The sequence below is a fragment of the Diplotaxodon limnothrissa genome, linkage group LG5, assembly GCF_057381915.1.
Source record: "Diplotaxodon limnothrissa isolate DT_005_m linkage group LG5, D_limnothrissa_male_GT1.1, whole genome shotgun sequence".
Taxonomy (NCBI): domain Eukaryota; kingdom Metazoa; phylum Chordata; class Actinopteri; order Cichliformes; family Cichlidae; genus Diplotaxodon; species Diplotaxodon limnothrissa.
The window spans coordinates 9,819,705-10,108,062 of NC_140600.1; the positions used below are offsets into that span (position 1 = coordinate 9,819,705).

A 288,358-nucleotide genomic window follows, 5' to 3' on the forward strand; every position below is an offset into this window, starting at 1 on the left:
TTTGTGTCTGCGATTTGGCCATTATTAAAGAGATGAACGTCTGCACACCCAAATACAATACCTGGCAGATGGTTTTCCTTGAACACGACTTCATTGGCAGGTCTCTTCCCATCAAGCTTCTAAGGAGGAAGCGAGGATGCGAAGAAAGGGCTCAGTCGATTAGATACCTTGTGTCTGTTCCACTGCCAGCTAGTGGAAATCCAGGCTCTTTCTGCACTGCTCAGCAGGAGATCTGGAAAACACACACTTAGGCGTAGTCTGCAATCAGAGCCAGACTGTCTAAGCATCAGTAAACAACACATTTAGATATATTAACAAAATGATTGCAGGTATTGTTTTTTCTAAGCTCTGAGACTGAGCTGATGCATGGATCTGACCTGTACTGCTGATTGCAGTGTAGATCTGCTGATCCTATAAACATCTACGGGTTTTAAAGTGTCATCTCTTCACTCTGCAGAGATTCATGTATGAAGAACTTTACGCTCTGAGATAAAACAAAGGTTACGAAACACCTCTGAAGAAAAGAGTGAGCAGCCTGGTATTTTTTTGAGTAGTCCGACTGTGCCATCTTGTGGTTGACATTGGGTTTTTTCCTTTAAGAAACTCCCCAAAACAAACCAAAAGAAAAAAGAGTTCTGGGGCTTTAAACCATTTCTGACTCTAAGAATAAATCAGCGGCCGACTATTCCCTGAGCGCTGGAACCTGTTGTGACAGCAGCCCTGGTCCCAGTCAATTAGGCCATTGATTGAGTTGTCAGGGGCGGAGGGGGAGCGATGATATGATGTGATCAGCGGTGACACCATGTGGTAATGTGTCGCTCCTGGTGCTTGATGCTCCATCCAGCTCATTTGGCCCTGCGTCTCCCTTCACTTAATCAGATATGACAAGCTCCCCGGGTCTCCACTTACGCAACGATCACAGGCTACCCTTCTCACCCGAGACCGTCCTCTCGTTCAACGCTGGCCGTTAAGGAGGGGGTGATGCGCGCCTCTTAGCTCATTTGATCTCTCCTCTTCATTGTAAACACATTATTCTCAAGACAGCCTTGGAAACACAGCAGATGTCTAATTGGTGTGTTAATTATCATCATGCGCCACTTATGAGTCTGCCGACAGAACTCTGGCTTTAAACCGGAGCTGCCGTCAGATGGCATGTGAGCTTTTCCAGCACCAATTTCTGAGGCTGCCTAAACTCACTGATTAGATCCATAACTCATCATCAAAATATCATATCAAACAGGGGGCGAATATTCAAGAGTCTCCAGAGGGGAACTAGGGGTCTGTCTGGCTGTCATGGAGCAGCGCGTTAGGAGTCATGTCTCTGCTTTGGCACCAGCTGACCTGAATATTCACTCCACTCTGCAGGGCAGGGATGCAGAGCAGGCGTGTTGGTGGCAGGCCCTTCAGGCTCCTGTCTTTCCTTTCTTCCACCAGTAGAGGAAGTGTCATTTCACCTTCTCGCTCTTTGGGGCTTCTGTGAAATGGGCTTGCAGCAAACAAGCATAGCAGGACCCTCCCTGCTTTAGAAACGTTCCCAGTCTCAATCTTTCCACCCTGCCTTCGTTTACATATGCAGAGCTTCTCATTTTGCTGCGTGGAGCTTTGTTCGCCCACATGATATTCATTTATTTAATCACTTGATGATGGTGGAGGAGAGGACAATCTAACACCTCACTTGAATCTCACATCCTCTAAGTGTTCAGCTACTGATGTGAGCGTGAAGGCCGTTTAAAACGCCTCACATCATTTTCACACCTCTTTCCAGCGCATTCGCTCCGCAGTGCCGTTATCACCAGTGAACATTAGCACAGTTCAAACCCTGTCCACTTTATTTTAAAGTTCCTAGAGATTCCAAAGTTTGTGATATCAAGGAGGATTCCTTAAAGCTGACAAAATGGCAAAGCTTTTATTTTAATAGGACCAAAGCAGCCTGTGTTTAAAACTGATCTCGTGCCTCACAATATCAACGAGTTCCTTTGCTTTTTATGTGAGTTCATCAAACGTGACGTCTTTCACATGTCACTGCTGCCATCTTTCAGTTGTCTTGTTTATTGTATATTGCTGCTTGCTTTTGTCTTTCACTATGTGTCGTGATATTTTTGGCACTTTTTGATCTGTTCTGTGTGACATTCATGTTCTGCTCTGTGTTTAGTCCACCCCCCTAAGTAATCTGCTTTTCACTGTCTTACAAATCATATTGTAAACTTGTTGTTAATAGTGCTATAAACCCATCCATCCATCCATCTTCTTATCCTATTCAGGTTTGCAGTTGGGATAAATTAAGTTTAATAATAACTTCCATCCATCCATCTTTCACTTATCCAATTCAGGGTCACTCTCAAAAGATGAGAAGCAGGGTATATCCTGGACAGGTCGTCAATATGTTGCAGGACTAATAGATGCCATAAAAATGAGGTTTATTAAAATTAATAATGTTAAAAAGTCTTTTCATTGTTCTTCTTGAGGTCTGTAGAGTATTGCCTCAGTAACTGGCTGCAGGCATGACATTTAGTACACACATGGTCCCTTCAGCATGGATTGTGTCGGCATGCTAACACGCTGAGCTGAGCTAACCAGCATGGCAAACATAAACCATAGCTGCTTAACTTCATGAAGTTAGACGCATCAGACTGAGCGTGCCAACATGCCATCGTTAGCTTTGGGCTAACATTCGCTGGTGTATTTATAGAGTGGTGTAAAAGTTGCCTGCTTTTTGTAGCTTTGTAACGCTTTTCATTGCATCGGTCCTCTTTTAAAATTCACTGAATTAATACACTATGGCCTTTCTAAAAATAACAGAGGAAAGCCTCTACTGTTTTAGCCTTAGATTTCCTAACTTAAATGCACTGAATTTTAAATGCAGGCTCTCAAAAAAACATTAGGTCTTGCAACAGATTAAAGACTGTAATTTCTTTCCTCCAACATGAAACAGTGGGTCTCTTCGGTCCGTGCGGCGCTCTTAAGACCCTCTGATGGGTATCTCCCCCTTTTAACAGACTGATATTTATAGGATAGCCATCTGAATAATTCATCTTGAGTTTGAAGGAGCAGGCCTCCGAAACTGCGTCACGAGGGCACAGAAAAAAAGCCCAATAGCGGCTCCGGATGGAGTTAGTGAAGCAGAAGTTTCTGACAAAGACGGACGAGGGAGAGCTGCACCGCTCCACTCTTTGCTCTTGAGCTGACATCTATTTGGAGCTGGTGGTTGGCGCCTTTCACTCTTCATTCTGCTCCTCTGTGTTTGCTAAAGGAAGCCGCTCGCTGTTCTGGAGCCTAATTTCATTTAACTGCATTATAACAAATGTTTTGAACTCTGCCACATCAGTATAAATTTGCATACATTTGCACATATTAAACTGATGCAGGGGGAATTCACACTGTAGAAAATGCAAACATGCAACTGTAGAGCGGGTACAGTATGCTGTGTGCGACGATACAAAAGCGAATCGTCTTCTTGTTTTATGGTAACAGAGTCTCTGGTGTTTGATTACTGCACACCACTGTTACAGCAACTTAACACTAGAGGTGGGCGAATCAATCTAAATATCAATAATATCGAAACCAATGCTGGTATTGGTATTGAATTCATACTAGAGTAGGCCTACAGGCTATAAATGTTGTTTTTTTCCAAAAACTAAAGAATTAATTTAACACAATCAGTGGAATACATACTGAACTCAGAGGACAACAACAACATCCTATTAGGCCTATTACATTTAAACAACAGACGCTGACCCAACGTGCTTTAGAGGCGGACACGTTTATACTTCAGGTCTCTAAAAAACACAGTTTTAAAATACATGAAAAGGTGTGTTTTGGTCTGTTAGCTGATTATTGTGGAAAGTAAAAATCGCAGTGATTTAGTGGTCGTTAAAATGCGTTCAGAATTTGGAAACTGGTGATAATTCATCTCATAAATCATGAAACGCTACTCTCCCCTACATAGGCTGCCTTTAGGATTTGAAAGCACTGGTATCAGTAATATTTATTTGGTATTGGCTTGATACCAAAATTTGAACATAAGCACCAAGGTTGTGTAATTGGTACACAACAGAGCACTTTCATCATATGCAGCAAGAAATTGAAAAATCATAAAAATGTCACATGAATATTCAGACGGCTCCACGCTGCCTGAGACGGACAACAACAGCTGTGCCCTTACATCTTTATCTTCATCCTTCCACATCATCCTAATTATGGGGATATGCTAATTGGGCATCTGTTGCCTGGAGTCAAACTCCTTTTTTTCACTCTCACTGCCTTCCTCCCTACCTCCCTCCTTCTGCTCGTCCCTGTTCTCTGCCTCTCTGACTGGCTGAGCTGCCTCCGAGGTGAAATCAGCTCCTCGGCCCGAGCACCCACCACTACCAGCATTTTAAACGGACACGCATATACATGCACACGTGCATGCATAGAAACTATAAGCAGCAGCCGCACATATATACTCATCTCATGCATGTTAACTCTTGCAGTTGCCAAGATGCCCAAACTCAGCATATGGAGGCAATGGCAATCTGGAACTGGAGCTGTGAGGCAAGCTGTGAAACCAAATCAATTAAGGAAACATTAAATTTTTTAGGAAGTAAATATGCAGTGCACTGGTTGCTCTTATAAGGTTGCATGCTGCCATTTGGCAGATGATTTAAACAAAGTGCCTTGCAGTTTTGTGAGTTTCAAGTTCTTTTTTCCTTTTTTTCTGCGTGGAAACGAATCAAATGTTTAATCTGCGGTGGCAGTGCTGGCGCCAGGCGGGGGAACTACACTCTCTAGTAAAGGCCAGTGCAACAGAGGTTGCTTAAGGATCAGTTGGAGAGTAATGTCAGATGAAATTTCACAAAGAAGCTGAGTGCTGGCATGTCACTTTGTCATAAATGTTTAAAAGGCTCTTCAGTTTTCTGTCTTCCCATCATGTCTCGGGGTGGACGTATGGGATGCAGGTGTGTGCGGCAGGCTGAAGAGAGACTTCTCCCTCTCGTCCCCAGGAATGCCACGATGACATCATGAAAGCAAGCAAAAATAAACCTGAGGAATCAGCTAAAAGTAGCGATCACACACTGAAAACACAGAGAATTAGACTTTTTACTCCCCAAATCCCAAAAGCAATGGTATTGATTTACAAATTAGCGATCCAAGCAGTGGTAGAATGAATGAGATGCAATTGCAATGAACTAACCAACCAAAATAGGTTTCCTCAACAGGGTGGAGGGGCTCAGCCGTTGAGAAAAGAGTTAGGAAGTCAGACACTGGGCAGATGTTCAAAGTAGAGTTGATGCATGGATCAATCTGGGCTATCTCAAAATTACATTTCATTTTAATAAAATGCCTTTAAAATCAATAAAAGTGTTGCTAATGTCAGTGTGAGGCCATTTTTAACATAAAAATATATGTACATTAATAGATCAATGCTGACTTTACCTCAGTCACTTTGCCACAAATGATGTCTTAGAAAGAGGAGAACACACAAGGGTTTTAAATTCAAGTATTCGTGTCAACTTGAAAGATCAAATTGGAAGAAAAATACAGTTTCATTCAGAAACAGTGACATGGTTATTCACCTAAGTTTGAGCACAACTTTCAGAGCCATGAACAATTTTCAAACACACTCTTTCGAGCTTTTCGCTGCCCGCTCTTCTGTTAGTCTCTATAGCACATGTAGTATAAAAAAAAGGCTACTGTTGTCTAACAACTGCTATGGCCTTTAGCTCACCACACTCCCCACTTGACTATATTTGGCTCCCTGTGACTTTTTTGTAAAAATTCCAGTAGAAAAAATGCACCAAAGATCTATGGGGTGTTTTTCTGGATTAGGACAGCCTCCTAGGAAGCTCATACTTGCACAAAATAAACATTAAAGACAAATATATGTGCTTTTATTGCAGCTAGTGCAAGGCCAGCTAAGCTCATCTGCTTGATTCACATTTTCCCTTCAGAGAACCACCTTAGAAACCAATTCTTTTAAAGCATTTCTTTCTATAGTTGAACTACTCAAACTTCTAAATTTTCTTTTCCTCTGTTGCCCCTGGAGGCGGGACAGAGTCCATTTATGGGCAGCATTAGCACTCTCTAACGATACATCCCTGGCTCAATTAGCCGTGCTGACGCCAACGCCTCTCTGAAGATATCTTGGAGGCAGGAAAGATGAAGCGGCACAGGATCCTGGGAAGCCAGAGAACTATTTCGAGTGACTCACAGCTGTAGTCCATTGCCCACACAGAGGTGTGCTCGAGGTGCAAGATGGAGTATGAGGAAAGAGTGATGCCCTCTTATTTGACAGCTCTGCCAGATAATAGGAGTCCTTGAGAAATCTCAACACACTGTTCACTGTGCTAGCTAACAACACAAAGGCTTTGCAAACATGTCCCTTTGTTCAGAGTCAGCTGGGTTAGAGAGTATTTCAAAGGTATTCTATTGAATATGTATTCAGATCCACTTACTGACCAATTTATGAGATAGATGTGTTCATCTGCTCAGTAGACATGGCAGCATTTTCAGAAAATGCTGATTTACTGGGATTTTGCATATTCATCTCTGGGATTCACAGAGAAAATATCAACTGTGCGGTAGTTGTGCTTCAAGCTGATGTTCTACCAAGGTACGGAAAGAGCAATTGTGTGTTGCACACACACATGCAACACCTTGAAGGGCTACAGCAGCAGAAGACTCGGTGTCAGTGCGGTCAGATACACACAGGAAACTGGCTGCAGTTTGCACAGACTCATCAAAATTGGACAACAGAAGATTGGAGAAACCTCGCCTGGTCTGATGAGTCTTGAGTTTCTTAGTTTGGAAGGTATGGGTGATCAAAATGTGGTATAAATAAGATGAAAACATGGCTCCATCCTGCTTTGTGTCAGTGGTTCAGGCTGATTGAAGAGCAATGGTGAGGAGGAAACACCACAGTCTACATGAGTGTTGTTGGTGACCATCCCTTTATGAACCCCAGTGCACCCATCCTCTGACAGCTGCGTCCAGCAGAATAGTGTGTCACAAAACTCAGATCCTTTTAAACTGGGGTTTTGAACATGACAACGAGTTCCCTCCAATAAAGCACTTTTGTGATGAGATTCCCATCATGGATGTGCAGCCGACACATCTGCACCAACTGTGTGATGCTGTCATGACAGTTTAGACCAAAACCTCTGAGGAATATTTCCAATCAAGTCAGAGCTGAGGGAAACAGGCGGTTGATCCCAGTACACACAAAACAAAAACAAAAACAAAAAAGATTGAAAGACAATTCCTTACCAGCATTTTAAGGGTTTAAATGTACATTATTGAGCAGGGCTGTCAGTTCTTTGTTTTTTCTCTGTCAGTGCGATAAATCTGTATAAAAGGAAGATGGCAATACTGGAGACAGCTTATGTTTAAGCATTGGGAATGGTAGTCCAGATACATTTGTCTGTTAGCAGCAACTATGCTACATAAACAGACATTCTCTGCAGTAAAAAAAAAAAAAAGAGGAAAAAAACTTGGAAAATCATTTCTTTTGATAAAGTCTTCAGCACGGAAAGGCTGACTACTGATGGACATCAGGTCTCACAGCGAGCTTTTCCTTTATCTTGTGCTGTACTCACCACACACACACTCAAGCCTCCAGAGGATGCAGGGAATCTCTGCTCCACATCACCCCCACCACCACTCCTACCCCCCCATCTCTCTCTCGCAGTGAAATGTCTGGCCTTGATGTTGGATATCACAGTGCGCCGGTTTCTGGCACGGCACCAAACTGCGCGAGGGATCTTAGTTCCGCCTTCTGGTCATTTCTCTCAGTATCAACACCGCTTTGCTTTCCAGGAGGTGGGAATCAGCCAAGAACAATATTATGGAATGCTAAAGCAGGGGCAGCAGGGTGAGCCAATGCAAAGAAAATCATGCAGGAATATCCAAAGAAAAACACAACATTTGACATTAATGTGGAAGCTGTTAAATTAATGCTAATCTCTTTCACTAGAAAAAAAAACTGTTTTGTAATATCCTTATATGTCCACTTCTTTCACGTTTGAGTGATTCAGGGAGGACAGGACGGATTAAATCAGAACTGAATTCCACAACAGCAAAGTTTGCTGTCAGCACCTTTTATTAATGACTTTTTCAGTATTACACAGGTATTGCAGTTAACAATCTAAACAGAAATAACTACATCTGCTGTGCTGTGTCACAATGTTGCATCACATCCAAGAGATGTTTTTGTTTATCTGCCCTTTTGTCTTCACGCACTGATTCTTCTGAGACGGTGGTCTTTTTTTTTTACAAGTGAGCTCCGTCTATGAATAAATCACTAAAAATGAGTACCGAGACAAAAAAAAGGAACACATCTCCCAACAACAAAGCCAGAACAAACAGGCTGTGAAAAACACTAACAAAGCCCCACTGCAGACATAGAGAATAGCAGAGAGGCTGCAGTGGGGCTGGAAATGAACAGGAGGAAGAGTGGTACACACGGTGGTATACCTTCAAAATTTTGAAGAGCCAAAAACCGCAAAACTGGAATCAGAAGCGACATGATACTCATCTGAAAGGCTTAAATATTCCATCCAATTCAATTTGCAGTTCAAGTCACTTTAAGGCAGCTTGTTTTGTAAAGACCTACAATAATGCACAAACTACACAAAGATCAAAGACTATATGGCACATTACAGAGGGAAGCACTGTGTTTCTGGGCAGCGTGATTACCTGGTTTGGAACAGGTTTAGTAAAACATTAGAAGGAAACTACACAAACACGAGAAGCCATACAAAAATGACAAATAACCAAAGATTTAAAAGTAACAGAAATAAAACACAAAACTATGAAACAGACAGTTCAGTTCACTTTAATTAGGTTTTATTTATGTACAGGGAGTGCAGAATTATTAGGCAAGTTGTATTTTTGAGGAATAATTTTATTACTGAACAACAACCATGTTCTCAATGAACCCACAAAACTCATTAATATCAAAGCTGAATGTTTTTGGAAGTAGTTTTTAGTTTGTTTTTAGTTTTAGCTATTTTAGGGGGATATCTGTGTGTGCAGGTGACTATTACTGTGCATAATTATTAGGCAACTTAACAAAAAACAAATATATACCCATTTCAATTATTTATTTTTACCAGTGACACCAATATAACATCTCCACATTCACAAATATACATTTCTGACATTCAAAAACAAAACAAAAACAAATCAGCGACCAATATAGCCACCTTTCTTTGCAAGGACACTCAAAAGCCTGCCATCCATGGATTCTGTCAGTGTTTTGATCTGTTCACCATCAACATTGCGTGCAGCAGCAACCACAGCCTCCCAGACACTGTTCAGAGAGGTGTACTGTTTTCCCTCCTTGTAAATCTCACATTTGATGATGGACCACAGGTTCTCAATGGGGTTCAGATCAGGTGAACAAGGAGGCCATGTCATTAGTTTTTCTTCTTTTATACCCTTTCTTGCCAGCCACGCTGTGGAGTACTTGGACGCGTGTGATGGAGCATTGTCCTGCATGAAAATCATGTTTTTCTTGAAGGATGCAGACTTCTTCCTGTACCACTGCTTGAAGAAGGTGTCTTCCAGAAACTGGCAGTAGGACTGGGAGATGAGCTTGACTCCATCCTCAACCCGAAAAGGCCCCACAAGCTCATCTTTGATGATACCAGCCCAAACCAGTACTCCACCTCCACCTTGCTGGCGTCTGAGCGGGACTGGAGCTCTCTGCCCTTTACCAATCCAGCCACGGGCCCATCCATCTGGCCCATCAAGACTCACTCTCATTTCATCAGTCCATAAAACCTTAGAAAAACCAGTCTTGAGATATTTCTTGGCCCAGTCTTGACGTTTCAGCTTGTGTGTCTTGTTCAGTGGTGGTCGTCTTTCAGCCTTTCTTACCTTGGCCATGTCTCTGAGTATTGCACACCTTGTGCTTTTGGGCACTCCAGTGATGTTGCAGCTCTGAAATATGGCCAAACTGGTGGCAAGTGGCATCTTGGCAGCTGCACGCTTGACTTTTCTCAGTTCATGGGCAGTTATTTTGCGCCTTGGTTTTTCCACACGCTTCTTGCGACCCTGTTGACTATTTTGAATGAAACGCTTGATTGTTCGATGATCACGCTTCAGAAGCTTTGCAATTTTGAGACTGCTGCATCCCTCTGCACGATATCTCACTATTTTTGACTTTTCTGAGCCTGTCAAGTCCTTCTTTTGACCCGTTTTGCCAAAGGAAAGGACGTTGCCTAATAATTATGCACACCTGATATAGGGTGTTGATGTCATTAGACCACACCCCTTCTCATTACAGAGATGCACATCATCTAATATGCTTAATTGGTAGTAGGCTTTCGAGCCTATACAGCTTGGAGTGAGACAACATACATGAAGAGGATGATGTGGACAAAATACTCATTTGCCTAATAATTCTGCACTCCCTGTAGTGCCAAGACACAATAACAGTCACCACAAGGCGCTTTGTACTGCAAGGAAAATATCCTGCAATAACACGGAGAAACAAACTCCAACAATAAAACAACCCTGTACGGGCAAGGACTTGGCGAAAGTGGGAAGGAAAACTCTCTTTTAACAGGACAAAACCTCCAGCAGAACCAGCGAAGGGCACAAAGGACAAGGAAGAGAGCAAAGTCCACTGGTAAATGTGGCTCTTGTAGATAAAAACTATTTTAAATAAAAACTTTTGTTGGGCTTTTGTGTCATCAGGTCTGAGTATTTCTCTAGACTGTGGAAAAATGAGCTCTTTTGTACACAAAAACCATTTTTCATAAAGTACAACAGCTAAAGTTTAAACAGTGGAGTCTGTGAGTCTGTGCTGTCTCCCGAGGGATGATTCATGCTTTGAGTTGATTGATGCATCCTCAGTGGGCTGGTCCACTGTCATTTTCTCTCTCGCTTAATGCAGTCTCGGGAACACTGCTGCCATTTACCTTTTTCTCCATTAGGATTTCCACATTGATGTTCAAAGTGCTTCTCTAGTCTACGTGTTTGTTTATAGGACACATCCCATCGTAGGATAGTCTGTTTCTTTGATAGCACCCCCACTCCCCCCACCGCGACTCCTTTCAGAAATAAACAGTGATTATTAAATTAGTTGCAGTGTGGAGCCCGGCTCCGCTGTTGAAGTCGTCATTAAGCATTCCTTTGATTCCCATTGAGTCAGAGAGAGAAAAAGATCTCTCTTGCTCTGCGCCGTCTCCCGGCTTTGTAAAATCTCATTTTTGGCAGGAAATTGAAAACTTAAATTATGCTACACCTGCAACATCCCCCCCAGGCAACTCGGTGGGATGCCTCTATCCTTTTAATACCGGCATATGAAGGGTAAGAGGGGATTTTTAGAACAGTTTTTCCTTTCTCCCCACATTTTGCAAATTTGTTTCTCTGTTTAGCTCACTGTTTACATCATCCCTCTTCTAGAGCTTTAGAAGAATCTGTGCTTTCAGTGAAAGCCCATATTTTTATTTATTTATTATTATTTTTTATTTTTCCTGCCATGTGACACATCCCCCAGAGCTCTCGGTTGTGTGCTCTATTTTTAGCGGAGCACTCTGGCAATTTAGCTGAACAATGTGCTGGAGTCGCATCTTTGCTTCCACGTGATCTGGTGGGATGTTGACTACGTGCATCGCATATTTGCATTGTATGTGAATCTATAGTATTTCTTTTATAGACCTAAAAGGCTTCCTTGGATATTATTACATAAAGATACACTGCATTCACTATAGAAAAAATGTAGAAATGAGTCATTAATAATTCTGAAATGCTGCACATTTGAAAAAGTCATTTCTTAAAAAGTAGCTGTGATGATTTTAAGAGTTACCCTGCTGCCACGAATAGATGCATAAATGGATCTAGCTGCATAGGAAGCAACAGCGAGTGTCCTATCTGTCTGTGTTACTATATTAACAGTGCAGCTGGGTTAATTAAATGGAAGCCTTGTCATGTCCTATAATTCAATAGAACAAAGCTCAATTAACCACCAAATTAGAAGCAGAGCTTGCATGAAATATGTGAATTCACCTTGGGCCCAATCCAATTTATTGATTGATGCCCTCTGAAAGAGTCGCACTAAAATCCAATAAATTAACAGAGACACAAAGACGAGGTTATATGCGTGGATCTGAAGGACTAATATTGTGATTGCTTGGTTGAGACAAGTATGTTTGCCTTTGCCTCACATGCTCTTCTTTTTTGCTAGAACTTGTATCTTGTGGTCAATGTGCTCAGTTGTCCTGGAGTCCTGTTAGCAAGAGATGAATTCAGGACTGAGATGTCATCATCAGTGCATCACTTACCCCCGAAGTAATACTTGAAGTGCACCTTCCTGCAGTGAAACGTGAATAAAACTCAGTGGGCTCTTTCTAAAGGAGATGCCAGATATGAGGGTATGCAGGGGGAAACCGTTGGCAGATGGTGTACTCAGAGGAGTAGTACATGGGACGAAGGCAGCCTGACGAATGGGACGAGAGCCATTAAAGTGACATTGACAAAAAGGCAGGATGTCAGATTCTCATCCAGAGGGAAGGAAGTGTATTAAAGGTGATAGCCTTGCCCTGCAGTAGGTGAAATGCAGAGTCTGGGAGGAGTAAATGGCAGGTTGGGTCTTTAATCATCCTGCCTATGTGATCTGCTAGTTCAGAACAGGTGGGGAAAAAAGGAGTCAGGAACACCTCCTGTCTAATACTGGACTGTAAACACAACAATAAAACACAGTCCACTCACAGACATAATAACACTTATGATTAAGTCTGGTGATATTTTATTTTTCTTGGTATCAACAAAAAGAAAATGATTTTACTAAGGATTATTGTGCACATTTGAGTTTGGCTGCAGTTGTAACCATAACCATTCATGCTTGAAGCATGCTTTGCTGCAGTCGACTCCTAAAGGACGGGTACGGTTGCTCGTACAAGTTGAGAAGCTGAAACAACACCAAAGCGTGCCACCAAGTGCCAGGACAAAGCTTAGCATCAGCTGCTCATTGCAGTGCTCCTTTGTTTAAGTCTGTCATTCACATTTTTTAATATGGGCAGTTTTCTTTATTTTTTTTAATCCTGGTTACATTTTCTACCAGGACTACACACTGGTGCAAAAACTCAGCAAATGCATTGCCTCCAATGGTAAAAAAAAAAAAAAAAAAAAAAAGGCTGACAACTAATTACGGTTTGGCCGATCTCCCTCTCAAAGTAGCCTCCTCGAGCTGTAGCGCTTTCAGAGTGGCTGTTTTCACACACATGTGAGAACATTCAAGTGGAGTGGACAATCACAAGGATATCACAATCACAAGTGCCTTGTGGCCTTTTGTGCTGAAAACCTCTGCGTGGTGTCTGCTTGTAGCTGGAAATCTGGATCTCATTAGCAGTCGCAAGGAGTTTTTTCCATTTCCATCCAGAATTTTACAATCTGTGGTGTGGACACACAAGTGCTTATAACAGCACTTTCACTGGTCATACAGGACGTGGTCCAGAGGTGCACAGTGAGGTGACCTTGAAGGGGACATTTTCAAAAATAAATCAGAATAATGGACCATGTTTTGGAACTTTATCTTATTTAAAAAATGAGCCTTTATAAAATAACTAGTAATGGTGATATATTTACAAAAAAACAAATTATACTTTTAATAAATCTTCTTCTTTTTGTTGCTTCATTTTTATTTTCGACGAATTGGTGCTGCAGCTGCAGTGATCTGACGCTGTACCGGTCTATCGTGGTGAAGAGAGAGAAGAGAGTGTAAAAGCGAAGCAATCATGATGACTCACAATTTACCAGTCGATCTACGCCCCTACCCTCACCTATGGTCACGAGCTGTGGGTAGTGACCAAAAGAACAAGATCGCGGATAAAAGCAGCAAAAATGAGCTTCCCCCGAAGGGTGGCTGGCCTCTCCCTTAGAGATAGGGTGAGAGGTTCAGCCATCTAAGAGGGGCTCAGAGTAGAGCCGCTACTCCTCCACATCGAAAGGAGCCAGTTGAGGTGGTTTTGGGCATCTGACAAAGATGCTTCCTGGGCGTCTCCTGGGTGAGGTGTTCCCAGCACATCCTGTCAGGAAGAGGCCCTGGGGCAGGCTGGAGAGATTATATCTCGCAGCTGGCCTGGGAATGCCTCGGTGTTCCCCTGGACAAACTGGAGGAGGTGGCTTCTCTACTTAGGCTGCTGCCCCTGTGATCTGGCCCCGGATAAGCAGAAGAAGATGGATGGATTTTTATTTTCCCAGTCTTTTGTTTGACTTGCATATTCACAGACATAGTTGTTTGAAGTGAGTGGGTAGTCTCCGTGGACTTTCACTTCTTTCTCTGAAAATATCTACATGAGTCTATAATGCTGCCTTTACCTGCGGGATACTGGGGTAAAAATTCTCTGTGGCTTCATAGATGACTCAATCTACAAATATATAAATTAATCTATTAAACATACAGCACGCTTTCTCTGATCACGTTTTAGCTTCTTTCTATTGAACTGCGACCATGCAGAGAACGCCGCCGCTTCCAATGAATGACACTAACGTCAACATTACAGGTGCGGCTGCTTATATTTAGCTTTGTCAAACAACTGTTTGCTTTCTGAGCACATTTTCCACACAATAAGCAGAGTGACAGATTGAAGGCTTTGGTTTGATATGTTTACAAGTGTCACATCACCTTAGCAGCAGACAGAAGTGCGTGTGTGTGCACGTTTGTGTTTGTGTGGGATTGTCATATGCTGCCATGTCAGATCCTGGGACATCTGTCATAAAAGATATAGCGCCGTTCCACTTCGTTCCATTTTAAACCAAAAAATCGTAAAGTGCAATTTTACCTTTAAGCGCAGACACAAAAATATAGCGAACTGTCACAACTTCCTCTTTGTAAAACTTCAGCTGTCTATATTCATATCCTGCCTGCCCGACTGGCACATCTGCCACGGAGGCTGCAGCTTCCGTCGGAGAATCAGGACAGTCAGTCAGCTGTTCCCCTGTAGACATGTACACATTTAGCTGTCTTTGACTTTTTCTGTCAGTGTTACACACAGAGCTGTGTGAGAAACAAGGACGTGCGATCCTTGGCCGATAGCCAGTGTCAATCCTGATGACTCACAACTCACACTGATCTCACAGCTCCTCAGTGGTACTTGGCCAGGTACAGTATGAGCCCAGTTATATATACAACGAGAGAGAGAGCTCATCTGCCTTGATTCAATAATGAGATATTTAGGTGATATTTCCAAAAAAAAAAAAAATCCCATACTGAAATTAAGAAAATGATCAAAGCAATCAAGTAGGAAATATTCTGGGAATATAATAAAACATTTGGTAGCACATTTGGATGTAATTCCTCTGTAATTAAATGGAATTTTAACGTGTTTGACACCAATGACATGATATTTAGCGACACATTTTACTAGGGAAGATGAATGCACTCTATAATACGGCCTGTGCTCTCAGGAGTATACAGCGCATGTGCGGAGTAAGTAAATATCGTTTGTTTTCTCACTAAATTACCAAGAATTTACACAGTACCTAAAATTGTTTATTTAAAACTACTTACAGTATCATCTCTATCGCCTTTCCTGTAAAACACACAGAAGCTAGGCACTACTTACAATTATTTCTGCTCTGTTTAATTATTTCTTCTTTCTTGTAAAACACATTAAGTTGTGCAATATGTACAAATTATTACAAATTATTCTGTATAAGTAATTTGAAGTACTGTGTGCCTCCATTCCTGTAAAATACCTGAAGTTATGCAATACTTAAAATGACTTAATCATTACTTAGTTACAGATTAAATTTACTTATATTACAATTATTCCTTTGTTTTTCTGTAAAAAACAAAAAAAAACTTATCCCAGTGTTCACAGCTTTAAGAATTTGTAGGTAAATATAATTGCATCATAATTTCAAAGAAAATGCATTAGAATTTCATTTAAATACAGTGGAATTTAGTTGCAGGCTGTATTTTAAATTCTTACTAAAATATATTTCTTTCTTTCTCTGTATCCACAATCTATCCACTGTGTGAGTGGATAGATTGTGAGGTCCTCTGAGGGTCCTAACCCATTTACCAGCTCTGCTGCATTACCGACTGACACATCTGCTCCTCATCATCTAATCGCTCACCTGCTGTTTTTCAGGACCGGCTCATCCACCCACTCACCAGCAGAACATTACAGCAGTAATAGTGGTAGCACTTTCAGAGGGTTTCATGCTCTGGCTCTCCCTTGTGTTCTGAATCTCTCGTGTCTGTCGGTCAGACCTGTCTCTCCAAGTCAACTCACCTGAAAACAAGGCTCTGTTTACCCTGGAATCTGCTCCTCAGTTAACTCTAAACGCCTGGGCCCTGTGCTTCGTACGTCGCTTACTACATCCAAGATCAAATGAAACATCCAAGACCAAATCATCGCGCTAACTCTGAGCTCGCTATTCCGGTTCCCCGAACACACCTGTTGTTGACGATTAGTATAGCTGGATGAAGTAATGTGAGATCACTGGGTGGCCCAACAGGGGCTACGCATCGATAGTAGAAACATTGATCGGCAACCCTTTGATTGGTCGGCGAAAATGTCGAAGGAGCGCGCTCGGTATTTTTCGGCAGCAGAGCAAGAACTCTTGAGTGAGGGATTTCAGGAGTTTCAGAGTTTAATTAAAACGCAAGGGAACACTGCAAAGGCTGCAAAAGCAAGGAGAGAGGGCTGGCAGAAAGTTGCTGACAAATCAAACTCGTAAGTAATTTAATAATAACAATAATAATGGAGTGGATTGATATAGCGCTTTTCAAGGCACCCAAAGCGCTTTACAATGCCACTATTCATTCACTCTCACATTCACACACTGGTGGAGGCAGCTACGGTTGTAGCCACAGCTGCCCTGGGGCAGACTGACAGAAGCCAGGCTGCCATATTGCGCCATCGGCCCCTCTGGCCAACACCAGTAGGCGGTAGGGTAGATTTATCATATCACACCATATTATCCAATATTATATTACATTATATTATATCATAATATGTTATATTATATCCCCTTTCACATTAGAGCCACAACAGGACCCACTAGAACATGGGAACAAGTAAAAGTGAAATATAAGAATATTCTACAGAATGGTAATATTTATCACTTATATTGCTTGTCGTCTCTTGGAAAGAGACCCTGGAATACTCTGTTTGTTTGTTCATAACAGCAACCAAGAAAAGGGCAGAGCAAAAAAAAAGACAGGTGGTGGTCCTGCACCCCCTCGTCAACAAGTTGGTTAAGTGAATAATACCCTCACGGGAAAATCGATATCTCTCTATGAGCACACTGTCGCGCTGAGCTAAAGGATCCTGTCTGTCCCGCAATATACGCTGAATTCTGAGGACTCTCCTTATCAATCTTGCACCTTCCGCAATGGGTTGCTCGCGTAAACGGACAGGATATGACTGCGACAGACTTCCCAAATCCACCTTCGCTTTTATAGCCGTGGTCTCTCATCTTGATTACACGAAGTAATTTACAATTACTACTCTGAAATATGAATTACATCTGTAATAATCACATACATGTAATAGAATGTTAATAGTACATTTCCCTTTTTTAGGGAATGACCTGTATGTATCTGTGTGAAATCAATAAAAGGATCAAGTGCTGCATTATCTTTGGTTACAGTGATGTTATTTATTTATGGTGAAACAGTGGTGGAATATCGCTGTTGCTTTCGTATGAATGACGCGGGCATACCTGCGTGGCCGCGATCTAATCCTGTTTACATAAAGTAAACCTGCTCCCCAGCAGGTTTACGCTTACGGCTCTGTTGCTATGACAGCAAGTCCCGGATGGGCTTCGGGGAACCGAACGATCCAGGATCACGCGAAATCGTCAACAATCTAATCCAGCTAACTCACTTAGCGCGGTACGAAGCACAGGCCCCTGCTCACTATTTTCACTTCAGGCCACTTGATTTCAAATTCTCTGACTCTGTCCCTTCGAGCTGGTCTTTGCTGTCTGCATCCTGTCTTTTTAAGTCCATGGTTTTCTGTGCTTTTCTGTGCTTACTGTTGGCGACAGCTGTTAAGTTCAAATTACAAACACCATGACTTTTTTAGGGCATTTTTGTGGCATTGTTATGTCATTAGTGCGCAAGAAAATTTGATATTTTCAGATATCTGATATCGGATCAATCCCTTTATGCATTTCATTTTCAAGTCTCTCTTTACACCAGAAAGGTGTGAGATTTTGTGTGCAGAAATACAAATTCATTTATAGTCTGAACTGTCAGCAGCTGGCAGGTTCAAATGATGTGAGAACTCTCAAAGACTTGACACTTCTTGTGGTGCAACTAGAGTGTGAAGGCTGCTCTGGAAAGCTTTCAGTGTTAGATTCCATGATGGAATTACATCATCAGCTTGACCACCTTGAACAAAAATGCATCTCTGTCTGAAGCTCTAATTGAGATACAATCAGTCAGAACAGATGAACAACAACGGGTTGTTTTTTTTCGCACAAAACATTTTCATCAGTGTACACGGTGAAAAGTCTGACTTCCTGGAAAAGAATAAGGTGAATAATCAAATTGGGTTGCAAAGATAAAAGATGAAAGGCAATGTACTATTCTGCGGCATCCTGCATAATATATGTGATGCCCTTCTACAGGGCGGAAATTGTCTTTCTAAAAATATTAACGGAATAAAGGGAAATTTGTTTGAATGGGCAGCTGAAAATGATTGCATGTCCCTAATAACCACAATGCTTTTTTTAATTATAGATTAAATAAAATTGTATATTATATTTATAACTGAACTGTTGTATAACAAACTATTTTAGAACTAACTTTTATAAGTGAGGTTTGAGAAAAATAGAACATAGTGTCTTGGGTTTGGTACATTTTATAATTCAAGGTTTATTCTCATGTATACACTGCAAAAAACGATTTTCAAGAAAGTAAAAAAACCCTTGTTTATGTGAGTGGGTAAGTAGCATTTGCTCAATACCACTCTGTGTTAATCATGAGTGATGTATCTTATCATCTTTTAATTTTTACCGTTTGTACCTGTTAGGAGCATGTTGCTAAAAAGCTAATGAAGAGACTCTCCAATGTCAAAAGTCCAAGGAAGGGCAAAAAACCTCCTGCGAAGAAGCCAAGAAAGGATGGGAATGAAAGCGTTGCAAAAAGTGACAGCAGTGGGGAGTCCAGTGCATCAACTATTATTCTAGATAAATCACCAGTTAGATCGATGGGCACCCCAGTGCACCACCAGGATGGCAGTGATGAAGAATGTAAGTATAATATAATGCACCCTCTTATTACAGCCTGAGTGTAAATGTGGTTTGGACGATACTTTTTGTTTTTTTGTTAAAAATTCTGCTAACAATGGAACACAACTACTTCACTGTTTATCTTGGAATCTTTGTGTTCCATTTAATAGTGACAACTTCACAGGATTAATGAACAATTTTAAGATAGGTGGTTAGTTAATTTGTTGATCTAATTTACAGAAATATTTTGGTATTTTTGTATTTTGCTGGGGACAGGAAGAGACTGAACAGGGTGATCCGAAGGGCCAGCTCTGTTCTAGGATGCCCTCTGGACCCAGTGGAGGTGGTGAGTGACAGGAGAATGGCGGCTAAGCTGTCATCCCTGTTGGACAATGTCTCCCACCCCATGCAGCAGACTGTGACAGCACTGAGCAGCTCCTTCAGTGGGAGACTGCGGCACCCACGGTGTGGGACGGAGAGATTTCGCAGGTCTTTCCTCCCCACTGCTGTCAGACTCCACAACAAAGACTTTAACTGAACAAACACACACATCCACACATGTGCAATAACACTAAGTGCAATAATCTTTTCTGGCATCGTTGTATTTTTACTCAGTTGTATATAGCATTCGTATTCTATTTTTATCTTATTGTATATTTTTATTCTATTTTATTCTACTGTATATAGTATATTATTTTATTCTATTCTGTACAGCTGTGTACTGTATTTATTCTTATTGTATTCTAATTTTTGCGTCATAACCTTTGCACTGTCCACTTCCTGCTGTGACAAAACAAATTTCCCACGTGTGGGACTAATAAAGGTTATCTTATCTTATCTTATCTTATTATTGTTTTGCACCAATAACAGATATATAAAGCCTTACTGTGGCAATAAATGATTTACACACCTCTGCTCTGTGTGTTTAGCTGGTTCAGCTGACTTCTTTGACAGCCAAAAAACCCAGGCAAGACACTACAAGACACTTCAAGAAATATACAAGACCAAAAAACCGAACAAAGCTGCTGTTACCCAACTGCTGAACCTGGAGTTTGAGTCTAGAAGACAATTCATTAACTCTGATGCTATAAAGGAGCAGGACAGAGCAGTGAAGATACTAGAGGCATATCCTTGTTTCAGAGAACTGGACCATGTAAGCAGCACTTATTTCTTTTAGCCATCCTGTTATTCCTTTGGGGACATTTTGATATGATTTTCAAATTTCTTAAATACTGGCCCTCATGTTTAAATTGTTATCACTTATTGTCAAGACCAGATACAGAGCTAGACAGATCTATCTCAGTTGGGTTTCTGTCTGTATTTTTCAGGTCCTTGATGAGCTGCGGAGAATTATTCAACCATCCAACTTGAAATACATTTCTGAGATGAAGGATAGATGGGAAATCTTCTACTCGAAGGTGCAGTTTTATGGTGTCATGAAGAAAGTTATGAAGCCGCCAAAAACTTTGGATGGAGGTAATGCTACAGTATCTTGATTTGTCTACATTTATGCTTTGCAGATTACATTATTTGCAATGCTTAATGGTGTTGCCCTGTCTTATTTTTCTTTTTTCAAACCAGTGGAACATGCAGCAGCTGTGTTCAGAGCCCTTCCCGTGCTTTTCCCTTCCAGCACAGTACCACCTAAGAAGCTGGGCATCTGTAGTGAGGCTTTTTTCCATGTCCTAAAGGTAAGGCTGCAATATTCTATGTGTATATATTGTTGAATTTTGCAGTTACTCATGTTTTCATTTTATATATTTTACTGTGGAGTCAGTCAAATATTCTTAAAGTTCAGATCCCCATAACATGTTGATGTTAATAAAACCTACAAAAAAAAGTTGATCTATTTTAAACTGTAATGCAACTCAAAAATTGTATTTCTTACGGTCTTGTTCTAATCCTCTTTTTTTCTGTCATGTAGACTTCAGAAGACCCTGAAGGCTACCTGCGTCAGCGACCCCTGGCTTGTCCAGTTCTGCTTGTCTCTGAAGGCAACTGCATGATAGCTGTTGGAACCACACCAGTGAGCACTTTTGACCGGAAGGATCTTAATGAGGGACTGCTCTATCTGATGGCATATTACTATGCCCTCCACCTCACATATCCAAAGTGCATTTCCACGCTGCTGTCTGTCTTGCAAACTGAAATACTCAAAGACTCCATCCATGACCGAGATTCAACCCCCTCTTACAGGAAGGCGCTTGGTGAGTGGAAGTCATTCATTGAGTGAGTCTCTCAGATGACAGACTCCATCTGCCTTGTTTATCAGACTCAGTGTTGGTCAGTGAGGTTGTTTTTTTTCTCTCTAGAAAAGTTGTTCAAATGTAAAACACATGTTTGTTTGTGTGGTCGTTAAACTTGTTCTTCTAAAATGTTATGTAATATAGGATTTGAAATAGTGATTGTTTTAAGCTTCAGCAAAATTTATTTTTGATACCAGCCATGAGTGTGTTATACTGTTATTATTCATGTTAAGAGTATCTGGAATATGCACTTCTTATATTGGCCATGTTACACAGTACCCTGCTGAAATGTATAATTTTAGGCATGATTCTCCTGGAACAGACCTCAGTGAGTTACTGACCCATTGCTGTGTCAATAAAAGCGCAAAATCTAAGAGTGCTTTTGCTGTCTTAATTTAAGATGAATTCCCTTATTTTTAGTAGCTTTTTGAAGAGATGGTGTCTTATTCTCAGGAATTTTTGCTGATTATTGTTCTCAGAGTCGAAACATAATTCTTATAGTTAGCTCAATCAAGAAAGAAACAATTCAGTTTTAAGAAAATTTGTCCTATAGTAAGGTGTTTTTTTTATGTGAAAAATCTAAATTAAGGTGTCGAATCTTAAAGTAAGCAAATAATTCTTGAAAACAGCTTGTTCAAGAAAGCATAATACTCAGTTTAGGTACAGATTTTCTAAATATCAAAGTATCTTTTACTTATAATAAGTCATATTTTCTTCAAATAAGCATACATTTTAGACAATTTTGTCTAGTTAAAAGGCATATGGCAGTTAGATTAATTTGCTAGTTTTAAGAATTCTAGTCAAGCAACTTTTGCTTACCCCATTGGCAGATTTTTTTGCTCAAAACAAGAAAATTTTGTCAGATTTAAGAATATTTGGCTTGTTTCAAGTATAGCTGTTTTTGCAGTGTAATACAGTGTTTTTGTATTGTTCTAAATACCTTTTTTTTTTACTCGTACATGTACTGTATGACCACAGTTTATCATTGGGAGATTGGTCATCAAGAAAGGGAGATGGTCAGCAACAATATCCCCCACACCATCACACCACCACCAACAGCGTGAACTGTCTACAAGGCAGGCTGGATCCACGCTTTTATGTTGTTTACACCAAATTCTGCCTACTATCCAACTTTCAACTATTATCAAATCTTGGTGAGCCTTTTATGAACTGTAGCCTTACGAGTGGCACCAGGTGCGGTCTTCTGCTGTTGTAACCCATCTGTTTCAAATGACTGAAAAAGCCAGCAAGTGATTATTTAAGTATTGCTTTCCTGTTAACTCAAAGCAGTCTGGTCATTGTTCTCTGACATCAAGATCTTCACACAGAGAACTGCAGCACAGTGGATATTTATTTTCCAGATTTTCCGTAAGCCCTTGAGATAGTTCCCAGAAAGTTGGTTCCGTTCATCTGGACGTAGCGTTCTCAGTGGGACAAACGTTTTGTCACTGATCCATGTGACTTCTTCAGTCTCAGCTGACTGCAGGTTTCACCAACCTTATAAACAGTACCTTTGCATCATGGCTGAAACTTACCCACCTAATGAACAATGGGCTGTGAGGTCAGTTCCTTGATCATTAATATGCAAATTGACCATTGATCAACAACCTCTGATCAATGGTCATGAGTACCATTCACTGAGAGTTGGGGAATGGCTGTAATCACAGTATTGTAAGATGGTGAAAGACGTACCCTTAGGCCCCCTCCTCGATTCAGAGATGGTCTTTCCATTTTCACGTAAATGGCCTCCTTGACTCCACGCTCAAACCAGCGTTCCTCCCTGCCCAGGATGTGTACATCCTCATCATTGAAAGAGTGTTCGCTGGCCTCTAGGTGTAAACAGAATGAGGAGTCCTGAGAAAAAAATATGCAGATCAGCCATGCTATGTTCAAAATAAACTTAAATCTCCTCTCTGAGATGAGAGGATGCTAGTTGTGGACCTTAGAAGGTAGTCTTGATGTTGTACACATGCTTAAATGTACTGAATTGCAGTTTTGTGATCGACTAATTAGATACTGGTGTAATTGTGCAGCTTAACAAGTGTAGCTAATGAAGTAGCTGGTAAGTATATTTGAAAAAGACATTTAAAAATGATCAGTTCTTTATATGTGTTTGAGATAAAGAGTGTATTTTAACAGAACACACAGACTGTATGTAAAGGAAGGACATAGCTACTGTGACATCCCACACTGGTTTGCAAACTCCTTTTTATTGATTCTTCATTTGAGCTCTGTGAATGTTGCCATGTTGTTTTTGTTGTTTTTAAATTTAGTGTCAGAAGTGACCAAATTAGTATGAGAAAATTATATTGTCAGCTATTGTTATCTAATGTGGCTAGCAGATTTCAAAGATTTAGATATCTTTTACTTAGTGCTAACTAAACACGTGGTCATTCATCTTACCTGTAAAATATTAAAAACACAACGGTGGATGAGTTCCAGTTCAGTGACTTAAATCAGCAAAAGTGAAGCCTAGCAGACAGCTAAAGGCTACAACAACCTGTGTCTGCACCCGTCTGTGGCTTAAACATGGGGACTTCAAGCTTTTATAGAACATAAATGGGTGCATTCGAAGGAAATCATTACCCAATAAAGTTAGTAATAAAGTTAGTAAGGAAAAATAAGTCTGGATACCACAACCTGTTTGGTGCCTCTAAACATATTTATTTCTCTAAAGTTGGGCATGTGAGAGTCTGTGGGGATTTACTCATTTTCACAGTAAGCCTATTGCAGCAATTACAGTTTCTATAATTGTGTGTTGCCTTTTTTTTTTTACCAGTCCCAGAGCTGTTTTCAAACTGTTTCATTCGCAGGGAAGTTAAAAAATAAATAAAACTCAGGTGCAATATTGTGCTACAGAATTAACTGTGAGATTAAAACAGTCTCCTTGCTGTGAATTCCCACTCTTTCATTGTGTGATTCATTCAAAGGCACAAAGCCGAACAAATTATTTTCGCAAGCTGAGTTAGCTGGTGTTGTGTAGATTTATCTTTCACAGATACAGTTTCATGACACAATATTATTTGGAAGAACAGAGAAAGGATGTTTACCTTACATAGACTTGACCTCATACTGGCATGCTAAATGTAATGCAAAATCAGAAAGGAAATAGCTAAAGGGCTAAATCGAGGACACAGCAGAGTAACTGGATGATTTAAACCAGCTGGGCCATCGGCCTGGCAATTTCCCTGTGTCAACTCATTCAGAAACCTGAAAATATTAAAACTGTGTTAATGGACTCATGGCTACTGGAGGGCAGAAAATGTTATTACCCAAAATCATCCTTGTTAAAGTTAGCTAAAATTAGCCACCGAGCTACAGATGCTAGCAGCCTACAGCGTATCAGATGGATAAGGCATGTTCTCTGGTTTAAAAGGTTTTCTTTTGATTTGTGAATGCATTCTTCTTCACTGTTGCTGTTCTAAATGTAGTTCAGATGATGTTTCAAACTCTTGGCTATTTATTCAGTGTTTTTGCTTCAGTAATAACAATAATAATGGCGGCTACACTGGTTATTGTTAACCTATCAAAAGGCAAGAGAGACTACATTTACAAGGTGTCTCTTGTGACTTTCTGTGCTGCAGAAACAAATGAATAAATGAACTTCCAGATCCATTTTCCAGCATTTCCTGCTGTTTTTAGAATAATTCATCGTCTGCTGCAACACATGCTGCATTTTCCATGCTACAGTGTTACACGGATCGCTTCACAAACAACTTCAGTGATGTTTGCGTTTTCTTTATAATAAAAAAGCCAGACCTGGCTGCTGTAATTCTGTGCATGAATCATGTTACTCATTAACACCCAGCGGTGCTATCTATGGACAAGTCTGCATATTTATGCACAGTAACTGCTGCTCCAATTCTCCCTACAGACGCGGTGTGTTTACTCACAGAGGATGTTTGACATGCAGCACGACCCTTCAGGATAGAGCTGTGCTTCATGTTTTTATCCCTCCACAAACAAATGTGTTTGAGAAGGGATGAAAACATGTTGTATTAGGGGTCCGATCCCATTACCAGATACAACAGCAAGATAAAAAAAAAAGTGGCTTCCAGATACCAGAGGAAGAAACACAGAATCACTGAATTATCACCCAGTCACAGCTTTAATGCTCTTTATCAGAGAGGCTGACCCTGTGGATGATAGAGGAGGAGGAGAGGGCTCTATCTTGACATACGAGGGGAGGAGAGAGTTTCCCAGAGGAGCACCTTGTTATCCTGGATTCATGCTGTTCATCTCTTACCCTGGAGCACATGTCTGAGGATGGAAGTGGTGGGGGAATCGGTGGGAAACGGAAAGCTTACAAAGGAAAAACATACACTAAGATTTGTGTGATTACTAAAAGCCCTAAAAAAAACTACAATTATACACAAACAAGGAAAATATCATGTCCCCTCTAATACAGGTGGAATAAATATGAAAACAAATTAAGCTTTGGCAATTCATATGATACAAATACACATGAAAAACATTTAAAAATACTTTTAAAAAACTGTGAAATATGGCTGACAGTTAAATAGCCGAGTGCTTAGTAACTGTAGCTGTTTTCCATCTGCTGTTGTCCAGAACTGAGATATTTGTCTTACATTAAATAATTAAAATTAATCACACCTTATTAAAGCAACCAACCAAAAATAGAAACATTTTTTAATAATAACGGTACATCTTATACACATTTGATCCATTTTCTTTCACTCAGCACTTTTACTTTTTATGATTTATATTTCTCATAGATGTACTAAAATAGCCACCAGTGCTGTACTTTTCTCTTTATTTTCCATGCAGAACTTTATTTTTAATCTGTAGTATTTAGGATGGCAGCAGCACAGTGGTGCAGTAGTAGCACTGTAACCACAAACAGCAGATGGGTTTTGAGTTTGAATCCACCAGGCAGCTGGTGTCCTCCCTGTGTCTGTGTGGGTCCTCTCTAGCTTCCCCCCACAGTCCAAAGACAGGCATGTTAGGTTAATTGTTGTTCCAAATTGGCTGTAGGCATGTGACAGACTAGCGACCTGTCCAGGGTGTACTAGTGATGTGTCGGTCGCGAACAAAACAGCTCTTAGAGCCGGGTCTTTGACGTGAACGACGCGAGCCAGCTCCTCATCACGAGCCGTGGGTTTGTTTGTTTTTTCTTTCTCTCACCCTCTCTCTCGCACTTTTTTTCTGCTTCACTCCGCATGCGAGCCTTGTGCTTTATGCTGGGATGAGCGGAAAGGGGCGGTAGTTACACTCAGTAGCACAGGAACAGAGCAGGAGGGAGAGACAGAGAAAGAGAGCCAGGGACAACAACGTCACATTAGAAAGGTCTAGTAATCATTCACAACTATTTTCAGTTGCCGATGATAAAGGATTCAGAAAGTTTATTCATGCAGGTCCATATGACAGAGAACATGCATCTTCTTTTTGTTTTCATATTTTAATTTATATTTAATTGTGTTGTGGTTTGCAGTGTTTTGTGTTGTTTCACTTTAAATTTGTTTAAAAGGAAAAAGCTGAAAATTTAAATAGTTAAAAGTTGAAATGGGTTTGAATGAAATTGGTTTTTGTATTATATGATTTATTTATTACATTTTATGTGGAGTGAATAAATAAATGTCTATTTATGGTGGCCCCTAGAGACAAAGGACGTACAAACTTCAAAACACGTACAAACCCTGAAGCACGTAAAAACTCCTAAACATGTAAAAACTCCAAAACAGGTACAAAAGACAACAGAAGTGCTCCAGAATGCTGGGGGCAGTGTTGAGCTTTTGTTACCTAGTGGCTACACAAGCCAGCAAGTACCAACGACCGGATTTGGTGTGTGGTAGTAACAGGTAAATGAACTTTTTTTTTTAATTATTTGAATATATATGAGTGCTTGTGTATAAATACACAAACAACAAGATAAGATAAGATAAAACTTTATTAATCCCTCGGGTGGGTTCCTCTGGGAAATTCGGTTTCCAAAAGCACAGCACCGACAGAAGTTACAGAGTTACAGAATATTATATATATATACACACACATATATAAATACAGAGACATATATAAATAAAATATACAAAGGGGATAAATAGAATCAATAGGAATAAAAATAAAAATACAAGTGAATTGCACATTTCAAGTATTGAGGTCTATTGCACCATTGACTATTAACTATTAAGTATTGCACAAAAGGTATTGCACAGTGAAGTGAGGAGGCACTACAGCTTAGTTGTTCCCCCCTCCTTTGTCCTCCTGTTTCCCCTCCCTCTCCCCTGCAGAGAGGAGTTAAACAGTCTGATGGCGTGTGGGACAAAGGAGTTTTTACGTCTGTTAGTTCTTGTCTTGGAGAGAAGCAACCTGTCACTGAACAGACTCTTCTGGTTGTTAATGGCCGTGTGCAGAGGATGCCCATCATTGTTCATAATGTCCAGCAGTTTTTTAGTGTCCTTTTCTCTGCCACTGTCACCAGAGTGTCCAGCTTCATGCCGACCACAGAGCTAGCCTTCCTGATCAGTTTCTCCAGCCTGGATGAGTCCTTCTTTGCTGTGCTGCTCCCCCAGCACACCACAGCATAGAAAAGTACTCCAGCAACCACTGACTGGTAAAACATTCTCAGGAGCTTCCTGCAGATGTTAAAAGACCTCAGCCTCCTGAGGAAGTACTTTGGGCTTTTTTATACAGGTGCTCTGTGTTGCATGACCAGTCCAGTTTATTGTCCACCCACAGCCCGAGGTACTTGTACTTGTTGACCACCTCCACCTCCTCCCCCTCTATCTGAACCGGCAGTGGACCTTCTCTGGACCTCCCGAAGTCCACAACCAGTTCCTTAGTCTTTGAGGTGTTGAGTTGCAGATGGTTTGTGTGACTCCATGCGACAAAGTTCCTCACCAGACTTCTGTACTCCTCTTCCTGATCATCCCAGATACACCCCATGATGGCCGTGTCACCTGCAAACTTCTGAATATGGCATAATTCAGAGTTGTAGCAGAAGTCAGAGGTGTACAGGGTGAAGAGAAGAGGGGACAGCACAGTTCCCTGTGGTGCTCCTGTGCTGCTGACCACTGTGTCAGACATGATGTCCTTCAGCCTGACGTACTGTGGTCTGTCGGTGAGGTAGTCGGAGATCCAAGCCACCAGGCAGGGGTCCACCTCCATCCTGTTCAGTTTTTCCTGAAGCATACAGGGCCGGATGGTATTAAAGGCACTGGAAAAGTCAAGAAACAGGATCCTGACCGTGCCTTTTCCCCCATCCAGGTGTGAGTGGGCTCTGTGTAGGAGGTACAGGATGGCATCCTCCACTCCGACACCCGCCTTGTATGCAAACTGTAGTGGGTCCTGGGCATGTTGTACCTGTGGTCGGAGGAGGTTGAGGAAGAGCCGCTCTAGAGTCTTCATAAGATGTGACGTCAGTGCCACCGGTCGGAAGTCATTCAGCTCATTGGGCCGGTTCCTTTTGGGGGCCGGGACGATGCAGGATGTCTTCCAGAGGGCGGGCACTCTCCCCAGTCGCAGACTGAGATTGAAGACTCGTTGTAGCGGCTCCCCAAGTTCAGCAGCACACGCCTTTAGCATCCTAGGACACACCTTGTCTGGGCCTGCTGCCTTTCTGGGGCGAAGCTTCCTCAGTTGTCTCCTGAATACACATATGCTTTCAATTGTGTAATTTAGGTGATCTAGGTAGCTCTGTTTTGGAAGTTCAGTTAATGCTAGAAATGTGTTTTGGAGTTTGTACGCGTTTTGCCTCTAGGGGCCACCGCATATATTTATATATAAACATATATAAGTAAAACCACTTTTTTTTACATTAGTAATTCCTTTTGTGCATAATTTTATATTATTGTTAATAATTAATTAATTAAAGCAACAAAACAACCTGAAGAGCCGGTTCGGAGCCGAAAGAGCCGGTTCTCTAAAAAGAGACGGAAATCCCATCACTAGGGTGTACCCCACCTCTTGCCCTCTGTGATCCTAAACAGGCGGAGCAGTTTAAAAAATCGACGCCTTTAGCAACATAGTCCATTAAAAGAAAATCTTGGTCTACTGAATTTTTTCCATCTCTTTAACCAGGCAGCTGACACACAAACACCAGTGATCTGCTCACCCTAAAACAGGTTTGAATAAAGAGCTGTCTTCACTATGATTACATTGATTAAATCAGAGTTGGAGGTTACTGGAGTCTATACCAGCAGTCATGGGGGTGAGATGAGGGGTACGCCCTGGACGGGTCGACAAACAGGCAACCATTCACACTCAAATTCACACATAGGCTAATATAGAATTACCAGTTAATCTTAGAGGAGCATGGACTGTAGGAAGACTCAGAGAGAGCCCGTGCAAGCACAGATGCAAACGCCACACACCTGGATTCAAATACAAATAACCAATACAGTCAACATCTCCCACTGTGATGCTGTTTTTTGTTTTCATGTGAGAGAAGACTTCACATTCAGCCCAGCCTGGGCCTGACTGCTGCTACTGACAAACACTGGAGTCATGAAAAGGTTTCCTGGATGTGGATAATTATAAAATCATTAAGAAACCAAACATATTGGCAGTGTGGTGGGTGTGGGTACAGCAGCTTAGACCTCATGAAAGTCAGAGCAGCAGTTTCCTTGCCATTGAGGATTCTGTGCGTTGAGAGCATATTAGCGAATATTTAAACAGTCAAACCTGAGACAAAAGTCACAGTATTTATACTTTTACTAAAGTAAAGGATCTTAATGCTTGAACCTGTGTGGTCTCCTTACATCGTAAAGGAAATTTACTTAGTAGCTTTGTAGTTGTATAATGAAACTTGGGGCTGTGGGGTTTACTGAAGAGTGCAGTACGGCTGAGTATCAAATAGCCAACAACCCAGGTATCAAACATGCATGTATTTCTATCCTTTAATGAAGTAAGATAAGATAAGATAAGATAACCTTTATTAGTCCCACACGTGGGAAATTTGTTTTGTCACAGCAGGAAGTGGACAGTGCAAAAGTTATGACGCAAAAATTAGAATACAATAAGAATAAATACAGTACACAGCTGTACAGAATAGAATAAAATAATATACTATATACAGTAGAATAAAATAGAATAAAAATATACAATAAGATAAAAATAGAATACGAATGCTATATACAACTGAGTAAAAATACAACGATGCCAGAAAAGATTATTGCACTTAGTGTTATTGCACATGTGTGGATGTGTGTGTTTGTTCAGTTAAAGTCTTTGTTGTGGAGTCTGACAGCAGTGGGGAGGAAAGACCTGCGAAATCTCTCCGTCCCACACCGTGGGTGCTGCAGTCTCCCACTGAAGGAGCTGCTCAGTGCTGTCACAGTCTGCTGCATGGGGTGGGAGACGTTGTCCAACAGGGATGACAGCTTAGCCGCCATTCTCCTGTCACTCACCACCTCCACTGGGTCCAGAGGGCATCCTAGAACAGAGCTGGCCCTTCGGATCACCCTGTTCAGTCTCTTCCTGTCCCCAGCAGAGATGCTGCCGCCCCAGCAGACCACACCATAAAAGATAGCAGAAGCCACCACAGAGTCATAGAAGGTCTTCAGGAGTGGGCCCTCCACCCCAAACGACCTGAGTCTCCGCAGCAGGTACAGCCTGCTCTGCCCTTTCCTGTAGAGGGCGTCTGAGTTATGAGTCCAGTCCAGTCTGTTGTTCAGATGAACACCAAGGTACCTGTAGCTGTCCACAGCCTCAATGTCCATACCCTGGATGTTCAGTGGTTGCAGTGGAGAATGCTTGTGCCTGCGGAAGTCTACCACCAGCTCCTTGGTTTTACTGGCGTTGATCTGGAGGTAGTTCAGCTGGCACCAGTCCACAAAGTCTTGAGTCAGTCCTCTGTACTCCTTGTCGTCCCCATCAGTGATGAGGCCGACTATTGCAGAGTCATCAGAGAACTTCTGCAGGAAGCACTGGGTGGAATTGTGGGAGAAGTCTGCAGTGTAGATGGTGAAGAGGAACGGAGCCAGAACCGTTCCCTGTGGGGCCCCCGTACTGCAGACGACCCTGTCCGACACACAGCCCTGAGTCCTCACATACTGTGGTCGGTCGGTGAGGTAGTCCAAAATCCAGGTAGTGAGGTGATGGTCCACTCCAGAGTTCACCAGCTTGTCCTTCAGAACCGAGGGAAGAATAGTGTTGAAGGCACTGGAGAAATCAAAGAACATGATTCTCACAGTGCTTCCAGCGGTCTCCAGGTGAGCGAGGGAACGATGTAGGAGGTGAATGACGGCATCATCCGCTCCAATGCCAGGCTGGTAGGCAAACTGAAGTGGGTCCAGTGATGAGCTTGTTAGGCGCCGAAGCTGAGCCAGGACCAACCGCTCCAGGGTCTTCATCAGGTGGGATGTCAGAGCCACCGGCCTGTAGCTGTTGAGGTCCTTGGGGCGTGAAGTCTTTGGCACTGGTACAACACAGGAGGTTTTCCAGAGCTGTGGGACTCTTCCCAACCTCAGGCTCAGGTTGAAGAGGTGCTCCATCAGTAAACATCAAAGTAAAACTCCAAAGAGGAATTGAAACAGTTAAAAAGATGAAAGATAAATCAGGAGCTGGACCCCAATGTTCCCGGACATTGACAGGCGTTTAAGACCCTGATTGCCTTCTCTCAAATAAGTGAGTGACCCATATCTGCACTCTCGTTCTGTGTTTCACTGCTGGAGACACGCTGTGTGTGGTCTGCATCCTCAAATACTCTCCGTACTCTCTTTCTGCAGGCAAACTCAACCTCTTGTAATGAGACATTCTGTTTTTGTGTTAGTTTTGCCTCACAGTCTGTACTGAAATATATTTGAGGGTTTTTTGAAAAGATAAAACTTGTTTTTAAATGTTTTTAAATATGCAGGAAATGGAAAGTAATTTCTCTATGGCTTAAATGATGAAAGGAAAAGGATGGTGACGGTATCAGTTATTCCCGAGTTTGCAGAGATCCTGCATGTGCAAATCACAGATGTATCTGTGCTGCTACAGTGTACACCACATCTATAGCTTGCAAGCTATAGATGTGGTGTACTAGTCACTGAATAAGGTCATGAAGCCCCGGGCCATAATTAGTCTTCATTATAAATGCACAGTTCAGCTGTGACATCACTTAAAGCTTCCTTGGGCATTTGAACTCATGCACTTGTGTGTTAAGGGTTATTTCTAGAATGTGCACTGAGCCTAAACATTAGATATTTTTAAGTAAAGTGGAGCATACTGGTGATTAGTAATAGTCTCAACAACAAGTGTGTTTCCCTGAGGCTAAAAAATGTTTTTAATCAGTCACCAGAGAGCCACACTAAGGCCTCTGTGAAACCTGGAATATAGTTAGGACTGATCCACTATCACCACCCACTTACGTGGGCACTCAAATATCGTATCTCATGCAGTGAAGCGTCATCCCCAGAGGCCATTTGAGCTTATGTTAGCATCATAGTGCAGCAACAGAAATGTGTGTTTTTCGAAGAAGCTCCAGTGTGTGCCATGTCTTCACTGGTTTTCACTGGCATGCTTTGAATGAGATTTATGGGATGTAGTGCCATAAACTGGTTGTAGTAGGTTACTTTAAAAGGATGTGTTATAATTTTTCTTGTTTTCTGTTAAGATGACAGATGCTCGTATTAAGGTCAGTGTATATGCAAGTACTGAGCCAATAGCTCCGGCTTCAGATTGCTCTAAATGATTGATTTCGCACGCACAGTTACTTCTGCTCTTGGATTTGTATGATGTCAGTGAGAGCAGATATCCGTGTTTTTAGGAAGGGAGGAAACAGCTGAATGATGGGCTGCACCAGGACTCGGTGTAATATCAAACAGCAGTATTTTGAACTGTAAAACATGCAACGCTAAAAATATGTTTTAGTAGAAATCTGTTCGGTCCTGTGAAAACCTAAGAACACTGCATGATTCAGTAGCTTGTAGAACCACCTTTAGCAGCAATAACGTAAAGTAATCATTTTCTTTATGACTTCCTCAGACTCTCAAATCTGAAGGAAGTTCAGAAATTCCAAATGAAGGAATTTTGGCCCACTCTTCTTTACAATGTGGCTTCAGTTCGAGAGATTTGTGGAAAATGATTTATGCACAGCTCTCTTGAGGTGTCTCCACAGCATTTAGGTTGAGTTAAAGTCTGGACTTTGATTGGACCATTCCAACACCTTGATATTTTTTTCAGCCATTCTGTTGTAGATTTTGTTACCTGTTGGACATATGGCCTCACACCTGACAGTTTCCAGAATACTTTAATATAAAGAGGAGTTTATGGTTGGCTGTGATTGCAACACAAGCCCAAATCATGGGCTTGTGATTAACAGTTGGTATGAGGTGTTTGAGTTGACATGCTGTGATTGGATTTCTCCAAACGTGGTGCTGCACATTATGGCCAAACATCTCCACTTTAGTCTCATATGTTCAAAGGATATTGTTCCCTTCAGTGTTTTTTAAATTCCAATATAAACAGTAAGGAAGGGTTTATGATGACACATTAGGGTCCCTTTGACTGGAGCTAAGGGGCTGAGCCCAACTCCAGGAAAAAAAAACACACCAAAATTTACACTTGGCAGTCAAGTAATGTTCTCCTGGCAGCCGCCAAACCCAGACAGCGTGATTCATCACTCCAGAGAACGCGTCTCCGCTGCTCTAGAGTGTGATGGTGCCGTGATTTACACCACTGCATATGATGCTTGTAGTGGTGATGTAAAGTAATTGAAACCATTCCATGAACGCTCTACACATTGTTCTTGAGCCAATCTGAAGGTCACATGAAGTTTGGAGATCTGTAACTATCGACCCTGCAGAAAGTTGACTTCCTCTACACACTGTGTCCCCCAGAATCTGCTGATCCTGCTCTGTGATTTTACATAGCATACCACTTCATGGCTGAGTTGCTTTTGTTCTCATTCGCTTTACACTACATTCAGTCATCCACCCATTCACACACTGGTGATGGCAAGCTACAATGTAGCCACAGCCACCCTGGGGCGCACTGACAGTGAGGCTGCCAGACACTGGCGCCACCGGGCCCTCTGACCACCACCAGTAGGCAACGGTGAAGTGTCTCGCCCAAGGACACAACGACCGAGACTGTCGGAGCCGGGGCTCGAACCGGCAACCTTCCGATTACAAGACGAACTGCCAACTCTTGAGCCACGATCGCAGAAGCAGTCTGCATGCCCAGCTGCTTGGCTGTATACACCTGTGGTCCTGGAGGTCATTGGAGCACCTGAATTCAATTATTTGGATGGATGAGTTAATACTTTCAGCAATATAGTGTATGGCTGTAGTTAGAAATGAGAACAATAGATCTCTTTAAGAATTAGAACTCTTACCTTCAGCTTTTCTGAATCGCTTGACAATCCCTTGTCTTACCGTTGCAGCAGAGATGTTGTTCTCCACTGCTGGCGTTGCAGCATTAACACCAGCTGAATTAATGACATGGACTGGCATTACTGCATAATCTCCCACAGCTTTCTCTGTGTGTGAGTTAGCAAGACAAGGACCCTCATTAGAGTCAGTTAGGTTATCTGTCAGTTAAAGAGGACAAAGAGGTTTTTTTGTTGTTTAGTTTTACTGTTTATGAGTGGCTCATTTTTTAGCTGTAAAGTAAGAGCAATGGCTCTAATTAGGTACTCATTTAAAGCATGTCACAGTAACAGCGAATCAAGATATTTTATTTTTCCTTTTGCATTTTTTGACACTTTTGGATGCTTTGAGACTTTGACCCAACGGTCCCCGTGCACGAGATGCAACGAAGCTCGGCACCAACATCACCCCAGAGTCTCCGCTGGCAGCATTTTAAAAACATGTCAATGAAGTTGTTATGATAATGAGCATATATACTCTCTCTGTTTTGTTTTTTTGTTTTTTTAACTTAATGAGACACCTTGGGCTTGTTTACTGAGGATGACAAACACTAACAATCCTTTCATACTTGTGAACGGCATTAAAAACAACCTTTTATGTCCACAAGTTATGAGTCTACAGGGGAAGCGTTAGCATCCACCACAATGGTTGCACTGATCAAGCTCCTTAAGGTATATGCATGTGTGTATATTTAGCAAATGTGCTACCAAAGAGAGTTCATACAAAGAGCTTGACGGCTGGTATTTCCTCCGTGGATAGAGGTGTGTTTAATTTGGCATTATTCCTCGTTTGCTGTAGAGCCAAATCAACTGGTTCACCCAGGCTGCTAAAGTCTCGCTGGAACGTGGCGGCACCATTCACTCCATTTTCCCGCTGCAAAAATACATTAATCAGACAGACAGAGAAGATAATTGCATTCCCAGCAGCTCAAAGTGAATTTTGAATAGCAGCTCCTTTGGTGCAGATGATTCATGCACACTGAAAAGCTGCAAGTCCTTTGTACCGCTTCCCTCTGTTCTATTAGATGTAGACATGCAGACATGTAAATAGACTAGTAATATACACACTTTCTCATTTAATGTTTTTTTCTTTATTTTTACAACTTTCTACATTGTAGCTAGATACTGCTACGATGGTACTGGCTCACATGAGGACTGCCCCAGGAAAGGAGGACCAAGATCACCTCTGCTGCTGAGGATAAATTCATCTGAGTCATCAGGCTCAGAAATCACAAGTTAACCACATCTCAGATTAGAGCCCAGATAAATGCCACACAGAGTTCCAGTAGCAGACACATCACTACATCAACTGTTCTGTGGACACCGCACGATTCAGGCCTTTATGGTCAAATAGCTGCTAAGAAGCCACGACTAAGAAAAAGCACCAAGCAGAAGAGATTTGTTTGGGTCAAGAAACACAAGGAATGGACATTAGACCAGTGAAAATCTGTGCTTTGGTCTGATGAGTCCAAATCTGAGATCTTTGGTTCCACCTGCCGTGTTTTTGTGTGACACAGAAAAGGTGAAAGGATGGTCTCTACATGCATGGTTCCCACTGTGAAGCATGGAGGAGGTGTGATGGTGTGGGGATGCAACATGCATCTCATCCAGTTTGCATTTAGTTGGACCATCATTTAGTTTTCAACAGGACAATGACCCCAAACACACCTCCCGGCTGTTTAAGGGCTATTTAAGGAGAGTGTTTAAGGAGAGTGATGGAGTGCTGCACCAAACAGCCTGGCCTCCACAGTCACCTGACCTAAACCCAACCGAGATAGTTTGGGATGAGACGGCTCGCAGAGTGAAGGCAAAAGGGCCAACAAGTGCTCAGCATCTCTGGGAACTCCTTCAAGGCTGTTGGAAAACAATTTCAGGTGACGACCTCATGAAGCTCATCGAGAGAATGCCGAGAGTGTGCAAAGCAGTAACCAAAGCAAAGGGTGGTTATTTTAAAGAATCTAAAATATAAAACATGTTTAGAGTTATTTCACACTTTTTTGTTTACTACATAATCCCATATGTGTTCATTCATAGTTTTGATGCCTTCAGTGAGAATCTACAATGTAAATGTAAAAATAAAAATAAAGAAAAACCATTTGATGGGAAGGTGTGTCCAAACTTTTTACTGGTAGTGTTCATTCATATAAATCATTTCAGAATTTCATTCTCCTAAAACATTACATCCTCTATATTCTGTGGTAAAGGACTTTCCATATATAGGCTGCATATTGTGAACATTTTTTTCCTATTTACTAATATTATATATTTCTCTCACCTTTAAATACATTTATACACTCTGGATGCAAATGAAGCCACATACCAAGACATGTTTTTAGTCACACTGTTGTAGAATATTATATTCTGCCAGCACCTCTTTCCACACTCTGAAAAACGTCTGAACAATACAAATTGAATTCACAAAACAACAAAGCTGACCTCCAGCTGTCAAAGCTCGGACAGCACTGACTGCTGAGCCTCAGTAGAGTTTAATGTCAAGATATGTAATAATGTACTGTTGGCTGATCTAAAGTTCTAATGTTTTAACTCATTGAATTTCTTTTGAATGGTGTATAACACAGAAAAGCCACAACACTATTCTTTATCAGATAAAAACACGCAAACCCATGTTGTCACCTTTTATAGCACACATATTTGAGTGAAGACAAACATTCAAGAGAAATTTGGCCATTTTATTCAAAAATTGGATTCACAATTTATTCATATCTCTCCAAGTCAAGGAGCATTGATTTTGAATTGAACCATGGAAATACTTTCTTATCTTTTTAAAAAATCTTATTAAGAGTGAAAGCCTGTTATTCACATTACATTTAGCTGTTTCCTGCTGCAGGAATTAGAAGACAGCTTCAGGGCAGCATGTACTTTTCTGTGTGGTCTGAGTCCAAGAACCATCTCAACAGTATCTGCTTGAAGATTGTTGATCGGGACGATTAAAAAAAAAAGGGAAAAAAAGACACAAAACAGGGTTGCAACCATTGGCTGGAGTTTATTACTAAATGCTTACATGCAGAACAAAACTGCAAGAGAAGCAAATACAAAATCTTCTTCAAATGGCAATTTTTCATAAAACACAGCAAACAGCAGCACAGAACATTTTTTATCATCCAGGAGCCATTGTGGTTGTTTACAAAAGGATTTTGTTATCTTTTAAGTGAGGTGGATCCCTCTTGCAATGAATAACATTTCTGAGAGGGGTGGTTACACGTCACACACTTGTTCATGTAGTGAAAAAGTATCTGATGCTGTGCATTTAAAAAACATTAGAATAGGATTTTTCTCTTGATTTGATTACAAAAGATAAAGTTTTATGTATTCTATATTCAGAGCATGTAAAGCGAAATATTTCAAGGCCAAGTCAGGAAAAACAAAGGGCCAGTATCAAAAGAATTTGAGTAAATTAGTATTCAATTAATAGAAACATTGTGCATCTCTAGTTCAAACACTGAAAAATAGTCTCATTGGCTGGAAGGGAAGTGTGGTGGAGATAGAGATTATCGAGAAAAGTCCATTTAGGAGCTCTTGAGAGATTCATAAGGAGTGGACTGGTCCTGGTGTCAGTGTATTATAAGCCACTACACACAAATGTCCTCAGGGAAGAGGCTACAGCTGTTGCATTCTTGACATCAAGCCACTCCTGAACTGGAAACAGTGTCAGAAGCGTGTCAGTGGGACTTCTGCTCATTGGTCCAAAGTTCTCTTTTCAGATGAGTCCTGAAGACTAGAGGAAGAGTGGAGAGATATAGAGTCCAATGTCTCTGAAGACCAGTATGAAGTTTCCACAGTCTCTGATAATTTGGGGTGACACTTCCTCTGCTGATGTTGGGCCACTTCTGCTTTACAAAGTCCAAAGTCAGCACAGCCATCTACCAGGAGATTTTAGAGCACATCATGCTTCCATCTGCTGATAGGCTTTAGGGAGACACAGATTTCCTTTTCCACCAGGATGTGCTCACACAAAAACTGCTTTACTGGTTATTACTGTGCTTCATTGGACACCCAACTCACCTGAGCTGAACCTCACAGGAAATCTATGAAGTACTGCCAAGAGAAGAAAGAAAAAAAAAAAACCAGACCAAAAAATACAGATCAGCTGAATGTCACACGCTGAAGATGTGAAAGTAAACCCAAATATAGCTTCAAGCCTAAGTCGCATGAACAAAAATTAACATTTATTTGGCAAAGGTGTAATCCAGCAACAGGCAAAAACAAAGTCCATACAGAAAGTGTGAAAAAACTCACAGGCAGAGCAGCAGGGAACAAATAGTATAACACACAAAAAACCCAAGTGAAGACTTACATATACATCAGAGGTAATTAGAGAGTGGGAACACAGCTGGGAAAAAGCAAAGCTGAACAGAATCAGACTAACGAGACGGGTGAGTAAAACCAGATACAAGGCACAAAGCAAAATGACTTTCAAAATAACACAGGAGGTAATGTAGCAAGGAACACCTACCACAGACAGGAAGGCTTCACAAAGAACACAAGAAATTGGAAATTATAGCCAAAGCTCTGAAGTCTCTGAACTGAGAGTATAACCCTGGACAGCCAAACTCAAAGCACCATACAAATGCAAAACCAGGAACCGAGAACTCAAAATAATTCAGAGGTTAGATAAAAAGGAAACAATAGCTACAAGTATCTGTAAAGCCACCAGCACAGAGAGTGGCCAGTCATGCGTCGAGCAAATCTTCACCCTCCGCATGATCATTGAACAAACGTTGGAATACCAAAGGAAGATTTCTATTAATTTCATTGACTTCGAGAAGGCTTTTGACAGCGTCCACCGGCCGACTCTATGGGCTATCCTACGCCACTATGGAGTCCCTCAGCAGTTTGTAGATGCCTTTCGTTGTCTCTACCCCAACTCCCGTTGCTGCGTCCGGACGGATGACGGCTGCACAGATTTCTTCAAGATCAATACTGGCGTCCGACAAGGATGCGTGCTATCCCCTTTCCTCTTCCTGTTGGTAATTGACTTCATCATGCGACGATCAGTTGACCAAGCTGGCATCGGTGTGCCCTGGCACGAAGCGCGTAATCTCACTGACTTGGACTTCGCAGGTGACATCGCCCTGCTGGGCTCGACTCAGGAAGACCTCCAAAAGTTGACCGCGGCCCTGCAGAGGGAGGCGACGAAAGTTGGATTAAGAATCAGCGTCAAAAAAAACCAAGGTACTCCGAGTTGGCTATGCACGTGCCCGCATTCCTGTCATGATCAACCAACAACGTGCTGAAGAGGTGGAGAATTTTACATATCTTGGCAGCATCATCTCGAATGACGGGGTCTCTGATCGGGATGTTGACGCCAGAGTAGGGAAGGCAGTTGGTGTCCTGCGATGTCTCCAACCTATTTGGAACTCGACCTCCCTGAATGTAAGGGTCAAGATCAGACTACTGAACTCTATCGTCTTCCCTACTGCACTTTACACTAGTGAAACCTGGCGCTCAACAAGTGCAATTATTCAACACCTGAAAGTGCTTCAACAACATGGCCTGCGGCGAATCCTGAGAATTTCCTACCGGGACCGAATAACAAATGAGGAGGTCCTACGAAGAGCAGGCACCCGCCCATTAGCCGATGTTGTTGCAGAAAGGCGCTTCCGCTTTGCGGGCCATATTTTACGCCTACCCTCTCATCGCCCAGCTAAGATTGCCATGACATGGCGTCCACACACTGACAAGCGAAAGCAAGGCCGACCAAAGACCACATGGCGTCGAACATTCATGGACGATCTGAGAACTGTCGACATTGCCTGGGACGAAGCTGAAGCAGTCGCTGCTGACCGACATCGATGGAGATCACTAGCTGCCCGATGCGCCGCCCGGCGTAGGAGGAACTAAGTCTAAGTCTAAGACCAGCACAGAGAAATACAAAGAAAACACAACAGGGAAAAACGCTAGGTTCAGTACCCAGGACCACGACACTGATGCTCTATTTTCGCCTGTAAAGCAGGAGTGGGGTAGGCGGAGGTTTGCCCTGGTCAGTGTTGGGAAGGTTACTTTTAAAATGTATTCCATTACAGATTACAGAATACATGCCCCAAAATGTATTCTGTAACGTATTCTGTTACGTTACTCGACGAGAGTAACGTATTCTGAATACTTTGGATTACTTAATATATTATCATGCTTTTCACAACTACGTGAATGTACTATTGCTGTGATTTATTACTATTACTGAAGGTCCGTGGCTCCGAACCCGTAGTAAAGGGACTTCTGACTAATACGGCGGGGTCCGTGTCGGGCTCGTAGCTGAAAACTAGCTTTACTTTGTTGTCTGGGTCAACTTTGCTTGCAACAGACAAAGAGAGGCGTTGAAAGGCTGCTCCAACGGAACTTATTGTTTCGGAGGAAAACAGGAACACAGCGTACAGTTGAGTCTTAACAGCTTACTTACAACTGGGCTCATCAGGCACTCTTCTTGGCTGCAGTGGTTATTATTATATTTACATGCTTCCATCTCCCGTTTTTGCTCGATGACAGCTCGTACTTTTCCACTCGCCTTTTTCTCCCTCCTCGCGCTCACAGCCACATAACGAGTATGGCAGTCCATTCTCCCTGCAGCACGGACTACACTGCCCATGAGGCTACATTCTTTAGAGCTGTAGCATTCTGCAGCTTAGCACAACAACAACAACAACAACAAAAAGGCGCTCCCTCACCCAGGAAACACGCAGAGAGAGAGAGCGTCACCCTGAAACCACGGCAACCGTAATGCTGCCGCCTGGAACAACAGAACGTAGCTGTCAAACAAAACCCAAACAGTCCTGACCCGCCACAATATGAAACAGGAAAGTACCGCAGTGTAATCCATTTATTTCAACAAAGTAACTGTATTCTGAATACCACCTTTTTAAACGGTAACTGTAACGGAATACAGTTACTCATATTTTGTATTTTAAATACGTAACGGCGGTACATGTATTCCGTTACTCCCCAACACTGGCCCTGGTGCAGGTGTGCCGAATTACGTCGTAGCGCACTCCGTGCTTGCTTGGAAGTACGCACACCGGACACTAATGTTTTTGTCACTTTTTATGGAATCAAACTCAAAGTAAGGTCAGTACTTCCACGCTTTAAACGCTGCACGCTCATACTCTCTCCCGCACTCGATATATTATTCATTGTTGATCTGCACACAGCTGTTGTCACAAACGTTGCACTCGCTTACGTCACTGTCATGAGACATTCTCGCAAAAAAAACGCAGCGTTCCTACGGGCAAGTAACGGTAATCTAATTACCGTTTTTGCAATAGTAATCCCTTACTTTACTCGTTACTTGAAAAAAGTAATCAGATTACAGCCCATCTCTGATTACAAGAGTCACACACCATGTGTGCTTCCATGCCACACTGTGGTGATCTAGTACTGAGGGTATAATAAATGTGCTTTTCAGAAGCTCGACATTTCTGACTGTAAATCCAATTTTTGACTTTCATTGGAAACTGTCAACATGAAGTCATTTCTTTGCAACTTCTAAATAAACCTGTGTCATAGCTAACATAAGAAAAAGAAAATGTTAGCTTTCTAGTACATGAGTTGGAGAGTTGGAGAGAAGTATATTAACAACTACTGAACTGTTACACTGTGCTGCCTTATTGATGGTATACCAGGCCAATAGCGAGAATGCAATTGAAGTCAACTATCTCCTGCTACATGTTGCATTCGCCCAAAACTGCTTGAACTTCTATCATATTAGACTGTCACAAAGGTTTGAGGTGTGAGCCGGGTACCTTTTAGTGGGAGGAAAACGCAACCACATCCCTGAGAATAGATTTATTTTAACCTTGAGCGACAATGGAAGGCAACAGTGTTTTATTTATTTATCCTTTTATTTATTTTTTCATGAGAAATGAACATGTTTTTGAATGTATTCTGGACCCATGGACCAGTTACTCAAAAACAAGAAATGAAATCCAACAGAAGGGCTTTGTCTTTTATATGGTGACATTCTTGCCTCACATCTATTTTAATTAGAGAAGGTCAGAAGCAAATGAGGAGGTTCTAAAATGTTTTTCCATCATTTAGTTTAGAAGCGAACAAAGTATAAACTTTAACTTCACTACCTTGATAGAGTGATTCAGAGCAATTTTCCACGACACACTATCTGCAGCTGCGTGCATGCCCTTCAGTTTTTGTATGCTCAATTCTTTGCTGTTATTTTGATGGCCAAGGATAAATTCTACGCTCTGCCAGTTTACTACTGCATGAAAGAATGTGTGGGAACAAGGTGAGCTGCTGAGCTGCTTTGCCCGATTGTGAAATGATGATGACGATAAAAGCGTTAATTTGGTTTAAATATATATATATATATATATATATATATATATATATATATATATATATATATATATATATATATATATATATATATATATATATATATATATATATATATAGTAGTTGACCTGCTTATTAACACTAATATCGAATCATGTATGTCTGGGGGTGAGTTTGATCGCATTATACTCTGCAGTAAATGCTAGTATATTAAAAATATATATATATATTATATTATATATTTAAAAAGTGAAAAGCCCACATGCTTATACTCCTGCCTAATCTGTTCAGTGGGACTGTCCCACTCACATTCGGCCAACATGAATCCCCGAACAAAAGGATCGTGTAATCTGGTGAAAAAATCCCCATCAGATTATGTGTGAATGAGGGATTCTGTCACGTGCGTGTTGTAAAATAAGAGGAGAGGCGTGCTGCGAGCATGGAGAAATAACAGCAGTAACATTATGTCATCCAAAGTACTGATCCTCTGATAGCATGCTCTGGCAGAAGGACTCGGGTGTTCGCATAAACCCCATAATCTTATGGCATGTGTCCTTTCTGCATGTCTATGTATGTAGGGAGATTGGAGATAACAAACAGAGTTAGAGGGTGACAGAAATCAGCAGCAACAACAACGGCTCTAGCTGTTCTGCAGCACGCAATATCCAACATGTCTGTGCATTTCCACTTGAGAACATCACGGTTTTCATGATTTATCCCACAGCTCTCTGCTGTGGGATAGCTGCCAAGGCAACTGTTTTTTATCAAGGATGTAAGCGCTCCGTCATGGCTCTCCTTCTTCATTAGATCATAACCATTAGTGTAAAAACAGACGCCGCAATAAGGAGTGGGGGTTTGGCCCCAACAGTCAATAATCTCTGCTGACACAATGAGAAGCTGAAGATGTCGAGCCTGCCTGTCAGGCTGCCAAATGCTCGTGTCTTGCTACCCTTTTAACCAAAGATACAAGCACTGATTTCATCCAGGACGCCGTCTTTGCATGACGTACTTCAGTGGTGTGAGTTTGCAAAGATATTCAGGAAGGATGTGGTAGCAAGGCAACCTTTATGATTATGGTTATGTTAGTTGCCACTTAAATTGATGCCATTTTAGGGGATCATACTTGAATTACTTGGAATGATCAGAAGCATATGAGACCAAGCAGATTAACAATGAATGAATAAATAAATAAAATTAAAAGAAAGATCAAATCATTCCATAATATCGAGACCAGATAAATGAATTTTATTCCTCTTTTGCCCTTGGCCCCTCTTGTGTATTCAACTTTTCCTTTTCTTTCAGAACAATATGTACGAAAACTGAATGAAGAAAAAAACAACTTTCCAAAGCAGAAAATGCTGCTATTCTGCAGCTATGAGAGCATAAATAGTTGTGACCTTTAACTGCTCTGTTCTTCATGTTCGCACTTTCTGGTATTTTATTTCCTTTTTGAGGAGCAAAAGCCTCCAGCCAGGCATTTATCTATGGAAGCGATCGGAGCAAATAAGGTGTATTTTCAAGGTTTTAAAATATGCACGTCAACTAATGGGTGCATTAAATTGTCATTCGAACTTGAATGTTTAAGAATAACGAACTGTGGAGTTTTGATTTCTCTGAAGAATAAGACTCTATACTTGTGGCTTTCTGTGTAAGTCTGGGAAAAAAAAACAAAAATGCAGATGAATGACAATCCCAGTGCTGTCGGAGATAACAGAAAGCTGTCCTCCTAACTTTGCTGTAACACACTTCACTGAGACGGAGTAGTTTTGGGTATAAAAGACTTTTTAGTCTCCAGTATTTCTTCATATTTATTCATTTTATCCATTTGGGCCCACAGCCTGTCAGCGTGGCTGCATATACCTGTGTTGGTTCTGTCTAACTACTTCTGGTTTCTCCAACAATCTAAAGACTTGTATAAAGATTGATGGGTGATGCTAAGTTTGCTGTAAGTCCGGATGTGTGTATGTATGAATGGCTGGACAGATGGGTGGATGGGAACTGTTGTTTTTTATGCTATAAAACTAATCTGACTTAATGGGATTTGAATTGTTCATTGCAATGATTGTAACAGGAACAATAGATTTCTGGCACTTCGTTGCATGTCTACCAGTGTGAGTCAGTCATCAGTGTCAGTCTGCAGAGTTGTGATGAAGACAGATTTAGCTCGCCGAGCGTTGATTGGCCATGTCAGTCGGGTTCCTGTGCTCCGGTGACTTCAGGCGATTGCACACAGTCGTTTCTACCGTACACTAAACCAAGGCCTCCACAGGATGCCTGCCCGGTCCATCTGCACTTGTTTGAAATGCTGCTCCACATCACCCTTCAAAATTTACTTTAGCCAATAATCAGCTTTTTCAAATGTCTTAACAATACAAACTGATTAAATAATTATGAAGTGAATATAGCTGCCAAAAGATTAAGTGCTATTATGGAGCACTTCAGTCAAAGCGTATTTCAGTTATTTATTAGCTGTCTGAGTGGCTGTTGTGTTGCAGTCTACAAGATCATAAAGTCAGAAGTTAACAGGTTTTCAGAACACAAGGTGTTGTTTTGTCGCCATGTGTCTTAATTTGTCCCGAAAACAACACAAAGAATTAAAACTTTTTCAGTATAGACGCAGAGGACTTTTCTCATCACATTTTTTAAATTTCACATTATTTAAACCACACAGACGTTGTGGGATTGGTCAGGTTGATATTCGCATCAAGCTGAACTACTGGAATACAAGTACTTAATACATTTTAATGACACCTGTTATCCTTGTATTACTTCTGTAATAGAAATCGCAGTTTAAAATAATCTGCAAACTGTACAACTCCAGAGATTTTTTATTTCAGTATCTCAAAAATTCTCGTCCATGAACGACGGTGGCTTTTATTGTGAACTGCGTTGCGAGTTGGTTGAAAAGGACATTTTATAACTGTGGCCTTGCAATCTGAAAAGGAAAATTGTGAAGAACGTGACACAAAACTACAACAATGCTACTACGGTTTTGTATTGATTTCTGCCCAGCTTTAGAATGTACGAAGGCAACATAACCTTCACTTTTGCTATGAGAATGTGAAATAATAATGCAGGCACAGAGCACCGTCAGAACAAATAAAGGAAGGGACATTCTTGGACAATTTATCTTTCTTTCTTTCTTTCTTTCTTTAAAAAAAAAGTCCTCCAAGGCAGTGCTGTGTGAGTGAGTCACGGAGTTTCTGAATGGCGGGCTGGGTTTATAAACCAATGCCAGCCCTCAACACACGGATTTGGAGGCCACTTGGCTTTGCAGTCTGTGACGGATGCACATGCAGGAAGGTCCATCAGCCTCAGCATCCTTACTTGTAACCCTGGCGGGCACAGGAACACAAAGACATCGCTTCATCATGAGGTCTTTCTTCTTACTGCTCTTCTCGCTGTTGTTTGTGTCCCACGGATCTTCAGCCGTAATCACAGGGGTAAGTACAGCCAAACAGGTACATACTTCATGGGTAAATAAAACGATTAGGCAGATGCTTTGTTTTTCTTTGATAGTTTTTCATGGACGCTGCTACAAATTAGCCTTGTAATAATGGGCAATATAGGGTTATCTATACATATCAAACTTCAAACACTTCAAATATCTTTATCTATATCTGTCTATCTACACACACATACACATGCACACAGGTAGATATAAAATACATAGTTCTTCATTGTGACATTTATCATTCACTTGTATTTTTTTTCATCTGACAATTCATCCCCATAGATAGATAGATAAGAAAAATCTGTTAATAGAATATGTAAATGTATGTTTTATATACATTAATTTGCATTTTTAATACTGTAATAGAAAAAAAATCAAAGACAAAATATTCCTTGTATTTGACCACCCAGCAAAGCAAAGCATCCATATATAACAATAACAACACCTAAATGACCAATTACACATACTGTGTGTCATTTCAGATTCTGAAGCATGGCGGTTGATGACCAGTTTTTCCATTAATAAACTCATTTCATTTCTAAACTCCAATGCCTCTGCATCCTTTTTGATCATTTTGCTATCCGAGTCAAATCTTACATCCACACCCTTCCAATAAAACAGCCCTGTCTGTCACCACAGCCCTCTCACTCTGTGTCGCTCATTGTGAATTGAGAGAGGAGCGCGCAGCCATGAAACAGAAAGTGATTTCCATCCGCATCTGTCACATGAAATCACTTCTGTTCCTCTTCATTGTGTTCCCTTCATCTCATCTAAAGCGAGAGCTGTCACTCAGCTTCTCAGCTCTACACTCCAAGCGGTAAAATCACCAGCAGTTCTAAAGCTTTTTTTTTGTTTTGCTGAGGTATGACTGCAAGTGTAATCACACGCTCAAAATACAGCACAATGCACTGCAGTGTGTAATCGCGCCTCAGCTGCTATCACATTTCTCGCCAGCCTTTTCCTGTTAACGCTACCATAATTCTGCTTGACTGCATTTTTTATGTGTGCATGCTATAATTACATAAAGTCAGTACATCTTTCCTTTGATTAGACTGGAGAAAACACTGATGGGTGTTTGCAGAACTTTTACACACCTGACAAAATCGAGCTGTCTTTTTCATACGTAGTACGTGTGTGTGTGTGTGTGTGTGTGTGTGTGTGTGTGTGTGTGTGTGTGTGTGTGTGTGTGTGTGTGTGTGTGTGTGTGTGTGTGTGTGTGTGTGTGTGCGTGTGTGTTTGTAGGCCTGTGAAAGGGACTCCCAGTGTGGAGGAGGGATGTGCTGTGCAGTGAGTTTGTGGATTCGCAGCCTGCGTATGTGTACGCCCATGGGACAGGAAGGAGAGGACTGTCATCCTCTGAGCCACAAGGTGAGAGTTTCTATAACAGCCTGACTGCTGGTGTCAGTGATGATGCAGGAGGGCATGAGAAGAGGCGGCAGAAATTCACACAGGAGGCCGTAAAACAACGCCTCTGCCTCTGTTTTCCAACCATCCATTATGGCTGACGAACCTGTAACCAGCACCTCATAATTCTCTCCCTCTAGGTTCCCTTCTTTGGCAAAAGGCTTCATCATACCTGCCCCTGTTTGCCGAACCTGTCATGTATTACCATCATGGAAGGCAAATCCAAATGTCTCTCACCCTACAAGTATCCTGACTTCTACCTCTGAGGACCTGCATTTACACTGTAAATATTTTATCTGCCTTTAAAAGCCTTTTTTATTTGGAATAAAGAGATATATTTAACAACGCGTCACCCTATTGGCTCAAATTAAACCATCCATTTAAAGGAAAACCCTCTTGTCCTTTTGGATCTTACGCTACCTAAAATACATTTTGACATTTCACTTTGAGATAAACCAAAAATAATACAAGTATAAATTCAGGGATTGATTTCTTTGATTAGTTTATTTTATTTAACAATATCGTCTATGAATAAAATGCCCAAAGGGACACGCCAGCATTGTTAAGACTCATACTTTAACATCGTTTAAGTTCTTGGTGAGCTTGCAGTTGCCCTTTTGGGAAGCATGAGAAGAAACACGTGTTATTGCAGCAGTAATGAAATGACATGCCTGCTGAGTGATGCTCACTGTGTGTTACAGTTTCATTATCCAGTCATAACTGAAACATAGAAGTGACTTTGTTTTTTTCATGCTTAATCACTTTTCCAACCACAAAATACCAAAACAAGAACCGTGGAGAACATTTTAATTGCTGCTAAAATACAAAGGTGCTTTTTTTTAAAATTCACACTCACCACAACAGCAGCGTTTACACCACCAGGAAACACAGAGACTGCTATGAAATTAATCACTGTCAGGCTGTGATTTCTTCAAGGCTTAAGGCTAAAATTAGATTCGCCCAGTGTGTAAAGCAGTGACTCATATCTCCCATTTTTATAACAGATATTGGTCTTCTGTGGCTGTGAAGATCATTCAACCAACTTGAAACGCTCTCTTAGCTGCGCAACAACTTCAAAATATGACTTGACTGTCTAAAGCTTAAAAAAATATTAAAATCAGGGCTTCCAGGAAGTTTAAATGTCAAACATTACCAGGTTCTTGCCTCTTAAATGTGTTGGCTGCATTTCTGTGACTTGCAGTATATCAAAATTAACATCTACAGTTCTGAGGCAGCTGAGCTAACCAAGTCCAGTGATGATGACCAATGATGGAGTGAAAAAGTAAGTATGGAAGTAAGAAAAAACAATAATCACTAGAAGTCTTAAAGGGTTTACACATAAAGCTGAAAAAAGGTAGCAAGTGAAATCATGGTGTTACCTGAGCCAGCCTTAGGTGAAGCTGAAGACCACTCTGAAAATGAAAGATGTTCAAAGGTGGTGACCATACTCAGCCCTCCCTGTTAGCAGTAGCATCTGAATTGTGGGTAATGTAGTCACCAGGTGTTTAACAAGAAGGAGGAACAAGCTAAATCAATGAGGTGCTACAAGAATACTGATCGAATACTTGAATACTCAGTTGAGCGTACCATTTTGAAACAGCTATACCTCCATCTGTCCAAACAGTGTTTTTGTAAAACCCATTAAGGATGACAGAGGTCACTGTGGTTTGCTTAGGGGTTGGCTAGAATGAGAAGGTCACTAGCAAAGCCAGCAGGAAAATCCAGGTAGCAGGAATCATAATTCCCCAGCTTCACAATGCAGCCTGCGTGCCCTGAAGACAACATTGTGTACCTAAAAATACCCACCCTGTATCTGCATCGCATGAGAGCACGTGCAGGTGAGGATCTTCCTGCAGCTGTGGAGCCACAGAAACGATGCTGTGAGACCTCTGCACGCTGTCAGCAGAGCAGAACCAGCTGTCCTGAACAGTCATGCATGATGTGATGTTAATGGTTATAGATGCACTGAAGGCAGACAGTGTGTCGAGGAACCTGGTATACTGCTTTTGATAGAACGAAAAGGACTGAAGCTCAGAAAAAACTTCATAAAGCAAAGAGATGTCTTTATTATTATTATTATTCATCAAGGCCAATGCCAATTAGCAAAACAGCTATTGCTGAATCAATCAGGAGCTTGATTGAGTTTGATTAAAACACGGTTGGAAACTGTTTAACTGTTTAATGAGCAGTTAGTTGACACCGAGTCTGTCAGACTTTTTTAAAGGTTTAAATCAAACCTCTGGCCTTTAAACTAAACAGCTACGAGCAGTTTGTCATGTATACATGGTAACAATTTGCCGACACACTGACATTGTGACGTGAAACTGACGCGAGGTATTCCCGCCGGCTGTAATTAGCTCGACGGGAGATTTCTTCAATGATAGGCAAATTGGTGGTAAATGTCAGGGTCGGTGTCAGACTGTCAGGATCAAAGAGCAAAGGTGTCTCTTTATATTCTCCATTTAAACCTGATGTTCACCCGTGCACAGAGAAGGGAGGTGGGGGGTGTGGTTGTTATGCCGTTGTTTGCAAATGTGTGTGGAAGGAGGCATGCACGCCCTCAGATCTGAGTTATAATTGTACACATGAGTAAAACTCAATGTAATGTCTGTTGTGAAGATTTTACCTCAAATCACAAGCAAAGGCTACAAATTCAGATCAATTTACAGCTTAGAAAGCTAACTAACAGTTTCGACTCATAATTAAAGCACATTAACATTTATTTCTCACATATGCTAATCTTTATACATCCACGGATTTATTTATTTCTCGTTTCTTGTTGTTTCTTGTACGCATTCAAAAATGCACACAGGGACAGAGTTACAATTTTGCAACTCTCCACACACATTTACAGACACTCCTGGGGATTTGAATGGATCAAAAGACACAAGTTTATGTCTTCTCAACACCCCACTAGCCTTATCTTTTGTTTAATACTAGATAACATTAAAGAGATTTCATCAGAGATTCCAGTTGTAAACAGCTGTTTCACAGGCAACAAATTAAATTCAAATAGAGAGAAGCATTAAAGAGCGTTTTAAAATGGTAAAAGAATAAAGTATGAAGTGAGTCTTACTGGCACCCTCCTTCATGGTGTTAAAGCAGTTATATCCAATTGCTATACATAAGTCCAGTGTTGAATTTGGGTTGAGACAGAATAAAGAAAATGTGGTCTTAAATAAGTGGACATTTGGGCAGTGGAGGGATTGTCTAATAGCACTTTCACTCAGTTGCATTATGGTGAATATTGCACCTGAAAATGTGTCCTACAAAGCATCTCACTCTCTGTTGCTTTTAAGAACTCTCTTTGCATGAAGGTGCAATACCAAGTTGCTCACATGCCCCTTTATGAAACCTTAAAGATCAGAAAGAATTCACAGGGTCATGCATTCACTCAATTAGCAACCAGTTTGCCAAAATATACTATAAATAGTTTTATTCAGCTGGGATATTCTTCCTTTTAAAATCTGTAGCTGACTGCAGCAAGTTCACACCCATCATCGGGGCTGTCAGCAGCTATAAATATATAAACACCAATATGAACACTCAAATTAGCATGCCAATCAAAGTAGTTTACAAAAACTTAATTGAAACAAACATATACTGTTATACTAAACAGTGGGTCTGGTATGTGAGGGCTGATTTCTCTCTTAGGGAACGGCTTACCTTCAAGCCATTCAAGAATGGAGTGATACCGTTAAATGCAGATGACTGAGTCAAACAACTTATCATCCATTTCTTATTTATTTGCTAAGAAATACAAAGAATGAAACTGTCCTTTTCAAAGCACCAAATTGTTCACATTTCTTCTCAGTGTTCCATCCATAGAAAACGAATGCTGCTTGTAATGTACTGTATGTTCTTTGGGGGAATGTAAATCGACCTGCTCAACACAGGAGATGATGGAGAAGAAGAATTTGCGAAATGCTTTTAAAGTGAGTTCAAACACCTCGTTCAACACAAAGAGTTCTGAGAGATTATGAACTATACAAGGATATATGGGTGTAAAAAAAAGCTCGAGGAAGGGGTTAGCAGGGCTTTACAGTATTTACAAATGTGATATTGCCTTCATTAAAAACATACTGTGATCTGTGTCTTAGCTTTAGTATTTAAATGACTGATAAGTAAAGCGGATACAGATGTTGGATGGGGGTGGGGGTCTGATCAAGTGTAGTTCTGCATTGCTTTTTGTAGTTTTCCAGTGGGCCACAACATCAAATTGATTTGTTGGGATAATATTTCTTTTTTTTTTTAATATCCAAAGAAAATAGGCAAAATGACATTCGTGTAAAATATGGAGATATGGAAAAAGGTCATTCATCAAAGGTAGGATTTAACAGGGCACATGTAAGTTGCATGTGCTACGTCTTACCTCTGGAATGAATAACACCTAAATACATGCAGAGGCAAAAATGAAGAGTGGTTTCCCCATGATACCCAGCTAGAGAGGCAAAAAACCCTCCAATACACTGCAGCCTATTTCTTTTTAATTAAATCATTACATATTATGCTTCATGTGAGTTAAATCAGTCCAGAAAGCAAAATATAGCAGGAATTTACACCATCAGTAAAGTTCTGTCAGATTAAAATAGCGTGTAAACCCTTTGCCACTGATAGAAATGTGGGTAAACTATTCCGTGTACATTCTGAAATCCTACACAAACGTGACTTTGGCAGTATTTGAGGGTCCCGCTGCGGTTCAGATGACACAGTACGGCTCCATGGGTGTCTGCGTTCCCAGGCAACAGGGGAAACACGCTCGGAGCCTCATCCGGAGCTCCTTGTTGAACAGAAAGCTGATGATGGGGTTCGCTCCCGCCTGGGCGAAGCTCATCCACACAGCAGCCGTCAGGTAAAGCTGCGGGACCGGGGCCCCTCGCACAAATATCCTCAGGTAACAGGCGCTTATGTAGGGCGCCCACAAAATGAGGAAGGTCAGCGTAATCATGTAGTACATCTTCCCGATGCGCTTCTCCATCTTAAACTCATCCAGCACCAGCAGTCTCCTGTTGCCCGGGTGCGAAGCCTGTCTGATCCCCACCAGCGTCGGGGGGGTCGGTCCGCGGCCGAAGCCGGCGATCCAGTTGGCGGCGGCTTGCCCGGTGGCCCCGGGGCCGTGGAAAGTCCAGTTCTGGCTGATAGCTGGCACCAGCTGAGCCGGCTTCATCTTGCGGTGGTCGTAAACGAAGCACAGCATCTTTATGTAAACCACATGAGTCGTCCCCACGATGACGGCCAGCATCAGCATGAAGCCCAGGGTGTCGTTCGCCTTCACGTAGCGGTGCTCGAAGATGCACTGCTCCTCCTCACGGATAAACTTGTAGGTGCCCACGTCGAAAACCGGAGGAAAAGCCATCGCCACGGAGAGAGTCCACACCATGCAGATCACCGCCACGCACGTACACAGATTCATCCGCTTCGAGTAGAACCTGTGGTGGGCGATCGCCATGTACCGGGTGACGCTGACGCAGAAGAGCAGGAAGGCGACGTGGAAGCAGAAAAGCACCGACATGAAGGCGACGATCTTGCAGCTCAGGGGGCTGTACGGCCAGGCGGAGCCGCCGCCGATCGATGCCATCACGAAGGGGAAGCAGACAGCAGAGCGCACCACGTCCGCCAGGCACAGATCCAGCAGGAAATAGTAGGGCGCCTTATGCAGCGAGCTGTCCTTCAGCAGCAGCAGCGACAGCGACGCGTTGCCCAGCAGACTGATGCCCATGATCAGACCCAGCGAGGCCAGCTTGACCGCAGAGGCCGTGGACGCATAGTTCTGTAAGGACGGGCTGCTCTCTCCTAACTCGCTTGTGTTTGCCATCTATGCAGCCCAGGTAGCGCGTATTCCCACATCAATTCACCGACGAGCAGCAGCGGTATCCTTTCCCCCCCTCTCTCTTCCAGGTCTGAATTTAGAACAAAATCAACACGATCCGCCGCCCCCTTCAGCTGAAAACTACTCAGGAATAAATCCCATCTGGACGCGCATTAATCCCCATCATAAACAAAACAGAACCAAACAAAACAAACAAAAAGAAAAATCATTTCACGTCTCTTTTTTTCTTCTTATCCTTCATCTCAAAGCGCGTCAGAAGCAGCCCTCTCTATGCTTCTGATCTCTGCTGGACAGAGGCGACCAGGGTTAGCTTCAGACACCATTTCGGAGAGCATCCGTTCAGACGAGCGGCTCAGAGAACACATCTCAATTTTCACCGATGGCGGAGGTCTCCCGTTCCCGTCTTGAGGAATTAAAAAAAGCAGCTGTGCGGCAGCATGGCGCAACACTTACGTATCCACAGCCTCGTCAAAAGGACGCCGAATTATAGCTGTCACACGGAGACTGCAAATAGCACACAGCTGAGCGAAGGTCGAAGCTCACCGAGGTGGAAGCATCAGTAGGCTACGGGTCTGTGTCGGTGTGTGCAGCGTCTAGTCTATGCGACGCACGTCCGCCTGCATGTAGTGAGCAGGCCTGGGATCAGTCAGGAGTTTCAGCTCCTGCCAGCTATAGGTAGCACGTGTCTGCGCGCTCATGAGATGCAAATGCTTAGAGACAGATCGCCTTTATGACATTATGCAATGTTTTATATTTAGGATGTGAAGAAAAAAAGAACTTTGATCCTACATCTGCACTTGGAGATAAAAAAAAAAAAAAGATTATGTTTTACTGCGTGTTATATAATAATTATTATTGAGATCAAGAAATTGCACAGGGGTCAAGAGGTCTGTAAAGTCAGTATGTAGGCTACTTATGCACAGGCCATAATGTAACGTTTCTTTGTGGCCATCTCTCTCATGTAAAACCATTTTAAAATGAATGAAACACAGTAGCTTACATAGTCTACATTGTAACTTTTATTCAACTTTTTTGCACCAATAAGTTCATTTAAATTATCATTTCTGCTGTGCTAATCAATCCTGTTTTCATAGCATGGAAGTAAACATGTACAATGGATGTTTATTTCAGCCATGCAAATGCAAAGAATGTCTGTAATTTATATCAGTGCATTTAACCATTTATCCTAGTTTTGATGTTCAGGGAAGTATATTATCTGTACCATCTGCTGCTGTTACCATAAGTTACTATTTGCACATATATTCAGGAGTATGGTTGTAAAACGTTTTTCATTTGATATTTTTTTACATGAATGTTTTAAAGTATGAAACACTTTTGCTGATACTTTCTTTTGTACCCACCTGACTGGAGCGTGGAAATATTACACTACAACGCACCAACTAAGTGTCCTTTAGACAAATTATAGATTGACAAGAATGATTATTGCTCTGTGGAGTGTGGAGCTGTCTGTTTAAGTGCCTGGAACGAACTAAAATCAGTAACGTTACCGTTTTACTTTAAAGCTTCAGTTATTAATGCTGTGACTATTATTTCTATCGTGCTGTGTTTAGATTTTCATTCTAGTGGATGTCTAATGTGGTTGCCAGTGTGCCTGTGTCCCCGGACATGGTAAAGCATTATAAGGTTGAGACTCTTATAGTAACTAATGGCTTCCTGTCATTGCCCGTGTTCAGGGTTATCATTAAAACCAGTGAAACCAGTGCTCCTGTAATTGTGCAATGTATGGGGCACAACGATTTAGCAAAAACTGATAATATATTCATATATAATATAATGATTTGTATAATATTAACTTGGTGTTCCATTCATTAGGACATTTTGTGATTTATTTACTTTATGTTACTTGCCAGACATTTGCTTTTAAATTAAAGCTCTTTTACCTTGCTATGCTAAATTAACCGTTCAACCTAATCTCCTAAATCACTGCACAGTTTTTTTTTAACGAGCCAAGTATCACATTGACTAAGATTTCTATTTTTGTATTTTTTGCATCCTTCAAACAAATGTCATTTATTGCTTTTATAAATGACATTGACTTTAAATTGGTTGTATAGTAATCTTTTTAAGGAAATGAAAATGACTGTTTTAAATTCTGATGCGGGGCCAGAGGTTTCCCCGAAGTTGACACACATGCCACAAGTTAGAATGGCAAGTTCACTTACACTCAGTCTGATGAAGTTGGTGCATTTTTAAGCATTTCTAAAGGATGTGGTGGGTTTTTTATCCTGGAAAAAAATTAAAGATAAACACTTTGTTGCAACAGCACCATCTGGTGACCCTTCATGAAAAAGAAAGGCCAGCACAACCCTACTGAATGGCCATACTAAAATACGGGATAGTCAAATCCATCTCAGCAGGGGTTGTGTATTTTTAATTAAAGCTAACATGTGACTAGACTGCACCTGCTGCTCGTGCTGCAGTGATTTTCCAGCATGCCTTGCAACCAACCGGCTTGCATGCTGAGTTCAATGAGCATAAGAGCTCCAGCTTTTAAGCCCTCAAAGCTATCGTAAAGACAAATATTTGGTTTGTTAGGGGATTCATGCATTCAAGTCCAAAGGAATAATTAAAGAGGGATGTTCAGGCAAGCAATACAAATATTATAAATCCCATAAAAACCCCTGGAACATCCACATGGTTCCATCTCAATGGAATAAAGATACAATAAAGGTGGTAAATTTTTGAATTTTGATTAGATGTTATAGGATCATACAGATTGTAAAACAGTGAGAAAGTGCTAAGTTCATATTTGTAGAAGTAATTTTGTCCCTAAAACTGTTATATTTGGTTATTAGATTTGAGATGTCCAGGTTTAGCACTGGTTTGCTTTGGTGGAAAGTTTAAACTTAGTGATCTAGTGGCTGCTCAGCTGAGATCTGCTGAGTAAATGCCCAAAGTGGAAATAGTATAAAACCTTGGCAAAACAAAACAGCCTGTAATTATATATACATCTGTCTTGACCTCATTTAAGTCTTTGCACTGACATTTCTGAACTTGAATATTTCCCTAACCAAAGTGTCCTAAAAACAGGCAACAAGAGGTTTTGGACCAAAGATAGTGAAATAAAAAGATGCCTTACTTGAAAAATACAGAACAGATTTCATGGAATCACTGTTTCCTGTTCTAGTAGACACCCTTCATCAGTACTTGGTGCAACAATCCAATGTTTGTTATAAATAGATCCACTGCTCTGCACAATCAGCCTTTTAGACAGATTTATTTTCCTACTCTTGGCTCTGTATGATACCAATGAGTAGTGAAGTCCTTAATATATCTCAAGCACACAGTTTTGACTGTGAGCACTGAAGCCAGATTCAAATGTTCTGTTTGTGAGGGGCAGCCAATCAGAAAAAGAGTTGGCTCAAGGAGAGGGCTGGGTTATAAATGAGTGGAAAGGTTTGTTTTCGATGAAGTGAGAAGCTGTATTTTGGAATGTGAATCATGCAAAGCTATTGTAGAAAAATCCAACAACAAAATATGGAACTGGAAATGAACATTAGTTGTGTGCAAATTTTGGTATTGAGACGACACCAAGTACATACAGCGCCAGTGTTGTTGATACCAATACTGATACTTTTAACCTATGAATGCAGCCTATGTAAGGAAGAGCAGATTATGATTTATGAGACAAATCATCATCAATTTGCACATTCTTAACATATTTTAATGACCACTAAATTACTGTGTCTTTGTCTTTCTACAATAATTAGCTAATATATAAAAATAAATATAGGTTTTGTTTTTAAACTGGTTTTTTTTTGGAGACCTAGAATGTAAATGTGCCTGTCTCTGAAGCACTTCTGTTGTTTAAATGTGCCGTAGGCTATAAATAAAATAGACGTGACAGTCAACACAAGTTCCGAAAATTTTCATAGTAGGCTACAGCACATGCCACATGATGTGACATTGCAAGGATAGCATAAAAACACCTTTAGAGAATAGAAACAAAGTATCGATTCTATCGATCCAATACCAATCTGATACTAATACCATCAGTGCCGGATCTAGAAAATCATACATGGGGGAGGAGAAGGAGAGGGGCAAGAGGTCTAGACAGGGTGGCATATACATCTTTAGTGAAGTATGTGTAAAAATCACCTATATGTAAATGGAGCCAACAAAATAATAAAAAAAGAAGCAATCAGCTGAAAACAAGTATTCTAAGAACATTAAAGTTGTGTGTTTGTTTTGGGGGGGGGGGGACGACAAGGGCCAGCGTCCTGCAGGTTTTAGATGTGTCCTTGGTCTAACACAGCTGATTTAAATGGATAAATGACCTCCTCAACATGTCTTGAAGTTCTCCAGAGGCCTGATAATAAAACTAATCATCCGGTGTGGTGACCAGAGATGTTAACAAGTAACGCGTTACTGTAATCCGATTACTTTTTTTGAGTAACGAGTAAAGTAAGGGATTACTATTGCAAAAACGGTAATTAGATTACTGTTACTTTCCCGTAAGCACGCTGCGTTACTAAAACCGTGATTTTCTTGCGAGAGTGTCTCATGACAATGACGTAAGCGAGTGCGACGTTCGTGGCAACAGCTGTGTGCAGATCAACAATGGATAATATGTCGAGTACAGGAAACAGTATGAGCATGCAGCGTTTAAAGCGTGGAAGTACTGACCTTACTTTGAGTTTGATTCCGTAAAAAGTGACAAAAACATTAGCGTCCGCTGCTCACTGCGTGGGAAGAAAACCCCTAAACTTCCGAGCAAGCACCGAGTGCGCTACCACGTAATGTGAAATTCACAGAGAAACTCACGGATTCTTCAACTGACCACTGCGGCACACCTGCACCAGGGCAAACCTCCGCCTACGCCACTCCTGCTTTACAGGTGAAAATAGAGCAACAGGACCGCTAGTCTTTGATTTTATTTATTTTCTGCTGTGTTTCACTTGCATTTATTTGAAAGAGTGTAAACACAAAAAAAATATTTTATTTTATGTGCTGGAATGTGCAGAAAATAGGTTTAAATATTAAACAAATTTCTTCCAGTCAGAGAATGTTGCATATAATTTAATTTTTGCTTGATGCATAAAGTTAAAAGATTAAAACTAATAAAACAAGTTTACAAAATGAGACTTTTCCCTTTGATTACATTTTGTATGATGGATTATGCAGAAAAAGTAGAATTGGGCTGAAAGATCTATCACTTTATCACCTACTCAGGTTGTAAATCGTGTTTTTAAAAAGTAACTAAGTAATTAATTACTTTTGAAAATAAGTAATCAGTAAAGTAACGGGATTACCTTTTGGGGGAAGTAATCAGTAATTAGTTACTGATTACTTTTTTCAAGTAACTTGACCAACACTGGTGGTGACCCCCCCACACATGGTTGCACTGAGTAGGAGACTCTGTATGTCATTGTACATTGGTATAGTGACAATAAAGGTATTCTATTCTATTCTATATCTAAAACCATCAGGACACCGGCCCCTGAGGCCTGGAGTTCCCCAGTCCTGCACTACAGAAAGGAGGCAGTAGCCCCCCCGCCCCCCGTAGATCCGCCCCTGAATGCCAGCATCGGTATTTGATTGATCAACCCACTTCAAATGATCATAACAGGTAGGTTTAATACATGTACTGAGCATAGCCATGTCCCCTGTAGACAAAAATTGTAATTGTCCCTGTTCTACAATTATCGCAAAAATATATTTTGCCCCCTGTGATGCAAACTAATATTAGATTATTAATATGTCCCTTGTACTTCCGTGACTGCTATTTAGATATTTGGGCCACCCGAAAATGATGCCGAGTGAGCTCTCATCCGTTTTTCCCCTCATCTCCTGGGTGGACCAACGGCGACGTTTCTGCCCAGTGACGCAGAGACGTCAGCAGTCGGTGGGCGGAAAAGCGGTAGTGTGTTTCTGTAAGTGCAGATAAAGGCGAACCGGGTGTTTTTATCAAGTCCTTTCATACAGGGATAACGTACGACTTTAGTTCCGAGCCTGGTGAAATGGCGGTTCCTGCGGGTCAGACGGACGTCCAGATGGACCGCGGCGCCCTGAGCGGCCAGACGGTTTCCTCCGAAAACAACATAGACATCGACGAGAAAGAGTTGGAAAACATCACAAAGAAACACCGAGAAGAAGACACGGCGACGCTGCCTCTGCACTCGCCCTGGACGTTTTGGCTGGACAGGTAGTGATATTACTGCGTCTCCTTCCGCGTTGTCTTTGAGCTTTGAGCCCGGCACGAGCACAAACAAAGAAAGAAAAGAGAAAAAAGATGAAGAGCGGTGGTGGGGAGAGGGGTATCATTGTAAGGCCACAGCTTTCCCGGAGGCCTCCCGCAGCAAAATATAGCGGGAGAAGTGTTCGCATCTAACGCGACCTTGTTGTGTTCCCGGGTCCTGACAGTCACTCACAGTCCGCAGGACAAGTTCGCCTTGACAGGTTTTAGCCATTCAGACGTGCAGCAGAAGTTACTTTGATTAGCTTCTCTCAGCAGGGGGGAGCGCAGAAGGGAGGGTTTGGGGTGAAACTGATAGTTGTTGCACTTTTCTTTAAAACCTCGACGCCTTTAAAGAGCCCAGGCTCATCTCTCGTTGTTTTCACAAACGGCTAAGTGCAGCTAATCTGCGTCTTTTATTGCAAGGCTTTGCTACATAGGAACCCTTGCTCGGTGCAGTTTCGTCCTAAGCCGTCATTAAATGCAGCCCTAAACATCGCATGGCTTCTTTTTTATGAGGTCATGGGAATATCCCATGTTTATCATGGATACTCTGCTGGTTATTGTTGATTTATTTATTTTAATAATAACACTTTTAGCGTATGTATTTGCTGGCAGGAGTTTTATATAAAAAAATGAGGACTGAAAAACACCCAGATTATAGAAACAATACACACATACAATAGTTACCTGCTAAAATATACGTTTGTATGTTATCAACGTATATTTTAGCGGTTTTGGTTTTCATTTATCCTTTTTTTATGTTCTTTTTCTAACAAAGCTCTGTAACATGTTACTCAGTCTTCGTCTGTCTATAAAGTCAAGCAAGTGAAACTTATTCAGCAGTACTTTATAATAACAGCGGCTGCATCAAGCATATCTGGTGTCAGCTTTTTAAATATTACCATTATTTCCCTGTTAAACGCACTGCATTGTTTTTGGTGTGACATTAAGTCGTTTCCTGTGTTCCTGCAGGTCACTGCCCGGCACCACAGCAGCAGAATGTGAGTCCAACTTGAAGAAGATCTACACAGTGCAAACTGTTCAGGTGAGATCTGGCGCCAGCTTAAAGAGTTTTTTCATCTTAGGAGCAAAGAGATCAAGTGCGTGACTCGGCTAAGAGTCAGAGCCATTTGAGAAGAGTTTCTGTGATGTAAGGGAGCGAGCAGGTCAGAGCCACGGTGGGTGCAAAACATTAGAAGTGCAGTGCAAAGTTAACTGACAGCTTTTATGAAGTGCATTTCAGCCGTCTGTGTTATACTAAAGTTTTTTTTCTTTTTACTTGTATGTGCAAACTTATTGTTTATTAATATCACTAATGTGACTGACGGTAGCTACTGCTCATGCTCGTGTCGGTTACAGTGCTTTGATATGATGCTCTGAAGGCTTCTTTTGTAAATGAAGAGAAGACACTGTGTTATTTTTATCAGGAATATCAGCGTGCAACGTGCTCTTAAACTTATTGTATGAGGCTTATTGATGATTTACACTTAAGTAAAGAATCTACGCCTTAAGTCATAACTGCAAACCCATCTGAAACCCTACAGCATAACCTGACATGTACCTCCTTATAGAAGATACACATCAGCGCAGCCCACAGCCACTGTTGGCCTGATCAAGGCTGTGGGTTGCCTTTTTAAATTTCTGGCAACTTTTTTGCTGCAGTTTTTCAGTAAGAGAAGTAACAGTCATTGTCTTAGTATAAAGAATAATAATCATAGTGTCAATATAAGCACTCATAAATGTCTGCAAATTTCCAGAGGGAGGCTGCTGAGACCATTGGAATGGGGCAGCTTGTGTAGATGACATCGAAGGCTCTACAAAGATTCCCCGCAGAAGTCTAAATCAGGCTTTACGATTGTATAGTTCAATGGAGTTTGAATCAAGCAGCTGGAAAAAGCAACAAAGTGTGATACAGCTGGGCTCATTCTGGAGTTTTGTGTGTGGAAATTCAAGCAGCGTGCAGAATGCGTTGCCATTAATTACAGCTGCAGTGGTGTGAAGCTTTGTTCGGGTGAATCAGATTTGTTTCTTAAATTAGATTTTTAGGACGGACTGTTTGGTTTTATTGTTTGAAATCACAGAGACACTCGCGATACACAAAAGCATTACGTTGCTCGTGCTAACGATGATACCACAGAACAGCACTTCTGCAACGCAGTGCAAGGCAATCTGTGACACAATGAGATCTCTGTGTAACTGAAGATGGAAAAGTTGACACATTAAAAAAAAAATTAAACTGAGAGCAAGGATTCTATTTTTACCACATTAGTGTTATCAGTGTCTGCCAGTATTAATATAATTATTATGATTATTGCTGCGCTGTTGTCTCATTTTTCCTATTGAGTTTTGTCTTCACTGCAAGTTTGTTAGCGTGTGCTTGTCCCTCTGTCATTCACCACGAGGAGTCATGAAGTCGCAACTCAAGTTAGTTTGTTTGGCTTTGTGTCACATGAATCAGTTGTTCACCATCTACAAGCTGTGGCTGGTAACCCTGCAGCTCACTGGACCTCCAGAGCTAAAAAGCTGGTCTTACCGCAGCAACAACCTGGCCAGTAAGCCTCCAAATACATAGCAGATATTAGAATGCCTGGGCAGCCCACCCATTTAAAGAGGAAGGATTATATGAATTGCAATCAGTGTGCCTTTTCCATATTTGCAAGTGATCAGATCAAAATGTAAAGCCAGACGTCACAAACCTGTCTGCATAATTTGCCGTTCCAGTGTTGGCATTGGTGTCCATGTAGCTATGCTGGTGAAACAGCCTGATAAATTGTCTTGTTCCGGTTGGTTCCTCCAGCTTTGCCTCTTTAGAAGCCACTTCCAAAAGTGGCAGCAGATAAATTTATTTCAGTTTCTGTCTGCAGACTGTTGCCCTCTATGTTGTCCTCCACAGGGCTCTGTTGGTAGCAACGTGGATTCTGCTAAATATGTCTGTCACTCTGGATCTGCCGCTGTGCTTTGCATAGTGAGGGACTTGAAAGGCACTTTGAAACCCAATTTGGGCAGGCAGAGCAGGTGGACTGAAACATGTCTGTAGAAATCCAATTGGAATTGCTTATCAAACTAAGACCTAATTTATTCCTCAAAGTCCCCCCACAAGCTGTGGAAAATGCAAATAAAAGCAGATTGCCATAAACTGTAAATCTCATAAACCCCCATTTTATTCACAAGACACCATAGAAAACATGTCAAATGTTTAAACTGAGAAAATTTACAATTTTATGTGTTGTTGTTTTTGTTTGTTTTGTTTTGTTTTTAAAGGTATCTAGGTTTAAGTTGAATGGCTGCCACGTGTCTCAGAATAAGGTGCGACAGTGTCATGTTTACCACTGTGTAGCATCCACTTTTCCTTTAGCAAGTGTTGGGAGAGGGTTTTGTCCCGTTCTACATTTTTCATTTTATTATTTATCAAATATTTTGGGTTGGTGAAAGGACTGGATTAGGACTGCGGCTATTGGTTATTTTAGTAATCAAGTTTTCTATCAATTATTCCATCTGTTAGGAGTAATCAGAAGAAATTTATGTCTTTGTCTTATTAATGAACAATAACAAATATCCACAAGGGAAACAAACAGGTCTTTTAAAATGATTTCATTGGTTTCCATTGTAGAAATCGTAACGTTCTTAATAGTTTAACTGCGTACATCTGCCAAAAATAAACTGTTTCATTGTATCTTCATGTCATATTAAAATCATATTTCTTTTGAAATGCCAAAATAAAGTATCACAAATACAGTAATGTAAATAAAATAAGATGGCTTTTCCTGGATGAGGCAAATTTGGTGCATTCATGTGTTTGTGTATATTTTATCAAATATTAATTAAAGCTGAAAAATAGTGTCACTAAGGCCTTGAAATAATGATGGTCTAGTACACGCTGTCATCTGTAATTGCTTCAGGTATCACTGTGATAGAAGGTGGGGCGGCTGTTGAAGAGTCGTGTCATGTTACTGTTGCAAAATGTTCCTCCAGCTGTTCCTTTTTAGCACCAGTTACTTTGTAATTACTTTTATTACCCTGGTTACATATTCTTTGAGATCTGTTGCTGCCATCAAATTAAAAATGAGCTAATATTTTTCATGAAACTGTAAAATGTCTCATTTTAGGGAGATCTGAGGACTTGGCGTCCCAACTTTTTGGAATTATTTTAGATTTGTTACCAGAATCACATTTTCTGAGCTTTCTTTCTTTTTCTCTTCTGTCCACACATTCAAAACATCAATATTGAAATCATGCAGCTCCATGTATAATGGCTAAAATGATAAACTGTAAATTACAGTGAAGTCATTAAAAAAAGAGAGCAAGAAATTGTTTTTGTAGCACTGCAGAAAGGTATTTTTTAGTTTAAGAAAAAAAAAATATAAAGAAAGAAATGGGGATGTCACTATACCAGAAATGTAGTAGTTGATACCAATGTGTTTGTTTATTGAACACAATTTAATACCACACTAAAGAAAAATGGGGGGAAAAGTAATGTATGAATGATGATGATGATAACAACTGTAATAATGATGGTAGTATTATATTTTATTGACATGACACTAATATGAGGTTTAACTGTTAATGTCATTCCATTAGCTTAAGCATTTATATAACATTAGACATTGCTAGCATTTAACCTTTGGTCTGAAGTTGATTTCACAATAACAGTGTCTGCTGTTTGAAACAAAATGGTAAAGAGTATTTTGGGATGACGCGAGAAGGATGACAATAACACTCTGTATGCTGTTAATATGAGCTGAAACTCCTTCAGCTTGGATTCTTTGAACAGATCTGGATGGCCATGTTTTAGGCTCTTTGCTAAATTGGAAGCGTTCCCAATGTGACTTTTACAAATCCGTTGTCACCCCTTTTTGAACCTTGTCAAGCACAAAGTACCAGCTTACCTGACTCTTATTGTATTTCTTATCAATGACATGCCTATAAAGAAATCAGCTCACCATATTTAAGCATTTACACTTTTCATTTTAATCAAAGGTAGCTAAATTTAAGTTTCCACCACCAGGGGCCAGGGTTTTCTTAGAAACCTTTAGTATATAAAATGCAACCTTTGTTACGATTTTTAGGTGGTGCAGTCCTTTTTTTAATTAATGAAAAGCTACAACCTTTTTCTGATTTAAGTCGGTCTTATTGGAAAAATAAAAAAGAGAACAAATGGACAATAAAAGCAAACGTAGTTACTTAAAACAGATTTGCTGTTCAGCTGGCAACCGTCCATTTATGTTCACTCCATTTATGCCTGCTAAATCATTTATCCCTGTATGTGAGCACACTTCACTGTGACTCAGCTTTGTGGCTTTTACGCTGAGGTACTTTGTGCTGGGGTCCCTACAGCAGATGGATGTTTGATTTGACACCGGATGTATGTATCCAGGCTTCAGACCAGTTCTAGGAGTACACTAACTTGTGAGCCTCTGAGGCCGGGTTCGTGTCTCCTCTGATTCTTGAACCAGGGATGTTTCAATCGGTGCTAGCATTTATACCCATGTGTGGTGTGTCTTGGTTGCTCTGCAGCTTTCCCTCCAAAATATTAGTCGTGAGTTGATAATTTGCTTCTAGTTAATCATAAAAATTGTGCCAAAAAACAAAGTAGCTAGAAATGCAAGAGAGAAGTCAGCTGCACCAATCGCAGGCATTGCGCACTGCATTGATGTAGCATGCAGTTACATTTCTATGGAGGTGCATATTAGGCTACACATAAGTTGTGGTAAATGGTTTCAGAAGGGTTTGCAGTTACAACAACCCTACAGCACAGATTTAATATGGAAGTATAATCCCGCTGTAAGCCGCATGTATTAATCACTTGATGCTGAAAGTGGGATCTTTCTTTTTGTTTGCAAAGATGTATCAAGCAGCTACCTACAACTACGCACATATTCTGTATATTTGTACCACACCATTAGCTTAACAGCAAGTGCATAGCCTTACATTAATAAAGCGTAACATGACAGCATTTTATTGTTTTACTCTCCAAGAGCTGTCGCCAGCAGTGGGAGTCTGCTACAACTTTTTTGTTTTGTTTTTTTTCTTCCCCCTCTGGGAGTTTGTACTTGTCATGATATGGGTTGCCTTCCAGGTGCAGACATTGTTTGGTGTCCCACTGACATTTTACCCGTTTCTCGTGTTTCACGTTGGCCTGCGGATGCACTGAAAGCCACACTGACTCACTACACCGTCTTATGATAGAAGTTACTATTGCAATTCACGTCTGTTTCTGAATCCAGCTGATATCTATATAATACAAAACATAGATGCACCATCCATCCAATTCCTTCCACTTATCAAATTCAAAGTTGCACAGGGGGAGGAGCCCATCCCAGCTGTTACACAATGAGCGCACCCTGGACAGGCCACAGACGGACTGAGAAGGATGACAATTCATGCTCACATTAAGTCTAAGGCCAAATTCAAATCACCAACAATATGCATGTGCATAAACTGTGGGGCTACCCGCACTAGCACAGAGAGAACAGGGAGACTCCACAGATCTCAGCGTGCTGGTGGATTTAAACCCAGGATCTTGTTGCTTTGATGCGACACTGCTGACCACCACACAACTGTGCCATCCAGTCATTGGCATGTAGGCACGTGGCTCTCCAAGGCCCTGCCTCCGCTTTCCTCCCAGATCTACACTGGAACCTACTGGACTCACTGGTTTCCCTTTCTGTAACCAGTCCTCTTTTTAGATGCACGAAAATGTAAAATGCTACTAATGCTTTAAATCGACAGAGATGTTTTGGACATTAGGTCATAACAGTTGTTTCATCATTCTGCTGATAGCTGTAGTGAATAAATTTTGTATTAGATACTTTGTTTAAAGCCAGTTTCAATTTAAATACGACTTAGCTTGTCTAGCAGAGAACACTGACATTAAAAAGTCCTTCCATGTATATCATGATCAAATGTCCATTTCTGTGCCAGCCACAAAACTCCAATACAAGAGCAGCCATTATTGAGCTGCTTCTCTCTGTTTGCAGATGTTCTGGAGTGTATACAACAACATCCCTCCAGTCACAGCCCTGCCTTTGAGATGTAGCTATCACTTAATGCGTGGAGAGCGGAGGCCGCTGTGGTGAGTCTGTAACTGTCAATATTCCAGTATTCACGGGTGTGTAGAGATGAGCAAATGAAAAATCTCTCATGCAGCAGCTGCTGTATAATACTCCCTGATCTTGATTTTAAAAAGCCCTGTTATTTAATAGGCTGCACAGTAACGTGTTTTAATCTTTTACACAACAGGGAAGAAGAGAGTAATGCAAAGGGAGGCGTATGGAAGATGAAAATACCAAAAGAAAACACTGTATGTGCCGCCCTCTGATTATCTGCTGCCATCATGTAAACAAATCTGAATCATTCATGAGCTTTTCTGCCTTTTTCCTGTTTCAGTCTGCAGTTTGGAAAGAATTGTTACTCGCTACTATTGGAGAGCAGTTTGCAGATTACTGCGCCTCAGGTTTGTTTAGTTCTTAAAAAAAAAAAAAAGTAAATCGCATAAGTGGATTTACTGTTAACATCGCTTCTCTTTTTGACAGATGATGAGGTGGTTGGCGTCAGCGTTAGCGTCCGGGATCGGGAAGATGTTGTACAGGTGTGGAATAGCGATGCATCTCTCGCTAATGAAGCAAATATCTTGGGGAAAGTTTATGAGCTGCTCCCGTACATATCTTTTAAAGCTGTTTTTTATAAGTGTAAGTATGCCTGTTTTTTGTTTCACTTGTACTTTTGAATTCACGCTAAAGGTTTAAAGAGGGAAGCAGGTACTCTCTTTATGGTATGAGGTAGATGAGAGAATAAGAGTAAACTGTGCATACTTGAAGGACCTAACCAGAACATGTAAGCATGTCACAGAATGATTTAAGAAGGGTGCATGGCTGTAGGCTGATCAGGCAGCAAATTCCCCCCATATGCCTTCTTACTTGCTTCACATAACACATTGAGATGGGCTCTTTTTGTCTCTGCCTGTTACATATTTGTAGCCAAAAATGTAATGAGCTCCACTATTTAAGTGACAGTGTATAAGTTGTAGCTGAGTTCTGTTTCCTGCGTGTGTAGTGATCTAAATTTGTGTGTCTTTCAGCTCACATGGAGCATCATGCCTTTGAGGGAGGACGCTCAAGACATTAGATTCTACTGCCGCCCCACCCCCCCTTTTTTTTTTTTTTTTTTTTTTTTTTTTTTTAACCTGAACTCTGTTCCTGCCTTGGCGTGAAGGCGCTGTCCACAACCTAATCGAGGATATTATTTTGCTCTCAACAAGGAAATGTTATTAATCTATTTTTATAACTTTTAATGACTGATGCCTTGTTTCATTTAAATGTGGGTCCTAACAGCTCGAAACTCTCGAGAGAATGTTTATCCAGCGTAAATCTCACCCCGAGTTCGTTACTTCACGTCGATTTTTTTGCCTTTCCTGCTACACTGAACTGCACTGCCACCATGGTCCCGTCATGTGCACAGACTGTGGACCTCGCAATTTTATTCCTGGTAGAGGTAGCAGCTACTTAACCTAGCTAGTTTCAGCTGTTGTGTATGTTAGACGTATGCATTCATGTCGTGTTTTAATCAAGTCTGCTTTTTCGGTGCCAAAGCACTTTCCTGCCATTTAAGGAGCTTGTATCTTAATGGTGAAGGTGTCGTTTGTATTCAGCTGGACATTTGCCACTTGGATGGAGGTGGATGTCCCAATTGGTTTCTTGAATCTTCATCAAGTGTACATCAAACTGAAATCAGGGTAACATTTCAAAGATATTGCACATAGCTGCCAGTTCCCATTATGATGTTATCTAGTTATAAAGCTGTCATATAGCACAGATGTGACATTCAGAGCCTGCATATTTGGCTTGTGATTTTATCTTTTCTTTTTTTTTTTTAACAGCGTTATCCTGTAAGGTGCCTCTAACAACGCTCCTCTCCACACCCTGTTGGACATTTCTTTCAATATGCACGTTGAAAGACCCCACCCCCGCCCCGCTCTCTTAAACGGAGACATAGATTGTTTGGGGGAGATACATGGCACATTTTTGTGCTCGGCTCTTTGGTGTTTGTCTCTACTTGTTTCTCCTACCAATAAATCTAGTAGTTTGCTTACTTGGACTGTGTCCATTAAAACACACACACACACAGAGGGGGGCTGGATTATTGGCTTACAAGAATGTTACTGAAGGTCCTGCTTTTCCCAGATTTAGCAATGTTTGTAAAAGGAAAAAATATGATTAAGCAAAAAAACAGCAGATATGACAAGTTTCAGTTGTCACGACATCGATGAAAAAAAATTACTCTTATACTGTAGGTCATAATTCTGTCCCAGTCATACATTTTTATTTGTATTTTTAATTTTTTGTCACAAACCTTTTTTTCTGCGTCTCAAATCGGTTTCCTTCACTAACCCTGTTCCCGTGCCGTGGTTTTATTGCAGTGTAGGGCTTCAGTTACTGAAACGCTTCTGGTATGTCAGCACCACTTTTATAGTTCAACTTTGGACGGGTTGATGGTTACGAGAGGAGAATTTGTCCTTTGTAAACATATTGTGCAGCGATCCGGGCAAAGTAAATAAAATTGAGCCGAAAATGAAGTGCTCATCACCGGCGTTTCATTTTGCACAATACAAACATCAATAACAGGCCCGTTAAAGGAAATTAATGTTATTTCATGGGGAATGTCTCGGTGTATTAAAAGCTTTTGCATATCCTCAGCCACTTTGTGCTAATTCATTCTGGCAGCGCATTGATTTTGGTCCTCACACACCTTGTAATCGTAAGACCTGATTTTAAATACTGACTGGTGGTGATTATATGACTGATAACCTCAGCTTTTCAGTCATGAATTTTTAGAGCTTCCATGAAGCAAGTTTGCTACTGGTAACATTAATACTGGCGTTAATTAGATGTGAAAGTTTAATCTGAAGAGAACAACTTGCTGTTGCTGTTTGGAAATAAGATGCAGGCCTCAAAATCACAAGAGGCTAAAGGATGCAAAGGATCATTACCACATATAATCTTTGTAATGTACCTCGTGGAGCTTTCAGTAAACTTTCTCAGAGACCAGAAAGGCTCAACCCATCTAAAATGACCTCATTCACAACACAAGTAGTTGCTGCAAAGTTCCTTGTAAGTTCACTGACCCCCTCAGTCTAAATATGTGTATGAAATGTTTTGGCAATAAACACTGCAACATTTCTCCGGTCTTTAGTGAGCACTGTACAACAAGCTGGAGCGAGCGACTGTGAAATTAGGATTTTGGGGCTCTGAACATGTCTAATACCCAAGATATGATGTAAATAGCCCCTGTGCAGCTCCTGGCCGTGCACAGATCCATTCCTAGATTTAGTTAAGTTACATACTGTCTGTTTTCCTACTGATCGTTCCTGTTATGAGCAGCCAGTTGAAATGGTTTATACAGTTGTTTGTAGCTGACCATTGGCCCAGTGTGGACATAAAGGGATGGACATGGTCAGCAACAATGCTCAGTTGGTACTAAGGTGCCCAAAGTGTGCCAAGAAGATATCCCTTTCACCGTTGCACCACCACCACAAACCTAAATTAGTTATACAAGGCAGGATGGATCCATGCTCTCACACCGTTTACATCAAATTGTAAACATGCACATGTCACAGCAGAAGTTTAGACTCATCAGATCATGCAATATTTTTCCAACCTGCTATTGTTCAATTTTATTGAGCTTGTGTAAACTGTAGGCTTCCTGACAGGACTGTCACCTGGTCTGGTCTTCGGCTGCTGCAGCCCATCTGTTTTAGGGTACTGTTTTATATAATCAGAGATTCTTCTGCATACCTTGGTCTATAACAGATTATTTTGCCCTACTGTTGTCTTCCTATCAAAATACCCACAAACTGGAAAACGCCAGTCAATCAGCAATTCTCGGATCAGCCCGTCTGAGACCAACAACCATGCTTTGTTCAAAATCACTCGACTCACCTTTCTTCCCCATTTTGGATCTTGACCGTACCGAGATGGTTAAATGTACTGAGTTGACGCCATGTGATTGGCTGATTAGACATTTGCATTAAACGGTTAAACTAGTGTACCTAAGAAAGTGACTGGAGAGTGTATAATAAGTGTTGTTATTTTCCTGCTAAAATGTGAATTACTGACAAGAAGACTGCTTGTTAGCACTTCCTCTGGTAACAGTCACACCAAATGTCTTTGTTATCACACTGGCATTAAAAGAGCTGAAAGGAAGCTTTTGTGGGTTCATGATTGCATGTGTTTGGCAAAGATGTGTGATATGTTTCCAATTAATATGGACTGTAAATGAACAACAGTCCATGCAGCGCCTCTCGCCCTATGACAGCTGGGATAGGCTCCAGCACCCCAGTGACCCTGAAAGAGGACGGCTGTATATTCCAAATGCAACATTGTTTAGGTTAGCTTTAACAGTTTAAATAGAATTTAAATAGAGTTCAAGTACAACATGGCAAGATGTGTCAAGACGATACGTAACTATGAATGGTTAAAACTGAAGCCTGTGCAGTGCCTTAAATCTGCATTCTTTTAAATGACCAGCAGGCGGTGACTTACACTTGCAAAAAGAGGAAGCATTTTAAAGGGAAGTCAGGGGGAAAACAGCATTGGTCTCTCTTAATGTGTGGTTTCAGTAAACAGTTTCCTGATGTGTTTTAGTTTTCAGTCACTTAGTCTTACTTAATGCATCATCATCTTCACTTTGTAAAATATGGTGCCGGATAAAGTAAAGAAAACTATGCATTGTTAATACAGCACCATAAAAAAATACAAAGTGCTTTGACAGACAGGCAGAAAATAAATACTCAAAGGTCAGATTTAAACAGAACGCAAGATGGCTAAACAGCTTGAGGGAAAAAGGCATCACATGTAATGGAATCAAAGAAATGCATGCCTAGAAACATGTGTTTTAACATGTGATTTTCAAGCTGGTTGGTAACTTTATCTCCTCAGAAGGTCATCCCAAAGTGAAGAGGGCCATGTGACACATCAAACTTATTGGTAGTGTCACAAGAAAAACAATGGTGTGCTTGGTTGCAACGTAACTTTATTCTTTCATGAGTTATTTACAAGTTTCTCACCACTTATAAAATGTGTTCAATGTGCTGCCCATTGTGTTGGATTGTCAATGCAACCCTCTTCTCCCACTCTTCACACACTGATAGCAACACCGCAGGAGAAATGCCAGCACAGGCATCCAGTATCCGTAGTTTCAGGTGCTGCACATCTCGTATCTTCACACCATAGACAGTTGCCTTCAGATGACCCCAAAGATAAAAGTCTAAGGGGGTCAGATCGGGAGACATTGGGGGCCATTCAACTGGCCCACGATGACCAATCCACTTTCCAGGAAACTGTTCCTCTAGGAATGCTCGGACCTGGCACCCATAATGTGGTGGTGCACCATGTTGCTGGAAAAACTCAGGGAACGTGCCAGCTTCAGTGCATAAAGAGGGAAACACATCATCATGTAGCAATTTCACATATCCAGTGGCCTTGAGGTTTCCACTGATGAAGAATGGACCCACTATCGTTGTACCCCACATACCACACCAAACCATCACTTTTGTTGTTCCAACAGTCTTGGAGGGATCCATCCAATGTGGGTTAGTGTCAGACCAATAGCGGTGGTTTTGTTTGTTAACTTCACCATTCACATAAAAGTTTGCCTCATCACTGAACAAAATCTTCTGCGTGAACTGAGGGTCCTGTTCCAATTTTTGTTTTGCCCATCCTGCAAATTCTGTGCGCCGATCTGGGTCATCCTTGTTGAGATGCTGCAGTAGCTGGAGTTTGTAAGGGTGCCATTTGTGAGTAGCTAATATCCGCCGAAGGGATGTTCGACTAATGCCACTCTCCAGTGACATGCGGCGAGTGCTACGCTGTGGGCTCTTGCTGAATGAAGCTAGGACAGCCACTGATGTTTCTTCATTAGTGACAGTTTTCTTGCGTCCACATTTTGGCAAATCCAACACTGAATGATGTGTCACATGGCCCTCTTCCTATTGAAGAAACAAAAGTTGTATCCAAGATGGCCGACTTCTAAATGGCCACCATGGTCACCACCCATCTTGAGGAGTTTGCCCCCTCACATATACTAATGTGCCACAAACAGGACTTTAATATCACCAACCATTCCCATGTTATTACGGTGTATCCATATAAATGGCCCACCCTGTATATAGTAATGTCATGTGTGTGTATATATATGTCATTTTAACAGAGCATTATCTTTCTGGCTCACAAAATTTGGAAACATATAAGGCCTGTGCAGTCTTGCCATTCATATTTTCAGAGGCAGTCTTTGGTAACCTAACCCCTGCTTCTTCTTCTTCCTTTTATTCATTTAACAGTTCTTTATAGGTCATTATCTGTACACTTCCTCCTCAAGTCCTCTTCCTTTCATCACACTTTCAGTGCTACAGCCCACGGCAGCAAGGGGAAAAACACCGTATGAAAGCCATCTGCCCCTCCCGTTTGAAATCAAGAGGAGCTCCTATTCATTTGCTTAATTACCTAATTAACAGAAAGCTAATTACTTTGTTGTGTGCACGCGTATGTGTAGAGAGGCTGTTACGTAACTGATAGTGATCCTCAATTAATTTGTAACTACACTCCATCAAGTCGGGGCCTTAATCCGCACGACACATCGCCAGCATGACACCAACAAAACAGGATAATAAATTCCGACACAGGCACATGGCTGCTGGGCTCTGCTGAGCTCATAGATACAGTATTGACATGCAGATCAAGCCCATGAAGGAATAGAAAGCTGGGATTGTGTGTTAGATTAACGCCATAAGACTTTATAGACATTTGGATTTTTATCTTTAATTACACCAGACAATCATGTTTACAACCTTATGTTAATCAAATGAAAAGCTGCAGAAAATACAACTCAGAGTAAAGTGCAACTCCTATAGGAATTTTGTGGTGATCATGTAGTTGCATCACAACGAGAGTGCAGACACATTCAAAAGCCAGATGTGCGTGTTTTGGGTGTCAAAGTTTGAGTCTGACAGTTTAGTATTTGAACTGAAATGCAGTGTAGGCTCACAGGAGGCTCTTCATTTTAGGGCCCACAGTGACTGATCTGTCTGTGAATGCTTATAGGCTACAACAGGTAGCGCACCACAGAGACGTATGCTCGCTTGTGTGAAATCTTATCTTTGGTTTTGGCCATTTGCCTGCATTTAATTGTTTTTATTTCTTCAGTTGTGAACACTTTGGTTTTAGAGGAAGGTCCCGACATTATAGTTAAACACATAAATCCTGCTAGTTTGGATTCAGGAGACACCCTCTCTACTTTTAAGATTAGGCTTAAAGCTTTCCTTTTTGATAAATCATGTAGTTAGTCCTGCTTTCTTCCCCTCATCCCCAACCGTCATGGCAGATGGTTGCCCTTCCCTGAGCCTAGTTCTGCTGTTGTTTTTTTCCTGTTTAAAAGAGATTCTTCCAGTTGCTTGCTCATAGGGGGTCATCTGATTGTTGGGGTTTTCTCTCTATCATTGTAGTGTCTCTGCCTCCGTGATTTGGTTCTATACCAATGAAACTGAATTAAAATGAATTGAAATAAACTGCTCAAAGGACAGCTGTCTTGTGCTCTGGCCTTCAAGGGCTGTAAATTTATACAACACCCACGAGCTACATGCTATAATACATACACTGTAAACAAAGCATTTTTAGAACATCACCTTTTTTCTATAACTTGCACTTGTACACTTTACTGATACAGTTTATTTAAAAAAAACTAAACACAAAACACAAACAAAATTGGGATCTTATTTTACTCTCTTTAACTCTTTTATTTTAAAAATGAAACCTGTTTGTTTTTCTTTTTTAATGTTTAAAGCCTTTACAGACCTAGTTTATGTGAAGCATTTCAAGAGACAACAGGAAGTAGTTGGTAATGCTGTATTTTACTGTTTGTTACTGTCACTATGAAGTAACAGGGACAATGTCAGCTCACTGTGACTTTTGGTGCACTGCTGATGGTGTCAGAGGTAACTGCAGCAGGGCAGAAGATCGCCTGACAGTCTCTCAGTAACATAAGAAATAAGAAATCTGACATTTAGGTGCAGAACTGTAGACAGCAGCCTCCTGCAGGCAACACAGAAATATTATTAGGATCATGACACAGTGAGCAGTATATGTATTACGCTCAGTGACAGACACCAGACTCCAGTTGGTGAATCGCAGGAAAACTTACCAGGCAAAAAACATATATAAAAATCTTTATCATCATTAGTAATGGTATATTAAAGGTTTAAATGCTATATTATTTTAAATACCAGTGCAATGGGATGCTTCAAACTTACAAAGTTTATGCCAAGACTTAAATAACAAAACAAAAAAGCATATATTAATGGATTATGAATATCAGAGAAGCTTGTGGATATGAAATTGTGCATGTTTTGTTAGGGGGATTGATTATATGAAGTCAAATATCAATAACCTCAAAATGCGAGTGTTTGTTCAGTGGAAATATTAGAGTAATTCGTCTCATGACAGTGTGCTACCAGAGGGTGGCGCTCTCTACTAAGAAACAGTCTCTCATCAGAGGTCCATCAGCAGCGCTCAGCTCTGATGCAGCCATGATAAATGCAATGTCCTTTACAGTGAAGTGAGCTGTGCTTCTCCAATATTGATCAAGGCCAAAAAAGAGGAATGAATCAAAGAAATTCAGAGTATTTTCTGAGGGCACATTAATGCTGCCCTCAGCGTTAAGTGTCCAGCGTTAACTGGACACTTAAACCTTCCCAGTCTCTTCTCCAGGGCATTTGAGTTGTGGTTGCATTTGTATAATTGCTTTTGTGTAAGAGTGAGCAAAACTTTTAAACCAGAACAGTTACTCCAAACAGTGAAACAACTTTGCTGAAATGTAGGTGTGCTGACATTCCCTTTAAAACATCCAGAGGAGCTGGCTTACATGTTAGAAAATGATATGCAGCCCATACTGAAAAGAACCTGGACTTTGATTATCTATACTGTCTGTACTGCCCACCACCACCATCAATGCTTAAAATTCCTCAAAGCTGGAGATTAAAACATGTATGATGAGTATGTCAAAGCATTTATCTCTTTTTTATTAAGTGAGGCTTTGGAAGAGTTATGATGAACCATAGATCAGAAAAAATAATAGTAAAATAATAATTTTAAAAAAAGACAGGAGAGTTTTTCTGAAATAATAGAAGTTCATTCAGCCTCAGTTATAATTAGTGAGCTTAGAGATTTTAGCTTTTCTGACAGCCCCCTCTCTCCTGTCACATTTTCAGCTAAAACTAATGCATATCATTACATTTCCCCATAGAAAGGACCTACTAAGTGCTACTAAGTGCTACTGAAATGTACTTGTGACTATGATGTTAGGATCTGCAATGCAATGAACGTTGTTTACCTCAGGTGGATATGACGTCACGGATTTGGAAGATCAAAACAACAACATCCAAATCAGCGATTCTTCCTTTTTTTTCCTCCTTCTTTTCACAGCGTGTTAAAATCTAATAAGAACATTAAGCAAGGAGCTCGTGCCTTTTCCTGCGAGAAAGACTGGCAGGCAGCGAGTGTGAAACTCCACATTTCGCTTTATTTCGACGCCCTCGGTAAGATTATCTTTTAAGTTACTTAGTTAGTTCCCCCCCTCCACCTCCCGGGCGGAGTAATATTCACTGTTTACTGTGTGATTTGTTGTTGCACGCATTCTCGGTACACAAGCTCGCGTGCACGGCTTCGTTATCTCATACTAGCGAATCGGTACCCTCCGCGTGCGCCCTGTTAGCTGCTGTAAAGCGTTTTTTTCCGTTCTGGTAAGTTTCACTACTATTCTAATGTTAACGTTAGCTTTGCTGTTTCGTGTCTAGATACCTGCTGCGGCTGCTGCAGCTGCACTCGGATACTCGCACCGAGTTTGTCTCGGTTTTGTCTTGCTGTTTGCCGAATTGTTACAAATAGCGAAATAAATATACACCTGTATTATTATAACGTAGGGCGATAGGTAGCGCCGTTTTAATGCAGCTGTACCGAGCGGCTTTTACAAGAATATCTTTACGACTCTATATTTACCCTCTGCTTTTTTGTTCTTTTTCTTTTTTGGGAAAAGTTGGGTTTCTAACTTAGTTGAGGCTACTCGTGAGACCCCGGGGGGAAATGCACCTCTCGTCCAAAAAGTATTTTCAAAATGAATGCTACATGTTTATAACGTGCTGCTTAGCAATGGCCGCTAACAGACCGTAATTACTACGCTACATATTAAGGATGCGCTGTAAAAGTTGTTTTTTTTGTTAAACTTTACACGGTGAAGGGGAAGTTTTGAGTGCCGTGATTTCTTTGGAGTGAAACCAGGGATGGAGCTTTTCCCCCACGTGTTAGCTGTGCTCCAAACTCAGAAAGACCGGAGGAAGTCAGAAGTGTAGCAAGCCCTCAACTTTGAAAGTTATCATTACTTTTATTTAGCTGTCCATCAGTTGCGTTATTCAAGCGTGTTCTTTCGGTGTGGCTTCCCTGCTCAGCGGTAAGGCTGTGTACCCAACACAAGTAAAAGCGGATATTCATTTCGTAACGTTTCATTAACACAAAGGAATTACGGAGTTAATTCCTAATTATGGCTGTGGTAACGTAAAATAGCGCTTTGAAAGTGTTAAACGTTATATATTTCAACTTTTATAGTGGTTTGCACAGGATGTGAGACAATGGTTGTGTTGAATAAGATGTGCTGTGGGTTACAGTTGAACATTTTCATAAATGTAAATTGGCTGGAGCTGCGATCACTGTACGGAAAATGGAGATTGTTTTGTTTGTTAATTTAATATTTGCAGATCAAGTTGTTGCAATAGTGTAGTTAAACTTTTTTTTAAACTAATAGACAGTAACATTATTATTTGTGCAAAGGAATGTTGTACAGCACAGTAGCATTTAAGCTCACCTATTGCAAACACGTTAAAACATTTTCTTAAAATTATTTTAAAGTGTATTTTTAAAAGGGGTCTTACAGGCAAATAAGCACTATTTACAAATACAGTGGATAACTAATAAACAAATTATCTGATACACTCAGACTGTATTAATTTTTAATATTAGGCAGAATTAAAATAGTGCCAAAAATTATTATAGTTTTTTTTAATAACTAAAGTAAATAAATATAAATAAATAAAGTCTTGCCCTAATGTTTCATACAGTAAGATTGCAGCTGACAACTAAAATCTGAAATTTTACAAAAGGGAAACTGCAGCTTTAACAACTATTGCTGGCAGTGCTCCCTCCTTCTTGGTCTTTGGATTAGTCATTGTCTGAGGGGAAAAAAACACTTTTTTGTAGGAGAAGTAAAGTAAACAGCCTCCAACAAGCGAACCTTGACAACCCAGATTAAGGAAAACATTGGAGATCAAACAGTGCTGCTGCTGGGCTGTTGTCATGAGCTGCCTGAGAGAGAGCTGCAGACTATTTGAACAGGCACTGGGGTTTGTGTGCTCACTTATGCAGAAATGGACCTTCGCAAATGCTGACCCAGGTTTCCCAAAAAAAAGAAGAAAAAAGGAAAAACTCAGGATGAACTTTCTTTGCAACTTTTCCAGGGCCTGCTGTTTGACACGGCTATTACATACAGACGTTCAACCTTCTGCTGTTTCTGATGGGAACGACCTAAGTGTGTCCCCCACGCCTCCGTCTACAAATGAGAAAGACTGTACTTTCCTGCTCCGTACTGAAACTGAATAAATTGAGTTGGCGAGGGGGATTTTAAAAAAATAGCTTGAAATTTGAGGAAGAGCAGCTGTATGCATTGTAATGACGCAAGATGCTTAACACACCAATCTGTGATTTTGTATAATTTAGAAAGCCCTTGTTACTAGTTTGGCCTCTTCAGGCTTGGGTAAGGCTCTTCTTTGTAGAGAGCCGAGGTTCAACTGGTAAGAAAGTAATCAGTCACTCATGCATTCAGTGCGAGGACTCCCATCCCTGAGTGGAGCGGCCCTCTCTTTCATCTGACGGCTCAGTATTTGTGAACACACATTGAAATACCCTGTGCTGGGTACAGAGGGGCTGTAAACTGACTGTGCACCCGAGCTCGCAGGTGAATGATAAGGAGAGTTATTTTCGGGTCCAGTGTGGGAATAAGGTTCTGCTTTCACTATATTGTTTCCTTCAGATTTATTTGCCTGCTTCACCCCTCATTTGATTGCAGATTACAAGACGCCCTCAAAACCAGTTGCTCGAAACCTTTTTTTTTCTTCCACAAACCAAGACAAGTGACAGATGAATAAAAGGGAATTTTCTGGTAAATGAATTTGTCGTGTGATTTTTGCATGTTTGATTCACACGACACAAAAGGGGGAGAAGAGTACCGGCAATATGAATATGAGTGTAGCATGCTCATTAATGCCGTGTTACATGAATGGATAACAAAGGAAAGCAGAACAATATTTCCAGGGTAAAGGTTAGTGTGTCCCGGCCCCTGTGGCGCGGCCCCTGGCAGACTGTTCTCTGTGACAGCAAAGGCGATTGGTCAGAGAGTGGACAGCTTCAGGTGAGCTCTGCGCAGCTCCTCGGTCTCTATGGAGACTGCCAAAACGCTCAGGATGGCTATTAACTTGGGCAGCCATTAATTACTGTCTTCTACTGTCATCTGTCCTTAATAAAGGCAGGGATGCTGACAAAAAAATGTCATCCGCCTGCATGGGAGGAGAGAGAGCATGCAATTACAATCAATTAACTTGAGTTACAAAATGAATTTACTACTGGTGTTGTGTTTTAGGAATACAGTGCAACATTGGAGCACAGCCTGTTTATTGCTGGGAAATAAATTATGCTTGAGCTGTTTAAATATATAAGAATATTTACTTTATCCTCTATGGTGTTTTTACATTGGATTTCAAAATAAAATGTATTTATTTTAATCACATAAGAGAAAGCAAACAGGAACAAACAATTTAAGAGAAGGGACACTGGTGTTTTTAGGAGTGCAGCGGAACCCATCCACATCTATATATTTTTAGTAAATAATCAAAATATTCCAAATTTAGCTAGTTATAAATAAGTGAATAGACAGTGTTATGAATTGTTGCTGGTAGACTTATACGAATATCCAAACAGTTTAATATGATAATTGTGCTCTTATTCCTACGAGTCCATGTTTTTCTCTCGAGCTACAATGCAGTAGCTTAAAAATCAGAATTTCCTCTGTAATACAACACCACAGAAGGTTTGGGGAAGGATGCAGGTAAGCTACAAACATTTTGGTCCAGACATGAGGGGCTCAGGCATATGCTGCAAGCTGTGCTCAGCTGCCAGGCTGAACCTCAGCACCTGTTTCTATCAGCTGTCCAGTCTGTGTGTGTGTTTATGATGTTGCACGGTTGGGCTGATAATATCATTTTTTAGGGATTTTTCTCCAAAATGTATTGATAATCATTCACACAGATTAACTCACATTTTCGGCTGAATTTAATCAGGCTTTTTTTTGTGTCAATGAACTGTATTTCTGCAACATCCCGGTTTGTTTTGCTCACAGATTCACTCACACATTACTCAGAAGCTGTGACCTGAACATCAGTGTAACATTATGATAGAAATATGTTTATTATTAATATTTGCCAGTGTAATAACAACATAATAGCGTATTTGTTTTATACACTACCTAAAGATGTACCACATATGTGTGTGTTTTGAGTGTATATAGGTTGTTTACTGACCCCCTAGATAATAACGTGCTGTTCTGTTTGTCATTCCAGGACAACATGGACAGGAAGTGAAGCCAGCTCTGAGAATAATCTAAAGCCACTTGTGACAGTTTGTGACATCAGAACTGTAAGTGGTTCTCAACTCTGTTAAAACTTCCATAGTTTATGTAGACACTGACTTATGTTTGAAGCCTCTCTCTGTGTGTGATTTGTCTCGCAGATAAGTATTTTTTCCTTACAGTGTGAAGTGATGTAGACACCAACGTTTGTTGCTTTGCTTGTCACTGCAGAAAAAAAGATAAAACCGTAATCACAGATGAACTAATTTAATGTTTGGATAGAATATCAGGAAAATCCTGACGTCAAAACCTGACTCAACCATCAATGACAGCAATATGATCTAAGTTACTATGCCATATATCAGCAGCAGTGAATCAGGTGCAAGCAGAGAGCTAAAGTAGCATCGAAGAAGCTAACAGGAAAATCTCAGCAGTTTGGGGGGTTTTCACGCTAGTTATGTCAATAGATTTCATGGCTATGTTTGCCAAAATTTGAAGATAACCTGCAAACTGTGGTCAACTGAAAAACTGCAGTGATGCTTTCTTTCTCTTGGTCTCTCTCAGTGTTTTTATGTTTTGTGTTTACTGCACTTGTGGTAACATTAAGTGTTGTTGCCAGCTCTTTTAATATTTTTCACTTCATTCGTATCCTCTCTCCACTCCATGTAAACGTGTGTGTGTGTGTGTGAGGAACAGTAAAATAAAGTGCACTCAGACTGAGTGGAGGAAAGGTGAAACTACACTACTATACATGACCGTAAATAACAGCTGCCTACACTGAAGTGAGATTAAACTAGTGCAAATGAATTCGATGATTAAGATGAATACGATTTCTAAACTTTGTATTTGTTTTTTTCTCTTTAAAGTCGGTAAAATTGATGTATTTATTTGTTACTTTTTATTTTACCAGGTTTGGAAAGCAGTGTCTGAGTCAAGACCAATGTTGTCTTATACAGTCCCACTCTGTTTCTCACAGTGAGGAATGCATCTTATTTACACCTAACCACCAACGGTGTTAAATTAGGACATGGTATAATGGAAAAAAAGGTGATTGGGTGCATCCCTAATGGTTACTGTTGAGATAAAAGGGTCAGCTGTGTTGTAATTCCAGAGCTCATATGATGCAGGGTGTTAAAAAGTCAGCCTGTTTCACTGGTGTAGGAATTGTGATATTTATCTAACGTAGACGTGACTCAATACAATGTGAAAAATCATAATCCAAAAATTGTAATAAAAAAAGGCAAAAAAAAATGTTTTCAATATGTCAGTGGCAACTTGTGTGGTTTAGTATCTTTAAGCTGACTTCACTAGAATCCGTTTTCTAGTTTAGCCATGTGGTTAGATCTGCGATGTAGTTTGTCTGTTCGTGAAGAGTTTGATTCTTGTGTTGCCACGCTGTAATTTTCACTTTTTATCTTTGGTGGCTTTTCATGCTATGGCACAGATTTCTCTGTTCATGCAGAAGAAAAGGAGACTTTACTTGAATCGCACTGTGTAAATCTTAAAACCTATCCAAAGCTGGATCTCTAGCACTTCAAAATAAAAGCTTTCAGGGCTTGCTTGTAGATTAGATCAATACTATGGTATGTGGGAATAAGAGTAGCAAAACTGACATTTATTGATAGGAAAATGTCACAGACTACTATTTAAGCCTCTGTAAGTATAGTAGGGATATGAAAAAATAAAATAATAAAAATATAAAATGAGGTTGCAGGAGAAATTTTTTTAGGGCCTCATCTTTGACTTCTTTGCTGTGTTTTCACTTGCCAGTCCAAGCATAATAAGAAACATAACATGGCAGAGCCTGCTCTTCCATCATCATTGCTGGGTGGAAAGTTGGTGTGCTTTGATCATGTCTTTTGGGCGCATCACTCCGGCTTAGCCTGCTGCTCGCTATGTGATAAGCCATCAGAGTACTCAGATCTGAGCCGGCAGCTCCGTGGGCTTGAGGAGAGACAGGAGAGAGTAATGGAGATGAGGAAAGAGCAGCAATGCAAATTTTGTTGACAGACTGTTGCTGCAGCTGTTCTCCTTGCCTTTGAATTCGACAATGTTACTGTCCCACTTCACTCATCTGTGAAGAAAAGGCCACATTTCATTTTTAAGTCCATTCTCAGTCAACAGCACCATCACAAGCTGTATTTTTTCACCCTGTTTGTAATTAAAAATACCTTTAATTAGAGTCTCATACTAGTTGTAAACACGTGTGATTTAATTATTTCACAAACTGCTATGCTCAGATGTACTGTAAGTGCAGTTAACAGATACAAGTTCACTTTGATGTTGAATGCTACCCCTTTCTCTCTGCTTTCCTCTGTTTCTGCATAAAACATCATTTTGTACCCCCATTATGAAACGGCGCTCCTAATTGACGGGTTGTTGCTTGTTTATTTGATATATATTTACCAGCTGGGAGGTAATTGGGAAGCAGTAATTACCCAAGATGCAGTGCAGCGCTTAAGCAAAGGTGCTACCATGCTGATGAGTCTGGAGCACAGATGAAAGTATGCAGGTTACTATTATCATCCTAGCAAGCTGTTTAAACACTTGACAGCTGAGAGCAGAGATGGCTAATTGGGCCTGTGTCCCTTATACAGCCTCATTGTTTACTATGATGATGTACAGTGTGAGATCAAACACACGATACTTTCATCTTTTTTTGTACAATTGTTAATGGCATACCTTAGGAGATAATAGCGACAATAAAAGGCCAGTGGACGTAAGGGCCTTATGGATCCGTAGTCCATCGGGATGATGTAGCTCTCTCACTGATAATGGCCTTGTTAACTGAGATTCATTACTTCTTCATTCAGAGTCCCCTGGATATTGAGGAAGAGTGTTCTCAAACTATTGTTTTTGCTTCGGTGAAGTCATTCTGATGTGGTTTTGTGAGCTATTCATGGAAAGCGGTGACGGTATCTTCCCTGACTCCTGATGATTCAGTTGACCTGAGACTGGGGCGGCGCGGGTGGTATTTGACTTTTCTTTTGCTACTCAATTCCACTTTCACACCGAGTCTCGCTTTCTCTCTCTGTCAAACACACAGACTTTCTTTCAGTCTCCAGTTCACTCCCTCTGACAGTTCGAAACTCTCACCTTGTTTGTGTGCAGGCTGCTGTTGTTTGGTAGCCCGCTCTCCCAGTAGATCCTCAGATGTTGTTGTTGTTTGCCTGTATTGGTTGGAGTGTGTGACTTGCATTTGCCTGGCCTCCTTGGAGGGAGTTTGTTTTTGTTCTCAGTGTTGTAAACAGGGTGGGGCTCCATTCCCAAACCACTCAGTTGGAGATGGTTATTTTCACAGGAGTTATTTCTTTAATCATTTTGGTCAATAGATTAGCCAGGGCTGGAATTATGTGTTGAAGCAGATAATGTGGATAGCCATTTGCTGCATGTGCTGACTAGATAAACACTGTTGTTTTTGTGATTAAAGTAGTTTTGTTGATATCGCTAACTTTGGTAGTACTGGATGATATTTTTTTATGCATCATTCCTTTTTTTTTTTTGTAAACAAAGCAAAGTTACACAAAGTTACATTTTACCACAGTATAGTGTCTTCAGATGATACTGTCACAAATGAATTTAGACAAATTGAATGAAGTCTACACCCAGTTTTTTAAAATAACGTTAATTGTAATAAAATAATTTACATTTAAATGACTAACATATGAATAGCAAGATAATAATGAAAAATTTAAAAGGAGATTGTGGGAAAACAGTGTATAATTTCCTATTTAATATTTCCATTGTGTGCGACAGTATTTGCCAGTTTCAAGTAGTTACTCGTTTTTTTTAATGTTTTTTTTAAACCAGAAAAAAGATTTACGTTATTTTCAGCTGTTGTTTCATTGAGGGTTTTTTCAATAATATTTTAAATACCAAAAAGCCACAATGAACTCAAGTCCCAGCCACGTCCACAAAGCAATTATTATTAATTTCATTGTAACCAATTGGCGAAACATGTCTGAGTTTGGCGTTTCTTCAAAATGCAAGTTTGCAATTTACACAAAGTTGCTGAATTGCGGCGGGAAACAAAAAACCAGACGTTGACACTCCTACAGCCACAGTTGTTTTGAAATAATTTTAGTCTCATATTTGACTTGTTCTAGACTCCCAGTCTGTATAATATTTCCGGGTTTGTGTTTATCAGGTGTAAAGTTGAGATCCACAGAGATCCTTGTCAGGTATGATACATTTGTGGCTTTCACAGAGCGGCTCAGCATCAGAGGTTGCAAACGTGTGTAAAGTCCCTTTTCGATGGGAGGCGGCAACCGCAGTGGCTGTCGGTTATCCTGCAAAAAGTAATCAAATGGCAGCAAACAAAGCAGTGCACTAACAACCTGTAATAGCGTTACACACGGCAAGTGGCACAGTAAAATGGAACGGAGGTGAACTTGGTCAAATCTGTACCCTGAAATCTGAATGCAGTGCTTTGTCACCCTGCAGTGTCAATACTGCACAGTTACTATCAGAGTTGTTAATCCTGAGACGAATGCTACAGTACTGTTATATCATCATGTAAGTCTAAACATTTCGTTGATTTGTTTAGTATGTGGGGGTGACACTAATAGCGTTTCATGAAATTGGTGTCATGAAATTAGCTGTTGATCTATTCATATGCTTGTTTTATTTCCAGTTTGTTCAGGTATATAATTTATGGAACAGAGCTCTCTTAATAAAATTAAACAAAATATAGTATTGTAGTTTAAATAATGTACTTTTATTGTATCTTCAGTGCTGTCTGAATCGTGTAGAAGGTGCTGTAGCAGCATTTCAACGGCAGTATTTCTCTGTTTCCTAAGACCAGTCGGCTTTCTCTCTTGACAGTAAGCGTGCACGTGCACATTGTGCTCAGGTGACATAACAGCACGCTAGAACAACAGGCACATAGCTTATTTGTAAAACGTGACCTGTGAACAAAATGAGTGTTTACGGTGGCAAGAAAAAGACAGCAGCAAAAAGTAGTTGTAAAAAAAAGGCAGACCTTAGCGATCAGCTTCTGTACAAGATTTACATAAGCTCTTAAATATCTCTCATAAATGTGCAATTGCAGTTGATGTGAATGGGGACTTGGGTAATGCAGCTGGTCTAAAAAAAGATGGAGACAGAACAAGAGAATGAGTGGGTGAGTCACAGAGAGAAACTAAACTAGAACTGAAACCTATTTGTTGCTTATTTTGTTCCAGGTAGTAGAGTTAAAAGCATGAGAAAAAGTCTAATTGTGTACTTAAGGAGTGATGTGAACAGCACGTCACTTTCAGGTCGCAGTCTCTGCAAAAAGTGACGCTGGGAACGCCAAAGGCTGACTTTGTGTTTATAGTGACTTATGTACCGGTCAAGCTTACAACACATTGAAACAGTGTGCATAAAAAAAGCAACCAAATTCTTTTCCCATGCCAGGTTTCCTACCAGACAAACAAACAAAAACAAAACACACACACACGTATGTATTATTCATTTCACTGTATATACCTTTAATACTTTTGATAGAATCACTGAACGTATTTGGATAATTTCCTTAACTTTGGACTCGAGGCTGTAAATGACTGAATTTTGGAATTCAGAAATCAAAAGTCGAGGCCTCTCGAAACTAATGCCTCGTCATAACTCAAGAAGTCATATGCTGAGAATTTCACACAGAGTTTTTAACTTGAATTGATGTCCTTTCAACTTCCCGTTCTGCAAAAACACTTTCTGGCAACTTTTTTTTCAACAGGAATAGAAGGGGGAATTGTAACCATAATTCACATCTGTTGTGCTACTAAAACCACCTACACAAGGTGGGCTTGTGATTGGTTTTGTTTCTCTATTTATTTGTTTTTCTATTTTTAGCGTGATTACTCAAAAGGCTATGGATTAGAGCTGGGCGATAGAACGATAACGATATGTATCGCGATATAACTTTTACTCGATAGAGAAATTAAGCTATCGCGATAGACCTCGCCGCTCTTGTCCTCAAAAAAAAAAAAAAAAAAAAAGGTCAGCCAATCCAAATTAAGTAGCGCAGAGCCGAACCAATCACAGCCGCAGCGTCACGTCGCGTGACTTGTAACGTACAGCACAAGTGCCAAGCCGCACGTGTGTTTGTTTGGGAAGCAGCCAGCGGGTAATGGAGGAAATGAGTGTGCCGACTAGAAAAATCAACCGAGCGTGACCGAAGAGAAAACAGATGATGGTTCCAACACCGGAGAGATTGTCGAACGGAAGAGCCATAGAAGTTCCGTAGTGTGAAGGTATTTCGGCTATTTCAAGTCTGACAAAAAACAGAGTAGCGTGCACTGTAAATTGTGCCGAAAGCAAGTCTGGAAATACAATGAACTGGTGCATGCGTCACACTGTGCGCCACGTTATTGTTTCGGTGAAATGAATTTCTACAATACTGTTAATTCTACTCTCTGCAGTGTTTAAATGCTTACATATACACACAGTTACTGTCCGTCCACACATACGACTCGGTTCTGCTTCTATGCCCCAGCTTTGTTTACTTTTTCCCACCGAGGCTTCTAGACTTCTGATTGGCCAATATTTCTGCACGGTTAGGAATCTAGCGCCACCTGCTGCTTTGGCATGTTCATAGCAGCGTTTTCCTTGATTTCTCTCTTTATGTGCGGACGGGATTATTTTTTAAAACGAAAACGGAAAATCTCCGTTTTCAAAAATACCCGTGTACGTGTGGACGTAGCCTCAGTCTCTGACTGGAAGCGCTAATTCGTCATTCGGCTTTTGTCAGACTAAAGTAACTGTTAAAACTGTTTGAAAAGCTAAGCTATACAACAAGGAGAGATTGAGAATTTCCTTTTAGTTCTCAGTTTATTTGATATTGACAAAAGTTAGTCAGTTTTGTCTGTTCTTCTGTAACACAAACTAAGATTTATTTTTAGAATTAATATTTTGTTTTTAAGTGGAATTGACAATTTAGTCTGTTTCGTTTGTTCTATTTTGAAACTTAAACGCTTTAGCGGCTGCCTTTTGTGTAGTTTGCAATATTTGCCTTTATTTATCTGAAAAAGTCTCATGTTCCTTAAGTACATCTACCCTGTTGAACTTATTATGGGAAATAAATATTTAAATAAAAACAAGCTGCTGATTATTTCACATTTTACTTGTGAGCAACGGCACATTTAAATCTTACAAATATAGTTATTTGGCTTATATCGTGATAGATATCGTTATCGCCTGAAATGAAAAAAACATATCGTGATATGAAAAAATCTCATATCGCCCAGCTCTACTATGGATGGATGTGAGCTTAACCTGACTGTAGCAGTGATTCTGTTTTGCATCCGTATCTGTACTCTTGATCATTTCATTTCATACTTTTTGAAACACTCGTCAAATCGAAATTAGAAAAGTAGGTGAAAATCATCTACATGTACTCTAGAAAATATTATAAAGGAATTCTAGATATTCTTTTGGGTCCAGGGTCTCACACAAGTCGTGCTTTTCTACAGTGTGTGAAAACTGACTAAAAGTCCAGACATTGTGAAATGTAAGACTAATAAGAGCGATACTGGCAAAAGACATCAAAGTACATTCAGTGTCATGCTCCATGGTTGCTTTCCCTCTAGCTCACGGCTGGTACAATTTACATTTTATAGTTTACAGCCTTTTGTCTAAAAATTTCTGCACCTGTTGTAAATGCTATAAATGTAACTTAAGCAATTAGCTGTTTTGAGTTATTGGATATTTTTCTGAAAGCCTTTTCATGTTGTGCATAAGGGGTGCATGATGTACAAGGTTTTAATGTGTTGACCGATCAATTTCTCACACTGAAAACAACTCATAGTGAGAAATGAGTAAATCAATCTTTTCATATCCTGCTACAGAGAGGAGCCGGGCCAGGCTTTTGAGTGCATTTCTGTGTACTTTATATGCAATTGTATGCCGAGATTGAAGGGCTAATTCAAAGAATTTTAATCACTCTGACAAACCCTCTTGCAGTGTCATCTTTTTTGCAAATGCCCTATAAAATGAATAGATGAGCAGTCTCTTTTTAGAGCATAATGGCTGCATTAGAATATGAGATGGATAGTAGATGAAAATTCTGAATCCTACATCTACGCTTTCTCTTTCACTCAGTCACTCTGATCTCTTTTATCAATAGTGATCCTGTTTAAAAGACCTTCCAGGGCACAGTGAAGTGTTTAGTTCAACCTCACATAGACAGAGCAATGGAAAAAGCAGAGGTGAGAACAATTTGAGCAATAAATTTTAGAATCACTGATGCAGGATTGACTGTTTCAGTACAGGATTAGCTAATGCATGATTTCATGCTCTAGAAGCAATAATAGATTTGTTTTGTTTTTGCCTTCAAATCCCTCCACCTTCATTGATTGCAACGCCACACCCTCCTACCAGTGACCATCATAGTGACAGCTTTTTTTCCACCAAGTGAGATCATGCCATTGGAGACTGTGAGTTGTTCTCATCAGGGTCAACCACATAATGCCAGTCAATATGTAAACAATGGTGGAGACAGTTTCTCATAGTCTAACTGACATTTTCTTGGCTGATGATTCATCTGAAGATGTCATCTCACAAAGTGTTTTCAGGGTGCTCTGTACTTAGAGAATGAATATTTCACTCCGTGATCTCTGTTCACCGCATTCACTGCCATATGCAGCGTATGTTAGTATCACAGGCTGTTCACGGCAATTGACTTCTTGTCTGGACTCTGGTCCACTGTATTCCTGACATCAGAACAGAAGTTCTTGTCTAAACAAACTATTATTGCTGACAGAATGGACCTATTTATTTTTATTTTTCATTTTTACTGTAAACTTTCCAGTCCCTAAAACACAAGCAAAACCCCTGAAGAAATGGAGTGAACATCAGAAGTGGCTCTGATCATGTCCAAACAAACCCTGAATCTCTAAAGATAACAGATAAAACGTTGTTTAATTTGTTCTCCACTGCTTTTTAAATACGATATTTCCTTCTCTAATTGGTGATATGCACAGATTTGAGCATTTAATTGCAATAGATGCACTATTTTCCTGTGACAGCCTACAGTAAAAAGAGTGAAAACACCCGTAAAATGAGTTTCAAAGCACTCCTGCAGCATCATCTAAAATGTTTATTCATACTGAATAGATATCAGCATGTGTCGTTGAATGTGTCAGCTGACAAATGATGAGAAACTTTAGTTTAGAGCTGCCAGAAATAAATATATTTCTATTTGATTTTTTTAAACACACAAATAAAACCACAAGGGTAAATGAGTATTCACCTCAAATTATTCAGTACAGGATGTTTTGGTTTGTGATGACACTTCCATTCGGTTTGCCCTGTGATTGATGTCAGAAGTCTTTCAAAACAATAATGTAGAATGCACCACCAGAATCCACCTGAACATTTTTGCAGTTAGCAAGTTGTTTTTGATCAGATGACAGATGGATGATTTTTATCAGATGGTGGCTACGTGCTACTATTGAGAGAACGATTAACAGGCGTTGTATTATTTACTAAACATTTTCGTTATCAGTATTGGGAAATAAGAAAACATATGCAGTGCTAATTCACTTACAGCCACCGAGTTGTTGTTGTTGTTGTTGCTTCACCGGTAAACGTTTTAATATGCTAATGATGTTGTGTTGAGGACACCTCCACATAAGGAGTAAACATAGGCGCCTTGTATTTTATCCTCCTTTTGTTTGTTTTTTTGCTTCTTTAGATGGTGTCAGCTAAAGGCATGTTTCTGATATAAAGAGCCCTGTTACTGAAGTTACAGGAGGCAAAGGAGTTTCCTTGCTTTCATGTTGTGAGAGTGAAACCACAGATATTTTTCTGCTTTCTCCACTCGTGCTAATGTAAATGATTTGCATGGAGTTTGTCCCTGCTGATTAAGGCTGTTTGGACTGTTCTTCTTTGGAACCATGCCAATTGAATTTTCTGCCTTCTAACATGCTTGGAGAGTGGGGAATATGGTTCTCATTGGGGCCTGAGGCTTGATCTCCTTCTAGCCTCCCCCAGTCCTTTCACATCACTCTGACAATTAGTAAGCTCGACCATTCCCAAATGACACACGTAATTAAAGAGTTGGCATTATAATTACAATATGCTTATTGTCTGTTTATGGGTTCTGTGAAGTGCATAATGCACTTGGAGATTTCTTTGGTGTAAATGGATTTAGGGCTCTTAATATACTTGGTGGCAAATGTGATTTCATGTGGTTAACATCTTGAAAAACCTCCTTTATCAGCCCGCTGACAGTTGCTCGGTTTGTCACGCATAAAACACAGTTTTGGCTGAAAGAAAAAGGTGGCACCAGAAAAAAAAAAAAAAATTTAGTCATGGGCTTTTAACAGGTACAACAGTAAATGCATGTTAAGTAAATGATGCAATTTATTTCCTTTTTCTCATTGCCAGATTGGCTGCCACGGGACCTCTGCCAGCTTTAAATAAGTGGTACACAGATGGTATTCACATGGTGCCCACTTGGTTACAAAACGGTCCCAGGGAATAAAGCCCTGCCACAACAACCATTAGGTCAGCTGGTGAGCCTGTTGCTTTTGCACTTTGTGTGTACAAATGGGTTAATGTTGTGTCATTGGGCCGAATTCTTTGGTTAGCACGGCTCGTTCTCTGGGCTCCAAAGTGAATTGAAGATGCACTGGTGAAGGCTGGGATAGAGAAGTAGGAGAGAGATCCTCTCCTCTCCTCTCCTCTCCTCTCACTCTGCAGCTGTGCGGGTCTCCAGGCTCGCTGGCTTTTTGGAGAAGTGGTGAACTGTGTCATCTCCAGTCACTAACAACTAACAGCTGCAGCGCCAGCCGCTGCTGCAGATCGAGGGACAATGTGGAACCGATTTTCTAACATAGAGAAATAAATAAACAAACCCTGTGGAAAAAAAGAAACAATACCACAAACAACACACAGCTTATGCAAATGCGGGGAAATGTGTTCGGGAATCGATAAGCCCTATTTGTGTGCAAAGAGACTATAGGACAAGAGTGACCATTTTACCAGAGATCCACATAACCTGTGTGTGCTATTTTATTTGCAAGTGATACCTCAGAATATGTGTTTTTTTCTCCGTTACAGTATATGTCAAAGCTGCACATTATTAGTGTATTTGCTAGTGCGTGTACTCGTAACATACCAGATGTTTGAACTAAAGTTGAAGCAAAGTTTTAGTCACTTGTGGTGAGAAAGGAGTCAAACTTTTAGTGGGCTAAAGGTTGAATATCATAACAAACTGCACACTCACATAGTTAATTAGAGATATTTTTCAGGAAATAGTAAATCTATGTCAGCATCTTAAGCCCTTTTACTTTTGGTCTCATTTGCTGCTCTTATAAATTTGGGCATTCTGAGTGTGGCAAGAAAAATGAAAACTTAACATTGTTTAGCTTTTAATCCCAGTCACCTTGTAATTGTTTCTTTGTCATAAGCAGCTATTAGTATTGCTAGAAAATGGTAATGCTTTGAGAGACTCATCTCTTCCAGAGAATGGCTCTCTATCACACTCTCACATTCTTTTAAAAGGGAAAAGGAAGATGAATTTTGTCCATAAAGGCTGTATCACAAGGGCTTTTTATCCTAAATGGCTCTGGGGATTGTTATCTGTGGGAAGTGTGTCCTGCCTCCGTCGTGTTCAATCAAGTGTCCACTTAGCTGTGACTGGGAGTAATTGTTCCCAAGTGGGCCACACACTGACCTGTTAATGTCTGTGTTGACCCTGTAACCTTGTCAGCACGTCTTAGGGAGGAGTTTAAATCATGTGGATCTCCTCGGTGTCTTTACGCTACCGGGTCAAGTGGGCGTTGGTCCTGAAACACCACTCTCTTGTAATGGTCCCCGGTAGCATGGGTCAGCTAGGGGTGTTCCCAAAGATCGCCTCTTATTAAATGAGGTGCTGGGAGTGCTGTGACTTAATGGGTCAGGCCATTGATCCGATTCACCGCCAGTGTCCCAGTCTCTGCTCTGCGGCCCAGTCGGTGACTTGACTCTAGCTGATTTTAAGTTACACTAAACCAGAGAGCCATCTCACTTTGAATGTATCTTACTGAACCCTTCCCTTGAATTTCAGACTTTACACAGTACACATTCAAGGCAGCAGTGATGTTCACACATGGGCCTCTGCCCAGTCGGAAGATTTAAATAGTCCTGGGTGACAGAGCAAGCTTGAGTGTACGTCTAGAGGAGGATGAAATATAACTTTTAGTTGTTTACTCATAAAGTTGCTTACTCAGTTACATTCATAGAAAGCTATTTCTGATATTTTTGTATGATATATGGATGCACTGATATATAGTCTGATTATGAATTTAGGTCAGTTTTGGCACTGCCGACTAGTATTAGCATATAGATAAATAACCAGAAATTACTAGGATATTGTGGTCGAGTAGTATGTTATTTCTCGAAAAGGAGATGTCCTTGTTTACCAGGAACAAAGAGATAACTAAATAGATACAAAATAAAAAGACTGGAAAATATCATTATTAGCTATTGGCCAAATAGTTTTTTAAACATCAAATCATAAGAGCGCTTGAGAGCTCATGAAATCCCAGTCTATTTGTGATACAGCGCGTAAATCCCATCATATTTGGATCTTCTCATGAAGTCTGAGTGCTGTACTTTTGATGTGGCAAACTTGGCAGCAATCCTTGGCCGAAGTCACAGACTGCCCTCTGTCGTCAAACTTGAAGTTAGGGGACCGTCTGAAAGCAAGTGCTTCAATTGAAGGGCATGGGGACACAATAGAGGAGCCATCAATCCATGAGGGGGGCTGTCTGTTGGGATCAACATTTTTTTGTGAGTAATGACAGGCATGCAACAGAGTAATCAGAAGGGTCTTATCTTGGGCCAATGGTAGGCCCAGGAATGTGGACGGCCTGTGGAAACAGCAGTCGCACTAATGGGGTTAGTTGAATTCCATACTGGTGAATTATGAGGAGCTGGGACGTTTGGGCTGTGGTTTGTTGTGTCTGGTTGGAAAGCTACACCGCTCCACACACAGAGTTATAGATTTGGTTTTTAACACACTTTCTCATAGAGCAGGCCAATTAACTGGGAGCTGCACTGCTTTGCTGTGTTGCTAGAGACACAGCCACATTAAACAGCAAACATGTACACACATATATCATGGGCCAACAAGCCACACATGCAGCCGTGACTCCTGTGACAGGGACAAAACCAGATGTAATCTGTTATGCAGCCTCATTTGCATGATCTGAGTTGTATATGGAAGTCATTAGCCTCTTTCCACTTGTTTATCTGGCTACAGATGAATGCTTTTGAGCTAAACAGGTTTTTAAATAAACTACATGCGTGTCGTGTTACAAGCTATTTTGGAATGTACAAGTGCTGTGACATTTATGTCAAAGACTATACAGTAATATAAAATATGTTACTCATGTTTCTGTTTTACACTCATCAAACCACTCAGAGTTGTGGCATTTTTCTTGTCATATCACGACGGTGATTAACGCCTATTACACAACCTTAATTATCCTTTTGTGTCACCTTGCTTATTTTGTTGTGCGATTTGGTCATGTTCTTTGCTGTTTTTCTTTTTTACATTTACATATTATAAAGTACACGTTGTATAAAATCAATTCAGCGTATTGTTATGTTGATATTGCAAATACTCAAAGGGAATATTGTAACATCTTTACTGGTTTAGGGTGAGACATAAACCACAGATACAAACACTTTTGATATTTTTCATTGTGTACCTGTCATAGTTTCTTATGTGCATGTTCTGATATGAAAGGAAGATAACTTGGTATGCATATAGGCCAAGAGATGCCAACAGGAATCAGTGTGTCATAACTTAACAAATACCTGTGGCTGAAGACCATCACGTTTACTTTTGACATTCCTTATGTCATTTCTGTACGCGTGGGCTTCGCGGACCGGGGTAGGGGCTTTCCCCACCTTTCACTTCCTGTTTGTAATCTTTGTATCTTTCCCCTTCCTTTTCTCTCTCTCTCTCTCTGTTTGTGTCCTCTGTGTGAAACCCCCGTGGTCCTGCCTTCAAGACCGTAAGCTGAAGTCTGATTGGAGGAATGGCGTGCCAGTCGACCCTGCACCAGTGATCAGGGTATGTGTCAGTCCTCCCACTATAACTCTTCTCTTACTGCATACAGTAATGTGCCTGCTGTTTGTCTGTGAAGTGTCTTCAAAGCACTGTAAGATGTGACTTTTCGGCTTACGTGTTTCAAGCCATAATTTGTTTGAAACACATCCCAACAGAATATCGTCAGTTTTTTAGCAGTTTCACTGTTAGGCTTCACTGGCTACTAAGCACAGATGTGAATAATAGAGACACAAATAGTCCCGGAGAGAGTTTACTGTTTTGGGGAAAATATCTAATTTTAGTGACCATTATTGCAATTATTTTAAATAAATAAACTTCAGCTCTGCATCTGTGAGGACTGGTCCCAGGCTTCTAAACTGCTGCCCCACTTGTCCAGATTTTGCCAGCAGTTTAAAAAAGGCTGCTCTTGTAAGTGGCTGTTTTCCCAGATGGAGAATCAGGACAGTCAATCAGGGGTACTTCACTACCCCCTATTCCTGGAGGTCCCAATTCAGACCTTTTAAATGGAAACTCTTAAAACAATGATATGATATTGTTCGATTCAAGTATGAAGGATAATAATACAAAAGTTTAACCATGATTTGGGTAACATTTTGAGGGTGAAGTTGTAATTCTAGCTGTTCTGGCCATTACAACCATTTAAAATGTCCTTATATTATCTTCTTGAAACAGTGAGGTGATTAACTGAATAATAATAGTTGACACCTGATTTTTGGATGAATTCAGAAAGAGTATAAAAGCATAAAAATTCACAGCTTCCTAAATATTTGCTGGTTTTCAGAGTCTTCTGTGAAAGTAGCTTAAATCTTTGTATCTTTGGGTTTTGGATTGCTGGTCAGACAAAACATGACACGTCCTTGAGCATCAGAACTTGATAATGGGAATTGTTTGCATTTTGTTAGAGATAATAAAATTAGCTGTTTCTCTGCTAGTCTGAAAGAATAACACAAATGACTGCTTTAATATATTAAAAAAAAAGCCTTTTCTTCTTCCAGAAAAATCCATACTTTTTGTTTTCGTGAATGTTATGTCCAGAAGTTTTTAGTGCCCCATTATAACAACAGTCTAAAATCAATAAATTGTTTAATATCTGTTAATGCAGCACGTCACGCGCCGTTTAAACGTTGCACCATCTGCTGCTTTCTGTTTGTGACTCTCCTTTGTTTTTTAATATCTTTGGTGTGAAGTAGTCTTTCCATCCCTCTTCTCACCTCTGTCTGCCCCGGGAGCCCTGATTGGCTGAACACTTTCTGCACTATAGTCTGGCTGCTTGCCAGCCATACTGCCAGTGGCTGCCGTGCCCCCTGATCAGAAGAGAATGTGACATTTGTGCAGAGGTAATGGAATCTGCGTGCAATTAAATCTCTGACTGTGAAGAGGAGTCTATCTCCTCCTGCTCCCCCCATCTCCTGCCATTCCCAGCAGCAGGGGGGGTCAGGCACGATGATGAAACCATCCCAGCAGGCCCCTTCGCTGCACTCTGTTTCCCAATCTCCATGTCAGGTTGTATTTTTTAACTTTGCCGCACTAGACCTGCCTCTATCTGGCAATTAATTGCAGAAAATGTCAGTTAGGAATCTCTCCAAATATTGTATAAAAATTAATATTCAATTAGAAAGATTACGTTACACGGCGGTAACATTACCAGCGTTGTGGTGAATACTGCTGCAGGTGACAGTTGTTATTTAGTCGTGAGCGTTGTTGGGTAGTTAAGCATGGTTGGATGTGTTCTTTTCTTAGACGACTGGCACAGAGCGAGAAAGAGAGGCAGAGGGCAGATTCATGCATGGATGAGAAAAGGGTCATATCTCTCTGCTCCTCTTTCTCTACTGGCCTGCCACTACACTTAACGCCTCATTTGTGGGCTTTGTGGCCAATGGCTTGAGTCTGCTATCCGTTGCCATAAAAGGCAGTTTTTTCCTCTCTGCTGATGGGGCACTTGCTTGTGGGTTAATACCAGACCCCCACTACAGGCAGACTCATATCTAATGGATAATGGATATGCATATCCCCATCAGGACTGCTCATAAACATAAAACTCGCTGCTGCCATTGTATTGGTGGAGCTAGCTGAGAAGAACAGAGCAGCACCATGTGAGCATTTCCCTTGAACTTGTTTAGGAGTAGTTCATATCTGTGTTCCTTGTCCTCACAGGGTGGACCGAGATGCAGGATATCCAGGTCAAGGTTTGGCTAAATCCTCCCTTGTTGTTCACACCCTGTGTAGGTCTGTCCTAAAGGCACAATCTAAGGCTATACCTCCCTGCAGATCGGCCACTCGATCAACTACATAATGTGATTATTGAAATGGGAATTCATCTTCCTGTTCCTTCGAACAATGAAAGATTACAGTTTATTTTTTCACGTTCTGCTGCTGAGTGTCAGAGCCCAGCTTTAATGTGACTGGTTTCCTGTCACAGTTGACTCTTCTTTTCACGTTCAGCTTTCTCTGGTAATGTATTTTGTCATGATGAATTATTAATATCAGCGCTGGTTGAAGGGAGTGTTGTCTCAGAAAATATGAGAGTCACTCTGTTTCTTTGTATTCCTGCAACCAAGGGTTAATTTACACCAACAATCAAATGAACCTTCCCGTTTCCTTGCTGCCGTATGGATCGTGCTGAAAAGCTGCTGGTCTTAACTTTATTCGCTAACATCCTGCTAAACATCAGAGAGAGCCATTCCTGTTTTCCTCTGTTACAGATGGCTTTGGTGTGTTTTGCGATAAAGAGAAAAAGGCTTTGCTCGGAGAAGGAGACAGAAGAGGCTTACGCCATTAGTGTCATTCGAATGGTGAATTAGATCAGACTGACAGATAGATGCGGAAAATTGTTTTAATTGTATAATTATCTCTGGTTAGCCACTTATGCGGAAAAGTGCTGTGATGTGGGTGAAGGCCAGGGAAGAGCACATTTTGGCCTTTATGTGCTTATTTTGTCTTTGCACAGCAAATGAACAACAATTGGGGGTCCTAAGGATAAAACATAAACACACCCAAACGCACAGACACTCACACTCCCCCTGGGCAGGTTGAGACGTGTTCATTGAAATGCTGCCCTTTAAAGTAATGTGTCTGGCCAGTGAGCCTTCTCCTCAGGCAAAGAGGAAGGCGCCTATAACTGTCTGCTGAAGATGGCACAGCTTAGCACAAGTGTAACAGCTATGCACAACATTCGGAGGAGAAGGAGAGGCTGAATATATTTGTGGCATGCCTAACCGCATTCAGCTGATTTCTGATCGGATGCAAAATAGTAGACTACGCGCAGATGGCAGTAAATATGTGGCTTAATAACTGCCGCCTGCTTTGTGCATTTTTTTCTTTTGTAAAACATTCCCATGAAAGAGTTTGCATGAAGCTCCTATCTTCAACTGCCAATTTGGTTGGAAAATATTGCTGTTTTAAACAGTGACGACTTACTGTTGCAACATGTGCTGCTGCGTAGCGTCCGATTTATTAACGTAGTCCTAATTTGTTAATTCTTTTTCACTTAGATCATTATTTTAATAGTTTTGGACAGAAGCAATCTACCATTCCATCCTTTGGGCAAACATTGTCATTACTGTTGAAGTGTCAGCTGCTTTTACTGAATACTGCTGCTGTTTTAAAGCTTCTGTAGAGGTCTTGGGTTCAGATTTAAAGAAAATGTCCTGATCTTAATTCCAGCAGACTTTATCATTGAAAGAATTTGATGCAGTTTTCTAAAATACCTAATGCTCTGTTTGGTGTCCTCTAAATGTACAATTTTTATTACATTTTCATAGAGATAAAAGCATCCTGGCTGTAGCATATAGTCTTATTTTGACAGATCAGTTTCTGAGTGATTTTTTTTCTAGCCCGGTGGGCAAAGCTAAGCCCAGGCCAAACACTGATGCGCTGCAGTCAGCAGCTGCATGCCATTTTCAGCTCAGCTCATTCAAGTGTAATAAAACAATGCAAGAAGTGCTGGAGGATTGCGGCCCTGGATGCTCTCGCTCTTGAAATAGGACCACCTTTCGGGCAACCGTATAAACAGTAAGGGGAGCTGCTATCCTGTGAGTTTCTGTCGTTCATTTAATTCATCGGGCGTTCCTGTTCCTGCTGTGTCCCCGATCAGAAATATTTGATTATGTAACAGGCCTGGTGGTTTGTAATCGTATCAAGAAAGACCTTCAATAGTTAATCAAAAAATGAATGTTTGCACACTGCACCAGTCTCGAAATCCACAGCGATTCATGGACTGCGAGCTTGTCATGTCTCAGTTGTTACCTTCGTCATGCTCCGTTGTTCAGCTGCATCTCCTGTTATAATGCACAGGGGATTAGCAGGTAACAAGGCAGCAGCACTCCTCTGAGGATGTTGCGCGTGGCTTTGAATGTCTCACACAATACAACATAAATGAGGCGGGGGGTGGGTGTCCCACCAAATGGTGATTTCCCAGCTACACAGGGAGCCTCCTCCTGGATAATGTGGTAATGAAAGGTGACAGGAAGGACTCAGGGTCTGGAACGAAGCCGGGGCAGCTGGTCAGAGCAGGAGTATAGGAAGTAGTGCGCACCCGGGCTAAAGTGCAGCGAGAAGCAAATTAAAGCTCATATCTGCCATCTCCCTCGCCTCCCTGCACTTTCCTGTTTGGACTTGAAGGTGATTGGGAGCCAAGGCGGTGACAGTTGACGGAAGCTGCGCGGAGGAGAGAGTATTTATTTACAGTGAGATGCAGCGATGCTTGTTCAGGATGCGGTTTCACGCAGGATGTGCACCCCCTTCTCCACCACCACCACCACACACACAGACACACACCTCCTCCCATCTTTCTCATCTCCACCCTTACACTACAATCCCCAGGTTTGATCAAGAATGGGAAGTGGGTTATTGGAGAGGAGGGGCTGGCCTGCTGCAAGCCAGGCAGCCTGCATTGTGTAAGAGGCTGGGTCTGGATCCAGCCAGCAGAGAGCTCACTCAGCATGTCTTCCTGCCTAACCCAGGAGGTGGTACCAAAGTCAACATGGGTCACTGAAAAAAAGGAGTGTGTGAAGCACTAAGATTGTATTGTGTGACAGAGATTTTCTTGAGGTGTTACATAATCTAATTTAAAAAAAAAAAAGGCAGTGAACAAAACGGAGCCTGTGAGAAAAGCTTACATTTAAAAGAGTGTGTGTTTTAAGAAAGTTCAAATGAGTGTGTCAGGTTCCCTTCCAGGAATTCTACCTTGTAAAGCAGGGGTGGGCAGGTAAGGGTGGGGGTGGGGGTGTAAATCCCAATAATTACACTGTACACTGGTTGAAGTGCAATTACCATTGTTGTCACCCTATAATACACTATTCACTATTTTAGTAAACTGCTCATTTTAAAACATGCAAGTGTGTGCAACATCCTTTCATACCACCCAGGAGGAAATATCCTGAAACTATTAGTTGATTAGTCAGATAAAAGTGAACCTGCTGCAGGCACACCTTTTTTGCTTTTTCATTAGATTCCAACTTCGGCTTTCGTCTGGTAGGATATCAGATGGTAAGCATGTGAGTGTGTTGAAAAGGTGAGCCGTTCTGATCTCTGCTCACTAGCTGTCATGTCGGCATTAATCCGTCCAAAGTTTCAAAGGCAGGTTTTATGACCCGCCTTACGGCCTCATCTGTGTGGACAGCAGCATCTAAACTCTGGAGAACCTGCCACATAAAATCCACATCTGTTAAAGCCTAAATTGTAAAACAGCCCCCACATGTCCAGGCAGTGTTGAGTTAATAATATACTTAAAGTACAGCTCCCTGCAGCAACGGCAGCCATTGTCTTACATTCGCTTCTTTGGGCAAGACTTACAGCTTTTTGAATGTCTTTTTGGACCTTCACAGACTATTTGTTTTTTATTTTTTTTAATGTTTTTGACAAGTAAAGTTTAGTAGTCAGTCTTGTAGATTTATCAAAATTGAATTTGTAACAACCAAGTGCTGAAACCAACAAGAATGGACTGAATCTACTTTTACTTGTAGTGTAGTTAAAGATCAATATGAAAACGACAGACAATTTTTATTAAATCAGAAGTAGGATTAGAAAGCAAAAGCAAGTATTATTCTCAGTCTTGAGGTTTGCCACCACTGTCCAATATATAAAGGATGATTAACACATCTGTGGGTGATGCAATTTAAACAGCAGTTGTCATTACAGATACACAGTTGCTACACACACGTTTGTCGTCACAGTCTCTAAAAGAGGAAGTATTGCTTCTCCTCGCTGGTGAATTCAATCATTGCTTCCATCAGTGCTCTCAGAAGTCAAATGTACTGCGCGTTAACAAGTGCTTTCTGTGCTTCTTTTATCCCTTTTAGTTAGCCGTGTGCTAGTCATTTCTGTCGTGGGACACAACTTCAAATCTGTGAAGGTAGCTATTGACCTGACAGGAGCAGCATGTGGATGTGACTCACATATACAACAACATAAATTTCAGTACTGATTTGAGGTTTCTTCAAAGGCATCTGGCAAATAACCTAAGGGAGAACCACAGTGCGGCAGTCGAGGGGGAAAGATACATTTAGAATAACCATGAAAAGCAGACATTGTTGGTGGGAGGGCAGATGAGTAATGTAAGATAACCAGTTACCACATAGTTCTTTTTTAGGTGTCTCGTGTCAATGACTTCAGAACGTTGAGGATTTATTTAAATTAACAAGGTACAATTGACAGAAAATACATTTTAAATGTTATGTGACTCAGTAGCTAGAGCTATCGTGTATTCTACATGTGTTTGATAAATTGGTTTCACACAGTGAAGTAAGTGTAGGCACAAGTAAAAAGCTAAAAAAGTTTGGTGTCAGAAAGCTTTTTATTGTTATTTTTACTTTTGGCTCTGTGTGATGTCAGGTAGAGGGGATATTTTTGATATTGTCTTCTAACAAAGTACAACTGTGGCTATTACTACAGGTCCACCCACCCGCTATTTATGACAGTTGGGGGGAGGGGTACATGAAGATTATTTTGAAGTGTACAAAAACTGTTTTACTAGAGAATAAGAACAAAAAATATGCAGCTCAAAATGAGCAGAATTGTGAATTAATTAAAATTAGTGAATTAAAATTCACTAATGCATTACAGCACAAGTGATTTGATCTAAAAGTCTTGACATAAATAGGCAATGGCTGAAAGTCTAGGACTTTCTGTCTGTGCTTTTGTAATATCTGTATTTATGGGGGTAAAAAGAATTTGCAATAGCAATATACTGCAAAGTTTATTTCCATTCACAAACCAAACATTCCCTCTTTAAAAAAGTGTATTTTAGCAACATTAGGAAGTTCAAATAGTCATATAGTATTGTTAAATGCTTTTATCGGGTCGGCAGACTCAGCAACAACACTTGTAACTGCTCTAGACGCAGAGGGAGCAGTCTTAAAGTGTTTTTATTCATCTATGGCAGTGTATGTAATAGATGATGACAGCCTGGTCACCTCTTCCTTCAATTGGTTTGGATTTTCTATTTACTGCTATACACAATGCTGTGTATAGTTGGGTCTTAGACTAATTGATGTTTTGGAAGATGAGTCCAATTGGATGAGTCATTAGGCCTATTACCAGAGTTTTATTAAATGCCCCCACCCAAAAGGGGGGAAAAAGTCCGCTCTGGAATATTTCCTTCCTAGAATAACAGGCGCTTGGATTGGTAAAAGGCAGATAATATATGTGTGAGATTGATCAGTGAGTAGCGACCCCATTATCTCCTGAGATGTTAATTACACTGTGCTCAGCTTGCATGTCAAAAGGCAGATAATTGAAGAAGGTAAAAGATGTGCCACACTTTATTTATGCTTTCACTTGCTGGTAGAGGATTTGCTCTCTCTTGTATGTCCTCTTCCCGCCTCATCTTTCTTCTCTCCCTTTTTTGTCTGCAGTGTATTTATTCTTCGGTAATATCACATTGTCATATAGCTGATACATTTTTGGAGTTATTATTCACAGTCCTCACTGTGACAGATGTTCTGTCCTGTCTCTATGTCACAGCTGTCTGCAGGGGCTGTAAAAATCCTAAAATGATTTAAATGAAATTACCTGAATTCAAGACCTTTAAAGGTTCTTGTATTTAGATGTTAGATAAATAGTTTTTTTGGACCTCCTGAAGATCTCTGTGCTGCATTTCCCCCCCCCCCCCCCAATTTTTTATGTGTCACTTATGCATGTGGACACATTGATAATTGCAATCTGTTTCTCAAATCAGCAAAGTGGAGTACAACCTCTTACAGGCCATCAAACTGAGGGAAGCTGCAACTTCTTAAACCTTATTAAATGTCTTAAACGTCATTGCCAGTTCTAGCTGTTTAGTCTTGGATTGTGATTCATGGAAAGTAGCTTTGCATGATTCACAGTTCAGAATATTTTCTTATTCATCATTTTGGAGCCCACCAGTTTTCTTTTAAGCAAACTCTCATCTGATCGGTTACCCTGAGATAACCATATTAATTCTCTCATTGGCTTCGTACAGGTCAGTGAGCAGAAAATAGCTGAAAGTGAGTTTAAACCAGTGGTTTGCAGTTATTGCTCAATTCTTTGACCTGATTTCATGAAAACCTGGTCATGGTTACTAGGAACATTCACCACACCATCAGTGTACATTTGTTAGAAAATAAATAAAGACATTACAAGTCCTGTTTAAAATTAGCTGTGATTTACTGTACTAGGATAATGCTGTGTAAAAATACACATGAACCATATATATATGCTTGGGCTGCAGTGGCTACAGCTGTTAAAGCATGAGCCAGAGTGTTGGAGAATGACAGACGAGTAAAAGAATGATGATGGAAACATTTTTGGGTGAGTTTTAGTACTTTAATCCGGCACTGGAATTACAGCATCTGTCCAGCGCAGTCTTCCCAGGTGTACATTGAGATGAGTCTGTGAGAAGCAACAGAAACTTATTTGCAAAAATACTGTTGCTATTGTCTTTTTGTTCTTTCTTTTCTTTTCTTTTTTTTTAAAACATTGTTTGTGTCTTCAGCGTAGTTCCCCCCACATCTGAGCACACGGTGTCTGTAAACTTCCTATTGACATTGTATAAGCCATAGGGGACATTTTGTATTTAAAAGAAAGAAAAAAAAAAAGTCTTGTTTGTTTTTCGCGTGCTTATAGAGATAGCGTTTCCTGTGGTTTCCTGTGGTATCTCTGTGTGCTGCAATTTACAAGTGTACGTGAATGCCGTCTGCACTCCCAAAAGTGAGAAAGTGCACATACATACACACACATATACGCAGCTATACATACACTCTGATGTTCTTTTCTTCTTTCTGTGTTGTCATCTTTGCTTGGGGCGGAGCCTCAAGCAAGTGGTCAGGCTGTGGTCATCTGTCTTTAGGGCTGATGGACAGCAGCATGATTTAGTGCATCACCTGTTAAATCACTGTTAAAAATGAGCCCCTTAGATGACATAGTTAGACATGTTTTTTCAGCTGTTGTCTACTTTTATGCACTTTTTCCCCCCTTGCCTTACGTGGGTGAAATTCATTTAATCTTTGAATCAGAGTTTACAGTGACATCATCGGTGCAGAGAATAAGCAGCTGCACTGACGGGAAAAGAAGGAAAATTCACCCCTTTATGAAATTGTGTTCGAAGGCAAAGTTGAAGTTGAAGATCAAGAGGGAGTTTATAGTAGGACTTTTTTTTTTTTGGAAGTGTTGAAATAAGAGAGCTGCTTAAAAGCCCACCCCTTCCTAACAGGAAACCCAGTGCAGAGATGAAGCCGTGGGGTGTAGCGCAGTTTCACCTTTGCTTTGACATCTTCTGGCTTTTCTTTACTTTGTCTGACCAATATCTGAAATCCATTAGCATCTTCCTACTTGTTTATGTGTAGGCCAGGAGGCTCCAGGAGGCAGACGGTGAACTTCATTGAATTTAAGGTTTTTATGGTATTAAGTTGAAGTGTCTTTTTCTCATTTTGACCACTTTTTGTGTGCCAGAGAAAGACCTCTGATCTCTCAGATGCTAGCAAGCTGTATTTTGCTGTGGCAGTGCAGCCTTATCTGCGCTTGAGGTCTGTACTTTAATGGGCTTTATTGATCTAAACAACATCAGGGGTTGCGGTGATGTTATTAAGGCAGAGATAACTTCTGTGTAATTCCACTCCAACAATATATTAGCCTTTTATTGGTCTAAATAACTTTGCCTTTTAGACAGTAATGCACCAGTAAGTCACAGCAGCTCTTCATGTCGGCAGGATCTTAATAAAGCATTTCCTCTGGACATCCTGCTGCAGAGAGAGTGAAAAACGACAGGTTAAAAGGCATGCTGGGAAGTTTCCATGCCATCACTGTAAATTATCTCTTTTGAATACATAAATAAAACTAGAAGCGAGCTGTGAACAGGAAGGGGTGGAGGTGGGATGGATTGGTGAAAGTTAATACAAATATCTTCCAACACTCTCTGTTTCACACATGGAGGTGCTATAAGGAAAAACATAGGATGTTCCAAAAGAAGCCAAACTGGAATACGTGCAACGTCATGTAGGCAGTAGCCGATCAGTGTTGTGTGCATGTGTCTGGTTTTTCTTTTTTTTTCTTTTTTTTAAGAATGCTTCTATGTAATTTTTGAGGACAAGTGTAATTTAGATTTATCTACATTTGTGTTTTCATTTGAAATTTTGAGAGAAAATATATACATAACATTACAATTGTGGTCATTATTGTAGTAACAGTAAAAAAATACAGTCTAACTCAGTCATTCTGCTTAACAGAATTGATTTAGATGCAATTAATTTATAAAACAAATGCACGGTTTGATTAAAAAAAACAGAGTAGGGTTTTTTTGTGGCTGCTACAGGTTTGGAAAACTGTTTATTTCTTTATGTATTTTTGAATAGTTATTGACGCGTTGCCCATGGTGCATTGTGTGTATGCAAACTTATTTAATGGACAGTTGCAATATTTTTTTCCTTTCAAGGGCAGAATGCTGTATATCTAATATTTATATGAAATAACGAAGCCATTTATCTAGAAGTGTATTTTCCAGGGGTTGGGGGTAGGGCTCCATAATTTGCAGCTATTTAAAGCCTTGGTTTTGGTAATGAATTATTTTGTCATCTCGGCTGTGATGAGATTCATCTTTAATAACTGTAACAATTATTTTATTAAAAAGAGAAGCCATGCATTATGGCTATCTCGCCAAGGTCTCAAGCTGGAAGGAATTCTCATTAAGAGCATTATATTACCCCGGTGTGCTTTCAGCTGGATGTCCCGCTGAAATTACATTAGGTGTCAACAATGTTTGTGTTAGAAGTAAGCAGTCATATTTACAGAGGCTAGCTTTTTTCATTTGCTGCCTGACACTGGGAGATGTATTAAAAAAGATACTAATGCTCCATATCTGATTAAGTCACGTAGAGTGAAACTCCTTTAAAGTGTTGACTTTTAATATAAAGCAAGCACTGTTCTGTCATCAGCAAAGACGTAAATCTTTATTCAGAACTTTTGATTGCTTGAGCTTTTTTATTTATTAATTTTTTTGTGATTTATTTAGCTGGCACACACGACTGTAATCACCCCTCATTCCCTCCATTTATAGCTCCCAAACTATAAGCATCAGGTTGTTTGTGTCATGATTGATTTATCAGTGATTTTCATCTACATCCTGTGTTCCTTCTGATGGTTAGCGTGGTGTGCAACATTGTATTTTGTTAATGGTCCCAGGCCCAGGGTTGCTGCTAATGACATGGTTGTAATTGTTTGTCAGTGTGATAATGTGTGATTTCCTATTTCCATGTGAAGTTGGACATTTGATGAAGGAGGGATCTTGTCAGGAAGACAAAGTGCTGTCATTTGTCACCAGCTAAATGAGCTTCTCACCAGACATCCTCTCAGTTTTCAATGGCAATATCATATTCACGGATCCCCTTTTGGGCCATTGCCATGATTTCCACATTATCCAGTGCATGGTATTAAAGAAATGAATTAAGCTTGTTCTGGCTTCCTTCAACACGAAGCACAGAAATCCAGATGAAGGCAGAGATGTATTAAAATCACCTGATTTTGATGCAAAGGTCAGACATTGTAAAACTGAGATTTGAACTAAATCAACTATGAGAAACATGGTTTCGCTCTCTTAGTTTGTGCTCTTTGCTGACATATAGAAATATGTTAACTGTATTTCCAGAAAGACAGAAGTGAAATTACCGAGTTTGGTAATCTTTTATTCTTAGTGTTTGCAAGCAGTCATCACTTCCTTAAATTTAACATTTTTAAATGGAGAAACGGTTTCATCATCTTCACAGGAAAGACTTTGTCAGTTCATGTCACCGTGTACCTTTTTTCAGGGGCAAAATATAGAGTCAAGTTAAGTTGAATAAATATGATTTTTGATTTGGGAAAATGAAAGTTGGGAGTTTGCTGTTGCTGCCGTGCTAAACATTATTTTTACCGAAATTTGGATCATTTCTTATAGTTGCCAATTGATTAAAAATAGCTGCGAGTGATGCATGAACTGGGTTTGGGTGGTGAAATGGGGCATGCCAGAAAAAGTTGGGGTCAGTAGTTGTCGTAGAACATGAACATGACAACTTTCATTGTTTGCCTGAACATTGTATATTTGTCCATTTCACATCTCCTGTAACATTAGAAACTTATGGGGCACATGATTGCAGCACTTGAAGGTCTTTGAAGTAGTTGTTCCCTTAACACACTGCCTTTGTTTCTGATTCAGCTTGTTCCATATTGTGGGGTTGGGGGGCAGATTCTTCCTAGTTAACAATCTAATGAGCCAAACAAGACAAACAAAAGAGAGGTGCACCGAATAGGCCTCCTGAGGTCGGGGGAGCTGCCTCATGTCACAAATGCTCTTCTGTCTTCCTTTTCCACTCAATATCGATTCATGTCTTCAGTGGTTATGCGCTGTCTGCTGTACACGGGTGGTGTAATCAGCTAAATGTAGCCTCTGCTTTCTTATTATTACCTGGGTGCTTAACACTGGTGGGGTTTTTTTTCTCTTCAAGGACAAATGGTGTAGGAGAAGGCAGATCCCGTGTGAAGTCCCTGAGCCCTCGCCGAGCGGCAGATCTCTTTTCAGCGCCAGCTGTTCTCTCAGATACACCAGGCCGTGCTGAAATTCTCTTAATATAATTCTAGGGGCTCAGGAGAATAGTGCAAAACAAGCGTGCCAACGAGGAGAACGTTGAATTTTTCATCAGCGGGCTTCAACTAGCTGAGTTAGTGGGCAGCGCTCTCATTCATGAGCAGATGTTCAGTGCAGTTACACTCTGCAGTTAATGTGAACTTACTGGCCTCTCAGCCATTGGCTGCAAGGACGTTGGCAGCAATCTGGCATCTGAGAATTACTCCCAGTAAAAGGCGCAGTCCTGGAAAGCGTTGCCCCGGCCTTTTTTAGCCACTTCCCAGCCCAGGAGCTGGATTGTGGACAGGGGAAGGCACTGACAGCTCATCCGTCTTCAGTCCGACAGTGATGAAACACTCGCCACTGTTTGCCGGGGGAATAGCACTGAAATTCCTGCAGATAATTTTCACATTTTACGTTCACTTCTAGTGACTGGATAGATGTGAACCAACGGCACTCAGCAGGTGAAATATATTTCAGGTGTGTCTGAAAAAGAAGTACTTAAAGATACCTGCCTCAGTTGTTACAGTGAAAGAGTACATACAGATGTATTATTCCAGTACCCCTGAAAGAGGAAACTCAGAGAAGAGGCACCTGTAAGGGGGAGCAGTTTGGCTCTGGTACGTCTGTAGCTGTAACCAGCTGGTGCTGTGGTCAGCCTGGTGGGCTGTATCCTCTCCCAGCCTGGTGCTTCAGACATCTGCATGCCCAGGCTGCCTAGCTTGAATTTGATGTGGTCGTACAGATCTGTAATAGTTTCATCCAACTAGGCAAAAGGCTGTTTGACTGGTGTGTGTGTGTGTATGCGACATCAAATTTAGTAGGTGGCATGCCAATCATCTCGAGCTTGTGTGAAAGTCATCACAGTAAAGTTGTGCATATGGGACTTAAACAGTGCAAATGACAAGCTCTTGTTTCTCTGCATGTCTCATTTTCACTTTCTAATTGGTCGTTTTCAGGTTGGCTTTACGAGAGCAAAACTAATTAGTGTTTCTAAATTCAGCAGAAAAAAAGGCAGTTGGGTTGATTGTTCTGGTTTCCTCTCCTGTGTCAGGCGCTCAACAAGAAAATAAGACTAATCATTTTCAAATTGCTCGTATTTTTAAACCCCAGAGCTGAATGTCATTCCTGGTCTCTTGGCATTTTGTTTGGCAAGATCAGGGAACCGTGGTTGCCCTCTCGCCTGTGTGCTGTCTTTGTGATTCGTGGGAAGTTTGGACTTGGGGCCAGTGGAAAAAAACAATGTGTTGTGTTTTAGGTGGGGTTGTTTCTGCTTTGATTGGGAATGTCCTGCTGACAGGAGCAGCCTCGCAAGTTTACAGTAGCTGTGACATTGGCGTTACCTTTATTCAAAGTCCTCCAGCTGCATTGAGCCCTCAGGAAGCCCAGCGCAGGCCCACATGGGCGGCTGACGGCCCAGAGAGAGGAGAATGAGCCCTGTTTGAGTTGGCAGACGCTCCCCTCTTGGGGAACTTTTGCTGCCTTTGCAGAAAGGCCAGTGGCGGCAGCTCTGGCGGGGCGGCGGTGATTCTTGGGGCAGGATGGGCTTTTTCCACCTCTCCTCCCATTCAGGAAACACATTTCGCCGTCTCTTCCCTGCGTGTTTGCAAACGGAGGGAAAGAGTTAAGGCGAAGGGGCATGGGGCAGTAGAGCTGAATGACAGAGCACGGCTGTAAGAGGCTGAGTGCTAATGTGTGGCAATTTGAAAAGGGCGCACAAGCTATTTCAGAAAGCACGAGTGTTGTGAGAAGTCAGTGCAGTGGAGCTTTATTTATACCGAACAAAAACATTTACATTTTAGTGTTCTGTAAAACATGCTCTATTTTTATTTTTCCACCGCCACTGCGGGGATTCATTCTTCAGAAGGCAGTAATTAAAACGCGGTTGATCTTAGGTTAGGGAGGAGGAGTGCTTAAATGCAATTAGAGCAATGTTCAAATTAATTTGGACTCAGTTACAGTTGTTGGAATTTGTCATTATTTGTTTAATCAAGGGAGTTCTTGTTTGAGAGACTAAATCTAGATCCACTGATATGTAAACGGGCCACTGAGAAGCCTGTTCAAACCTGTTATCTGCCTGACATGAATATTAATTTGAAAGTGACCTTTTTTGTGACCTTTCAGTTTTGAACTCACACTTAACTGAGAGGTGCATGTGGTTGCGTGTTGTGACAGCATGGTTATTATTGAAAAAGCTGATTGTGGAAAAATAAGTATGTTCTTGCTTTTGTCACCTTCACGTTTGAAATAATTTCCACTGTTTCTCTTCTTTTTTCCATTCTGCCACCCCCACCCCTTAACTTTCCTTTACTACCTCCTCTCTTCTTCTCTCCTCCCCTTCTGCTGACTGCTTGCCGATCCAGCCAGGACACTCCAGTGGTGACATCCTGTGGAGCCATAGATTAAAGTAAGTACCTCACAGAAACATCAGTAGACACCAGCATTTGGTTAAGAAACACGACTCGTGCACCAGCTTTTGGTGCATTCTTCCTAATGTCTTCTCAAAGAAGGGCATTATATGGTAATAGTTGTGAGTTTGAATGCCACAGGATGATAAGAAAGGTTTTGCATAGTAACCGATTTCCTCTTTTCCTGATGCCGTTGCATGTTGACATGAGTTTGAATGCTTAAATGCGTGCAAGGGGCCAGGTCAGTGAGTCGTGCTGGTGTTCAGAGTTAACTGTGAACCTGAAAAGTAAAGAAAATTGCAGATAGTGTGCTGGCTCATGTCTGCATCCCCAGACTATCCTAGAAGTCATTACTCCTTGTGTGGTGTATAAACACGTCAAAAACAAACAATGACCCTGGGCAGACTCCACACTGCAAAACAATTTCAAAGCCTGCAGTGTAGTGTAAACACAAAACATGGCTAACCTTCACGCAGGGAAGACTTCACCTTAAACCCGGTGTTTGTTTTATAGTCCCTGTCGACCTTGGTCAGATATAGTTTACATCTCTTTGGTTCTTTCAGGTCGATGTAGCTTGGGTTCTGTGCTGACATTTACGGTTGAAGCTTTTCAGTAAACAACATGTGGCTCGGAAACAGACTATTAATGGAGATCTTATTAGTCAGGTGTTCACATTAAAAAAAGATAGAGATGAACTTTGCTCACAGTGGTGATTGTGACATGACTGATATTCAGTGTTGTTGTAAACCAAGTGTAAACACTGCCTCGCGGGGTGTAGATTTCCCATACAGACACTCTATGTATCGAGCAATGAATATTCATTTTCTCCTCTCGTAGACTCTTCTGCCTCTGTGAGCTCTTTCACACTGAGCCGGGGGTGACTGTAAGGCGAGGTGAACCCATATTTTTAATAAAGCCCAGCTGCTGAATGATCAAATAGAGTCTCTAATTAAAGCCTGAGTGTACACCCATGTAAAATTCTCTCTGGAATGCTAACAACCTGTGATATTTCCAGAGGAATTTGCTGTGAAGGTCTCAGAGAAGGAAAGGGATTCAAGTGTTTGGGGTTCAGAGGGAGGAGGGGCAGTGTTCGTGTGGCAAGGCAACATGTTGTTCACATCCGTGTCAGATTGAGGCTAATGAAGGCCAGGCTGATCCTTGGATGCAAGCCTTAAGTAAATGATCCCTCTTTGAATATATTAGCGCTCCGTAGCAGCGTTGTGCCTCCCTGCCGTGCCAGCGCTGCTACGTGTTGTCTCGTGGTCTGACGAGGCCAGTCGAAATGGCAGTCACGGTGTTCGATCACGCCGTGTGCCGTTGAGTGTGATTTCAGTTTGTTTTACAGCAGTGATGTTACATTGACTTGGTGGTGAGGAAGTACTCTGGCTGATCATTTCCAGGTTAGTGTGTCTGCAAAACAGTTTGATAGTAAATGGAAAGTATGAGTGTTGTGTCATTTGGCAATGTAAATGAGCCATCTCAAATTTTTCCCCACCCTCTTAAGAGGGATTGCATTTACATAGCACGCAAGGGTTTGATACTCAAGCAGATGGTTCGTGTAGACAAAAGCTGAATTTACTGTTATTTTTAGTGTAGTTTTGAATTTAGTCATTTCTGTTCATTTTTGTCTTTTTCGATTAATTTATTCAACAATAATCGGGAAAAAAAACACAGTTTTAAATTCAGTGAACAAATATTGCTATCAGAACTGTTTCCACTGCAATTTATGGTCACAGCAGCACTTAACATGGAAATGAATCCTAAGCTAATAATTATAAAGCACTTTGGATTATTAATTGGAAAGACAAGGACATAGAAATGAAACAATTGTGAATGCACCCCTTCTAAGCTGCTGTAGCATCTCATTAATAAATACCTTTCTGGTTCTTTAGTGCTGTGCCCGCCTTGCTGATTGAAACAATGTCATTTGATTTTCGCTGATAAAGCATCTGTGCTTCATAGATGGATGGATTGGATGGATCCAATTAGCCATAGTCATTGCTCATGTATTTAAGCTGACAGTGGAAGTCTTGCGTAGAATATCCTTGATTTTGGTAGTTTTGTGAGGCGCTCATGCAGAGTACTTTGAAAGCCCATAAAGAGCGGACTGTGAAGAATGCTCCCTTGATGCAGCTTTGATTTACAGCAAATTTTTTCAATTAGACGTGGGAGGGAAGTAATTGATTTTCAGTAGGTAGTGTACAATGATTGGAAATTCTTAAAGGATGAGAAAGTGACCAAGATCCATAACTTTTTTCCTTTCACTGTGTATTATATACAATCAGCGCCGCAATTACTTGGGGCTTTTACTTAACATTTCATACAGGTTTTATTAGTAGGTAATGCATCTTTTTATACAGAGCACTCACATTCTACAACCTACACATTTACAGCAGGTTATGAGGATTGATGGCTTGTAGTAGCAGCTGCACAGGTGCACCTAGTGTCTCATAAGGCATTCTGACCTTCTGCACAGCACATACCATGCTGGCCTGTTTGTAAACGCCAGCCCTGTTTGTAAACACGAACAGAGAGATGAGAAGCAGATTTGCCCCGGTCGCGCTCACAAGACAGGCACAACACAACGTGACAAGCAACAGATGTGTCACACAGGCTGAAATCAAAACAGCCGTCCAGCATGGAGTTGTGCACACCATCAGACATGGATGCTGTGATGAGGCGGGGAGGCAGCGAGCACTGCTGGCAGATGAGACAAGGCAGCGCCTCTGCTGCTCCCAGCTTCCTGTCTAGAAGAGGACAGGCCTGTTTGTAGGCTGCTTTGACACTCCTAGTCACCTTGTCATCTGGGGTGCTCACTGCAGCTCTGATCACATGTACACATTGCATTCAAAGAGCGTCATATCAGCCGTGTGACAGGTAGGCTCCCAATGAGACAACAGCCAAAGGGGATGTCCTTTTCAATACACTGTGCGAGCACAAATGCACAGTGCGCCAAGGCAAAATAACATCATATGACATCATTCAGAATGCTCTTATGCTGTCTTCTCTGTTTGGAAAGATGGTGCGGGTTTGGTTCTGCCCTGCCTAATAACAGAAAGGTCTTTATGGAGATGCATGTCCACTCCGTGCAAACCGACAGTTTGACAGCAGCAGTAAAAGTGCAGCTTCACACAGGCAGCACACTAATAATATTCTATCATATAATCTGCCTTTTGCCACTGCCCCATAAGCAAACAACACGGCTTCACTTTGAGCCATGGGAAGAGAAACAGGAATCCGTCATCAGAACAAGTGCATGAATGAAGGTGCGGCAACAGCTGCTTGACTGAGCACATACAACAGACTGTCACCCCACATCTGTTTACCACTTTGACAACCACATGAGTGTTTATATCCATGAGTGTAATTGAGCTATTTTCCCGAGGGCAGCTGTAACCCACACTAAGTTATAGCCCAACTTTCCATTAAAGCGTGGGGGGAAGTTTTACTGATAGCAATCACGCTCAGCAACACTGCTATGTAAATACAGCTTATCAGCTTTGCCAATTTGGTTAAGTGGCATGTACGTGGGTGATTCAAACATCTAGCTCTGTGGCTGTGACACTGGCCACATACTGGAGACATTTAATAAACATTGGTAACTTGCATTATTAACAAGTATATATGCAGCAAGAACATAATAATGAAAATGATGGCATGTCAAACCAATATTGTGCGGAAAAGATGCAAATAAACTGAAAAAATATTCAGGCTGCCATGTGGTCAAACTTAACTGTCTGCATGCAGCATGTACAGTATATGGAAATTGAAATGGGAATATCTAGATCTAAAACGTGCCATTTAAATATTCAAATGTTAACACCAAACAATATAATGCATTATGGCTTTTAGTATTTGCATACAACTCTGTTTGCTGCTGTAAGCTGGGGGTAATACAAGGAAGAGAGAGGGAGAAAGATAGTGAGGGAGAAACACTGAGCGGATATGGAGCACACAAACAAAGCCTTTGTGTGCCAGTAATAGGAAAATGACATTTGATTACTGTGTGAATTTTTATGGTAGCTTAATTTAACAGTTAATGGTTATTTTGTATATCTTTAAGTCTTTACTGTTTTAGGGAAACTACAACTTCCATCACACACTGAACCTGTGCTAATTTGTAGATGGCTCTGTCTTGATGCATGCTCAGTCATCCAGGTAAGTAAATCCCAAAAGGTTGATTCTGTTCATCTGGACGTAACGTTTTCAGTGGGAGAAACGTTTCGTCACTCACAACAATGGGCTGTGACCTCACAGTTCCCCATTGTTCAGTCTGTGGTGCTAGTTTCAGGCACTGTTTGTAAGGTTGGGGAAACCTGCAGTCAGCTGAGACTGAAGAAGTCACTTGGACGAGTGACGAAACGTTTCTCCCACCGAAAACGTTACGTCCAGATGAACAGAATCAACCTTTTGGGATGTAGACGGATATTTTTTAAAACAATGTAAATCAGACGTTAGCTGAAACTACCATTTATTCTTGTTTGATGGAGGTCATGTTGATACATGTTTTTTCTATACTTTCCATTTTTGTAAAATGTATTCCCAGTTGCAGCGTCTCATTTTCTTTTTTTCTTTTTTTTTTTTTCTAAATGACATCAGAAACAGCAGTATGCGACATTACGTGATGGCAGAGCTTCAGTTCATCCTTTGTCTTTTTTTTTTTTTTTTTTTTTTTTTAATAAATAGGACAGGGGGAATGAATGAGAGAAAGAGGGGGAGAGAAAGAAAGAAAACCAAAGGGGAGAAGAGACGGTGAGAAGGGGGGGGAAGAGAGAGAAGAAAAAAAAAGAACTCCTGGGTCACCTGTATGGAGAAAAAAAAAAAAACAAACAAAAAAAACAAACAGAGGAGACAGCAAACAACAAAGAGCAACATAATAATAGAGAAAACAAAGCACCATCACAATAAACTAGCTAGTCATAGATATCAATATTTACTAAATAATAAACGATATTGTGCAGCACGCAAGATAGACAGCGCACAGTGTGCTTTGAGGCAGCAGCCAAGAAAGCTTTAGTCCGCGTCTGTGAATACCCATGTGTGCATACCTGTGTGGATCAGCATGCTTGCATTCCAAAGGTTTCTCCATGTAATGATCTGCTAGGGAGTGTGGGGGGGCCACAGCCCCGTCCTCCAGGGTGTGAAGCGGGTATGGAGGAGATCAAAACTCCAGACATCCAGAGGCCCCCAGAACACAAGAGACCATGGAAGACCAACAGAGGGGCAGCCGCGCCACTGTTCCAGTAAGAGCTGAGGAGAGTCCCAGATGAGGGCTCGCCCAGCAGCCGCGGAGCAGAAGTCAGGGGGAGTTGCAGTGACGCGCCCGTGAGCTCCGCCGGCCCCCAGCTGTGCCTGAGTGACCGAGCCCCAGGCCGAGAGGCCGGGGGCACCCCACCTCCAAAGGGGCCCGAGCGAGCCCCAGGCCCCAGGCCCCGACAAGCGGCCGCCAAAGAGTGAGCCGGTGTGTACCCGGACGCCCACCCCCAGACACAAAGAACCACCAACACACCGACACCTGAGGGAGTCCGCCACCGGCAGGGGAAGTGGTGGTGGGTGGAGATAGGCCTCCAAACCTTGGAGGGCCTGAGGTGTCCCCAGAGAGGTGGCGTCTGATACCCAACCTGACATATAGACACAGACATACAGGCACACACAGACACAAACATCCATTCCCACCCTCATGCTCTCATATGCACTCACTCCACACTCAACCAACGTGGAGACAGACATAAAGAGACGCTGTACACACAATCACACTCCCCAAGCGTACTCTACAAACCGGGTCTAGGTACCCTTGCCCCTGGAGGGGGGAATTGCACCCAGACCCAGGTGGTGTTACCCTTTTCCCTGCGGTGGGGAGAGGCAGACCACCCCGACTCCGCAGCAGCAGGGAGGCCCCACACCCCAGACCGCAGTCGGACGGCCAACTCCTCCTACTAGCCCTCCCGCTCCAGCAGGCCGCAGAGAATGGGGGTGGGAGAAGACTCCAAACCTCCCTCCACCCGCTCATTGTAGTGTTGATGCATATGTGTTCTAAGGTGCAATTAAAACCCAGGAGGGCATGGAGCTACCTGCCAAGGAGCAGCAGGTAAGCGCATAGTCCCTCCTGCTAGCCCTCAATGACTAAGTGTATTTAAAATTGAGAGGTGGGCAACGACGTCAGGGGTGAGGTATACACCCTGATGGTAATTTGGACTCCGTGATTGTGCCCACCCCCAAGATCCTATATGTATGTGTAATGAGAGTGTGAATAATGTGAATGTCTAAGTTGTGGGATAAAATTGAGGCAGAGGCAGCCAGAAGGGGACAGGGGGGGTAGCCTCCTCTGCACCCTGGTGACATACCCCCACTCCAAGGCCCTGCATGTGTGGGTGTCTCATTTGCGTCTCATTTTCAAGTGAAGTTCATTCAAGATGTTCAGAATTTGGCCATTATTGAAAAGCTATTGCACCTGGTAAGGTTGGGGAAAATGTTAAAATTATCTGTACTGTCTTGGTTTGCAAGTTAATCATTTCCCAAATTGAATTCACATAGGGGCAGGCCAGTAAGCGAGGTCAACCACTCACTGACAGCCAATATACAGTATTTGTCCAGTCGACTTGCCCAAACACTGTCGTGTTATTCAATTATACGCGGGTCCACTGTACGATTCATAACCACACTTTATTTTCTTGTTCTTGCTCTGCCCCCACATAACATAACATTCTATACAGAAACACACCGGTCTCGCCCTCTAGCTGCCATCAGCCTAACTACACTGACCGGCTGCATTAACATCTACTGTACAATGCAATTACACCACATCTCCCCTTTCTAGAATCAATGGGTAGACTACCATTGACTCACCAGACCTTAGAGGGTTATTCTGCCTCTGTGGCTGGAAGGTCTGGTCCTGCGCTTACCTGTAAGGAATACTATATAATGAAAATCTTAACTCTAATTAACCCGTTAAGTAACACAAATTCTTACATGCTAACTTGTCACACCCCCTGCATTTCCCAACTTCTGAACATGCATATTTGAAAATGACAACCTTTTAGCTTTTACACTTTTACCCATATTGTGCAAACAATACTACGAAAGAGGGGTATTCTTGTATAAAACAGTCCTTTCCATCTTATCCGTTATAAGTCCAATCTGGTTGGTCTCACAACCACTCTTCCGGATCTGGTTCTGGGTGTAGATGGAAGCTCTGGAGAAACTGTCTCTGGCATGTCCGTGGAGCACTGCTCCCCGGCTTCTGCAGATTCTGGCTCCCCATTATTGCTCTCAGTTTGGTCTGGAGAGTGTTTCATGGGAACAAGATGCCGACGATTCCGCCTAATTGTCCCACGAGGTCCCTCCACGAGATATGATCGTGGTGTGGAGTGGCTGCCAATAACGGTGCCGCTGGCTCTCTGGTCTGTTATCCACACTTCTTGGCCTGGAGTGAGCCTGTCGAGGCTGCGTGCGCGATGACGAAGGTTATATGACTGTGCCTCTTTAGTCCTCCTCTCCTTTTCCCTCCGGGTGACAGCCACACTATCAGGAAGTGCGGGGTCTAGCAGAGATGGCAGTATTGGCACTGTGGTGCGAAGCCGTCTCCCCATCAAGAGTTGGGCTGGACTATAGCCATTCTGCAGTGGGGTGGCTCTGTAAGCGAGCAGAGCCAAGTGTGGATCAACAGCTTTCCGCAATAGATTCTTGACAGTCTTAACTGCTCGTTCGGCTTCGCCATTGCTTTGGGGATATTTCGGGCTGCTTGTAATGTGACAGAAGCCATACACTTTTGCAAATGTCTCAAAAGCTGCCCCTGAAAACTGTGGCCCATTATCTGTTACCAGCTGCTCGGGGATCCCATGTCGTGCAAAAATCCCTTTGAGATGATGGATCGCGTCCTCTGACCTTGAAGGTGTGAGAGGGGCAATCTCAACAAATCTTGAGGCATAATCCACGACAAGAAGGTAGGTTTTCCCTCTCAGCATAAACAGATCGGCTCCTAGCTTTTGCCACGGCCGCCCCGGATACTGTGATGGCATCAGCGGTTCTGTGTGGTTTTCTCTCACTTGGCAACATGTCCGACAGTTAAGGACAAGCTCATTTATCTGCTGGCTTAGCCCTGGCCACCAAACCGACTGTCGTGCTCGCTGTCTGCACTTAACCACTCCCTGGTGACCTTCGTGCAGTCTGGTGAGCACATCAATTCTCATAGTTGCAGGTATAACCAACCTGTCCCCTTTGATTAGCAGACCATCATGTACGGTGAGGAACGCCCGTTCTGCCCAGTACAGTCTTAGCGCTGGTTCGCTGTTGAAATGTGTGGGCCATCCTTCCTCACACAGCTGCATCACGCGAGCACATACGCTGTCCCTCTCCAGCTCTTCTCTCAGCTGCTCCAAGAAATTGTTGCTAGCTGGCAGATTGTCCATCAACATGTCCACGTAAATATTTGTGCTCTCCAACAACTCCTTGTCTTGAAGTGTTTCTTTTGCTTTCACTGGAGATCGTGAGAGCGTGTCAGCTGTCCACAGGTGTTTGCCTGGTACATGCGAAATCGAGTAGGAATATCGCATGAGGCGCATCCTAAAGCGTTGAATTCTGGGAGGGAGCGCATCCAGAGTTTGTGCCCCCAGCAGACTTAGCAGCGGCTTATGGTCTGTCTCCATTTGAAAGTGTTTGCCAATAAGAAAGTTGCGGAACCGCTCACAAGCCCAGGTCAGACCTAAAGCCTCCTTTTCAACCTGAGCGTATCTCTGTTCCGTTGCAGTGAGGGAGCGTGACGCGTAGGCAACAGGTCTCCACTCCTCATCCCATCTTTGAAGCAACACACCCCCTAAGCCATACGATGATGCGTCCGCTGACACCTTGCAGTCACGGCTTGGGTCATACATGGCCAACACTGGCGGTGATGTGAGCGCATCCTTCAGGTTCTGAAATGCTCTAGCCTGGTCAATGTCCCATCTCCAGCAGTTTTTCTTAGACAGTAAGTCTCTTAGAGGTTTGTCCCTCTCTGCGAGCTGTGGGATAAACTTTCCAAGCTGGTTAACCATTCCCAGAAAGCTCCTTAACTCACTCACACTTTGTGGCTCCTTCATCTCCCTCACAGCCTGGGTCTTGCTTGGGTCAGGGCTGATACCGCTGGCTGAGAGAACATGCCCTAAAAACGTCACCTGCTGTTTCGCGATGTCGCACTTGTTAATGTTTAGGGTGATGCCAGCTTTTTGGATCCTGCCCAGCACAGCGTGTAGGCGAGAGTCATGCTCCTCCTGCATTCTGCCCCAGACCAGCACGTCGTCCATGTGGCAAACCACCCCTTCCATACCATCTGTGACCTCTGTGACCATCCTGTTCTGGAAATGCTCCGGTGCTGAAGCAATCCCAAAGGGCAGTCTCTTGAAGTAATAACGCCCAAACGGTGTGATGAAAGTGGTGTATTTGGCTGAGTTTTCCGTCAGAGGTATCTGCCAAAACCCCATGTTAGCGTCCAGCTTGCTGAATATGCTGGCACCAGCCAATCTGCCCAATGTTTCCTCCACCGATGGCAGTATGTACTTCTCTCGACACACCGACTCATTGAGGTGTGTAAGGTCGACACATATGCGTACATCTTCTGTCTTCTTCGGTACCACCACCATGCCTGAGCACCAATCAGTTGGCTCCTCAATCCTGCTGATCACCCCTAGTTCTTCCATACGGGCCAGCTCCTGCTTAACTTTGTCCATCAGAGGCAACGGGATTCTCCGTGGCGTCTTCAAGGAAAAAGGTTGAGCTCCAGGTTTCAGTTTGATGTCGTACGGCTGACGTACTTCACCGAGACCACTGCACAGCTTTGGGTAGCACTTTTTAAGCGTCTCTATAGTTATGCTCTCCAGACGAGCCACAAGCTCCAGCTTGCTAATAGCAGGTCTCCCCAGCAAAGCAGTGTGCAGGTGTCTGATGACAAAGACATCCTCAAGTATTTCTTTGTCTCCCTTCCTCAGTGCAAGCTCACTGACACCAACGACATCCAAACGACTCCTCCCGGGACCCAGCAGAGCCTTGGTTGATTTGTGGAGACTGGGGGGGTGGTTGTGTCTGTAGAGCTCCTTAAACACCTTAAGGGGTAGGACTGTCACATCGGCACCTGTATCAATTTTAAATGACACGTTTTTGTTGTTTATGCTTAAGTCGACAGTCCACGGCTCACCCTCACACTTAACACTGCCCAGGAACAAACCGTGTTCATCCTCTTCAAGCTCATGCACTGTTTTTGGTGCCCTGCATACACGCCTGTAATGTCCTTTTTTCCCACATGCATGGCATTTCACTTCATTCGCTGGACAATCCTGCTTTGAATGGGATGGAGCGCCACCACATTTCTGACAGGTTGGCCCTTTTTTGCCGTCTTCTCGGAATCTACATGTTTTAGCTTGACGACTATTAGTCTGGAGTAGTTTGGTTCTAACAGGCTTACGACTGGTTTTATGCACTCTATCTACCGACTTAGCATCGCTAGCCTCACCTCTAGAGTCACCTCGCAAGGAGGATTGTTGTCGCTTTACCTCTTCACTTTGCCTCGCCATGTTGATAGCCCTCTGCAAAGTCAAATCTGGGTCAAGCTGCATGCGTTCTGACAGCCGTTTGTCCGTGAGACCGACAACGAGCCTATCCCGTATCAGCTCATCATGTAGCACTCCATAGTTGCAATGTTCTGCTAGTGCATACAGTGCTGTCACAAAAGTATCCACTGTCTCATTGTCTCCCTGTCGGCGCATATTGAATTTGGCGCGCTCATAGATCACATTTTTCTTCACAATGAAAAAAGCCTGGAAACCATCACGTACCCCCTCGTACGTTGTCCTTTGCTCCACTGTTAAACTCAGACCGCGAAGCACATCGTCCGCCTCATCTCCCATGCAGTAAATCAACGTGTTGACTTGGTTTTCCTCCGAGCTGACGTTCAAATTACTGGCGAGACGGAATCTCTCGAACCTCCGTATCCATTTGGACCACTCCTGCGGTTTTGAAAAGTCGAAGGATTCCGGTGGCTGGATGCTGAATGTCGCGCTCGGCCCCGCCGGTGCTCTCTGTGCAGTCTCATCCGCCATATTCTCCCCTCGTTATCCCGCGAGCTCCGCCAGACACAGGTTCGTTCAGTCGAGGTTATATGGATCAGTACAGGACTTCTGACACCATGTCGTGTTATTCAATTATACGCGGGTCCACTGTACGATTCATAACCACACTTTATTTTCTTGTTCTTGCTCTGCCCCCACATAACATAACATTCTATACAGAAACACACCGGTCTCGCCCTCTAGCTGCCATCAGCCTAACTACACTGACCGGCTGCATTAACATCTACTGTACAATGCAATTACACCACAAACACAGGAGAAGTGCTTCTGTAAAAGTAGAAACCTTTAGCTCTTGAGAACTGTGTCAGATTTATTTATTTCCTTGTTCTTAATCATTCATTTACGGTTACAAATAAACTGCTGTATTTGTTACTGAAGAAAATGCTTGTTTAAGGAAATGAATGTATTTATTTATTGTAGCACCTGTGACTTGCTAGGTGGCAGGATCAGATATCACATAGCTACAGACAAATGAAGCAGTCGTTTGACCACAGGAACAGTGGCTTAGTTTCACAAAAATACATTTCAAATATAAAAAACATCATCCACAGATTAAAAAAAACAAGGTCAGTGTACAGTGTTGATGAGAAGGTCGTACAAAGTCTGAAATTTAACTTGCTTATAGCTGTAGATACCCTGATAATGAGGTTGTTGACTGTTAACTGATGCTTTACCATGAGGACACTTCTTCACCCTGCACCACTGTCTGCTCAGCTGTGATGCGCCTCTGCTGCATGTGCCGTTGACAGTACTGCAAAGATGTGAACGGCAGAGTCAGTGCTGCCCTGCAGGACAGACTATAGGACCACAACATTTATAAATACCCCCCCCCCATCTTTTTCTGCTTTTTGTTCTTGTAATAAAATTTTGTTATTAAGTTTCAAATCTGTGCATATCAAACAACAGATTTGCAAATATGCAGCACACTGGTTTGGAAGAAAAGGGCCGTGAGGAATAGATTTCACTTGAGATAATTTTAGATATGTTATTAACATATTTCTCTTATATTAGAAATATACAGCACACAGATACAGAGGGATGGTGAAAAGAAGACAGCAGGACAGGAGTCGACCGTGGTCACTGTCTGACAGGGTTAAACTTAGTGAAGGATTGCCAGTCCAAACTGTGACATCTGTAGCCACCATCAACACGTACTGTAATTAAGTGGAATCTGTGAGCTTTAATTCTATTTGCTGTCCAATAACAGCTCCCTGTAATGAATAATTTAAGGAATAAGGGAGGCTGTTACTTGACGCCTTTTCACTTTGCGTTTAAATTTAGCTGGTGTCATTGTCCGGCAGTGTGATTAATAGTTTATCAGTCTCGACTATACATCTCCATGAAATATCTCTTTCCATCTGTCATTGAACTGCACATGGAAATTGGTTAGATTTTTAATCAGGCACAGCTTAGGCCAGCTGAAAAAGGAAAATTACCAAAGGAACCTGCTCTCACAATGCACTCACATGCAGGTAAGACACTGGATGTCGTTTGTGGAATAAGTCTTTCTGCCTCTGTGCCTCTGCTCACAGTTCATCTCTTTTTTTTTTGTCTTTTTCGTATGATAATTACATTGAGACCTCATACAGGCTAGAGTGTGCAGCCTAAATGTGGTTTTAAATAAGCCTGAGGTGTGTAACAGTGAAAGTGAGTTGTGAAAGAGGCGCCTGCCACAAGGGGGTTGACCAGTGAGCCAGAGATTGGCTTCCCTGTCAAATAAAGATTAGGTCTTTATTTCACAGTCTAATCCCTGCAAATCTCTTATTGAAGAACTTGGATGGTGCAGCGCTTCTAATGGCACAGAGACTTCACTGTCTGCGTTTCTTCTTTATCTCTGAATGTACACAAGTGGATACAGCAACCTCTGGTCCCGGGTTAGTCAGTCTATTTAATCTGGATTACAACTCATATTAAGTTGACCAAGGTTACCTTAGTTCCTGCTAACAAGCTGCATTGCATTAAAGCTGCTCGTGGCTTTTTACATTCTGCTGCTACGCTGTAGCCAAGTTGGGGCTGTATTGCGACTTTTCTAGTTATTGAATATCTTCATTTTTCCCCTCTCAACTATGCAGAACATTCTTTTTATTGAATTATTAATGTGAATTTTGAATTATTGAAGGAAGATAATTTCTGATCAGATTAATATTAACTCCCTGTGAAATATTAATGACTAATGTTAAAAACGATGAACTTACAGAACCATTAATATAATCATAAACAGACATAGTAGTGGTGACACAGAGCCAAATGTGCCAGGGCCGCTCCAGCCTCTTTTAATGCAGCTTCCCTTGAGGTTGGGGAATGTGAAATATTGCAGGAGTCTACTTTGTACTCAGAAGCTTGGCTAATGTCATTGGCCAGCCCTGCCCCCGGGGCTGGCGGCGGTGTCACGGGGGGAAGTTCACCAGCATTTGTCTCCAGGTTACCTTTGTGACCTTGTCCACAGATGACCTGAACTATGGCCAGGGGAAAAGTCACAAAGATGTTTTGTTGTTAACATTAAGCTGGTCCCCTTATCACCTCCACTGATTGGCAGCGCTCCACTGACAGCTCGAGTTATTCTGCTCCACCCCCAACTTTTGCTCCGAAGCCTGGTGGCTAAATACGACCGACCATTCTTTATCTGTTTTTCACAAGGAGTGGCACAAAGTGAGTTTCATCATGCAAGCCTTGAGCAGGTTAAATCTAGTCTTTTGTCAGTTTTGATTAAAACTCTCTTTAGATTAATGATATTCAGCAAAGATTTGATCTATCATTTGCCATTCTTTGGGTTTGTTATTACGATCGTCCCATTGTATTTATAAAATATGGAAATCAGACAAAAATAAACCATTATTCTAACATAATGGTAAGCACCTCGAAAATATGGTTACATTAATTATGTTTTAAATGCTAATGCTAGTGAAGAACATAATAACGAAGACATGAAAGACTCCCTATTCAAAATCTGATAGCCAGGGAGAAGCAAATTATTTCAAATATTTGATATTTAAATTATTTTCAAATGAACTGAGACATGAGTAGAGTAGAGGCGAGTAGTTTCCCCTGGTGATCCTTCAGGGTCCTTTGTTTCCGTGGTGTGTCTCCAGCTCATTAATGTTCTAAGCATGTGAGGGAACCAGACCATACCCCATAACCCATAGCCGGATGACACCTCAGGCCCAACACACATGCAGTGCATGCGCATACATTCACACGCATGCACACACGTACACAAAAATCCCTCAGCTGTTTAAAGTCCACTGGCTCTTTCAGGAAGTGATGGCCGCCGTGCTGTCCTGATTAAAATGACAATAGTCTAATTAACTCGACCCCAGTGTCAGTGCACTAAACGGCTGATGGCCCGCCAGTTCCTGTTTGAAAACCCTTTGTCTCCTCATCATCCAAAAATATGACTTTTTTTTTTCTTTTTTTACAGCAAAATGCCTCAACCCCATTTGACGGGATTTGCTAATGGCAATTATTTCTCATGAGCTAATTAAATCTAGGCAAAGTTTTCCATTCTTTTTTTCTTCCTGCTGCAGAAATCCGTCTATACAATCCTCCTGGGATTTTTCATTCACGGTATAATATCACAAGCAGCTTCAAGCAATGCTAGTCATTTAGATTATATACAATTGTAAAGAGGTGTTTTGGTGTTCAGACTGATTATATTTGCTTTTTTTTCTACCACTTTTAATCGAATCGTTTATTGATCCAACATCGTGATCCTTTCAGAGCCAACCCAAAGCCCCTGCTGGTCAACAGGTCAAACCGCCTGATAAAAAGGAGCCAAAGATGACGCATTCAAGCAAATCGGCCAAAATCTTTTAACCTCCTTAACTAACAGTTTTTGAAAATGAGACTTTAATCCAGCCCCCATTAATCTTTTGCATTGTTTGATGGACTCGTCTAAAGTGCGGAGGAAAGGAAAAAAGAACAACAACATTAAAAAAAACTTTAATGACTGAAGAAGAAACTGCTTTTTGTTCTATTATCCTTCTGTTGGTGATTAAGGTCTGCAGGGAGATAATTACGCTTTAGTCTGGAGTTAATGAAATGAAAACTTCTCTTTTCTTGTGGAAAGGAAGGGCAGATCTTTTGTACTGCTATCTGCAGACATCTCCCACCCTTGACAGCACACACAGAGAATTGGTTTTGTTTTAAGGTTGCAAGCCCCCTCCGCTGCCTGTCAGTCCATGGATGATATGAGGGATCTGTGAATGAAGCCAGAGTCAATGAGGTCTGCCTCCGCTGCACTAGTGAAGCTTTCTGTTCTTCCTGTGAACATAAAATATGCTGTAAAACATCAAATGACAACATCACAGGAGGTCATCAGAGTGAAAGAAAAATAAATAAATAAAATGCATGTTCATTCTGTGTATTACATGCTTTATTGTTGTTACAGCAACAAGCATGTGTTCACCAACAAATGACCCCGCTTTGTTGAGCACCAAAGGAATGCACAGATTTGAATTTATCACATGGCAACACGGGGGCCATATGTGTCATCTGACTTCAGATGCCCCTTTTGAACACGTGTTGCTGTTGACTAAACTATTGTACGGTACAAATGGTGGCCAGAGAGCACATATTATGCTGTCCTTGTAGAAGTTCACATCTGGTGTGAGGAGCTGTGTGTCACTTTATGTGTGTGTGTGTGTGTGTGTGTGTAGGGCAGCAGCACCTCCCCACCCCTCCTGTCCCTCTTGCCCCTCCAACAGCACTCTCACATTTCATCATCTGTTCTCCAGCGCTACGGTGCTCCGGCACAAGTTGGCCGCTCTGGATCCATCTGTTGTTATTATTTTCTACTGATAATTGGCTTGAACAATGGAATGCCTGTGTCCCCCTTGCCTTTGAAACCCAACACCCTGTTTATTTTCCCGAGGTCTCATTTTTGCTCTTTTTCCCTCTATCCTACCCTCTCTCACCCCTCAATTTCTCTCTCTCGCTCCTCTCCTGTCAACTTGTGTCACCTCACCCCTAGCCCCTCCTTTTCCCCTGATCCATTTGAGAGGGTTTCACATGAAAATTGCATTTTTGACTGGCCACATCAGTATGTGTCACTCAGCATCTGATGCTTCTCTCTAGACTTTCTGGAGGGGCTCAGCTTCCATTCTTTTTGTTTTGTTTTTACTAAGATAGGATTTTCTTTTCTCTCGCTTTTTTCAGGAGCTTCCCACTTACAGCACAAACTTCTGCATTCCTGGCCCAAGAAACAGATGAAGCAAATAAGAAGGTGTGGGGGAGGGATCAGGGGTGTAGAGAGGAGAGTGGGAACAGCAGTGTCTTTAGGAAGAAAGGCATTGGACGATGGATGTTCGTAAAAATCACTTTTTCCTCCCTGCTAAAATTCAGGTTTTCCACCAGGGGGTGGGAAGAAGAGAAGCATATGTAAGGAAGAACAAGAAGATCACAAGGTGTACTTTCATTTTAATCGAGGACATCATTTAATGAAAGCCCACACCAAAAAATGACCTACTTACATTAATTAAATTTGATATTTAAAAATTTAATTAGTATTTTAGGTTGTAATTAAGTAGTTTCATGTTGAAGACTTCATGCTCTGGTGACATTTTTAGACTGGTACATTTTATTTAGTCAGAATTTTATCCTCAGCCTTGCAGAGTGCCTATTGATGAAGTAATTAGCTGTGTGGATGTAAAAGTAAAATGCTCATGTATGGTGTTTGACAAAGTGTAGAGAAAGTCAAGTGCCTTCTGTGTAACTGTTGGGAAATCCTCTGTTCGTGTCATCAGAGGCATGAGGAAGTTTTTTTTTTTTTCTTTTTTGTTTTTCCTGTTCTGTTTTTTTGACCTCGCTGATGTTCATTTGTTCTGTATGCTCTTGTCTAATTAAAAGAGGCTAGGACAGGTAGGGCTCCCAGCAGGCGTCTGCTCCGTGCTAGTTCTTCATTTGCTGAGTGTTTGTGTTTATGCAAACGGGCCTCTTCCTGCATGTTTAATTTAGAGCACGGCGCTGACTTTTGTTGTGTTTTGACCACATACCTTTAGTACCTCTCAGCTCTTCCGTCTGGCCAGGCTAGTTCTCTCTCTCTCTCTTTCACTCTCTCTTATACACACATGCAAACTCACTTGACTACCTCATTACTACTTAGACTACTTTCACCACCAGCTTTCTCCTCTTCTTCCGAAGTGGATTTCAAACACTCAGTGCTTGGAGGAAATATGAATGAATATACAGTTTTGTAAACATGATGAAAGTCTGTTTAACTGTTGGAAGGTAAGTCTGTGAAGATTATATTATCTTTACACTGTTTTCTCCTCCTCGTCATTCCTTTTATGGCACAGTGCTCCATGACTGCGAGTCTGTACGAGCGTCTTTGTAGGTGTGTTCTGTAAGTGATTGACAGATTTTATGTATAGGGTGTAGATGGCAATGCCTTTCTCTATTGGTCATAATACAATGCTACTCAACATGTATAATAATTGCCGTACAGTGTAAGATTGCAAAAGGGTGAATTCAGTGAAGTATTCGAGTGTTTAGAGAGTTTTCTAAAGAGATGAAACAAGCAATGAATCATTTTGTTAATTTGTTCATTTCTGCTCATGCTCTGGCAAACAGAATTAAATCTAAATTATTTAAGATAGACGTGCAAAACAAACAAACAAACAAACAAACAAACAAACAAACAAACAAAAAAAGACTCAAGGAAACCTCAAGGAACGTTAGCTGCAGCAGTACTGAGGGGTGTGTGTTGTGCTGTCCCAGTTAAAAACAGCCACAAATGATTGGAAAATATATGACCTATTAGTTAAAGTTGACATTGTCCGGCTTTACATGTGCAAAATATTCCTTTTGTTCAGTGCAGCAGGGTTGGAGGTGAGAGTGACTACTAACCCCACGATGCGTAAGGGTATTAGTTCCTCCCCTCACTCATCGCATCTTGTTCTCCCTTTGTCTTTGTCTGGGGAAATGGAATCTGCAGCTTATTGATATTAATAGCGCACAGGATCTGTGGTTGGAGAGGAGCTGGGACCTGGGCGAGAGTGGTAACTTGATATGGCTGGGTAGAATTGACAGTCCTCCTGCTTGACAGGGTGGAAAGGGGTTTGTTGTAAAAAATGGGATTGCATAATGTTCTGGCCGTGTGTGCTGTGCTGTACATTGCTGTACATACAGGAGCGGGGTTAAACATTTCGACCGGCCTGATCTGATTTTGCATGTTAAGTGTGAAGCCTTTCTTGACCGTGGATGCTGAACTGCACTGGCTGTGACTTCTCTGCTGACAGAATAATAAACAAAGTGCGATTCTCTGATGGATCAGTAAACAGCGGCATGCATTCAGTGGTCGATGAGACATTTTATATTCAGTGGGCACATTTGAATAGTGTAAAGAAATGTTTGTCCTTGCTTGTTTTGGGTCCACTTCGTTAATATTAAGACAGCAAAGCACTCCATGGAGAAAAGCTGCGCTCTGTGTACTTTGTTCTTAGCTCAGCAAAACGTGAGGGCAGGTCCAAAGAATCTGGGGGATCAGACAGGCCTGACATTCACCAGACTGCACTGTTGCCTTTTAAGCTTAGAAAAAGAGAATCTGAAAATAAGCACCCAGAATAAGGGCTGGCTGGATTGAAGTTGGGTTTAATTGGTGAGTTTTGAGTCTGTTTGCGTGTCAGAAAGTGCTGTTGTTTACAGTCTGTGTGGGTGTTACAATATAACGCCCTGATCCTGCCAATCACATTAAAAAGAAAAAAACACAACAATGCATTTTTCTCCACTTTTTTAAAATGCTGACTTTTTAGACTTTATGAGACTTAGCCATGGTTTTCATTTAATCAGTCCTTCTTAATAAAAGCCCAGAAGAAAAGAGGGGGAAAATAGTGTGCAGTCAGCCCTTTTGGCAGATCAGATCATACAGTAAGCAGCTGCGTTTGTTGAGAAGTGAGTCATGCTTTAGATTTTCCTGTGTTTCATTGCACAGACAGTGACTAGGAAAATCTCCTGCACACACCCTAAAAACAAATACCAGTGACCCTGCATATCAGTGACTCTACACAACTACAACTCTTCTACACACTATTTTATTTACACAATGCTTTTAGCTACGTTAAACCAGTATCTCAACTTTTTTTGTTTAGATTCAAACAGACTATTATAGCCTGGCATGATAAATAGATGCTGTAGAATTATTCAGATGCTGATGCTAAGTGGACCAAACATGCAGGATGGGCTGTAAAGAACCACGAGACAACTCTGGCAGCCTCCTATTGACAACCATTGAGTTGAGCATTAATTAATATGGTAATGATATGTGAAGGTTCATTAACAAGCCGCCACAGAAGTAGCCACAGATATAGTATTAAGCGTGCTTAGAGTAATTAATGGAATAACTTTACTTAGTGGTAAATATTCATGGGCCCTCATCTTTTTGTCTGCACGGTGTGAAGAGAGAGGAGAGCCTGTCCATTAGAGGAGCTGAAGAGCTGTCCACAGTGAATGCAGGCCTTTTGTTGGGATTGGGTGCGTTTCAGTGGAGGGGTATTAATTCATATTTTGAACATGCAATCTTACAACAAAGCCAAAGGCACTGATAACTTACCTGTGACTAGAGAGCATATTGTGAAGCCGTGACCCCTTCAAAAAATAGGAAAGTCCACTTCACAGGTTTGTGGACAGAATAAAATGAGTCTTTGTTCACACTCACATGTAACCACAGCCGTTCATTACCATAGCAAAAAACCCTTCTGATTGTTCCATTTCCTCTGAAAATAAGGTGTTTGCATGTTTTTCCCACCATGACTACAATGAAGCCCTGTGGTATTTGCATACAAAATGGAAACATTTTTATGGATCACCTGAAAGCTATCGGGCTAATAAAAAGGTCTCGTAGCGGCACAAATAAAAATTTCATGCATAATTAACTTAAAAATGTAATGTTCATTTTTGTATCATTTCATTATGTATATCTTACATTGTAGTCTTTGTACATACTAGTAGCCAGTTTTTAAAATTTCTCAGGCTACTTCAAGTGGCATCCAGTAACAGAAGTAACACTATCAGTATTCCACTACCTCTTCAATGAAAACATAGTGGAATACATATTTCAATTAAGTGTATATAATTAATGAAAGTCAAAGCTTCCTGCTCATTATCTTTTACTTTTAAGCAATCGCTGCTGAGATATGTGAGTCATTTTTGACAGAAATCAGCAAGACATCAAGTCTTGTTTTGCTTTATACCTCTTTCCAGGAGTTGTCATCAATCCAGCAACCCACCCAGGTAAAGAAAACACAATCCGAGTGACTGTACTGGAAAGATAATATGGAGAAAATACACAGAGCAACTAATTATGACAGAACATGCGTTTTTTTAGTAGCTTTGCTACTACAAGCCTGGAACATGCCCCCTTGGGAAAGTCCAAGATTAATGGCTAACTGCAGGCTATAACTGACAAACAGGTATTTTTCTATTGAGTTTGTATCCAGCAGATTATTGGAATTCTGTGCTCACCAAGATGTTGTTTGTTGCACGAGTTTAGCTGAAAGGTTTAGGTGGAACAAAGTGCTGTTTTGTTTGTATCACTGGTGTAACTCTGTGCAGTTAGTATCAGTTTTACGTGTCACTGCACTGTGAGATTTCCATGTCAAAAGTACTTTGTTGTCCTATGTGCCGTTGTGTTGTTTTTTTTTTTTTTTTTTTAACCAAATGGCACGGCAGATATGCAACAGCCAGCCAAGACTTTGCATGAGAACCTTAGAAAATGCTTCTTAGTTTCCTTTGTCTTTTAAAATTGTTGCATTTAGATTCATTTTCTTAGATTTGGCCTCTTACTGAGCATGCACATAACCCACCTTGGTGGGTAATTATCTCAACCAGGAGTTGTTCTATTCCCTAAAATCTCAATGTGGGAGTGTGTGATGGGTTCCCTTTTCCCAACCGGGCTAAGCAGCATGTGCTTGTTTATCCTCACCCTATGATCTGTGCACCCCCACTGTTCTAAATGGCAATATTACAACCCTGTGCTGTTTGAAATGGAGACAATTATCTGTTTAGGTATTACAAGATGGGCTTTATATTACAAGGAGAAAAGGCGTACAGCTGCTATCAGGATCCCGTTGTTGCCTTTTCTCTCCAGTACAAATTTTCCATCATTAAAATGATGGAACATTTATCTAAATGGATGTTATGCATTGGGTAAACTCATTTAGCTCCCGGGGCTCTTTCAGGTGATGGGAATTAATGATGTTTAGTAGTTTGAAACTGAAAATATCTGTCATTTGTCACCACTCACCATTGATTTATGATTCCATTGATGATATGTTAATTGAAGTGTAATGAATCACAATAATAGGGTAGTTGTGTGGGAATGGTCCATTTTCAATGATTGTTCAACCCTCGGTAGAGTTCAGAGCGAGCTGCATGTTGACTCGCGTTTTCAACAAGGGCGTTTAACTCATAATTAACGCTGAAACTGGGCACGTTGGTCCGGGTTGTTTTTATCTGCGTTCGGCATGCTTTAAATATACACTTTCACAAATGCCCGGCCACATTTTTGACTGCCAAATGTAAACGGCAAAAAAGAACAGCGGGAGAGGGAGTTGGAGCCTTTTTTTCATATTTGGATATGCTTTAATGCTTTTATTCAAATTCACCTGAGATATTGGTCCACAGTCACTTCTCAGTTTACCATAAAAATAAGATTTTGTTTCCTTCTTTCTTTTTTCATCTTTCTTCGCCTGGGTTGAGTGCTCACTTAGGAAAGCCGTGAATTCAGATCAGGTCCACCCAGGGGAGTAGAGCGAGGGCAGAGCAGGTATAGTTGAGGTGTGTTCACCAGCAGGGGGTGCCAAGAAGGGCATCCTCTGTCAGTAATATGAAAAGTTTTTGTCTTGCAAATAAACCATTCACTCACAGACAGCCCCATTGTTCACTTGTTATCATCAGTGGGTGTAGTTGTAGTTAACAGGCAGATGGAAATGCGAGGATGTGTCGGACGGTGACAATAGTAGGCTACAGGAAGATAAAGGAAAGGTGCCTCCTGCCCCGCTCTGAGCTGAAATGGTTGCTTTTACGTTCCTAGCAGCTGAGGAAGGTACACTGACTGCTTGTACAGCTTCATACAAACAAGGGGAGGCAAACAGCACAGGAATGTAGAGAATTGATTTCTTTCTGATGGTTTCTCAGAACATATAAGACTGTTTGCGCCGGTTATCAATTCCAATCGATAGCAACTGGTGGAAGCCGCTGGCTCGTTGCCGGCTGCTTGTAGTTTACACCTGTGTACCTCGTGTTTCTTTTTTTTGTAATTTGGCTCGAGGGTGCTGATGACGAACATTGCAGCGGTAATTATTTCAGAATTCTAAATAATTCTCCCGTTTTGTGTCTGCAGGGCGAGGAGGCTGTTTCACCACCGCTGGAACTGAAGATTGCTTTAAATAAGCAAGTCCTCGTGGAAGGTAAACACACAATCATTTACCAGACTCCAGACCCAGCATGTGTGTGCGAATGCTCTATTGAAAGGGCTTAATAAGTAACTGAATGCAGGGTGGTTTTCTTGTTTGTGTACTGTATTTTTGTGTGTGCATGTAGGGCCAAGAGGGTGGGCCGGGGACTTGACAGGTGCACTCTGTTAGTGTTTAGAGAAGCTGCTGATCAGAAACTAGAACCGTGGCTAGTTAAGAAAGTTAGTGGTTTGATTTTAAAAAGGTTTTTAGTGTTGAAGGACTAATTGGACGCAGGGGCGTACGGACAGTAACTAGATTTTTAGGAAGGTTTTAGCTAAAATAAGGTAATGCTGTGTTTACCAAACAAGACAAGGGAGTTGGAGTACACACACAGCTGCTATGGTTGGCATATCACCCGTATCTCAGGTTTGCTTCTCACACCCGTTTCTCTGTCTGAGAGAGTCTGAGGCCCCCTGGATGTGAACTTCTGGATGGAGCGATTGGGTGAGGCTTAGTAGGACTTTGGAGAAGTGCTTTGCATGCGGGGGGTGGGGGGTGATAACACTTCAGGAGCTCAGGGCTTCAGAGGAGGAGTGCGTCTGTTTTCTGTCTCGTACAACTTAAAGCTCACCTCATCTCCCTCTCTTTGCCATATTTTCTTTCATCTCTCTTTGTATTATTTCTTTTCTGTCTCTCACTCACTAGCTCCCCCCCAAAAACATGCTGTGACTTGTGAGTGGATATGTTGGACATGGGTAGCAGTGCTTTCATTGTAGGTAGCTTTTTAAATGGCAACAAAGCTATTCTGAGTAATGTAACTCATGTTTGTTTGGTTTTGTTTAGTTGATTTGATAAATATTAAAAATGAATAGTTGTGTGATCAGTAAAAAAAAAAGAGATTGTACTCTTTGTACTCTTGAACCGAGAGAGACTTTGCAAGTGTTTTTCTTTGAATATATTTCTTCAAGTGGCATGTTAAAAATGTCATATTGGATTGCTAATAAAAAACACCTGCCTGTAGACAAATCCTGTCTTAAATATTAACAGCTGCAGCTTCTCCGTACATTCTGAAAACAAATATCTAAGTGTTGTTACAGTTGCACTGTAGGACTCTCTCTTCTCTGCAATGTAACAATGTATCAGTAAGCCTTTGGTCTTCTTTTTTGGGATTCAGTCACTACCACGTTTACAAGATTCAGCCTTGGGAAAAAAATGGAAGCAGAGGACTCATGTTGAGAGTTTATCTGGAGTGCATTCTCCGCATACTCAGGTCCACTCCACCAGAGCCCTCAGCTGCCTGCTCCAGATGTAAGATCAGCACTGAAATCTTCCAAATGGTTGTGTAATTAATGTTAATGTGGCAAGATCAGCTTAATTGTTGACACAAGCTTCCAATGTGATTTTGATTGCATCACTAATGCAGAAATCCCCGTGGCAGCTTATGGGATTAATATGTCTTGGTGTTTAAAGCTCTTTTAAAGTGCAATCGAGTCAAAGAGGACGAGTGTGTAAAAAGCATGTATGGTGCTCATTTTTCTCTCCATTTGGACCGAACGCACTTTTAAAAATATTTATTTTAAAAGCATGCACTTTAGAGTATGACATATACTGACAAAAGTTTTGATTTGGATATCTGGAATATTTATCATCATACGGGCATATTTCTGTGATAGGGCTGCTTCTGATGTGTGCCGTGTGTTTGCCTCCTTTTTGGCCAATTTATTCAGACCTGATGACATCCAGCTTTCCAACCCAATAAAAAAAAAAAAAGACAATCCTCAGATGCCCAAAACATGTTCCCCTGTTTTGAGGTCTTTCAAAGTCTTATCCTCTCATGTTGGATGTCATTTGAATTTCATGAATCCATGTAAGGGAGAGAAGAACACAATGTGCAAAGAGGCACGTCTTGTAATTCTTGCTTTGCTGTGAATGCTTATATTGCTTTCATTTAGCTGTTGAAGTTGCTTTGTTTAATCTACTTTTTATGGAAGCGTTAAGAATAAACAAGTGGATTCATGAGTTGGACCCGCAGAAAGGTCGTGTTGAGATTTATGCCGGGATGAAAATAGGGCCTCTGTAATCGTTCCCTTGACTGCATTTATTGCTTACTTTAAAAAAGTAATTTCTTTATATCAGCATCAAGCTGAAAATTGCCATGTATTAGTATTAGGCTCGGTAAGCTTCTAATTCTGTGGCATTTACAGCCGGCTGTGTTTCCATGCATTTATAACACTTTGATTCTTAAGAGCTCCTTTAATCGCTTATGCCTAGCTTGGAACATAATAAACAACTCGCTGTAGCGAAAGTGCCACATGGGGGAGATTTCTAGCAAGAAAGTAAAACGCTTCTGTCATTTGCAGTTTTGTTGCTGTGTTTTTCATGCACTGTAAGTACCGTAATCTACTCTCTGAGCTTATCTGCTGCGGCTAAAAACAGTGACAGGCAGAATAGATGCAAGGCAGCGTGAAAATGAAAAATTATCGTCACTACAAAGGCGTCACAATACAGACCAGCGCAGAGACATACAGCGACCGTATGCCTCTGCCTTTTCCTGTTGATTGAGATCGCAGGATGTGTCAAAGCATTCTAAACACCCTCACCTGGCCACTGTCTGCGTTCCCTATCTGATGCTCTGCTCCCATGGGTGCATCAGCTGCTATCGGTACACACTCTGGCAGATCGTCTGCCTTCGTATTGTCTGACTAAACAGGTTGCACAGTTAAATTCGCGCCTTATGTTCAGTACCGTATGTTACACAATGGGGCGAGATTCTTTCCTTGCAACTCTCTGAATAGGAATTATCTGTAGTCGTGAGGTAGGTGGAATCCTACTTATAATGTCATCACAGATGTGCGATCTTGAAGCTACTTAAAATATCTTTTTTTGTAGAAAAGCGCATTTGACAAGTTTCAATCTATTTTTCTATCAGCATCAGACAGCCATGTCTTCTCTTGGTCTGGAACATATTGATGGATGTGTACTCTCTGGTCTGCCTCGGCGAGTGAGCAGCTTTGATAATGTCAGTCGGCTACCAGGTGCAGACGGCTAACGTGACAGAGCCCTCGTGTGAGATTGACTGAGGTGACAGAAGTAAGCAAATTCCATCTGCAGATGAGTTGTCTTATAGCGAGATGAAAAGAAAATCACAAAAGTGAGAGGAAAAGTGCCAGAGCTCTCTTTCTCAGTCTTGGCCTTGTGTCTCAGCTTCAGAAAAGATGAAATAGAGCTAATAAATGGGATTGATTTGTTGTCTTCTGAGCAAAATGACTACACAGGGTTTTTTGTGGTAACCTAGGGAAGCATCTGTCAGACTGCCTTTACAGCAAAGCAGTGGTGCTGAGACGGATGGAATATCTTATGTACATACACCCTCACCACCTAAAGCACAGCAGTACATTTATATATTGCACACATTCTACAGATTCCTGTTTGTTTCCACTACATGAATGTTTGTGGCTATGTATGAAAATTCCATAAAGTTCCTTGAAGCCTCAGTGCCTCTTATTTAGATAGTTTGACTTTGTTGCGCTCACTTCATGTCATGGTAGATATCACTTTGGCAGTCCTTTGCTTTCTCCGTTTATTTTAGAAAAACAAATCCCTTTTAGGGATAAAGCACCTGGTGGGGCTACTTAATGGAATGGTTTCAGACCTATGCAAATAAACAGCTTGCATTTTTGGTGTGAGATTAGGAATGAGGCTGAGATGGAGCGAGAGCTGAAGAGAGGCGGGTAAAAACCAAACAAAGAAAGTCAACATGTGGAGAGCACAGAAGTGGAGGAGTTGCATGTCTGCTTCTGCTTCCTATAGTTGACTGTATGTACTTGGTGCCTAAAGTAATACTCATGTGAACCTGGACTAAGACTTTCCTTTAATAACTTCAGGCCGAGGTAAAGCCCTTTTTTTGAATAGCTGACTCAGCAGTAGTTATTCAAAGGGCTGGAAAATATCAGAGTCTTTGTTTTTCCCTACACACACACACAAACATGCGGTTATATCTTAACCCCGAAAAGATAGCGAGGGAGTGGACAAGGAGAAGAGCAAGTGACCAGTGAAACATAAAGCAGAGTGAGGGCTACATTTGTTTTTAAATAGCTCATAATGGATGTTGAAATTAACAACAAATTGGGCCTTTGAACCCAGACACATTTAATAATATCTCCCTGTTTTTATTCAATCCAGAGTTTGGCACGGGTCTCCATTTCACACCATATACTGTTCCCACTCATTAGCTTATTTGATTTTCTGGAGAGTGTCAAAAACTTTTGACTACTGAGTCATAATTAAAGCTGGAGCTCAAGTACAAAATTTGTCCACACTAGTGATTTACTCAGCCTTAGTACTGACTGAATGGCAACTAAAACATGGCTGTAGAAAGTACCTGCTAAAATTAGCAATTAAGAGTTATTCTCATGAGCTAACATTTTGAAAACTGAGACACTTGGTCTCACCTGAAAGTGCCAATGCGCTTTCTCAGGGCATGCAAATGTAGGTTCTTGGTTGCTGGTGCGATACCATCAAGGCTCTTCAGCAAAATAGTTGGTAAATACTGCAGAATGTGCTAGCACACTAGACACTTGTGTTTGCTGTTTACTGTTTTTTACCACGCACGCCCTTCTGACTGGGTTTTATTAAAGGGATGATAGATTTCAAATTTTAGTCAACAAGCTAGTTAAAAAGAATGCTAAATGTACACTGTTTGTTTCAAAGGCACACTTCTACCATCAGCTTCCTTTTCATAACCATCTGCAGCCCTGTCTCTTTTGTAGAGCAGAGTAGGATTTATTAAAGTGAATAATGTGACACAGTTAATGAGCTTTGATAGCTTCCTCCATTGTGAACTATTCTGCTTTTGGCCCTTTAAAGGTCAGTATTGTCAAGATATTTGGTATTGGCCTGTAGTGTTCATATAATTTAAAGTTGATTTTAAGAATTCAGATTTAGATTTACTTCCTGTGACTTGGTCCCTTTGAATGGATGGGATCATTGGCGTAGGTCTGATCTGATTCTGTTGTAATGTTGTTAGGACTGCTTTTAGTTTCAAGCTGTTAGTTTTATTTGACCTCTGCTGTGAATTTGTGTTCAGACATCTGCATCTTATTTTCCTTTATGATATTATTTCTATGTCAGTGAATGTAACCACAGTAGTATATTGAAACAGTTTCATGAGCTTATTGTTTCTTGTTGGAATTGTCCACATGTTCACCGTTGCAGTCCCTGTGCGCTTTGGCCTTTCGTCTACATGCAGACGCAGGATCTCGGACAGCTTTACTAATTCCAAGATGAAAATGTTGGAAATACCTTGGGTTAAGGCTTGTTGTGTACGTGTAGTACGAGTGGAGACTTTTCATCAGTGACACCTCGAGACACTACGAGACACTGTACCTTTTGCTGATTGGCAACTGAAAAGAAAGCTCCTCTGCTTCCTGTTTGCATGGGTTCATGCAAGCCCAGTGTAGGTAATGGTCATGCTATATGTTATATATAGAATAAAAATGTAATACGGTATATATAGCGATAGACAGCTGAAATATTGATGTTACCAGCTGCTGCGGGGAGAAGCAGAGAGGTGTTTTCAGACTTAGCCGCTATTGTGTGAACATGGCCTGAAAGGGAGAGAAAAACTGAAAAGCTATTTCTAACCAAATGTGGGTTTATTTATGTAATCAAATGAAAAAGGTAGAGACATTTTTTAAAGTAACATTTATTTACAGTCTTCCCCCCTCACTCTTTTTTTTAATACTGTGGTTTTAGCCTTGGCTCCTGCCTTGTTTTCATAAACAAAGTCTCTTTGGCCAGCTAGAAAAAACATAGGCCTGTTCAGTGCACTGAAAACAGGAATGACAAACACCATTAGCTGAAAAATTTCCATCTCATTGCAACTATGTTATTGTTTACTTTACCATACACGTCCTAATATGGTTACCTCCCTGTCAAAGCGGGCCAGAGCAAAGCCGAGGGGCCCTCGCAGGGAGATGCTTTCAGCTGCCACTTAGACAATAAGAAACAAATGTCACAGCTCAGCAAAATAGCCTGGCTTTCACAGTCTTACAGTACTTGGCCTTCGACGCTGCTTGGCTCAGGCTCCTGTGTGATATTTAACTACTCTGTAGTGTTAGATGCCCTCACAGTGTACCCCCACATCTCTTCGTCGCTGTGCCCTCTTTTCTCGCCTTCCTTTTGTCTTTCTTTATTTGTCTGTATCTCCCCATCGATCTCTGTCCCCGTCGCGGTGTTAGCTATGTGTGGGCTGACTGATGGGCCTCTGTTTGCTGTGTTAGGTTATTTATCGGGGTGGTGGGAGGGAGAAGGGGGTGCGGTGATGTGTTTGGAGCGGCTGTTGCCCTCCTCCCTGTGGCCGAGCGGAGGCCAGTTCAGCTGCAGGTCACGCCCTGGCCCGAAGCCGACGCCGCGTTTGAACTGGAAACGTCTTGGCGAGACTTAGAGGCTCTTTATGATACTTGGATGGAATCACAACCGCACAACCTCCAGAAAGCCTGGGATACTGCAGAGGAAATGTAGCGTTCTGGTGGCTGTGGCTTTTTTTACTCTAATTTTTTGTAGTTTGCTGAAATATGGGTTGTTGTAACTACCAGTTTAGTTGATTGTATTGCAGAAGTGCAAATTAATGCTGTTACAGATAGAAAAACCCAGGAAAACTGTCATTAAAATGGGAAAAAACACACGATACTCAAATTGGCATTCATCTGAGGTCGGCATTGAGGCTTTTTAGGTATTAGGGTCAGGTAACTTCACCACAGGTTAGTCTGGCAGTAGTTGGAAATGGGGTTCTTTCAGATGCATGGGCTTTCTTTTCCCCAGTTGGTAGAGGATGATGGCGGCCTCACCTCAATCCTAAAATCCTCACGTTTATGATATTTGCCCAGTATTATCTGTGCCTGTGGATGAATGGGAGGACAGAGCATGAGGAATGTAGAAGGTCAGACTGCGTGATTTACACAGTACAGAGCCATAGAATCCTTGGGAAAATACTTGGGCTCGGATCAAACAGACGTCATGTGATATGTTCTTAACACTGACCTTTAAAGTCATGCTTTTTACTGCTGCGCTCTGGTAACGGATGCACTAAATGTAAAGTAATTTCTGTGTGTTCACCTCAAAACACAAATGGATTTTTTCTTTTACTAATTATGGCGGTGTGAGGTTTGTTTGTTTTTTTAAGATTACACCTCAGAATAATACAACTTTAAACCACATCTTTTTCTTCCTAAAAAAATCTTTTGCATTGCATTTTTTTAATCTGATTTTCACAGTTGCTCTTATTGAATACCTAAATGAGTCACGGTGACCTTAAAACAACATGACACATACACAGAGGAAGATGCAAAGAATTTATCAAATCATTACCCACCAGTTCACATTTTTACCTGGCAATGAATGATTAATAGACCTTTTTTCACGTTTATTTTGAACCATAGTTAAGACTCACATCCTGCTCATTATTTCATCAGTATTTGTTCAGGCCTAACTATAATTTCCACTCCATTGCAGTTATATTTTCTTGATAAGCTAATGGCGCTGACCTTTTCTTTATTTTGTTTTTCATCTAAGGGAAAAAGACTATACCCTCTTTGACGTTAATGAACTTTGTGAAGAGGTTTGTTTACTGGCTTCAAGGTCAGTTTCTGAGAAAGGCACCGGGTTTTCTTGTAAACATATTTACAGCCAAAGATGTGTAAACATTGTAAATGCGTACATGTGCAGCAGGGGCAATGCTGGCATATTTTCCCTTTTTTTTTTCTTTCTTTGTTTTTTCATGACCTTTCCCCTGTGACACACGCATAAAGGCTATGTGTGCATAAGTGTTTATCTCTGGAAGCACTTTAAAGCAAAATGTGCACTAACAAAAAGCAGCAAACAAAAAAAGAAAAGAAAAAAAAATACTCTTAGAAAGCGTAATGATGTGCTTACAATATAAAGCTGATAGAGGCGAGAAAAGGTAGAGTAGAGGCAGGCAGCATGGCTAACGCAGGACTGGTGAGGGTATTAAAATATGAATTAATGGAATGTTGCTCAGGCACATCTCTGGGTGTAGTGTAGTGTTAAAAAATAAAATTTATGTTGCCGGCTAGTAGCCGTGAAGGTGCATTTGGACTTAGTATCCTTTAATTAGAAGTGAGATATTAGCATTTCATAGGGCTTTATGTTGGGTGAGGGGATCGGCCGGCCACCGCGCCTTCATTAGCCAGCTTCTCTGTGTAATGAGTGCCGTCATTAGCTGATGGAGTGGATTTGCCCCAGCTCTACCTTGAAAGGCACATCTTTTACATACTTGCAAGGAATAAGGCCTTTTAATGGATTTCTTAATGAATAAAATAAGATGCCACTTCTTTAAAATTTGACGAGTGCATTTCTGATAATGCACACCACTAGCTGCTGCCACTTTTTTGGTGCGTTATTAGCAGAGGTGGAAAAAGAAATGCTGTTGTTGGGGAAACAAAGGTAGTCGTTGGGCTTTTTATTGTGCAAAATTTGAAAAATGTCTATAATGTGTAGCTGATGAAAGTGCCAGATCATTAATATGCGTTTGAAATAAGGCGTATGTGATTTCTGTCAGGGTCTGAGGCTCTATGCTAACACTCGCCATGTTTGTAAGGTAAAGCGGCAGGACAGCTATTGGATAAAACCTGACTGCAAATTATATGTGCGGCTGTTGATGAAGCGTGTGCGCACGCTCAACAACAGTCAAGACAGTCAGAGGAGAGGTGTTTTTTTGCGATATGGAAGTCTCCCTAAGCCTTTGGCTGCGGCTCCACTCTCAGAATCAGCCGTGAAGTGATTAGTATTTTATTGATGAGCTCCTGAAGTGGCAAGTGTGGGAAATTGGATCTTTGATCTCCTGGAGTTTGGGAAATATATCCTGAGCGTGTGGAGCTCTCCAGGTAAAACACCCCCAGCCCCCACCCCCCACCCCAGCACCAGCAGCACTGTGATGCACACAGACGCACATGTATACATACGGGCATGTCGTTTGTGGGGGCTATTCCTCCCCTTCTCCAAAACACATATTTGTTTTGGATGTTTTCACTGAGAGTCTACACGGTGATTACAGATGTTCATTAACAAAATTGGGTATTTGTTTTAAACTTTAACCAATCACTTTGATATGCTAATTACAGTGTAATTTAATTTGAGCCCTGTAATGATGATGCTGTTATTATGGACATAAATGATGCAGTTAAGCTGAGAGTAATCTCATTTGCATACTGTACATGCCAGTAAATTAAGCCCTTTCCTGCGTTGCTTCAGCTTTAATTTTCCACTCCTTTTCACACAGCATCCCTCAGCCCCTGTGCCTAATAGCAAGCCGGCTTGTTTGATGTGGAGAGCCGCTTCCTCACAGTAAATCTAGTCACAATATGTTATACATAAAGGCTCTCATTATAACTCTAAGTGCCCTTTTAAGAAGTTGGTATTAATAAGCAGGCTGGCTTTTCATGCTTTGTAGTGATACACAAAAACAGTTTTGTCCCTCACCATAATCATCTTCAGGATTCTTTAATCTGCATCTGAGAAATAAAAGCTATCATGCTTGTAATAATGATGTGCCCAGGAATACTTAAAGAGCCCTAATCAGATTGTATATGTCCTCCACTATGTGCTGATCAGACATATCTTCAAATAGGTGATTTTATTTTGATATTCCTACTTTGAAAAAAAAAAAAAGGAAAGATGAAGGGCGTTTGGATGTGTTTCTATCCTTGCATAAAAAACTAATTGACAAATATTGCCCTGTTGTATGTTTAGCACAAATAATTTGGATTCATTTCTTTGTACAAATGTTATTTGATGTCTGTATGAAAGAGCCACATTTGTGACAGAGGGACGCGGCCGGCCTTGATAAAAGCTCCTGTGTCTTCATTAGAGAAGCAGCACCTCATGGTGTCTGATTGTCTGATGTTTGCAGGGAGAAGGTAAACATGTTTGTCATACGGCGCTGTATTTATGCTGCTCAAACATGCGAGGTAGGCCGCGGTGAATGTTAAGGACTTTGGCTCGGCGCACGTCTGAACGTGTCAGTGAAACGTGCAGCCTCACAATGGTCTGAACTTGCCCTGCTTGCAAACAATAGTCCAGCTCCCCCTTTTTTTGCGTTTGGAAGGAGGGTTAGAAGGCTGTTTTATGGACTTCAACACTGACAACACAATTGCCCTTCACTGAGAATGCGCCTCCATTTTGTGCCATAAAGAATATTATTTTTCTGCCAGCCAATTTTCTCTGTTAGTCTCTAATTGGCTACATAAATCTCGGCCGTTGAGGGTGAGAAATGTTGCGGTGTCACACAGTGTAATCTTCACCCTTATTTACCAATTCATTAAGATTCATTGATGCAGGATCGGTGAGAGGAAATGACAACATAAATCAGGCCTCCAACATAATGACCCTAATCAGTTGGGAATTGCAGAAAATGTCATGATGAACTATGTCCTTGTATTAGTGCCACTGTACATTGTCATTGTGCTGCTTTATGAGTGGGACGCATCATCCTGACATGGGCTGTATTTAACAAAAAAGAGTTGTTAAAACCTGATTCTATTAAAAGGAAGAAATTCATGTAGGGTCTTCTGCTATTTAGCCGTTTGCCCTTTATCTTCAATTTAACTGCTTGATGGAGCTCCCTTCCTTTTTAACCCTTGCTGTCCTCTCTCTGGGAAGCCATAACATGCTTCTTAGGCTTAAATGACCCCTGTCGTGGCACGTTGAGGAAGAACGTCTCCATGAGGAGGAGTGGGGGAACTCAGTGGGTAAGGCCACACCCATAATAACGACAGCCAATCACACGTCAAAGAGCCGACTGCGTACGTTTCATGAACAGAGAACTTGGTCAATTTTAAGCAGCGGTTGAAGGAATGACAGTTGTGAGTAACTATTTAAACAAAATAGTCACTCCATTACCGTGCCATTATTTGTGTGTAAAGGTTAATGACTGTGTCTGGGAAATCAATAGCTTAACTTAATCTCTTTGTGAGTAACTCTAAACAAGAGAGGTTGGAGACATGCACCCGCTGTGCGTTTTTGTCTGCAGAGGAACATTTAACACCGTCAAGATTTTTTTAAATAGCAGGGGTTTGACCAGACTAGGGCTGCCACAAACGATTATTTTGATAGTCGACTAGTCACCGATTATTTATGCGATTAGTCGACTAATCAGATCATCATCCACTGGACATAAAACTACAGCTTATTGCACCAGCAGCATCTGCTCTTATATAACTATCATTAGCTTACAGCTTTAAGCTTTTAAGGTGCTAACTAAAAATAAAGACAAGATGATAGTTTATTCAATTTTAATGAAATTTGCAGATTGTTTCGGTAAAGTTTAATAAACTCCTTGCTATCTAAAATATAACAGGACACCGGAGTATATTCTCCAGCATCTCACACTTCTGATAATCAGCTGTCGTTTATTCAGCTGTGTAAAAACTATAACTTTAATCTCAGCCAAACCGATTTACTCAGGAACAAATAAAATACTAAAAAAAAAAGCCAAACAATAACATTTTTAATTTATCTAAGTGACTCATATATATTTAACCTGAGTCGCGAAAGACGGCGGTGGGTTTGAAAACAATTTGCCGGGAGTCCGGTGTTCTCACGGCGCTAGTGACCTAGCCCCCGGCTAGCTATCGAGCTAGTGGGTAACAGACGTCTCCGAAAACGTCGGAGCGCTTTTGAAAATATGTGGTGTCCTGATAAACTGAGCAGATATTTGAGGTTTACACAGCTACATTCTCGCCTGAAAATATGTTAAACGTTTATTTTGTGACCCAGAAAGAATAATAAGAGTAATATTAAAACTAACTAGCTACCGCCATTGTTGGAAACTAAGCTGGGCCGCGCTATGAATTCTGGGACACAGCTGCTTCTTCTTCTTCGGGGTTTAACGGCAGCTGGCATCCTTGTACATGCTGTGCTGCCATCTTCTGTTTCAGTCCGTTATTACACTCTTAAATCCTGCTATTATTCCTGCGTCTTTTGCGATCTTACAAAGCTTCAAACGACACGTCGACTATTAAATCAGTCGTCGACGATTTTGATAGTCGACGTAATCGTGACTAGTCGACAAATCGTGGCAGCCCTAGACCAGACCATGCTTTCTTCCACTTATCGTGCATGGTACTGAGAGTGGAAATGTAATAAATGGATGTAGCACAGCTGATGACTTACTCAGTGGTAATTAGCAGCTTACTTTGTCTTTAGAGCTGTGGTTTACCACAGGTCTGTGTTTGCGATTTCACAGAACTGCAAAGCTTTTACCAAAAAATGATTAAGCTCATGTTGTCAGACGACAAAGGAAGCGTGCACTTTGATGAGTTGACACCTGCCACTCCCAAAAGGCAGCAATGCTAATAATATTTTCCTTTCTTTGCATAGGCACACAATATTAATTAGACAAGTTCGTTAAGGCTAACCTCAGTTTTCCCAGGAAAATCTATGTGACACATTTGGGAGCAGCACATTGGGAGCAGCCCTTACATGGATTCTAGTAAAAATGATTAAAAATGTATGACACACTTTAAGTAATGTTAAAACAATAAGTGCTTTTGCAACTCCCGTAGGACGCTGATAGATTCGTGTTTTTCTTTGGGGTTTTTTGTGTTTGACACATCTAATTGGTAAGACGAGCTTGAGGGCAGCAGTGCTTGCTTTTTGTTCCCCCTTCCATTGAGCCCGTGGTCAGAAAAAGCAGCCCCTCGTCTCCTGGTGTCTGTCCTCTCGCTGTAGTGTTAATGGGCATAAGCCACATGTGAGCGAGATTATCAAAGTCAAATGAAGGAGAGTCGCTGAGAAAATGTGTGGCGTACCACTCCTAAAAGAGGCTCCACATCCCAGAATTACTATTCCATTCATGCACAACCAGATTTAAACTCATTAGATTTCTCTATTTACTTAGTCTCCATCGGCCCTAGTTGCACTAAAAATATCATGGCCTGCCTTACTTTGGCACATTCCGTCATTGTCTGTGCACAGCAGGCCGTTGCACAGAGGTGTTTCTCACATGGCTCCATGCAAAGGAGACAAACGGCTTTGTGTGTTTTCTGAAATTGCGGATCTACTCAGCTTCGCTACTGGAATCTGCCTTTTTGCGCCCTGCTTGTTGTTAATTTATCTGCACTTGTAGCGTGTTAATACTCGGATGTTCGCGTGAATCATCCTAGTCACCTCTGCTTGTGGTGTAGTAATAGGTTTGGATCTAAACTTTCATGCTTGAGAATCCTATTGTAGTCATCCCGAGGTGATATAAATATGTGTTTTGATCATATTTTATGGCTTCCTCTCATGGGGCTAGCAGTTTTTTAGGGGGACTAAATTATATCAGTAGGGGAAGTGCAGGGGGAAAAGACACCAGGGGATCCTGGGTGAGGAAGCCTTGTTGGATGGCTTCATCTCAGCAGATGGCAAGTTGTTGTATGCATGAAAAATTAATGGTCAAGGTGATGTGCTGCTTGAAAGTCCCCGCTATACATTATCTACTGTGTATAATCACTTATTTGTGGGCAATTACATTTTTGATGTAGCAGGCAGACTAAGTCATAATCTTACTATTCAAGTCACACATAAATCAAGTAATCAAAACCAGGCGCTGTGATTTATGAAGGATAACATCTTTTCTTGCTCAGTTCCACCTAATTCCTTCTTTGTTGTTTTTCTCTCCATGCCCTGGTGTAGTGAGTGCCATCTCTGGGAGCCCTCAGACTTCCTTTGTTATTTCCACAAACCCGGTTACTGAATAATTGAATGAGGTAAATGTTTAACATGTTTTTACAAGTTCCTCGCTGTGCTGTTGTGAAGCGCCACTGTTTGTTGGGCCTGGAAGAAACACACGATTGCTTTGCTTGACAATGATGTGTTTCCATAGGAGACCACCCCCATGGCTGCCCACCCCGCCCGTCACCCCCATCTTGTTCTCATTCACGGTGGCTTGCGAGCAGCTGCAACACGCCAGCCTAATGCGTCTCGAAATGTCAGAAGAATGACTTTTTGTTTATCTTGACTTTTGCCTCGCTGTTTATTCTAGTCAAAGCTGCGTTTGCATCGACCTTGATTCCCTAAAGCCTCGCCCCTCCTTCTCCCCTCCTAGAACCTGTTTACACTCTGCCTGCCCCTAGTGTCACCTAGGAAATTGGCTGATCATTTCACCTGGTTAATATTAAATGGCTCCTGCAAGGAGATGTGTTTGTTCATAAACACAAACCCCTGCTCCTCGTGTTTACTGTAGCCATGGCAGCAATCACTTATTAAACAAACAGCTGCTTTGTTTGCTGGTGTCAGTGGCCTGCTTATACCCTGTACAAGGTCTGGGAAGAACTTCTGTGTCTCTTGTGGAGCAGAAATCTAGGATTTGCAATGGGGGTATTATTTGCAGAAGGGTGGGTGCAGCGTGTTTTACTTCTATATTGTCAGAGAGGTCTGGAGATATGCTTTGCTTATCTGTGACTTGGTTGAAGTGGCTGACAAGATTACACGGTTGTTTGGTCTGACTGTGAAGTCTCCTTTGGCAGAATGTCACCACGGCCGTTCGTTTCTCTCAGAAGAGGAGCGGCAACTGGATCCACCTTCAGGCTTTGTGACTGAGGTGGTTCTGCTGTGTGGAGATGATATGTATGAGGGAGTGGGAGTGCAGTTTGTAAAGCTTGTTGGAATTTAGCCCAATTTCTCCGTGTTGTGTTGTCCAGTGGAATATTTTCAAGAGATACTCAGAGTAGTTTGTTATCAGTGATGAGGGCTGCGATAATGGATTATTTAACATGCAGCTTGTGTTTGTCTTTCGACTTTTCCCTCACATCAGGAGCCAAAATACAGCAAAACACAAGCCTGTTCAGCAACCTTCAGAAGCATTCTGTTGTTGCACCTTTGGTGCACGCCGATGTGTTGTCTAGTCTGGCAACCAAGCTGAACCTAAACAGCTCTAAAGTGAACTTCTCCCTATTGTGTCCTCCTTTGTATGTCATTATCTCCCACCCAAGAAATGTTGTGCTTTTGTTGTGTGCTTCTGTAAACAACGTCTGTGTGAGAACTTGGCGAATCGAAGCAGGTGGCTGCCGAGGCTTTGCTGTCATGAGCATTAGAGAAAAACAGAACACGGAGAAGGGTCAGAGCACAGCTGCGCGGACCAGCCCTACCTTGAATCCACCGCTGACTCGTTTGAGCTGTTGAATTCCGGGCAGGCATGACAGGGGGACAGGCATTGGATTTCCATTGTGGTGATGAGCTCTGGCCCGCTGGCTGTTCTTAACCTTCAACCTGTCTGGTCAGGTGGGAGACCCATGTGACTCTTGTTTGTACTGTACTCCCTATGCCATTTGAAGCAGGGAAAACAAAACAAACTGTAAACAAACAGGAACTCTGACCTTTTTTTTATTATCCAGTGTTTGTTCCAAACACTTGTTTTATTTTGCAAGCAACTCCCCCCTAAAGACCAGGCAGGCATCTAATAATCAACAGCACAGCTAGTTCTCTTTGTACAAACTGTTGTTGCCTTGTTTTGATCTCCTGGAATTTCCATTATTTTCATTCTCTTTTGTTTTTTTAAACTTTTTTTCCAGCTCCGAAAAAACTGACATGCTCCATTAATAATAAGAGAGCTTTTCTTTTTCTTTTTTTCCCCTCACGTCTCCTTTTGTGTATTTTATTATGTTGAAATGTTTGTGTTTGGACCACGAATGCATATGTTCTTAAACCGAGTAACTACACCCCATTTAGCATGATGCTTGACCCATAATTACAGTTGAATTTGCACGTGGTGTATAAATGGAACAAATGGAAAAACTTGGAGCTTTTCGAGTCATCGTCATCATCATCGCAGACACACACACACACACACACACACACACACACACACACACACACACACACACACACACACACACACACACAAGGCTTTCCCCAGAGCAAAGTGAAAATAAATACATAGATAAACAAACTCAGGGCCGAGTCACGTGGCCAAGTTGCCCGGGCCTCAGCTGATGATGATGGTGTCCGTGCCTCAGTGCTTCACAGATTAACATTGTTATCAGCACAACTCTCTAATAAGGCTCTTTCCTATCTGCTTGATATTTATGATGGATAATGCCCATTTTCCATTTTCTTTTTTCCCTCCAATTTTTTCACTCATGATATTGCAGCTTTGAATTATTCTGTGCTAAAATTAATGAGAAACTAGATTTATGGGTTTCATTTGTTTGTCAATTCGAAAATTAATTGGGTGTTAATTTTAGCCATCCCCTCATCAGTGCCGGTCGCAAGCATGCGCGCATTACTTTGCATTCATTGTAGCCTTCCTCTCCTTTATTGTGGGTCACTAGTTTTGCATACATTAAAATAGCCCCGCGGCTCATTACAATTATGAAAATTTTTGCATGGAATGACAGTGCATGTATAATAGCCATTACCCCCCCCCCCCCCCCCCCCCCCCTCCCCCCCTTATGTAGCTTTAGAGAGGGGAAAAAAAAAAGAAAAAGACAGCTCTTTTTTTCCCGCAAGTGGAAAATATCTTTTATTTGAAAAATAAGTGGGGGTGAATAACGTCAGCACATGGTTTATTTCAAATGGCATTTAATTTCGCCTGAGAATGTGTGTTTCTAATTGGTGTCTCAGAAGGGGAGTTGGTGCAGGCAGGGGCCTGTAGATGGAGTTGTGGCTGGCTGGGTCCCATCCCACAGTATTCCTCTTGCTCACTCCTTGTTTAGAAAATCCCATTATGGAGGGAGGCTGTGCCAGACTGGAAGGGTGAGCCGGGTCAACATCTGTCTGGAGGGAGAGGGGGGCCAGCTCAAGCTCCAGCCCAAAGAACAGGCCCTGTAGGCCGGGCCCAAGCTGCTCAGACAGGCCCCTGAGTGTGGGGGCGTTGTGACACACAACTGAACCGGCACAGGCCACAGTGTCAGATGACTCATTCAGTCATGCTTCTTGCGAGGAGGGCTGAGAGGAAATGTAAACTATAATGCTCTTTGGAGTTTGCTTTGTGTTCTGGTACAGTTTTAGCTCCTCTTAGCCCCAAACTGCTGCTGATGATAGTGAGCTACGAGCCTGTCCCTAAAAAAAACTGATTTTGAAAGCGCAGTTCTCCTCACACCACTGTTTATTTTTTTAAATAATCCCATTTCTAGATTATTATCTCACCTCTGCTCTGTAAATATTCTTTTGTGACAAGTTGTCAACCCCAATTTCCTGTCTGTCAGCCTGAGTGTGTGTCCCCTTGGGTGTGTGTCTGCATCTTGTTTAGATGGGATCTCTGGAGACGCTGTGCATGTGTACCTGAGCACATATAAACTCAGACTGGCCTTCCTATTACATGCGTTAAATGCAACACCATAAATCTGCATTTAGTTCCACTTTCACATTCTTTCATGATGAGGCCCAGTGTTTTAAAGGCATTTATTCTGCTTCATATAAATAATTAATCAGCCAAGTTAATTTGCTTCTGCCTGACTTGGTCAGCTTCATTAACTGCCCTGGAATTGGGGGGATAGATGCATTGCAGCAATGAAGCCTGTGACCAGCACACAATAGCTGTAAATCATTCCACTGATTTGAGGAATTCAGGCACAGATATGCACCAGTGTCACTGGCACTTATCCCCAGAGAGACAGAGGGGGTGTGCTGGGATAGATGGCATGTCTGTCTGGCTTTTGTGTATCCAAAAACAAAACTGAGGACATATCTTGTAAGCAAATAGCTGTGTATTCACTGATTGCTGCTGCCATAATTTTACATAAAGCGTGCAGTGGTGCTTAAAACGACTGCCAGTGTTTGTATTTTACCCTTTTCAGTTAGATTAAGTTATGAAAGTCAACATTTTTTTCCAATGCAAAAGGATTTATTTATATTCAGACCTGTGTTTTGGTGTTAATTGAGCACCCCTCAAGGATTTGACTGTTTTCGTTCAGCCTCAGATTGGATGTTTCTCATGGAGATCCTTTGGCAGGCCTCACACAGTCGCTCTGTTTCCCATTAAAAAGCCATTCTGCCGTGGTTCTTCAGGGAGCCATGCAAGTAAATATATCCATTTCCATAGAAAGTGTTTTGTTTTGGAGGTCCAGTGTTTTCTTGGGCTCCTCTGCTCTCACTCAACGCAGGTTGGGTTCCTCTACATGTGTGCCGAACCCCAACCCCTCCACCATGCCCCCCCCCAGCGCTCTCCATATACCCTATACTGAAGGATACAAACAAAACCCACTTGCTTTTCTCCTGCCCGGTATGGACTTGTCATCTGTAAAGGATCTGCACTGGAAAAGACAAAACAAAGGAGCTGTTCATTACTGTGTTTAGAGGCAGCCTGTGAATGCGTGTGTGTGTGTTTGCCTCATTGCATATGCTACACGCAAACAAACAAGACACGGGGAAGCACAAACCAACAGGGAAACCTGCAACAAAAGTGACATTGTGTGGGAAGAATATGACAGATGTTTATAGTTTGGCCCACAGTTGAAATGCGACCTCATTGCAGTGTGTTTTAACAGCTGCTTCTCTCTGTCTCTGTCCCTGTTTTCTCTTCTTCTGCGCCTTCTCTCAGGTTTTTAAGTCATGATGCAAGAATCTGGGACGGAGGCGACGAGCAACGGCCCAGCCAATGAGAATGGAGGAGCGAGCGTGGAGGGAGTACCCAGAGAGGGGCGACCAAAAAGTGCCGCGCCGTCAGCGGAAGTGACTGCAGCAGATTTCCTGCATCTCCAGCAGCACCAGGTAGACCATTCACACCTGTCTTCACTTTATTAAGCCATGTCAACAGCAGGCCGATCCGCCTCTTAAAGTGCCTCTTAATATTTAATTCCTCCTCAAAGTACATCTAGTTCATAAACACATTATTATTATTATTTATGTATACTGAGGCCCTTTTTGAATATTTAAAAGACGAGGAGTGCTCTTTCTGTGTGATTGTTTGGTTGCAAACGTGTTTATCGTAGCATGCAGCATCTGCATTTCCATCAAATATTTATTATGATGTTCTGACATATTTTAAGTATGTAGGTGCCACAGGATTTTGTAGACAGTTAAGGAACTGTGACATCCAATTGGATGACAGCGTTTTCCTCCGGCTCATTGTAAACACACCTCACACTCACAACTAATGCCACACTCTGCTGTACTAACCAATGAGGTGAGGAGACAGACGCCGGCGTTATCGTCAGTGAAGCCGAAACATTTTCACCATCTCAGACTTGAGGCAAATAGACAAGCTCTTTCTGTTGGTGTCAGCGTTATGTGTGGCACACGACACTGCGTTTAAAGAAACAACACTGAAAAGATCAGTGTGTCTTCTACTATCTTGGTCTTTGCGACAGCACAACTAGGGTTGTTGTCAGGAGCTGTTTGGTGATGATGCACGGCTCTGTGCCGCTGTCTGTTGTCACTGCGCATCCATCAGCATTTTTACAGGGAGGCAAACAAAGCTGTAGCATGGAACAAGAGGGAAATGGCATTGTAACACATAGAGCTGAGCAATAACTCAGTATTATCATTTATCATCTTTGAACACAATCATCACGGTGTTCTGATGCTGTGATATTTGGCTACTGATGAACAGTTCTGTTTTTCGGAAATGATGGGAACATTTTGATAATAGGACAAAATAGCTTAGCCGTTTAAAGAGTCATTGCTTGGCATTTTAGGTGACGTTTAGACATAACATAAATTTTATTGTGAAATTTCAGATGTGTAGCTCAGGTTTCACTTCAGCAGTAAGATGACCAGGGCTTTTGCCAGGAACTTTGTAACACCAGCTATATGCACTTATAGCACTTTCCCCTCGCTATAATGCTAATTGCTGATCATGTGCTAGCACAGGCAGAACAGCAGGGGTACCAGTCTGTAGCTCTGCACACAGGAGAACAGAGATACTGGAGGATTTATTTCCCAGTACCACCGCGAAAGGGGAACTACCATGTATTGATATATCAGAAGGGATGTTTTAATCCATGTAAGCATTGAACAGGTCAAATTAAATGAAGTCATAACGTTTGCATGATTCTTTACTACAAATTTTAACTTGTTTAGCATTTATTTATCTGTAAAATCAGGAACAATAAGTCACTAATTTTACAGGAGCTTTTGGGCTTTGGACTGGCACAACCCTGTAAGGTCACTATTTGTCAGTAGTCATGTTTTTGAATTGTTTAAAAAAAAGTTTGTTTTTTCCCTTTTTATTGTCGAGTATGGGTGTATGTAAATATAATTAATTGGTCAAACATACACTCAAAGCAAAACAATGCTTTAGGTGTCGTCATCTTAGAAGTGTGGTGCTTGTTTTGGTGCAAGATGCCCCTGTTAATTCCATTTCCTCTTTGTAAGTGGCAGAAGAAGTGTTGATTGTTCAGTAAGTACAAAGGATGAGTCAGTGTGTGTTCTGATTCTCAGCCTTAGTCTGTGAAGCCTTTAGGCCTCTCCAGATCATCCCCACTACCCCAGCTAGACCCCAGGCCCCACCTCCCACCCATCTTTTTTCCAGCTCCGAACGAGCATGTCGTCAGTGAGAAAATCACAGCCATACTGAATTCATTACTGCAGTAGTCACACAAAACCATGGATAAAATTTCAATAACTGCAGGCCACAGTTGAGTAAACAGTTGCAGTGAAACTTAATTCCTGTTGACTTTTCCTTCATTCTTTGCCAGGGGCACATTCTGATTCGCTCTGCAAAGACAACAGGGTTACAACTTTGATAAATGCGAGGCAGGGGAGAGGGAGAGAACGGGCGAGAAAAATGTCATGGATGTGCACTTGACACCAACAAGGGATGGAAATAAAGCCTTCCCACTAGAATAGAGCCAGTCGTCCAAGCATGCTCCCTGTTTTCAAGTCGTCCAAAAAGAACTATTGCTCTCCAGCATCTGCCCTGGCATTTAAAGAAAGGAGAAACCAGCAACTCTCTCCATCCTGCTTCCATATATTGCGGAAACATTCTCTCTACTGTAGCAAATGCGGAAATAATTCCTGGTTCATGCCGTTTGAACAAATCCAGTGGTTAATTTGTGTGGCCCGCATGCAGGGAGGTGTATTAATTGTTGCCTGTGATAAATGACGCGCGGATGGGAACGAAGGACGAGATGTCTCACTCTCAGCTCCTGGCACTGGACTTTGATAGGCTACTTACCATGGTAGTGTTACTGGCAAGACAGGCAGGCAGTCTTTTTATTCTCCCATTAGCCTAGCCGAGGATTTTCCCTCACGCACCATGAACCATGTTAATTGTCCCCGGGGCATTACGATCTTCACTCAGTTACTCGATAACTTTTTACTTTTGTGACATTTCACAGTCGTTCTTTTAAGTTTTATTTGTGGCTTGCACTAATATGCCTCTAACTGACACACTGAGAGTTTTTTTTCCTGCGCTCTTTGTTCTCCACAACACATGCAAGGTGCCATTACCCCTTTAGGTGACGCAAAAATCAATCTAAAATGTTTTCAGACTCAAAGTGCAAATGTCTGAGAGTCCCTCGAGTGAGCCGGAACAACAAACCTGGCAGTGGCATATCATTTATTCTTATTAGGGAACATAACTATGAAAGACAGTCCTCATTAATAAAGATGGGGGATGAAATAATTGTAATCTGTTTGATCATCTTGATTCTGACAGGGGAATTCATCTTGTTGACTAGTCAGATTTGGGGGAAGTGGACCATAAGCTTGAATTAAGCATGTCTATTAGTAAGTCAAATATTTTTTTAGGGTGAAAAAGGTGTTGCGTTTCTTCTCTTTTTTCCCCAAGATGCTGTTGAAATTCAGCAGATTTCTCTATAGGAGGAACTCAATGTCCTGTCTGTTGTGTTGTAATAGTTAGACAACTGGGTGCCCTTGTAAACATTTGTTGTGCATCTTGTTGCTGTGCTCGTTGTGTTCACTGTTACCCATGTATTATTAATAAATGTCTCTATTATAGCATGTGCAGTTTTTTTCTTTTCATAGCACACGTGTCTGCACCCCTGAACCACACTGTTTATTTGCTTTCTGTTTTTGTTTGTGTTGCAGAAGTTGTGGTTTTAACGTTATCCACATGAGGAAGTGAAGATACTGCAGGGGCGAAAATAAAACAAAAGCAATAGTATGAAAAAGTTTTGCAATAACCTGTTATGTGATTTGTGATTTAAATGATTTTGCAACAGGAAACGGTGTTGTGCAGCTGTAGTTGTCACATAAATGCACGGTGACAGTAATATTCTCAAGGACACCCTGTTAGCTCTAGAGCTGCTGTCTTCACGATATTCACATTTCCTGTGATGTGTGGTCATTTTCAGCAAAGCATCTTACCTGTTTAAACACACGAGTTACTCTTTCGCTCTAAATTTGGTTCGTGTGATGCAACTGTAGAGCATTAAATATTAATATCCTGTCCTTTACAAGAGTCCTTTTAATAAACTTAGGCTGGTGTTCACACGAGAGAAAATACCTAAAACAATTATTAATAACTGCTTTTCTTTTATTGCATGCACATCCATCTAACATACCCTGTCCAACAAGTGCTTTTAAAGATTTTCTACATATTGAAAGATAAGACCGGCTAGCTACTTCTTTCGTTTTCCTCCTCTCTGCCTGTGTGGTTGAGGTGTCTTTCGTGAGGTTGACGGCCATAACAGTGGCCACAGAAAGAGCTGAGTGGGCACACATCCTCTGCTTGCATAATTCAAATCATACACTGTCCCTTGTGGGGGCTTGTGAAGGTGGAACTGCAAATCTTAACTGTTCTCTGATGGCCAAGTGATCCATGATTAGCCTTGCTCTCCCAGTACGCACACACAGACGTGAATAGTATATATATGCTCACGTAGAATGGAGTTGCCAAGGTCAGGCCTTTAAGTGTAGGACCTGCTGGTTTTGGGCGTCCAGTCCACATTATGGGCTAGTGGTCAGACTGAGAGAGTTAACAGCACCAGGTCAGAGAGGAGACCAGAGAGCATTTTCTGCCTCAGATCTCTGCTAATCGCATGCACTCTGCAGCAGAGCTGAGGGCAAAGAGAGAGCGTGCTATGCCCAGATTGAAATACATACACTGTTACACAAGAAGAACGCACCCTTATCGCTGCGCCTTTGAATTGAATTCCTGCCAGTATCTCTGTATTTGCTCTACAGCAGAATAAGATAGACGTGTGCAGTGCAATGCTGAATATTTCACATGAATGACAAAGCCGTCCTCTGTGTGTGTGTGTGTGTGTGCTTTTTGACCAATCGCTTCGCTGCAGTATAGTGGCTTCGTGGTGTAGCGGTTTGTGCATCACACTGAAAGGACACTCCAGCATCTCTAGCAGCTCTCACGTATCTTCATGTATACTGTTCATACTGTCACAGGAGGCCAAGCAAAGGCTCGGGCTTATTGGAAAATCTGGCAGAGAGGATAACATCAGTGTTATGACACTGCATATTGCCCTAAATTGCTTATTGGTAAAATGATAGTGCTCGTCCAATTTGAATAATTTTATGGAATCCCTCACAGAACAGTTTAATTATGTTATCACACAACTGGCAACATCTGTCTTTATACCACAGCACATGACAGTTTTATTACAGGCTGAATTTCTTTGCTGGTTCTGGCAATTGATGTGTGATCTGATTAATAATCACACAGATGGAGGTGAAAATTGAACAGCAAAGCGTTGCTATGTGGAAAAAAAGGGGAAATAATTATTAAAGGAAAAAAAGCAAACTCTCTGTCTCTGAAAATATCCTGACCATTTTTACAAACGCTCGCACTTCCCTCAGTGGAAGCATCTCTTTTTTTTAAACGCTTTTACACACATTTATAAATCTGAAAACAAAATGTGTTTAGTCTAGGTGCAACTTTTCATATCCTCTTGTCACCCAGGTTTTGTTAGTGAGCTTTCAAGAGGTAAACCACCCAGCACCTCATTTTTGGCTTGTGGATGCTTTCCAAAGCAGCCTATGAACTCATCCATTTTGTTGAGTCTACCTCCAGCTGCTGCTGTCCGACTGACAAGAGATGAAGCGCAGGTTACATGTGTGCTGAAACCCAGAGTTTAAAATAGTTGACTGTTGCTTGGGTCGACATCCTGTTTACACACCCTGCCTATGTGGGCAGCAGGAGGGGGATTACAGGAGTTGTTTGACATTGTGGTAATCAGAATGGCCACACTTAGAAGCGCACACATTCAAACACACTCACTCGTCTTTCCCTGTAGCTCAGAGGTTTGAGGTTGTTTTTTTTTCTTTTTACACCCACATAAAATAAAACATGTTAATGGAGCCATGTCAAAAGTTGATTCATGGTAAATAATTACATTTTCACAAAGTTTTTTTGCATATGTTGGACCTTTAAAATTGCTATTAGAAAAGAAAAAGACAAAGAATTAAAAATATATATATAAACTTAAAAAAATAAATGACATACACTGAAAAAAATGTTACTTTGAATCAAATTACTCTAATGTGTTACAATTAAATGTATTAGTTTTACTCAGACTATAATTCTGATTTAATAAAAACTGTAACTGTGTATTTAAAATAAGCCAAAAATATTTATTTTTCCAGAATCATAAATGTACATTGAAACAAACTAAAAAGATCATTTTCTGAGTACATTTGTTCTGTGGACTCTTCGGACACTGTAATTTTGTTACATGCAATTTTATTAAGTTCTTTCACATTTTTAGTCAGTCTAATAAAATAGAGTTTCTACTGATACATAATTAAAAATTGGTTTCTTATGTCCTTGTTCAAAATGTTACTTATTTTTATTTTTACTCCACAGAATTCACTATAAAACAAAAGCGAGAGCTGATTTCTCTAAAGTAAAACCAAGGTTTTGTCACAATCAACTTGCTAGAAATACAAATAAATTCTTCTTTGAAGGACCAGATTTATTATGGTATGTTTAAAAAAAAAAAAAAATTTTATGTGCAAAAAAAAAATACAATAAAAATTACAAAATAAAGCAATGAAGACTTCAGTTCTATTTACACAACAGCTGATAAAGAGAAAGAAAAACAAAAAACAAAAACAGACCAGATGAAATGAAGCAAAACTGATTTCCCTACGCAGCCTCCACCCACCCTCACCAAACCCCTCTTTTTAAAACCTTTTCACCTTTAAAACATGAGATAGGTAATGCAACAGCCATTAACATTAACAATGTTTCTAACACTGTGCAAACAGTGGCTACTTAAATAAAATGAATATGACAGACAGAAAAATCAGATACTGTGGTTCTAATTTCTAATTTCTCTCATATTAAAGTCTGTTCCTTCCCAATACAATCTAACAGAAATTCCTTACACTTCCCTGGAGTGCATCTGAATACAAATGAGCTATAAAAGACAAACAAAAAAACACAGAGTCCACTTGTCTCTTTGGCTGATCTGATGCTTAGAGCTTGACACTGACACTACAGACTACAGCCTTTTTGTTGATTTTTTTCCCATGGTAAGTGATTTTTAATTTAGTTAACGTGAAATAAACACCTTCAACCCAGAAATCCCAGTTTTCTGTTGCAACAATGTAAAGCTTCAGTTCAACTAAATGACACAGAAGCTTCACTTTTCTCAGTGTTGACAAGAGAACCAGTTTCTCTTATCACTGGTATTCTTATACATTTAGTAATTTAATGGTGAAGATATTCATCCATGCCATAAAAAGAAAGCCTTTTTATACTTTTCCAGATTTTATAGGTAAGAGCTGGTGTTAGTACAGGCTGTTTTCTAAACATTTTTCCTATAATTCATCAGGTTTTGTGTTTGCATCTGTACAAGGAAGACAGGGTTGGGATTAATTAATCAGCAAACCTCTCTAAACTGAATGACCAAATAGGTTTCTTTTTTATAACATGTTAGCAAGATAATGTTGAAAGTGTCTGATTCAGAAGTGTTAGCGGTGTTACTGACAAGCTGGATGTAAACCCGGGTTTTGGACTAAACAGATGGCCGAATAGTATCACGATCCTAACCAGATTTATGATATTAATTGGGTGCATCCTCAGTCTTTAGTTGAAACACACTGTTTGTCCTAGTGGAAAAATTGTGGAATGTTGTCAAGGAAGTGTGGACGTACAAATGCCTCCCATGTAAATGATGCAAGTGTATGCTGGTATCATTAGGAAGAGTGAAGTGGCTCTCATTGTGTGGTGCCCGGATCATCTTTGATGGCCATGGTGTGCGTGTTTGTGCTGAAGTGGGCAACTCTAAACTTTGAGCAGGTGTCTGAAGCAGCTGGCTGGAGGCAGACAGGGAAACACGTCTGCATAGGTTCAGTATTAAATGGCTTAGAGAGAGAGAGAGGCCTCGGCTAGCCAGAGGACTAATGCATCCTCAATGTTTTATTTAAAGTAGTGCCAGCAACAGCTTCTGAATGCTCCACATCAACATGCACACACAAATCATTGCACACGGAAACACGTGCACACACACACACACACACATTCAGGCAAACAGAGTAATTTAGCACTGTTTAGCTGAACAACTTGTGTGTTTAGTGTTGTAAATAAGTAACCGTTTTAACAGGGCCTCAGGAGGCTGTGGTTGGGAAAGTACACGCTCAGACATGACTAGCTTTAATGGCCATTGTCAAAACACAGTTTAAACAAAACCCTTTCTTCACCCGATTGCAATGTTTACATTTAGTTGAATAATAATCCCGTTTTAAGGAGATGCTGTTCTTTAAGGATATCCAATCTGACCCAATTTATTAGGGATAGACTTAAGGATGCACAATTCCTCATGGGAAAACATTCAAGCGCAGTGCCTATTCATTTTTAATGAGAGCACTACTTTAAAAACTTCATAGAATTAATATGTATCAGTGAAGTCTTTCCTGTGCAGAAAACTTCAGGGTAATTAATATTCATAGCCTGTGCTTGTTAACACCCCCAATGCTTGTGCAATGTAGATCCAATTAACATAGAATGGACCCTAAGGATTTGGGCAGATAAGGGTTAAATGAGCTATTGAAATTGAAACCGGGACTCTCCCCTTTTAAAACACTTATTTGTTCCAATAATCCTTGTTGCAGATTAAGGCATTTTTGGGTGTGCAAAAGATGTCTCTACAAAGGTAGAGTTGCCTCAGATAGAGTCTGTATGTGCATGAAAAATATTGATGCACGTGCATGTATGGATGCATGTTTAAGTGCATGTGCATGTGGAGGTGTGTGCACGACACTTGCAAGCACGTGCACTTGCTTGTATACATGTATGCATAGGGGGCATCCCCTTACACAGCCGGGCTAATGTGAAAAGCCTGTAGTGAGCCTGACTTTTATATCTTATTCATAATCTCTTGGCACAGTGCGGGTAATAGACAGCAGTGTTCACCCTTGGCATCTGGCTTCAAGTCCTGGTTATGCTGGGTGACAGAGGAGGAAGTCCTAGAGTTCTAACAGTAGCTAGGTGATTGCACAGTAGCAAAATGTCACCTGCTGCCATTTGTTGGCACACAGACTGCAGATATTGCTCCCTGGAGTACCCTGAAACAACTGTGCTTCCCAAGGACTCAGTATTTAAGACCAAGTCTAAGCTAAATGATAGGAGGTAAGAAGGATATTCATGGCTTAAAAAGAAGTGAGCGCAGAGACCGTTCATTACGTTAACCTCTTAAAGTTTTGCTTTATTTTCACCAAAGTTAATATGACGACCTGAAAAAATCATGCCAGGGAAAAATTATCAGTGAAGCAGAACGAGCACAGATGTGTTTACATTGAGGAAAAGAAACTCAACTACAACTATAATCTGCTTTTAACTACATGAAGTTAAGCTAGGAGATTTGTTTCTTTTAACTGGACAAGATATTTTGGCTTTAAATCTGTAGCGTGGTTTGGGACCCAGAACCCTAATGATGACATGATCAAGGTTGATTCGTCAGATGTTTGGAACGTTGCCGTCAGAGCCACGATCCAACTGTTTTCACAGGTTGTGATATAGTCATCATGACAAGAAGACTGACCTTTATAATAGATAGATAGATAGATAGATAGATAGATAGATAGATAGATAGATAGATAGATGGATGTAACCTTTCAGTCAGTACAGCACCAGTGCACAGTGTATACTCCTTGTTTCTGTTATATGTTAAAAAAGTTGACAGCCATGTTTTTTGCACGGAGGGTAAAATATGATAAACTACCAGTTCTGATGATCAAATGAGCCTTCATTGAAGCAAATATCTATGGACAGCCACACCATGCATAGGTCTCTTGGAGTAAATTTGATTGTTTGACATGTATTCACCCATCAAAGTGTGTATGAGTGATTAATAACAACCCCCTGTGCACGTTCAGCGGTGACATGGCCTCTATTTGAGAGAAAAATGGTACAGGCCGGTATTCACTGGTGAATAGCTGTGTACCATTTAGAGAATGAAATGGCATGATGGGATGTCTTGTCATAAATAAAAGTGATGGCACCTCGGCATCCTGTGAATGACATGTGCCATAAATACTTAGCCAGGCCAGAGACAATGGTTCAAATAAATCCTCGCACAGACCTTTTCTCTCTATAAAGAAAGATATATATTATTTAAGTGAACTATGAAAACAAATGTTTTTTCCCTCCCTAGCTGGTGACAGAGAGACCTCCAGGACAATGGGTGCTGCACCCTCTCTGTGGTCTCTGATACGCTGTTGTTATTTGCTTGTTTACAATCTTTGACATGATGTAATGGGATGGCTGTGAAAGTACTAGCCAGTAAATGGCACAGAAAATAAGACAGTCCTTTATGTCTCCCTCCTCTGCTTTTTTTCTTTGCTCCCTCCCTTTCCCCCCCCTTGTTTTTCCCTGCAAACGGGAAATATGTTCTGCATTTGACTGAAGGAACATGAGCCTTGAATATAAGTGACTGTTTTTTGCATTAGGTACTCCCTGGAGGTAGGGGGGGGAAATATCATGTCCCTGCGTGAAATGTGAATGTGAAATCTAGCAGAAAGAAATATTTATGACCATTTTCTGCTTGATTAGAGCTGGATGACATGCCTTGGGAGACAGTGAGTGGACAAAAGGCAGCAGCACTGCTTCTGGGCAGATGTTAAAGAAAGAGTTGTTTAAGGAGGACACCGTTCTGTCTGTGGACTGTCTGTGGGTGGGATGGGGGGTTTCGGTTGAAGCATGGCAGGGGAAATTGAGTAAGGCCAACAGGAGCGTACTGAGAAGCCCATGATCCATCACGGGTCTTGTTCTCACTGACACGAGGAACACAAGTAATTTCTCTCAGATGGCCAAGCTAAGTGTAAAACCTAAAACAATAGTGTAACTGTGGTTCATTGAGAAACAGAACTAAACACGAGCATGATTTAGATGGCTTGGCACCCATGCACGCTTTAATGTGTCAGTTACACATTTAACTCCTGGCAACAATTTATTAATCCATTTAGGTGAGCTGGGATTTAGTCCAAGGCACACTCAACTGTTTGACATTACTGCCGTGTTAGACAGACATGTGAGTTTGGTTTTACTGCTACTGTCCAATTCTTTAAATCAGAATGCCTGAAACTAGTAACCTTTACTCAGGTCTCACTGCATGTTGTGCACTAAAACTCTGATCTGGATTCTGTACTCTTAAACACCGAAGCTGTTTTAATTCACGGATTCACATGTAAAACCCCCCTGTTATTTAAAAATATGTATTTTTAACCAGGTTAACTTGTAACATTGACATATTTGGAAGTCTTGATCAAAACTGCACTTCTTTTCATTTAAAGTAAATAAAAATCTATTTAGCCACTAGGGCTGTGCGATATGACCAAAATCTCATATCCCGATATAAGAATTCTGTCGTCCCGATAACGATATAAATCACAAAAATGTAACATTTTCTGTAAATTCTGTGAATCTCTTGCAGCTCGACTTGCGGGAAGTGTTTCCAGCTGCACGTCATGTAGCTGGAGTCGAGTGTTTTAACAGATGCATGAAACGATACATTTTTAGACATAAGTTGTAACGGCCGCCGTTTTCTTTGTGAGTATTTATTACACATGGTGCTGCGGGTAAAAGCCTGTTCTAACATTTGAGTCTAAGGTTTATTTTTTAGCACCTGCCGGCTCTTTTTTACTTCTCATCCGTAAATAATCTGCTCTTTCACGTGATTCAGTTTATTTTGAAAAGTCTCAACAGGATCTTGAGCTTTATTGTGAAAGGTTTATGTGGAACATAAACAAGCGGACACGCGATGCTGTTACCGTCGCTGTTGCTAACGACAACGCATAAAAACAGGCGCTTGTCCGTCTGTAGTGTGGTTATATTAAATATAAGAGAAAGAGAGAACTTTAAGAAATTAATATAGTCACTACAGTGACCATTAAAACGATGAAAAAATATTACCGTAAACAGTTTATTTTGCGACACCACGAAACAAATGATAGCGTAAAATGAAACGATAGACGTTTTTATATCGTCATCCGATATATATCATTATATCGAACAGCCCTACTAGCCACTGATGGAGCCCCCACAAGTTCCATTTGTTTCATCTGTAAATATCAAAAACAACCACTCACAAAATAAAAAGATGTATTTGGGAGAATTTTAAAGAGGGCCTTCTTCACCAAGGGTCACATGGCCTGACAGGCTTCCAGCATGTTGTTTGATGCAGTTGGTTACGGCGCTTTTGTAGATCATATGTCAGTTGTTACTCCAAACAGAAATAAGAGATATTTTTTAAATCGCATGTGTGCTGTAGTTGATTTGAAATTTAAACACACAGTGAAAGGACTGTACATCAAAAGCAGTCTTTTATGGGAAACCTTAGGCAGTAGTGAAATTTTAGCTATCGTTATTTTGCATATTACATTATTTTATTCTGTTTGTTCCTTTTCAAAAGCTAAAGTGCCACTTAAAAACTTTGTATTGTGTGGGAATATATCAAATAATGTGGTTTTGTCTGCACAGTGGCATATTTTATATTCAGTACATTATATTAGCATGCAAGATCTCAAGATCTTACAGCAAGATTTCTGGATATTTTGTTAAATATAAAAAAACCTCAGTGCTCCTCCTTTATGACACTTTAAGTAGTTTGATTGTGTGTTAGCATGTGTCATCAAACAAAAGGTGGCCAATATATGACACAACTTCCTGGGTGATAAAGGCTGACAGAGTTGTGTAATGTTTTTGGTAATTACCCCACACACTCAGTATTTCTGTTCCAGGAAAGAGAGAGAAGCATTTCTGTTTGGCAGCGCATCAGGACAAGTGCCAACATATAAATAATCAGTTAATTACAGTATTGACGCAATTGTCTTGGTTGCACAAGCAACTCATCTCTGGCAGCATATTGATTGTGTTTAGATGAAGCCCGTGACAGGGGAGATGCTTCCCCCTCTTAAAGCCATTTCCAATGGATCACAGAAGTACAAAATTGAGAGTATGATTAATTTTTCAATTTCTCTCTGCGGATATCTAATAATTGTGCCCATAGATAGCCAAGGGCTCTTATTAAACATTAACATGCAAAAGAAAAGTTATAATCAGAAAGATGGTATTTTGGATTGAATAATGTAAAATATCTGTAGGGCAACAGAGAAAGAAGCAAACTATTCCAGGTTTATTCTTCAAATGTTTTCCACCACTGCAATGCCTCCTCCTAATTACTGAGCTCTTATCTGCACACTCGACACTATATTTATTTTTTCCTCATTGCTAAATGCAAATTTCTTTAACCTTTTAATAACATGTACATGTCAGTAATTTTTAAAAGCTATCATTAGAAATGTCATTTGGACTCGGCTAGGATTGTGTTTTTAATTGGTATGTAACTCCACTGGACAGACAAGTTTTTATTTTTAATTCAAGTTTCTGATAATTAATGCAAGACTTTCCCCAACATATTAAATGTTTGGCTCTTTGATCTGCTAAAGGGAGTGTTGGTGAGGCGCGCGGCATCTTATTAGAATACATCAGCATGTTATCTCTTTGCTTTGCAGCAGAGAGACACTTTGCCTTTAAGAAGTGGCACCTTACAGGAGGTTCCACCTTCAGGTCTCGCTCTGTCTCCTTCTGTCTCTCTGTGTTTCTCCCCGTGCTGTCTCCATCACTTTGCTCACTTCCAAATAATATCATCATCATCTCAGATAGCTGTGGCACAGGAGAACTGCATTTGTTGATCAGATCTGGCTCGGCTGACGCCTCCTCTCCTCAAGTACGGGGATGTGCGTGTAATGCTTGCCTGAACCCGGCCGTCGGCGGCTGATTGAGTGATTCTGCCTGTCAAAGAACAAGATAACCGCATCAGTAAATACTCTCCACTCCGCGGCCCCTCACCAACGTCCCACCACTAGCGGGAACAGAGGTTCTCTTCACACACATTTCCAGCTTGTTGTTATACATGTATACACTGTCCTTGAGTTCATCCACTCATTGTCTAAGGCTACGTTCACACTGCAGGCGAAAGCGCATCAAATCCGATTTTCTTGACCCATATCCGATCATGCTATGACAGTGTGAACGGCACAAATCCGATATTTTCAAATCCGATCTGGGTCACTTTCGTATGTGGTACCGAATCTGATACATATCTGATGTTTTAGAAAGCGACTGCTGTTTGAACGGTCATGTCGCATTAAATGCGTCTTTTACGTCACTGACACAAGACAGACGCCAATTATCAGCGCCGGAGAAGACATCGTGAACGCTTCCTGGCCATCCAGTGTAGATGTCAGTGACACTGTTGGGAAGACAACGTTGGAGAAACGTGAACATGTTATTTGTACTGTATAATCTGCAGATTCTGACAGAAATCTGTAACTATCCTTTGAAGCACCGCTCCTCTAAAACAGCAATGAGGATCAGTATTAGGTTATTTACATTATTATGTAAATAACAAAATAACTTAAAGCAAAAATTGGGAAACGTAAAGTCCGAAGTCTTTATATTAAGGGCCATCAGTCAAACAATATTGTTTGCTCTGGGTCTAAACAGAGCGCGTTGTGTGTGGCATCTTCTTTTGCGCATGTGGGCCGCTTTGAGGGTTCACACTACAGCGCGTTTGCTGTCGCATTTTATTTGTAGAGTGAACAAGCAGACAAAAAAAATCGGATTTGATCAAAAAATCTGAATTGAGCATTAAGACCTGCAGTGTGAACGTAGCCTAATAGAGCTTTGAAGGAGTCACACAAAAGAGAATTTCCTATTTTAACACATAAACAGATTATTGCAGCCCTCTGCCTTTCCAAGGGGACTTCTAACTCAGGTTACAGTTAGTTTTTCTTGTCATTTTGATGAGGTCTCTAGCCAGTATCACACCACCAGATTCCGGTTTCACAGTGTGATCTTTTGATAGCCCCCCTCTCTTCAAAGCATCACCAGCATTGAAGATGGATTGAATTAGTGATTTGTGGTGCATTTATCTCGATCTGAGAGTAATTTAGTGCTCTCTGTCTTAGCACTCAAGCTCAATGAAAACAATAAATGGTGTCCTTATCTTCCAGAGTGAAATCAAGATAGGCACAGGAGGCTGTGAGTTATTTGTGGTTGATTTGGAAAGAAAGGAGGGACAGGAAATGGACACCCCTCTCACATTACCTCTCGCCATAGAGCAGGAGAGAGGTAGAGAGACGCTTTTTAATCAGCAGAAAGCTGTGCTTCTAATGTAAAAGTGTCAAAGATGTGCCTTAGCCCTGCAATGAGTGAAATCTGGTCAAGCCTTGTGTTAAATTGAAAACGGGGCCGCTGGGATTTGAAGGTGAGGGGACAGGGGACTCCATGGTAGCAGCATCCTGGTCAATTATCACAATCTCCTATGCTCTGTTCCACTCTTGAGGCCTTCGCTCCTTTATTTGGCTCCACTACACAACCAGGATCACAAAGAAATATAGTAAAAAAACAAAAACTAAACAGCTACAGAGTACATTATTGATCAGAAGTGGCTGTTTTTTAACATTACATTACTCAACTCCCAGATTATAGCCCATTTTTGGCATTGCATTGCATTTCAGCTGCAGGTGAGTCCAAGTCCTGGTTGGCTCATAATGGGAGAAAAAAGTTGCTGTTTGTACCTGTAACAGCCCGTGCCTTGCCTGTCAGAGCATCACGCTTAATACTCTCTACAGCTGCAGGTCCAGGCATATCCCAGCAGCCTCTCTGGCTGGAGAGAAGAAGGTTCACTTCCTGGCAGCTTCTGCCTTTTCGCTGACTTGCCACAAGTAAAAGAAAAGAAAAGAAAATTTAGCTAGAGAAGGAAAAAATGTACCACCGCTCTGTTTATACGTGCATGTGTGCAGTCTATTTTAACCACCTGAGCAGGAGCCAGAAAGCCAGCACTTGCCCCATATTTTCACCAGATGTTGAGGAGGGGAAGGAAAGCCTCGAAAGAGTCTTGCAATCAAAATAATTATCTTTATGGGTGGATGTTTACAAAGTGTTAATGTGATATTCTGCAGGCAGGCTAAACTGAGCCTGCTCTTTGATAAATGCCCTTGTCTATTAAAAGACCAACACTTCTGCTTTATATAGGCGCAGTGCAGTTTATAAATGTCTTTACAGCTTTCTTTTAGAAGAAGGGGAGAATATCTAAAGTGAGCCATGATTCTCCTCCTCTGTCTCACCTCCCCCCTTCCTCCTGCTGTGAATCATAGCAGACGGTACAGACATGAGTGGATGCGGCCTCCTTGATAGACAGTCAAAGAAGCAGCTGCAATGATTTGTAGCCACGGGGCAACAGTACTGCTGTAACCTGTCCTCTCGCAGCACATATGACATGGAGGCATACTGTAAGTAGAAGCGCCTCAGCAGATTTTCATCATAATTCATATTCCACAAGATCAAATTGTGATTTCTAATTTGATTCTTTTTTTAAACCCTTTATTTATCACCTGATTGGGCAAAGCAAATTGAAATTTACACTATGTAGGCTGACATCTAATAGAATTCCCACATTTTGCTTCGGGGGAGTTTGTTTTTAGAGCATATTAGCTTTGCCGCATTGTAGCTTGACAGACGTTTTCTCTCAGGAGTCGATGTTTAATTTGAATAATCACAAAAAGTGTGTTCGTTTGGTTTGCAGGGACATCAGTGTCCCAGATGAATAAAGAGGTAAATGAGGGGAAGAAAACAGGTAATTATGCTGAACCAGTAAATGAATGACCCACTGACCCTCAATCCTAATTGATTTTGTACAGACAAATTGTTTTCTTTAATTTTTTTTCTCTATCACCCATTTTGATATGTTTTTGTTAGCTGTCTTTTAGTTAGCTTTATTTAGATGTAATTAATTGGGTATGTGAATCAAGACTCAAATACTAGAAACAGGGAGGGAGGGAAGCTGTGTCTCCTCCATTTACCAGCAGGGCAATTATACTTGGCAGCTCGTACTTTGTGAAATGATGTCATATCTTGGAAGAAGCGCAAAGACTTCACCTCCCTCCAGAGTCGTTTTTCCCGCAATGTTATTTGTTTGTTTACTGTTTAAAAATCATACGTGCATAACATTAACATACAGTTGGCTATGTGATGGAATAGTGCGACTTCTAGATACACAAATTATGCAAATTACAAAGTGGAGGGGGGGAAAAAACAAAGAAGTGTGCAGCAGATGTGTATATTTCAGAAATCGCTCTGTTCTGAGAGCGCCTGCCCTGGGTCAGGCCATCAGCCTCACAATCCCTCGCAAATATGTGGCGGTCATTGAGTGTACGCCAAGTTACAGTGTAACAATACAGGCACAAGTGGACCGTCTGGGTGATGACATGTGCTACTTTGCATGTAAATTCTTTAGTGATTCACCTCCAAGTGAACCCACTGAGAGCGATTCTGGCGCTGGCTTAAAGACAGAGGTGTGTTTTTATGACTAGGTGAGGCATGTCCTCTCCAAGGCCCTCAAGCACTGTATCCCTCTACCCTCCCCTTTAATCACTGTAGCAACTGCTCTCATAAACTCCATGAGCTGTGTATTAGTGTGCATGTTTGGAAGCCTGTTTGTGTGCGCGCGCGTGTGTCTGAATGTCCTGTGTATGTGTCCGTGGGCATGTGCCCTTCCTTGTTACCCCATTTTTAAACTTAATCAGCAAAAATAAAGCCATTGTAAGCTAGCTCATATTAAAGAGGTGATTATTGGTAATAAATACTTTTTATACATACTTATTACAGAGGCAGTTTTCTTCTTGCGCTTAATGAGAGTAATTTGATTTGCTTGAGAGATTACAGTTTCCTAGAATTAATGCGGCAGTCCCCATTCCAAGATAGAGTGAGATCTAAGATTCTTCACAGGTCGTGTGCTGCTAGATGCACCCCTCTCACATAGCAGCTAATGGAGTTGAACAGCAGTCTGTCATCCCCCCGCCCACCACCCCAGCAGCTCTATAGCCCACATGCCCTTGGTTCCTGCAGTGCTTGTTGTTTTGGCTACTTCTGCCTCCTGCTTTTTACTTCTTATGCATGCCAGCCACTACTAAGTAGCTCTCTCTAAAAAACAGGAGGCTAGTGATTTATTGTATATATGCAATGCTCACTCATCAATGAAAATCCAACATCTGGCAAAAATTATTCACCCAATTGCACTAATTCAAATGATGCTCCAGTTGCATCAAGAAGCTTTTTTTTTTTTTAACCCATAGTTTTTCTCCTCGTCTGTTTCCTCAGTTTGACTTTGTTTAATATTTTCATCACATGTTTATGTAAGCCCTTAAAGCTTAGTGCATAACTTAATTTGAGTTTTGATCATCTTCTCTTGCGACATTTATTGAAGCCAGCAGCCTGCAGGTTTCAGCGCCTAAGGCTGAAGGTGGCTCAGGCAGATTGAGGGCGACCAATTCTGTCACCACATTGCACTCTGCATGTTAATTAAGTTTAAGATGGTTGAGGAAAGTGCTTACACTGAAAGCAATGAAATGACTTGTTAGTCCATAAACACTCCAAAAAACGATCACGTGAAAGAGAATTTGTAAACCAGAGTTGTGAGCTGGGAACTAGATGCTCCTTTGGCCAGCATGGGTGATCGGTCTTATCTTTAGTGATACACAAGTGCATCTAAGATTTGTAGATTCAAATTAAAATCACCAGAGGTTAGTTGTTACCTTAAAGGTGAAGGAAACTCTAAACCCTCATTTAATTAAGCAAAGAAAAAGAAGAGAAAGAAATGTTGGTGCTGTAGAGCTTGCCAACTTTTGAAATAGCACCAAACATTCTGTAATTTCCTGGTTTAAATGCTCGGCCCTGAAGAATTGTCAGTTGTTTTCTCTCAGTTCTGAATAGATAGCTCTACTGGGTTTCAGTATAGTTATATGACCTCCAGGATCATTAATCAGCTAGTTTACATTGGAAGGTTGCAGGCAGATACTTTTAGGTCCTGCGGTTAATGCGGACGGGCCTCTGTGAATCAGTTTTGTTCCAGCTCATCCCGCAGACGCGCAATCAGTTTGGGATCTGTTGAGTGTAGAGGCTCGGTTCATGCCTTGATTTTTCTTTGTCATGTTCCTCAAGCTGTTCCTGATGGCAGCCGCCTACAGCACATTATTCTTCTGGGGTAGGCTCCAGCCATGAGGGGAAATGCTGTTTGGTTGGCAACAGCGTTAAGGTGAGTGGTATATGTCAAAGTGACAACCACGTGAGTAACAGCTTATGGTTTCCCAGCATAGCATTGTAGTCTAACAGGCTGATTAACGTTTCACTTCACTCGGTAGCGGTATTAATGATGTGGCTGTTCGGTGTTCATCAGCAAGGAGTCTACCAAGACGAGAGAGTGAGGCACCAGAACTGGCAAACTTTTGTTTCTTTCATTCCATTTACCTTCCATATCTTCCCACCAAGTCAATGAAGGTTAATAATTTCTAGAATAAGAGAAAACCACTGAAAAAAGTGAGGCTCACCATGTGTCACATCATCTGCCTGTGAGACTGAAATACATTACAGTCCAGTGTGACGGGTGATGTGTCTGGACACTGCTGGAGATTACTCCTCTTTATGGCCGGGGCAATCAGATTTTTTTCCCTGCTTTTCTCTTCCCTTCCTTTATTCCTGGTGGCATAGGATCATATTACCCATCTTGGAATGACTTCAACAGAGACACTGCTATTCCCAGGGAGCTGTCTCTCCCCGCTGCAACTAAATCCATAGCCAATTGGACTGGCCTGTGATTTATAGAAAATCTTCTCCTTCGGAGGAACTTTCGTTCAACACACACACACACACACTGGGAATTCTCCCTCGGCAGCTCATGATGTGTTAGGTCTCAGGTCAGAGCAGTTCAAGGCAGTGAGTGCCAATGGGAAAACATGTACAGTCAGAAACTAGAGAAATACTATAAAGGCTGTAGTATGGTTGTTTAAAGCAAGATACATAAAAGCTTATTTACTTCATGAAGACAGATTGTAGTTCTGGTTTCTTAATCAAATCAACAGGATGCTCGCCTGCTCTTTGGCCGCTTGACATTTCCAATCCATCTTCAAGGGAAGAGTTAAAAATTTGCTGTAGGGAGTGTCACGCTTGTTGTCTGCTTTACTGATTAGTGGGATTATTCATCTACATGAGTTGCTTTTGCATCTATTCTGAGTTAATCAACATGCCTCGTGGTCTCGGGCCCACAGAGTGGTCAGCAGTCAGCACGGGCCGTCGGTTCAGGCCCCGAGCGCTGTGACCTTCCATGACTGTAGCAACTCATTCTTCCCCTCCTCAAACTCCTTCTTGTACTTGTGTGCAGAATACATTCATCTATATTCACCACAACTAAATTGGAAGATTTAGGGGTTTTACTGGTCGTATCTCGCGAGTCTCGAGTGTATCGATAATGTTGAGTCCTCCGTCTATGAGACCAGGGCAGATAGAGCTTCCCATTCTAAACAATATCATTCGCGCATGATAAAATCTGCTCACAGTATTCTAGGTCTCACGCTGGGTTTTGGAAGCACCCATTTTCCCAAGCACAACACTCCTTGCTACAAAGTGATGCAACACTTCCAACAAAGATGCAATCGGCAGGAGTGTGTGTTTTCTAACAGTCCATCTAAAGTACCCAGCACAGTTGGCACGCCTCTGCTCTTTTCCTCTCACTTTATCAACTCGGGGGATATTATTGCCGATTCAGTGGTGGGCATCCTGAGGCATCATATGCTCAGAACACAAAGCTAAGGTCAGGGGGAGAGGAAGTGCTGAGATCTGCCCGTTGCATTGTTCCCAGGTCGTTTGCGCTTTTGCCTTCTCTTTTTCTTTACTCTTTTTAGCTTTGATGATATCGACTTCTCACTCTCGTACTCCTTCTCTGTTTCCCTCCATCTGCTCCTAAATGACACCTAAGCACAGGCTCTTCCTCCAACTGATGTCCCCATGTGTGACCTCACTCCTTTGGAAAAGCCATTCGCAGTCAGTGCTGAAGTAGAATGCCGAGCTCTTGGTGGGTACACATAACAGAGACTGTGACACGCGGCTGTGCGCTGATAGACTTTCCACTGGAGTGGATTAAATCAGCATCAGGCTAGTGGAGCTGATTACCTCAATATGAAAATGCAGTATCTTAATGGTACATATTTTCATGAGGCAGCCCAGTTGCCTTTCATTTTGCGGCTAATATGTCTATTCTTATGAGTCATTTACTTCTTTAATTACCTTTAGCAGCAGATGCACAATGGTGTATTAATGTGAATGATTTTTACTGCCACTTTATCATACTGAGCCTGTGAAGTTGAAAGGCGTAATTGAGGTGGAAGAGCGACTCATGAGAGAAACAATATTTAGTTGACAGTTGCTCTTGTACTCTGGGAGGGTGTTTATGAGTTTACACCACACTAAAGCTGTAATAAATGCGGTATTCGTTTAATAATGGCAGGGGACAGAAATGCTTTCACTAAGATGTGTTCAGTTATTGAATCATTCCAGGAAGTTGTTTGGTATAATCAGACAACACTGTGCATGCATATGCGGTCACTTGTTGTCGTTACATATGTCTCCACATTGAGTCTTTGCGTGTGTTTTGTGGCGGCGAAATAACTGTTTGCTGCGAGCAAAAACCTTATTTACTCTTCTCCTGTTTGCAGCATGTGCAACTCTGACAATCCATGTAATTTGCATGTGCGTGCTTGCGGTGTGTCTATGTGTTTTGTCTCCAGCTTGTGTGCTTTTCTTGGTGTGATTTTCTGATTCAGACCTCTCTGAATAGAGGCCTTCTTTAGCCATCTGTTGTTAAGCTGCTGGCTAAGCAAGGCTGGGGAATCCAAACAAATGCAGAGCACACAGCAAACGGAAGCTGTCAGGCCTGCATAGCTTAGCTGACCTCGCCGGGTTAGGGAGAGTAGGGGGAGGGTGAGGTGACCCCCTCTGTACCAGGCTCCAAGTGCCCGAACTGCCTGGTTGGGGCACTGTTTACCCTTCGCTCTGCACCTCCTGCAACCTCTGCCTCCTCTCTCTTACATTCTCTTCTTTCCCTCTCTTTCTATCTCCCATACCCCCCTCCAGCTTCTCACTCTTCTCTTCCTCCATCTGTCACCCCCCCCCCCCCCCCCCCCCCCCACAGCCTTTTTTTTTCACTCCACTCCCTCCATCATCAGTCCTGCTTCACAGCCCCCCTCTCTTCTATCTTCACTCACAGTTAATAACTTTGCTTTAGTCATGTTTTTCTTAGTCATTCTTTTTTTCTTCCTTTTTGCTCAGAAAATATTTTCCAGGCACTGTATTACCTGTTATGGAGAGAGAGGGGTGTGTGTTCAAGGGGGAGGTGTGTTGGATAAACAAAATGGGGTTTTTATTGAAGTCGGATTTAGTCTTATGTAAGTGCACGCACTGCCTTATTGTTTAAACGTGGATATTCAGAATGTTTAGTGTTGTCATAAATATTAATAGATTAGTTGAAAAGTGCAGCGAAGGAAGGGAATCTAATGGTTTGAAGTGGGTATAAAACGTTGATTTATTTATGTATTCTACATGAATTAGTTTGGAAATCTAAACACAGACTGGAGAGTGTTGTTGCGAGAGCCCCGTAATGCGCAAGGTTTGAGCATCAGGGCCTGTTTTCCATGTGGAGTGGCTTTTTGGAAATGGCATTAATTATATACTTACTGGGAAACCAGACTTTCCCTGCTTTGCATTGCAGATAAACGTCTGTATTACTGAGGAAAAAGAGAAAGGGGAAAAAATGCAATTAATATAAATAGACATGATCCTCACTGCTTATTCGCTTACATGTTTAAAAAGAATCACCCCACGTGCATTTCAATTAAAATGACAAGTATTCCAAGTGAATTCAATTTCAGTTTGTTTGCATTGTCAATGCTTATCTAACGTAATAGTTATCAGTAATATAGGATCGGTTAGACTCCGACTTTACAAAATTTGTTGCCACGAGCTGCAACAGCCCTTCCAGTTTATGAACTGACTGGATACCGCTGGATTCTTCAGTAGCCCATAGAAGAAGATTATTTCAGGAAATCTGGCAGCGACTTGCATGGGAAAGCTGGCGAGAAATGATGCTGGCCTCTTGGCTTGGTTACCGCTGAGAAGCAGAGGGCCTCGTCTTTGAAAAGAAAACAGCAGAAGTGATAAATGTCAGGTGAGTTGAGATGCGCAACCAGTCAGAAAGTCAAGCAGATAACCTTGACATTTAGGCCGCTGGTGTTGAAGCCCCGCAGAGGGTGCGGAGCGGGACCAGAGGGCCCAGTGTCTTCTGAGCTGGACTACATTAAGAGCTAACCTATTAGTCGTGTTGTTACTGCCTGTCTCTGAGCCGCGCTCTCCTGCCTAATAAAGCCTGGCGAAACGTGGCCGCTCAGTAAATATACTGCTGCACTCACACAAGTGCAGAAGCACACAAACAGATGCACATCTCGTTCTTTCTCCTTTTTTTTTTTCTCGAGTGGCTGCAGGGATCTGGTTACACCTGCTTGCACATCTTCTAGCAATTAGGGGCAATCTGCTTGAAACCATTTCACGTTCAAGGTCTTCCCCAGCCATGGAGAGAGGAGCCCAACATATATTGAGCAATAGAAAGGTCTTTCTTTTGATTGGCCTGAACAAACAACACTTTTCCTGTCATTTTCCACTGTCAGATTCTTAATGGACACACCTTGAATAGTTTTTCCTCAGCATTTATCCAGATCATATCTATTTTTTATACTTTTACCAGGCTTCTTGTCTGCTTGACAGCCGTAGGACTTAATTTGTCTATGATGCATCCGTCACATCTAACGCAACTTGAGTGATTGGTGTAATCCGGTCCTTATTTTGGGGTTGTTTGTGCACCATTTGAATGTTGCATGAAAGTTGTATAAAGAGGAAACAGAGAAACCTGTCTGAATTATGTCTGGGTTTTGTTTGTAGTGGGAAAAGGTGCAGCAAGGGATTCAACAGAGAGCAGACTTGACTGTGTGGCAATGCTCTGAGCTGGGATTTGTAAGACACCCAGAGCTGGCTTTAGCAGCAGGAAACCCCAAAGCCTGTAAATAATCCACATGTGCAGACTGCACATAAAGACATCCAGTACTTAGCAGTTCCCTTATCACAGCATGATAGCCCAGGGACATGAGAGACGCTCCTGCCTCTATTCACTAATATGCTGTGAAAGTAGATGCAGATAAAACGCCTGTTGTTTATTGAGGAAGTTGTGTTAACATGGGGAAGAGGATGTGAACTTTGAACACATTTGAAATGTGGAAAATAAAAGAGGATTTCAAATGACAAGGATACCAAATTGCAATGTCTTTGTTGCTGATAAAATGTTGTTATGTGCTGGAGGGTGTTTTCTAATCAAAAGCACCTAGAGGGTTCACTCCCTTTACGGTTTGTGTGTGTGTATTTGTCTTCATGTTAACTCACAAACAATGAATGTATGTTTGGTGTATGAATGTAGGCGTCTGTCTTTGCAGTTGTGTCCTTATTCCCGTAACAAGCTCACCTGACAAAGAACCTCAGTTTGAGATTATGATAGGACTACTGTAGTCTTGTTTGTTTAAGCAGAAACTGATTCAACATACACACTGTTTTCCCCTCACTTTTTTCTCTTTACATACATGGGATATATAACATTTCTGGCTCCATAGTGAGCAAAGACATATGAGTGATATTTGCAGTCATAGTCTTCTGTGGCCGTGTGCAGTGCAGACTCAAAATGGCATTTATATAGTTCTTTTCCAGTTCACTGCCCACTCAAAGTGCATTTTGCCCGCTTGTGCCATGCTGAAAATGCAGACCTTATATTAATACTTTCATACAAAGGCACTGCACATCCCCAAATTACACTGTGATCATTTATGCCACCACAAAGGCATGAGCCATGTTTAATCGCCACAGTCGATCTTTTAAGATTTAAGATTTTGGATTCAGATTGCATTACATTAGACCAGGGGTGCCCAACTCCAGTCCTCAAGGGCTGGTGTCCTGCAGGTTTTAGATGTGTCCTTGGTCCAACACAGCTGATTTGAAAGGCTAAATGACCTCCTCAACATGTGTTGAAGTTCTCCAGAGGCCTGGTAAGGCCTGGAGTTGGACACCCCTGCATTAGGCCATAGTACAAATAAAAGCTCAGTAATACGCAGGTCCTTGTTTACTGGTTTTAGATCAATATAGCTGCGGCCTGTGGAGATGTCATCACAACCAATGGCAACATTTGCCACATTAGTCGGATAACTTACAAACTTTGAGAATCTTTCTGTTGTTTTAGTGAACCTGCCATCAGTAGTCTTTAATAACTGATGGCTGGAGGTCATGAAGACATTTGTGTGCTATTGTAGCCAACAATACAACATGTAGTCTGCTTTGCTTGTGACACTGAAGTGACTGAAGTGAATATTGCTTGGTATATTCTTCTTTTGACAAAGTAGCCAATAGGCATTAAAAATCAAACTCTACATATAATGGACTCTTCAAGTGTAAGTATAAAATAGATTTTTTTAATTAGTTTTGTCGCCAACCATGATTGTGTTTGAAGTTGCTCAGTCATTGACTATCTGTGATCTCTTGTCACCATATCGCTGTTAGTGGCTGTGTGTGTCGATTCCCCTTCAGTTTTGTTGTTTATCAGTTGTTTGTCAGAGTACAAGTTTTAAGTCACACATATGTCATGGTTCAATCCACAAAACCAGCTGAACTTCACCTGTAAGACAAAATGGGCTTATTAAATTAGTTTCCACATTAAAGAATAACAAATCATCACGGAATCAAAATCTTGGAGATACGTAGCGGGGTTTTGAGAAATCCTGTTTTGTGAGTCAGCTGGTGCGAAGCGGTAGTGTGAACTGTCGATCAGAGTGACGTCTTTAAGATCCAAAGTCCAAAGATGTTCGCTTTATTGCTGTGTGGCAAAGACAAGCAGGGATTATTAACAGCTGTACACCATAAGAGAAGTCATGTCTTGTTTATAAAACCAAAAATATAACAACATTATTTCAGAATTTTTCTCTCTTGTTTTTACAAAAGAGAGAACTAGCCTAAACACTTTTTTAGCTCACTCATTTAGCCCTTATCGACAAAATAAGATGTTTCACTTCACCATGATTCAGAGTCTGCGTGCTAGTTTCCAGTTTATCACATTTTGTCTGGGGCAGCTCTTGCATGTGTATGATGCATCCAGTTCCTTTGAATGTGAGATCAAAAGAAGATAAACTCCAGAGGTGGAGGGGAAGGGAATGAGACCTCTGAAACAGAGGAGTTGGTGGTGTGTAAACATTGCAATGACGGTACACAATACATTTTTTTAAACCCAGTATTAGGCCTCTCAAAGACATGCCACCTCCAGCAGGTTTTCTAAAATGAGCTGAAAACAACATTCCTAACCCCGATGCTGACCTCACAACACAGCATCTCAGCTTGCTCACCTTTTAGTCTCTTTATGCCAACATGTGTTTACTGTTGTTGCAGCTCTGACCGTCAAAAGTAAGATTCTCATTACGCCGACGTATTTGCTGTCGGGCTGCAATGTGATTTCAGTTAATTTGCCTATGTCAAGATGATCATCGACTGTGTTTTCAAGGGCACGATCACATAATTATTGCCCTTACTTTAATTGGAAGTATAATTTGATGAAGCTGTTGACGTGAAAAGTGGAAGGCTGTGTTGGTAATTTTCTCGTTTCATGCAATGTGGCAGAATGCTGTTATTGTTTAAACTGCCTGTGACTCCTTTGCTTTAAGCTGAGGCACCTTAATGCAGTCATAATAGTCATATTATTACTATCTATGTGTGATACACACAACTAAACAGCCTTGGGTTAATTTGGCATGCATGGAATGCACTGAGTAAGCTATAAATATATACTTATATTCTAAAATATAAAGATTTTATTTTCATTGTCACAAGTCTTATCTACTTTTCCCTAAAAGACCCTTTTCTTTCTGCGCTTTTCTTTTCTTTATACTCTGATGACAGTGAGGAAAGACTTCCCAGAAATGTATCTTTTCATCCATTACTGTCTGAACTTCCTATCATATCCTGTTGACTCAACTCTCTTTGTTCCAACACCCTCGGTTGTAAACCCAGACTCACACACCACACACACATTTCACTGCATGTGTCATCAGTTACAAGGAAAAAGAAAACAGCACACTTTGTTTATTCTTCAATGTGCCCGTAATACCACGCCTTGGGCGTAGTGAATGATTTTGTTACTGCTTCTTTGCTTTTTTTTTGAATTTCATTTTGAATTTCCTTATCACATATCGGTATTACAGCGCAAGTACATCTTGAAGTCACATTTGAATGTCTAGTCCTAAAGTATGTAGTGCTAACAGAAAACCTGGAGATTATGAGAGCTACCACACTGAAGATAACACCACCGTTTCCTAAATATATTTAAGGTATCAATATTGTTTTAGAAGCTTTTGACTTTGGTAACTGGCATAGGAAATTGACGTGAAATATCAGATTTTTAGCTTCTTATATAATTTAAACAAAATTTTTTCAACCACTAAAATCTTAAGATGGAAAAAAATAAAATAATCTTTAATAAACCAATCAAACAAAAAGCCTTTGGGATTCCATGAATTCCCAAAAGCAATTCTCACTATTTTATTAATATTTATTTTTCTTTTTTACAGTCTGCGTGACAAGAAGAGACAATATTATTATTCATTTGTATTTTTCCGATCTCCTCCGAGTGTCAATTAAGTTCACGTCCTTGCGATTTGAAGTTGCAATTGTGAGTTGCTTTGGAGTAAAAAAGTTGATGCCTAAAATGTAAATATTGCCGTCATGTGTGGGAGTGAATCTTGCTCACATTGTTCTTAGTTTGAATTTCGACACTCTCTTTATGAGTGTGATTGTTTTGAGGGGGTTCCCCTTCTCAATTTTCAAAGCAAAAAACAATTAGGCATGCAGACTGAGATATGTTGGTCTCATTTATCTTTACGTGACAGAAGGACACAGATAGGCTGAGAGAAGGAGAATTTTTCTCCTTTAAAAGTCGAGCACGGTGACATGCCAGCAGTGTGGCCTCTTTGTTGCCTGCGGTCATATTTATGACTCATGATGTCATTGGACAGCCGTGTTTTTGGGAGGGTCAGCGCGTACGCCCACACACAAACGGTCACACAGCTGTTCTCTTCATACCCCTAGCTGTCTCTCCCCTTTCGGACTTAAAGTACCGTCTGACTTGTCTGGCATTAGGACTTTACTGGCACGTCTTTTCTTCTGTCTACACACAGCTTTCTGTTTGCTCGTTCCCTGTTTGATATCTTACTTTCACACAGTCCTTCACAAGTTTCACTCACTTTTTCACACATGACTATAACGTTTTTCTCTTCTGTTTTTCTACTCCCTCTCTTATACCGTTTACTTTTGCAGGTTACAAACTTCTCAAGAAATTGACAGAAGAACTAATAGGTTGCCCGTATATGAGATGAGTTTGGATGCGCCCCCTAACTGTTTGTTTAATTGTGGGAGCAATCGTCTGAGGAACATGGAAAGAATGAGGCCAGTTATTTACCCAGATGGTTTACTGGTGGAGGTGTGAGGCTGGCCAGCTCACTGTGGGAACACAACGCTTGCTTTTCTTGGTATCGCTGACCGTTTTCAAGACCACTGTGTTTTTTTCCCCCTAGCTTTCTCCAGCTTTGTTTGCTCTGGATGGCATGTTTGATTATTTATCGTAAGGGAAAAGGGAGTAGCTGGAGCAATAAACATGTGACTGCACTGTATTTTGTTTTCCACTGAGAAGGCCGTGTCCTTTAACAGATATTTGAGGCCTCTATAAAGTCTTTTATTTGCTTTCTGAAGGGGAGTTTGACCGAGCTAAAGGAGGATCTAAAGAACTGATTTGTGTCTTTGACAATTTGTGTTTTCTGTAAGTGTGAGTTATCAACAGATAAATATTTCTTCTGGATTGCTGAACATGACTTGTTTTGGTCTTCTCTGTCTGTGAATTTGTTTTGACATCTAAGCATTGTTTATGCCAGTCTTAGCTTTATGACACCGAACAGGATAACATGAAAGGAGGTCTGTGGTTTTTGTTATCTTTCATACGGCAATGAGAATATTGCTCTAAGGGTTACGTCTGCACTGATAATAGGCATCAAAGTGTTCTCCGGGGACGTAACTTTTCTTTTTTAATTTCTCTTCTAGGCTCTTCAAATGGCTCGGCAAATACTTCTTCAGCAACAGCAGCAATCCCAGCCACAGCAACTGCAGTCTCAGCAAAATACTGGTCGCAAATCCCCCAAAGCCAACAACAAGCAGCAAAGCCTGCAGGTATTGTTGTCGTTCTCAGATGTTCTCTCATATTTTAACTCAGGGTTATCTGATGGCTTGGTTATTTAACTTTGTGGTTATTCAGATAATTAAAAAAAATGAAGTGAACTTGTGCAACTCTTGCTAGAACATAGTGTGCGAGAAAAAGTACAGCAGTAGTCTAAGTTCACAAACAGGAAATTAATATTGGCAGTGCAACATTTGCAGTTATGTATGCTCACGCATTATGTGTGATTTAGCGGCACACACGCTCAACCCTGTGTCATCCAGGTAGCACTGGAGGTGGTAGCACTACGCAGAAAGGGGTTCTGTTTAGAGGCCAGACACACAGAAAAATCTCATTGTGGCCGGTTGAGATCACATGAGCTCATCCAGTATTATCTGGATTATCACTGTTTGAGATTACCGCAGTAGACAGGATTGTCCTTATTGGCTGCATTTTGTTTAGGAAGTTTGTAAGCAGGAGAAAGTGTGGAAAAGAGGAAAAGCTAGAAGAGAAAGAGCTCAGTTCCTCCCGCTAAAGGGAGTTTGGCTTTGTTCTTTCCTTGCTTTCTTTTCATCACACTCATGCATACAGCAGAAATAAAAGAAGAGGCTAGTCTATACCTCTGGCAGCAGGAGGTGCTCTAGAGCAGACCGCAAGTGGGGTGTGTGTTCCAGGTGGAGGGTTTAAAGCTGGAACAGAGAGACATGAGCACGGGGTGGGAGAATGCAAAGGTATTAAGAGGTAAACAGGTGGTGGGACACTTATTTGAACTGCCTTTGTAATGCAAAGGGAAAAAAACAGCGGGGAAAAAATCGGGGGGTTTTTGTTTTGTTTTTTCATCTTGCTTTTAAGATCGACAGTGCTGTATTTCTGATGCAACATTTGCCTCAGAGATGTATATCTTTGTTTGAACAAGGAGCGGTTGTTTGTGTCAGTGTGAAATTGCAAACGACTTCAGGGCATATTTGGTAATTAATACGGAGGCCCTGTTCTCTCTGTGTGTGTATATATATAATATTTAATACCCTTACTATCCCATTGGGGGCCCTTTTTAATGAGCTATTGTAGCAGCTAGGTCTAATGTCAGGTTGTGGAAAAGCCTCTTTGTTGTGCAGATGTCTTCGGAATAGCTCCAGAGGATGAAATATGACTGTGATGACCTTTCAGTTGTGTGCATATTTGTCAGGATTCAAATAAGTTGAAAGGATCAAACTAAACAGTTTCCCCAGCCTGCCAGGGAATTGTGCTGCAGAGGTCAACAGAGGGGACCACAACGGCAGATTCCAGCATACAGCCAGTTGTTGGTACATAGTAAAGTACTAAACCATCTCCTGCAGACAAAGACAAAATTAAAATTCTAATTTATTAATGTATACAGAGAGCTTGGCCAAGCTGTCACTCAGCTATTGAAAAGAGAGTCGGGCCCTTTCCCCCTGCCCCCCCCTCTCTTACTCCCCTCTTCTGCCCAGTTCTTGTGAAGAGAGCTCAGGCTCACTGTAGTATCTAACTAACGCTGTAAATTGCCTGCTCTCTAATGTCCTATGCTACATTTTGCTGAGTTGAAACTGCCATTATGAAAAAACCACAAGTCCAGACGAGTGTTTGTTTATCTCCAAATTACATATTCTACTAATTAAACCCAGCCCAACCACTAGCAGTGCACACACAAGGATAAGTATTCAGGCGCAGACATCACTGGGCCATTCTGTGCAAGTGTGCATTGCATTTAGTTTAACGTTTTCAGTTGGTGGCATTTCTGTTATGTTCCATATCGCAAACATTGTTTTTTTCAAACACCAGATAGTCATTTTCTCTTTTAAGAACAAACCCTGTGCTTAGAGGAGCCTCCTTCACACAGAACATTCACTATCTCCATCACACAGCCTGGATAATGATTCTCTGTTGAGCTGGACTGGGTCATCAAAAGACATGATCCAACAATTATGGGACTGTGTAGTAAGCTGACACCTCATAAAAGCACCTGATCTGCAGACGAGACTCCATTCATCTCAGTGTTATTCCTATTAGGCACGAGGAGATGTGCAGAGAGACTTTTACTCATTTGGAGATGTGACTCACTTTCCAATTCATTCAAGTCAAAAATAATGAAGCACTGTATATATGAAACATCCAGGAAAAAAACTGACCTGCACAGAGCACTAAAGGGAAAAAAAATATGAGTCAAACAAGCCTCAGAATCCTTGATCAGCATTAAATGGCTCTTTGGTTTTATATCTTCAGCAGGGGTGCCCCCGAAGCCCCCTCACCCCTGTACCGCCCACCCCTGCCGTTGGATAAAGATGCCTGCGCTGTATACTCAGCAGCCTAGAGGCCTTTTAATCATGCTAGATATACAAACAGCTGCTATGCATGCTGGAAAGCAGCTAAACATACTTGACTGGTCAAAAAGCCAGTAAATTACATTGACAGAATGACACATGTAATTAAAAGAATCCATGCCGCTTTTACCTTTTGCGCTTCACACCTACAGTGGCACAACGACGAGAGCCGGCAACTCCCACCCCGCTAATTACCATTATCAGTGAAATGGTAGGGTTTGACTCATTAGTTCCATGTGCATTTAATTAGAGGCAGGCTGAAATTGGATTTAACTTATTACTTTTTCATGGATCACTTTCTTGTCATCACTTCAAATTGGATTGCAGCCCCAGGTAACTAATTATGCCAGCCGCAGGATCAGGAGTGGAGAAATAGGTAATTAGGAACAACACTGTCGGACCCTCGCTGATAGTCCACCAGCACCGAGGTGGGGGGAGGGGGGGAATTGATGCTCGTTTGTGGCAATGCACACGAGACCGGCTGGTTAACTACACCTCATTCCAAGGGAACCTGTGCACGCATCCACCTACTACAGGGGATTATGTGGCACCCGGGCAGGAGATGTTGTGTCAATATGGTGTCTATGCTCTGAGTGTAATATCCAGATTATGCTTGTTTCCCATCCAGGATTGTGTTTAAGATCAGCATTCAGTACGGTGAGGTACATGGCCAGCAGCCAGTTTCCTGCATCTACTGCTGAATGACAGCGACTGATTTCTGTCAGTCTGTGCTGATTGTAATGAGAATACATGAACGGCTGCTTTGAAGAGAGGCAGGTGCATAATGTAGCGTGTTAACAATTCAGGCTTTTAGCAGAGGTAGTTTGCTTGTGGAGAGGGAAAGTGATTGCTTTACTGAGAGCTTTGTTGTCCATATTAAAGTAAAGATCATCTTCTACCCTAAAAGTTTTTGCACTTATTGTAATTATGTGTTGGCCTTCTATTTTAAATGAGAAACACTATTCACAATTCACTGATAAATATTTCGCTGAACATTTTCATAATGTCAAAGGTGCATCACTTGTTATTCTTCAGACAGAGAAACTACAGATAATGTTTAAAAACCAGACAATTTCCTTATCTACACTATTACCAGCTGAAGCCTCGATCCTCTCTTCTTTCCCTTTTCTTTTCTCTCTTTCGTTCTCCTTTGCTCACTCTGTTCTCACACCATAGTGTACAGCCTCGCGGAGGGCATCTCCAGGTCAAAAGATAATGTCTTTTCAGTTTACAGGATGAAAGCCTTTTAAGTTAGAGAGCTCCCCTCCAATGCCCCTCCTCCTCCCCGCATTTGCTTTTCACATCCTTCATTTGTGGTCTGTTGGGGGGAAGCGTGATGTGACACAATCCAGGGGCCAAGCCTCTGTCTGACAGGACAGGGAGAAGCCGGCGGCTTTCCCTCCCTCTCCTACTGTTTTTGCAGTAGGCCCATGGCATTGTCCTGACACATGTATACCACAGAGCTCCAATCTGTAAGTCATTAGAGCACTAGGCCAAAGCCTGTCAGCTGGAGCTCAGCCAGTGCTGCAGGCTGATCTGAGGCAGCACTTCGAGGTGCCTCCGCAGTCTGGCCGGCCAGTGGCCCAAAGTGGCACAGCAGCGATCGCCCAGTGGCGAGGTGACAATAGGCAGGACTCTAGATTCATGTCATGGGTCGGTTATTGTGTGAAAAAAAATCTCTGTGCATTTAGATTTAGTTTAGAGTGACATATAAATATATTTAAAGCATTATAGACCAGAAATATGAAGAAAAAGAAGTGCTGAGCATAGTGATAGAAGGAATAGTCGTTGATAATGCCGTTTGTAGCCTGATTTCACGCCGCTGTTACTGAAGTGAGTCATTCTTAGGGAAGTCGTTAAACATTTTAGCAGAGATATGCCCATTCACAAGAAAGTCACTTCATAAAATCATAGCAACAACAATTCAGTGTGTTATTCAGTTAGGGGCTGTCTCAAGGTGATTCTGTAATGAAATCTCATTCTGATGTGTGCATTGCTTTGAGGTGATAAATACTGTCAGGAAAGATCAGCACAAAGCCAAGACCGGTGCCGGGGAATAGGCCGTCTCTATGGTCGCTTGTTTTGCTTGTCATATTGTAAAAATGTATTATGTGTACTGTATATATTAGAACCAGGTTTGGGATAATCCTGTCAGAATGAAGTCATCTGTCCTGATTCCACATAGCCAAGTGGGAGGGAGGGGGGTGGTGGCGGTGGGAGCTCTCGCCCGGCCAAGTTGATGACTGTCGAATTGACTCCAGTCACAGAGCTGGGAGCCACTCTGCTGTTTGCAGGACCCTCTGTATTCATTGGAGGCCTGATGTTTCCCTTCAAGCAGTCAGCCTTCGCAACACTCCACCCCACTCAGTCATCCCCACGGATACACAAACATATACACTTCCCCTGAAATTTGTCGTATCTTTATGTCATCCTCTGGCGTTACGTCTTGATTTTAATGCTTGTCGTTTTTTTTGGAGTGATTCACACGCCCTTTGGAGAGCGGTAGAAGGATGGATGGGTGCACAGTCAGCCATAGCATTTATAAACACTAACAGCTATGCAAGGTGCAGTCAAGTCAGCATCAGCTCACAATGCAGTTTCTCTTTGGGTGTCAATGCACACTTTTGACAGCTTGGCAATTCTCTTATTCCATTTTCACTTTTGGTTAAGACTCGAATAAAGTAAACTGTTACTGCTTAGACAGCAGAAGAGTGATACAGATATACAGGTCGACACGAGGGCTTTATTTGGAGCATTTTATATTTGTGTTGGATGTTTAACAGCAGACCATAATTGTGCTTAACCGCTTTATCCATATAGTGTGCAGAAAAAGCCAAAGTAATGTAGTTCGTGATTAGACTCCTCTTTAGTCTTTAAAAAGCGATGACAGGAGCCACCCAAAGGCAGACAGGTTTCTACTCAAATCTGATAACTAACTGTAAATTTTATGCATAGCTCATCGCCCATGATAATGCATTATTTTGGTACATAGCAGAACCCAAATATCAAATGTCGCTCAGTAACTTATTTGCAGCTTTAGGTTTACTTGTGACGCTCTTTTAACCCTGGCAGCCACCGCAGAATCATTGTTATTGCTTAGTAAAAAGAACTGGGTTTCTTTGTATTAATATGGTTTTCGTTTTAAATCAAAGATGAATCAATCGCCAAAAAAGACAAGACAAAAATTCCCCCACCTCCCTAAATCGATGTTGCTCAAACCCAAAAGTGTTTTTGTTTTGACTAAGTGAAAAACCACACTAGTGCGCACTGGAAGCTCCGTTATATACTAGCTGGCATATCATCTCAGGAAATATTTTGCAAATACAGACTTCACATGTGCTGACTAAACAATGTGCTCCTGGTTGTCAAAATTAAAAGTAAATAACCAAAGCCATATATAATAGACCACGAGGAACATGGTGAGTCAGGCGTGACTTGCTGTAAGTCCTCTCTGCTCCGGGTGATAACCTCATTCGCTCAGAATGTGACTTACTCCTTCAGTAGTGTGCAGATATTTAAAGGCGGACTCGCTGTCTTTTATTTTTGATTGACTTAATAAACAGTAACAATATGCAAGAGTTTTATGCGAGAGAGGAACAAGGGCACAGAAGTGTAGAAAAAAATAATAACACGATAAATAAAAGATGCGATCGGTTTTGGTTTGGCTCTGAATAGAAACTCTCCACCTCTTCAAAAGTTGTTTGTGCTATTGTTTTACTGCTGCAGAAATGACATAGCGCTCTCCCGTGCGGCGTCAGTGCAAGTGAGTGGGTCACCAAATAACAGTTTTTTTCCCCTTAAATCAAAAGTCACTTCTTTCTGAACTTTGCAAAGTGTGAAGTTTTGCTGTAGCTCGGAAAACACACTTTGTTCGATTTACAATTGTTTCTTAAAAGCTTTGTACTTTTGAAATAACATTTGAAATGGAAATAACAGGGAAAAAATATGTTATGTAGGTTATATTAAATAGAGCAGCTGTTATTTATATAGGTCCCACACCTGCCCTGCTGAGTCTCTGCCAGTAAACAATAAAATACTCCAAACACACAAGAGGAGAGGAAAAAAGGGTGTGTTTGTTTTCTCATGACAATGGTCCAGGTCACCAGCGCTTTTCAAGAAAAGCAATGAGAATGAATTTGTTCTCCGCTTCCACTCCATTTCCCTACTTGTCTTAATGTAGTAGCAGTAAGACACTGGTTGGCATGCCGGTGCAGCTTATTCACTGGCTGCGTTAGTGTTTTGGGAAGGCTTTGTAATTGGAGCCGAGTCGTTATCTTCAGCCATAGCTCAGGCCAGACATTAACTCATACTTTCACTCTAACTCGAGCAGGAAATGGGAGTATTTTATAATGTCATCCACTCTGTCATGAACACAATCGCTCAGTACTCTCGGTAAACTATCACAAGGGACGGGTTCAAGGCTCAAGAATATTGATGTTTCTGTGTGCACAGGAACAAAAAAAAATCCACATAGGGTGTGTATCACATCGACACATATGTGTAATTATTTTACATGGCGCAGGCACAGAGGCAATGGATTAGAAAGACAGTATGTGAGAGGAGAAGCTTGAACTGTGTGTCTGCTAAATTTATCATGAGGCCTTTGGGAGCGTTGAAATGAGAACAGTGGCCTATTACTGCTAAGAAGGTGTTTTATTGAGAATACGCCGACATGCCACCCCAGGGAGAGTGCCGGGGGAGAATAGCGTGGCCGTAGCCTAAACCACTTTGTGCGTGTTTGCGTGTGCATGCGTGTAGTTGCAAGCACATGGCTGCGTGTCACTCTCTTTTTGTGTGAGGCGTCTTGAGGGTGTCAGATAGAAAATAAAAGCCCCTTTTCTTCCACTTAATTATTCACTATGATACGTATTGGAATTGTCACTTTTGACACTTGAGGTGTCCCAGTCAATAATTTATATAGGTCAGGCCAGCTTAGCAGAGCTCATTGTTAGTTATTAGCAGATGAGAGCAGTGGCTTGTTATGCAGGCGCTCTGTTTATTTTACCAGTGTGTTTGCGGACTGGAATGTATCCCATGAACATTCCTTCATCCTTGGCCAAGGGTTTATAGCTGTTGATATGAGCTGTGTTTTAGAGCTCTGTTATTCAGCTCTGTGTTTATTGTCATGATAATTAACAAAGTGAGGTGTTAATCTTTCCTCGTGCTTTTGTCTAATTCTTTTAAGTGGGTTGCACAACTTAGTAACCCTGATTTTAATGTTGTTACAGAAGTGGGACTGATTAAGAACTCATTCCATTTTCTCATGTTTAGATGTGCTACAGAGTGGAATGTAATTAAATGTTTATAAATATTGTTCAGGAGTAGGTAGCTCAATTGAAAGATAAGACATATAGGTTGTCAGCAGTCAGGGCTTTCGCCCTACTGTCTCTCCCTGGGAGTTCAGTAAGATCTCCAGTAGGTGGCAGGGTCCTGTTTTCTTCTTCTGTCTTTTCCACTTGCTGAGTGCACACGGGTGTTAAAGAGTGTGATGATATCATGACAGCTAATTGCTCTCATTGGGATGGAGTTGGATGGATTGCCTGGTAGCTGGTGTAATGTTAGCTGTTAATGTAAGTGGTTTTAGCTTGTCTGAGGCCAAATTGAGGGATAAGTGTTTAAAAACTGGTTTGAAATTTTTTTTATGCTGCTGTGGTTGATTTTATGGCTGAATACTCGCAAACTTGGTTTTGCATATTATTACTGGTTGATTCCTATAGTAAACTCTGTAAGTACAAACTATAAAAAGATTGGCATTAGTACAGAAAATACAAAGCTACCCTAATCTCATAATTATATTATTTTAGGCTAAAATAGAATTTGTTTTTCTTGGGAAATTTTAAAGGAAGAAAATAGCTACAAAGCCTTGTGAATTGTTTGTGTGCATTTAGTGTTTTCAGCATGTAAAATGAGTTGTGCCTTTGTTCCAGCACTGTAAACAATTCCATTTAGCAGAACAATAAAGAGGCTGATAGCAAGGCCAGTTTTCTTTCTTTCCGCTAGATAGCTGTGTTTACTTATCTGTTGTTTAATTAAAGGGCCTCTTTTCTTTAAGTTCCCATTGTTTCAATTGCACGGCCCGAGTCCCGGCAGGGGTCAAAGGGTTAACAGCCGTCAACTGTGCCTTTTTTTCTCTGCCTCTCCCTCTCTCTCTCTCTTTCTCTTTCTCCTTTTTTTTTAAAGGGGCCCCCACACAAAGGCACAGTTTCACCTGCAGCCCAGCCCGCGGCTTCCTATTGTGTGGCCCCATTTGAATTGATTATGTTTAGAAGGCTGGTTGTGATTGGTGGAGAAGGGCGTGGTTGATTGGATAGTTTTGTATCTTGTCAGCCAGGGAGCAACCTTGTGCGTGCAATCTGTCTGTATCCTGAGGAAGGTTGGAGACTCCACAGCACAGCAGCGCTTGTTCTCAGCCTCTCTGCCTGCCAGCCTGCGCGCCCCTACCTCTCTCTCTCTCTCTTACTTACTCACACTCGCTCTCTCTCTCCCTCCCTCTCTCTCTTCCCCTCGCTGCTCGACTCTCCGCTCTGCTTCACTCCACACCGCGTGGCCCGGCACTCTGTTTACCCTGCCAGCTAAATGGAGTTTGTCAGGTTTGTCAATATGATTGATTTCTGTGATTTTGCCAGCTTTCTTGTATGAAAAAACTTGACAATTTAATTTGAAGAGGGAAAGGGAGAAAAGGAGTTTTATTGTCTGTCCATTGTTGACGTTCTGTCATTGTAGCTGGTTAATTTTGTCATGCTTCTTCCTATGGGAAGAGTAGTTATCCAGGGTTTACTTTGTTGTTAAGATGCTGTCAGTTTGCATGCTTGCTGTGTTAAGAGAAATATATAAAGTCATGTATGTTAGATTTATTGTCTCTAAATGTGTTGCCTTTCAGAGCAAGACTGTATGGAGATGATGTCTCTGTTTGTCTGTGCTGTTAGTTGTTTTCAGGAATTTGGCTTTTTACTGTAAGCTTGTGCAACAGTTTCCTCTGCCTTGCCTAACCACATACATGAAGTTTCTCACTGACACTTTACAGTGTTTGTTTAGTTTTGTTGACTTTGCTGATAGTGAGCTAACCAGTTAAGCAGGATCTAATACTGTACACGTTCAAATTATGGAAAGTTCTAGGAAAAACAGGAGACAGGTTTGCCAGCTCTTTTACTTTCATTTGTGTGTGTTTTTGTATTTTGCTCTTTTTTTTTTTTTTTTTTTTTAGAAAATACTTGTTAAGCTTCATTGTTTACATCCTTGAATTAAGGGTGTGCGAGTACTTGTTTTCTCCAAATTATGTTTTGCTAGTTGTGTATTTTGTGACTTGTTCCCCAGAGTTAATGAGTGCTGGTCAGACTTTGCTTGCTCTAATGGCCTGGACTAATCCTCAGTCTCCTCATGGTGTCACAGTGAATTAAGACAGTGGCTGGCACAGCTCTATATTTGACACCGTCACCCCAAACCACGTTGGAGACACGCTGTCACTCTAAATGTCATCGCTCATGTCTTTCTGAAAAGTTAGTGTGCGAATGTTGGTGCGGGCCTATGCGTGTGTGTCGGCACTTGCAATAAAAGGATTGCAAAATACATTTAAGGGGGAAAGTTGTGGTCAATTTGCTCCATTTTTCTACTGTCAAGTTTGAGTCCTCCTTGGCAGTTTTGAGGTTTTACACAGAAGACAGTTATTGACTTTCTGTTGTTTAATGACCTCAAGTATTTTTACTGCAGTCATTTAAGTAATACGCTCATATAGCAACAGAAGAACTTGTGTTTTTTTTCCCTTTTTTGAAGTGTTTTTGTTGTATTTCTCAGCATTTCTGAAACTTTTTTTCCCCTTTGGTACAGTCTTTCAACTCTCACAGCTAAGAAAGTGGACAGGAGGAGAGATGGAGCAGATTATCAGATAGTTGAGAAGCAGGACAGCGAAGCCTAAACAGGGCAGTGTTCGCCGTAATGTTGTGCAGCTGTGCAGCCGAGACTCGCAGTTTGGGAGAGCTGGAGTGCGAGCTGATTGGGTTGACAGTTTGTAATCAAAGTTGATTTATTGTTCATTAGTAGTGCATTAGCCCTTTCAGGCTGGGGCGTTATTTGTGCAGTGGCCTGTCAAGGCGAGGGGCTGCCAGCACCTGTCATTTCTAAACCATGACATAGGCAACCAGATATTAGCTGTGTACCCGGAGAGGGGGGCACACGGGGGTAGCCTGCAGAGCCCCACGGCTCACTGGGATATCCTTTACAGGGACGGTCTTTGCTTTGTACTGGAGCAGGCAGGCAAGACAGAGAGGAGAGACGGGGGAATAGTTTAGCAGTGATATAGTGAGCCACCAGCTGCTCTCTGCTGTTATTCTCTGGCTTTCCCGACTAAAACATGTTTTTACTTGAAAAAGGCTTGCAATCGTTTTTCCTTTTTTTTTTTCTTTTTTTTGCCCGTTGCTATTTGGAGAATGTGCATCTCTGTTTCAAACGGGGAAGATTAACATTACACTTGAGATGCCATGTGTTTCAAAAGGTTGAGATGGTAGGATAATGATGAGATTACATGGTGTAGAGTGTTTTATGGCAGAAGGTCTTTTTAACCATTCATCTAAGTCCCAGCCTATATATTTCTAAAGTATTAAAGGGAGCCTATTGTCATGTTGCATCTAGAAAATAAGGGTGGATTATTGGGACTGAAACACTTCTTCTTTTTTTTTTCTCCATATACTGGTTTTTACTTAATTCCAAAAACATGCTGCTGTCAGTGTGAATTTATTTCAATATAATTTATATAATTTAATTATTTGGCTGTTCACTTAAAAACAACATTAAGAGTGTCAAGAAGCAACATAATTTGTGTCCCTCTTGTCTGCCGTCATGGAAACAAGGATTAGCTTTGCCTTGCTGGTGTGCAGAGAATAGAAACAATCTGTACGAGGATGTGTCAGCCATTGTCTTTTGACTACACTTTCATTTGAAAGGGATTTCAGAGGCTGTGATCTTAATTAAATCTCAACTGACTCGAATAATGCATCTGAAAACACGCAGCGTTGCGTAACCGTGTAAAGCTGGTGAACTAAAGATCACGGGCGCACAGTTTATATGAACAGCGGTCGTAAGATGTTTCCGGGAAAGGTGCAAACATCGAACAGTTGTGTGTAGGACATCACTCACCGAGAATTTGGTTTGCTTGGTTTCAGAACTCAAAATACCTTGTAAAATACATACTTGGAGGTGTGGCTTGAAAAGGTCAGAAAGAATGACAGGACAGTGAGTCACACACCAAAATGTATGATACACTCCTTTCTTTTAATTTTTTTGTAAGCAAAAGAAACAAAGAATTGTATCAGAAGTATTTGAACCACCTTTAATATAATATTTTAACACAATTTTCATTTTTTTTTATAAAATCCAAGTCAAATCTTCTTTTTTTTTTTAATACAAAAGTGAACATTTTAAATACCAAAGTGTGATCGTGATGCGGCACAAGTGTGTGCGTTTGAGGGGGAAGAGGGAGGGCGACCTATGTGCGCTCCCTCAGCGGTGGTCACCTGCAGTGGCGGCTCCCTCCAGTGTGGGAAACGGCGTCCAGGTCGCAGCTCGGCTGTTATTGCTGGGGCGAGAGCTTGCTCACGTTGCCGTGCAGTTTGTTTGTTTAAACCCGATGCTGGGTCGAGCTCCGGCGAAAACCTGTTTGTTTGTAGTCGTCGAGTTAATTAAAACGCAATCTTAACTTTTGTTTTTACAGTTGTTGCAAATAATTTGAGTCTCGCTCCCCCTCACACATCTCCGCCCCGAACTCAGAAGATATAGTGCATGGTAAATGTGGCTGTGATTATCCTGTTTATCTGAGCTGTAAATATTTTTAAAACAGCTTGATTGTGGATGACAAGAAAGGAATTATGGTGGTCTAACATATGTTGGGATTATTTAGTACTTGTGTCCTACTTTTTACATTTAAATTCTGCTGCATAATTCACATTGTGTTGTTTTCCCAATAATGACAACCACAAACAAAATATAAATCAAGATATTCTGATTATTACTATTATTATTATTATTATTATTATTATTATTACAATAATCATTATTATTATTGTTGTTGTTACAATTATTATTAGGGGGAAAGGTTATTGGTGTGAATCTATTTTTTAGGGGAAATTCTCTCCACTCCAAAGATTTCAATCAACCTGAATGGCTAATGTGGAATTAGTCTTTCCAGTCTTGTCGACGACTAATTATGTTCACACATCACTTAAGTACAATAGCTCCCGTGAAATCCTCATTTTGGCGACATTTTCATGCAGGAGATCATAGTCGGGATGGGAAGTCGTTTCCTTGCGCCACAGCAGGCCAAGGTAAAACAACAGCATCAAACGGACTGGGGCTGGTATTTCTTTTTTACTTCTCCATTCCATTTGATGCCCCCACAAAACAACACGACCCCAGGGAATACAAATGAAAATTTGATAATTCTCTCTGCTTTTCTTTCTTTCTCCCCCTTTTTTTTCTGCGTCTTCGTATCTTTCAGTGAAACGTCTTTGTCGGGCTCACTGACATTCACCTCCTCGTCCCTCATTGCTGCTCCTCTTAATTGCCTTAGTGTGAAAAAAGGCGCTATCGTGCAGCCTCATTCACCTTACTCCTCTTCGCCGTGCTTTGACCTCTGACTTGTGATAGGAGGGGGATCTTCATTAACTCTGAATCAGTGACTCTAAAATGTTTTCAGATCTGGGGTGTGTTCCCTCATTAGATTATCGCATTTTGCACTCTTCTCTTGTTAGTTTCTCACAGACAGACGTTGTCCCACCGTAGGTGTCCCTTTATGACAAATGTTTCCTGTACTGTGTGCTGGCGCTTTTTCAGAAGTGGAGCAGTAAACAAGAGGAATATTTTAATAATTTTTTAGTTTTTTCAAATTGAGGAAAACACTTTTTAAAAAAAATAATTTTATCATGTTAAGTATTAACATTTAAATTCCTTTTTAAATGTTTTTTTTATAGTATGACATTTTTATACTCAATGTGCCGTGCATGTTTCTTTTTGTGCATGTGAAAAATGTGGTTTTGCTCTTCATATACAATGTATTATGGGCTGCACGTGTGCCTGTATGTACTTGTGGCAGTTAACATGCCACAGTTCTGTGCATGGGTGTGTTTGTCTGCATCTGTGTGTTTGGCCAGCAGGCCTGTGCTGGTACAGTATATTGCCTCCAGTCACTGTGCAGCTGTGTGAGAATGTTCCAGGTTTGAATGTTTATGTATGGGAGGCACCTGGAGAGCACCACACCTTCATGAAATTCATAAACGTCAGCTATTTCTGGCATCCTCAGAATGTCCTCTTTTTCACACTCTCATATTGGTGGAGTAGATTAGAGCTGGGCTCAGTGGATCCCTCCAGTTATTAGCCCAGTACGGGTCTCCTTTTAGACTATCTTTAGATGGTGATATATTTTTGTGGATCATTTGGAGTCATGATGTTATCCAAGAGATAAGGGAGTGCACCATATGGGAGTGCTCTAAATGGCGACTGGCGTCCTGTGTTTGCGTTAAATGGGCACGATACAGCGGCCAAGGCAATATTTTTCAGTTAAAGTGCTCCTCCCGCCCTTCCACTCAATAGGACCCAGTCTTAGGCAGATTTTCACTCCTTCAGCACAGGATTAAATGGTAGTAGTTACATTGATCAATAGGTTAAGAAGCATACAATCCCTCTTGCTGCTAATGACCTCAGTAGTAATGGGTAATAAAATGGGGGTCTATAATAGCCTCTTGCTGGGGCTGTTCACGGAGGAGGCTGCTCTAACTGTAGTTACTGAGAGCCAGATGCTCTTGACAAGGCGAAGTGTGAAACCGTGATGAGATACACACCTCAGGTGTAAAGAATTAAGACAGTTACACTGAAGGAAATCTCTGTGTAATTTGTAATGAAATCGACAGTTATTGAGATCTGGTTAAGTGTATAAAACCTCTGTGTTAACTCGAAGTTTGCTCTCCCCTTTTCCACATCACACTGTGTAATATGGCATGACAAAATGATTATACATTTGAAACGAAGACAAAATTTGCAGCCTTTACACGCTGGTAAAAAATAGAGCGTGACTAATATGGAGTAGATTTTTTACGCATGTAGTAAAAGTGAAGTTTGTGGAGAAAAAAAAGGGGGGGGGCATTTTTATTTATCCTCTTTTGGAGGGGGTAAATGCCACATTTCGACGTGCACTGCATATCACATCATGTACGGGTTTGCATGTCAGCAAGACCAGGCTGCTTGGTTGACCTTCAGAATAGTTCATCAAAATTAGTGATGCCCAGAAAAAAGGACTTCGCTGGATAATGACTGTGAAATTAGGAAATGGGAGGCCGAGGCTATGCAAATGACAGGACAAGTCATGTGCAAAAGTCAAGATGAACTGCATATTAAGACATAATACAGGGGGGAATTAATATTGCATTTTCCTCCTCGCACCCCTTGCGCCTCCTGCTGAAAATAAGAAATGTGAAGTGTGTGTTGGTCCTGGGTGGGGCTGACCCTCCTTCATTCTCTTGGGTTTGGAAGAACATATCCCAGTGTAGTCTGGCACGGCTCAATAAAGTTAACAGAGAGCATCAAAGCTGCTCCGTTCTGTTTGACATCACTGCCCTTTCCTCTGCATTTTCACTACAAGCTGTTCATTATGGCAGTGCTTTGTTTTTGTTTTATGCTACAATGGGGAGAGTGAATAAGGTGATATGGATGCAGGGCGTGTGTCAAGAAAAGCCCCTTCGTTACCGGACGAGATTTTAAACAGCTAAATTGCATTCAGAAAAGCATGAAAAATTCAGAGGGGTGTCATTAGCTTTAAGGTGACCACACAATTTGGGTAACCTTGGTGAAGACAGTCTGTCACCGGTTATGTCTGCTCTATCGGCTGCTGACATCAGCCTGAAAGAGTACATTTTAATACTCGCTTATGCACACACAGATACTAATGTATTCGTGCACAAAAAAAACCACAGCCGCAACATGTTAACAACTGCAAAGACGCCGCAGTATACAAGCATATCTCCATCGCTGTTTGTCATCCAAATGTCAGGGAAAGGAGCTTTTAATGGTATTGCACATCATAGCAGTGAGTGGCAGCATCCAGACACACTCCAAGTCCCCTATGTCGCTGGAGCAATTAAGGCACCCTGACAACTGTGGGGGCTCTTTCGGTGTCACAACAAATCACTTGTTTTGAGGAGTCATGCACTCACACCTTTCTGCAGGGAGTTAGTTAGGGGCCCGTGTGTTCTTCACCATGGCTCCTCCTCCAGGCGCTCTATATCTTCACAATAATAGATCGCTGTTGACAGCATCTCTAATGAAATGTTCTCACATGACATGTCGTGCATGCGCGACAAGCGAACCACAGCATTTTTGGAGGCAATCTTTCACGTCTTCAGGTATGACACATTTGCCGCGTCGTGCAAACGGCGATGCTTATTGGAGCTTCGCCGTTTGTAAATGCAGATCATATCGGGTTTTGTGGAGGGGGTATGTGCGAGAGAGGGGAAGGTGGAAGGATGGAAGTCGGGGTGGACGTGTTGACCCACGCCTGGCTCTCTTGTGTCCTTTAGCCTGTCTCAGTCTGGTGTGGTGTCATAATGGTTAGAGGGGCGAAATGTGTGTGTTAGATGTTTGCTGGAGGTCATGTGCAGATTGCAACACTTCAAGATGACACTTGAGATGAATTCCTAGAATGCATCAAAGCCTCTTATAGTCTATTATGTTTGTCTAATGTGTGTCTTTGTTTTTTGTTGAGCTACATTTTTTTACCCTACCTTGCTTGTAGGCTGTAGCACACATGTGACAGTAAACAAGAAGGAGCCAGTGTTGAGGATGGATTGCTTTTTGCTTCCTGCACTAATTAACAGCTATCTGCTTGTTGTGTGTGCAGGTTCCAGTGTCAGTGGCTATGATGACACCTCAAGTGATAACTCCACAGCAAATGCAGCAGATTCTTCAGCAACAAGTCCTGAGCCCTCAGCAGCTCCAGGTTCTTCTCCAGCAGCAACAGGCCCTCATGTTACAACAGGTAACGTACATTCATGCTACCAGTAATCTTCTTCAGACGGGGCCATCAAGTTTCAGATGGTGAATGTCTCAGCTTGAAATGAAAATCTTCTTATGTATAGACCATGTTTCACAAAGATAAATTCACTTTGAACTGCTATTCTCCTTTCTTTTCTAAGCCTCAAAGACAGCATCCCTCAAAGTGTTGAAAATTCTCACAAAATCCACTGCCAGGTTTGCATGACTGATAGACTTTGCTTCACATGTCACCCTCCCGTCTCTTCTGCAGCAGCAACTCCAAGAATTCTACAAGAAGCAGCAGGAACAACTCCACCTCCAGCTCCTCCAGCAGCAGCAGCAACAGCAGCAACATGCAGGCAGCAAGCAGAGTAAAGAGGTAAGCTGACATCACTCCAGCCGCCTGCCATTACCAAACATTGGCCAGACAGAGTACGGAAGGCATGCGTGCTCCCTCCCTCAACTCCATCTGCTTTCAGCCTGTGGTTAAAGCAGAGACGGGGGGAGAATCAAGTGCACTCATGCTTCTGATTAGCATGTCAGACTGGCTGGATAAATGGTAACAACTGACTTATACTGTGCTAAGAATCCAGTGTCTCTTTTTTGGACCTGTCTCCACATTAAATGTATAATATGTTACAGAAAAGACTCAGGCCATTGTTGTAGTTTTTTTTCTAGTAAACAAGTGTCCTAAGCAACAAAGAGATGACCGTTCCTCTGAGCCTTGTGTAGGACATAATGAAAGGCAGAAGGGAGAAAGGCAGAAACACAGAGCATATAAATCTGAGAGGCTTTTCTCGGTAATTAACATGGAAATGGCAGAGGAAAAGAAGGCATGTAATTGTGAGATATCAGTGCAGAGAGCGCTTCCAGCTTTGTTGCCCATGTTGAGTTTTTTTTCACCATTTTTCTTTCTTGCTTTCCCTCCTTCGCTCCCCGTAGTGCAGCGAGGCTTGCTCATAGGCAGCGGCTTAATGCGTGTTAATGACAGGCGGATACAGGCATCACTGTGGACGAAGCAAATTATTATTGTGCGGTCAGAAGAAGTTCAAAGACGATCTGTGAATTTTCACTCTTGTCCCCGTTGAGTTCCAATGTTTGGAGAGTAAAGGAAACACAGAAAATTAAGCCCGGCGTTAAAAGCGGACCCACGCTCATCCACGCATGCTCACTCCCGCACACGTCCGCGTGCTGTCGAAGCACCCAACTTCAAAGTCGTAGCTCCCTAATTAATGAACTGCGGGCCTCAGTTTGGACAAGTTGTGGCATGATGCTCCCATAAATCAACATGACAGCAGAGCTCCTCGGCCTCAGATAGGGCCTGTCACCAAGTCGCATCTGATGTAAACACTAGAGGAGCAAGGGAGAAAAAGAGGGGGAGGCGAGGGGGGCAGACAAGGAGGTGCAATTGATCAGTTGAATGGAGCATGAGAATAAAAGAAAAAACTACTTTTGAAGCATATTATGTATGATCACAGGAAATGGATGCAGCCTCGAGAGGCTCTCCCCTTCTGCCGATGTTTTCTTTCTCTTCTCCATCGCACTCGCTCTCTCTCTCTCTTTCAGTCGCATTTCTAGCAGCCATCAAAAGACAGAATAAGAATTATGCAGTGAATCCCCTGTGGCTGCCAGACAATAACCCCCTGTTGTTGCTTTGTGCCTCTTTTATTTTAAAGACATCAAAATTTAGTTTTTCAAAGATCTTTAACTTTATATTTGAAGCTTGACAATAAAGGGCTGCCAGTGCCACTCTTTATCATTTGTCAGGGACTGTATTTTTCTCTCCCTCGTGCCACTTCTTGTTAACCTCTTATTTGGTCTATTGGGTCTGGGGGTTTTTAATGTGTCTGCATGCTGAGAGTGCACAGGAGCTGCTGTCAGCTGACGGGACTAGAGGAAAAATATGAAGGGGAGAGAGTTAAATTCATTTGCAGCACTCCATTTTCTTTCTTCCTTTTTTTTCCCTCAAAAGCCACCCCTCTATTTATTTAGCCTATTTACTTAGCGTTTTGATGAAAGACATTGTTCCTTCTAAGCCCCCCTCCCCCTCCCATAGCACTATTATCTTTATCTGTCAGGGAGGAGCTGCTGAACAGAGAAAAACTCAAGACAAGAGAAACTTCTCTCACACTGATGAAAGGAGAAAAAGAGCCAACCATCGTTCATAAACAGAACACATCAGAGAGGATCACAGGCCACCTGCATCCTGAATGTGATCTTTATCGAGTCGCTCTTTTTTTCTCTGTCTCACTTTCTTCCCTCACATTTTGGGTTAGATCACACATGAGCCTGAGACTGAATGTAGTTACTCTTCAATTATGACCCTCCGTTACCACTGACAAAGTGCCTTCTTCCTCTGATTGATCCAATGAGACGACACCGCTCGCTGTAATGGGCCAGCGCTGCCCAGAGCGTTATTTTTAGTCAGCCAGTGCAGAAGCAGCAGGCTGGGTGCAGGGCAGGAGGGAGGTAGAGGAAGAGAAAGGAAGGCCGCTCGACCCTTTTGACAAGCCCGGCAGGGGTGGGCGGAGGGGACCCGTTTTATCTGGCTGTTTCAGTGGTTTCAGAGCCGCCAGCCAGTGACCTGACTGCCGCATTGCACAGAGACCTTTTTTGTATGCACTCAATTGTGAGAAGTAAACAAAGTGGTGTATCCTGTGTTTGGTAAAAGGGTGCGGTGCACGGCGCTGCTTTTAGTGCCCCTACCTCTCCTTCCACCCGCTTGACAAACTGGTCTTGTATACTCATAAACAGACCTAGTGTCCTGTTGGGTCTCAGACGTGTTTGTTATGTCCTTAACTGTTAGAAAATACAGAAGGTGTACAGCTAGGTCCTGTTTAATCAGCAACAACACTTTGTTGAGCTGACTGTGGATTATTAAGAACGTCGGTTGATGAACGGGTTAAAAGTCATCTCTCTCCTCTGTGTCCCTGTTATCTAAATTCCATCTCTCATTTGTTTTGACTCATGGCGGATTGGGGATATTAGCAAATTTCCTTCTATTTATTATTCTGACTTTGTCTTTTTCCTTTCCATTTTCTTCTGTGCCCTTATTTCACTTTTTCATCCCATCAAAGTTCACGTTTCACTTTTCAGAGCCAGATTTTTTTTTCATCTCCCTGACTTTAAAATCAAGTGAAGACGCGCGACTGTTTCATTAACTGTTTCTTCACGAAGCGGTCTTAACACAGTAAGACGAACAAAACAGCTATCACATAGACCGTCCACAGCATGCGATTGAACGCAGCTTGCCACGCTGGTTGGGGGAAGACTGAATCCCTGAGCTCAGCGCCATGCCTGGGAGAGTTGTGAGAGTTGCTAGGGTGGTTATTAAGCACTTTGATTTAGTCACACGTTGTTTGCTGAATTATGAATGGCTGTAATTAAATTCCTGTGGCTCTTATTATGAATGATTAACTATGTTGTTTCATTGTTTGTCATTTGCCTTGCGACTCCTCGTTAATTAAGAGAGAGAGAGATGTATAGCGTACCTGTCTTAAGTGGGCTCTGACAAAACCAAACTAAAGGCAAAAAATAAAAAAAGGAAAATTAGGCTTCGTGGTAGCACGCGTTAAATCCATTAACCTTGTTTTTTATGAATGAACATGTTGTTCTAAAGTGCTTCATTTTACAACCCTAACTGTGAACTCTGTCACCTTGATGTTAAAACGGGTTTTTTAAATGGTGTATGCAAAGGAACCTGAAATTCAAATGTACGTGTTTGCACTGGCTGTTGTGCTTTTACATACGGTTTGTATGTGTTTGCTGATGGTGTGCCTCTTTGTGTCTCTGTGTGCCTCCAGCAGCAGGTGTCAGCACAGCAGTTGGCTTTCCAGCAGCAGCTCCTGCAGGTCCAGCAGGTCCAGCAGCAGCACCTGCTCAACCTTCAGAGGCAAGGACTGCTCAGCATCCAGCCTGGACAGACTGGCCTGCCACTGCACTCCCTCACTCAGGGTTAGTACCTCATATGTGACTGCAGCACAGCAATCTTCCTGTCCACCAGCTTTAACATTTCATCCACAATGAAGCAGTTATGATGACCTATCATGTGGCTGTATGTAAAGCACAGCAACTGAAGAACACTCGAATCACTATAAAAACACATATTTTAAGAGCCTTTAATTTGGGGGCTAGGTTTAGGTGGAATAAAATGTTGATTTTTCCATACTGAAATAGTCCTATTAATATAAATGCTTCACTGTAAAAATAGATATTTTCTTCCTGTGGATCAGCTATGTCACTCCAACAACAAAGATATATGTCTGGAGTTTAAGTTTGATCTTGCACGTCTTTCTTCAGGGTCTCTAAACAGGACTATCCTGTCTCTGCACCTTTTGTATTGCTCAACCAGTTTCACTATAACCTTGTTTATGTTATTGTTACAGGAAGCGTTCTATTGTCTTAGATAGTGAGAGTTGGGAATGAAACCGATGCCTATTATTTTGTATTTGATATTCTTACCTACTTGCTTGGTCTTGTCATGCCTGAGCTGCTTAGTTATGTGTTGTACTTGAAAAATTACACAAATAAACTCTTTAAAAAACACTTAACAACACCAGCTGAACACAAACACACCGAATAGTCGTAGAGCTCGACCAAGAATGTAACACTAGAAGTATCTAACCACATACTGACTCGACGTCCGCTTTATATCTTCAGCGATCGCTTCTCCCCTTTACTAAATGGGATCTAACTCCTTTACGCCAAAACATGTTTGCTGCACGATTTCAGTTTGGAACACTGAACTAACTCAAGTAACACATCCCACTGCTCAGAAGCAGAGATCCACACTTTGTCCTTCAGCTCATTGTCCTGTTCCTGTGATTGGCATTCTGGTGTCAGTCTCCTTTAGCCTGGAGGAAGACTGGATCTATTGTTCAGAAACCGCCAGTAAACTTGTCACTGTAAAAGCGCCTGTAACCTGATAGGAAGTCAATACTTGCTGTTTGGCCAGGAAGTTTATTTCTTCATTTATTCCTTAATGTTATGTTAAGGAGCGGTCCCCCTGTGACAAAGACGCCATCATAAGGGTTTTAGAACATGACATTGACTATTCATTCACAGCTAAGACAAACAGTTTTGAAATAATAAGATAAAAATGGGAGGGGATGGGAGAGTGCTTAGGTAATAGGCAAACACAAACATGGTTTGTACAGTGCTGTTATTGTTTGGACTGGGTATGGAATAACTCATCCGCTCATAGACGATCGCCGTGGGCACAGGCGTGGAGCACTGCTGTGTTCTGTGTTGCGCTTTGCTGAATTGCTCTGTGTCAGATGTCTGGCAAACACTCACACACCCCTTGAGTAAAGCATTGTGTGAGTGATATGGCTAGGCACTGAACTTTTGATAGATTTCACAACAGGCTTAGAACATCCTGTTTATTTTGTGTCATCATCACATACCTCTGAGGCATCTCATCTTATCAGAGAGCGGGGGCACTAAGTTTATTTCCTTCATATGCTACCTTTTCAGTTTTCGCTTATGCTTTGTTGGGGCTACGTGGTACTGAAATAGTGATTTCAGTCGCGTGTCACTGTGTCACAGACGCCATATAAAATGACAGAATTTATGTTCTAAGAGAAAATCTGACTTTTAACTCCGTGCAAATATATTTTCATGCCGAACGGCAGATTAAAATAAGTTACACTCGTAGTTAAAGGGAAAATTTAACTAGGCTATTGTTCGCATAAACATCGAAATAAGGAACTGAATCTTCCCACATACAATTAGCGGTCTGTTTCACTTTTGTTGCAACCAGTCAAACCTGGTTAGTTTGCCCTCGTGGTTAACTCTGTGTCTGCGACAGCTGTTACAACACTTAGGCTAGTGCTCCAGGCCCCCAGTTTGTCTTCTTATTCTACACATTTTCTGCTTGACTGTTTGAAGTTATTGATGACCTTTCTGTTTTCCACATCACTAAACTCTTTCACGCATCAGCGGGCCAGGCCTATGGTACTCAGATCTAATCTGCAATATTCAGCTAGCACTGCATCGGAAGCAGTGAGTTGATCTTCTCTGTTTGGGTCCCAGTGATTATGGATTCAAACTTGGGGGCAGTAAATTGCGGTGACTTTCTAACTGATGATTTTTATTTCTTTCATTTAAACATGAAGATATCGATATAATTATTTTAAAATCCCATTATTATAGCAGACGGTCCTCTGTCTCCATTTTTCATGTACAGAGAGAATGAAAACGCTAAAGGTTAGCAAATAATAGGCCACTGAAACAGAATAATTAAAGAAAGTGTCCTTTTGGGTACTGCAGTGCAGTTTAAACCTCAGTCATATATCACTCTTCTGTCTGGTACAGTACATTGTTGGCTGAGACAGATTACAGTCATTGTTCTGGACTGAAGGAATGCATCTGAATTAGCTTTTCAAAAAATTGATAGCACTAATTAAGTATAAACTTGTAGATAGCACTTTTGAGTGAAAAACAATTTCTCACATTATCTTGAGCGTAATTTGTTTCTCTTGTCGTAAATTCTTTTGACATTAATGTCCAAAGTCTTGGAAGCGGCCAGGCGCTATCTGTTATAAATTACAAAAATGTGTTTGGGGAGGATATAACTCTCATAAATATAAATTTGATCCAACCAACACCCCCACCTGCCTCACAAAAAGCCTGTCCTCTTGACCTGATAAGTGAGTCAGTGGTTGCTCAGGCTCGCGTTGCTAAGGTGTTTGCATGTTTTTTGCACATGTGGCTGTGTGTGTGTGTCACAAAGGTGGCCGGTGTTTGTGTACATCCCGAATAAAATGGACCTTCACCCTGTGAGGTTGCTCTGCGAGAGAGCGAGTTCCTCTAGCTGCACAACATCATTTAAGCTGTCTAAGAGAGGCCAGTGGGACAGTGACAAGACAAATTTGTCGGTAATATGAAAGCAAAGAATGTGGCGAGCCATGAAGTGCTCACAGAACAGCAGCACATCAGGGACAGCGGCGGGTAATGCAGCCGACCTGTCAGTGATTGATACATCCAGCAGTGGGCTACTGGTAATAGTTCCAGCAGCATTAGGACAGGACATATTTCAGGCCAAAGGGGTGCATATCAGCAGGCCGGTGATTACGGCAACATAAACAGGGGTGCAGTAAAGGTCCCAGTCTGACGGAACAATAAACTAATAGCGATGTCACTGTCCCCCCATGGCACCGGCACTGTGTGAGAAGTAGCAGCACGGTTTAAAGAGCTCGGAGCACTAGGGGCCATTTTTTATTTGGGGGATGATGGCCTGCAACTGATGTCATTATGAACCTTAAATCAACTTTCTGCTTGCTTGAACATGGTCACCTGGGTGCAGGAGGACAAGGACAGGAAAAGGTTGAAGAGCTAGGCCTGTCTTGGTGCCAGAGCTACCTGCGGAGGTAAAATTGAGTTGGGAGGTCGGTGATCAATCAACTGTCCCAACAACATACATTTTTTAAAGTGCTTGTCCGTATTTCCCGCTCGTAATGAGTGGAAGACTTGTGTTGAAAAATGGAAACAGGAAAGATAAACCAATCTGGCGTTTAAAAGATGGACAAACTGGGTACCAAAGAAAGAAGGACTTACAGATCAATGTCATTATGTGTCCCACAGTAATCAGATGGAGAGAAACTCGATGCATTTTTGTCCCAACACAAAATATAATACCCACGGAGACTTTTGTGTAATGATATTTTATTGGCATTTATGTGGAATCATGAGCCATAGCTGTTGCAGAGTTTGAAGAGGTTGGGGTAGGAGAGGGAAGTGGCGAACGGAGAGCAATAAAACTGCAGACTAGATCCAGAAAGAGACAGGTTGGTCCCACTCCGTTACCTCTCTCATCAGACCGGTCTATGTGCTGTGGTTTCATCTGAGTAAACAGTGGTGTTGGGGTCACCAGGACTGCTGGGTAATTGAGCCAGTGTGGGCTGCCCTGTCAAGCACATCGGCTAAAAATACATCGCCCACTGTCACCGGGCACCAAGTGGGGGGAAAATGATTGTTCCCTCTGTCAGAGCGCAGGACACTCACATCACCAGTGACCTTCCTCTTCTAAACCAGCTATCACAGGGAAAAAAAAGAAGGAAAAACAAACTTTTGCTCCAAAGTCCAAAACAACAATGCAGCCTTTGATAATGAAACTGGAAATCAACAAGCGCCGGATTAGCATGCTATAACATGGAGCGCGAAATAAAGCATGTTTAGCCTGTCATGAATGCGCACTTCGATTAGGGCACATCAAGGCAATGAGGAGAATAAGGGAGAATACAGGCAGACAGAATAGAGCGAGTGTGCTGAAATATCCGAATGAGGGAAGACGCTCCTTGGAACGTGGAAAGGTTATTGATTTGTCCTGCAATCATTTCCTGCTCTTTGATATGCAAACGATCTAGTGTGAATTTACAGCAATCCTATCAGACTCATTTCACAGTTCTTAGCCCCTGCGTCTCTCTGGAGTCCTCCGCCTCATTAGGCCAATGTTCTCCATTACCAGCATAATTAAAATCTTTAGTAGCTTATCAAATTAAAAATATTTTTGCTGATCGTATTGAGATCTTCACCTCACAGTTATTTTCCACAACAGGAATAAATTAAGACTAAGCATTTTGCACACAATGTATTACAATCTGGTGCTTGAAAGGAGCACTTCTGGTATCTATAGAGCTGGTGATGAGAAACAGGGAGGAGTGGGGGGGGGGGGATCCGGAGAATATAAACCCGAGTAGATAAGCATGTGCAAATCATCTTTCATTTGCCAGTGCTCATTTTGAGAATGGATTTAATTAATTGTAATGTTAAACGAGTGGTCTTGCCCATTTGCTCTGTGGTTAAACTCACCACATATCCAAGGGGCTTCTTCCGCCATGCTTAAAACATGTGGCTTATTTAAGCACAGACTTGAATCCCCACTACAAATGCACATATATTTTGATATTAGATTTTTCAGCGCTATTAAAATCGGGCTTGCCCGCACGCACCGTGTTTTGACACTCGTAGCCACAGATTTTCGCCCATGAGGTTTAATCTTATTTTACATATCAGCTTTGTCCTCATTTGTGTCAAGTGAAAGCAGACTTCTCAGACACACCATAGATGGACACATACGTATTGTGTGCCAACAAAGACTCTCTGCTGTGAGACACGGAAAGTAGGGTTCACAAGCACTGCATTATCCTTCTTCATCCCGAGTCTGGCCCTGAGTGTCGGGATCGCTGTCACTCATTTGCTGAAAAAACACACACGCTCTGCAGATGTGTTTTCAGCACGCAGAAAAATGTCTTCTGTCTTCAAGGGATTTTTTCCCCCTTTTTTTTCAAAGGGCTGTGTGAGCTGCAGTGTGCTTGACTTGTTAAATGAGGTTTAAGTCTTCTGTGTCAATTGGAGGCGGTGCAGAGCTTTAAGTATTTTGCACATTAATGTGCTTTTGAGAATATTACCCCAGGGTCCTGTTTCTCAAGGAAACAGGGGTGGGATGTTTTCTAGCGTCGCTATTGTAAACTTTTTGTTGTGTGTGTTCTGCACATCTCTGTTGTTGGGAGAAAATGATGGTGATTATTCAGATTTCATGCCTTGTCTGGATGTTAATTATTTACTCTGGGCATGAAATTTGCGTGAATGCCAGGGATTTGTGTATACAAACACGCTTCAGATCACAGAAAATGGGAGGGAGAGAAGAGAGGAGCGAGGGAGCTCTCAGTGCATTACCCTGTAGTGGAATATTTTCTAATTAATACTCGGCTTTGTTTACAGACGCTTTGATTTAATTAAGTGATGAAGAAGAGAGTTGGATTAGCTGTTAATTGATTTAATTATCCAATTTGTTTGTCTCAGGCATGATTCCGACAGAGCTGCAACAACTGTGGAAAGAGGTGACAAACGCTCACGTAAAGGAGGAGCACAACAACAGCAGCAGTAACAACGGCCACCGGGGCCTCGACCTGTCCTCCCCGGCACCGCCAAAGAACCCACTCCTCAACCAGCATGCCTCCACCAACGGCCAGTACATGAGTCACAAGAGAGAAGGGTAAGTCTCATCTGCAGGGTGTTGTCGGGTCGTTGTTGTTGTTTTCTTTTATTTGCATGTGACTTGCAGTGCTTGTGTGATCTCACGATACTGCTACAGGGAAGAGGTTTTTATAAAACTGTGACCTCGGGAAACATCATCTCGCTTTAAAGAAAAACTCGTTTTGCTTTATATGCCACTTTAAATTACCCTTTTTTTCCACATGGATTGAGTTGATGGAGAAATCCCTCTAGACTTGAACAGATTACTGTTTTAATTTATAGTTTGTAAGTATTCCTGAAGACCAGCACAGTTACCTTTCTGTGCCACTGAGTACACCTGGGGATTACATAGAAACATCAGGGAGAAATGTGCGTATAGTTGAAATTAGATCTCGGTAAAATTATCAGGGGGGGATCACCGTGTTTTTTTTATTGTTTTTACTAAGTTGTATAGGGAGAATAGCTGAATTATGATTTTCCGCTGCACTTCCTTGAGAACATTTTGATCACCAGGAAGTAAAAACATTCCTTTGTGAATGGGGAACTTAAAGAATCATAAATGTCTGTTTGTTTTGTTTATTTACTGTGTTACAGAATAAATAAACAAAACAAAAACAACAAGCTGTTATATGTTAGGAGAAGCAAACACTGGGTGATATTTTCCAAACCACCATAAATCATCCCTGAAAGGCATGTGCTCTCTGAGCCTGTGTGTATGTGTCTTTAAGGAAGGAATTAATTTGGCATCTTACACATTTGCTTGTTTTCTTGCACCAAAGCCTGATCTTTGAACTGCTAGTGAGGAGCCTCCAGGCACCATGAGCTCACTGCCTAACATCTGACTTGTGTTTCAGTGATCAAAACCTACGCGTCATTATGAAAGCAATGCAGATGAAAACATGTTTAGCACAGTAAACTAAGCAGGTCTTCAGAGGTGAAGAGGGGCTGCTTATGGGGAGGGATGTGGAGGATGGGTTACAGAGAGGATCTGAGTGACACCAAGGGAGTATATCATGATGTGCTGATAGAGAACAGTTATGTCTTTTCAAGTAGAGCTTTTGGTTCTATATAGATTAATGGCATACTACCTGCACAGACTCATCCTCTTTAGTGTCTTTCAAAGTTATCTCCTGCCGCGGTGCAGGGGAAAAAAAGCGGGCATAAATTGTTCCTGCAGTTGACAGTATTCACAGGCTTCCAGTGCTCCATCCAGCGTCTGGCTGAGTGTCTGGTTTCTGTGTAGTTAAAGACAAATCACAGGGGAGGCTATCGACTCGTTGCTCACTCCACCGCGTATTGTCGCAAGTGGAGCAAACAAGGTGAGCGTCGATGGCAGAAAAAGGCAAGAACCAGCTTCAGCTGAGGGCTCCATGAAACATCGGGGAAGACATAACGCAAGAGCTGGCAGCTCCTCTGCCTCGCGCTGACTGTCAGAGATTAAAGAAGTTGTCAGCAGCAGTTTAACACAAGCTTAAGTGAAGAAGGCAGCCTCGGTCTGAATATTCTCACCGTATCTTAGATCTGTCAGAAAACCAGGCAGGTGATTTTCATCCACCCCATCTGTTGGAGAAAGTGGATTACCTACCCAGAGTTTTAACTGCACAATTACTAAAAAAGATGACTGATAGCAAGCGAACACAAAACATTCCTTATTAAATGCTGAATGATGCTAATTTAGATTCACACAACCAATAATCCTTTCTTGTGTTAATTTTAAATCGCACAACTATCAAGAGCGTTATGCCTCTCTTTTGATGATGCAGTCTCAATTCTAATCAGACTCCATGGGAAGAAAAATGAAATATTATTAAGTATGATTATTCTAAGCAAGGCTCTGAGAAAACGTCTGTGTTATAATCCAGGGATTTGAATAATCAGGTTGAAGATAATGGGCTGGGCCGGCCCGGGCGTAAATAGAGAGCATCCACTCATCCTCCCAGTGCTGAACTTAATGAACTTTTAATTGATGCGGTTTTGCAAGTCCTTTTGTCATGCAACAGAAACAAGCCTCTCTGCTGATGGGCCCGTTTTCCCGACTGGCTTCAGATTGGTTTACAGCAGGCCCTAAGTACCATGTAGTTAGTTTCATGTGTCATATAAAATCTGCCTAGGCACAACGACGCCTGCAACTAAAACCTTAAGTGCATCCACAGGAATCACTCACCGGCTTTGCACTTCCGTCTTAAGGAAGGAGGAGAAATTCAATCACTGCTGGCTTGACACACCGAAGATGAGGCACGTGTTCCTGCTTTTAGTTGTTTGAAAGAACACTCTGGCAAGGCAGGCTGGGATTTTTGTTTGTCTGAATAACATCCCTGATATGACCAGATCCTGAGTCACTCAATCTGTCAGCCCGTGTTGTTTCCCAGCCCACGAACTGTTATGCACAGATAGAGATATACCCCTGTGAGTCAGGTCATCTTTATTCAATGATTTGCTTATTCAAATCAAATGTGCATGATCTGTATCTGACACAAATTCCCAACACATTGCTGCATCAGCTTTATAAAGTGGGAGGGGGTTGGGAGCATCCTCACAAAGCACTTGGCCCACTTTACTTCCCAACAACCATCAGTAACCACAGCTCTGGGACTGTAACACAGCAATCTGTTAAGGAGATAAATAATCAGATTTGGCACAGCACTCCCATCTCTCTCTTGCCTTTCATTTGTCTTACACCAGAAGAAACTGATAATTAAATCATTTAGGTTAAAGCATGCAGTGGCACCGAGAAGACAGAAGGAAAGGATCCTGGAAAGTGAAAAGAGGGGAGGAGGGTAGCGGGTGTGAATCGGGGATGGACACAAGGCGATAGGCTAAAGTCGGCGCTAGTGCCGAGGATGGATGTAGTGATTGGCTTCAGACGCTGCCATCTAGCATGGTGGATATCAATCTTCCCACGTTTGCTGAGGTATTGAGTCCACCAGGACAGAATCTCAACCGTGGATCTCCACTTGTTTATGGCCCAAAGCATCTCATCAAAATAAGTGAGCTGGAAAACAACTGGCTAGCAGCTGTCAAAACCACCTTTGTGTGCACTTGTGCCTGTCTGTCTACACATAAACAGAGTGCAACACCTGGAAGGTTAACGCACTGTCTGGCCGGGTCTGTAGGCACTTTAATGTTCCTTCTCCTCTAAAGAAGCTGATGACATGGTTTTCCTCATCGCTCTTAAGAGATCATTAGAGTGTTCTTCCCCCCCCGGCTGGCTGACAATAATAACATCCTGACAAACCTGTCGTGGGTGCGAGTCAAATTTAACGCAACATGGGAAGCTGCATTTTCCCCCCCCCCTCCTCTGAACATGTTCTCAAATGGGAGAAAACCCCATGAATACTGCACTCTTCTCCTATTACACTAATGTAGCTCATCTGGTGTAAATTCTGTCATTTACTAGTGTTTAGCCATCCACCGTTTAAAAGGGCTCTTCTGCCGCCAGCCCCTCATAGCGCTTTGTGCTCACTGATTCCCAGTGCACTCCACATTTCAATATCTTGTTAATACAGAATTAACCAACAAGCCTCCTGCAAAGAATTAAAAAAGGATCCCTTTAAATTAAAAGCCAGTGTTACCTTCACCAGTCCGCACATTTCCTTGTTAAAAACTCATTATAATAGGTCTTCCGTCATCTATTTATTAGCTGTATCAAAACATAGGTCTTAATGTGAATGCATAATTCATAATTGAATAAAAAGATTCAGACTTTTGAAAGAGGGAGGAGGAAAAAAAGCTGCTAACCACATTCATGAATGCTTGACTGCTCCCTAATTGCAATGCAATTATCACATGTTATGAACAATGTGAACTCTTAAGCAAGTAATTATAACACAAGGAAACCTGCGACGACCTTTAAAATTTCCTACTCGAGGTACAGTTTTACTAACATTGATACAAATGAGATTTTAATCCGAACATCAGATTTTTTTTAATCCTGCAAAATTGGCACGCCGCGCTTTGATTTCTTTTCACTCGTTCGTTTTATGTACATTTTGAAATCAGCGCTGATCGATCGTTGCCAAGAAATGCAAAACATTATTAATGTCAGTGCATTTATTTTTCCATTCCTGTCCCTAAAAGAACCCTGTAAAGTTGAAGAGTTAGACATTATTATCTCTGATGGAAATTGTGTACGTGAATGGAGTTACTCCCGTGTGACAGCACAACAGTCTAGTGCAGTGACTCTCCTGATCCATCTTGTTGTCTTAGAGAGCGAGGCTCACACTAGAGGAGGAGAAGCAGCAGCATTGTGCTCATGAGCCGCCAGAAGCACAGGTGGTAGCGATATAGGCCAGTCCCCCAGGCTCTTGTAGCTGAAAGTTGTGTGTCTTGTATAGTGCCTGTGTCCATATGGCTGCCTGTCTTGCTCTCTTAGCAGACACTGCCTCCATACAGACCGCTTTCTCTTAGCGCTGACTGTGGTTAGCTGTGCTTCCGTGCCTCTCACCATATGGAAGATGTTTCAGAGTTTGTTTTTCAGGGATGTTCCTGCTATTTAGACTGATTGTACCATGCCATACGCTCCCCATAGATGCGTGCTTGTCAGCCCCTGGTGACACAGATTGGTCAGTAGATAAATTGATACCAGGCGGGGTTGTTTACAATACGTGCATGGTGTGAAAGTAGGGGTTTTAATATCATGGTACAGGCTCCTCCAGGTGGGCTCTATGACATGATGCAGCAGGCGGCACAGGAAAAACAGCAACTCAGGGAGCCCCCTAGCAGTCTAGATCAAAGTGAACCACAGCATGGCTCTGTGAAACTGAATAAATACACACTGATTTGATTGTGATTTCACAACAAGAGTCCCTTCCTTTAAGAGCAGAGCAAGCCAGATCACACAGGTACAGTGATTCCACAAAGCCCAAGGGTCACAGATTAAGTAGAAGTCAACGTTTTCATGCGGAAACAAGATACAGTACAAACAAGAAAGCAGTAACCGGACTTCGTCTGAAATGGAGAAAACGGGTTCTTTGGCCTGTCGTTAAGTTACGTGACTGCAGGACTGTCTTTACTAAAAACGTTTTCTCTGAATCTCTTTCCCAGATCCACGCTAGAAGAGCCTTCCCCCCACAGTCACCCTCTGTACGGCCATGGCGTTTGCAAGTGGCCCGGTTGCGAGGCAGTGTTTGATGATTACCAGTCATTCCTCAAGTAAGTAAAAGTCATAGTCGGAGGTGCTTTTCTATCACAGTTTGTTTGTCCTCTTGTTGGGTCAATTACACTTTTCTTTTCCTGACCCCCAGCGACTCAAAAGCACTGCAGGTGCAGCTGGTTGTTATTCTCGAGTCTGGGTTGGGCCTCTCTTGACAAGGGTACCGTGGGGTCTCCTTCTGGGAACGGCATGGGCCTCTAATTCCTGTGATAAGCGCAGTTCCCATGGTGACAGGGGCCATTTTTCCCAAACAAACAACGGGAGGATGTTTATCTGTGGCAGCTCACACTTTGGGCGCTCTGCATGTTTGCCCTTGTCACCGGACAGGAGAATTGGTGTATATGTCTTAGACTGCCTTGCTCAGCTTTTTCTGTCCTTCTCCTAGGAGTCTGTTTGTTTTCTCTCCTGCCTCCTGTTTTACTTCTGTGGCTTTTTGGTTTACATTGTTGTTTAGTTCAACAAAGCCCAAGTCTCACCTCCGTGTTAAATTTAACCATGTGTAGAGTAATTAAAGAGCCCCAGCTAAGTGTTTAGCATTTTTCTAATGTGCGCTCTATGACAGGTTTGACTCTGTCCAGCCTGACACGGGAATTGTTTTGCTCCCCGATGCCCGATTTGAGTCAGACCCCTGGTCTACTAATCAACGCTGTGTGCAGTGCGCTCTAGGTAATCCAACACATAACAGTGCCATGGTTACAGAGGGGATGAAAACATCTGCGTTGTGGCAGCAGATCAATGGCTCACTGTCACCCCAGATTAGTCGCACTTTAAACAAGATATGACACAATTCCATTATCCTAAAACAAGCACTCAGCGAACACACACTTTCCCGAGAGATGCAGGAGAGAAAGGTGCTGCGTAGGACCGCCTCGCAGGTCTGCTGAAAGTTTTGACTCTCTTTGTCAACATTTTGAATCCTCTTTTGATTGTTTACGTGAATCCGCTTTGAGCTAGCGTGCGTTTGAAAGGCTCATCGCGCCACATTGTATGTAATAGTTTCTGTGTGTCTAAAAAGAGGCAGTTATGTAGTTTTAGTTCAATTTAGAAAAACATCCTGGGACAGGCAATTATTAAACCAAGTATTACACACACACTTTCACACACTTTCACACATGCACTTGCATATTTCAGCTTTGGGAGTGCCCGCTTAAATCCATCACTATTTATTGTATTCTGACATTGCCTCACCCTTTGTTTATAGAACAGAGGAGAATTAAATTCAGTGCGCCCGGTAGAGCTCTGCCTTAAAAAGTCTCTAAGTGCACTCAGCTATGTTTTTACAAGTGTTTTTATCATGGCAACATCTTGTTTACTTTAGTTGCCTGCTCAAACTGCTTGGAACACGTTAAAAAAACATTTGGGGAGAGTCTCCACAAAGCTGCCTTTGTTTAACAGCAGGCAAGAGTGTGAGCAGCTCACCAAGGTGTTAACTCTCAAACCCTTAAGCACTTCCACATGAAACCCAGCAACTGATACTGCAGGCCTCCGAGAGGAATCAAAAATAAAAACAAAGAATACTTCGGGCATTAGAGAAGAAGGAGTCATCTCTGTAGGTTGAAAATATATGTGAGGAGAGATGTGTGTCTGTCTGCGAGTGTGCAGTCAGCAGAACACAGTGTACTGTGCACCAGAGAGAAAGAAAGGTGAGGAGGACTCTAACGTCCACCAGATTTCAGCTCCACATGCCAACAGTAACAACTAACACGGGACTGAAATGTTGTTTTAAACTCTGTGTATTTATTTTATCTTTTAAAGAAAACATTACATACCTACACGCACTATCTCGATAAATACAAAACACCCAAATCCCTGTTCCTGTTTTCGAGATCAGCACGCAGAAGGGTGGGGTTGGGGTTTAAGCAGAGCCTGATGTTTTTACAAGGGTCAGGACCCTTCTTTTCAGTGTCCAGTCAGAGGTCAGAGCCAGCGAAACACTCCAGTGCCCTCTAGTGCTGCACTGTCTGTCTGCTCAGACCTCAAAATCTCTTGCACGTCGTCACGATGTAGTGACTGCTTTATAAGTTATGTGGCCTTGCAGCTCTGCAAACATCCATCCATCCATTCGCTTCCGCTTCTCCTTTTCGGAGTCGCGGGGGCTCTGCAAACATATGAAACATATAATATAGAGTAAAATACCTTCTCTAAATAAAAAGTAGTAAAGCTATTATTTTTTTAAAAATCAAAAAATCTAAGCTTTTTAAATGTAATTGTTACTGTACAGATGTGTGCTTGTAAATTAAATTCCACCCAGCGGTGGAGAAGATAAACCTTCCTCAGCTGCGGCTCCAGTCTATATAATTAGAAACTGTAACCGAAAAATAAATAAATAAAAAATAAAATCAGGCAAACTAACTGATATATAAAACCGACTGTGGGAATATCCATTTAACTTGTTTTATTGTGGCAATTTACATTAGTCTCTGTCATCCTGCCAGAGAGCTTTTTAAAAGCGGCTTCATTTGAAGTCCAGAAAGTGACACATGCCAACGTTCATAGTCTCTCTCGATGTCAATTCCCCCGTATCCCCTGCTCCCGTGTCCAGACACTCCTCTCAAGGCTGCATTAGGGACATTTGAATATTTCATTTCCTATTAATTATGCACTGTGACTCTCCATGTCATTAGAAGAAATAAAGTGGAATGTAACAAAGGATGAAAAGAAGCAGGGCACATGTCTCCTATGAACACAGAAATTCCAAAGCTGCTCACGTAGGCCAGTCTTCATTGAAAATTCAGCCTGTGCCAGTTAAATTGGAGTTGAAACGTCTTTACCTATTATTTTCTCCTTTGAAATTTAGTAAGATGTCCTGAAATGTTTACCAGTTTCATTTTCTGACGTACTTAATTAAATTGGCATTTATTTGACTCAAACAAATGGAAAGCCCAGAGAGGCCTGAATTGTGAAAAACGGTGTTATTGCCCACCCTTTTTTAAAAATATGGCTTTTTAATTTCTTTTTCTTTTTTTCTTTTTTTTGCCACAATAATTAACTTCAAGTGCTAAATGTATATATTGGAGTCATTCTTCAAAAATAAATCATCAGAACACAATAGGAAGATGTGAGTGTGGTGGAAGGAGCCTGGGTTGCCTGGGAAGATATAAATCATTCACCTCAAGGTTGAAAACACCACGGCAGAACAGAAGCAGGGCCCTATCAATTTTACCTTCCTTTTACATGTCTGTTTTGTGAGTGTAAATGTGCTGTTTTATGCACAAATGTGTTGTCTATACACGAAGCAGGGGCATCACTGCAATTTACCGGGCTGTCGTACCGTGCTGTGCCGTCACAGGTTGATTCTGGCTATTTTTGATTTGCAGTAAATGACAGAAAAAGTGCATATGAAAAGGCAGGCGCACCTTTCTCCCATCTGCCGGCGCCACTTTGTGCACACGCAGACACGCCTGGTGACAGTGACCTACATGGTCACTGAAAATGTGATATAATTTATGATATATATAATATATTGGATCCATTAGCGAGCATAATGAAGTAGTGAAATGAAAGGGTATTTGTGAAATCAGTTCAAACATCCTGCTTGGATTATGATTAAATGATTAATGAAATGCCCCTGCATAAGCATTTTCAAACAGTAATTCATGCGGCAGCTGATAAAATTCCTCCAATCATATTTCCTTCACTCATGAACCTTATCTCCACCATTTTATATAAATCACGGAAAAAACCCTGTCTGCTACCCGGCGAGCTACTTATTTAGATTAGTTATAAACGTACAGGAAAAGAGAACATCTTCCCCTGTATAAAATAATCACGCATAATTATATCCATAATTCAACTTTGTGACAGATCCCATCTCCTTGTCCTGTCCTCTGCATTTGGTCTGGCTCTGTTTTTTTCTTCTTCTTTCTTTTTTTGAATTCTCTTAATTTTAATGGTATAATTAACAGTCAAAACACCAAAAAGGACAAAATCATCCAGGCAAGGGAAAGCTGCAGTGAGAAGAAATGGCATTAGGGCACTGGTGCATAATTTAGCAAAGGAATCCAACCTGAAATTCTTCAATCATCCCTCTTATCTGTAAGCTGTAGTTAGAGGAGACATGACCGTCATGAAATATTGAGAGTCATTCTTCTATGTTAAAAGAACTATTTCTTTTTGTTCTGCAGGTGGAATCATTACAGTACGCAGTTAGTTTTATGAGTAATTTTTTTTAATGTTATCACATGGTCTATATACATTGTGCTTTGCCCAGTGATCAGATTGCAGTATTAAACCACGCACTGCAGGACTGTGAATCTGACTTTACCTTCTTTCTGGTGTCTGTGTTTTCATTTTTTGTTCTTTCTGTTTTGCAGACATCTTAACAATGAGCACGCCCTGGATGACAGGAGCACAGCCCAGTGTCGGGTGCAAATGCAGGTCGTACAACAGCTGGAGCTGCAGGTATTGTCCCACTGAATGTTTTGAACCAAATATTTATGTGTCTTCTTCTGCTGACACTTCCTCAGTGTCTGTCCAAACGCCTCCCTGTCTGACTGATATCAGCCATGGGGTCACTCATAGAGGGATGGGGGTGGTGGTGCTGGTGGTGGTGGTAGTGGTGCAGCAGATTAAATAATTTTGTACATTTGCTACTAACCAGTCATTAAAAATGTGTTATGTATGCATGACAGCCAGGAAAAGATATATGGAGGGCCCCGGGCTAAGTAGAGAAGATAATTACATTTTGAATTTTACTGGGTTTTAAAGTTATTTATGACTTTTAACTGTTTGGCACCAACAATAAAACATAGCATAATGTGGATAGGCGCTCAGTGTTGAGTGGAACAGAAAGGTTATTGAAGCTCAGTGCAGAAAACTGTTGATACAGTAATCAGTATCTTTAATACCGCGTCGCTCATGAACGGGCTTTAATGTTCTTTAAAAAATATGCATGCGCATTAAGACTGTGCTCAGGGAAAAAGACGCAGTTTACAGTCATTGTATTGAGGGGGCTTGGAGTGTCCAATGAGCCGTGTGTGTGTGTGTGTGTGTGTGTGTGTGTGTGTGTGTGTGTGTGTGTGTGTGTGTGTGTGTAACAGTGTTTGACTAAATGGTGACCACTGAACTAATGTATAATAAAGATATTTATTAGTGTTTCAGGAAAAAAATAACTATGTTTTGTACAAGTTTTCTGCTGTAGCAAATACAAAGATATTCATGCTGTTTGCAGTTTTGGGTCACGTATTAGTCAAATATAATACCACCAAAATGACTAACGACAAACAGTTGTGGTTTATTTTAAATTGCAAAAGGCTAACTTCAACAACCAACAGTGCGATGTTAGTTGCACCATGCCAATATCCTGTTATTTCCGCTCAGCTGGTGTATTATCCAGAGATGGAGTGAAGGTTTATCAGACACAGACTTCCTCTGCATGCAGCCTGTCACCATAATTTAGGCTGGCAGCTAAGACAGTGCAGAGTTTCAGACAGGTAGAAAGGCCCTGAGCTTGTTATTGGCGATGATTCGCAGTGGATTTTAACCTTGACTTGGAGAGTGTAGTTAGACTGTATGATGTGCAGGCTTGTTGACAGCTTCCAAAAACAAAAAACAAAAAAATAAATAATTAAATAATGGTCTGAAGAAGAATAAGGGTGTTCACGCTCTAAAAGATGCCTTCACTATACAGGGATGTATATAATTAAAACATGGGCAAATATAGATTTTTATTGTGTATGTTCATTAAAACTTCACCGCTCTCCTTTCTTCTCATTACAGCTAGCAAAAGACAAAGAGCGTCTGCAGGCTATGATGACGCACCTTCATGTCAAGTCCACGGAGCCCAAAGCCACCCCACAGCCGGTGAGCAGCAACCCCGTCATACATATCTCTCTTGTCCCCCGCTATCCTTTTGTTTGTCTTAATTGGCACACATGTATTCATTAATCCTTTCCTCCATCTTATTTATCTGCTAAATAAAAACAGCTGTTCTCTTGAGGCAGGCAGTAAATATAGTTTGGAGCACATCTGCTGACATCCAGGATTCAATTTGGTGTCTGTGATGAACTGGATGCACACTCTGTAATGGCCCCTTTTCTCAGCTTCAAAGAACAAGTGGCTGCTTGGGTACAGAGAGAAGATGAGAAAGCAGAGAAAAATAGAAAAAAATAATACATATTATATTTAATCAACTGAATGTGATGTGGCATGTATTCTTAGTGCTTTAACAGCAAAATTATTGTTTTTTTGACAGAGGATATAAATGTTATGAGAATCATAGAGTCACGCCAATGTGTGTTTGAAGAAAAAACAAGAATAAGATAGCATGAACAAATATAAAGATAATAATAATTTATTGATTTTCAATAAACTGGAAGCTAGCTGATGTCACCTCAAAGTAAATGTGTTAGTAGCAACTTTTATTTTAACCTCCTAACTAATTCTTCCCTGACTGTATTCACATAAATTAGCCTTAAAATAATGATACTAATTACTAATCTCTAATCTGTCCATGAGATCAAAAAGAATCAAATCACTAGCATCTCTTATTTATCAGGAAGCTTTAGATTCAACTTTAATTTTATTTTAAAAGACCTTGAAAGTTACTTCCACATTTGACCCTGTTTAATTTTATTTGACTTAAAGCTAATTTTAAAATATTTATATTTCTATGAAAAAGATACAACAGAAATGATTTCATTCCATTTATTAAAAAATTTGTAAGGGGGAAAAATGAAAATGTGAGTAAATGCAATTGCAGATCATTATTTTTATCTCCTTGGCACATTCCCAACATTTTACCTTCTGTATCACTCTCAATGTGTTTTATGCCGTAAAGCCTTGTGCTTAATCCCTATCCTATAGGGGCAAAGGCTTAACATATGGCATTTAAGTGTCTCTATTTTGTCATGCTTAAGAGGGGGGCTCAGCAACATATTTCAGTCTGTATGACAGTTAATTCAGAGAGCCCAATGAGCAAAGATCATTTTACTGCAGGGCGTGAGTGTGAAATCATGCACACACGAGCACACAGATGCACAATATACATGCAGGAGTGCCGTCCCTCGGCAGCCTCACAGCTTGGATCATTTATTTACAGTCAGCGAGGTAGCTATTGACATCCAGAGGCAGCGTGTGCGCTCTACAAAGCGCAGCCCGTCAACATAAAGCGCGCAGAGATGTTGAATGACAATAAGCTGTCTGTAAAGCTGCGCCTGTGTCACGCGCTCTGATTGTGTAGATTAGAGTGGAAAACGAGGCCTCTGACATGGGGACATTTGTATATGAAAAGTGGTAGGGTCTGCAGATAGCATCTCGAGTTTGCTACCTCTCCTCTCTCCCCGGGGCCCAGCAGAATGGCTGTGTCAGAGCTCAGCGTTAACACTCTCGAGGGGGCGAGCTGGGTTTTTATTCAAATAAATAGACTCCCAGCTCCAATGCCACTTCGCCCGCTGTGAGCTGCTGTGAAAAGCTTGGATAAATATACGTGACTTTAGCTGGGCAAGTGGCGGACTTACACAGGTCAGGGCCAAAGGTTCCACCGAGGTTTTAAGTGTAGATTGCAGCATCAGATGCATCCACAGAGAAGACGCAGAATGAAAGCATTCTTAGAGCTGAGTGGAAGCAGAGCTTCTCTGAAGAAACAACGGTATCTGCTTCCAGTAATTGCTAGTTTTGCTTTTCTGCTGCTCTGGACTGTTGAATATAAAAATGGCATGTGTAAGTAGCCTACTGTCACAGCAAAGTAGCTCAGATGAACTCGCTGGTTTACATTTAGTTATAATTAAAGACAAACAAACTGATGCTGTGCATTCGCAGCGACAAATGAATGGGATTCATTTTATTCTTGTGAGGTGGACGAGGGTGGGGGTAAGATCAAAACAAAATGTGCCACATTAGCAATGCGTGTGTCTGCCTGTGTGTGTGTTTGTATTTGCCTCTGCATGTGTGGGTGGGTGTCTGCACACGGTGTCACTAAGCATTCTTGTCAGAAATCTGACCTTTTACGCCATACATAATTAAGGAGGGACTTTTTGTTTATTTTCTTTAGCAGCTTGCCGAGTCAAAGCCAGTATAATTAGATCACCAATTACCATTTAATTAATTTCAGTCTGAAGTCTCATTTTGTCTAGGCACTGGAGTGAGCCCAAATGGTGAGGCAAACAAAGGCAAGGCTATTACCAGCCTGTCTGGCCTATTGTTGAAGCCTCTCTGTGTTTATGGCCAGGGAATATGGATGAAACATGAAACAAAGCCTGCTAATCCACAGGAAGAGAAGTCAACACCGCAGCCCCGTTCTATTGATAGCATTGTGTCAGAAACACGCAAACCCAAGTGTAATTTATTTTGTTCATGATTTAGAATAACACGTCTTCAGCTTCTGTTGGTGAGGATGTAGTCCACATTCATGCATCCATCCAGAAATCCAAATTATTTGGGCAGACTGCCAAAAAGGCAGAGTTCAGCCTTGCAAACATAAATACACATTGTGAGGATGTGGGCACAAGTCTGTTAAAATAGGAGATTTGCACTACACAAATGTCACTGGTTTTGTTTGGAGCAGTTTGCAACTTAATAATGAGAGGGGTGTGTGTGTGTGTGTGTGTGTGTAAAACAAGTTGTAATTTAAAATGAAATCAAAGGAACAGTGCCGAGTTCTGGGGATAGAGAGTTAAAAATGTGATTGGTAATTGGGCAGCTGAACAGAATTTACGCGTTTGCATAGAGTCAGATGTTAGAAACCATCATCACCTTGTCAACATTACGAGCAGAAATCACACATTTGATCCCTCGTAATCAACATGTGATGTCACAGATGAGATATTTCCAGCCCCACTGTCCTTTCTCCAGCTCTTTAGCTCTCTTTCTCCATTTTCTCTCTTCATTTTTCTTCTTCTCACAGTCTGAAGTCATGTTTAATTTGGAAAGTGGCCTCCTTCGGCAAATTAGCAATTAGAACAATTTTGCAGGAATATGTATATGTGTCATTAGTTTTCCTGCCAATTAATAGCTGGAGCAGGGGGTCAGGCTAGAATTTTCCACTTGACTGCTGTATGGAGGTTTGGCAGTTGGTTCGGAGCTGCCACAGCTGCTGGAAGCCATGCTATACCTTTGGAGCACTCGCTGTAATTAGTTTACCTTGTAGCCATTATTACTTAAATACCTCCTTCGCCCTAACCCACACATCCCATCCACAGACACAGACCTCAGTGATGAAACCAAGTATTCTCTACAGAAGGCTATGTGTGAAATACCATGTGTCCGTCTTTACCATTGGCCATCATGGCCCTCATAATGGAGGTCAGTCAGATACAGTAGTTAATCATCAGATCACCTCCATAAGCAGCTCCTAATTAGAGTCTTCACAATACAATTTCAGCTTATAATTAGCCCAGATTGGCTTCTTCCTCTGGCTGCCTTATTAGCGGGGCTGCTCAGCAGTAGGTGAGAATCACACTGTCATTTTTCAGAGCTGTACAGGCTGCCCTTCTTCCCTCCACAACTCAAAACTCATGGGTTACCATGCTGGAGACCCTCAGCGGGTAGATGAAGTGGAGGGGGGTGTTTGTCCAAATGGGACAAAAGCTCCAACAAAGGCGATGAAACAGAGAGCTGGGAGAAGGCCTGACATGGCAGCAAGAGAGGGAGGGAGGAGAGGTTTGAAGAGTGGGGGCGGTGCAGGAGCGGGGCTCCAGGGTTGTTTTCCAAACATTTAGCAACCGTTCATGGATCATCTCAGGGCCCAATTACAATTAAAGAGGAGGTATGCATAGTCAATGAGGCGGCTAAGACACGGGGGTAATTAGGAGACTAACTGAGCTCTGTCTGTCTGTCTGTTCTTCTAGCTCAACCTAGTGTCCAACGTCACGTTGTCCAAGTCGGCCCCAGAGGCCTCTCCTCCTCTGAGCCTTCCCCAGACCCCCACCACACCAACAGCACCGCTTACACCCCTCTCCCAGACCCATTCTGTCATCACAGCCACAAACCTCCACAGCATGGGCCCTATGCGACGGCGATATTCAGAAAAGTACAACATGCCCATCTCTCCAGGTACTGCAGAATGCTCACACATAGTACTATATATACATGAAGCTGTCATCTGTTCTGCTAAATAACTGACGTGTTTGTTTTGTTACGTTAGGCTGTAACTTGTGTTATCGACGGCTGATAGGACACGAATGTTGACAATTGCACTTGTGTTTGCTCTCTGTGTACAGATATCAGTCAGAACAAAGAGTTTTACATGAATACAGACGTAAGACCACCATTCACGTATGCCTCACTAATAAGACAGGTAAGGAACTCTCACTGATTTCTTCTTTGTGATTTAGTGAATAAAAACTTTCAACTCCTCCGTCCGGCTGAAACTTTTGTCTACACACTCAGCAGTTAAGAAAAAAATGTTCATGTTTTGCTACATGTGAACACAATTTAGACAGAAGAATAGATAAATCATCTCGAAACGACTGCAAGAATGCATTCAGGATTCAAAACACAGCCGCACATGACAAAAATGTTTGATTAAGCATTTCAGTGACTGTAATTATTACCAAATTCATTTCACACAACAGTGGGGATGAACCTGTTTTAAGATGGCCAGTCAATTATCGCTCGACTGCAGTAATCTGGGATCTCAGGAATTAATCTGAGCGGTCCATAATTGCTGCCCTGTAATCTGCCTGAGAAATGTTTTCACTTGCCCTTCATTTACACCCGCAAAAGAAAATATATTCAAATCTGCCGTTTCGAATAAAAAGTGCATTACACTTCTAGGAACACTTTACATAGACGGGTTCTCGTTTGGTTTTTTTATGGGGGTTTCTTCAGAAGAACGCACACAAACCTGCATGCCTTTTGTGAATTATTAAATGTATTGTGAAGGGAGCAAAGCTGAAAATGTTTGTTTCTGTCATCCAGGCAATCCTCGAATCTCCAGAAAAGCAGCTAACACTAAACGAAATCTACAACTGGTTCACACGAATGTTTGCATATTTTAGGCGCAACGCAGCAACGTGGAAGGTAATTTTTTTTCTTTCTTTAATTCCTCCTAATGTCTTTAAACCAACACGGGAGAATAAAGAGTCATTGTGTAGATGTTAGGTGGACTTAAATGATAGTCGTGCATAATAAAATGTAAAAACAAAACTTAATCCAAATACATAACAATAGCCTACTTATTCGATTCAAATGAACCACCCTTTAAACAAACATGTGAACCAGACAGAGCAGGCCAGGGGAGGAATATATGCATTTGTGTAAAAAAATTAAAAAAAAAATTTTCAAAACAGTCACCCTGTAATGTGTGTGGATATTCTGATGGTGGGTGGCATTAGTTTAACATAGCAGTGCTCTGCCAATGACTCCTGGCTGAGCCCCTCACACTCACTTCAGAAGGGAACACTCTGTTTTCCACCAGGCCGCAAGCACACGTTCACACAGACACACACAAAACAACAGAACAGTAATGACTGGAGACAGAGAACGTGAGATTTGAATGAGAAAGGCAGTGATGAAGCAATGAAAGCCTTTTCTGAGCCACAGAGCAGCTCACACACACACCACCATGCTGCTGCACTCCCGTCCCCCATCACCTTCCACACATACTGACAGCCTTTCCATAGGGGCACATTGGTGTTATAAACACTGGATTCCTCTCCGCACACACATTTAGAACATACACATGCACTCAGCATAGCTCCTGTAAAAAGGTCGACTTTCTGAATAATTTGGACTGAACCCTCGATTTATGTTCGAAAAGCCCTTTTTTTCTTTCTCACTTTGTAATGGGAAATGCCGACGCAGAATGAGCCTAACGTTTTCTCATCAGTAACAAAGTAGTGATTAAAATGTTCAGTTTCTATATTTTGTTGGTGTAATTTGTTCTGATTGATCAGAAGAGGCAGCTTTAAAAAGATAAGGGAAAAAAGGGGATGTCTTAAGAGTATCGCCATGGAAATGAGTAAATATTTATGTGCTGTTTAAGTCATTTGAAACTTCAGACCATTTACTGCCCGTAACCCTCTGCTTTATTTATTGTTTTCATTCAAGTTTCATCCAGAGCCTGTCACAATATTTCTACTATGAAATGAATTTTTTCTTCCCATGCAGCCATGTTTACTGTACTGATAGAAACCCTTTTTTTCTCTCTTTGTTTTTACATCAACTGCAGAATGCAGTCCGGCATAATCTTAGTCTTCACAAGTGTTTTGTGCGGGTAGAAAACGTAAAAGGGGCTGTGTGGACAGTGGACGAAATAGAGTTCCAAAAGAGACGGCCTCAAAAGATCAGTGGGTAGGTTTGGCCCTGTTGAGCCCTGCCTAGCGTCTGTCTCAGCGCTGACTGATGGGAAGAGTCTGCTGCTGCTGCTGCTCCATCTCCATTGTCTGTGTGCCATACCATCCAAAGTCCCTGCTTGCTTTGGCGTGCCTCCCCTTCATGCTTTTAGAAGCCTTTTGGTGATGCCTCATAACCCACAATGGCTTATTTTCATTTTGATCCTCACCCTCTCCCCTCCTCCCTGTGTCTGTGTGTCTGTCCGTCCGCTGTCTTTCCTGTCGATCACTGCATCTGCATCTGGCTGTCGCCTCCCTCCTCCCGCTGGTTTGCTTTCCCAGGGTGCCATTCGCACCAACCTCTCCCTGCATAAGTGCTTTGTGAGAGTAGAGGATGAGTTTGGGTCCTTTTGGACTGTTGATGATGAGGAGTTTAAGCGCGGTCGCCACATACAGCGAGGCCGCCCTCGGAAATACGCCGTTGATGAGAACTTTGACGAGCTGCTCGTACAGTAAGCACTTCCGCCTGCCCTGCAAACTCCAGTGGTCCCTGCCCCACTTGCATGCCTCCATCCCTCCCCCTCCCCCCACCTCCCCTCAGTGTTGCCATCATGCTTTTTGTGTTAAGCTCGTCATCCATCATGCTTCCACAAGATCTGCCTCCATCAATCTGTTCTTCCTTCCCATGACATGCAAAGTGTTAGAGATAGTTGTGTGGTATTGTCAAGTGATTGAACGTCTTAGAACTGTAGCCTTAATATCCACATTACTACAGCAGTAAATTTGTTAAGTTCTTATACAAAGTGCATTGATTTCTTTTTATGAAATAAGATACTGTATCTGAGGAATGCATGCTAGCTGAGACACGAGTCTGTGGTTGTAATTGAATTTTTCTGTTTGCAGAAGTCCAGCCTTAGTGAAGAACATTCAGACCAGCTTGGGCTATGGTCCGACCCTCTCTGCTGCCTTCCAGGTAAAAAAGAAGTGACTTCATCTCAAGCTGCCTCGCTCAGAACTTTGAAAGGCAGGAAGGAATAAGCGTTTCACTGTGTCACATGCACGTAGTCTTTGTCTTTAGGATGATGTACTCGCATAAAAGAGTGATGGGAAACTGAGAAAGTGCTGACAACTGGCTTCCGTTTCACATTTAATGCTTCGGGCTTTGCTTTTCAGGCTTCAATGGCAGAAAACAACATACCTCTATACACTACTGCTTCCATTGGAAGTCCCACCCTCAATTCCCTGGCCAACGCCATCCGTGAGGAGATGAATGGAGCAATGGACCATGGAAACAGCAACGGCAGTGACAGCAGCCCGGGACGCTCGCCCCTGCCAGCTATGTGAGTGGCACACGCGCTTTCTATCTTCACCGCAGTCTGTGTAAGAAAAGTGAAGAGAGAGGAAAATTTTTTTGAGCTGCTTATTCCACTGAGACCAAAACTCTTCAAATAGACAAAAAGTAGTGCCAGTGCCCACCCAAAAGGCTCTAAAGTGACCTAATGCATGGCAATAGATCAAACAGAAGGGATTGCCAGAGGTACAATAAATAAAGTGGAGAGGGGGATATTGGGGTGGCGTGTGGGGTCACGGCCAGTGCTGTGGCAGGCCTCCCTGCTGAAAAGGAAACTCCACCTTTTCAAAGCTTCCATCACCAGAGCGGCCGGGAAGAGAAGACCGGAGCCCCTCTGTTATTTTAACAGCGAGTTTATGAACTCTCCTTTATGCGTCCTGCTGTCTGTCTGAGCCCCGCCATCATCAGCCCTTTCACTTTGTTAAAATATTTACAAAATGCCAGCACGCAGAGTGACACAGCTGCTGGCTCCGACAGTGCAACATGAGCCGCAACACATCTAGAAACGCCTCTGAAAGAAAAACAACACAAAAAGCATAATTAGTCTGGAGGACATCATCCAAGATTCTCATGTAGGAAAGTTGTGGTCGGCCTGGAAACCGCAGCTCCCCGTTCACTTGTTGTATGGGAGTGTCTGCTAAGTTGTTTGAAGCCTAAAATAATACAGCACACGCTGCATCGTTTCCAGATGTGGGGGCAGACCACCGATGTGCAGCAGGGGTAGACTCAGGGATGGCCTCCTGAAATGTCTGAGCTTGGGGGAAATTCTGCCTAAAAACAAAAAAAAGGTGCAGTAATAAGCTCCTGGCCAAATGGAGGAAAGTGCCATCCTTAATCACTGTGAACATAGCTCTGAGCATGGCTCTGGAACAGGAAAGGCAGAGACAGGATGGGTGTGCTGGCCTAAAGGCAGCCTGCTCTCCCTCTACCCCTCTGCTTCTATCTTTAGGCTGACAAAGCTCACGACTCCTTCTTCGTAATTATGTCTATAAGCTTTGTGCAAGTACAAAACGAGTTAAAACTGTGTTCTTTTGCTTTTAAAGAACTTTATTCTCTTATTAACAAAACACACCTGGCTCTTTACGTCTCTTTACGTCAGTCCCTGGTTTTCTATACTGCTCTGACTTACCCTGTCCGAATGCGAGTCCATCACCGCTGTGTAGTAACATGTGCTGTCCACATGTGCCAGGGAGCTGCTGGTTGACAGGACACAGCTTTTTTACCACAGTGAAGAAACCAGAGCACTTCTCTTAAACAGCCAGATGAGAGTCAGGCATCCAGAGAAGGCTAATTATAAGCAAAGTGTGGAATCAGCATGCAGTTCAATGGCATAATAATAACAATTTCATGTCTGCCCCGCAGCCACAGAGTCAGACCTGAGGCAACAGCACTTGTGGAGTTACTTTGATGTGAAAATGATAGAAAAGCTGACTTTACTTTTCCCCCCTTTTTTATAATTTACACCAAAATATGTCAGCTCATTAGCATACGAGTGCTTCCATCACAATAGCTGCAAATCACACAAGACGTCCTGGTGTGAATAAATCAAATGTGGGCCGTGGTGATGAAGAATGTGCCAGTTGTCCCTTGTTGTTGTAGTAAATGAGCCCGGCGCCTCATCCTGCCATCGCTCTACCTCCGCTACAGCAGCCTGGCACCGCAGGTTAGAGCGGCAAGTCCCCTGCAGCTGCTCATAATGTTTTTTTTTCCCTCTCTCTCTGCCACAGCCAGGCCTCCTCTCCCCCTGTGCTTTCTTCCTGCTCTGTTTCTGTAATGAGAAATTTGGCAGATCTCATCTCTTTAGTGGCTCTTTTGCCCAGGCTGTGAGCTGGAGGGGCGGGCGCTCATGTTTTTGCCTTGTTTACAAGTGACAGCGTTATTATTCTCATAAGGGCTCTGTTTCTTATCACGGTGTTGTGCCGAGTGCGCCGGTGCCGCTCTCCCCGCACGCCTTTCCTGCCAGCGCTTTTCTTCCCTTATTGACACTTGCTTGAAAATATGCATTAATTCTGGAGTTTAAAGCATGTATGGTGGTGTCTGGTCGCTGTGTTTGCTTGAAGTTGATTAATGATAGAAGCCGGCTCGGGGTCGTCCTCTGGAGACCCGCCTCGCAGGTTGTGCATGTTAACGAGCAGGAAGAGGAACACACAGCGCGCCGCTGATCCTCCGCCACCAGGAGGCTGACAACGGCAGCCTCACTCGCTCCGCAGAGTCCATTCTCTCCTCTGCTCGTCTCACGTTGTTAATCTTCCTCATTTATCAATTCTAAGTGAATACCCTGTTGTCGGTTGCCATGAAAATAAAAAGCCTGCAGCTTTGCCGGGATTGGAATACCTCAAAAGAAAGCTGAAATTATCAACAGTGCCAGTGAGGCTCCCACTCACAGCCTCGCTGAAGCCAGACATTTGTTTTTGTTCCCCTGCCTCTTCCTTTCTAAACAGAATCGGCACAGCTCGTATCACCCTGGGCCCGATTGTGTGAAAGGTTGGAAAAGAATACGGAGGAAAGTTAAGGATAGCGGACTGTAAGTTTTTCTCCTCTTCTCCTTCTCCTCCAGGCATCACATCAGCGTTAAGGAGGAACCACTGGACCCCGAAGACCACGACGGGCCCCTCTCCCTGGTAACGACTGCCAATCACAGTCCGGATTTCGATCACCACAGAGATTACGATGACGAGCAGGGCCACGACGACATGCTGTAAGGCTAGCGCCGCCCACCTCCCTCCCCAGCCTCAGAGGCCGAGGCAGTCCGGGTCATTCGGGAGACAGAAACGCTCTGCAGATAACAAACACTGAACTGCAGTCTCAGCCACTGATGACAGCTCGCAAATGTCTCCAAGTTGACTTTTTTTTAGTGCCATTAAAATACATAGCAAGAACACACATGAGAAAACACAGATGATGCCCCCACATGAGGGCTCTTTTTTCCCTCTGATTCCTTTCTACTTTTGATTTAAGTAGCGCTTAAAACGTGAAAACAAACTTTGTTTCTACTCATCTGTCGGACAGACTGTATTTTTTTTTTTTTGGTACGGGAGGGGGGGGGTGCGACGTGTCCGTGCTATGGGATAACCCTTGCCACGCAGCCAGGACGGACTGCACTCAACGGACTGCAGAAGAGGAGGGGGGAGGTGTTTGTCTCCCTCTCCACCCTCCCCCACGCTCCCCCCCCCCCCCCCAATTCCCTCTCTCAGACACACATCTGACCAGAAACTGAAAAGAGAGAGAGGGAGAATGACTGACGTTTAATTTACACCGTGTGTATGTGTGTACGTGCGAGAGAGAGCGCGAGTGCGGACTTCTGTTCATTGTCACTGCCTTCAACACTTCTCATTGGTTTAATCCCTTCTACGGCGGGAGGGTTGTTTTTGTGCTTTTGGTTTGTGTTTTTTTGGGGAGGGGAGGGGGGGTTTAAAAAGTTATGAAATATAACATAATGTGTCTTCTCCATCATTCAGTGCTGTTCTAGATGTCTTTTTGTTTTTGTTATTGTTTCTTTGAACTGATCAGACCTCATGCCCATGCTGTGGAGATTCTGTGTGGTCAGCACTTAATGATGAATGTTTATCATTTCTTTAAACACACTCACATGAAGCAGAATGTCGCATACCAACTAGTATTTTTCTGTCATTTATTCCTCAATCTTGCCACACACAAAAAAAACCACCACTCTGATGTGTAGCCCGCCCCCCACTCCACCCCACCCCAACCAGACCCCCCTCCTGCTCATGAAGTCCATTGGCAATGCACTACTCATAATGAAGGCTCTCTCCACGCATCAATGAAGTTTAATTTAAGATGCGAATGAATGACAGAGAAATCATGCAGGTTATGATTTATCCTTATGAAATTATACTTTAAAACAGCCCCTCACGGCCGAGCATGCTGAGCTGCAACAGAATTTCTGATCACTTACAAGCTCCGGGTTTTTTAAAGCAAAATGAAAATGTCAGGTGTGCACCAGCGAGATAATGATTTAGACCAACTAATTGTGATTCCTGAACACAACTGTCATTGTTAATCAATTGTGTCTGCTTTTCCCCCCTTTTTTTCCAAGCTGTAATTTCATTCAGGGCTCGGAGATAAACGTGCATTCCCTGTAGTTTTATTTGTATCACGCGCATGACTAGTTTTAAGTTTCGAGTGTTAATAATTGCACACCGGACGAACGGCTCATTTTCTTTCATTAAGGGAACAAATCCCCAAGACCTGCAATAAGCGTTGCACATTCCAGCATTTGACAGTCATCGTAAAAGGGCCCAAACATACAGCACATACCATTTTATGCGAAGGTGGATGCTTCGACGTTCGGTGTCGCCCAACAAAAGTCTGTTGGGAATCCACGGGAAAAACTTCCAGCTTTGCCGAGAAGTTACATTTTAGACATGCTGAATTTCAAGACTGCAATCAACCACTTTTAATCTTTTTATTTATTATTAGTTTTGGTATTATTTGATGTTTATTTGGCTTTTTACTTTTGTTAATGTTGTTGTTGATTTGTATTAATATCATTCTGTGCCTACCAAAGATAAACTACAAAGTCAGTGATGTGTTTTCCATGCAATAGCAGATCAGGCCAAATATCTCTCCTCCGTTCTTTCGGTAGCGGCGGTGTAGCCGGCGGCAGATTGAATCGAAGGGGGGGGAGGAAAAAAAACGCTCCTCGCACTGGTGTTTTCATTCATTGTTATTAAAAAAACAGCAAACAAACAAAAAAACCAAAGGGGTGGAGCTGCATCGAGGTTTTGCAGTGACCAAATCTGAACGGGAGGCACCGACAGTCTGACTACACGATGACCAAACTAGGGAAACTTCTTATCTTTGGGCCAGTGAGCTGGGAAAGGGGAGCAGATGACACATGCAACATTAGAGCGTATGTAGATAAAACATATACCGGTTAAATGGGAAAAGCTTTGCAGAGAACAATGTGAAATGGATTCTGTGCTTCAACTGGACCACACAAATGATTCAGTGTTTCTCTTCTTTTATTCCTTTACCTGTGTGTATCATTTAAAATGATTGTATGCCACTTTTTTTTTTTTTTAGGGATTTTTGTTGAGATTGGCAAGACTTCATGATTGTGTTTAGTTTCTGTCAACTTATTACTTTTTATATTAAAAAACACTCCTGTCAACTAATAAGCTGGGTACAAGGTACTTTATGGCAGTTATTGTTATTGTTATTATAATTTTTTTTCCTCTAACTTCACCGCTCATTAGCTAAAAAGGAAAAAGGGCAATCTGTGGCTTCCAGAAAATGTATTTAATATCCAGGCAGCTGTGGGATGGGTCAGTTACATCCAGGCTCAGGACCGTGAGAACAGGGGCCGAGCTCATCCACAACCCCCCACCCCCCAGTCAACCGGCTGGTTTGTTTGGTATTCAGAAAGGAGGGAAAAGTGCCGGTCGGTTAGATCATTCTCAGCATGTGTAGCTTGACATTACTAAAGATAACAGCATGAGAAAACCGTTAGGATGCATACCTCAGTTCAAACCTATAGGGAATGATTCAATTAAATGAGAAAAAATAAACATTTCACTCAGTTGCACTTAGTTGTGTGTCTTGCATGTGTAGTCTGATACTGTAGAGAGAAAATGACAAAAAAATAGAAAATGAAATTAGAGCTTGTTTATCTTAAAGGTTTCATCCTTTTTTTTTCTTTTTTTTTTAAAGCCAAACCAATCCAAACCTCAGGCCTTTTGTTCATGGAAATGTCACTCGGCTGTGTGTGAGTGTGTGTGTGTGTGTGTGTGTGAGTGTGTGTGTGGCACCGTTCATCCTGTCAAAGTTTGTTCTCTGATGTACTGATGGGTTGTTTTAAGGGCGTTCCAACATTAGGTTGTACATACATGTCGGTATAGCCTTTGCCCCCCCGCCCCAACACACCTTTTTTTAAGATCAAAAAATACATTTGTGTTATGTTTGCTTTATCGCTTTGTATTAACTATGAAATAGCTATGAGAAAAAAAACTGCTGTATGTATTGGAATAGCAAACTGTGCTGCAAATGTATTTTACTTAGTAATCCTTGCTTTAAAAAAAACAAAAAAGGAAAAAAAAAGACAAAAAAAAGGAGTCACACAATCCATGCAGACGTCTGGGTGAGCTGGGCATGGCCAGGCTGGGGCACGGGGGATAATCTCAGATTTTGGATTACAAACTGTAATATAGAAAACAGACTTTTTCTCTGTTATCACTGACCTAAGCATTTTGTACAGATTCTTTTTTCCCTCTTTGTGTTAAGCTGTTTTTTGATACTTCCCTTTGACGGTCCAGCCGCTGCCTCGCGAGGCTGCGCGCTAAAGAAATACCTGCTCGAGTAAAATGGGGAAAAAACCCGACACTGGGCAGGACTGGTATATTTCCTCTACGAGACGGAGATATCTTGCATGACTAATCCCAGGGTCACGGAGATTTTAGGGGGGAGGGTGGGAGGGGTGGTTTAAGTGGTCAGTAGTAATATAAGGGTGTATCAATTTAATGATATTTTATATGAAATGAATAGGAAAAAAAGAAAAATATGCAGTGCCAAGATGTAAAGAATATTGTTAAATGCTGTCTTTTTTTTCTTTTTCTTTTTTTTTTGGAGATTCATTTCACTCGCTCATTAAAAGATGTCCTTTCATGTCATGTAGGTTAAACACACACACACTCTTTGGTTAGCATCAAGATATTTATATTTTTTATCTCAAGTGGTCATTGTAAATGAGTTGAACCAAGCACAGCAGGCAGGTCAAAGGTCAGATGCTGCTGAAGACTCGGACCCTGCAAAATCCAGCTGCGTGGCATCAGACCTACCCCCCACTCACACACACACACACAGCCAAAGTATATCACACACACTCACACACACTGGCACCCGAGCTAAAATGCCATTGTTTCATCCATCACCAACCATCCAGCCCGCTGTCATTCCGTCCCCCCCACCCCAACCCGTCTCTTTCTCCCACTCTCGCATCACACTTTGTTTCTTTCCAGATGGAGGGGGGGAGGGGGGTGCGCAGCCCAGGAGCTGTCACGGTGCTCTCATCCTGCGGCATCTTCTCTTTTTCTTTATCTTTCTTGGGGTTTTTTTTCTCTCGCTCCTTTTCTTTGAAGATGTACTCTGTAGTTTTCTTTTTCCTGTTTTGTTTTTTTGAAGAGAAATATTATTGCTCATCACTTCCATCAGTCTGTAACCTCCTCATCATTCCTCGTCTGTCTGATGCAGACCACTCTGTTGTAGTCGGTGGCGATGACTGACATGAGCATTCTAAACATGCAATAAAATGCTGGTTGTTCCGACCGTTTCTTCCAAGTCTCTCGTTGTGTCTGTCCGAGTGAGGGCTTTTATTTTTTTTACTGCAACGCATGCAGTTAAACTCACAGGAGCTAAAATGCAGAATCCAGCATCGCGAGCTCGCTCGAGACTGATTTTCGCACAACAACGTGAGCCACTGCATCAAATGAGAGAGTTTTTTTTTTACCGACACACATTCATGAAATATTTCCCCACTGCAGTTTTTGTCGCCCTCAGTACCTCTTTCCTCATTACTTCGGCCTGCAGGACAGTCCCACACAGACCCTGTTTGTGTCGTCTGCTGCAGGACTCTCATCCCAGCCTAAAACATTAAATTATCTCGTAATTAAAAAGAGACAGTTAAACTGTCTTTTTCCCAACAGCAATTTAGGTAACTGCATTTGATAAGCTATAAATTGCAACCGCATTAAAAAATCCCAGAAATAATAGCGATATGGATTTGGTGACAGGAGCTAATGCTGATGACCAAGACTCCTGGTCCTGGTGTTTTTACGACAGAGGTTGCGGGGCATGTTGGCCACTAAACAGGGGACAGAGATCAAGTCTAAGCACTTTTAATCTTGTGAAACAAGCAATTACAAATAGTTGCATTGATTTGTTAAAAAGCTTTAGGTGACATAAATCGTTTCTTGCTTAGCTTATTGCTGGAAATCATAAACGTCAAGTGCATTATTAATTAAGGCCTTTGAAAGACAAGATTTAATGGAAATGATATAAAATCACAAGCAACGTTTCTGCAGGTTGTATTTCACCCAAACGCGTCTGTGTTGTTTCCCCTCACGCTCATCGCAAGCGTTCAGATAACAGAAAGTGATCACAAAGGTATCAAAAGTATTTGTGTTTAAAAAAAACCCACTTAACTTATAGAGGGGCATTAACATATGATATAATTATAGTCCATAAAGTCTGATGAAACACGGGGTGAGATATACTGCACTGTCACACCCATAAATCTGAATTTCTCTGTAGGCCGCTGGTAGACCACCGGCCCAGCGTTCACGTTTGAAGCCGTAAAATGAGCCTATGAGCACAGCGTTGTCTCAGTCACTCAAAGCCCTGGAGATCATTTGTGGTTTTATTTACCCAACAACAGGGATAGGAATGGAAATTTAACGACACAAACACAATGTGCTTCGTATTAAAAGACCAGAAAAAAGTCGTAATAAACATTAGAAAAATGCAGAAGATGTGACTACACGCTGGATATAAACACGCACAGTGATTAGCTGTGAAACCGTCAGGACAGGAGTGCTTTCAGCTTCCATTTGAATGTGGAAAAAAACACTTGTGATGAATCTCAAGTCAGCAGGCAATATGTGTCTCCAGGCAGGGTTGGGCAATACCACAAAATTTGTTTTTGATCCAATACCAACTAATAGCAGGAACAGATTCACATATATTGATACCACAGTGCGGTATTGTGTGGAGAGCAGAGCCATGTGTCATGTTCTAGAAAATTTCAGATTGCATTTTCACCACCGTTAAACATTTCCTTTCACTGGTAATAAATTGGTTAAGTGTGAAACCTCTGAACTGCACATTCATATCTTCAGCGCAGGGGTGATGGAACGTGGCTTTTCCTTTTGGTGGCTGCTGCACGAAGTTATGAGTTTGTTTTGTGCACACTTGCGTGTGTGTGTGTGTGTGTGTGTGTGTGTGTGTGTGTGCGTGCGCGCTCACGGCAACGAGACACTGAAAATGATTCAGAAAATTTGCAGAAAGGATGTCGGGCCTGGCGTTATTAGAACAGGTGGACTGTAGCAGCAGATTTTGTTAAGATGTTTGAAGTGACGTAGCTGGATTGTAGAAACACGATTGTCACACACCCGGGACTAATCAAGACTGGATGGCGCTGCTTAAAAAGCTCAAATATGTGTGAAGTGGTGCTAGAGAAACATGAACAGCTGAAACTTTGTTTGACAAATTAATAACTAAAAACTATTAACTAAATTCAAATATAATACTTGAATCTCCTTTTGTTGACCCGCTTAAACCCTAACCATCTTCACCATCTTCACCATCATCTTCCATCTCTTTGTTCTGCTCCTTGGGAGGTTTCTATCAAAACTTGGGCAAAAAACTATCTCGATCCCAAGTGAGGTAAGTCAGAAAATGACTCAAACTTCATTAACAGATTACTGTTAATTTCTCTCATTAATCACAAATGATGCTATTTAACCCCACAGACATGCTCTGTTGCTCTATCCTGCCCTACAGACAGAAGACAGATCAGTCACATTGTTTAGCCCGGTTAGATTGCGAAAAAACAAACGCGGATGGCTGCTGTTCACTTTATTCTAATTACAGCACGGCACTGCCTCAAATAGTCAAAGCTGGCACACTCCCAACATTGCAGTGAGGCAATTAGCAGTCCTGCAGTGTTTGTTATTCATGGTTTGATGTAAAAAAATTTGTTTATTAAGATGGGCTGCAGGCGCTGGTGTGCAATAGACCTGCTTGTAATTAGATTCCAATTATTTGTCTGTTTCTGATATTGTAAACTGGCACTTACCACATCAGTTAAATTGACACACTGCACTGCTTGGTTTACTCGGTAATTAAAATGTGTTCTGTTAATTAGATGATGACCACTTTATTCCAGGGCTCTTGTGTTTGGGCTCCTCGGCGGCTCACTGTTTGGATCATGAGTTGCCAGACGCTTCCCTAATCAGCCCTTGTTTTGTTTCAATTACCACCTGCTGTTCAAAAGGCATGCCTCGCTGCCCCCCACCCCTACACGCACACACCCAGCATGCACGCACACAAACACAACAATACCACCAGGCTTGCTTCGCTACCAGCTCCAACACAACAAACAGCAATTCGCAGCTGGGCCTGCTTTCTTCTTTATTAGAAGGCACAGCTAGGTTTCAAAGAGAGTTTGAGCAATTAAAACGGAACTAAAGGAAGATGAAAGTATAAAGGTTATCACATCAGTTAGCGGGCCTCGTGCGAGTAGCCAATGGTAATTACACTCATTGGGTAAATAGCTTGGATGCTCAGATGTCTCCTTCTCTTGGTAACAGAAGGTTAAGGGTGGGGGAGCTGTTATATCCACTGAAGGCTTTGCTAACTGGAGATGACCACCACTGTAATTCAGGTGCTGTGATGATCGTGGATGCACTGAATGTAGGGGCACTGCTGGTTAAAGATACGGATGCTGATGTTGTTATAGCAACCTCAATCCCCCCCCGAACAACATCTTTTCTTTGAAGCTGTGGACTGCATTGACCCTCCACTCTTAGTAAAATTGTTTGTTAAGTGTTATTATCACAGCACAAGTTAAAAACTGTAGTGCTGCTACAGCAGTGGATGCTAATATATATGAGATCTGAATATTAGTGAGTACTACCCAGACTCCTTTTTTTTTACTCTTCGGTCTGTGTGATGTCAGTGATGTGTGTGATACTACGCTTAATGTGGACACAGCTCTGGCTGTGAGCGCTGAAGCTCCGCCCACCTGTTGTTCATCGTGGTGTCTGAACAGCCAGTCAGGAGAAAGCTGGATTAAGAGGAGGGGGTGATGTATTAACAGGGCTTGTTAGAAACAAAACTGAGGGGCTTCTTCAAGGCCAAGTATAAAATTAATAAGGCTTAACTAATGATGCAAAGCTACTCTAGCAGAATCCAAGAATAAAACACACAGAGCTGAAAATGAGCCTAATAGTTCCAATTTAATGCAAAACTCTAGTAATGTGTTCCATTTTTATTTTAGATTTTTTTCTTCTTCAAATTGCAGAAAATACCAAACTTATCAATAAAGCAATTGTGCAAACAGTCACTGTCCACACATCCAAAGCCTGATAAACCCATATTTGAAGTACAGACTGCATATCATTGACGTAGCTGTAAAATAAGGTTTGGTTGGGGTGGATGTAGCTCAGGAGGTAGAGCAGATCATCTACTAATTAGAAGGTTGGTGGTTCAATCAAATCTTTGTCATGACTGTTATGCATTGACAACTAGACACATTATGAGTGTGTCCTCAGTTCAGATCCACCCTGTGCACAAGTCTGGGCTTCAAAACTGGACTTGCCAAGTCAGTGCATTGAGGTGGTTCCCAAACTTCTTCTAGCATGGACTCACTTCAAAAGCAACAAAAGGAGTACCCTCTGTCTTCACCAACTGTATATAAATCCTCAGCTGAAAGAAGTCCCAAACAAAACTGGCCTTCAATCCAGTCTCTGTAATGTTTGCAGAATGTTTACAGCGCCGTGCCGGTTGGGGAAATTACTCAGCGTTTCTTTTTTTAACCATATGTTTGTGTGTTACTTGATTAACAACTTCAGTGGGAACCAATGGACTGGAGGCTGTGTGCCACATAGAGAGCAGGGCAGCGAGAGACTGCTCTCCCGTGAAATCTGTTTACATTAAAGAGGGAAAAAAACTCAGAGTCTGGAGTTATTATTATAGATGGAAATTAGAAAGCGAGGTGATATTGTTAGAGCCGCACAGTTCACATGAAGAAAAATGCGGGGTGGATGGATAGGTCCACAAAACACCGAACTTAAACAAAAGAGGCCACTCTGCGTTTAATAAAAGCTTTAATGGATATTTATTTTTAATCACAACTGATGAAAGTGCATCAATTATCATAATCGTGTTGATAAAAATGCTTTCTTCTCTGAAGCTAATAAAAATGTTCCCCATTTTATAAAGTTTCCTAACCTCTTAACATCCACCGATGACCCATCTAGGGTTAGGGTTAAGTTTTGTTTTCACTAAGGCTAAATATATTGTGGCATTGCTGACTTCCCCTAAAAAGATTTTCTATTTGGTTCTTCAAGAAAGGTGAAAATATTAGAAAAGCAGGCAGATATCACCAAACCCTACACTTAACCCTGATCTTAGATGGGTGCCAATGATCTGGTGAATGTTAAGAGCTCTAAGGACTTTTACAGAACGCCAAATTTTCAAGCTTTTACACTGTGCAGATCCTCCTTGCTCCACCAATCATAATTTGGCTGCAAGTCTTGTTTCCAGTTTAAGAGTATTAAGTGTCTGGCTAGCAGCTCCTTGTTAAGTGGGATACCAAAAACAGGAAGAAAAAAAATAGATCTAAAGCCATCAGTACCTTGTATTTTTGTACTGTATCAAATATTTGAGCTTAAAAGTTTATCATTTTGGGGTCTGATTGCTACTTATAGTTGACCAATTCTCTTAAAATCACAAAATAATATATTTCAGACAGTCTAGTGTTATTAGAGTGCATTTCATTAGATTTGCTTAGTTCTTGGAAGAATGAAAACTTCAGGTCAACATTTATCATCATTCCATTTTTAATTTTTTGAGGTGAAATTGAGTCAGCAAGCGTGTCTGTGTGTTTAGACTGGACTCCAGCGTAGTAATTGAACACTCCACCCCGGCGATGTGGAGCAGCTGCAGAGTGCAGAGCCTCAGGTTTATCCTCATGTGCTGTAAACAAAGTAACTGCAGTGATGAACTGCACTGCGGGTTCACCCTCAGCTCCAGTCTCGACCGTCTGACCTGCGCTCGCGTCCCAGCGTCCGGCCTTATTGGAACAAATGTTTTGTTTAAATAATTGAAGGGATGCAAAATAACATGAATAATTACTTGCCTGCACAATTTGTGTCACAGCGTATTAGCGGAGATGCGCCCGTGCTTGATTTGCTGGAGCTTGAAACCAAAAAAACAGAGCTTTGACTGTTTGTTTGGTTTGTTTGCAGGCTATGTTGGAGCTAAGCTTTCTAGGGTGCAGAACAAATGTTTCGGATTTGGGGGATAAATGCTGTCATCGAATAGTTGCTCGAACAACACATCCTTCAACTAAACACTCGTATTGTTTGTTTTTTCATATTGTTTGACATGAGTGAGAGACGAGTGCTGCTGAGATATCATGCAAGACGTTTTCTATTTCAAAAGGAGAAAAAGAGGTTGGAGGTAAGTGGAGGGTGGAGAAAGCGTACACGTGTAGGTCAAGTTTCACCTTATTCCTTTCCAATATTAAACACATTTAAAAAAAGGAACATTTTCTAGGTCATCTACGACATAACAACGGTGATAGTTCAGTTATATAGTGTAGGGAAATTGAATTCTCTTCGTATTTTTAGAAAACGGATGAAAAAAGTTAAGTGCAGTGCTAACAAGGAAGCTAGCAACAGCAACTGTTAGCTTAGCACAATATCTGAAAATAGGTAGAAAAACGTATTTTTAGATATCGGAAGGATTCGAGAGCCTTGTTCCTTCGTTCAGAAGCTGCTGCTTTGCCCTGTTTCCTGTGTTTGTGCTAAACAATGCTAAGCTACCCTAAGCTACATCATTGCTTCCATGGGCTCGGCGTCAGTCTGCCCATATAACTTTGCAACATCGAGGATAAGTTGCATTAGTTTAAAGTAGCTTGCTAATGTAGCGATGTAGCTTGCCATCGCCAGTGTGTGAATGTGTGTGTGAAGGGAGGAAGACTGAATGTAGTGTAAAGCGCTTTGGGGTCCTTAGGAACTAAGTAAAGCGCTATACAAATACAGGCCATTTACCATTTTTTACCATTTTATTTATTTTTAAATGACAAACTGCCAACATGCCATGTCATCTCTGGCTGCCACATCCTGATCCTGGATCTGCCGTAGGCTTCTTCCTGCTAAAAGGGAGTTTTTCGTTCCCACTGTCAGAAGTCCCAAAAATTCAGAGAAAACAGGTTTTACATTGCCCAAACACTCCCACCGTGACAACTTTGAATCCAGATCCCAAATCCTAGCAAACTATCGAATCCAAGTCCCACCCTCCAACACACCTGGCAAGTATAAGTGCCAGAAACCGAATGTCCTCAGAGGTCCTAACTGCATTCTGCTGGTCTGCTGACAGATTTAGTTGAAGAGCAGTGTATTATTGCAGACAGTAGACCGACTGCATTTGGCCTCATTCTGTATTTCTATTCACTTCCATCTTGCTGTGATTCCAGTATGGGTTTATGCTCTCCTCCTCCTGTGGATTTTATTGCTTTTTTCCCTCCATTTCTTTAAAAAAAAAAGCTATCATTTAAACATGTCATGGGCAGTGTTTACCTGCAGTGAACCTTGATTGAGGAAGCCTGTGACTTTACACTGATGCCCTTCTAATCTCTATGACTGGCATGCTAATTTCTCTGACGCTGCCATTCAAAACACAAACATGAAATGTTGGTTTTAGAACTGGGAGACCTGGTAGAGTGAATTTCAAGTGCTTATTCAAATATTTCATTAAAATGTAAATTTTTACAACACCGTACGTCTGGCTGTGCACAAGGCATGACTTAAGAAGTTATGAAGTTATAGCAGCATTTCTCTCTCTGATGCCAATTAACTGCGTATGGGGTGGGGGGGTCTGATGGGAGGGGACCGGGGCTTAATGTCCTTACCTTGTTTTATCGCCGCATAACAGCGCGCCAGCAAACGCATCGCATGCAACAGGATTTTCAGATATTGACAGCTGAGATTGGAGGCCTGGACGGAAAAACGAAAGAGTGCATCAAACAGGAAGCCTCCTGAAGATTGGTGGTTAATCAATTCTCTTATCTCTCTCAAAGTGCAAATGAAGTGATTAAAATTAAGTTTAGTTCAGGCCACACAGCCAGCTGCTGGACGTGCAGCTTTATCTCTCCGTCAAGGCTGGAAAACATCTCTGAGGTTCAGTCGGGGTGATACGTGGATCTTTATTGTATGTTGGAATGCATATACTCAAATATCTTCCTTTAAAAACCAAAGAGTAAACTCTTCTCACACATTTGTTTATTTATTTCACAACACACGTAGTGGGCTTATTGAAGAATAAAATCATTTGGCCTTACTGGACGAGTTCAGTAGATCTTCAGTAATCCATCAGCTGGCTCTTTTAACTTTAAGTTAATTCTTATAATCAGATGAATTACTGAACCAGGCATTTTGATAAATAATGTTCATGTTTAACCTCCTGCACCAAGAAATAAGGATTTCTCCACAGCCTTTTCAAATGTACTTTTTTTTTAATTCACAAAACTTAATTTGTCAGAAAAAAAACTTTAAGTGAAGTGTCAACTTTCCATAAGTGCTCTTTCATCTTTAAGGCAGTTATGCTTTTAGTGACGGATGTGTGCTCCTCACGCACTCATGCTAATTGAAATTTTATTGACTAAAGTAAATTATATATGTTGTATGCACATCACCGTACGTATACTTCTTCGATCCTGTTATGTCTGCAGTCAGCTCCTCAAACTCAACCCTGTATTTTAACATACAACAAACAAACTACAAAGCTAATAATCAGTGACGTGGGATTAAGCGTTGGGGTATTCATCATCAGCGGCCATGACTTGGAGTGTGCAGCTGAAACTGTTATGAAGACCATAACTGAGGAGCTAGCGATGGGCTCAGACACTCAGCATGAAGATAATAAAGAGTTAAAATATATAGCTGGGCAGGTTTAAGTTTGTTTTGAAACATGCTTCACACGCATAAAGCCATTTTCCTCATCAATCACTTATTCATCATCTTTAAGTGTGCGCCTGTCACAAGATGAATCAATGAATAAACAGTGGCATGTTGACATTTAGAGTGTCTATGTAGCTTATACTTTGTAGCCCCCCCCACACACACACACACCTACTGCATCAGACGCCGAAACTTCAGCGAGGAGCACCTCCGGGCTCGTATCGCTTGAGGTTCTTCGCTCTCTCCCCTTTTATTTCTTTATTTATTCTCTCATTTTTTAACTTGCAGGGTGGGTGGAGGGGAGTGGGGTGGGGTGGAGACAAAACGGTTGCAGGTGGTGATGAAAATAAGAGCCATCCATCATTATTTATTAGGCATGAAAAAGATACACAATAATGTAATTTAATCTCTCAGCAGACAATTATTTCCACATATTGATAACGCAATGCGAAAAGTGCCATGAATCCTAATATGATGTTTGCTTTTATTGGTGTATGATACAACCAGAACAAATAATGTAATTGTATCAGCCAGAAAATGTGATTATTTGCACATGCTAACATTATAATACCAATCTGCCGCAGACAATGGTATCATATTATTTTGCTGTGCTTAACTAGTTACAATTTGCATTAAGTTATTATGTCTGGGTGGCAATAAAGACGGCTCTGTCTCCCTCCGGTCGCCGCTTTTCTTAGTTTCTCATTACAGCTTGGTGACGATTTTTAGAAGCTTTCGACTCCAACAGCCGGCGTGATTTTCTGATTTAAAGGGGGGAAACTTTCACATGGTGTTTAAATGCGATTGTTTATACACATCTATATAGCTACTCCCACCCCCATGTGAGCAGCAGCACTCTTTATCTATTTTTTTGCATGCTGCTTCAAGCACAGGTGACTCTCCAGTGCTCATCCAGCCTGATCTGAGGTTAAAGAAAGTGGCACAATAGACACAATTACTATGCAAATGATGGGTGCCCGAAACAAAAAAACACCTTTTGCATTAAAAAGTAAAATGCTTTAAATATTTGCATATAGGTGCCTCGATTTGGTTATTCGCATCAACATCAAGACGATTAACATTAATGAAGGAGCGGCTTGATGCACCGACTGTCAGGCCACATCAGGCCACCTCTGCAACCTCCTCTGTGTTTTGCATGGCGAGGCATTCACGCCATAGTGAACTAATGACCAAGTCGGCCTGTGTAAAATTAGACCGTGCGTCTACACAAGTGTCTCTCTGACATTAGGAGAATGTTTTATTGATGAGTCATTATTAGCAGTCCAGCAGTGAGGTGAGCTCGATCCATGCCGAAGATGCAAAGTGTTATAATAAAAAATGCCTGCTTAATTATTAATACTCAAAACCTAATCCATCTCTGCACAAAGAATATGTACATATTTTAGTGTCTCATTTGAATTTTTGCAACAAACACACACCTAAAAACCATTAGATGGCCGTGGTAATGACAGGTTTAAATGGGCTGTTTTTTAAGAATTAATGTGTTACTGCCAGTGCACGGCCTGAGCTGAAAGAAAGAGGTCTTCCTGTTTATTCTGTTGCAGAGCGCGCAGCGTCCCGCTGCAACGTCCCCGTAGAGAGGCGAGGCGAGCGCACACTGTGTGAAGGCGTCATTCTGCACCGGAGGGTAGAGGAGTGTTTGCAAGTCATTAGTGGTTTGTAAATGATATTTGTTCCCATGTGACATATCATTTGAAATGGTTTCCTAATAATAACACCCACTGATAATAAAATAAGAGGGCCCTCATGTTGTGATTATGCTTTTCATAAATTTGGACTGGAAAGAAAAAGCACAGGGAGACATTTCAATATGAAAAAGAGCTCGAGATATTGATATTGACGCGAGCTCGGATGATACCCTGAATGGCAGCTCAGCTTCGGTTTGACCGGCCGGTGGAAGCTGGAAGAATTTTCAAAATAAAACCTTTTTGTTTTAGCCTGGCTCGGCTTTGCTGTGAATAGAGAGCATCTTTACGCTAAAGCTCTCTGTTCTGTGAGGAAAAAAGGAAAAAAAAAGCTTGAACCGTTGCCTCCTTTCTTAATGACTCCTGACAAATACCCTGTCTTCCTGCGGTGCGTTTCCTGTTCGCCACAGCACAGAGCCGAGACAACTTGGCACGGGACGCAGCGCGCCTGGTGAATAGGGAGCCACGCTGTCGCTCCAACACCGTTCGCCTTGTATTTTATGAAATGAACGAGTGGCTCGGAGATCAATAGGCCCCTGCGGTGAATGCGAACAACGCCGCTGGGTCCTTATCAGGGCCCCACTGCCAATCTGTGGCAAGCGAAGCCTGCACCTTCCCTGGATACACCATTGGTCTTTGAAATTAAAGTTGACGCCTGTAATCCAGGGAAATGGTCCCTCTACTCTCGCTTAACACCGGTTTAGTTTCACCCCAGCTGATGATAAAGCATGACAGAAATACAGAGCACTATCTTCTTGCTAGGGGTTGATAGGTTCTGCCAGCTTATCAGGAAACAGGCAGCTAACCTTCTTGTGTCTGGCCCGTGGACAAAACTGAGGAGTCAATTTACAAAAGAAACCACAGTGGGTGGCTTGTAAATAAAACCATTCTTTCTGCGTGGAAGACAAAAAGAAAAACTGAGGAGAAAATAACCAATTTTACAACCCACCCAAAAGTGAGTGAATGTATAACACAGGAGGCTAAGCGCTAGTGATAGAGTGTATTCATGTAAATCCTCCCAAGCACAGCTGCAGGAAATTGACAGGGATCTACTGGAGCGCTTTGCCTGTAAAGGGTGGGATTTACATGCCTAACTAGGGCTTAACCACCCTCCCTCGAGTTTACCTGTTACTCTCTGGCCTCTGAGCACGCGTCTGGATGTGCTAAGGTTGCACTGCTTATACTTAATGCCTTTTCATCCCCCCTCATATCTGTCAGTCTCAGAAATAAACTCATAAACTCCACCGGGCCTGCTCCGTATCGAAAATTGGTTTGGCGTGACGGCACATCGGAGGTTTTGTTTGTTTCCTGTTCCCTCGAGGCCTCAGAAGTTTCCAAAGCAGCCACAAGATCAGCTCAAGCTAAAAACAAGAAAATACGTGCATACGGCAGGATGTGGTGGACGGCGAATTAGGCCGCGAGGTGCGAGTCCTGCTCCAGGACTGCTTTGTGGGTAATTGAGATCACATTAATTCATGTGTTCCTCCTGAGGAGAAAGTGCAAGTCTTTTCCTTTTGGACAGGATGTGGCTTTGGGCAGTTCGGGACGGTGGGCGTTGCTCCTGGGCTCCACAGCCCCTCAGCTGAATCTCGGTCCCTGCAGGCAGATTCGGCAGACCGCTGACGGCAGTTTAGACTAAGCAGAAAAATTGTTTGGCTTTCTCTTTTTTTTTTGTTCCGCTTTCTTTTTCGTGAAACTTACATCTGTACACGTACGGCACGAAACCCCAATGCCAAAACAGTCTCAACAAAAACATCGAAATGTTTTCTCATTTGTTTTTTCCTCTCAAGCTAAGATCCTTGCAAATGATTAAACACACACACACACACACACACACACACACACACACACACACACACACACACACACACACACACACACACACACACACACACACACAAATAGTTAACACTAATTCTATTAATGCTGTCGTCCTATCACACAGGAACCAAACACAGATGCAAAGTGTTCCTTTTTGCCTTGTGTGTTTTGTATTTCCCTCCTCTTCTAAACAATGATTTTCAAAACTGGAGCCGCCGCCAATAAAATTAATGGGAGACTTGCTGAGTCCATACAGGAAGTGGGCTTTTTAAATAAACACATTGTTTCCAAACTAATCCACACCCCATTGTTTACAGACTGGGCTGGGTGCAGACTGGGCCGGTCCACCTCGATTAACCCCCCTGTCAAGGCCACTCCATTTCTAAACAGAGGAGGAAAAAGATAAAACTGTCAAACAGGAGTTCGCTTTGATGTTATTTTAGGGCAGCATTGCAATCTGTTTATCTTTTGTACAGTGGGGCCTACCTGACTTTATAGCATGAATGTATACAAGGCCAGGCTACGGTTGCCCAAGTAACAGCTCACGTGCCATCTTTAAATGAGATGTTAGAGTAAAATAACAAAAAATATATATATATTAACATTTTGCCGTTGCGATGATGAATAAAGTCAAATCTAATGAAACTGCTACATTATCCAAACCTTTGATAGGTATGCCTCTTGGGCTAATTCAGACTTGAAAATACTGATGATGCATGAGATTGTAATACCCTACAAAAGCAGAGAGAAACCCCAACAATCAAATGATCCTCTATGAGCAAGGACTTGACAACAGTGGGAAGGACAAACTAAATTTCGGGAGGAGACCTCCAGCAGGATCAGGCTCCAAGAAGGGCAGCCATTGTAGTTGGTTGGGCTTTTCTAAGTGGAGCTTGGTTCTTTCTGGTTCTGTGCAGGTTTGTCCTTCCACAGTGATGCCTGTTGGGTTAACTGGTAATTCTAAACTGGCAGTATCTGTAGCTATCAGTGCCGTTTTGATGGACTATGTCAGCTTTGACATCCTTAGTTGGAATAAGAGTTGAAAAAATGGATGGATAGATGGATAAGCAAAACTAGCTTACTGCTTATAGCTAGCTTGTACTTGTAATATTACATCGGTCCTCCTTTTGCTGCCAAAACAGCAAACAACAGAATAAATAGCTGTATTCTCACACTTTTTTTGTCAGAACCAGCATTGGCTTTTTCAGCAGTTTGACCTACAGTAGCTCCTCTGTAGGATCGGACCACAGAAACCAGCCTTTGCTCCCCACGTGTATCAATGAGCCTTGCTTGCCACTGACCCTGTTGATGGTTCATCACTGTTCTTTACTTGGATCGCTTGTGATAGATGCTGACCACTGCAGACTGGGAACACCCCCACAGCTGCAGTTTCCAGTCTAGCAATCACAGGTTGACCTTGTCAAACTCGTCCTTACAAATTTTGCCTCCTCTGAGGACAAAATGTTCACTTGCTCTCTCATATGTCCTACCCACTAACAGGTGCCATGATGAAGAGATAATCAGCCGGATTCACTTCACCTGTCAGCAGTCAGAATATTCTGACTGATCGATGTGTGAACAATCAAGGTAGCCACCATTCTGCTCTTGCAGTCTTGGTGTTTTGAAACCAGATGTGAGGAATGAGGGGTACCAAAGGACACTGATACGGTACTCATACTCAGTGACTGTCAATCTTCATTTTTGACTCCAGTGGAAATGACAGTTTACAAAATGAATATTATTTGATTTATTAATAATTAAGATCAAGTGAGGAGTAGGATAATTTTTTACATAGACTTTTTTTATGGAACCAGACACGCTGCCCCTCGCTGGTCATCAGAAGTAATGCAGGTTTAAGGCATTCATGAACCGGCTTTATAGAGAGAGAAAACACTGAGGTGGGGCAGACAAGGAAAACACACATTAAAAAGTAGCCTCATGATAGTAGTGTCACATACCTATTCCATACAAAAATTCAAATAAGTAGGATTTCTTTAAGAAAAGACTTCACATCTGATCCACGGAGCACCTGCCATATACCCCATGAAATCTCTGAGTCATGACTTTTGAGCCACAAATATGTGCTAACTGGGTTGAAAGTTAGCACATGACTGAAATGATTAGACTTACTGAACTGACAACAAAGTAACGGCTATTTTAAATTCTGCCATACCCAAGAAATTTGGATTTAAAAAGCTGTGAACATTCTTATTCTTAATTGTGACAATAAAAACATGTTTTAGAAAAAGCACAGCCACAAAGCTCCAAAGCCAGGCTTGTTAATATAGATATATACTGAGACAAGTGGTTTTTTTCTAGAACAAGTGGAAGAGAAGTTCTTGATCCACCAGTTCAAAGTGTTAAACAAACAGGAAAACAGAAGAAAAGCCGGTGTCTCTACATTACATCCCACCCAATATGTTGCTATTTAGTTGAATTAGTAACTAAATACAGATTTGAAACAAATATATCCAAATAAAAATACACTGGCAGGCCATGTCAGAGCCAACCCAAGTATCCTGTTGAGAAATAAATATTTGTAATTCCAAAATATTTAAATATTTTACCTTACAGACTAGTAGCTGTGATGTTCCTTCAGAGTCAGCAGCCCAGCTGAGTGCAAAGGAAAGCGCAGAGGAAGGGTAAGCATATCTGTATTGATCTCTGTGGGGAAACTCATTGCCTGCATTTAACCCCAACCTCAGTATTAGGAACAGAGTAGTGTCTGGGGATCAACTCCTGCCATGAGCCAGTGCCCTTGTTGAGGGTGCCGTGACAGGAAAACTAAAGCAGCATGTTTGTGAAGAAAACTAGCGCTTCAACTGCAACGCACGAACTAAAGAGAGGAAACAGTTGCATACAACTGAAGTTTCATTTCATCAAGTACATTTGGAGGTAGGGGATGTGTTGTGATGTGGGGGAAGATCAACTTGGCTCACATGTAAGTTAGCTAGTTAGCATGAGCAGCTACAGTATGCACTTCACAGTGCAGGCTAACGATAACATTAGCTAATGGAGAATTGTGACCTGACTCACTGACTCAATAATTCAAAATGCATTTTGAAAACAGAGCAGTTTGGGGGAGACTGTTTTGCTAGTCAAGGTTTATGTTACATAAATGCAACATATCTGCTAAAAAATAAGTGTCAGGTAAAATAATCAGTAGTAAAAAGGATGGGATATGATATTCCTGCTTCCTAAACTTTGTGCTCTGTGAACAATCATGGGCTGGATGCATAAAACTGTAGATTTATAGCTGCGTCTATGTCCAAAGTCATATTTGCATACACTCTCTTTTGTCATATTTATAAAGCTGCGTATTGCTAGAGTCTGTTTCAGAGGCCTGTCACAGTCTTTTCCAGTCTCTGCATTAACGTCTGACTGAAACTATTTTTTTTTCCCCACGCTTTTTATATAAGAAAAAAAAAGAATGACATAAAAGCCATTATGCAAAAAACTTCTCAACTTTTCAAAAGTGGATAAAACCATTTTTAACATAATTGTAGAAACGACATCTCAGCATCCAGCCTCCGGTTGGCCCCGGCGGCATTTAAGACCAGTCACACTCGAGCTGTGATGGGGACTTGTACACTAAAGCACCTAACGCTACAGCCTGAGAAACATTGCATTATAACAGCACCGATGGAACTGTACCTGCATTTTTTTTGCAACTTTTAAGCAAACCTCTGCTCTCTGAAATCAAATGCACCATTTATGGCAGAACCAGCCACAGACGTTCAGCTCGTCCATAGTTGGCCTCTCAAGTTAAGATGCTTAACCTTATGTGCTCAAGGTTTTGTGGCGTTTGTACAAAAATAAAAAAATAAGTATTTTCCAAGAAATATCAGCATGTTCACTAGAAACTGTTTTGTGTCAGGTTTTCTTACTTCTTACTTTCTTTCTTCCAGAATGAAGCTGGAAGTCTAATTTTCCATAACCAAATATTCACAGAAGTAAAAACACAGCAAGAATACAAACATCCAATGATTTCACATAAAAAACTTTAATAGGACTGTAAAAAAAACTTTTTCCTCATGTAAATATTAACTTTATAAAACACAGAATGTCTTCTATTAGCATGCAGGGGCCCTTATGTAATGAATATACTTTGCATGATCAAATTATAAGCCCGAAATTCAAAATATGTGCAGATAACCAGAACCACTCTGTCAACCCCTCTCACTTATCGCCTCCTGCATCGTTTTTTTTTTGTTTCAAATCCTACCAGTCACTTATACTTCCATTTACATAATGTCCGATGAGAAAAATTTGTCAGAGGGATTGCAATTCATATCTCCGCTCCGTGCGCTCGCTGGCCCTAATACTTCAGTTAGCTACCTCACATTTACATTTCAATCAGTGATTATAGCCTCTCCTCCTCTCACCCCGCGGAAAGTAAATACAGGACTTCAAAATATTGGTCTGAGCTGCATTTTGCAGGGACCAGAGGGACGGCATGAATATTCTGTTTGGTACACATTTGCTGCAAGTGCATCCTTTAATAGCTCGCTGCTCTTTGTGCTGCGCACTGTGCCACTGAAACTGCCAGGAGCCTCAGACGTGCTAAAAGTGTCTCATTTTGGCTTAAAGTGACCACCAAATGCCGTGCGACGCTGTTTAGTGTCCGGCGCACTCACTATTTACACTGATCACTCTGTTCTGTTTGTTCAGGCACAGATTCAAAGCTACTGCCTTATGTCTTCACACCCTGGGGTTTGTCTCTCGGTACGTTTCTGAAAATGACACTCCAGCGCACGAGCGCACTTCCTGCGTGTTTTCATACAGCTGCAGCGATTAAACACATCGGCGTGGAAAAGGTCAAGCGAGTGGAAAATGTGTGTTTTGTTGGTTTACTGTTAACCGCGACTGTGAGATGAGCGTTTGACATGTTTGTTCCTTGGTGTTTTCGCGTAGATGGCTCTGTTTATAATAAAGGAACAAAATGCTGTGTGTGGTGTGTGTGTGTTTTTCAAAAGCTGACACCCACACAGGCAGCTGCTGATGACAAATGCTGGGCTCCCTGCAGTTGCACTGAAGCCTCGCACAGAAAGCAGGTTATATCTTCACTGTGCTGGAAGCCACAGTAGGAAAGTCTGCTACATTTGGAAAAGCTCACTTCCATGTCCTCCACCACTGGACGCCTGCTGTCTGTTGACTTCTCTGTCAGTGGTAACCCAATATCCAACCTAATGGGGAAAAGTCTGTCAGTTGATGAGTCATGGAGAAGCTCACGATCATTACTTTTTAATTGCTCTCCGAGTGGAGTTTTCTTCGCGTCGGGCCCGGCACTATAAGGTGAGCAGGGAACTGTGAAGCACGGAGGAGAATTGTTTGTGTGTTTTCTTGTTTGCTTGTTTTGGAACGGCTCTGCGACTCATCTATCACGGAGCGAGTAGAAAAAAAGAAAAAAAAGAGACAGATCATAATAATCACACTTTGCCACAAACTGCTCTCCGCGGCCCTCTGTTTTCCAAGTCTGGTTACACACATGTTGGCTCTGCAGAATATTCAATAGACATTTATAGGAAATAAATTAGGAGATGAATGCAAACCATATGGCATTCAGAGGTTTATTTGTAAAGCCCCTGCATCAAAGCTTTTTCCAGATCACACCATATTAGCTATGTTTTTCCAGTCCAGCAAAATCAGGAAGGTAACCACAGACTTCCCTGATGGGAAACATATGAGCGGCAGTTCGCCGAGACGAGGAGCCTCATACATGGACGAGGCATCATCAGGGAGCATCAGTAAAAACAATTATTCCCTGCATGTCTGGATGTCATATGTCACCCCGGGTTGACTTTTATAGGAGGGGAGAGCGGTGGAGCTGCGTCACTTCTTGGAGAAAACCTTTGTAGCCTCACAGTGCCGCCACCCCCCCGCTAGATTAACACTTCTTTGCATGTGAGGCAGCCTGGATGCCTGTGTGGGGTGTGGGCTTGAAGACAGACAGGGAAGCAAGCCAAGAGGAAACGCCAGTGCCCAGGGTATACACTTCCACCCCTGCATGAGGGCAACCCCCCCGACTTCCCACCCAAGCATTTCATATAGGCCAGACGAATTTACGGTTTCATGCATTTCAGTGTGACAGCAGCAGCCCTCCTGTGTGTGACGGCTCCAACAAGCAGCGGTCTGCTGACACCCGGGGTGGTTTCTCCTTCTTCGCTGTTGATCTTGGGCTCGCGCTGCACACGCTCAGAGGGCCTGCCAATGTCAGACATGGAGCTCCACACCGCCGAGAGTCCACAGCTCTTTACCAGGGAGGTATCATTTCTGCTGTGGAGGCGCAAGATGTCAAGAGTGAGCTTGGTTTGCGGTTGCTTTTCCAGAGCTTCAAAGTCTAGAGTCTGCATTCGATGCAGACTGTGGTAGGATCCGGTTCTTGTCAGCATAGCGTGGGGTCAGTCTCTCTTTCTGCATTGCGCACACACATAAGCTCCCTATGTGCTCAAAGTGATCAGAGCCTGCTGAGGGCCATCGGGGAGTTTACCTCGGGACAGACAGAAAAGCACTTCCAGGAAAAGAAAAGCCGGGGATTCCTGCTGAGGGAAAATGCATCAAAGCGCCTGACTTAAGGCTATAATTAGCCGCCGCGGTGTTTGAAATGTGGATGAAGTCTTTGGAGAAACTGAATTGTTTATTTATTTGTTGTTGTCGTCATTTTTTTCCCTCCAAATGAGTAAATTCACAGGGTTTGAGCGCGCTCAGGTTTGGCAGCGGTGCTGGGCGCAGTTGGTGTTCATTAGACGATTAAGACAAACATTAGAGGTGCCATGTCACAGAAAATTACTTAGTTTGCGGGAAGAAAGTGTTTAATTTTTCCCTTAGTTCTGTCTTTCAGGTTACGTAAGCGATTCAGTCCACTTTCTGATGATGTATGATATCCTAAACTAATACAAATGTCTCCTGTCTAGTAGTCCAGCCCCGCCAGCGCCCACGCTGCTGGCTTTCTTAAAAACCACGGCCTTCAGAAAAAACTTGGTGTTGTCCTCCCTTGAGAGAGAACAGAGGAAAAAAATCCTCTTGTCTGCTGACAGCTCTCCGCTTCACCAGCTTTTTTTGAATAAAACGATTTATAGATATTTAAAAATTTATTGATGTTTTCATGCTCCGTATGTGTGTGCGGAGATTTTATAATAAGGCACATTCGACAGCATGTTCCCCATTGTAAAATAATCTCCGGTGCCACGGATTTCATGAAAAGGAAAACATTACTAACAGCATGAACATTTTTTTTAAGTATGAATGATATTTGCACAAGTCAAACTGTTTCACAGCTCCGGTTTAATGTGGAACCGTGTTCCAACTAAGCACTGCTGTCAGAGCGCGCAGGGACCGCAACCATCGGCTCACATGGAAGTGCTTCGGCTCCGAGCAATCACGGCTCAGTTTACCTTGGCTACTCTATACGTTGCACCTTTGCAGCACCTCATCAACACAACGAGAAACAGAGAAAGTCGTTTCTTGGCAGCCGAGGAGCCGCCTCTCAATCGGTGGAAGCACGGCTGCCGTCGCTGTGTGGGAAACATGCGACGTCCCCCGTCGAGTTAGCTTTATCAAATCTTTACGCTGCCATGTTTCTCGACACAGGATCAAATAACATTTAACTCTTATTTTTTTTCTAGCAGATGAAGTCAGTATGCAAAAGCTTAAGAAAAGCCACCTCACCACATGGGAGAAACTAAAGATAACTCTGACAGATTTAAATGTGAAACAGGTATTTGCGCGCTGTCGAAACCAGAAGAAGTGCTTATAAATATTCTCGGAGTGATTGGATCCATAAGGTGGGTAAATTTGTTTCTGTTTTTTCATCTACAAAGGCAGAAGGCAGTAGCAACTGGTTGCTTAGAGAGGCCTGCCAAGTCCAATGATATTCTTGGGCTTAGATCAAGTTTCCCTAAATATGGACAACAGATTCGTGCTTTTAAAAATAACACATTTATATTGTGCCACAATGAAAGGAAGGATATTTGGAAATCATAACATGTTAACACTAAAAAATCCACAAAAAGGACTCCAGATGACAAGAAATCCGTTGAGTTTGTTACTGTGTGCGTCTCATCGTAGCTTCGTGTGTTCATAATAATCGGCAACGACCCACGGGAGAATTGACTTTAGCAAGGAGACGTACTGGCAATTTAACACCAATTTATTTAGCGTTTGTGACACCTAAACAATAACTTCATGTCAGCTACATGATAAATTCATGAATACTGATTCAGTCCTTATGTCAGCTTTCATTAGCCGCGCGTGCGAGCTCGCTATCACTTCTGGTATGAAGCTGTGAAAAAATGCATTTGCACAACGTACAATTGTCGCGGAGAAAAAACCAAGATAAATGTTTTGCTTTTAGTGATGTCATGCCTGTGAATGCATCTGCAACTCAGATGCATTTAAACATTCTTGGCACTTAAAAGTTCTCTATTGGACGTGAGACGCATGAATTTGATCAAATGTGAGGGAAAAGGCAGCTTATCACAACTGATACTTGAATTTTGCTCCACCAGTGTCCTTTTTCATGGCCTCTTCCAGTGGAATTGACACTCTCAAGTGTTGATGTTGCTTTGCTGAAGGAAGCAGCAGGATGAATATGGAGCTTTACAGGATTATTCAGTGTGATCTGATTTCACCAAATGCAATAAAAAAAAATTGGACCACATTTCATTATTCAGCAGAACAACTCTCCCAAACACAGAGCCAAAGCAAACAGAAAGCTTTTCATGGAGAAGAGGTGGGATATTCTGGCCAAGTCATTCACATGATTTTGATCTGACTGAGCTGCATTCCAAGTGAAAACCAAAGTAAATGAGCTAAGAGTGACTCGGAGCGCATCTTCAGGGAGAATACAAGCATCCGCTGGTCTTTGTGGGTAAAATGTTTAATGAAGTCACTGACTGAAAAGCAATGTTCTGGGAACAGATTTTATTAAATGCCTAAATTTCAAGTAGATTTAGATCTGAAACATCTGGGAAATGTAGCCTTTCTAAACAAACACCGCTCAAATTAAAGCTAAAGTTTGGAGCTTTCATCTAGTATCCAAGATTTGTCATTAAGGAAAAAGAAAAACAGCTCAACAGTTGACATACTTACACTCTGGACTGTATCTTCAAAGCAAGATGCTATATAAAAAAAATATATATATATATTTAAATCACAACAGCTGGCTCAAAGTGCTTTATATTGTAAGGTAAAGATCCTACAATAGCAGAGAGAAAGCCCCATCAGACAATCTCCTATAAACAAGCATTTGGCAGTAGTGGGAAGGAAAAACTCCCTTTTAACAGGAAGAAACCTCAGCAGGTAGGGGCGGCCATCTGCTGCGAGAAGAAGCACTCAGTGCATCATAGGAAAATCGCCAGCAGCCTAGATATATCTGAATAACTCAGGGAGGTTTCAGGGTCACCTGATCCAGCCCTAACTACAAGTTTTATCAAAAGGGAAAGTTTTAAGCCTAATCCTAAAAGTAGGGACAGCGTCTGTCTCCTGAATCCAAACTGGGAGCTGGTTCCAAAGAGGAGGGGCCTGAAAGCTAAAGGCCCTGCCTCCCAGTCTACTTAAAGTTGCTCCACATCATCGCCTCTGTTTGGTTTCCTGCGTGTGAACTGAGTTACGTTTGAACCATCGATTTCTTTTTTCACTGAATAATGTGACGCTGAGTGTCCCTTGAATTTCCCTTGATATTGTCTCGCTTATTTGCTCTTCCATTCGACTCCACTTGAACATCCTTTCTCCCCAAATAACAAGCACAAAAAGCACTGATCCTCATCCTTACTTAAACCCCTCTCACATTAATCATCAGTTCATCAGATCACTTGTCTTTGTGTTTGCCTCTCACGACAGATGAGAGTCACCTCCAAATAACGTCTTCATCGCACAAGTGCCGAGCGCAGAAAGTCTCACAGTTACCCGTTTCTTTAACCAATATCACCATCTGACAGCCTTTCAAAGTCAAACGTAGCGTCTGCTTCAATAATTGAAGCTGTTTGTATTTCAAATAGAATATTTCATTTACAAAAAAAAAGAAGAAGAAGAAGTCATATGTAGAGCAATACCGCTGGATAGACGGCTTTACATTAATGATAGAAAAGAGTTACTGCAGCAGGCGCACCCCCCACCTTTGAAACTGATTATATTTTATGATTAAAAGAATAAAACTAACTGAATAACCCTGAAAAACTCCAGTTTTTATTGACATTTTTTTTTAACCACAGTGGATTTTGGCTTGCAAACAACACGGGCGATTCTGTTATTGTTGTATTCTTTAGATCAAAGGAGGCTTTAATAAGGCCATTATAAATACATCTGAAAATTCACTCTGATATTCAGCAAACAAATCAATACAGGATGTGCACCATTCATTGGTCTTTTATTGCAGCACTGTAGGCCGTCTCTGAGGTACCACGGAATAATGAAGAAAAACCACGCAGGGCTTCTGTGCCCCCGCTGTGTTCAAAGTCAGTCATATCCATACTTTATAATTGAAATAAAGGTAATTTCTCCATCCATTTGAGCTGCGCCTTGCATTCTTCTGGTGTTGAATAAAATAAACATGCAATCATCAGGTGGCGTTTCTTAAAGAATAAAGAGACAATTTGTGGTCATTTCATTAGACAGTGGCAGGCTTCGCTGTCCCTCCGTGCTCTGCTGCTGAACCCAGAGGTGAAGCTGCCCTGGACTCACTCATAACTGACTGGCTGACATTTCAGCCATGAAACTATGAATCAGCATGATACACCGTATTGATCTCTTTTACTACCAGTACATTTATTGAAGCCATGGCTCAGGTGGTGCTTGACCAGCACTTTGAGTCCTGGGTGCCTCCACCTGCCGATGTGCCCTCCAGAGTGACCCTGGACCCCAACTTTCTTGTCGACGAAAGCTTAGCTACAGTTAAAAACGGTAATATATTGGTGCAGACCAACACCATATCCTCATCATTTATTAAACAGCCATAGCAAAGCATGTCCCTTAACCTGTAACCTCTGTTACTACTGAAGCACGATGATGGCTGATCTGGCCTCAACGCCCCAGTCCCTCACCACACTTTATTCCTTTGCAATATTGATGAGCTTGTAGCCCCCTTAGTATAGGAGCATGGCCTAAAAGCCCCCTCTCCTGGACCCGAGACCAGTGTAAGAGGGAAGGTGAGTCCTGTGGGCACCATGGGTATCTGTGGGTTATAGTTGGCGGTAAGAGGAAGGAGAAAAATGTGAAACAAGCTTGATATTCCATGAACACCTGCATGAAAACAGCAGGATGGCATGAGACTAGAATCTGTTTGTTAAATTTGATCAATGGAACTCAAACATGGAGACATGGAAACCAGAAGCTCTTTCTTTATTATTCCTGATATATTATGAAACTTCATTTGTAAATTTGAATAAATAAGATGAAGTATTTGTCATTTCTTGTGTTTGTCAAGCATCAAATTGACTTACACAACTTGAAATTACTCCCCTTTGTTTTGCTTCCAGTCTCAGTTCCTGCTTTCTGTGATTACCATGTCATTTTGGTTCCCTGGATTTTATTTTTGGACTTTACTCTGGCTAATCTTGTCTTTGGTTACACCAACCCCCCTACAGACCACCATCACATATGGGAGGCCATAGCTGCTATGATGATGATTTTATTCTCATCAACTGATGACACCAACATAACACTACAATCAAATGAAAGGCCTTCCTCTAAAGTACAGTCTTAGACTTAAAGTAGTGGTGTCATTTATCTGGGGAAGGTAGCCATCTGCTGGACTATGTTCTGCTGAGAATCACTGAACCCTTCATGTAGATGAGCCTTTCATTCATATCACCTGCCTAAATATTGTTGCAGACATCTTTACATGCCTCCTTGGCATGTAGAGCTGTGCGTGTCCTCTTTCAGTGGGATAATGTAGCCTCTCACATGTAGTTGTTTTGGGAATCTAACACAAGTTCAGTCTGTCTTGCAGTCAACCTTTCCAGCAAGTTCTTGTGACCATGCCAACATGGTCACCAACCTTATTTTCTTAACTTCCTATTCGATGTGGGGTCACAGTGGGGCTGGAGTCTATTGCAGCTGTCATATTGTGAAGAGATAGCCAGGCTATTGCAGGGCTTCGGGCTTGTCATGGTCCCGGGTCTTCTATTCACTTCAATTTTCTTTATACAGCGCCAAATCACAACAGTCAGTCAGTCAGTCACAACAACAGGAGCGTTATATTTTAAGGTAGACCCTACTTTAATACATATAGAGAAAAACCCAACAATCACATGACCTCCTATGAGCAAGCACTTTGGCGACAGTGGGAAGGAAAAACTGCTTTTTAACAGGAAGAAACCTCCGGCAGAACCAGGCTCAGGGAGGGGCGGGGCCATCTGCTGCGACTGGTTGGGGCGAGACTCTGGCTCAGTGTTTATGGTTTTTGAGTATTTCTATTCTTTGTTTCTGTTTATTTCTGGTTATACTTTAGTGTTTTTGAGATCTTAGGTTTTGCACTGTGTCTCCTGTATGTTCCACGTATCACGTCGAGTTAAGTTGTGTTTTCTTGTCTACGTTTGTGTCTCTCCCCAGTCAGTTGTGTCTCGATGTCGATGTTTGTCACTCTGGCCTCTGTGCTCCATGTTAGCTCTGTTTTTCCTGTCAGCCGTATCCCCTTGTCAAATCCGCGTCTCTGTGTTTTGCTTCCTGTTTTACTTTGACAGTCTGTGTCCTATGTCAGTGTATTCTGCTTTATTTCCTTCGTCTCGTTATGTCAGATTAGCCCCAGCTATGCTTCCCTCCTGTTTTCCATTCCCCCGTATTTAAGCCCTGTGTTTTCCTCTGTCCATTGTTGTGTCGTACCATTACAATGCTGTGTGTTTCCTGCTGTTCCTGTGTGTTTTCTTGTTTCTAGTTTAGTTTTTCAAGTGAGTTATTTACAGCCAAAAGAAAGCTGCCTCTTTTAGTTCGCCCTTTCTTTTATGAGTCCAGCGTTTGGGTCCTACATCCTGCCTGCCACATAGCAAATCCATGACAAGGCTAACAGAGAGGCAAACAACCATTCACCCTCACTCCCAGTTTCAGATCTCCAACTCACCCAACATGCATGTATTTGATCTGTGAAAAGAAGCTAGAGTACCCAGAGAAAACATTTGCATGTACAGGGACAACCTGCAAACTTCACAAAAAAAGGCCCCAGCCGGCAGATCCAGCCATTGCTACCTACTGCACCACCGTGCCTTGCCAACCTGCAAGACTCAAAGGATCTGCTGCTAATGTCTTTGTGCTTGATACCACACCTTCAAAAGTTTTGATATCTCTGTGGGTCAGAGCTGAGCTAAAGGATCATGGTGTGGTTTTAATGATGCATTTTGTTAATGTAAAAAATCATTCATTCCTACTTAAATCTTTTGTGGGGTATAGAGTTAGTTCAGTGGATAGTTCCTGGATAAGTACAGATTTAGATACACATTAATATTATATAAAAGGAAACAGAACTTGATGGCTATAATGAAACGAATCGTGTCACTTAGGAGATTTATGAGTGATCTACAGATCTTTGGGCCCATACTGATAATAATCAAAGCTGCGCTGTGATCCTGTTTGCAAGTTTTAAAGTGTATTATTTCAGCTATATTATATTAATATCAATAACAGCATTCACCCAGACACATTTTTTCTGTAGTATGTCTGAATCCTTACACTCCACAACCCCAGACAACACTGATTACAGTATCAGCTTCCTCCCTAACCTACAGCACATGACCGCTACACTCCTCACCTCACTATTGTGCGCTGCAGTGTATAATAAACCTTGTTTGAAGTACATTAACCTGCCTCACAACAATGGTAATGTGCACCCTGAGGGGGATACAGGCGTTATTGACTTCCTGGTCCTGGAATGTTTTTCTCCTCACTGTTAACTGAATTCACTTTTAGTTTGCAGGCACGTGCGTGTGAAGTGGATGTATGAAGGATCCCATTCTTTAAATGTATCAGCAAGGCCTGGCTGCTGATTGCAGTTAGGCCTGGAGTACATTCGGACCTATGAGGCGTTAGATAGCTGCAGTCCTCCAGCTTGAAAAACTTCCTGATTGAATAAACTGATGTTAAAAAAAAGGAATTTAATTTTATTGTCAAAATGTTACAAATATCAATCAACTTCAGTGGAATCTCAGAAAAGTCCAAATTTCAGTGGCTGAGAGGGAACAAAATGTTTTGATTCTGCTAATCAGCTGAGGATTTATGTTGTATTCACAGTGGCACCGTTTTACACAGCGTGAGTTATGTAAAATCAATGATACTGCATTGATCAAACTTTCTTGCCTTTACAAATCAATTTCAATTGTCCAAGAGGGAGTAGGGTTATGAGCCGAAGCTCCTTCTGCACAGGCGCTATCTCCAGCATGTTACACTTGTTAGTTGGATGATTTTGTACTTGATTCAGCTAAAAAATAAATAAAATAAAAGCAGCAGATGGACATGCAGCTATTCAAAGCACAGGTAGATTTGTAAAAATAAGCCTCCTGTCTGAGTGCTGTGATATATACTGGAGATATAGACATATTAGACATTTTTGTATAATGACGCTTCTTTGTGATTTGTGCAATAAACTAAAACTGTACAAATCTAATTACTAAATTTAAGCTTTATATCCCCTCTATGAGCAGCATGTTAGCACAGGCTGGTTGGATGCTTAGACACAGATGTTTCCACTGCCGACTAATTATTCCACTGCTCGGACTGAAGGACGCTCCAGCTATGTGAGGCCAGCGGACTCCATGAACAGCAAGAATGACGAAGGTGTGACTTGACAGGTGCAGCAGGGTCAACGAGACGGCAGGCCGCGCAAACACACGCTGCTCTCGCCGGTCACATTAAGTGGAAACACCTGAGTTACTTCGGAAGATCTCGAGAGTTCAAAATGAAACCTACATATCGAATAAAAACAAACAAAGCGTGGCAGGAAAAGTTGATAATTAACATCGTGATATAATCCTATAAAATTTTAAGTCAGCTCACAAGCATCCAGAATTACTTTAACCTGCATCTTTTTCTCATTTCAAAATGTCTACAGCTTGTGTTTTCTATTATAAAACGTCTATTTTTCCTTTTTTATCTCATGCCAATTTTGTCTCTTAATCAAGACAGGCTGGGCACGGCCAGGTGTGTGATTAGCTGGTGTTCTGAGTGAATGAGGCGTTATTTGTGCAGCATGAGGTCACGGACTGGTTGTCCTCCAGGAGACAGAAATCTCTCGTCTTCTCTACGGTAGTTGCTCAGCACTAAACAGCAAACAGCTTCAGCAAACTTGCTTATTGTCTGAGTTTCATTTGCTGTTGTGTTACGCACAAAAACAGTTTTGTTAGGATAAAAAAAAGACATGGTTTAGGTTAGAAAATACACGTTCACAAGCCTCTATTTTGAAAAATAGCACAAAGGGATCCTGCCCAAGTGAACTGGCAGTGAGACTGCCCCCAGCTTTGCACGTGGCTGTTGTTGCAGATGTGGTATAGGTATTTAAAAATGATCTGCACACCATTAATTGTGAGGATTTAAGACGATTTCTCCTTTGGGGTGATGCAGTTCACGATACTGAATTCTGATTTGGCTCTAACGGGGATGGTGAGTATCCAGTCGTTAAGTCTGATGTCACTAGCCGTGTCTGGACCTAAACTCTGCTGCAGGTCCATATATCAAACGATCACTATGGCATTACTGAGAGTTGAAAAACTGTCTAAAGTCTTTCATCTTTAATAAAATGATCAGCGTTCTGCTCTACCAGGTGTAACAATTGAGTTTAACATCCAGGCATCCATGACAATTGAATTTATGACATTTAACGGAGTTAGAAGTTAGCAGGGAGTTAGCTCGCTAGCTTCTATCTAAATACAATATAGCATGTCCTGACTGCGGGGTTTTGGAAACAAATTCAAACGTACAGCTCTGTTATCACTTCCAGCATAAATGAAGACAGAAAACTAAACAGCAGTGACGTTTGTAGGGTTACTGAAGTTTGGCTAGCTGGTATATAATGATGTGCTACGTGACCGCTAGCGACACAGCTATGTTAGCATAATATAAACAAGCTAACTTTTTTTTCCACTCGATAAAAGTTAACGTGAGTGTTCTCAGTGGTCAGGAACAAATGTAATCGCATGGCAGGATGCTGTAAAAGGACCAAACTTCAGCCAGGAGAACAACTGAGATAATCCATCCACAATACGAGGTTAGTCATTCATATGCATGGGCTGGGCTGTAGCTACATCCTAAGGTTTTAAAAACTGAGCTTAAATAAATGATTAGCGGTAATAAAAGCCGAGGGAGGTCAACAGTGATCACTGACTGTTTTAGGAGCTTTTTGAGATCAAATAGAAGAAAATACAAAACATTAAACATGTTAACAACACAAAAGCTATATTAAACGCAGACTACTTTAGGCCCGGAAGTAGGATTCGTCACGTCATCACTTAACGACCGGATTGTGGTTACAAAGAAACTCTGTTTATGGCTCACATAGAAACCCCTAAGAGAAACCTTTCAAGGTACCGAAGCTGAACTTTTCTCTCCAAAAGTCAACTGCTACCCATATTTTCTTCGTTTGGGTTCGGACTCTATTATCACCGTTTTATCATCTGTCTGTTGTGCTTTTCACAGTCCAGAGCCATTCACTGCACGCTCCTACTGTGCAGACACAAACCGTAGCCTCTATAAAGTCATCGGCATTACATCACGTTAGAGTCAAGCTGTTATGTTCATCAGCTTCATGTCATCGTCCTTTTCTCTTTGATTTTTGGATGTCATTTAAATAAAAACCAAAAACCACTGTCTTTTTTCCCCAGATGTTTGAAAATTAATTCCAAAAGCTCTTTGTGGAGTGATATAATTTCTAACAGCTTCAGCAGATCTTTCCTTGAAGCAAATAATCCAAATCTGCACAACATTTGGTTAATGTTTTTTTCCCCTTCTGATGGTTGTCTTCACTTATTTTCACTATTTCTATGGGTTTCAAGTCACCTTAAGGATAAAAAGCACATATTTATCCCTTTCACATCAGCATACTTTATAAAAAAAAACACCCTGTTGTTGTAAAAATGTCATTATCCTCTGAAAAGCATTAAAGATTCATGAACCTTCCAACAGAATGCAGTGCATTTGTGGAAAAACTATGAAGTACAATGCAGCTGTGGAAAGTAAACTTTTGAATCAATTCACGCTTTTAGAGCAAACACACGAGGACAAGCTTCTGAACAGGTTAAATCCACAGAGCTGTTTATCAAAATAAGCAGCCAGTCCAGAGTGGTCAGCCTATTGATTTTCCTGCCAAATATAATCTGTTTCACCATCATAAATCTGTGTCTGACATCTGCACAAAGCCCCATTTTAGCCAAACACTGCCAAGTAAGGCTGTTTATTCACTGATGGCCTGGTAGTCTCCATGACAACGCTCACTACAATTAGACAACTGTAATCCCGCCTTCAAACATGCACACAGTTAATTATTTCAGCACAAAGTGAGAGGCAAAACGCGTAGAGGGGAGATAGAGGCAACTGTGGAATCCTGGCCGGCTGCTGTCACTCCTCCTCTACAGTGTGTGTGTGTGTGAGTGTGGGTGTGTGTATACACAGCATAGCCAGCCTTTAATGAGGACTGAACCAAAACTAAATAATAGGAAATGAAGGATGAGAATGAGAAACAAAAACAAAAGTGTACAGAGAAGTCTTTGTTTTCAGTATGCGTCTACTGAATACACAAAATACCAGAGTGTCAGTTCACACAAATCACACACACAAGAAAACATTATTAATCAACTACCTCTATCAGCCATGCAGAAAACTTTGGTTTCATGTGTTTCATGCTTTTACCACAAACAAAGGAATGGAATTCCACTTGTGGTGCTGTGTGAAAAAATAAAAAACCCCGCAGCAATCCGACAACAGCCATTTCTCTCTGGGGAACAAAACCAGGACCGGTTTCTGTGGATAATGCACAAACACACTGTTTATGATTTCTGAAAGGAAAAGTTTTCTGTCTAATTTCGGATTGTTTCAGGACAATACTGCACTGTTATTATTATAGGTTATCTCATATATTTTGAAAAAAATTTTAAAAATCTGAAGACTTAATGATTCGCCTTGTTTGAAATTTGAGTACTGCAAAGTACTATGAAGAGAACTGTGTGCCTCAGCACTGGTTGAGGTCCATCATTTGTTGAACACAGACAAGATTTTTGTAGTGCAGACTTCCAGCTGTAAGCTTTGCATTAGCTGTTGAGAAATTACACCTGCTTTCATACAAACACCCCCATTTTCAGAAGTTCAAATGTAATTGGACAAACTGACTTTACTGCAGTTACAGCTTCCACTACAGCTGCTTTAATATAAAATGTTAATATAACATAAAGCAGTTTTTAAACATGTTGTTTTTCTGCTGCAAAGTCGCATATATTAACATTTGAGTCTGTGGGAACTGATTCACTGCTGGAACTACCCCCAAGTGGCCATTTGAGGAACTGCAGTTTTTAGCACTTTATTCTTCATTTTTGATTGGATGTCAATAATAATTGTTCCATCAACAACTGACAGGAAGGTTGTAAGAGTGTAATTTTACAAAGCTAACAAATGAAATATGAGATAAATGTTAATGAATGATTAAGACTGTAATAATTCGGAGAGGATATTTCTCTTCCAGCAGTTTCTTAATATTAGCTAATATTGAGAAATTCCCATAATTCTTATCACAAGCCTGCTGAGGATTTCTATCAGCACTGTAGTGTCTCTTTCATAACTTTCAGGCATGTTAGAAAGTGGAAAACTAGAAAACAACAACATTATTGTTTCTGTCAGCTGTTGATAGATATTTCTGCTACTTTTTAACCTTAATATACTGCTTCAGCTGTAGTATCCGAAAGCACTTTGAAATCCTTACACACTATTCTTTCAATACTTACTTTATATTTATATGGAAAGATATTTGTAGATATATGTAAGGAAAGAGGCATTTTACTGGGATTTGATCATTTTGTTTACATTACACCAGTCTATGAATAAAAAAAAATCACTTGTAGCTTGGTTAAGGATTTGAAATGATGAATTAACGTTCATCATTGTGGTCTGTTCTGTCAGCCTGTGTTTTCTCAGTTGTTACCTGTGCATGCACTCCTGTTTTTCCACAGGATGCAGCGCCACATGCTTTCTTTCTTCTCCAACTTACTTCAAATGTTGACTCAGACAGCGCCCCGTATTCCCCGGAAGCCCTCAACAAGCACCATTTTCTCCCGCTCGTACCGTGTTAACAGAAAAAACTCATTTGCCATGTATTGTTAAAATTTTTATTAATAGCAATTTATGTCACTCAGACAGGGCCTCTGCAGAGAAAGAAAACATTTGGGCCTTGTACGAATCTATCACTCAAGTTGTCAAAAAAATTTGTTCTCATGCAATATAAATAGGCCTCGAGTCTTTGGGTAGAGAGATGGGATCTGTTTCTGTGAGGGCGATGGGCTGGCTGTTTAGAGACTCCCCGTAAAACAGGTCATGCTGTTCACATCATGAAGCCTCAATCACAAACAAATGTTTTATTTAAAGGGCCAAAACGTTGTTTACTCCAGTCTGCTTACTCTCCTTCCCGTCTCTTCCTCTCCCGCCTGGGTGCGCTCTGTGTGTTCAGCACATTTGAATGCTGGAAGCATACTAAGAGGAAACAAAAACACTCCTGACAGGAAGCTCTACCCTGTCATGTAAAGGAACAAATAGGTGGGCATGTAGCTAAGTGAACAAATTGCACTGACGCAGTTTACTAAATGAAGTATTCAGGGAGTACAAATGTGTTAACCGTTGCAGAACTCGGGACTGCTGTAAATAACCTCGGCAGCACATGTTTGCTGAGTGGACAATGCGAGTAAAGTACAAGAGAAGTATCTACTTCGGCTGCATTTGGGATACGGGATGTTAATGTGGCGCTGCAGCCTGTTGGACTGTCAACATTTGTCGGGTTATTGTGAGCATGGTGAAAAAATATGCCTCGTCACAATCCTGCCTCTTGTCCTATTGACAACATCTGTGACCAAAAGCCAATTTTATTGACAAATCTGTTCAGGAGGCGCCTGCTGCCAGTGTTAAACTATTCATATGGTTCCATAATTCATCAGCGTTGCTGTCTCTGAAAAGAGACTTGCACTTGCAGACTTTGGGCAACATATATGGTTTAAAAGCAATGCTACTGCATTTAGATATATTATTTTAAAGAATTTATTTTGTATTTGATCTAATCCACACAGGGTCAGAAGTATACATACAGGCTCAGGTTTATGCATACACTTCCACCAATATTTGGTTAAATGTCCCTTAAGAAGTTTCCCCTCAACCAGATGCTTTTGGTATTTGCTTGGTTCTGGCATCATTCTGTCTGGATATCTGACCAATCTAATTCACAGAGTTGCAGTATACATTTAAATTGATTGGTTTCCTGGCATGGATCCAGCTCTTTGTCTGGCCATAAAACATGTTGGTAACTGCAAATTTAAGCATGCTTGAAGGTGTTAACCCTAGAGCAGGGGCTTCTTCCTTGATTGGCACCCTCTTGGTCAGTGATGAGGTAAAACTGGCTTCACTGGCTAAGTGATGCTCCAACAGTTTCCAGTTCATGGCAAGTTTGAGCCTTGGTGGTTCCTGGGTTGTTCCTGAACAACCTAACCAATTTCCTCTCATCTGAACATGAGAGTTTGGGTCTTCTATGGACTTTGGAAGTTGAGGGCTTTAGTCAGTCATAATCACTGACTGACTACAAGTTAATAGGCCTCGCCAAGTGAAAGGACATTGTACTTATTAAAATGTTTAACACTCTGTATGTATATATTTGAGCTTGTATGTAGACCTTTAACAATGTGTGGATTAGTGTGAATTCAAACTTGGGCACGCAGTTCTTGTTGTTTTAAAGTCATTAAAGATGAATGCTCTATGATCATTCCACCCTGGAAAAAGAAAAATTCAAAGCCCAAATGACCATGATATTCAAGCCCATGACACGTGGCTGTAGACTTCTCATCGCAGTTGTATATATATCGCTCTCATAGCAGTTATTTTAAAATACAGCTACTAGCATGAAGAGCCTCTTACCAGGCAACCAAAAAAGGACTAGTAAGTAACAATGTCAAGCACTTACCTGCCAGAACATTATGTCATTTTTACAGCTACAATTTGGACAAAGCCAAATTAGCTGTTTGTCTAAGTGAAGCTAAAACATTTAAACTAATACTTAAATGAAATTTTAAAGCAATTTTGGAAAGCTATGGGCTAGACTCTTGAATTAGCATCTAGGGGCAGTCGTTTTTGGGGGCTTCACCGACCTGTTGTGACTCCCAAGTTGTTATATACTGATTCTCAGTCAGAAGTCATAGGCTTCAACTTGTAAGACAATGTAGGTTATATGGTTAAAAGTTATAATTGAACTCAAAACTATGATGTTTCCCATAATGAACTTCCATCCTCGGCCTCACCTGCAATCTATTTCTGCCATTTGTAAGTTTTTGTCCACGTGACGGTCAGCACCACAGCAGAGAGAGCCAAAACTTGGACTGTACATGTGCTTATGTTCCACTTTACTTTGATGACATTCGCTTTCAAACACAAAATCTTCCCATCTTCAGCAAACGACATGCTACTCAGAAGCACATTAGAAGCGAGTGTTTCATTAGTGCGGCTGTTGTTGTTGTTCACACTGGAAGGCTGCTGTTTTGCATATGATGAGATGATTGTGTGTGAGGGAACGAGTGGTGCTTAATGTGGTGGACAGTGATCAGCGGCGGCCCCCTCCCCCACCCTCCTCACACCCCCTCTCAGGACCGCGGGCCATCTCATTTAACAACCCCCCCACACACACATTTTTTGGACAGATCGCTGCAGCTCTACAGTAAATGTGTCCTGCCTGCAACACTCACCCAACGCACAGGAGCATGTGTGCTACTGAGGAGTACTTCTAACAGGTTAAAACATCTAAAAAAAATCTTTTTTTTGTTGTTTTTTTGCTTATTTTGTTTGTTTGTTTGTTTGTTTGTTTGTTTGTTTGTTTGTTTGGATCCCCGTCAGCTTCCGCTGCAGCAGTTGCTAGTCGTCCTGGGGGTTATTCTCATGACTAATTCATGAGATGCTGAATTATGGCTGACAAACAAGAGAAATTTAAATATGACAAGCAATAAGCCATAAAGGTTTGTACTTCAGTGCAAACTGCAGAATGATTGGGGGGAAGACGGGAAGCCTTCGGTTCTTTGGCGCCATGTGAAAATCTGACAACAGCAAGTGACCACGTCAAATACAGCTATATACTCTGTTCCTTGAGGCTTTTGATGTGTTTGTTTTCCCCCCCCTCACCACCGCCACCCTGCCCCCACTCTAACAGAGAAAATATGTGTTCATAGCTGCAGGCTAGCAAGATGGAGTGAAAGCGACTGAAGGGGTGGGAGGGTGAAAACCCAGGCAGGGGTGCCATTCTGCTGGCCAGAGTCTGGCTCTTCACATGTCCTCCTCCAGCACTCACAGCAGCACCACACAGTGAGACAAAAGGTGAAGGGTAGGCAGGTCATCTCACACACACACACACACAACACTTTGCTGCGGAGAAAAAAACCCACCTTTTTTCTCCATCTCCCTCTTCATCTGCCTCTCTCCTCACTTCAACCCCATTCACCGACAGCAGCGCCAAACCAACCTGCGTTCACTCTCGAGCAAACGACGTGAAGGTTAACGGGCCTCTTATCCCGCCTGAAACAACAACAAAAGAAACGTGGAGTGATAGTGGCGCTTTTGAATAGTTCAAAAGATGTCGGCGTGCATAAACCCCATGTCTGTCTTGATCACAAAGGAGGGTGACATGGGGGAAAATAGCACTTCAAATGATGCAACAAGACAGTGGCGACAATTTGCGGGGAGTTGCTGCAAACTGTGATCACATGTGTGAAACAAAGACCCCTTGACATTTGAAATAGATGGTTTGTTTGAGCTAAGATCAATGCTGTTGGCGAAGAAGAAAGAGGATACAACACTAAAGATTTTCTTTTTACTGTTTTTTTTAAACAACTTCTTTCTGCCTGATATGTACCTGCTAAGCAAACACAGCTTAACTGGATTTTTTCCCTATTACACTTCTTATTCTGCAAGCAGTTCCTCTACAGGCTTTGAGCAGAGCTTCTCTCGGGGCACGAAACATCAGCATTATTGTTTGACTTCCTTTCCTCCCATTTTCCACGATTTCAAAGGAGTTGTGTTTATATGATGGATCTACAGTATTGACTGAATGATTTCTATATAGCGTGAATATGCAAATATCTTCTCAAACGGTAGAAAATACATATCCTACGTGCAATTATGTAAATTGTCTTTGGTTATTCATTCAGTTATTCACACTTGTATTCGCTCATGCATTCATTTGCTATATTAGGGGCTGGCAGTGATGCCCTGAAAACGGCAGGCTCTCTCCGCAGGCTCTGTGGACAGACAATAGGCAGGGAGAAAATCCCCCTCTCCAGAGTTGTGCTGCAAGTTGACCCGCTTATGGCACGCAACGCCATATGGAGAGCGATTGCTTTGAAGAGGCCTGCACGGCCCTGCTCACCGATACACGACAAGGAGCGCACGCGCGTTCCTGCGCACGAGTACACACCCTTGACCTCACGCACACGTGTGCGCTACAGTTCCACTTTTCTTGTCTCCTGCTGAAAGTCGCACACTGGGATGCTGTTGCTCTGCTACGAATGCAGTCTTATGTTTCGGATCTTTTCAGGAAACAAATGGCACTCTGAATCAAAAGTGTCATCAAATCTCTGCTGCTTAGCAAGAAGAGAAATTAGGTTTTGACAAGCAATATTGGACAATGAGGAAAGCAATCTTCATGAGAAACACTGATGCGGTGAAAGATGGAGGAAAGACATGCAACTCCAAAGCAGATCAAAACAAAGTTTAATCGTCGAACGGTTCTGTTTCCTGCACGAGGAACAAGTAAACTCATAAATATGCTTTCTGGGCCCACATGGGTGGGTCATTGAAAGGATTGATTTCCACGAGGACTGACGTGAAAAATGTACGCATAATGTTCACGACACATGGTTCTGATCAGACTTTTGACCTCCACGTAACCTGCAATCACTAATATGGAGCTTGCTTCCATATGGGGAATGAGTGCTGTATTAAAGGTGACATGCAAAGAAAGAAGGCGAGCTTAGAAAAATAAGGCGCTGAACTGTACTGTGTCATAACTGGCCAGTCACACTGAGATATTTCCATTCCTGAATAGCTTCACTGTATAATGTAATGCACGCTCTGGTGCTGATATTGTGAGTGTGTGTGCGTGTGTGTGCCTTAAGAAGGTTATTTTGCCATTTCTCCCACCTCTACCCTTCTCTCCTGTATCCACTTTAATTCATTAAAACTCGTGCATTAAGGTGGTATTGATTAGTAAAAGCATGAAAAGCAAAGGGGCATACGTAAGCGTCTTGACTAATATAGCAAAGCCTGTGCTTACCAGCTCTAAAAACCATGAAACAAAACAAAGCCCACAAAGTGATAGTGCTGTAGTGCAGCACTACACAGCATACACTGAGGCAACAGTCTAGTATAAAGCATTGCTGGAGGGTGAGAGCATGTCCCGTTGCGATACCCAGGGTGACTTAGAGATATGTTGAGCAGAGGAACAAAGAACAGGAAGGAAATGCAGACGGCACACGGAGCAAGGAAAACATTTTCAAACACGACAGCAAAACACAGCCTCCAACAGTCGTCTGGATTTACAGAAGAAGTTGATGAGTTCAGCTTGTTATTGGTCACCCGGTTTCATCCCTGGGTGCAGCATGTCTCATATGGGAAAACATTACAATGTTTAATTTGTAGTTTAAGTCCATGTTACGCATTAGTTACGCATACATTTTCTTCATATAAAACCACTGCTGGAGATCAGTATCTATCAAATCTGAAACCATTTTTTAATAAGGTAAACACTCTGTCAGCTGGTAATTTGGTAAACTAAAAACGTAGAACTCAATGGCGCCTAAGTCATTTTAAAGAGCATACTATCAAATCATATGTTGACATCCACAATGTCAGAAAATAAAGTACTGTTTTGTATCTTTATTGGTACTCTCTATGGTATAGCTGTTGTACTATGATTACTTTTTTATGCCTTTGTTATTGATGGGCATGAAGCTAGAACCTTAAAGATGTAATGCAGCAGCTCATTGTAAATGTGATGCGCACAGAGATTTCTCCAGATTCTCAGAATCTTTGGACACGATTATGTTCTGTAGATGATCCTTCATGATTCATTTAGAGATTTAACACTGACCAACGTTATTTTGGAACTGGTCACAGTTTGTACATGCAGATTTTTGCAGACTGGTAAAGCTCTTTAATTCAGAGAAACTCTCTAACGCGCTCTTTTTAAACACAGTCATGTTTCTGACCCTTTTCTAATGAACATAATTAGCAACAAAATATTCCAGCCTTTTCTTTTAAGGTCTACTTACTTTTCTTGCTTTTTGTGCCCCCTCCCAGTCCCCACCTTTTTTGAGACATGGTGCTACCCTCAAAATCAAAATGAGCTAATATTTTTTGTGAGACAGTAAAATCTCTTAATTTAAACATTTCATATACCGTATTTTTCGGAGCATAAGGCGCACTGTCGATTTTTGAGAATATTAAAGGATTTTAAGTGCAACTTATATTCCGATAAATACGGTATATCTTCTATGTTCTATTGTGAATAAAATATGGGTTTATCGTTGCATTCTTTGTTTCATTTACATTTTCCACTGCAGGTCAGCTTTTTCGAAACTGCAGGTTGTAAGAGTGCAATTAATATTTTCCTAATTTGTTTTTTATATGTCCAACACAGAATATCTCCTGATGATCCACCTTTGAAATTCAGACGAAACATTGAAAACATTGAAAACATGGACCGTTTCATGGACATTAATTAATATATGAATAATTTAAATACTTTAAATACTCCCTCCACTATTGTGTAACAGTTTACCAGAGACATGTAAATGATCAATAAATGTTTTCTTTATTATCTTCCACGTATCAGAAGGATTGCTTTAGGAGCTCCTAAACACAAAGTGAGGGACATTTAGTGCAGGTTTAACCAGCTGATGTCAAGATCTTCAGTTTGAAGCATATTCAAACTTAAGTTTCTTTTTTTTTCTTTTTCTCACATGACCTATTGACATGTTGATATCGTCCATGTTCAAATGAATGAAGCATTACTTTTTAGTTTCACATTTCTCAAAACACACAAGGAGTGCTCGACTACTTCTAAATATCCGAGCTACACCTGTTAAATGATAATATCCACATCTTTCTTCAGTTCTTCACTTTGTTTGTGTTTGTGTAAGTCACTGTAGAGGGTTAAGCTAATATGAGCACAAACACTCCTTTCACTTGAAACTTGAAGCCATCTTTTGAAGAAAGCCTTTTTTTTTGTTTTGTTTTTTCTCCCTCAATAAGTGCAAGTTGTCCCCATGAGCCACACGCAGGGCCTGAAATGCTCCACGCTCCATGTTTGGGTAAACTGCGTAACAAATTGGAGAAAAAGGCTGAAGCTGGGGAGACAGAGTAAACTCCCTCTTGGACAATAGCATGCTGTATTATTAATACAACAGCATAGGTCCCGGCATTGTAACCTGCTAAGATGGGGAAACATGCTCATCGATGATATCAAGGTGACTGAACACACACGGAGCAGCAGGCCAGCTGCTGTTCAGGCTGCACGGTGGGGTTCACGCTGCGGACTAGGTGCCTGGCTTCATAATTGGGAATTATTAAACAAGGCTCTAGCAGCGAGGTGATCATGAAATTGTATTTCCAGTCTTGAGGGATGAAAGCAAGAAGTGAAATGTTGGCGTTTGTTAGGAAGCGAGGAAAAAAAATTGAAGAGTCTTGTCCTAAACCTCCCATGATTCAATTTCTTTTAAGAAACAAAGGAAATGCATTTGGACAAGCAGGGAGATGGATGATACAGACTGCTGTTGTAAATTGTACAATGTTGTAAATTGTAATCTGGATAAATATTTCAGCAGCAACCGTACCAGCATGATGAAATGCGTGTTGAGATGTTGTCCATTTTTCTAAAAGCGAAACAAGCTAGCACAGACAAACTCAGAGTCAGCTGAGAGAATTTTTTTTAATGCAGGCCCATGTTTGACTACCTTTACTAATTAAATATTGTTAGAAGCCAGAAGCAAAGAGAAGGGTGTAAGGTAAGGCATAAAATAAAATATCAAGATGATATGTGGTCCCTCAACAAAGTCTTTACTCATTTGTTTTATTTCCAGAACTCTAAAATTTCCTTGTGATGGAAATGATAATGTGAGCCATACTAGCGGGCGACATGGAATTAAAAAAACAAACAACAACAAAGAGTATTGCATAAAACTTCATTTACATGTAAAGCTGATCCTGTGCGAGTGGAAACATGAACCTCCTGCCTGGGCAGAGCCAACCAGAGCTCACGTGGCTGCTGAAACAACACAAAGAGTACAGAGGAGACGAGAGTGTGTTTTACACGTCGTGCATCACATGCATTTCTACTTGCAGCATAATTGTTAATAATAAACATGTATCAAAAATGATATAAATAAATAAATTAGAAAGGGGCCACGTGGCAAATCCCTTTCTTTCCACGTTCCAGCAAGTGGAAAATTATTCAAAAAGTGTGTTCAACCTACATATATAAGTACCTTTTACACCAATCTAAGGTGACTGTGACAGTGAAAGCATCTCAAACTGACCCTGATGTAAGTGCTTTACATTTTTAAAGCTTTGTCTTCAATGACTTTATAAACAGTTAAGTCTGGCTCAGAATAAAAACTGTCTTTGGGTGAGTATAAAGTAAAGTAAAGGCAATAAGTGTGTGTGTCACCTACCTTGATCTCTTTTGTCTCTCACCATTCGATAAACAAAAAAATCTTTTTATGCCTGATGAAAGGAAACCCCAGTTAACTAAAATGGTTGAAATAAATACTTTCATAAACAGAAATAATTTTCCTTGAGCTTTTATGGGGTGTATTGTTGGGTTCACAGGGTGTCAATTTGTCCCTGACATATAAATATAAGAAAATTGGGTACATTCATTTTATAAAGGAGACTGTAGGATCGCACTTCAAATACAGGCATCACGGCACACGGTGGCAATATAAAAATAAGCAAATAAATAAATAAAACAACCAACAACCTTGCTGTGTTTAACTAAATATTAAGTTAAACTTTCTAAGGGGAGCAAATCAGAAAAGTGTGACAGCCGACACGCGTCTCTGAAATGAGTTCATCTCACTGGAATCATTACTTTGGAGCTGCGAGCCGAACATTTTCCTCCATTGCAGCAGTTTCAAATCACAATGCAATAATATTTTCCAGCATAATCTGAAATGATGTTGGGGGTGGGGGTGGTGGTGGAGGGGGTGGCTTGATGTGGCAAAGGAGCAGTGGATGTTAGTGATTGTCCTATATTGCTCATGCTTTCATGGATTACTTAATTATCAGCCCGTGCCGACGTTCTGCTCTGTTAATGGTAGGCAATAAGGCCCTTACCTCACTTAAGGAATAAATTGCATTGCTTCATCTCGCTCCATCTTGTAACGAACACACCCTCCCACACGTATAAACATCCCTTCCTTCCTCTCTTCACTGCTCACGTAGATCATTTAAGCCGGAATGGAATAGTTACTAAAGCAAATTCCCAATGAGATCTGGCGTTTTCTCACAATAACAATTCCTTTAATTGGACACTTCTACCTATTTCCCCGCAACCTGTTTTATTCATCTTTGCAGAAATCGGGGATAAGATCCACATCAACACACGCTGGGTTTATGATTTTGAATCATGAAGAGTGAAACTTCTTAGAGAAATTGCTATTGCCTCAGTGGGAAGCATTGTTGTGAGCAGAGGTTTAGAAGATTAAAAACTATATATATCAAGTTAATCATGAACTCAGTTAGTCAGAGAGTCGTAAGGCGCGGCGTGAAGAGAAAGGCACATCTGAAGGAAGGGGACTGAGAGACAGGCGATACTGTGGGAAAGTGACATCAAGATGTGAGTGTCATTATCAGAGGACATGGTGGCCTTTAAAATGACAAGGAAGAAACAGAAGCAGACCACCCTGCTGTAACAAAAGTACATTCTTTATATTTGCTGATGGCGCTCAGAGCGCTGTCACATCTTTCAGCGTAAAGATGTCTTTTCCCATCCTAGATGTACAGTCGGCATCAAGCGTTCGTGTATGCACGCATTCGGCAGACAGAGCGATACGTTAGCGTTCACTTGTATGAATACAAACAGTGAAGCCGAATACCCTCCCTCCACTTGTAAGTAGTGGTACGAGTACTACTGTCAGCGTCAACACCTGAGAGCTGCGCAGGTAGTGTGCAGATGGTTTACGAGGCCGTGTTTAGCTGAAACCTGCTGCTCGCTGCTGCCAGATCTGAGAGCACACTAAATCAAAACAATCAGCTGGAAGACACTAAAATGCTCCGTAGATTTGAAGCTTTGGGCGTTGTGTCTCTGCGGGTTCATCACTAAAAGTGATTTCTTCCACTTTATGCACAGGCATTTGATTCATTCTTATTGTGATCAAACCGATTAAAGCAGCTCCAAGCAAATATAGAAAAGAATCACATACAAAAAGATTCCCCTAAGTGAGAGGCATATTATTTAACTTTAACATTTTTTTTTATTACTGGTGCATTTGTATATGCAGCATGCTAGTGTTGCTGGTTTAGCTTTTTTTTACCTTTTTATGGGCAACTTTATAATTTAACGGATAAAAATGTATTATATTTTGCAAAATAATGCATACACATTATGCATATGTGTGTAAAATCTGCAACGCTTCTACAGGTGGTAGGGTTTTATTCAGTAAAAAAAGCAAATGCTTGGTTACATCCCATCACTGGTTAATTCAGGAAATATAATATTTTAATGGACACTCACAGTGAAGGAAAATGAAAGTTGATGTTAAAGGGATAAAATGTCCCCTTAGAGAATGCGCATATTTACAGTTTGCTACAGTAAAGTGTAATTACGCAGCATGCCCGTAAAGACAGCGGAGATGTGTGTCTGCAGAAGGTGGCAACGCACATGCACCTACAGCACAGCGAGAACAGTGAGAGTCTGACACCTCTCTAAAGAGTCCCGTCGACCTCATTGTGAGCTGCAGTCTCAACAGGAAGTCTCCTCTGTTTTACACTTTGACTCTCGTAAGATAGGCAGCACAAACAGGCTCCTAAACCCTCTTAATACTTGTTGTCCAGGTCCGTGTGTTTTCCCCGCGCGGGCCTGTTTGGAGTAAATATCCACACTCGGATCCTTTGCCAGAGGATTATTGAACATTAATTACATTAGCATTTTCTCTCTGACAACAAGGTAGCGTCTTATCTGTGATCTTCAAACTGCGACTGGGAACTATTGATCTGGGCCATGTTGTCATTCAGATGATAATTAGGTGCAGGTGAGGGGTCAGCCTCCAATCCGTTTGAACATCTGGATGAGAGTTCCTCAAGGACAATGGGAGCCACGGGGTGCCGCCACTCTTTCGAGCCCCACGTGTCTTCATGTGCCTAAGTCCATTATACAAATTGTCTAATTAATTCCCACATTCCAGCAGTGTGGCCCAACAATCAATGCAGACAAAAGCACTGGGAAAGAGAGCCGTGCCAGAGCCCAGTGTACAGTTACAGTCCAAGCTAGAGGGGATGCACCTGCTGCAAGCTCTCGTCCTGACCTTTTTAATAGGAGAACACACGCATATACACACATATAGAGTTTAAATTAAGATCGTCCAGGAGAAAATGTACATCCACTTTATTTTAGCAATTATTTCACCTGTAATGGTGCAGAAACTGTATGATCAGGTATGACTGCACATATTATTTTGTGACTTTGCCTCTCTTTTTTTGACAATCTTATCTTCTTAAAGAGGGAAAACCATTAACATTAATCTGTAGAGATTCTGGGCTAACAACATACTGTGAGCGTGCCATAGCTGTAGAGGTGGTGCTATCACAGGTTACTCTTATCTATAATTAAAACTGTATTTTAAGGGACATGCAAATGGGAATATTAGCAGCCCTAACATATAACCTTCTCAGTGTGGTGGGGACAGAGTTGAAAAGAACCGTTTTACAGAGATCCCACTCCCCCCCAAAAAAAGTAGTTCACCTATTCTTTTTTTCATAAGTAAATAAATGTAATCTCCACGGGTGCATTAAATTCTGTCGCCGCTGCATTTATGTTATCATTAATGAGATGAATAATTCCGTTTGCACACTGCAGAAGTGCTTACAGCAGAACTTTGGAAGAATCAACTGAACAAATTGTGTTAGAAATTCCTAAATGATCTTGTTCGGAGTGTTTAAGAGTGGGAAAGATCTCCTGCCTCACAGCACTGTGTACCAAGCCTTGCATGCTTGACCACTTTGAATAACAGTTTGTTAATCCACAGTTCAAAGGAACCCAGGGCAGAGCAGGACAGCATCTGTTGTTCTGGAGAATTTTTTCCCCCGAAAGTATATATAAGCACAGGATATAAAAGAGAAAGGGTTCTTTTAGTCTGTAAATGATTATTGCCTCTAAATTATAACACAAAGAGCCCATGGCCCTGTTAGCGAGACTGTGTGAGCAGTTGTCGCTACAGGAAACAGCTTATCGTGGTTTCTGTTAACATGTTGCAATGTAAATGAACAGCTAAACTGTACTTGATCCAAATGTGCAAATGCAAAACATAAATGTAAATCAGTGTGTGTGTGTGTGTGTATGTGTGCGCCTGGGGCAGGATGCAGACAAACAATGCAAATATTGCCCCCTTGTGGTTCATGAGCACTCAAGGGTGTTCCAGCCAGCTGGGACAGCAGAGCCACAGTACCTGTTACAGTCAGATTACAGGAGCTTAAAATAAAGGAAGGTGCTTTCTTAACATGCAGTGGAAAGAGTGACAAGAGGTGTGTGTGTGTGTGTGTGTGTGTGTGTGTGTGTGTGTGTGTGTGTGGCTTTTTAGCTTTTGCATGAAAATTAAAATAAATATTTTCTTTCTGCAACCAAACCTGCATTTTAGGTCCCCCCCCCCCTTTTTTTTCATATCTCCACGCGTGTCCCTCTTTGCTCCGCTCGCTCCCTCTCTTTCTCTCATTAGAGCCGAGTAAATTTCAATGTCACTTAAAGTCACGGCTGTAATTTATTGGCTCCTTAATACTGACGGACAAAGGTCACGAGGAGCGCTGTGAGGCGTTCTATCAGGTTTATCTGTGCGGGTCATTAACCTTGACCTGGTGTAAATGCACTCCAGTCCAGGAAGGTCCCCCCACCCCCGTTCCACCCATTGCTACACATGCACGTTTCTCCATGCCCCCAAGAAGTTCCAGTCTGCGACAGTCACTCACTCCACTGCCCCGTTAGCTCAAGTGCTTTAAACTTGCCTTAATTGTCATATGGCAGCCAACGCAGCTTTCTTAATTGATCTGACCTTTCACAGCGCTTTCTAATTTCCAATCCCGCTTTCATTGTTCCATCTGGCACTTTTAAAGCGACATCTGGTTGACTGTACTTTTACCCGGTGATCTCTGCACAGATATTTTTAAACTTAATGTATGCTTCAACAGATGTTAGTTTTTATAGGTGAGCGAGGCGCTACGCTGCAACCTCCAACACCGACCCGTGCCCATAACACTTCCTCTCAACAATTCAAATATTGACAGCAGAAATTACAAGCCCAGGTCTCCGGAAAACTCTGTGTTATTAAGTCAGGCTCCTTGTTTTGCTTCCCCATTAGTCAGACAACAATTCAGCCCAGTCTTCTCTAATAACTGGCCATAAATAAAGCATCAGCTTTCAGTTTATGAACAAATAAACAAGTCGGTGTCCACACAGGGTTTGTCTTTTGAGTGAGAAGGCAGGAATATTTGTTTAATAAATAATAAGGAGAATGCAGGCATTGGTCAGCGTGGACACTCTGAGGAAAGCAGCCGACTCTGTTGTACTGCACTGTCGGCTCCTCATATCTCCCATCAGAAAAAAGAGTTTCCTTCATAGCTAAGACCCCAGTTGCTTCTTTTTTTACTCTTTTCTTTTCTTTTTTAAAAACTGTGTGATTAAAATGCCTCGCTGCAGAAATGTTATTTTGTAGATCCCGTCTACCATGGGGGATCTCCTGCCCATTTCCACTTCGTCTCCACACGATATCAATAACTCCAAGCTGAAATCTTTCCTACTCGTACATAATCTTGTTTTAACCCTTTCCCTCATTACTATCTTGCAGTGTAACAGACATGTTGTGGACTTCTACATCCCTCTCTTTGAAAACTTCATTTCCTGCTCTGATATTTTTCCAAAAGATAAATTTCCTACGGCCTGTATTTTCATGGGGAAGTGCTCGGAGATGGCTTCACTCGCAGGCTGTTAAATTAGCGCCATATAATCGACTGATTAAACGCTTATTGATTGCAGAGATCTGGATGATGGAGGCAGAGGATATGGATCCTCTCGCCCTTGTATTTCACTCTGTCCTCTGTTCGCGAGGAAGGATAGCACACAGTAAGTGAAAGAGAAGCCGAATCCATGGTTTCTTAAAAAAAACAAACCCTGACTGGTGCTACATTTTGAGGACTGACTTGGTTGAACTTTTGTCAATATTACTGAGCACTCGTCGGGATTATAACCAGCCGCTTTAATGGATGCAGATCTGCGATTAAACGGATTTTGTTTTTACAATTTTCCATCTATCTGATGTCCAAGCATGCGCAAAATAGAATACAGGGATTGACACGCTGCAGGCTCAAGGTCAGAGTCTGCCGCTCCCCTGAAAGCCTCCAGCCACTGATAGACACGTCTTCCCTCGTGAGCCGTGCTGGAGCGAACACACCACAGAACATCTGTTCGCAAACAGCCCTGATGGAGCCGTACTGACACTGAACGCGCACCCGCCACCCACACCTCACCACCTAATTCCCCAGCTGGGGCCAGATGGCAGGCCGTACCGCTGCTCCCTTCTCTCCTCATCCAGGACAAATCATGAGGAAGAATGGCCTGCAGGTACCGCCCCAGGCGCGGCTGTGCCACTCACCGCTGACCACCCTCTGGTGGCTTCCAATGTTCCCTCCTGTCAAAAGACAAATTGTCCAACAGACTGCTCTTTTATGAATTCACCCTGCGGTCCATTTCTCAAAAGAGGTTAAGGAAAATCCTTGGCCTGAGCTGCTCAACTTTGAGACAGAACTCTATTCTCTGAAAAGTTAAGAGGCCTGGAGACAGAGCAAAGCGAGAGGTCCAGGAACAGGGGGCTATTCTTGAGTTTCTTCACAATGGCTGTCTGTTATACCGAGCCAAACTGGCAACGACGCCTCGCTACGGTCACCGTATGAGGCGCTTGACCTCTGAATTATGCACTTTGCTGCCATCATAAATACGATCGTAGGTGAGCACGAAGAGAGCGCGTTAAATTAAACATATACTTCTAACATTACCAGGCCAGTTTAAAATAGCAAAGCTAATTAATGGAAAGCAAAATAAAGAAAGACTCTTCCCATCTCCTTGCGAGTGTTTATTTAGAGTCAGTATGGGGAAGTTGAACCTAAAATTTGAAAATTTCAAGCACAAATGACTGAGGTTAACCGCTAACACTGCTTCAATTTCTTCTACTGTGCAATAACAAACACACGGTCATGGACACAGACACAAGCCTCAATCATCAGGAAAACAACCAGTATCATCTTATCGTCATAAAAACCAGTTGTTCTGTTGTGTGATCCAGCAGCTGTTCATGTGCTCTCTCTGGTTTCCTTCACATGACTGTGGGCTGTTTCCTCTTGCTGGAGAGGGACGGACTATTCCAGCTCTCTAAAGTCATCTTTTTACAGGTGACCCGGTTAGGAATGTCATCACAGATCAGGGATAAGTGTGATTAATCGCCTCTGACACTCTTATGGCACCTTTTACACAGCATTTCATCTTAAGGCTGCACAGGAGAGATGTGTGGGAAACAATATATCTCTGATGACAGTAAAAATCTGCCTCACGGATAACTGCAATATCTGCTCATTTAGCCTTAGTGCTATTTTTGGGGTTACCTCAGGTTTGCTCTAGTTATAGTCATGCGGGGTTATTTTGTGAGAGCTCCAGAACAATAGATTTCCTTTCATCATTGTATCGCAGTGCAAATAAAATTTCACAAGCAAATGTTTAGAGTGTAATATATAATGTCTGACATGGTATCTGCAGAGACAGCTGTACTAGAAGAGAGACAGTGAAAAAATGGCCACCTCCATGTTTTTGTTTGCTTGTCTGTTTTTAGTGTTAGTGATCACATCTGTACGAGGGACTTAAACAATAAGTTATCAATGAATGCTATGAAGCCCAGTTAGAAAAATGCACCTGCAGACAATATGATACAGATGCATACAAAGAAAAATAGATGCAACAATTTGCTGAAACATGTGCGAATGTAGTATATAAGGTAAAAACAGAGTTTGCAAAAGTCTAACAAGCTTTAAAGTCAATATGTGGTATGAACACCTTTATTCTTCAACACAACCTGAGCTCTCTTAGACAAGCTTTCTTGTAATTTCTTTGAGGGGTCTTCAGGAATAGTTCTCCAGGCTTCTTGGAGGACATTCAAAGCTTTTCTTTGGATGTTGGCTGCCTTGTTTTTCTGTTTTCTGCCAAGATGATCCAGCACTGCTTCAATACTCTTGAGGTTCAATCTCTGGTGAGACCAATCCATGACTGACAGTCTTCCATTGTGTGTTTTTCTATCTAGGCATGCTTTTACTGCAATGGCAGTATATCTGGAACCATCCTCACCAATTAAATGTGCGATTAAATTGAAATTGAATTTATTATTTCATCAATTCTGATAAGATTCCCAACACCACTGGCTGAAATGCAGCCCTAAACCATGACGCAGCCTCCAGCGTGTCTTACAGACAGCTGTAGACTCACTGTTGTACCTTTCCCACATATTGATGAGTAATTTAATCAAAAATGTCAAATTTGGGTTAATCACTCTATATAAGGCCGTTTGTCACTGATTTCCATCCAGCTTGTTGATTTGGCATACCCAATTCTTTTTCTCAGTTTCCCTTGCTTAAGAATGGCTTCATGACAGCCAACCTTCCAGTGGGATCATTACTAATGAGGCTTTGGTGAGCAACAGATGAATCAGATGAAGGCCAAATGCATCTCTCAGGTTCTGTTATGGACATAACTGCTTATCTGCTGTAGATAGTTTTTAGGACTGCCACGTCTTCTTTTCTATTTCCTCAGCTTTCTTTAAGCACACACTGCACACCATGAGATATACCAGTATTTCAGCAAAACACTAAAATGGACTAAAACACTTTAAAAAGTACTACTTACGCCTGTCAAACTGTTTGCTATGCCATAGTTTTACCTCATTCCATTGAAGGAATTAAAGGTGTGTTTTGTGCCAGGTTGCTAGTGACAAAATCATTAAAAAGGTTTAAGTGGCTAAAAAAAGGAGCTACTTAATAATGTTCTCTGAAAATAATCAGGTACAAGGACTGGACTGAAAATGAGTGAAAAAGCAGCCAATGCCCAAAGAAACAGAAGCACCATCGAGACCAGTATCTAAAATACATAAAAAGCCCAGAGCAGCCAGTCTTTTTCAGCAAACATCCCTCCCGCATTTTCAGGGCTTACTTAAGACTGTATTAATGTAGCATCTCAGTGTGCGGGATCAGGGCACAACACGCAGTTCTTTGGCCGATAGCGGGGTCGTGTAGCTACAGTATATCAGGCTTTGGATACATTTCCAATAATGGCTGCAAGAATTATTTTATTTTAATTTTTATCGGTTAGCTGACATTAGAAAAAACAAGACAAACGTAATGGTTTAACAGTGAGGCATTAGCAAGTTCAAATAAGCAGAAATAAACAGTCTGTTCCTGCAGTAGTTCTAGAGGTTCTCTGTGCTAATTCATTTGGAGATTCATCATAAGTGAATATTCTCAGTATGTTTATAAAACATGTCAGCATCTTGACCAAACCAAACATCTCGATAAGCCTCGTTGCCAATATCAGAATTCGAATGTTATTGAATCATTGTTGTATATTTCGTGCCGATGCCAGCACACGCATGTGGAAAAAAGCTCAGCAGCTGGTTAAATGAATCATCTCAGCCGTACTGAGCTCTGGCTCTGATTTTAGCTCAGCGACACATGCATTCAGACGGTCAGCTGGCCTGCTCCAAAAAGCCACATGATCAAACTGCCTGTACATGATCAAACACGGCTCTCTCAGCTCTCTCCAGACCAAAGTCTCTTGACCCACACCAGCTGTCTGGAAACATTTGGACTAATATTTACACCAATTAAGAACTTCCATAAACATCAACTTTCAAGTAAAGCAGTACAAAAAAAAGAAAAAAGACTCATGAGTTATCTTAATGAGGCGATATGACCAAATACGGTCAGCTGTGGCAAGTTTTGGACAGCTTCTATTTAGATGTGAAACCGCTCTCAACACTTTAAGTGTGTTTACAGCACAAAAATCAGGGCGCAAAGGCGCACTTGACCACGTGGTGCGCTCTTTGAGAAAGAGGTAAAAAACATCTTGAACTAAGCAGGTCCCTGCAGGCGTACGATCTTCACAAATTGCGGTGCAGTTATTTATTGAGATTGCACTAATTAAAGCCGTGCATCGTGGAAGACGAGATGGAGAGGTTGGGGAGGGTGGGCGCATTTCTTCAAGCGCTCACAAGCTTAATGGTGCAAAGAAATTTCTACCTGACGAAGGCATTCCTACCACAGGTCAAACCTGCCAGCACCACCACCAGCAATTTAGCACTCTACTACAAGTGTTTACAATGCACTTTGGCACACTGACTTTTTTAATGTACCTCGTTGCTTTTTGTTTTGTTTTTTAATATTCAGCATGTATTTACATTTAGAGGGAGACACTAAGCCTGCGTGGCTTCAGACTGAGTTCTCAGGGCCACAGTGTGAGTTTGCCCCTGCAGAGCTGTGGCTGAAGCCCACTCACTGTCAGAGTGGAGCCAGCTGGCACTACAGGGAGGGGAGGGATGAAGCGAGGGTGGAGGGCCCGGAGGAGGGGGCTACTCCTCTGCCTTCAATCCCACATGATCTCACTGGTCCTGGAGAGTATATCAGGCAAAAGCAGCGTCATCATTAAAAGCCCATGCTGCAAATCTTTTTAATTATTCTCCTTCCTCCCTAGCCTTTTAATGAGAGGAGTATCCACAGATAATGCGGGTAATTGGACAATGGGATTCACTCATTCAATTACTGACCACTGAATCTGCTCATGGGTAATTCTCTTTCTCAGCTCTGGCTTCGGGGCTCAACGTTCTGCATCCTTGTAAAAAACAAAGAACACGGCTGGATACTATGTCGTTTAAATACATTTGCTGGACCCTGTCCAAAAAGCATATTACATTATAATTTGTTTGAACCATGAAAGGGCTGGGATCTAAATACTGTGTGGCAGGCCTATCCATAAAATCTTGCAAAGTAACCTCTGGTATGCAATACTGGCCTTTGCACTTAAACCACATTTTGGCGTTTTCAGTGGGAGACGTACACGTTGAGCGATCGGCTTTTGTTTGAAAGCTATTGAAATCTGAGATGAGTGTACTAGTCAATTTAATGGCCCGCTCTGAGTCTGGCAAAGCAATTTAGCTACAGTCAGAATGCCCAGTGGAATGACATTAGAGTTTCATAACGAAAGGTGGTGGTCATCAAAGAAATAATTCAACGTTCTAGTGAGCTCAGCTTCTCATAAAGACTGGAAACGAGGGGAAACCGCTAACCTGCTTCGCTCCAAACCTAACAAAATGTGTATATACCAGCACTTCCTCTAAGTTCACTAATTAACAAGTAATGTTTTCTGTGCTGGGCCAAATATTATAGTCCATTTAGAGCCTGGACTGTGGCTCTCTCTGACAAATAAATTTATATAAATGGAACAATTAATTTATCTAAAAAGCAAAGCCCATGCAAACTGCTTTAAATCTGCGTTATATCCAACAGCCAGCAGAGGGCGGCTCTTCGGGTTCCAACAAGAAGTCTGTTTGGTTTGAAATCCCTCTGCTATCTTAATATTAGACCTTTCAATCCCTGTTTAAGGTTTCAACCACTAATTTGAAGCCTTATTAAATGGCATTCATGCATGTCATCGATGACATTCATATTATACGCATTGGTATGCAAATAACTACTGTAAAGGCAGGCGGTGTTTGTTGGTTTCTCAGTCATATACACTGCGGTCTCCAGCCTTTTTTGCGCCACGGACCGGTTTATGTCTGACAATATTTTCACGGAAAGGCCTTTGAGGTGTCGCGGATAAATAGAACAAAATAAAACCAGTACCGGTACCTAAAAAAGAAGATTTATTCATAACACACGGGTAAAGACCCAGGGAAACTGAGTTAACGATAAATTGAAAAACTAACGATAAAAACCCAGAAAACCATAAATTTCACACTCGAGCCTCAACTCACGCGGCCCGGTACCAAACGAACCAGTCCGTGGCCCGGGGTTTGGGGACCGCTGATATACATCACTCACGTTTGGCTTTAAAACACTAAGATGGCAACTGCTCTAATGCTCAGTTTGAGGGTTCAAAATGGGACCTTATTAATAATAAATTAGCGTGTCTACAGTCCACGTTTGTGGCCAGCTTGTAGCCATGGTTCAAACACTCTATACTTTGGCTGCCTGGGCGAACGAACCCGGGCTGCACAAACCATCAAATTTGTGGACGAAAATCGAGCAAGGCTAGCTGTTTCCTTATGCTAAGCTAAGCTAACCTGCATGACTGGACTTAGTCTTCTCACCTGACTCTCAAGAAGAAACGGCAACTATACTTCCCAAAATACAACTTTATAGATCTTCAAGGTAAATTATCTTCCTGCTGAACAACTCGGATCTCACGCACAGCCCACAGTGACTTCTTTAGACAGATATTTATGGTTTTCCTAGCTGACATGGGACTACAAGTAGAGTAAACACTATTTCCTGGCTAAAAAGGGCATCTGCTTCCCCCCATCTGGACCCAGACTTAATGCTCAATTGAAAAAAGAAGAAGAAAAAAAACCTCTGGATAAAGGACAGCTAACTGAGTGAATTTCAAACCTGAAGGCAAAATCTACAAACCACAGCGAAAACACCAGAGAGTGGGAGAATTCCCCCACTGATCATCCAATTTGGTTGATAGCAGTGTGTGTGTGTCTGTGTAGGGGGGAGAAAAAAAAAGGGAAAACAGGGAAAAGGAGGAGAAGAAAAAAAATCTCACAGGAATCTTCCATCACCCTGCTTCTTTGCAACGTCCCACATTGATCCAGCACATTAATCATGAGCAGACAAACAGCGTGTTGTGTCTGTTGGTAATTGTGACTCTCAACCATACTTAGCCTATAGCTACTCTCAACATGAGCTGATAAACCACTCTATTACTGCAGCACAATGTAGGACACGTTCCATCAGTGGCAGCTTGAGAGCAAAGAGCTTCCTGCAGCAATATCACAAAAGGCAGATTATCTGCGCTCGGTAATGGAATAAAACACATCCTACCGAGGAGAAGCTAAGATATTTTCTCAGTGGCATTGCTCTATTAGAAGAAAGTGGTCGAACGCAAAGTGTACGAGGCTGCCACTGCTAGCTTTCCTGCATGACGCTCGTGTTAACAACCCCCACCCTTCATTTGTGAAATTCACACCTCCAGCTAGAGTCATTATCATAATTGTTACCAAATACTGTAACTCCCAAGTTTTTAATTGCTATACCATTAATTTCCAATCTGAACGCTTCTCTTGCACAGTCAATTTCATTTCTAAATTGACATCCCCACTCAAATGATTTCATATAAACACACTGATAAAAAAAAAAAAAAAAATATCTCAAGGGCCAAATATGCAGACAGAAGGTGTGTGTTTTTGTGTGTGTGTATCTGTGTGTGTGTGTGTGTGTGTGGGGGGGGGGGGGGGGGGGGGGGGGGGGGGGTACAGTCGGGCAAACTATATCAAGAAATAGTCACTACCCCGAGGCTTTAAAACAAACGCCCTCCACATCATGCATTATCTTCTCTTCTGCACCACAAATAAACCGAGCTTTGCCTCGTTTCGTCTCAAGATAAAAGACCAGTCGTCGGGGTATGACGGTGAGGGCCAACAAAATGAAATAATAAACCATTCATTAAATCAAGCGCACAAGTGTTAACTTTTATAATAAAAGATTCTGGAAGTTTAATTAATAGCAGTCGTTAGCGCTCGTTTAGAACTTATCGATTTAAACATAACAATATGTTAAAATAATGTATCCTGCAACAGTCATCGCCCTCCCTCGACAGGGGCCTCTGCACACACCACATTGTAATCAACAGATTGTTAGACATGCATTTTCTCGGCCAATGACAAAGGCTGATCTATAGGGGTCGGAGGGAGCGTTGGTAATCCATCCATTGCTGCAATTTATTATCTTATTTTAATTGTATACACAAACATTGAGGTGATTTAGGTGACACTGTGGAAAGATGAAATCCGTTTATATTAAAAGGGTTGCTCACCCCTGGAGCCCGCTGCCAGCAACACCTTTCAATGGCTGCTTTTAACAACATGGTTATTGTTTTATTGATCAGGGTTTTATTACAAATTTGACACCCATGTTATGTGTTAATCGAACCGCATATAATTTTTTTGACACATATTTTACGAGATTATGACTGCAATTAATTTAATAACTATTATTTTTTCGGTGATTTCAGTCTTAACGAGGTTTGTGGGAGAGTGCTCCATCCGTCTTGGCCGTGTTGTCACTCACGCACGGCGGCGCAGTGCTTGACCTTAATGGAAGCCACGGAAATGGCCAATCGAGCCGGCATCCGGCACTCCCCCCCAGCTCATCGCTGCAGCCACCTTCTTTTGTTCTAGGAAGTGATATCACTATTAAGGAAGCCATTCACAGCCATATAATTTCTCCTTTCTACACTTAAAGGCTCCCAGCTTATGGGAAAATTATACAACTCACCTTTTGCTCAACAGTACTTTGAGGATGTGTCATTTTTCAGGCGGTGTACGTTTAACCTGGGAGGAGGGGGGGGAAAAAATAACCATTTTCCACAAAGTGAAGAAGGATTGATATCTTTTCTTGAAACACAAATTATGCAACATTGGCTTTGCGCACAGTAAATCAGGGCAACACGGACGGCTGCTGATGGTACGTGGGCAGTTAAAGCAGAACGGGGGGACGGGGAACATAACAACACGTCAAGCTGAGATAAAGCTCGCACCTCTATAAAGGCAGACCCAAAAAAGGGGGCCGCTGTTGGTCAATAGGCTCCATCTGTGCCTCCTCTCATCTCACAGAAGTGCACATCTGCTGAACATGGCACAATTTATCTATCAGAAGAATTATTAATTAATAGTTCATCTCATCCGGTATAATTGAGGACAGATCTGGAATGCCATTAGCTGTGATAATAAAGGGAGCGATACCTCCCGCCCACCTGAGCACACGGGGAAAGCCTCCTCTCTGCTTCGGCTCTTTGTGGCCTTGTCAGCAAATGTATTCTTTTGCGCTGAGCAGTAGTTAACAACTTATAGGTTTGTCAAACCAATTTCATTCTTTTTAAATCTTCATAGCAATTATCTTTTTGCATAATCAGTTTCAGGACCTTGGGGGTCTACTGGGTCTTGTAACGTCTTTAAAATAATTGTTCAGATAGTAATTTGAAGTTTTGTGGAAATTGCTTAATAATCAGATACTAAAGTCAATATTTGGCTGAGGAACTAAGTTGTAGATGGAAAAGACTTCATGGGGCTCCGGCAGGGAAAAAGGAGGACCGGCTAAAAATAAAAAGACATCACAAGTTGGAGCCAATTCAACATAAAAGGCTGTATGTGTGCATGCTAGAGCGTTCCAGAACACGTGTGTGTGTCAGTGGGTGTCCGTGTGCATTCTCATTACATTGTAGCCATGTGTAAGCCATGCAAGAGTTTGGCCCGAACAGGTGCACTTTCAGGATTCTGGAGGCACGGCGCAGATAAAACAGCCCCATTTGAACTCACATTAATTCTCCATTTTAACACGCCATCAAAAGAAACACCAAGATATCAGTGGGAATAAAGCTGCATTATCACAAAACATTAACAGCTGTTGCGGACCTAACATGGCGGTTATCTACTTCGAGCGTTTGAAAGATATCCAAGTCAAAGGAGGGGAGGCCTTGATTTTATGTTTGTCCCAATTCCCTTGTAATGAGATGCATCTGAGTCTGTAGTACTGACAGTAATGAGAAAGATAAAATGACAATGCGTAAAAACAGAGCCGGCATATCAATGACTTGCCAGACGGAGCTCTCTCTTTCTGATGTATGGCGGGACAAAGCAAGCACGAGATCCATGAGCCAAAACAGCAAGGACAAATAAAAGAAAATACAGGTCTAACGCAGTGCACCCCTTGACTCCTAAAGTATATATGAATCACTCCCCTTATTATCACTCTGACACAGCGAGGAGCTTTGCTTTATGAATGCTACTTAAGGAGCATCTCATAACGTGCACTGACTAAACCCAATCATAATCTGTCTTGCCCAATAACAACAAGACAATGCTTTACAGAAAACGTCTGATGTCATATCATCATTACACTAATAGCAATAGCAAGGACCCGGGCTTCTCTTAGCCCCACCCAATTATTCATTTTAAACGGCTTATTGGTGAGAAAGCGTCAATGATCAATTCAAGCATTTAGCCTGTGGAGCGGGGCTTGAGTCGGTGCCAACATTGATTATCTGGGGGAGCAAATTGGTCCGTAATAATGGGTATTTCTCATGACGCATGTGTGAAGCAGCAAAGAGTGTTCATTTTATTTGTTCAGTGTCAGCGTGTACTTAAAGCTCAGGTTAATCATCATTTATGCCAGAATGAATGTGATTATTTTCTGTTTCGTTATTACCTTCGTAACCGAGCGAGACGGGT

General features: G+C 41.6%; 5 protein-coding genes across 5 annotated transcripts; 4 read left to right on the plus strand and 1 right to left on the minus strand.

Moving 5' to 3' along the window:
- Nucleotides 1-19,139: 19,139 nt before the first annotated feature.
- Nucleotides 19,140-21,409, plus strand: LOC146631575 (uncharacterized). Its single transcript, XM_085353775.1, has 5 exons — nucleotides 19,140-19,197; nucleotides 20,106-20,329; nucleotides 20,505-20,652; nucleotides 20,758-20,867; nucleotides 21,101-21,409. Exons 1-5 carry the CDS (start codon nucleotides 19,155-19,157, stop codon nucleotides 21,407-21,409), a joined length of 834 nt encoding a protein of 277 aa, XP_085209901.1. The 5' UTR covers nucleotides 19,140-19,154.
- Nucleotides 21,410-46,319: 24,910 nt separating this feature from the next.
- Nucleotides 46,320-48,156, plus strand: prok2 (prokineticin 2). The gene is made up of 3 exons (XM_085353776.1): nucleotides 46,320-46,475; nucleotides 47,729-47,854; nucleotides 48,031-48,156. Exons 1-3 carry the CDS (start codon nucleotides 46,320-46,322, stop codon nucleotides 48,154-48,156), a joined length of 408 nt encoding a protein of 135 aa, XP_085209902.1.
- A 4,433-nt stretch (nucleotides 48,157-52,589) lies between these two features.
- gpr27 (G protein-coupled receptor 27) lies at nucleotides 52,590-53,705 on the minus strand. Its single transcript, XM_085353777.1, has one exon. It carries the CDS (start codon nucleotides 53,703-53,705, stop codon nucleotides 52,590-52,592), a length of 1,116 nt encoding a protein of 371 aa, XP_085209903.1.
- A 5,952-nt stretch (nucleotides 53,706-59,657) lies between these two features.
- On the plus strand, nucleotides 59,658-71,108 carry eif4e3 (eukaryotic translation initiation factor 4E family member 3). The gene is made up of 7 exons (XM_085353779.1): nucleotides 59,658-59,886; nucleotides 60,892-60,964; nucleotides 66,897-66,991; nucleotides 67,159-67,219; nucleotides 67,306-67,372; nucleotides 67,452-67,607; nucleotides 67,997-71,108. Exons 1-7 carry the CDS (start codon nucleotides 59,702-59,704, stop codon nucleotides 68,041-68,043), a joined length of 684 nt encoding a protein of 227 aa, XP_085209905.1. The 5' UTR covers nucleotides 59,658-59,701; the 3' UTR covers nucleotides 68,044-71,108.
- A 5,504-nt stretch (nucleotides 71,109-76,612) lies between these two features.
- foxp1b (forkhead box P1b) lies at nucleotides 76,613-228,537 on the plus strand. Its single transcript, XM_085353010.1, has 21 exons — nucleotides 76,613-76,705; nucleotides 80,624-80,699; nucleotides 94,614-94,675; nucleotides 110,087-110,130; nucleotides 132,563-132,629; nucleotides 151,156-151,325; nucleotides 180,034-180,159; nucleotides 196,361-196,498; nucleotides 196,766-196,873; nucleotides 200,301-200,448; nucleotides 206,299-206,491; nucleotides 211,516-211,623; nucleotides 215,938-216,025; nucleotides 217,343-217,426; nucleotides 221,410-221,614; nucleotides 221,782-221,858; nucleotides 222,482-222,583; nucleotides 224,179-224,348; nucleotides 224,740-224,809; nucleotides 225,010-225,176; nucleotides 227,745-228,537. The coding sequence occupies exons 6-21, from the start codon at nucleotides 151,167-151,169 to the stop codon at nucleotides 227,887-227,889; spliced, it is 2,088 nt and encodes a 695-aa protein (XP_085209136.1). The 5' UTR covers nucleotides 76,613-76,705; nucleotides 80,624-80,699; nucleotides 94,614-94,675; nucleotides 110,087-110,130; nucleotides 132,563-132,629; nucleotides 151,156-151,166; the 3' UTR covers nucleotides 227,890-228,537.
- Nucleotides 228,538-288,358: the final 59,821 nt, after the last annotated feature.

Bases quoted from the DNA above. Each gene is read 5' to 3' on its own strand.
- eif4e3 (XM_085353779.1), top strand. From the start codon at position 59,702: ATGGCGGTTCCTGCGGGTCAGACGGACGTCCAGATGGACCGCGGCGCC. The intron at 67,373-67,451 runs GTTTGTTTAGTT...TCTTTTTGACAG, and splicing joins TGCAGATTACTGCGCCTCAG to ATGATGAGGTGGTTGGCGTC. The intron at 67,608-67,996 runs GTAAGTATGCCT...TGTGTCTTTCAG, and splicing joins TAAAGCTGTTTTTTATAAGT to CTCACATGGAGCATCATGCC.
- foxp1b (XM_085353010.1), top strand. From the start codon at position 151,167: ATGATGCAAGAATCTGGGACGGAGGCGACGAGCAACGGCCCAGCCAAT. The intron at 151,326-180,033 runs GTAGACCATTCA...TTTCTCTTCTAG, and splicing joins TGCATCTCCAGCAGCACCAG to GCTCTTCAAATGGCTCGGCA. The intron at 222,584-224,178 runs GTAATTTTTTTT...TTGCTTTCCCAG, and splicing joins GCAACGCAGCAACGTGGAAG to GGTGCCATTCGCACCAACCT.
- gpr27 (XM_085353777.1), bottom strand. From the start codon at position 53,705: ATGGCAAACACAAGCGAGTTAGGAGAGAGCAGCCCGTCCTTACAGAAC.
- LOC146631575 (XM_085353775.1), top strand. From the start codon at position 19,155: ATGGGCACCCCAGTGCACCACCAGGATGGCAGTGATGAAGAAT. The intron at 20,653-20,757 runs GTAATGCTACAG...TTTTCAAACCAG, and splicing joins GCCAAAAACTTTGGATGGAG to TGGAACATGCAGCAGCTGTG. The intron at 20,868-21,100 runs GTAAGGCTGCAA...TCTGTCATGTAG, and splicing joins CTTTTTTCCATGTCCTAAAG to ACTTCAGAAGACCCTGAAGG.
- prok2 (XM_085353776.1), top strand. From the start codon at position 46,320: ATGCACATGCAGGAAGGTCCATCAGCCTCAGCATCCTTACTTGTAACC. The intron at 46,476-47,728 runs GTAAGTACAGCC...GTGTGTTTGTAG, and splicing joins CTTCAGCCGTAATCACAGGG to GCCTGTGAAAGGGACTCCCA. The intron at 47,855-48,030 runs GTGAGAGTTTCT...CTCTCCCTCTAG, and splicing joins GTCATCCTCTGAGCCACAAG to GTTCCCTTCTTTGGCAAAAG.